Below are 288,358 nucleotides of genomic sequence, written 5' to 3' on the forward strand. Positions count from 1 at the left end.
CAGATCACGGCACAGAGACTTATTAATAGTTTTGAATGCTCTTTTAACTTAAATTAACTCTTTTCTTTTTAATCTACCTTTGCCTCCAGGCTTTTTACCTTTTATTACTTTCTTGCTGTTTCTACATCTGGCTATCTGATGGCTGCCTGGCTTCTGGACCCTAGTGTCTCTCTCTTTCTTCCCTCCTCTTTCTTCTCTCTTTCCTCCTCTTCAAACCTATTGTTTCTCCTATTCTATTCTTTCTGCATTTTGGACTTATCTGTCTCTCTTCTACCTAGCTACTGGCTGTTCAGCTCTTTATTGGACCAATCAGGTGCCTTAGGCAGGCAAGGTGAAACAGATGCAACACATCTGTACATCATTAAACAAATGCAGCATAAACAAAAGTAACACATCTTTACACAGTTAAAGTAATATTCTGCAGCATTAACAAATGTAACACATCTTTGCATAGTTAAAATAATATTTCAAAACTGCACCCAGAAAGAAATAGATGGTATTCAGGGTCACAATGGATATGTCATATCACAGAGCGGGAAAGAATGTTTAATTCAAGTTTATCTTTGAATCCAAGTTATACTGAACCTCATAATCTTTCAAACTGTACATGGTGCATGTGAGAGCCTCAGAAAGTCAAGTGAAATCTTCCCAGAGATTGTAATCTTAAACAGCTTAGGAATGTAGCCTAGACGTTTTCTGGAATGAATATGTGTGGTAGAAATATACTAACTTTACATAAACACAAACATATACATGCATACATATGTATACATCAGCATATCCACTCAAAAACATATGCCCAGACACACACACCCTTTCCACTTGTAAAAATTCTTATTTAGTATTCTCTTCAACAAGTTTATTCGGGAACCTAGTCCAAGATGTATGCAGCTATAATTCTGTTAGGCAAAATATTAATTGGTAGTTGTAATATTTTATCCACTTTTGTAAATAAATTCATACATCATCTGTTCTGAGCCCCTCAGACATATGATAAGGTAGGTTTTCTTGATACAATCATTTTTGAGAGGGAAAATAAAATCAAGACCTTGAGGTACCAGATCCACTTTTCTTTCTTCTGTTCTACAGAACAAGACATAGCAGTGTGAGTACTTTCAGTCACCACATGATCCAGGAATCCTGAGAATATACCTAAAGAAATTGAAATTGCTATTTCAAAGTAATTTTTGCATGGCTACTTCATTGTTTTTCACAGGAGCCACACTATGGGTCAGCTTAGGCATTGTTCAATGGGAGCTTATCAGGGCAAGCCGAATCATACCACTTCTCTTAGGCATGGTTCTGGAAGTCCGACTTTCTCAAATAAAGTGACTCTATAATTTTTCCTTATTTTTTATATCAAGTGAAATCAAAAGAAGTACCATATCGAAAAGCTGTCAAAATTCTGTTGAAACTGTCTCACTTGGGAATGTATGAGAAGTAGAACAGGTGTCAATCTTCTATGTGATATTTGCTAAAAATAGTATCACAGTGTTGGAAAGGAAGGTAGCAAAAACAGTAAAGGTGCTCTGGTTTCAAATGTCTTCTTTCTGATGATATTGTTAGAAATAACTTTGTATTAGCCAATACAATTAGGACAGAAAAGGCATTGGTTTATCCTTTCAATTTACTAAACATTGTCCTCTTAGTAGCCAACCCTTGCACACCCATAGAACTTCTCTAACTTGGGTTTAGGGACAATTTAGCCAATCAGAAGAATGCTACTATTATGTTAGTCCTGGTCAGAAAACAGAAGATTCTCTCTAACTGGTAGAACGAAACAATACATACTTGGGTTTATCTTCCCAGCACACAATTTTCCTCATTTCATGGCTCCAGTTTTCTGTCTTTGGCAGATGGTCTGGGCCGGTGGGATCTGAACACCTGCCCTCCTGCCCAGCTCTAGCCATTTGCTTAGATCTGGTTCTTTGTGTGTGTGTACATACCAACTCCAATTCTTAGAAAACAAATTTTCCTTTTTCTCCTCCACCCTTTGTCTGTTTCTATTAAATGCCTCAGCTAAATTTACAAGTGAAATTGTAAATTGAAAGGGCCTAGACTGCCCCTTTCAAAGAAAAAGTCTGGGAATTTGTAGTATCAAGTGTGGAGGAAAAGTTACTGCTGCAATATTAAATGGAATCTACCCGTGTTTAAAAGCGGATCCATTTCATGATGTAACTTAAAGAAAAATAAAGGAAAGGTATTGCAAAGTGATGTTCACATTAGCATTGTTTAAAACAGCATGTCTGTCCTTTGATTAAGTAGATGTTAGAGTATCTGTGGCCGTTCACAATTAAAGGTTCTTAGGTTAATAACAGGGGAATAAACTTGAGGTAATTTAAACCAATCAAATTAGGTAACTATAAATAGCATATGGTATCATTATTGGAAAAGCATATTTCATATGCTTCAATATATACAGGAAGTTTCATAAATGATTGTTCATATCTATTAACTCTGCAGAATGTGCTTAGGAAAAAAGAATGTGGAATGTTAATTCATACTCCAAGAGCCACCACAGTGAACTGATTTTCAAATGGTTACTTAAAGAGTAGATAACGAGTTGGTGTTTCTGAATGGAGTAGAGCTGCCTAGGGAATGATGAAAAGGGCAGAATGGTTGAATTCCATGTTCTGGGTACAGAAAAAAATGTAGGTAGCCTTAAAAACATTAGGTCATATGGGGTATAAAATCAGAAAGGCAGTCTATTTAGGAAGAGAAAGGAGACAAAATGAGGGGGGAGCTGTAAGCAGAGTAGAACAGTAAAGGGAGGGCAAATAAGAGCAAAGTCTTGTGACATTTGTGTATTAAAATGTCATAATAAAAACCACTGCTTTGCATGTCAACTTAGAATTTAATATAAAAAAAGAGCTCAGGGGAGCTGTGAAAGTACTGGTTAGTGGTATTTGGTATCCACCAGAGAAGACTGTGGGTATGGATATCCACCAAAGAAAAGTCCGGGTGTGGGTTATCCCCCAGACAAGGCTACTTTGACAAGGGTTTAAGCCAATAGAAAGTCTTTATTAGCCTGCCAGAGACTACACTGGGTGTTTGTGACTCCATTGTAGTCCTGAACCTTTCTCGGGATGAGCTTTTAATCACAAAACCACCTCCTGAGTTGACAAGAACAGTTAGCCAGAGGTAGAACTACAGAAGCCAAAAAGCAAAGTTAGTACATTTAGGGACTTTCCTAGAAGTATAAACTTTGATGGATTCGGTCTTTGTCTGTTTTATCAGGTGGCACTGCCTATATGCTGAGTTTTATGACCTAAATTAGTGGTTTTCAACCCAGGGATAGTCAAACAATCCTTCAACAGAGGCAACCTGAAACCATTCTTCAATTCAGATATTTACATTATGATTCATAACATCAGCAAGATTGTAGTTAGGAAGTATCAATGAAAATAATTTCATGGCTGAGGGTCACCACAACATGAGGAACTGTGTTAAAGGGTGGTAAAGAGGGAGGTAAAGAACCACTAGTCTAAATGATACTTCCATCATGTCATCAGCTGTGCTAAGATCTGTTACAACGGTACTCTACAGAAACATGGTTAAACAACAGTGTCTAGAGGATTCACACCTATGGGGCATCTTGCCAAAATGTACATTTGGATCTGGTGATCGTGGGTAAAAAGACATGGTCCACAATTTCAGCAAGCTCCTCAAAGATGGAGAAGCTGTTGGTTCACTGCCAGGCTCTTAGAAGAAGCAAGCCATTAAAGCTCAGAAAATATTATGTTCTCATGTGATCTGTGTCTTCACAAATACCCAGCAGAGACAGAAGGCATGTATGTTTTCAAAAGTGAAGTGAGAAAAGGAAAAACACAGCATTCAATATTGGAAACACGAAGCTTTAGCAGAACACGCTCATTGTCAAACTCTCATGATCAGCAATTCTGCTCTTTTAGTTTTCTTAAACAGATTTAGAGTTCTGGATAGTGAGGCACTGACAGACTGAGAGGTACTTCTCTGTTCCATTTTCCTATGTAACTTAGTTGATGTGTTGACTAGGTGAGAGGATTTCCAAACATAGTCATATCTTTTCACATGCTGTAGAAGATCTGAGACTCCAAGCCAAATACGAAGAGGTGCCATTTGCCATTTTCCAACTGGCCACATGCCCCACATCACATTTGACAGCTCTCTGGCGGCAGGTCTGTCTTGTACCTAAAAACCTCCTTGGCTTGGCCACAGGTGTTTCTTCCATGGCATCTGAGTAAGTGCAATGTGACGTCATCCAGACTAGTGAGGTACAGCTGTATCATCTTCTGCTTTGCCCTTGAACTTGGATCCTGGAGACATGTCAACTTCGTAGCAATAATGTGTCACTGAAGATAGATTCCTATAAAACAAGAGTGTCATGGCCCTGTGATAATATTATTACTTTGAAGAGAGGTTGTTAGTTTCCACACTACATTTTATCTCTTCCTTCGCCAAAATGATCAAGACTTCTGAGTTTTGGCTTTCTAATCTGGGAAATCATGGTGATAATATCAATGTCATGAAATTTATGTGAGGTTTCAAGTTCCTGGTATATATTAAGTTTTAGCAATAATTCCCATTCCTCTGAGATCATTGCCAAATTTGACCTGAAAAAAGATATATTTAAATACCCATATCTTTGTTTCTGAGAACCTGTCTTATTCTAGAATGGTACCAAGTATCAAGGTGCTAAGTAGAATCATTTATCATGCAGATTTTATCTCTATGAACAATGTTAAACTGGTGAATGCTTTTTATAATAATTAAAATTGTTTTTTAGATTATAATTGTGTGAACCCTTTCCTTTACTTTCTCCAACTCCTTCCATGTACCCCTCTTTGCTCTCTCTCAAATTTGTGCTATCTTTTTTCTTTAATTGTATATATGTGTGTATACAATATATAATATATGTGTGTATAATGTATATATAAAACATAAATAACAAGAGTGTCATACCTTATGATAATATTACTACTTTGAAGGTAGGTTGTTAGATTCCAAGCTACATTCATTTTGTCTCCTGCTTGGCTTCTAATCAAGACTTCTGAGCCTTGGTTTTCCCATCTATGAAATCATGGTGACAATATCATATATATCATATATATCAATATATATGTATATGTATATATATTTCATACTATATATGCATATATATAGTATGTGTATGTGTATATGTATGTATACATGAGTACAACTTGCTCAGTCCATATAATGTTACCTGTGTGCATATAATGCTAGGTCTGACCACTTAGTAGAAGATAACCAAATGGGGAGCTCTTTCCTGGAAAAGACCATTTATCCATCCCTCATTATTTCCCTGTTGTCCATAGTTCTTTTTATAGAATGAGGCCCACTGATCTTTCTCCTTTCCATGTTAATATGTCCATTAGGGTTATTATTGTTGTTTAGGACTTATTTAGGCAGCCATGCTCATGAGACTTCATGTGTGTAATCTCTCAGACATTTCTAGGATACCAAATCTCACAGAAAGCTACATGTTTCTCTGACTCTTACACTCTTTCCTCCCTCTTTTCCACAACGATCCCTGGGCCATTGGTGCATGGATGAATGTATTTTTAAGCAAAGATAAAGAAGTGTCTGGGGAGAGACAGTGGAATATATTGCTCTTTTGCTCAGTTCCTGCCACCCCCTTTATATCTGTTAGAACCTGGAAGTCACCCTCTCTGTGCTCCGGAAGAATGTGAATAAACAAACAATCACAGGTATGGTTTAAGAGAGTTACAGCAAAATAATGGTACAGCCAGCATAGTGAAACAGTAGGGAGAACCATGGGTCCCTGCTTCCAGGGCCAGAGAGAGAAGGAGCCCTAGAAGAAGGACCCTTGCAGAAGATACAGGTGAGAAGCTTCAAAGAAAAGGGTAAGGGAGTGAGGGAGTGGTTTAATGAGTCCTTGAAATAGGACAAATGGTGGATAAGGACAAGATCCTCAACCCCCAGAAGTCATTCACCATGAAATCTTCACCACAGGCTTCTTCAACCTCAGGCCAAAGCAGGCTTTATTAGAACACTGAGGAGAGTTTCCCACAACATTTTATTTCTAGGCTAAATATGTAGCTACATTCATCTTGAGTGAAGACTCTTCCTCCTCTTCTGGGATCTTCCAGTGTTCTCATTTTGCTGGGATATGGGTATGCTCCTCTTCTCTTATTGCTAAAAATGACAACAACTCTAGCAAGGAAGGATCTTGGCTTTCTTTCGCTACTTCCTGAATCCTAGCAAGCAGTTTGTGTATTAAACTATTTTCACTTTGAATGTGCAATTTATGTCTTATCATGATGTAAATCAGAAGTGAAAATTTAAAATAATTCATATGCCATGGAAGAGCAACTTTGATTGTGAGGACCAAGAGAGGAGACTGAACAGAGCTGTTTACAGAAGTACTGCCCTTCCACAGATCAGAACAGAGAGATGAGACAGAGCATTAGCAAGCAGTTATTTCTTTGGTGTAACACACACACCACACACACACACACACACACACACACACACACACACACACACACACACACACACAAATCTTCGAAATACCTGCCCAGAGAAATAAAGCCAAAATGATCACCTAGTTTCATCATTGCTGAAACCACTGAGAAATCCATGTTTTGCATTTGCCTAGCTGCAGAAATGTAACTGCTCACACCCCATACATGCTAACTAAAAGTGTGCTAACCAGAGTCCTCACTGGATTTATTCCAACAGTTCTCCCACAAAGATAAGAGGAATACAAGTCACTTTAAATTCATGACAAAAACCAATATGTCAAAAGGACTTTCAAGCTCTGCAACCAAGGCTACTTACAAACAAAGCATTTAATTTGTGACCCAGGCTTCCATAGGACCATGCCCATCATGTCAGGGAGCATGGCAGCAGGCAGGCTAGAGCAGCAGCTGATAGCTAACATTTTGGCACATAGCATGAGGCAGTGAGAGCTATCTAGAATGGGTGGGCTTTTAAACCTCAAAGCCTGCCCCCAGTGACATACCTCTAATGGGAGAATTACCAATACTCAGTCAGGTAAAATTATAAGGGTATTTATTAGGGAGATGCCTATCTTATGGAGCAACCTAGCCAGCCGGCAGGACACAGAGTAAGTACAGCAAGCCGATGATGAAAAGGAAGAAGCTTCCACATGTGCGCCCCTCACTCTTAAACCTTCCCCATGTCATCCTCACAGGTGTGGTCAGGCACACCTGTAGCCACTCCTTAGGAGGCGTGGTTATGCTGTCTCCCTACACACTTCCTCCCCTCAGACCATGCCTCCTAATACTTTCCAAACAGTTCCACCAACTGGAGAGCAAGTATGCAAATATAAAGCCTACTGAGGCCATTCTCATTTAAACCACCACACTTAGCTCTCAGATGCCATGGGTACTGGTTCTGTACGATCAATGTCCTATACTGATGAGAGAAATCTTTTCTTGGGGCTGCAGAGAAACAAGTAGGGAAGCAACATGCAAGGATGGGAGTGCAGCTGTCAACCTTCCCTTTCCCAGGTGAGCCCCAATGACTCTGGATGGGGTAAACTGTTTTTGCTCTCCCACTATATGGTACAGATAACATGAATTGGGAAAATACCAAAAGCAGTGACTCTGGTCATGGGCCCCCAGTTTTCAAAAGGACTAAGCAGAATGCAATTACTGTTTAACATTTCATGCACTCTTCTCTCCATCCGCTTATCAATCTCCATCAAAAAACAGGAATCCCTACAATGTGTGATGATAACCTCTATCTACTATTTGACTGAGGGGGTGGGGGAGTTGATTGTCCCAAAGTGAAAGAGTAGGGGGAAATGTGATCTGTGTATATTTGTGAGCACAAATCTGAAGATTAGAACCACAAACAAATATGTGAAAAGTAGCTTCCACGTGAAATATGATGTCACTTAGCTCTAATGACACCACCACACAGTGGTTCTGGAAAAGATCAGTGGCCTTTTCCTTTTAAACAAGAAAAGAAAAAGTTGCTATCATAAGCCTTCCAGGGAATAGGAACTACATATTTGCTTATGCTAAGTTATGGCAAAGCTCAGTTTTTATTCTATAAAAAGGAATTGTCTTCATAAATATCAGCTATTTCTTTTAATATCAAAAATGTTTTATATACAAAAATTAACTAGATCTCTTGTATACATAGACAAGTGCTGTCAATGATTTAAAAATATATTCAAATGGAAAATAGCTATTTCAACTCCAATAAGAAATCGAAGATATTTTTGTCAGTTTAAGTTGACTTATCTTTGCAAAGGGGGAGGATTGCTGAGTGCAAGAGAACAGGGAAGAACCCAAGCAATATATCTAAATGACTTAACATAACTCACTCTTGCTAACATAAGAGTGAGTATTCATAAGCACAGCATAGAATCCAACACAGTAACTGAGTTCTTTACAACTCTCTATATATCTTCTTCATTTCTTGTTGCAGTTTCATTCTCTCTTCATCTTCTTGTGGGAGTGAATCTGGACACAGTGCTTTAATAACATAAAGTACTTTGATCTTGCCTCAGAAGCCGGGACCTAATCCTTGGTCCCTTGGTCTGTTTGCCAGAGGGTTGTACAACTTATGCATGAACAACACAGCATTTTATTTTCCAGTGGGTATGTGGATACAGGCCTCAGCCTCCACCATCTAAGAGGCTAAATCAAGAGGATAATTTGAAACCAGGCTTTGAAGGTAGACTAGATAAGATAGTAACTTTGTCCCCCCCCCCCCCCCGCAAAAAAAAAGGTTCTTTGTTTCCTTCTGTGACTATGACTTATGAAGTAAAAAAAAAAAAAAAAAACATATAGTACATCTTCAGGCTTTACTTCGGATTTTTGAAATTATACAACCTTGGAACCATTTGCTTCCTAGTTATTTTCTAGGACTCTTCTTAGACCCAAGTGAAAGTCAAGAATGGTGTACTCTCATGTCATTGAGTTTGAGTACTTTATGGTCAGTCTTTAAGAACTGAATGTAGAACTAGACACAAGAATGGTTACTGTCCTTATTCTTTGTTAAACTCAATGTTTGTTTTGTCCATCACCTTTTAAAACAGTAACTGCTCTTACATCCTCTATTACATTCATCTCTGTCAAAACATGAGTGAAAATCAATCTTGGTATATCTAGAAATAGTCCACTCACTCACTTTTTGCTTCTTATGTGCTGATGTCCCTGCTCAATATTCATTTTCTTCATAGTTAAACTGTGAAAAAAAAAAAAAACTTGAATGAACTTTTGCCGCACCAAACTGTCTGTGTAACCTTGGATGGGGCCATACCATCTCTTGGGATATCATGTTTCTATTATCCAAAAATGATAATCTTTTTCTAGATGGTCTGAGAAAATTTTCCAGCTCCGTAATTCCTTAATATTTTGGTTCATGTAAGAACTCAGTGTTCTGTTCCAAAATGGATGTTGATTTCTTTTCTGCAAGTGTTCTTTCTCTTGAGATAATTCATGAAAAGAGTGCATGCACACACAAACACACACACACACACACACATACCCATACACACACACACACACACACACACACACACACACACACACATATATATATATATATATTATATATATATATATATATATATCAAAAAGTAGTGGTCACAATTAATGACAATAGACATTCTAAAATTGATATTAACAAAGGTATGTTGTTGTTGTTTTCCTATTAGGAGACTTTATGAGTTTCACTGTGGAATTTTCAGCCTTTCTTTCCTTGAGAGAACTTGGGTCTTTGAAGATGCTAATCACAGGAGACCCTCTTGCTTGTAAAAAGACATAAAACAACGTTTCCACTCGACTCCCTTACTCTCATTCTTTAATGTCCACATTTTACTGACAGAGGCAACATCTCATTGTAATCTCTCTTCCTTGGGCCCTAAACAGCAAACTTCTCCTATCGAGGGATGGGGCAGTAAGAAGTAGAACCATGAAAGCAATGTCAGGATACTTTTTGCTTTTCTTCCTTTTCTCTCTTTTCCTTCTCTTGTTGGAACCACTCATAGAACAGGCACAGCCCACATTCCACAGTTAATTTGTGGTGCTCCTACCTTCACCAAGCAGGGAAGTCAAGCAAGAAATTGATGGTACATTCTTCCCCTTTTTGAGACAAGATCACACAGGTCTCTCGGAAGGAGCAAACTTAGAGATTGAAAGGCAGGAAATGGCCCTGCCTTTAAGATACTACAAAACGTATATAAAATGCTGATTCCAGCCGGGCATTGGTGGCGCACGCCTTTAATCCCAGAACTCGGGAGGCAGAGGCAGGCGGATCTCTATGAGTTCGAGGCCAGCCTGGTCTCCAGAGCGAATGCCAGGATAGGCTCCAAAGCTACACAGAGAAACCCTGTCTCGAGAAATCAAAAACAAAAACAAATAAAATAAAATAAAATACTGATTCCACTGTAGTTACAATGTTGAAGGTAAACAAGAGAGGAATGAGAGCTTTTACCACAAGTCCAGAGAGACAGGCGAGTACAGAAAGAGTGTGGGCAGCAAAATAAAGTTTCAGACTTCTTTTTAGTCTGTATTTTTCCACTTAAAAAGTGAGCATGTCTTAAATTTTAAATACGTGGATTTGAAGGTATTCTACGCAAATTTCTTAACATCTTGTATTTTCCTTCATGTCAGGCCTTGGATGCGGGATAACTAAGGTAGCCAGTGTTGCTACTACTCTGATAAACCACGTGTCTGCTACAAAATGAAGAACTATTTGTTAAAAGCACTCCTGTACAATTAATGGGATGCTAACCTTTTTCAGAATCATTAGGCACAGAAACATCTATTCTCATTTTCAACTTAATATATGACCAGAATCCATAAAAGAAAACATAAAATTACTTCATAATTAACAAAAAGGAGTCTGCTCACTGAGAGCATAGGAAATACAGCGGAGAAAAAAATATTTGATGTAGGTATTTGAGACATTGATACATTTTGCCATGTGCATATGGGCAAGGTCTGCCAAGGCGTACATGTCATGAAAAAAAGGCCCCCAGATGGAAGGAAGAGGGGTGTGTGCATTGAAAATAGCCTGTCTTTCTCATTGGCTGGCGTGCAAAGGAAACTTCACAGAGAAAGAGTTTTGATTTGCTTTGCTTGATGGTGTGGATTAAGTCTGTAAAAATGCCTCTATTAGAAGGTATTTTTTAAGTGAATAAAATTCAGAGTCCAATGCCCAAGCTATGAACAATATTTGATAGCCCCAGGGATTGAAGTTTCCTTGCAGTGAATAAAGTGGTTTTGAAAACACTGAGTGCCGGTGGGAGTGGTGCATGCCTTTAGTCCCAGCACTCGGGAGGCAGAAGCAGGCGGGTCTCTGTGAGTTTGAGACCAGCCTGGTCTACAAGAGCTAGTTCCTGGACAGCCTCCAAAGTCACAGAGAAACCCTGTCTCAGAAAAAAAAAAAAAGATATATGAAAACACTGAGTGACAATAAAAGAGACTTAATTTTGGTGTTGCCTTGTATACCCAAACCAGGAAGTTACCAGATCTTTGGAGGTACTGGACCATGAATCTGTGACATCATCAGGAGCCCAGGGATTTTCTGGCTGGTGATTTCTCCCTCCGTCCTATTTACTAGCTTCGCAACTTCCTTCTGTAGGCACCGTGTTTGTCCCACCTGGTTCTAAAGCTACAGTGAGAGAAGGCAGAGTCATGCCTGAGTCATGCCATGGTTCTTCTGACTTGTTCAGCAGCAGCCCCTGCTCTGCTCCTCTATAGACAAGGGGTCAAGTTCACCTTGGCAATCAGGAAGGAGAGCTGTTGATATGACTATTAAGAAAAAATGCACAATACTGGCTTTTGAAATCTGAGATTAGAAAGTTATCAAGTATGAGTTTGGGATGTTCTTATTTTTATGTGCATATATCTAAATTCTAAGTACTATTCCTATTTAATATATGGGCATGGAGTTGAATAATAAATACCACATCTTAGTTCAAATGTTTCCCACTGTCTCTTCATATCTTTCTGGTAATTAGTTGCCAAATGTTGGTGTCTCATTTCTCTAGCTTTCTTCAATATTGCCCTGAATAAACCAGAGAGGGAACAACACTATTTTCAAGACATTGAATAAGTATGATTTAGCATGCTTTTTTGGATCTGAAACAGGAAGTTATCTTACTTATTTTTGAAAAAACAACTTCTCGCTATGTAGCTCAGGCTGAGGCTGTGACTATGACCTAGGCTGTGGCTGTGACAAGACCTTGGGTGTGGCCGTGACCGTGGTCCTGGCTGGGGTCTGGGCTGAGGGTTTGGCTCTGACTGTGGATGAGGCTGTGACTGTGGCTGTGGTTGACACTGTGGCTGTGGCTATGGCTGTGGCTGAGGCTGTGATTGTGGTTGAGGCTGAGGCTGAGACTGTGGCTGTGACTGTGGCTGAGGCTGAGACTGTGGCTAACAGTGGCGTGGAACTTCTTAACCCACCCTAACTTCAAGTTCATACTTGTTATTTTCTGCCTCAGCATTCCCAGTTCTGAGGTATTTGAAGTGTACAAATTCCACCTGCTAAAACTATTTATTGTTTACACATGTCTGGCAAATAAGCTCTATTTGCCAAATATCCTGTACCCCCATCCCCATGCCCAGAATTTTAGCTAATTGTTTTCTTTCAAAAACAAAGAGAGGGGCCCATGAGACAAACCCATGAGCCCATAGACAAGGACTAGTAAGTTTGAAAAAGACACAAATGAAGATTACAACGTCAGGATTCTAGAATGGAGGAATACAGACTATTCGGTATGTTCCAAAGAATAATGAATCCCAAAAGGGAGGGCCTTAATCTTTATTATTTTTTCCATCACAAGCTATGTAGCATTGAACATGTCTCAATATGGTTCAGAATGTCCCGGAATTCCTGATAGTACAATGGGACTAGCTGTGGGTATGTTAATAGTGTATGCCTCACTTTCATGTAGTAGGGAATAGAAAAATTAAAGGCTGATTAGGGATATTGTTTTGTTAAATGGCACAGCATGTATAGTGACTCTCATCAGCATTAAGTGTGCTAAGTGACAGAGGAAACACACCCTGTATAAGTATCTGCCACAAGGGACTCATGTGTGTGTGATTAGTTGTAAGTTCATGCATGACCAAATGTGAAAGACTGGTTATGCTTTAAAGTACAATGCAGGGCTTAGTTCCTGGAGCTACACACAGTTTTTTTTTTTTTTTTTTAAGATTTTATTTATTTATTATGTATACAATATTCTGCTTCCATGTATTTCTGCACACCAGAAGAGGGCACCAGATCTCATAGCAGATGGTTGTGAGCCACCATGTGATTGCTGGGAATTGAACTCAGGACCTCTGGAAGAGCAGTCAGTGCTCTTAATCTCTGAGTCATCTCTCCAGCCCCGCTATCCACAGTTTAACATGGGTTTTTTGTGGTATTGAGAACACCTAGTGGACATTTATAGTGCTTACATTTGTTCTCCAAAACACAGTATGGCAATTCAGGGTTACGTTGTGTCTGGAGGATAGAGAGACATATTGCAATGAAACTGTGGAAACGTTGGGTATGAAGAGAATGTTATTTAGCAACAATAGATAAACATATGGGAAATGGAGGCTTAACAACATGCTCATCAGTGTTGAATTTAAACTAAAACTCGTATCTGCTCCCATTGGAGCTATTGACTATTATGGAGAAAGTACTGTTAACACGGTGTTTTTGAAGAAAGTATTCAAGTAAGTTCCTGTTCTAAAGCCATGACTATGTAATAAAGGACCACCCACTTCTTTCCCGGCAGAAGAGAAGGACAGATTTCATTCATGAGTTCTATAATCTGTAAAGGTAACAATAATTTATTTATAGGAAGAATAAAGTAACATTTGCAAACAAAAGTAGCACTTTTTTATTTAAAAGAAACTCTCTCCAGAACTGAATATTTTCATCTTCAAGTCAATAGTTTTATGATCGAAGTTTTATGACAGAGCGAAGGGGACCGAAAGAGAGTTAGAGGAGGTAATACAACTAAAACGAAGAGAAAGAAGGAAGATGAAGGAAGAGCTTGAAAGGAAACACACAAATCCGACTGTGAGACCCTACTTACTATGTAGCCACTAGATGGCAGTGTAACGTTAGGTGCTGTCTCCACTTTTTTTTTTTTTTTTTAAACAAGCTATTTGCTGATTTGTATTAGGTACCATAGAGTGAGGCGAGGATGAAGCCGGGAGGATACTGCAGAGGTCTCTGGTACATGTGTATGTGTGTGCGTGTGTTTGTGTATATATGTTCTTCCTATGTGAGGCTGCTGCAGCCCTTGTGAAACACTTGGTTACCTTTTGCAAGAAGGAATCTGAACCGTTGCAACTGAAGGTGCCCACTTCGTCTTGGGGAGATGTTGTTCCTCACTGCAGATGGATAATTTTCGTTTTCATCAGGTAAGCCATCTGATCGTTTCGTTGTGATCTCCGGTGGTGAATTCGTACCTGGTAATCCTTGGGGAGAAGAGCCCACGGAAATAAGAGTTGGGGCAGAGCAGGAAGTCTATTTTTGCATGTGAATTCGGACCAACTGTCCCCCTCCTCCTCCCCTGCTCTTCCGCCCATCCTCCTCCTCCCCTCCTCCCCTCCTCCCCTTCCCCCCTCCTCTCGAAGCCTTCCATGAACTGAAATCAGGTTCGTTTTGCAGTTCAGCATTTTGATAGAAGGATGAGATTCTTTGGCCTAAAATAACTTGGCATCGGGCCAGCTCTTGCCTTTGCTTGCTTGCATCCTCCTATGCAAGGTCTGGTCCTGAAGCCCCTCTCTGTCATTGGTGCTTTGGAACTGGATCCCATGGCTGTGAATAGAGGTCATATTGTTCCTAAAGACGATGCAAAAATTAGACCTCACAGAGGAAGGAAGAAGGCAGCGGGCTGCTTCTGAAGCCTAGCATCGCAGGGGAGGCAAAGGCTGGACTGTTGAGGAGGGATGCTTCATTCTGAGGATGAGGAGGGAACCGCCGGCGTTTTCTCCAGGACTCTCACTTAACTACACTTGCAAAGGAACTTTAGGGAAGTGATAAAGAGTCACCTATTTCATGCAATGCCAGACCGGAAGGAGGGACTTACTTTTAATTAGACAGAGGTCACCAACAGCAATGATACTGCAGATGCTGCCTGGTTCACACAAAAGCGCTGTGAAGCATCTTGCTCCACAAACAGCGCAAAAACTGTTCCTGGGCCTGGAAGGCTTTCACGAGTCTTCTTACCTATCATGCTTTCCTTCTCTCCTACCTGTTTGAGGTCTGGGTATAAAGACCCTCCCCTTCTTGCCACATGTAACTGAGTGGCTGCTGTCCCTCCTAGGTTCAACAAAGCACTCCAAATAAGCATATGAGCAGGTGCTTTTCCATGTGTCTGACGAAACGACTGAGTCAGGCTTGGGTGTCTTTCTGTTCGGATGTGCCTGTGACTAAATATTTCTAAGCTGCAGCAGCAAACTTTCAGATTGCCAAACGCTCTTGCTATCACACCTAGGAAATGTGACTTCTCCCAGGATGTGGATCTGCAGGTTTGCACGGTCTATCTGGTGTGTGCGCTAGTGTAGTAACAGAGCATACTTCTCCAAACAGTGCTTTAAATCTTCCCAAGAGGAGGGTGCCAAACAGGAATAGGAAAATTCCATGCTGAGATTGGTGGTTCCTGATTCCCTTCCTCCTGCCCGAGAGCAGAGGGTAGCTTACCTCTCCCATTTGCTGCAATACCTGACATGCCAGGGTGATGTAACTGGGACACATTTGGCTTGTCTGACACGTCCCTTTCCTTTCAGAAGCAGAATAACTGTGGTGAAAAACTCCTCTCAAACTCCCCTTTGTGGCTGTTGATTGGTAATGCCATCAAACATTGCATCTCTCTTCACTGGAGGAGTGTTGCAATTTAGGCCTTCCTCCACCAAGCTCCTTGAAGTGATTTTTCAGATGGTGTCTATTTTAGGAACATAATGTGTAGACAGGAATGGATGGCCACAGAGATCTACGGGAAAACAATTTCGCAGAGAAGATGAGGTAGCATTATAAACCGCCAAGACCCAGCACAAGTGGCTGGTTATATCACATGGACCTGGCAGTGGGATTCGATCTTATTAAAATCACTGTCACTCACTTCTGTGGCTTTTTTTTTTCTTTCTCCATTGCATTATTTGTTTTTAGTTTTCAAATGTCTATTTAGAAGGCTAGAACCAGAGAGTTCACACTGGTAAAAAAATAACATGTTGGATTTTGCTGTCAATACTATGTCTCCATTTACATGACTCCCTCTTACTGGGAAGTTTGCTACCAGAAGACACGTTTGTTACAGCAATTCCTTTTTAAGATACAGCCGAGAGGGTTTCTCTATCTATGGGGGCTGGGAAGGCATGATTGGAGGCCTAATTAATTATACAGTATCCAAGAAGGCACTGGGGAGAAGAGCCAGCATTCTGCCTTTCCATCCAGAGATATCGGGAGCAGGTGGACAGACTGAAGGACACAACACAAGAACCAGAAACTCAGCACTCCACTACCCTGAGGAGCCTTCCTCCCTTACGGAAGGGCACTTGAGACACACACACACACACACACACACACACACACACACACACACACACACACACACACAAATCAGATCATGTTGTCTGAGTGTTCCTGACAACAAAAGTTAACCTGCAGTTTGTTTAATGTTCTCTGTTGCCAGCAGACATCTGGTAGTTCTTAGGGAAGCACAGCAGTAAACCCTGATGTGCAAAGTTTCATCCAAGTTGTTGTTTCCCTCCAGGTTAGGCAGAGAGACTGAATTTGCCAGGTACTTACTTCTTGTATTTGTCAGCAGCCAAAAGGCCTGATCTCTCTCAGCTACCATGAGTTAGGGAGGAGGGGAAGAAAGATTGCAGGGAAACAAAGAGAAAAGCAGCAATCCAAGGGCCAGAATTTGTCACCCTCTGGGTCAGTGGGGACAGGCTCAGTGAAGTAATCACGTCCCTTTCAAATTCTGAATTGTCAATTAAGCTGTATTTAAAGCCCAGTTTGTGTTTCTCTGGCAGAGGTAGTGTCGTCTGTAGGAAGCGACTTACTCTTGGTACAATTATTTGTGAAAAATCCAGACATCTACAAAGTGCCTCCAATTATGCTGTCCCAACTCTTCTTTTGTCTATGCACCTAGATGCCAATATGTAATTTGATTTTAAAAAGTAGATGTAGTGCATGGTTTTTGTTGTCTACTTTCTAAGCAGTACTTTGCAAATGTACTTTTGAAACCTGAGAGGAAATGTATGTAATACTGCTAATTTGACAAGTGAAAAAACCAAGACCGAAGGCTATTTAGATTGTTAAATGGGACAAGTGGCAGAGCACAAACTTCCACCCAGACAGTCTTGCCATAGCTTCTAGAACACTCTCACCTGTGCAAAGAGAGAGCCACTGGTTATCCCTGAGAGTATGGAGTCAGATACAGGAAATCTGCCCTTGCCAGCGGTAACTTGTTGCCTTTCTCACTTGCCAAGATGCCAAAAAAATGGTCTTCCAAGTCATATACACACACACACACACATACTCACACACCTGAATATATATATATATATATATATATATATATATATATATCCTGTCCTATGTAATGAAAGATAGAGACTACAACAAAAATCTTACCTACATGATGTCTTCAATCTAGTGATGGAGTGAGTAAGAGAGTAGAAAAATGCACAAAGGACTATCAAAGTCCCTTAAAGAAAAATATCACCGCATACAGAGATGATGGAGGAAGGGCTTGAAGAGAAAAAGGAGGTGGAAATGTGGCCTTTAAGTAGGGACCTAGGTAAGGAGAAGGATGGAGTGAACATTATACATAAATAAGGCAGAAGAGTTGAAACACAGGGAAGAGAGAAGGCACAGATGTCCCAGAGATGGCCTTCAATGATGGATGTAAGAATACTCTTTATGAGTGCTCTTTCCTCTTTATGCAGAGAAAAAAATATGGGACCAACAGCTGCCTTCATCCCCAGATCTGTAGAATTCTGGAGGCTAGACTCAAACTCTTAAAGTGGCTTCTATTAAAGAACATCAGGGAATTACGTTGAGTAGATTTAAGCCTTGTGTTTTATATCGACAACTTCCTAGGGTTAAAAACATAATGTGTTCATATTCACAAGAACCTGTGTTTTTTTTAACAACTTGTGTAAAGTGTTTGGGGAAAAAAAATGTTATCATTCCTAGAATGCAGTGATGTTGGTTAGAAAATAGTAATACAAGCTCATGCACACACACACACACACACACACACACACACACACACACACACACACGCACACACACACAGAGGCACGCACGCATGCACACGCACACACAATTTGATTAAAGACTCTGTGTAAGGTTATTGGTTAGAGTGCTACAGACTATAAAAAACAGCCCTGGTGGTGCTGGAGAAATGGCTCAGCCATTAAGAACACTTGCTGATTTTACAGAGGACCCAGGTTCAGTTCCCAGAACCCTTATAAAGTCTTACAACCTTTGCTTACTCCAGGTCCAGGTAATCCAATGTCTTCTTCTGATCTCCCTGAGTGCCAAACATGCTTTTGATATATAGACATATTCAAGCAAACACTCACATACATAAATGAATCTATAAAAACTTCTTTAAAAAATAACCAACTCTGGTCATCTAGTCAGTCTTACACACAAGGGCTTTTTCTCGGCAATAAATGTGGGAGAATGTGAGCAAGTAGAGACATGAAGACCAGCGGTCATCTGCTCCTGCAGCCAGTACTAGGGAGCAGCTGTGTTTGACTACCTCATGTTTTACCAGTGAATGAATGTGTGATTTCAAAATCCTTAAGAAAAACAGAGCTCAGCTTCTATCTCTGCCTATGTTGAAATTACTGTTGTTATATCTTTGTTCATTCAGAACCCACCTTCTAAGGGAGTATAATATAAATGGTAGGTCATGTTAGACTTCCTAACTACCTGATTTTTTCTTTGAGCTCAGATCAGACATTATAGCCTGCTAGGGAATATGGATTTCCAACTTAGAATAAATGGACCCCAGTTTGCATTTGTTCCTGTGCAAAGTCAGAAGCCACTACCTCGGGTGCTCTGCTACTCTGGCACTCGGCTTACAACACTCCCCTAGCTTGAATGCACTACCTACAGGCTTTGGTTTATTTTTTTTTTTACATCATCTGTGCTTTTGAGGGGTTACCATATATGCCTAACTCTGCAAAACTGTACACTTACTTGTTTTGTTTTCAGTGTGTTTTATAGCTGACTCTTTCCTTTATGCCTCTGGTTCAGTTGAGCTTCTTATATGCAATACGATGTAGGGCTTATGCTTCATCCTTTGGCTGGTGAACATCATCTAGTCAGCCCAGAACTCTTTCCTGAAAGGACTATATTCTGTACCACACTTAAAATTTCTTGCTGGTAATGCATCTTTGATATTGCTATCCTTATTGCGGACTTATTTATAAATGAAACGTCACAAAAAAAAGTGCCTTCTTGGAAAAACTTACATAAGTTTAAAGTTTGAAGAAATTGACCCATATTCTTCTGTTAGATACTTTTCAATTTAAGCGTACATTGAACTTTTTCTTCTCATTGGAAAGGTATTTGTTTTCAACACTCCCAGAAAGCAAAGGTGATAATGAAGTATAGCATTTTAATGAGCATAATCTTCCTGAGAAGAAATGGCTAGTTATTTCCAAGAAGGATCCCTATTGCATTGCACATCCTCTGCTGAACATACATAAGTGATATTCATGTCCTTCATTATCTGCTGCTTGTCTGCTTTTGTGTCTCAAATGCTATTGGAGGTACTGTTGGACTTGAAATTGAGATGTGTCTTTCAAATAGAGTTGGCCTTTATCTTAGACACTTTGGGTATATATAATAAAACACTACATATTGAGATGTTTAAACAATTGAAATATTTTTCTTTTGGCGCTGGAGGCTTAACAAGATATAGGTATTTACGGGTATGGCTCTTTGTAGAGCTTCTCTGCTTGGCTTGCTGATGTCATGTTCTGTGTCCTAGTATGACCTTTCTTCTGTGTTCCTGAATTCACAAAGCTTGCTTTGATATCTAAATTTCCTCTTTTAAGGAGAAAAGTCAGGTTGTGTCTAACCTAAAGACCACATAGAATTTAACAATTTTAAAAGCCCTTGATTCCAAATACATAGAGATGTGGAGTAGTGAAGTCAAGCCTTCGGCAAATGAACCTGGAGGTGGACAATTCAGCTTGTTATGGTTGCCTTTGGCTTGCTTGTGGCTACTAAAATAAACAAGGAAGATTGAATTGATATCATTTCCTTGCTGATGCTTTGTTAAAGTTGTGTATTGATGGTGGATTTTCATCATTCATACTATCCTCCCACAATAAAGAGTGGTGTGGGCATGCATTAATATTCTAGTGAGGCCAAGTAATTACCATTATATTTAAAGAAAAATTATGAATAACAAGATATGCAGAAGTGAAAACATATTTAGGGGCACCATCTATTATAAGAATTAAGGCCCTTATTCATTTTAATTACAAGAGGAACCAAGAGGGATGCAAAACTTAAGAGCTTATGGACAAATTTAAAAATTAATACATTCAAAGTGTTTCTATAACCAAAAGAAACTGGGTCAGGCTCATGTAAATAAAGTGCAATGTCTTCCAAATATGTTGCAGCCCAGAGCCTAACATCTACACTAGGAAAGGGCAGGAATGAGACAAGCTGTGAGAATAGATAGCTCTAACATTAGACTTTGTGATAATTTTCATATGATACTATAATCTCCTAAAACAAACCAACTAACTGCGATCAGGCTTTCTGGGTATTTACAGGTCTTTTGTATTTGAACTACAGTTCTAAGATGTCAGCATCCTGCTGATAAGTTTGGATTATGCATCTGATCATTTCAATTAAGAATAAGCTAGATCTTTGACTTCCACTTCCACCAGACGGTTTCCACTTAGGAAAAAACATTGCATCCAAACAAAACATAAAACAGTATATATACACCATGTCAAGTTATGACCTATGTAAACAATGAGATATTACAGTGCCATTAAATATAACAAATCAAATAACATTTGATTCTAGGCAAAACTTCTCAGGATACAACAGTACAAAAAACCGGCAGAATACAAATGTTTGTTTCCCCTGGGGAAAAAAAAGAAAATGGATGTTAAAGTTGAGTCTGCTATATGAGATTGCAATTTCTATTTTCTTCTTGTAAGTTTTTAAAGTCAGAATGATTTTTCCTTTTAATAAAATAGAGCATGTTCATTATGTAGACATAAAAATAAGATACAAAAATAAAGAAATAAAGTAGCTTAAAATTTTTACCCAGCAAACATCAATATTAATAGTTTAGTTGTTTTTGTAGTTTTTCACATTTTATTGATCTGTTTTCAAATTCTTTAGTTTCTAATGACAAAAGTATTTTTGAAAGAAAAATATGATGTTCTAAAAGTCAGAATAGGAGCCAGAGATATAGTTCAATGTTAGACCAGTTACCTAGTTGTGTGAGACCCTGGGCTTGATTTAATAATAATAATAATAATAATAATAATAATAATAATAATAATAAAACTTAAAACATAATTTTCCAAGTGGAATTTGGCAAATCAATTTCTAAGGATAAGCATTACACAATCAAAGCAATAGACACTATAGGGCAAATGAGAAAATAGCCAAATGTTTGAATATTTTATCACCTAGAACATTAATTTAATTAAGCCACATATATTCAACATTAACAATTTACTATTTTGAAATTTTGGGAAGGGAATCTATTCAAGATTCAATTTGAAAGAATTCGGTAATTGTGTTGTTTTGTTACCTAATATCTCCAGTCAGACTTCTGAAATTTTTCAGGAAATTTACTTGCATTTATGAGGTGTCCATTGTTGGTCATGGGTTTTAGGGGGAAAAATGACATTACACTGAAAAACTAAAGATACTAAACAATATATAAACAAAAATATCACCAAACATTGACTCAGTAATTACATAAAATGTTAAACTGTGTGGATCCCAACTAATAAAATCGATCTATGTGAGTGGTGGGATGAGACATAAATAAATGATTGGTGGACAAGGCTGGGCAGAGGCATTGGTGGAGCAAGGTCAGTAATGAGGAAGAACCTTGTCCTGGAAGATGTAACAGTGCCTACCAGCAGCCAGGAAGGGAACCCTGTACACAGAGATAGACTATCAATGTCACTTGTTAATAGCCATATCTAGATTATTTTAAGGAATCTTCTAAAGATTTAAATTCTGTAGAAAGTCAAATAAAAGAGAACCTGAGCTCAAGGTTTCCAATTGCATACTCAAAAAAGAAGAAAAATACAAAGTAATTCTTTCCCTTAAACATTTCTGCCTGAGAATCTAGTGGATTTGAAAATCCTGGAAAGTGTGACTTTGAGAGACTTGACAAATATTACCAGCCAGCAGTTTTTATCTTCCCCTGGAATGTGATATGCCATTTAAAAAGGCCAGTGGTATTTTGAGCTATGTAAGGCAGTATGTTGGTACAAAACCAAAGAGCCAACAGGATGGTTTCAAGTCTAGAGTACCATAATCTCAGAGCCAGCCAACCTGAGCAGGTCAGGTTTCAGATAATTTGAGGTGTCCCGAAGATTGAGCACCAGTATTTAGGGCATGAAAGACAAATAGTGCAACCTGTATGAAGGAAGGCAAGCGTGCCATTGGAAAAATTTCTAGATGGAGGTTTGGACATAGATAGAGCAAGCTGGGTAGAAATCGTTAAGCAGAGAAAATGAAAGTAGGAAGGTGTCCTTCTCCATGACATTACTGAATAACAAAGTACCTAATCCCAGCAACTTTTTTTCAGGAGAGAAACCTTACCTCCCTCTCACCAACTGCATCTCTCAGTTGTTACTAGGATTTAGTTCACCCTCTAATTCGCATACTTTTCTAACCCTTCTCCTTTCCATAGGATTTGCAAAACATATTTTCAGTCATGTTTCCCAATTAATTTTTCAGTCTTTGATGTTCTCAAAATTCTACCGACTCCCTCTGCCCATAAGACTGGAAAATTCTTTAAAATGGGTTTTACAGTTGTTTTTCATTTTACCCATAAGATTTATACATTTCCTTAAAGACTTTTAGGTGCTCATCATATCAGAACTGTCTTCATAATACTGTAAGTGTGTTATTTGTTCATTTCACTGTTGATGTTTATACTCCTAAAAACTTAAATCCCTCATGTTAACCCTTAGTAAGGCAGTGGCAAGAACCTGGATGAATAATTGTTAAATATTTCACAGCCTAGGAAAAATAATAAATTCCTAGGAAAAATAATAAACAAATAAAATGAAAATTCAAATTTCCTTAAAGGAGCCTTTTTTGACACTACAAAATTGTTTCATCTAGATCGTCAGGGTTCCCCTCTGTGTGCTGTAGTGTGGTCTGCAGGCTGTGTGGGTTACCTGAGGAGCTGGTCCTTTTTCCATTGAACACTATTATGGAAACAACAGCAGGTGGATGGATGCAGACTATCCCAGCTTACACTTTAAGTAATTTTTTGATGCAGTCCTTTCAAGAAAAATAAGTGATTGTAAATATGTGTTGCCCATGACTAAAAATGACCATTCAAGAGACTCATAGAGCACTGGAAATCTTTCATCTGCCACCATGAACTGAAAGGCATCTCAAGTTTGAAGCATTTCATCATCGGTAGCAGTGATGCTGACAGACACATGATGAAAGGTTGTAAACATGAACTTCTCACATCACAGTCAGCTAACAGTTTCTATGCATATGAACATATATCTTTTGTGGATAGTAAATCAACTAGCTGGGCAAGGTAAGCCAATGGATTCCATATGGTGGAGTGCGGTGGATTTGTGGATATGGCTCCAACCCCATTTGTCTAGTGTGAGTATAACAGTAGTAAAAATAGTCATAATTATATGAAATCACTATGAAAGGCTTCCAAGCACCTCTCTGTAAAGCCAAATTTTCTTCATATTCTTTACCCACATATAAATTAAAATGTGTTAAGTGTGAAAGAATCTAGATATTAGGTCAGATATTTGAAAATTTATAAAATTATAAACCTTATGCCATCTAATTCCTTTTCTTCAGAAATATGGTTATTTTCTATTTAAAGGTTATTTGATTTGCATTTATTTATGATTGCTGTTCACACAGTTTTGTTATTTAATGATTTAAGATTTCTCTAATTCTTAATGGAAATACATTTAATTTACAGAAACAAAAGCTTTATCACTTCCTCAATCATACAAAGAATATATATGCAGAAGATAGAGCCATTTGTTACCACATGATGGGAGGCCTTGGTTCTATCCTTCCTTGGCATCACAAGCAAAACTAATAATATTAACCACATAAACAAATTTGGAGATCAAAAATTTGTAAGGCTGAGTTTGATGACTTATCTACTTTTGTGGTACAATTAATTGTATGTGTTGTACTGTCTATGTGCAGTAATTGAGATTAAGATGCAGGCAATGAGTTGCCTAAATTTATGCTGGACAGATGAAATATTTGCCACATTATATAAGTTTTAAGGTTTCCTGCTACAATAAAAAGAGCTGAGCAAATTATCAATTTATTTTCTTTAGTTTTAGTAAAAGAGAATAAAAAGTGTTGTGAGATAAATCAGCAAATTATAAATTTTGTAATATACTCATTTAAACTTTCATCTTTCCTTACTTGAATGAATGTAAGCATTTTCTGTTGTTCAGAAACTAACATCAATTCCCCCCTACCCCACCCCTACCATCCCTCAGTTAAAATCTGAACTCTATACTCCCACCAGCTCTAGCATGCACATTATACCTCCACTGTTGATCTCGGTGTAATGTCACACACCTGTAATCCTAGCAGTCTATAGGCTAAGGCAAGAGGATCACTGTGAATTTTAAGGCCATCCTGGGCTACATAGTGGTATGCTATGTCAAAAGAAACACACACACACACACACACACACACACACACAACCCTCTATTATTTAAAACTGGAGTCAGGGTTTAAAAATCCAACTCAAGATGCAGGGCTTCCATGAGCTATCTAGGTTTATCTCGTACCCCACAGCCTATCTACTTTACCGTTAATCCTATGGAATTAAATGTATGTCTGTGAATAACTGAAGCTGCTTCTAAGTCTTTGAAAGTGCTTTTTCCTCTGCAGGAGAAACCATGACCTCTCCTTCCCCCAAGTATGACTCACTTAGAGATATGCCTGTGCCTAGTGTAGACTTCCATCACAGCACCTCATGGTACCTGATTCTCTCCCTCTGTACCTTCCTTCAGTGTGATGTAGTGTCTTGTCAGATATGACAAGGTACCATCATCATTGCCCCTTTCAACTTTGCATGCTAAGCAATTACCCAACAGAAGTAAGTTAAGTGACATAATACCAAAATAAGATAGCTTTAGAGTATTCTTACATATTTCTTAATTCTATACTCGAAGGATGTTTTTAAATGCTGTGATATAAAATATACCTAAAAAACATATAATTTAATAATTTATAGTATTTCATACAGATTCCAAACTCCTATGATATCACTCAAAGATAATACCATTAGACACTTTTCAAGCTAATCCTGACATTTTTCTCAAATGATTATCTATAGCTTTTATGATCTGATTCACTGTATGAAAAATTTAATTACTTCTTTTATACTTCTCAGTCATATGTTGGTATTTGCTTGGGTCCAATTTTTAATCACCAAACTAATTTTATATTAAAAATTTGCTAATGCTATTATAGAAACGATATTTATAAAAGCATAAAGAAGAAAATAATATTCATGACCTCATAATTTCTTCATCCTCCATATTAATCATTGATATTGCTTTAATATTTAATATTTTACTCTATATTTTTCTTTTTGTATAAGAGGATTTTATGATGTTTTTAATTATATGTCATGTATCATATATTAAATATTTTTTATGCCACCAGAAACAATAATACAGTCTCAAAACATTTCCTAATAGTTTTCAATTTATAAAATTATTCCTATAGTCAGGGAAATTTTATTTCTTTCTGATTGGGTCATGACTTTTGAAAGAAACTTAAATAATACCTTAAAAATCTCAAGCATCTTGTCTCCATTAATAGGCAAAAGATAGTTTGTTGCCTAAACACAATTGTTGTTGAGAAGGAGGTAGAATCCCAACAATGTCCTTTTATCATATACAAGAGATAAATTCGAATAGTTAAAGGGAAGGGCTCCAACATGACATGTGTACTGGGGTGTAAGACTAATCTTCACTTTGCTTTCTCATACTTTGTTCTCCCTGTGGGTAGAGATCACACAAAGCACTTGGTTTACTCTTTTTTTTTTTTCACTCTGCCACCATTTGTTCAAAATACATGTCTTAGGCTAGTTCATTAAAGTAACCCACCTTTTTTCCTACTTTCAAGAATAGAGACATAATTATTTCTATGTCATCAATAATGACCTGCGGATAGTTGTTACAGAATTCCCGCCGGGTTCTGCATCTGCCTTTAAGCCCCCAAATAAACACAGAAGACTTATTGGCCGTTATCTAGGGCTTCTTATTTGCTAGCTCTGTCTTAATTACTAACCCATTTCTATCAATCTATGTATTGCCACGAGGCTGTGGCTTACCCAGTAATGCCCAGCATGGTGTTGCTCCTCCGGCAGCCTAAATGGTGACTGACCTCTGCCCACACCTGGCAGAATCCTCCTTATCTCCAAGACTCACCTATCTTTTTGCCCTATTGGCCAACAGTGTTTTATTCATCAACGTATAAGATAAACATCTACAAAAGACCATTCCCCATCAGACAGTGTCTAATTAATTTCTCATATTTTTAGAAATTTTTCTGCAGCAACCAACACTGAACTCTTCAACACAAAGTTTTTAAAGGATTTAAAATATCCATTAGAATTTGTCTTTAATGACATATTAGATAATATTAAATTTGGAAGAGGTATAGAAAAACATTTCTATAATTGCCATTTGTTCTTCAAATATGTATTGTTGAAGGTTTGCTCTCACTTAAGGGTCGAGAGTCATTAATATCTTTCTTGAGATCTAAGAATCACATTGTATATCAAACCAGAGTAACATGCAATATTTTCTCTGAACTCTAAGGGGAGAGATTTGATGGAGACATCTCATTTATTATATATTATACTATAATATTAAAAACTACTTTAATTTCAATTTTATCTTAAACTATAGTCCTTCATCAGTGATAGATGTTTTTAAGACATAATCTTGAATTTCATTACCTTTAAAATACTGTTGTGCTCAAGATCATTTCAATTACCTTGAATAATGGTGAGTTCAAGGTCATTTAAGTGACCTTGTCTTCCTTTCCTATATTCAGTAACAGAATGTCAGTCCCTACCTGCTTCAAAGTAGAACAGTAATTCTGTGTGGGTGCTCCCTCCAGGTATATCGGGAAGGCTGGAAGAAATGGTTTATTTCACCAAGTTTGAGGGTAAGACTTGTTTGTGAGTTCATTGTTCTTGAAGGGATTGAATCAGTATTGGGCTCCTGAGATCATTAATGAAATATGAGGACAGTCTGCAGCAGGACTTCCAGAAGAACACTTGTCACCTGAGCAAAAGCCACAAGGGGACACAAAGGTCTTCCTTCTTACTACTGCAGCCACTCTAGATGTCACACCCTTTTTCTGCAGCCATCATGATGGTGGAACCACAGATAGTCAAACCTTGAAAAATTATTGAACCACCAGTTTGTTAGTCTGAATCCTCATCTTGTGCACTTTCTTAGCTTGTGCTATTTGAAGTTGAGGATTCTTAGCCAATAAAACAGTTGGGTGGCTTGTTTATAAAATATAATATTATATAAACTCAAAATTATACTTAACCTAGTATTCTCATATCTATGTTTAGAATTTAAACTAGTTAGTCATTTAACAAATGAATAAAGACATTGAACCAATAATACTTTTTTTATTCTTTTATTAGTTCAAATTAGGAACAAGCTTGTTTCACATGTCAATCCCTTCTCCCTCTCCCCTCTCCCCCCCAGCATCCCACCTGCTGCTAGCCATTCCCCCTCCACTCCCCAGACAGGGTAGGGCCCTCAAAAGGGGCTCTCCAAAATCAATCACATCATCCTGGGCCAGGCCTAGGCCCTTCCCCATGTGTCCAGGCCAAGAGAGCGTCCCTTCACATAGGATAGGCTCTCAAAATCCCTTCTATTTTTTTAAGACCTTACATACTTAATGCAGTGCATTACCCCTGTACAAATGGAAAAAAATTAAGTTTAACATTTCTAGAACAATATGGCTGTTAATTTTTGTACAATGCCAATTCAACACAGTAAACTGGGATACTTTTTTCCAAAGTTGACAGCACATCTAAAGTTTCCAAAATTTCAAATTTTATATTTTATGCCATTCAATAATGGCAGTATGTTATGCATCATAGCAGCAACAGCTTTTCCAGGTTCTGCAGTCATTTGAACAAAATTGTAGAGACATCCAGAACACTCCATTAAAAAAATAAAAGTAAAAAACAAAATCCCAGAAAACAGCACAGTTCTGTTACTCTTGTGGTACCTGGCACCATTTTTTTTTAATTAGCTTCTCAATCAACATCTGGAAGGAAACCATTCTGAGCAACATCATTAAAAACAGCTCTGATAAAGCATGGTCACTACTGTGTATCATAAAGCAGGTCCACATATGAGTGAGTACATATCATGTTTATCTTTTTGTGATTGGGTTACCTGGCTCAGAATGGTTTCTTCCAGTTCCATCCATTTTCCTGCAAATTTCAAGATTCCATTGTTTTTTCTGCTGAGTAGTACTCCATTGTGTAAATGTACCACATTTTTCTCTATCCATTCTTCGGTTGAGGGGCATCTAGGCTGTTTCAAGTTTCTGGCTATTATAAATAATGCTGCTATGAACATGGTTGAACAGATGTCTTTGTTATATGAATGTGCTTTGGGTATATGCCTAGGAGTGGAATTGCTGGAACTTATGGTAGAATCATTCCCATTTTCTTGAGGAGTCGCCATACTGATTTCCAAAGTGGCTGTACAAGTTGGCACTCCCACTAGCAGTGGAGGAGTGTTCCTCTTTCTCCACATCCTCTCCAGCATAAACTATCATTGGTGTTTTTGATTTTAGCCATTCTGACAGGAGTAAGATGGTATCTTAGAGTTGTTTTGATTTGCATTTCCCTGATGGCTAAGGATGTTGAACACTTTCTTATGTGTCTTTCAGCCATTTTAGATTCCTCTATTGAGAATTGTCTATTTAGTTCTGTACCCCATTTTTTAATTGGATTGTTTGATGTTTTGGAGAATAGCTTCTTGAGTTCTTTGTATATTTTGGAGATCAGCCCTCTGTCAGATGGGGGGTTGGTGAATATCTTTTCCCAGTCAGTGGGCTGCCGTTTTGTCTTGCTGACTGTCTCCTTTGCCTTACAGAAGCTTCTCGGTTTCAAGAGGTCCCATTTATTAATTGTTAATCTCAGTGTCTGTGCTACTGGTGTTATGTTCAGGAAGTGGTCTCCTGTACCAATTAATTCAAGGGTACTTCCCACTTTATCTTCTAGCAGGTTCAATGTGGCTGGGTTTATGTGGAGGTCTTTGATCCATTTTGACTTAAGTTTTGTGCAGGGCAAAAGGCTTGGTCTATCTGTAGTCTTCTACATGTTTGCAACCATTTATGCCAGCACCATTTGTTGAAGATGTTCTCTTTGTTCCAGCATATATATTTGGATTGTTTGTCAAAAATCAGGTGTTCGTAGGTGTGTGGGTTAATATCAGGGTTTTCAACTCTATTCCATTGGTCTACCTGTCTATTTTTGTGCCAATACCAAGCTGTTTTCAGGACTATAGCTCTGTAATAGAGCTTAAAGTTAGGGATGGTGATGCCTCCAGAAGTTCCTCTATTATACATGGTTATTTTGGCTACCCTGGGTCTTTTGTTTCTCCATATAAAGTTGAGAATTGTTCTTTCAAAGTCAGTGAAGAATTGTGTTGGGATTTTGATGGGGATTGCATTGAATCTGTAGATTGCTTTTGGCAAGATTGTCATTTTTACTATGTTGATCCTGCCTATCCAAGAGCATGGGAGATCTTTCCTTTTTCGGGTATCTTCTTTAATTTCTTTCTTTAGAGACTCAAAATTCTTACGGTACAGGTCTTTCACTTTTTTGGTTAGTGTTACTCCAAGGTATTTTATGTTGTTTGTGGTAATTGTAAAGGGTGATGCTTCTCTGATTTCTTTCTCCACCAATGTGTCATCTCTATATAGTTGGGCTACAGATTTTTTTTTTTTGAGTTAATCTTGTATCCTGCCACTTTGCTGAAGGTGTTTATCAGCTGTAGGAGTTCCCTGGTTGAGTTTTTCGGTTCACTTATGTAGACTATCATATCATCTGCAAATAGTGAGAGTTTGACTTCTTCCCTTTCCTATTTGTATTCCCTTGATCTCCTTTTGTTGTCTTATTGCTCTAGCTAGAACTTTAAGGACAATATTGAAGAGGTATGGAGAGAGTGGACAGCCTTATCTTGTTCCTGATTTAGAGGAATTGCATTCAGTTCTCTCATTTAATTTGATGTTGGCTGTTGGCTTGCTGTATATTGCTTTTATTATGTTGAGGTATGTTCCTGTTATCCCTGATTTCTGCAGGACCTTTATCATGAAGGAGTGTTAGATTTTGTCAAAAGTTTTTTCGGCATCTAGTGAGATGATCATGTGATTTTTTTCCCTCAGTCTGTTTATATGGTGGATTACAATGATGAATTTCCGTATGTTGAGCCATCCTTGCATCCCTGCAATGAAGCCTACTTGATCAGGATTGATGGTTTCTCTGATGTGTCCTTGGATTCGATTTGCCAATATTTTTTGAGAATTTTTGCATCAATGCTCATGAGGGATATTGGTCTGTAGTTCTTTTCTTAGTTGTGTCTTTGTGTGGCATGGGTATCAAGGTTATTGTGGCCTCATAAGAAGAGTTTGATAATGACCCTTCTGCTTCTATTGTGTGGAATAGTTAGAGGAGAATTGGTATTAGCTGTACTTTGAATTTCTGGTAGAATTCTGCACTGGCCCTGGGCTTTTTTTTTGGTTGGGAGACTTCTAATGACTGCTTCAATTTCATTAGAGGTTATAGGTCTGTTTAAGTTGCTTATCTGTTCTTGATTTAATTTTGGTAAGTGAAATCTGTCCAGAAAATTGTCCATTTCCTTTAGATTTTCAAATTTTGAGGAATATAGGTTTTCAAAGTATGACCTGATGATTCTCTGGATTTCCTCTGTGTCTGTTGTTATGTCCCCCTTTTCATTCCTGATTTTATTAATTTGCATGTTCACTCTTTCTTGTTTGGTAAGTGTGGATAAAGGTTTGTCTATCTTGTTGATTTTCTCGAAAAACCAACTTTTTGTTATATTGATTTTTTGTATTGTTCTCCTGGTTTCCATTTTATTGATTTCAGCACTCAATTTGATTATTTCCTGGCGTCTGCTCCTCCAGGGTGTATTGGCTTCTTTGTTTTCTAAAGCTTTCAGTTGTGCTGTTAATTCTCTAGTGTGATTATTCTCCTGTTTTTTTTCATGTGGGCATTTAGTGCTATGAACTTTCCTCTTAGCACTGCTTCCAGAGTATCCCATATGTTGTGTCCGAATTCTCATTGAATTCTAGGAAATCTTTAATTTCTTTTTTTATTTCTTCCTGGGCCCATGAATTGTGCAATTGGGTGTTACTTAATTTCCATGAGTTTGTAGGTTTTCTGTAGTTCTTGTTGTTGTTGAATTCTAATGTTAAAGCATGGTGGTCTGATAAGACACAGGGGGTTATTTCAAATTTTTGTACTTGTTGAGGTTTGCTATGTTGCCAAGTATGTGGTCGATTTTAGAGAAGGTTCCATGTGGTACTGAGAAGAAGGTAAATTGTTTTGTATTTGGGTGGAATGTTCTATAGATATCTGTTAAGTCCAATTGCGCCATAACTTCTATTAGTTCTTTTGTTTCTTTGTTAAGTTTCTGTCTGGTGTTCCTGTCCAGTGGTGAGAGTGGGGTGTTGAGATCTCCCACTATGTGTGATTTGAGTTTTAGTAATGTTTCTTTTACAAACGTGGATGCCTTTGTATTTGGGAAGTAAATGTTCAGAATTGAGACTTCATCCTGATGGATTTCTCCTGTGATGAGCAGGAAATGACCTTCTTCATCTCTTTTGACTGATTTTAGTCCAATTTATTGGATATTAGGCTTGCTACCCCCGCTTGTTTCTTGGGTCCATTTGATTGGAAGATCTTTCCCCAACCTTTAATTCTTAGGTACTGTCTGTCTTTGAGGTTGAGGTAAGTTTCTTGTATGCAGCAGAAGGAAGGATTCTGTCTTCTTATCCATTCTGCTAATCTGTGTCTTTTTATAGGGGAGTTAAGACCATTAATGTTGATGGATATTAATGACCATTAAGTATTGTTCATTCTTGTTTGTTTTTGATTTGGTGATGGTGGTGAGATTATGTGTGGGATTCTATCTCTCTTTTCTTTTGACTGTTGGTAAATTGGGATTATCTATTGCCTATGTTTTTCTAGTTGTAGTTAACTTCCCTGGGTTGCAGTTTTCCTTCCAGTACTTTCTCTAGGGCTGGATTTGTGGATATGTATTGTTTGAATCTGGTTTTGTCATGGAATATCTTGTTTTCTCCATATGTAATGACTGAAAGCATTGCTGGGTATAGTAGTCTGGGCTGGCATCCATGGTCTCTTAGTGTAGGTAGAATATCTATTCAGGACCTTCTGGCTTCCAGAGTTTCCAAGGAAAAGTCAGGTGTGATTCTGATAGGTTTGCCTTTATAGGTTACTTGACCTTTTTCCTTTGCTGCTCTTAATATTTTCTCTTTGCTGTGTATGTTTGGTGTTTTGCTTATTATGTGGTGACGTGATCTTTTTTTTTTTTTTGGTTCAGTCTATTTGGTGTTCTGTAGGCTTCTTGTATTTTCATTGATATGTCTTTCTTTAGGTTGGGAAAGTTTTTTTTCTATGATTTTGTTGAATATGTTTTCTGAGCCTTTGAGTTGGATTTCTTCACCTTCTTCTATACCTATTATTCTTAGTTTTGGTCCTTTCACGGTATCCCATATTTCCTGGATATTTTGTGATAAGGATTTGTTGGACTTAAGATTTTCTTTGGTTGATAAATCTATTTCCGCTAGTGTGTCTTCAACTCCTGAGAGTCTCTCTTCCATCTCTTGTATTCTGTTAGTTATGCTTACATCTGTAGTTCCTGATCGTTTACCCAGCTTTTCTATTTCCAGCATTCCCTCAGATTGTGCTTTCTTTATTGTCTGTATTTCAGTTTTTAGGTCTTGAACTGTTTCCTTGAGAGATTTGCTGATATCTTGTATTTTTTGGTTTGTTTTGTCTTCAATTTCTTTAAGGGATTTTCTCGTGTCCTCTTTGCGGTCCTCTTTGAGGTCCTCTATCATTTTCATGAAGATGTTTTTGAGGTCATTCTCTTCTGGTTCATCTGCATCATGATGTTCAGGTCTTACTGGTGTATGGTTCCTAGTCTCCACAGGTGTCATATTGGGTTTTCTGTTGTTGGATGTGCTTTTACCTTTTCCTCTTCTCATCCTTTCTTCTGGTGGGTGTAGCAAGAGTTTCTTGTTCTCCTGGTGGGTGTGGGACCAAGGTTCCCTTCTGGTAGATGCAATCAGATCCAATACTCTGATGTCGGTCCTCTTCTAGTGGATGGAGGTGTCACTGTTACCCGGGTGTCAGCAGTGTTTGGGCATGCTGGGTCCCGGCGGGCCGGCAGTTGGAGGCAGAGCTGTCACCGGGCCTCTGGGTGTTGGATCCCACTGCCGAACTCTGTCCAGCATGCAGGTTGCTTGCCTCAGATGACTCTGAGCAGTGATGATGAACAGCAGCCGGAAACAGCTCCTGGCCTACCTGGGCCAGTGGTTGGAGGCTGGGCTGCCTCTGGGTGTTCAGTACCCGACGCTGCCGAACTGGGTCCAGCACGCAGGTTGCTTGTGTCAGATGACTCTCAAGACTTTTTAATCCATTATAATAATGTTTATCCAGGAACTCTTGCTCCCCAGTCTGATAGCTGGAATATAGGAGTGGACTTTGGGAGCCCAATCCATATAGAGGAATACTCCCTGAGCCAAGAAACATGGGGATGGGCCTAGGCCCTATCCTAAAGGATACGAAAGACTCTGATGACACCCTATGGAAGGGTTCACCATCCAGGGGGAAGCAGAAAAGATATGTGATAGATAAGGTTTTATTTAGGGGGGGTAGGGGAGGATGGGTGGGAGAAGGGAACTGGGATTGTCATGTAAAACAATCCTGTTTCTAATTCAAATAAAAAAAGCTGGAAAAAATAATAATGTTCACACTTATTGGGCCTCCAAGTGAAACAGGAAGTTAGGCATAACAAGCAATAACTTTCTCAGTCATTCATTCCCTCATTTGTTGCTGACCAATTTAACCCAGTAAAAAGTAATCAAAGCATTCTGACTCTAAAATAAAAAGTAAGACCAGCAAGAAAACTGAGCAGCTCAAACTGCTGCCATGCAAGCCTGACACCTTGAATATAGTCACTGGAGCCTATAGTGGAAGATCTGAGATCCCATCACTGAAAGTTGTCATTTAGCCTTTACAAATACACACCATGCATGAGTGCACTTTCACTCCCATATATACAACACACACACACACACACACACACACACACACACACACACACACACATGCACACATGCACGCGCACATGCAACAAGTGAAAATAAAATTAAGTTCATAAAAAGGAAATTAATTAGATGATGATTACTGAGTATGTGAGAATCATTGCATTATCTTTTTGTGTAGTTCAGTGGTTTTTAATATAATTAGAGTTGTGCAGCCATCATTACAATTATTTTACATTTCCATCAAGCTTCAAAGAAATCAAATGCTATTAGTAGTCACCTCTACTCCCACCCAGCCTAAGGCAACCCAGATTTTACCTTCTGCCTCTGCACATTTGCTTTCTCTAGACATTTCATAAAAATGGAACCACACACTGTCATGGTTTGTGATCTGATTCTTTTACCTAAAATATTTTGAGATTCATCCAATTTGTGTCATATACAATTACTTTGCTCATTTTAATTTCCCTCTCATTCTCTTGTCTAGGTATATCTCATTTTGTTTAGCCATAACCAGTTAATTGACACGTATGTGAGCCCTACATTTTGAATACTATAAACACCATTGCTAAGATCATTTCCACGAGGATTAAACATAAGATAAAAACAATTCCTCTTAGGACTTACCTTGAGGTCATTCAAAACATCCCAAATAAGCTGAGAAATTACCTCACTTTCTCTCAGAAACACTCTCTTACAGATAAAGTCTTTGGAGATGATTTTCTTCCCTCAGAAGTACTTTTCTCAGGATGGTGATGTTAATTGTTTCCATTCACACAGCAGCTCTTTGCTTTCTTATCCATAGGGACACCCTTCGTAAGACTAAGTGGCCAATTCATTTCAAAGGTGAAAAAAAGAAAAGGAAAGAAAAAGAAAAAAATAACCTCTGTAAGAACTATTGACCAAGAATAGAAAAGCCACAGAATAATATTACCTTAATCTGCATTTTTAAAAAAAGTTTTATTTTTATTTTTTTCCTTAATCTGCTCTTAATTGGGAGTATTCTGAAGGGGAAATATAGAGGAAACATAGAAGCTAAGTTGAATTTTAAATCTGATCGGAAGCACCCAGCCCTTGGTTTTGTGAAATTTTTCTGTACTATCGAGTTTGAACCCTGTTTTGTAGATGAAGAAATAGGTTAGGAAGATAGGGCACCATGTCTCTGAGTTTTGAACCAGTTCCTTCTACACAGGCTCCCTTTTCCCATCTTCATGTCCACCCCCTATTCCAGGATTTCTATTAGTTTCTCAGCATTTTCCCCTACTACATCAGACAGCTACCTCTTCTTGATAAAGCTTCTCTTCTTCGGGGCTCAGTAACATCTCATGCTGCTCTTCACAGTCAAGCTTCTTCAGAAGAGAATTCTCAGAGTCCCTAGCTCTTCTTGTGAACTTGCCTTTCATGGTAACCCAGCTGTGTTACAGTTCAGCATGACACATCTAATACAGTGCCTACGGGTCAGTGTTCTGGTACCTCAGTGCTCTGCTTTTCATTCTTGCCACACTAGATTATGCTATAGTATTACACAGCATTCACTATCTCTCTTTTAAATTCTCTCTTCCTTGACTCTCTCATCTAGAAAATGGAGATCACCACTTTTGTTTCCTACAAAGACTAGCTATTGAATTTTAAGAATAAAATAATCCCAATGTCTGCAGCATAAGTCAAGATTTTGGCCTACTTCAAGGCCAGACTAAGATTTTCAAGGACCATGCTGCAATTAGACCTTGTGCCCAAAACACCAAAAGCATAAAGAAAGAAAGAGAGAAAGAATGAGAATTTTCCCTTTGACCAATATCTAGTGTCATTATTTTCTTTGGAGAGTTTTGACTAATCTCATCACATCTCTGGAATTCTTTCTTCTGCTCTCTACTATAAATACCACCAATAAAATTAACTAACTAAAGTGAGTTCTATTTCAATTGACTCGCTCATTCTTTCCTTCAGAAGGTATTTATAAATATGGTACCAGGCATAATGCCATGAGCAGAGATAAATTTCTAGCTAATATGATTCAGAGAAATGACTCTTCAGCCTAGACTATAGCAAATCAGCATTTATAGTTCAGCCCTGGCTGTACATAGGATCACATTGATAATGTGATTTTGTTTTCTGATTTTTGCTTCCTCATCCATAAAACAGTGATTACAATCTACATTTGCAAATCATATCTTAAAGACTGAAGTTATGCTTGCCAAGTACATAAGGTAATGCTTGGCACTGGTCAGACACTTTTAAACACTGTCATTGTTTTGTTTTTCAATTTTCTCCTAAATATCAAAACACTGTATTAATTTTACATGCCTCATGTATCCACAGCCCTTTTCTTTGCTTCCTGGTGTATTTTCTTTTATTTAAGCTCTAAGCTACTGAGGAAGCTTCTTGGCAACATCCCCTCCACCCCAAAGTCCTAAAGAATTCATCTTGCCTTCTTCTGTATGTCTGTGTTTCAAAAGAGAGAGAGAGCGAGAGAGAGACAGAGACAGAGACAGAGAGACAGAGAGAGACAGAGTGTGTGTGTGATTTATTTAGTCAGTTTACATTAAAATGATAACAACAGATATCTCACACCAAATACCTGAGAGCCCAGTAGCTGCTTGGTGCTTGAGGCTGCTTCAGCAGTCAGTGTAGTTCTACAGTGGATAGCTCATACTGCTTAGGTTGGCAACCTGATAGCTACTCCATCCACAAGGCTATGTTCCTCAGCAGTCGTCTAGTGCCCAAAATACGGGTGGTGCCTGACAAGTGCCTAGACCTTAACCACCGTGGAAGCTTTGTACTTGGGTTGTCGTGACCTGGCATGTCTCATCTTTAGCCCATGACAACCATGAGGTTCTACCTGAGTGGGGGTGTGTGGACCTGGAAGCTCCTAGCAACCCAATGGTGATAAAGACCAAACACAGGCATCTTGTCATCTTCAGAGAGCTCTCAGTTCCATGTTGTAGAACTAGAGTCATTTCTTTATTAGCCATCTTTTCTGGTGTTTCTTAACCATCCTGCCAACACCACGAGGGAACCATCTCTCTTTGTTCTCTCTGCCTTCTGGTCACTCGCCCCTAAGTCCTCACCTTCTGTCCTCACAAGTTACTCACATACCTCCTCCTCCTCCCAGGTGAGTGCCTATCCAGATGCTTGGGCGCATAGAGATGCAAATAAGAGGCATATTACCCTGAGGCCAAGGTAAACAACAGTAGCCTTACTGGCATTAACAATACAATAGTGGGCCGGAGCTTTCCAGTGCTCCATGTTTACAGGAGCTAGAGACTGGACCCCAAAATATTCCATAACAGAATTATTCAGTCCCCCACACTGGGTACTATAGACAGACTTTTAATTAGGATTGTTGGCTTCCCAATAATGACATGGAGATTTATTATTATTTATAGAAGCTTGGCTTATATTTTAGGCTTTTTCCAATAGCTCTTATAACTTAAATTAACCTATTTCTATGAAGCTATGTGCTGCCCTGAGGTTTGCTTACCTCATCTAATTACATGCTATCAATCCTGCTTTCCTGCTTTCTCTATGTCTGGCTGGTGACTCTGCCTTTCTTCTTCCCAGCATCCTCTGTACCTACAAGTCCTGCCTAGCTATTGGGCCATTCTTGTTGTACACCATGACACATCTTCATGTATACAACAAGATTATTCCACAATAGGGTACCACTGGTTCTGATCTCAGTAAGGGGAAGGCCAAGTTAGCAAACCATGGACAAGCTTCCTTCCGACAAACCCTCCTCTATGTGGGCTGCTACCAGATCTGCCACCCACACTTGGGATGAGTCCTCTCACATCAGGTAAAGCACTTAAGACAATTCTTCAGATGAGGCTTCCTAGTCAGGAGATACAAATTTACAGCAAGATGACATTAAAGCCAACCTTCACAATTTATGTCCAGTGTGTCCCTCCTAATATAGTTTCAAAGCAGAAGTTGCATCTTACACACACACACACACACACACACACACACACACACACACACACAATGAGAGAGAGAGAGAGAGAGAGAGAGAGAGAGAGAGAGAGAGAGAGAGAGGAGACTCATATATTCCAAACCAACCTGGTTAGCTGTTGAAGAATTATTCATTCTTGAATATTATTAAACCATGCCATAATGTGTACAAGTCTTATATGGTCTATAAAGTAGATAGTCCTAAAATAAAACATCACTGAAACTTGATTTGCTGAATGTTACTTTCTATGTATCTATGTTATATATGAATAGCAATTAAATTAGCGCATGCCTAAATAAATTTTATAGGTACTTAACAAACAAAACACTTCTCTGCAATTCAATGGCTTCTGGATACTATGAATGATAAAATGTTTAAGATGTTATAACAGAGTATTTATGGTTCAAAATTCATCCTTAAATTACCAAATATATGGTGAGGTATAATGCAGTCTTCAATCTTAAGTAAATTCATTCTATATATACATATATGTGATGGGGAAAGTACATATTGCCTATGGGTTGAAGATGAATGCCCCAATGTTACAGAGGAACTTTGGGTGACTATCCAGGAAGCAAGATGTCTCTGTCAATTCTAGAGTTTATATATTATCCTTCTGTGGTCTTTCATAGAGGTGAAGACAGACAGTTATGGTTATAGTTTTCTTCAGTTATTATAAAAGATAAATTATCCTTCTTTTTATTTAGACAGAAAAGAGGAGATGGTTGGGGAAGTGCTTCTGTGTGTTTGTCTTATTGAATGATAAATAAAGTACAGTTTGGCCAACGAGGCAGCAAGTTAGGCAGGACTAGGAGTCAAGGAGCATTCTGGGAAATGTAGTAAAGAAGAGGTGATCCAGACAGGAAGTGATATAGCAAGGAGACTCATATAAACAAGGGCAAGAAGGATGTGGGCCGCTTCTCTCTTCCTCCAGAGTCACTATGTGAGCCTGGGAAGACAGGACACTTGCCATTGGCGTCCAATAAGTCTTATAAAATATATAGATTTATGATAATTAAGACTGAGCTAGCAGATGAGAAATCCTAGCCATTGGCCAAGCAGCATTTGTACCTAATATAAGTCTTTGTATATTATTTTGGCCACCCACATGGCGGGCAGAACTCAAGCGGGTGGCGGAAAGATTTATTGTAGCATATATATATATATTTAGCATATATATATATATATATATATATATATATTCAGTAAAATCATTTTACCATAAATTCTACTTTTGATAATGTAAATATCTTTATTTTATTGGTTTAAATCTCAGCAATATTTTCTTTTTTATATATTTTTATTTTAGAAGCATTCTTATTTACTATCAATCTCCCCATTCCCTCACCCTCCCATCCTCCCATGCTCCCCACTGACGCCCCAACCACCCCTATCCACTCCCAAGGGATAGTGAGGCTCTCCTCAGGGCATCATCAAAGTCTGTCATACCATTTAGGGGAGGACCTAAGGCCCTTTTTCTTGTATCTGGGCTGCAGTAGTATCCCTCCATAGGGAATGGGCTCCCAAAGTCCATTTGTGCACTAGGGATAAACACTGGCTCCACTGTTAGAGATCCCATAGACTGTCCTGGCCTCCTAGCTGGCACCCACATTCAGAGGGCTTGGTTCAGTCCATTGCTGGTTCCCCAGCTTTATGTCTATGGTCTCCATGCTCTCACTAAGTTAGGTCAAATGTTTCTGCTGATTTCTCCAGCACAGTCTTGGCTCCTTTGGTCATCCCTCCTCCCTCTCTTGTACTGGATTCCAGGAGTATGGATCAGTGGTTAGCTTTGGGTGCCTGTTTCTGTTTTGATCAGCTACTGGATGAAGGCTCTAGGAATGACAACCAAGGTAGTCATCAATCTCATTATAGGGGAAGGGCATCTAAGGCAGCCTCTCCACCACTGCCTAGATTCTTAGTTGGGGTCATCCCTGTGGATCCCCTAACTTTTCCCCTGTGCCAGACCTCTCTCCAAACCTATACTGGCACCCTCTATCAAAGCATCTCCTTTCTTGCCCTCCTCTATTCCTCCCCTGTCTCAGTCCTCCCATTCTCCTCCCCCCTCCCCTTCTCCCACTCTATTCTTCCCACTACCCTACTCTCTCCCCCCATGATCCTAATTTGCTCAAGGGTTCTTGTCCCCCTCCCTTTCTTCAGGGGACTATTCATTCTTCTCTTGAGGTCCTCCTTGTTTCCTAGTTTCTCTGGTGGTGTGGATCGTAGACTGGTAGTCCTTTGCTCTATATCTATTATCCATATATGAGTGAGTACATGCCCTGCTTGTCTTTCTGTGATTGGGTTACCTCACTCAGGATGTTTTCTTCTAGCTCCATCCATTTGCCTGCAAATTTCAAGATTTCATTGTTGTTGTTTTTGTTCCCACTGAGTAATACTTAATTCTTTGGACAAGAGGCATCTAGGTTGCTTCCAGGTTCTGGCTATAACAAACAATGCTTCTGTGAACATAGTTGAACATATATGTCCTTGTATGAATGTGCATTCTTTGGGTATATGCCCAAGAGAGGAATTAAATCTCAGCAATATTTTCTTAGTTGAATATGTGTACCAAATTAATGATTATCCATCCTGGGTGACATTTGAGCACATAGTCATTCCAATTTTTGGCATTATTCCCTTCTATTTGTTATTTTATGAACAAGAAACTGTAATACTGCTAAAATATCAACTCAAAATCAGCAATGGAAAAGGTATTTGGTGGTAAATGATTTCAATGGTAAAATATGTTAGTAAACTTACAGACTTATAAATGATAAGTGAGGAAAATAGGCCTTTTGTGTGACTTTAATAAATACAGAGTTTTCCAAATTGTACATTTACACTAACTCAAAAGTTGTTATTCCCTTTATGCTTTATGCCTCATTAGCATATATATTAACATAATACAATTTATGTTATGAATTATAATAAAAACAGTTGAGAGGAATACAATTCAGATAGCCCACAAATTTTTCTACAGAGCACTTCATTAACTACATATATTTTCTAATTTGCCAGTACTCGAGAAGACCACTTAATATCCAGAACTGAATGTAATGGCTTTTGAATATCTTAAATAGTTTTTATACCCTATATTTTTAGTTGAGGTTTAGTTAGATATTCTCACATATAAAAAGTTTTAAGCAGATTCCTGTTTAAACTATCTCAGGGGTGACTGAAGAAGTTTACAAATGCTAGTATTTAGAGGTAACCAGTTAACAGGGATTATACAAAAACAGATTTCCAAAAATAAGCATTTCCTTCTAGGAAAGATGGTGACAAAATAATTAAAAAAATTAAAGCATAATTTTAATTTATTTGCCAACTACTAAAGAAGACACTAAAAAGAATATAATATGTTTAGGATCAGGAAGGTTCAGTTGGGGGAGGGACAGACAGGAGAGCAAGGAAAAAGATACCTTGATAGAGGGAGCCATTATGGGGCTATAGAGAAACCTGGAACTAAAGAAATTCCCAGGAATCCACAGGATGACCCCAATGAAGTATCTAAGCAAGAGTGGAAAGGGTACCTTAACTACCCTTACCCTATACTGAGATTGATGACTATCTTAATGCCATCACAGAGCCTTCATCCAGTAACTAATGGAAGCAGATGTAGACATCCACAGCTAAGCATTGGGCAGAACTCCTGGAGTCCAGTTGAAGAGATGGAGGAGCAATAATATGAACAAAGGGGTGAATACCATGTCCAGGAAACCTACAGAAACAGCTGACCAGAGCAAGCTGGAGCTCACTGACTCCAGACTGACAACTGGGGAACCTGCATATGACCAAACTAGGCCCCTTGATTGTGAGTGAGAGTTGAGGGACTTGGGCAGTTTATGGGGCCACTGGCAGTGGAGCCAGTAATTATCCCTTGTGAATGAACTGGCTTTTTGGAGCCCATTCCCTATGGAGAAATAGTTACTCAGCCTAAATACAGGGAGGATGGTCCTGGTCCTGCACCAAATGAAGTGACAGAGTTTGGTGATTCCCCATGGGAGACCTCACCCTATCTGAGGAGTGGATGGGGGGAGGGGACAAAGTGGGGAGACTGTGAGGGAAGTGGGAGGACAAAAGGGAGAGGGAACTGGAATTAGTATGTAAAGTAAGATTGTTTTAAAAAAAAAGTATTGCCTATCTAGAATAAATCCCGTTTTGCTGTGGTGTATAATTCTTTTAAAATAGATTTATATCTAAATGATTGATAGTATGGTTTCTTCATCCCAGTAGCTAACTCTATGCAGAATACTGTCTTTGAGAAAAGCAGTCTTGAGACTTTCATTTTCATTAAATATCTTAAACCAAATCAGCAGAAATCCTATGTGTTCCAACTTAGTGTCATCCAGAATGTCATAGAATAAAAACTGGCATGACCTTGTGGATAGAGGTGGTATTAGATCAGTTTAGTTTCCTTGTGAACAAAGAAATAACCATGTTGACCAAGCAGAAATAGTAAATACTGCTTATCTGTAGTTCAGGAAGGCTGTTGTTATCTATCAATATATTATCTATTTATCTATTCAACTATTTATCATATGTCTACCTATGCTTTTTTGAAGGCATATTCTGCCATCACTTCACAACTTTTACATCAGAAACATGGGAAAATGCTCCATGAAACAAAAATGGAATCCTCAGTGTTGATTGATGATAATAATACACACTGACTGTTAACAGGCTTTCATTAGAAAAAAATACCACTTGGATTTGGATACCACCACATGTATAATTCCTTGGTTACCTGTAAAACATGTATTTGTGATGAATCCACAAAGCTTTAGTGGACAATATCATTTCTTAGAACATTTGTGATAAACCTGAGACTGATTTTCTATAACTATCGGTCTGTGTGTTATGGATGGTGCAGGCATGTCCATGTGCTTCCAGGAGCTTAGTAACAAATCCATGAGATCCAGAAGAGATACACTAAATACACCCTCTGAAAACAACCCAGACTATTATGTTTAATAACTACCAATGGTCAGAATGTTGAAACAAAAAGAAATGTTTAAGTAGTACATAGAAAATGACATGAATACTCCCAAGGAAAGTAGGAATGTGAAACAGGCCAGACTTGAAACTATAAACTTGTCCATCAAGACAGGAAAGATATGAATGTTAAGCACGGTCTGATATGTTTTAAATCAAGAAGAAACTATGCAAATAATAATGTAGTTGAGACACTAACCTCAAATTTGATGCAAATATCAATCCTGCCTGTTCGATAAATATCATTAAAATATTTCTGATTAACATCAGGAATAGAACAATCATAAACTTTCTTCATATGAAAAGATCAATTTTGTTGTTTCATTCCCCCCTCTTTAAATAACAAATTGATGTGTACAAAGACAAACACAAAGCCTAGTGTGGTGGCACAAACCTGTACTTTGAGCACCTAGGAATTTGAGACAAGAGGCGCAGAAGAATCACAATTCAGTTCGGTGCCAGACTGGACTACATAGTGAGTTCCAAGACAGCCTGCTACATAGCAAGACTCCTTCTCAAAGAGATAAAAATAAATAACGAAAAAGCCAGACACGGATTTAAAATTTTTAAAGGCAATATTATACCACTGAAAGTATCAGCAATTTCTACTAAAATTTGTACTTTGTATACAAAGTCAGCATTGTCTCGTTTCTCATCTTGTTTCTATTATCCTAAAGCAGTGTCTATGTCAGTCAAGTAAACCAGTAAAGCAAGGTTTATACAGTGCTTGTGATAAATAAGTAAAGATAAAATACCGAAAAAAAATCTCTTAGCTCCACTAAGAATACCAAAGGGGAATATGATTGCTGCATTCAGATTGGTGCAAATGCCCCACATGATCAGAATGCAATTCCATTTTTATCTCTGTGGAAAGACAGGTAACTGGAGAGGAACAGAAGTTGTAGCCAGGTAGAGTTTAATTTGCCTACTTCTTTCTTTGTTTACTCAATGATTTTTTTATCCAGCTTACACAATCAAATACAATGTCAAACTGAGTAATATATCTCAGGCAAGCTAGAGGAAGTGATGAAATGTTGTCAAATGTTGAGTATAATGTTTTGCTGGCTCTGACTTCTCTTTGGGCTTCCTAACAGCTGATGGGGAAAGAGGGACATGATATGAAGGTTATATATGGATCCCACAGGCTATGCATACTACAAGTCTCTGATTACCCTATGTCTTCTAGCACTTATGTGGCTATAGATTTAGTTTAAATACTTCATTAGCAATTGATTGACTGATATTTAATGATTTCTTTTTGTTATAGTTCTACTGTTTGTATAGTGACTAATAAAATCATTCAATGGTAGAATTTCCAACAATATTCCTACTGAATACAAAATTCTGATATTTTTATCATACATAATTTATTTTCTACATATGGGCCTACTTTCAAGAATTTAAGACATTACACAATTTAATATGAAGATTCTTTGGATTTTAAAGTGTGACATTAAGGTTATCTGTCAAGTTCTTTAGAGTCTAAAATGCTTAAAATGATACTGTGAACCATTCAAATTATTGAACGACCACAATGTGTGCAATTCATCCCAAAAGATTATACAGTTCTCAGTTGATCACTCTTCAAGATCAATTCTATTTAATTTTACTCTTAAGGCACATCAAAAAGGGATGCTTTATTTTTGGTCAAACTTTCTGTCTTGTCTTATAGCATGGAGCTTTACTGTCTCCACTGTGTTGTTCATCCAAATACTTGAGATTATGTTAAAGGCCACTTTTTTTTGCTTTGTTTCTTTGTTGTTGTTGTTACTGTTTTTGAGAAAGATTTAGCTTTACCTGTGAGGTTTATTTTAAATATTCTTTTTTTAATAAGTGTTTTGTTGTTGTCATTGAAGTATTTTTATAATTTTATTTTATGTTCATTGGTGTTTTGCTGCATGTATTTCTGGGTCAGGTTTTCAGAAGCCCTGAAACTGCAATTACAGACAGGTGTGAGCTGCCATGTGGGTGCTGGGAATTGAACCCAGGTCCTCTAGAACTGAACCCACAACTTCTGAAAGAGCACCCAGTGCTCTTAGCCTTCCAGCCCTTTTACAAATAGTCTTAATATATATAATATAATTTCGGAAAGATACATATCAAACCTACCAATGTTTTAAAACATTCCCTATTGAATGTCGTTTTGATTTTTTAATTTAATTTTATTTATAACATTATGGAACTAGGGATCAGGCCCTCAGCTTTTGCATGCTAGATGAGCAATCTGTATTTAGCAACTTCCCCACATTGAATTTCCAGTTTTAAAACTTTGGTGTTTTTTTTAATTGATTTTATTTTATTAATATTTTAAGTTAGTATACAAATAAATTTCCTCATGTCATCCACATGTATGTGCCATTATACTTCAAACAAGTGTTGAAATTATTAGACCCACAGGCCAAAACAATCTATTATCTGTGATATTTCATTTTGTTGAACTTCTTCATTATTCTCTATAACCCTAAAAGTTCAAGTTAAAACCTAAAACCTCTTCTGCTCTGTTCCATGAGCTTTTTGGATGGTGGTAGAGATGTCCCAGTTAAGGTGAGAACTCAAATTCACTAACTCTTTAAAAAAAATTATTGATGAGTGTTGATAGTAAACTTTGTCCACTACAAAATGAAGCTCCTCTACCTAAGGGCAAGAGCAGCACTAAGCATAGGTGTAAATGTAAATACTTGGAAAGTAGTTTGACAACATGGCATTTAGCAAAACAACAGCTGTAGGTTCTCCAACAGTGCCCATGAGTTACCTAGCTGTATGTAGGCTTAGGATCAGGCATACAGTGACAGGCATGAATCCATCTTGTAGAGAAGGCTTCAAATATAATAAGGGAGTAGTTAGTTATTCCCATAATAGCCAGTCATATCACTGTTGCACCAGTGGGCACATTTTCCTTGTTGGTTTGTCACAAATGATTTATGCCATTGATGATTTTTTCTCCCCTAGCATTTTGGCACTATAAACACTAGCTTGATTTCTCTATGTTGTATAACCAAAGTCTGTAATGTCTGCAACAGTAGGGTCCTACCATCCATTTCTTATGAACAACCAAGGGCAATGGCAATAGTTGATTTTTTTTGGGGGGGGGGGCTCTGGGGCCTCTCAGACCAACAACTCCTAGGAAAGAAATGATGTAAAAGGAGTGCTGTAAAACATTGTTTTTTGGATGTGTCTTGCCTATAACACTTCTTGTATGTGTCTTGCCTATAACACACATAAATTCATATGGTATATGTTTACCTACACAAGATTAGGCCCAACATATTCAATAGTACATGGTAGGGACTCCACCCTTCCCTGAGGGGCCATTGGCAGGCAGTTAATTGCTTCTGGGGGATGAAAGTTTCATTCAATACTGGAAACTACTTGTTAGTTGTCTATGCTCCAGTGAATACCACACACACACACACACACACACACACACACACACACACACACACACAAACAGGTTTATGAAAACAGCTTTAATTACAATCAGTCTGTGACCTTCCAAAAGAGGGACATGAAACTATGAATGATAAGCGTTCAGTGGGAGTGGGCTAAGAGGGTGACAAAAAATGGTTGACATACATAATGGACATGCATGAAATTGTCAAAGAATAAATTAAAAAATACAAAAGGAAAAAAGTTAAGAACCTAGCCAGGTGTGCTGGCTCGTGCCTGTAATCCCAGCACCTGGGAGAAGGAGGCAGGGTGATCATTACAAATTCAAAACAAGGTTGGACTATACAGTGAACTACAGGCCATCATAGGTTATACAGTAAGACCGAGTCATCTCACAAATAAAGATAGAATCATGAATAACTAAATAAAGGACATGTGATATACAAAGGATTTTCACATTATGTTTTGTCACTAAATACTTATATCAAGAAATAGAAGGACTTTCAACTTAATAGGTAATTGGTGTCTTAATAATAGGCATACAACTAGAGAGCCAAGAGCCTAAATACAACTAAAGCATCGAGACAGACGTGCAACTGAGAATTTGGCCACCTTTTCAGATGAGCCCACTCTTTATCTTGGTGGTTCCATCATTACTTTCTTTCAACTTGCCCCTCTTTGGCTGTTGCACTTGGTACTTTTCTTGCTCCAAGGATAGCTTCCCCAAATTCAACCCAACATGACTCTGATTTCATGTTTCCATGAAATTCTGACTCATTCTTACCCCAAGTTAGCATTTCTCAGAAAATGATCCTTATTTTCTCAGGTAAGTGAGCTTATAGTTTGGTCTCTTTTGACCTATTTCTCCTGCACACCTAAGGACACAAAAAAGGGATGAGAGTCAATGCAGCCTAGTGCAGTTGTCTGTGCACAAGTTACTCATAGGAGTCAATGCTTTAAAGAGGAAGAGGGCTGAATAGGCCTCTAAGGTTTCTTGGCTTCAAAACTGATGGAATTGAATAGCAGAAAAGTGAAGAAATTGTGTTTAGATCTAGAACCAGATTCTGAACATAAATATTCTAAGGTCAGTGGTCTCATCAAGAAAAATTCATGGCTAAGAAGCTAAGTCTCCAAGACAGAAGAGCTTCCTTCTAATGTTTAAATCTTTAACAAATATACTTGCCATGAATTCACTCACTCCCCTAGAACCAAAACTTGGTTTTAATAGTATAAAGCAGTGGTTCTCAACCTTCCTAATGCTGCGACCCTTTAATACAGTTCCTCATGCTGTAGTGACCCAAACCTTAAGATTACTTTCATTGCTACTTCATAACAATAATTTTGTTACTGTTATTAATCATAATGCAAATATCTGTGTTTTCTGGTGGTTTTAGGCCAGCCTCATGAAAAGGTGGTTTGATTCCCCCCAAAGGGGCCATGACCCACAGGTTGAGAACCTCTGATACAAAGGATGTTAGCCTAGCATATTATTTTATATGTGGCTCTCAACATGAACTTATTCACTGTGCATGAATCCTGAATCCTAATTATCAACACAGGTAGTTTTGAGATGAAGCCTGGACCTGAGCTTACACCTCATTAAAAAAAAAAAAAGAATAGAAAACCTGAGACAGAAGCTTCAACTATGTGCTTTTTTCTGAAAGTTCCTTTGACATATTTTAAACAAATGTAGTGGTTCATATTCCCAACTTCATTATTCAGTAAATAAAACTCAATATATGATATTAATTTATTTCACAAAAATGCTACCACTTACATTGGGGATGTAGCTCTAGTTTCTCAGGTCTAGATTTAATCTACAGGAAAAATTCCATAAAAGGTCTTCATTTAATTAAAATGAACTGTGACATTCTCAGATTCTTTAAGAGGTGGAGTGTGTGAGTTAAATGAAGCACTGTGAATTGCTTCGTGACACTGTTTTCCTTTGATTTAGCAATGACATGCATGTCAGATTTGGGCCAGAAAGATAACGGTATTATCCTTCCTTTGGTCTGTGTGATGAATAGGTGACCAAGGGGAAAAATGGATTCTGAATCTATTTACTTATTAATATTCAATTGAAAATCACGGAGCACAGTGTGGAAACCATTTTGGTCCAAGATGTCAGATAGAGGGATTGCATTTATGATTATAGGAGAGTTAGAAGAAAATAAACAGGAGGAAGGATGAAGTTTGGTCCATATTGTTGGAGATTTTCATCATTTGCTCCTTGCCCCATTGCTGATTTCTTTTCTGCCTTCCTTTTATCAGAAAAATATAATGGAGCAGCAGCTGAAGGGTTTACACTGAAAAGATGCTGAGTAATGCCTGCAGAGTCTGCAGCCCAGTTCACAGCCTCAGCCAGGACTGTTTCTGCCCTCATGTTTTTATATCACTTCTCCCACCAACTTTATAGCTTAAAATGAACCTCAGACTGTTGACAAAAGCAAGAAATAAATACATCCGAATTGTTGTCACTCATCTCAATAGCATCTAAGTCCCTCTTGTGAGTCCTTTGAAATTTAAAATTGCCATAAACATCTTTACATTCTAAAGCTCGTTCCATGACTTCTCAAGTTACCTTTCCTTGTCTCCAGCACTTCATGGACTTTCTGTGAAGCTAATTATGGGAGTTTTCAAAAGGAAAGTCTTTTTTCTGTGTCAGATGAAAGCAAGATTACCACCACAGAGAGCAACGGTGTTAGTGCTGCCTTCCCTGTGGCCCCACACTGTATTAATATATTCCTGTAAAGCTTGCATTCTATAATCTTTGCCCTTCAGTAAGGAGCCACAACTGCTCTGTTGTTCTATAAAATATTGAAGATTAGTTCATTATATTATGATGTCTTCTCATGTAGATTGTGGTTAAATAAAATGCGAATAATTAGAAGGTAATTGTGGTTTGAAGTCATTTTGGTAAGTTGTGTTATTTTCAAATATAAATCTTAGAAAACTGAAATTGTATGCTTTGGCTTATTTATTTAGGAAAAACAGGAATACAGACAAACCAACAGATAGTATGCAATAATCAGCTATTGGAAATTGGTTAAGCAATTAGGAGTTTGTCTTTAGTAGGTTTTAACTAAAAATTATTCATTAACAATTTGGAGCAGTTACTAAGTGTCTGTCACTCTTCTGAATTATAGCAAGGACTCATAATGATGATAAAATATAACACATTGGTTACATTTTATGATCAAATCGCTCTCTTCTGCTCAGTGAATGGTATACCAAAGAAGGCCTCAGGGTCTGGCTACTGTCAAAGGAGAACTAACACTAAATCCACACTTACCGCTTCACTTCTGCTAGGAATAGTTTGCATCAATTATAAAATTGAATGAAAAAAAATCTCCCTTCTCTCTAACAAGTACACCTGTTAGGATTCACAGGAACACAGGAGGGCCAGCCTCTCTGCTGTGATAACTGTCCAGTGCTACCTTCTGTTCCTAGGTGGTCTCACTTACATTTTCTTGAGTTTCTATGTATACAAAGTGGATCGTGGGTTAGTGCCATCAACATTGGGGAAAACCCGTTGTGCTGGCTTCAGTGAGATTGGCCTACATAGGATCGTATGCTTGGTTCCCAGTTAGTGAACTGTTTCAAAAGATTAGATGTGGCCTTATTGGAGGAGATGTGATCTGGGGGTTAGATCTGAGATTCCAAAAGTCAGTCTCTCTCTCTCTCTCTCTCTCTCTCTCTCTCTCTCTCTCTCTCTCTCTCTCTCTCTCTCTCTCTCTCTCTCTCTCTCTATCTTCTCTGTGTGTATGTCTCTCTCTGTCTCTCTCTGTGTCTGTGTGTGTGTGTGTGTGTGTGTGTGTGTGTGTGTGTGTGTATTGTGTGTCTGTGTCTGTGTCTCTCTGCCTCTCCTTCTCTGCCTCTCTCTGTGTGTCTTCTGCTTGGGATTCAAGACTAGCTCTCAGCTACCTCTCCAGTGTCCTGACTGCCTGATGCTAGGCTCCCTGCCATGATGATAATGGACTCTGAAACTGTAAGCAAGCCCCCAATTAAATGCTTCCTTTTATAAGAGTTGTCTTGGTCATTGTGTCTCTTCACAGCAATAGAACAGTAACTAAGGCAACCATTGTGGAAATACTCACTACTGAAGTCTTTGAATCCCATATTGTTTAATGATAAGAAACCAACTAGCAAGTGCTACAAGCTTTAGTAGCCAGGCTCCAGGTGGGTTTGGAGAACCCATGTGAAGTTTCTGCTAAAGCTAGGAACAAGGTTTTAGAGTACAACTTTAAAAAATAATAATCTTTTATTTTACATACCAATCTCACTTTACCCTCCCTCACTTATGCCTAGTCTCCCTATCTTCCTGCCCCCTACTCCACCCTCCACCTTCTCCTCAGAGAGAGTGAGGCCTCCCATGGGTTGTCAACAAAGTCTGTCACATCACATTGAGGCAGGACCAAGGCCCTCCTCCTTGTGTATAGGATGAGTAAGCTATCTCTGCACAGGGAATGGGCTCCAAAAAGCCAGTTCATACACCAGGGATAAATCCTGGTCCCTTTGACAATGGTTCCATAAACAGTCACCTACATTCAGAGGGTTTAGTTTGGTCCTATGTAGGTTCCCCAAGCTGTCAGTCTGGAGTCAGTGAGCTCCTACTATCTCATGTAAGCTGTTTCTGTGTGTTTTCCCATCATTATCTTGACCCCTTGGTTCATATTATCGCTCCCCACTCTCTTTGACTAAATTCTGGGATCATGGCCCAGTGCTTAGTTGTGGACCTTTGGATCTGTTTCCATCAGTGACTGGATGAGGGTTCTATGATGACATTAAGATAGTTATCTGCCTGGTTACAGGGGAAGAGCAGATAAGGTACCCTATCCACTATTGCTTAGATTCTTAGCTGGGGCCATCATTGTGAATTCCTGGGAATTTTCCTAGTGCTAGGTTTCTCGTTAGCCCTATACTGGCTCCTTCTATCAAGATATCTTGCTCTCCCACTCTTTTCATTCCCCAACTCAAGCATCAAACACTTAGAGAACAAATCATATTCCTTAACAAGAAATTGACAAAGACAAAAGGAGAGAGCATTCAGATTAGCAAAATTATAAATGAAAAAGGAAGGTCATTTCCATTTCTAAATATAAGTTAGAGTCATTAGAAAACAGTTTTAAAAGTTGTACTCTCTAGAGTCAAATTTATTTTTTACAAAGAATCATCCCCATTGTTTTATTAGTTCCATATATTGCTTTTAAGTTTCTCTTTAATTTCCACCCTGATTATTAGTCTTTATTGTTGGGGGGATATGATTTCTTCTTGTCTTTCTCAGTACTTGGTGTGCGACATTAGGATGTTTGTTTAATATCTCTCTGATTTTTTATTAGTTCTTTAAGAGTTGAAAAATAATGTGTTTTAATCATATTTGACTCCTCCCTCAGCTCTTTAACAACACCACTTCCCTACTCACCTAATTTTGTGTCCATTGTTTTTTTATTTATTTTTTAACCTAACAAAATTTATTGATGTGTCCTTTACTATGGGAGAGTGGTCAACACTAACCAGGGATTATACTCTTTAAAAATTTATTTCTCCATCTCCAACCAACTAATAATTGTCAGTAATTCCACAACTTGGGTTAGATCATACCCAATTCCCTTCTCCCTGCTGGCAATTGGACCAGCCTTGCCTAGGTATTGTACATGCTGTCACAACTGCTACAAGTTCATGTGTGCAGCCATTGTGCTGTGTGTAGATGGTAACCCTTCCCTGTAGGCATCCACCACCTCAGGCTCTTACACTATAGTATCCTTCTCTTCCTCCACGATCCCTGAGCCTTGAGGAGTGGGGGGTGACAGTGATATGTTCCCTTTAGGGCTGAGCATTCTGCAGTTTCTTCTTCTCTACACTTTAGACACTTGTGAGTCATTGTGTTAATCACCATCTACTACAAATAGAGAGATTTGTCTGATTTTTCATGTAAATAATCGCAGCTATAAACTTTCCTTCCAAAACTACTTTCTTTCTATCTCAACAATATCTTCAATGTTGTATTTTTACTTATGATTCTTGGAATTTTTAAATTGCCTCTCTGGCAATTTCACTGTTCCACTTGTCATTCAAAAGCATACTTTTCAGAGACCAAGTTAGTAAAGTCTTAGAAGTAGAGGACCTGGGTCCAGATCCAAAGCAGAGACATAATATTGTCAATAGGGCAGCACATCCTGTAATTGAATCTTTGCAGAGTCAGAAACAGGAGGATGCCAGGAACATGCTTGATGGGGGATGTCATTCCATATGTTGTGACTATGTGTTTTTTTACTTGGTTGATGAATAAAGCTGTTTTGGTCAATAGGCAGGAGGAATTTAGCTAGACAGGAATTCAGAACAAAGAGACAGAGAAGGAAGGCAACAAGGGACAACATGTAGTCATCAGAAAGTCAAGAGACCTGGGTATCACTGGTAAGCCAAGGCTATATGGTGATACACAGAGTACTAGAAATGGGTTAATAATTAAGAGAGTGATGGCCAGTAAGAAGTCTAAGTCATTGGCTAAACAATTATAAATATATATTAATTCTCTGCATGGTTATTTCATAGTGGCTTCAGGGACCTGATGGGCAGAAAGAAACCTGCCCAATGGGACTTAGATGGAGAAAGTCTCCCTCTACACATGCTGGCGCTCAATCTGGCCCAATCAGCAAGTTATGGGTTTAGTGAGAAATTTGTATTAAAAAAAAAAAAAGGTAAAGTTTGATTGAGGAAGAACACCACAGACACATTCATTGATCTCTAGCCTCAACATGAATGGACTTCCTCACACATCCATACACAAATGCGCGTGCACACACACACACACACACACACACACACACACACACACACACACAGACACGTGTGTGCGTGTATATATACACAGCACATACAATAGAGTATATTGTTTAGTCTCCATGTGTTTGTATATTCTCTATAGTTTCTCCTGCTATTGATTTTTATTCTTATTGCCAAGTGTTCTGAGTTGATATAAGAAATTACCTTGATTCTTTAAATTGGTTAAGAGTTGCTTTGCCACATAGTTTATTGTCTATTTAAAGAAGTTTCCATAGGCTCTCAAGAAAAATGTGTATACTGTACACACATATGTTGGAGTGAATATTCTGTGTGTATCTCTTTAGTCCATTTGACCTATGACATAGTTTAACTCTGAAATTTCTTTATTAATTTTCAGTTTGAATAACATATCTGAAGATGGTTACCTGATATTATAATCATCCACCACTATTATATAAGAATATATCTGATTTTTTCTCCATTTGTGTTTGTTTTAAAAAAATATTTAGAACTCTAAAATTTGGTGAATACTTACAGTTGTTTGATCTTATTTTTTTGAGACAGTGTCTCTATATATCCCAGTTATGGAATTGTTAATCAGGCTGACCTCAAACACAGAGACTGGCCTCTTCCATCTAAGTATTGCTGGATTAAAGGTTGTGCCTCAGTTGCAATAACTTTTTAATTAATTGTTTCATTGATCTCTAGCTTGGCCTTTTTCATGTCTTCTGATTAATTTGTTTTAAATCTACTTTATCATACATAGGACACCTACTTCAATTTATTTTTTGCTTTTGCTCACTTGTTAGATTGTCTTGCATCCATTCACTTTCTGACAGTGGCTGTGTTTCTTGGAGACAATATAAGGGAAGTACTAGGGCCATGTTTTTAGTTGTTGTTTTGTTTTGTTTTGTCTTCTTTTTCATATAGGCATCTAGGTGCCCAATCTGTGTTTATTGTGACTATTTACATATAATATCATTGATATATGTTTACTAAATCATGTAATTTTTTGGTTGTTTCTCTTTTAGTTGGGTGTAATTATTGTTTATTATTTTTTCTCCTAAGTATTAGGAATTTGCTGGTTCTATGATATTCTTTCTTCTCCTTGATTAAGTCTATTGGTCTTATTGTTTTCCATTGGTTTGTTTTTTATTTTATTATTTCTACAATTTAAATTTTTTTTCAAAAAAAATCTCAGTTTTTCTGCTGAATCTTTCTTTCATATTACTGGCTTTTTCTTCTGTCTTACTGATTTTCTTAGCAATTTTGCTAACTTTTTCTTCTGGGTTGTTGACTTCCTTCTCCAAATACTAGATTGAATTCATCTGTGGTGACATTTTGTTTGTGATCTAACAAATAAAGCTTTCCTGAGGATCAGAGAAGCAGAGCAGTTTACCACTAGAGTTCTTACCTCTACCAGTGCTCAGATCAAAGAGTCAATCCTGTCCTCAGACTTTATCCTCAGACTGACTGCTCAGACTGTCTCCTCCTGCCTTATATTCCTCTCTGTCTGCCCAGCCACATCCCCTCCACCCCCACCCCACCCCCACCACTGTCTCACTTCCTTAGTGCTGGGATTAAAGGTTTGTGCCACCACTGCTTTCCTCTGTTTCTCTTTTACACTGAATCGATCTCCTGTAGCTCAGGGTGGCCTTGAACTAATAGACATCTATCTGCCTCTGCTTCCTGAATGCTTGGATTAAAGGTGTGTGCCCCCACTGCCTGGCTCCTACGGCTAACTAGCGGCTTAGTTCTGCACTCTGATCTTCAGGCAAGTTTTATTTGTTATAGCATGAACAAAATATCACATTTCCCTTTTTCTTTCTAAAATTTTGAAAAGGTTATATCTAATATAAACAAAATATCACCACATCTATGTCCTTATCTGTATTCTCTTGAAGGTCACTGATCAAATAAATTTGTGAAATCATTATCTAGATGTTTATCTATTTCAATGTATTGTTGAGAAATTGAGGAATTGTGACCTTTTAGGTGAGCCATATACCTTTTTCCCCCTTAGTTTCATCCCTGTGTTTCAATGCTACAATTTTTACACCTTTTGGTTTTGACACATCTCTTGAAGTTTTATTTGAAGATTGCATGTTGAATATTTCGGTCATCTTTCTTTTTCTTTTTGTTTCTGTTTCATTTTGAAATATGATCTCATGAAGAAGCCCAGGCTGGCCTCAAACTATGTAGCTAAATTTAAACTTGACCACCTAATCCTCTGCCTCTTCTGCCCCAGTTTTACATTTATAGTTCGGATCCACCACACAGTGCAGAGCTGCTTACTTTGGAGGTTTCAGTCAGCAGTTCCCCTTAGAGGGGAGAAATCAAAGTACGACAACAACCCCCAGCATCAAATCATTCAAGACATAGACATACTCATTATTTAGGGTAAATGAGGATGTAGCAAATGAAAGAGAAAAGGAAAGAGACACAGAAAACTGAGTAGAGAAGATGCATTGAAAAAGGACGAAGTGTGAAGAGTGCTATGGAGAAGAGCAGAAAAGGGTAAGAAGTTAGAAAAAGTAAAAATCCCAAGTTAAAATAATACAAGGTTTAAAAAAATAATACAAGGTAAAGTCAAAATACTGCTAAAAGTATAGCAGACAGGGAAGAGGAAACACTGAGGTAAAAAAGAAAAAAAAACAAGGAAAAGACAGTAATGAAAAATATGCATAAAACAAAAATAGATACATGTATGATAGGAATAAAAAATATTTTTAAAATACTGTGAAAGTGCTACTAACAGCTTAATAAATGAAAGTGGGGAGTCTCAAGGGTTAAAAGCAAAGGAGACAGGTCCTGGAAAATTGGAGATTACCAGTTATATGACCAAGTGGGGTGGGGTCATGGTCTTTTAAACTGTGGACTGTTATTTTTACTGCAGTCCAAACTGTTGCTGAGTCTGTGTTGGAGAAACACAGGTTGTCTGCCAGAGTTATTTTCACTCTGGTACTTTCTCTTCTTGGTGCACCAGAGACCATAGCTTTGTAGTTTGTGTGCTGGAAGGATCTATCACCCTACTGAGACAACCTAGACTGTATATCCCCTGCGGTGGCCAATGTCCTAGCACTGAGGTGTCTCCCAAGTGATTGAGAATGTGCTAAATAATCAAAGGAGAGAGCTCTTGGAAGGTGGAGAATCTATCTTCATACTTTGAAGAACTTCTAAGTTTATCATTCAGCCTGTTGGCAAGATAAGAGTTCTATAAATCATTGCTGGAACCTAGTTCTCAGGCTCTGAAGCAGTGGGCAGAGAAGTGGCTCTGACTGCTGATCTATCCACTGACCTCAGATTCAGTTATCAAACTCCAGGTTTACCCTCAGTTGATGAGTTCTGTTCCCAGTGGCTGACAGTAGGGCTATCTTTTCCTATGTACTTCCTGCCTAAACTGAGGTTCCTTCCAACTTCTTTATGGGCCTTCTTTTACCTTAGGGCTGTGGCAAGCCAAATTGAAGCTCCCTGGTTTCTGGTTGTTCCCGACTGTAATGTTGCCAGATTCCCAGGATTCTGTTGTTTTCATCACTTTAAAAAAATATTTTATTTATTGAAAATGTTATATGTGAGTACTATATTTGCGTGATTTCTCTCCTTCTCATCCATCCAACTCTTCCTATGCTGTGTTCTCCTACATACTGCTTCCCAATTCCATGGTCATTTATTCTTAACTCAATTTTTAACTGCAGATTTTTCAAAATCTTTCCTGGCCTGCATTCTGGTCCGAGAGAGTAACTCAATAGGAATTATCTCTGTCACCAATCTGTGCAATGGAGGAATCACTGTCTCACAAAGAACTGAGGTGGATTTGAGTCTTTTCAGTGTTGTGAGACTGTCCTTAGGGTCAGTACCCAAGTCGCTTGCCTCTTAGCTTTTGAAATGGCTTCTGCTTCTTTCTCCCTCACCATGGAGTCATGTAGATAGGGCTATTTGGTTTGTGTCTTACTGGTTGGTCACCTTTTCCTTTTTCTGCCCCTTGGATTTCCAAAGGTCTTCATTATATTTTTCTTTGGATTGGAGTCTACTTTCCCCCTCTTAGTCGATTCTTTTCTATCTTTACATCTACATTTTCCTTATTTATTAGACTGGGTCTGGGGAAGGTCTGATCTGTGTTAAAGTACAGGACTCCTAATCATAGCCATTCACCCCAGTAATGCCCAGGGCAGATAAAAGAGAACATTCTAAATAGAGGCACAAAATCACAAACTCACTGTGAACATTTTGCCCTTTACAATGATCTCCTTCCTCTCCAGAAATGCATAGTAGTTTTATCTTTATTGAGTCAATAACAATAATTACCTATTCTCTAAAAATTTTCTCTTAGAAATATCAAACAAATAAATAACATACTCTTACTAAGATATTCTTATGTCTCCATCATTTATGAAAATCAATGGTCACTTTACATTTTTCTCAACCTACACATGAAAATAAAGCATAATAGCAGCTCCGCTCATGAGCACTTCATATGTCAAGTTAAACTATGGAGTAAAAGAGTTTTCTCTGCCTTTGTCACATCATGCTATATCTGACCTCAATTTGATTTTAAGTGGTTTTTACTGTGTACATTTAGAGTGTCAATGTGATTTTATAGGATATATACAGAATGGTAAAGTTGTTCATTCTCACAAAATAGATAAATGTATCTATCAGTTCACATAGGTACTTGTTTGAAAAGACCAGCTAAAATGTATTTTTTAATCTAAACTGTGACACAATTTTATTAACCATAGTCCTCAGGTTACACATTAGCTCCCAAACTTGTTCATCCTACATATCTACTACATTTTATCTTTTGACTTACATCTCATTTCTCTTCCCCAAACTTGTCTGTTAACACAACATCCCCTGCCACATGATAATCATATAAAAAAAGAACCACTAAAATGAGTTCAACTCATTCCCTTCCTTTAAATTAATAGTTCACAACCAGTCCCATGCTCTTCCTCTTCTTACCAAAACCAAGCCAACCAAACAAAAATCTCTCACATCCTCAATCAGATCAACCCTCATTAGTCAGGAGACATGTTAAAGCAAATAACACAGTTCTCACTTTTTGGTGGTTTGAATGACATGTGTCTTCCACAATCTCAAACATTTGATACTTGGTCCCCACTTGGGGACCTCTGTTTAAGGAGGTTCAGGAGATCTGGCCTTCTTGGAAAAAAATGTCACCGGGATTTGGTTTTAAGGTTTTTAAAAAACATATGTCACTCTCAGTTCACTCTCTGTGATTCCTACTTGTGGTTCAAGATGAGAGCTCTCAGTTGCTTCTTCATCTGCCATGTTTTTCATTTCACCATCATGGTCTCTAATTCTCGGGAACCATGCACTAGAATAAACTACTTGTTCTGTAAGCTTTCCTTGGTCATGATGGTTTATTAGAGCAACAGAAAAGTAACTAATACAACACTCAAAGCAAATAAGAGATTGTTTATTTTGGAGCCAAATTTGCACAACCATGGCTTACAAAATAGGGTGCTAGTTTAAACTAATTCCATGTTCTCACAAAGTTGTATAATAGCAAAACAAAGAAAGCCATGAATGGAGGCAATTTTAAAATATATTGGTGGATAGATCCAAGAAGCAGACTACAGCCAGATAGAAAGGCCTCAGATGATACCTGATAGCATCTTTCTTAGCCCTTCTTAGCTGGGCAAAAGTGGTTAGTTGAATTAATAAGCTACAATTTTTTTAATCCACTTACCAAAATGTTAGGACTGATACAGAGACAGACAAGAAATGACTCTTTAGGAATAAAGATAGCCCCAAAGGAGCAGGTGCAGAGATTCACAGCCAGATTTTATACAGAGAGAGTTTAAATTAGAGGTCTTTATTGGGTCCCTTCTCTCAGAGCTCAGGGAACTCCATGGCAGTTGGAGAGAAAAGATTGTAGGAGTCAGAGGGGGTACAGGACACAAGGAGAACATGGCCCACTGAATCAACTAAGCAGGGCTTACATGGACTCACAGAGACTGAAACAGCAGGAATTCGGCCTGCACAGGTCTGCACCAGATCCTCGGCATACATGTTATGACTGTTAGTTTGGTGTTTGGGGCAGGGGAGGCACTCCTAACATTGGGAGCCAGTGTATCTGTCTGTTGCCTCTTAGGATGTCTTGTCTAGACTCCTCAATAGGAAAGTTTCTTCCTTGCTTTATTGTGCCTTATTTTTCCTGTTTGGCTGTGATCTCTTTGAGGCCTGCTCTTTTCTGAAGAGGAAACAGAGGAGGAATGGATCTTTGAAAGAGGGAAGGATCTGTGAGTGGGAGATGGAAGGAATGGAAACTGTTGTTGGGAGGGGTTGCATGAGAGAAGGATCTACTTTCAATAATTTAAAAAAATGGCCCCAACAAAATGTAACTAGGCTACCTGGATCAGCAACCTTGCAGACTCTCCAAAGTCACTGAAGTTTTAATCAGTCTCTCAGCCTTTGCACACACAGCTTCTTTCCCATAATTTTCTTTCACAGAAATGAGTTAGATATTGAGAGGTAATCTGTCTCTTTAAATTTCTTTGAATTAATTCACTATGATGCATGAGCAGCTCATGTATGTCCCAGACTTAAGTGTCTTTTAAACAGAAAATTCTATTAAGCTGAACAGCTAATGTGAATTAACTGGATCTCAAATCATTTGAAGAGAGACATTATGACAGAAGACTTTCTTCAGATGTAAGAGTGCCAGGCTTGTCAAATAAAGAAAGATGTTCAGCTAAACTTGAACTTCAAATAAACAATAACTAATATGTACTATCACTGTGTCTCAATATCCTGTTATGCTTACACTGAAGCACAAAATTACAGCGTATTTCAAATCCAAACTTAATTTATCTATTTATTTAGGCAACCTGTTTGAGATTTCTTTAAAATTTCTTACATTTATTTGTGTGTGTGTGTGTGTGTGTGTGTGTGTGTGTGTGTGTGTGTGTGTGTGTGTGTTGTGTGTGTGTCTGTGTTGTGCAGAGGACAGAGGACAACTGGTAGAAGTGGGTTCTCTTCTTCCTCATTGGGCTCCAGGGCTGCAAATCAGACTTGGCAGCAAGTATCCTTCTTTACCCATCAAAGTCATCTTGTCAACCTCCTATTAGAATTTCTTAAGTCATGGAAATTATTCATATTCTCGCTGACATAAAATTTACCTAGTATCTTCCAATCTCCAGTCTGGGAGTTGAGTACCAGTTGAAGAGCTGGTATTCCAGAGCCATGGAATCATGCTTGCTCCACCCAGGAATCCATCCAGAAAAGAGCAACAGTTTCCACTTTCCACCACATACTCTCATCCAGTCTCATGCTGTAATATTTGCAAATCAAAACCAATATGCCCTACAAAGCTCAGTAGCCTTAGTGAATTGTAATTGTTGTGCTGTGACTAGAGCAACATGTGGGCTTTTTTTTTTTTTTTTTTTTTTTTTTTTTTTTTTTTTTTTTTTTTGGTTTTTCAAGACAGGGTTTCCCTGTATAGCTTTGGAGCCTGTTCTGTCACTCACTTTGTAGACCAGGCTAGCAGGCTAGCCACGAACTCACAGCGATCATAACCTCTGTAGGTGGGTTATTTTTGAGATTTAAGTAGAAGGAAAAGTAATTCGGGTGTAGACTTTTGTTGAATGCTATAGCAATACTTAAATTTTTACAAAGTTTCAAGAAGACATGCAGTTATACTATGTCAGCTGCCACTAGCTATTGAGCATAACAAAAATGATTTTTTTCATAGTAAAGGAATATTAGAAAACATATTGAATAGAAAAAGGATTAAAAAACAATTTTCCAGTATTTTATTTTGACAATACCATTTTACAGTTCTTCATCACTCAACCTTTGGAAAAAGGGCCAGAACTTCAAAAAGGGTCAGTTAGGTCAAAAGAGTGAGGGACACATATCGAACTTTATGTTCTTTTATCTGACATGCTTATGGTGTTGAGTTTACTGTACCAAAAAAAAGTTCTTCAATTGAGATAAGCATTAAAATGTGTGTCTATGTTAGAAAAAATCACTCTGTGGGATTTATGCACACAGGTTTCACAATGTTTACTCTGTTACTTTTAAATGAGTAAGTAATAATTCAAGATAGTGTTACTGCTCCTTGTTCTTGCACACATACAGACACACACAAACATACTGACTTGTGACATCAAAAGACGGTTTCCATGTTTAAAGTCAATGCTGAAATGTTTACCCTCCATTTCCATTTACTCTGGAACTTGACTACATGACTCCATTAAAGTCAGGAACACCCAAATCCCAAAATGAATCAAAAGCTTGGAGCCTATTTCATAGAGAAGCTTATGAAGATAATGTCTTACTCTCAAGAAGTTCCTGTACCATTATTTTCACACACACCCTGATGATCTATAAGATCCTGTCCAGTGTCTTGCCCATGGCATATATTAAATGAATACTTTCAGAATGTACAAAATTGATTGTGCATATTGTGTGTCATATATCAAGACAAGAATAGATTTGACTCAGTGTCCCAGCTGCTGTGACAGATGTCCTGACATCTGGTATTGTGTCCTTTGTACCAAGTTACCAGTCATCCACTGGTGAACACACAGAAAGCTAAGAACCCCCGAAGGGCATCTATAAACCAGACCAGTATACCACAAAAGAAAGACAGGGCTACTGACTTTAAATTTCAGATTAAAAGCTAACAAGTACTATTTAAAATAAGAAATTGCCTGCAATTTTATATCATAAATGATAAACACCATGTAGAGGAAATTAATATAGTGAGTTTTTAAAATCAAGAAATTGTTTCATGACTTACGTCCTGTAAGTTCTTTTGGCATACTCTGTGCTTAAATGATTGTTCTTTGAACAGGGGTCTGTAAGAATCAGAGATAGAATTTTCATAAGCTAGAATTGTTCAGGGCCCAGATTTTATACATAGAATACTTATCAATCCACTTACTGCAGCCCACATACTGCTGGTCTCAGTTCTCCTCACTCAGAGAAGTTACCGTGTTCCTAGATCATTCTGATGAGTGTGAGTGTGGAACATTTGCCAGGGTGGTTGATCTGTGTTTAACACTCCCCCTCATGGCTTCTCAGCCTCCTTACATCTGCCATGGCTCTTTGCTGTTTCTCTCTAGATGTCCCTTTGTTCAGGAACATATTCCTTCATGCATCAACTGTACCTTGGACACAATTGCTTTGTGATGAAACCATTCATAAGAAATATTATGCCCTTCCCCTATAATGAGAATGATGACTACCTTGAATGCCATCCTAGAGCCTTCATCCAGTAGCTGATGGAAGCAGACGCAGAGATCCATAGCTAAGCACTGAGCCAAACTCCTAGAATCCAGTTGCAGAGAGGGAGGAGTGACAAACAAAGGGGTCAGGACCATACTGGGAAAACCCACAGAAACAGCTGACCTGAGCAAGTGGGAATTCACAGACCCCAGTCTGACAGCTGGGGAACCAACATAGGACCAAACCAGGTCCCCTGAATGTGTGTCAGTTAGGAGCACGGGGCAGTCTATGGGGCCTCTGACAGTGGAACCAGGATGTATCCCTAGTGCACAAACGGAATTTATGAGCCCATTTCCCATGGAGGGATACTCTCAGCCTAGATACACAGGGGAGTGCCTAGACCCTGCCACAAATGACTGGACAGGTTTTAATGATCCCTCATGTAAGGTCTCACCCTCCCTGGGGAGTGGATGGGGGATGGGAAGGGGGCATCAGTGGGAGGCATGGGAGGATAGGCGGGAGAGAGAACTGGGATTGATATATAAAATAAGATTGTTTCTAATTTAAATAAAATTCATAAAAAATAAATATTAGGGTAGGAAGGGCATCTTGAAATTAGCTTTATGTTAACGAAACATCCACATACACACAAAAAATCTGGGAAATTTCCATGTATCACACAATTTAAACATCTTTCTTACTATAGACTTCTTTTGAAGCATTTTATATTCTGTGTTGTCCAAGCAATATCCACCAGAATGAAAGGTGAAAATCACACAAAACTTAAAATAACTCTGAGCTCTTAAGATCACTAATGCCTTGGTATACAGAAAAGATTCTACCACAGGGTATGTTTGATATCTCTCAGGTAAACAGTCTAATTGTAGCATTTTCCCAGAAGTGCTTTCATATACATCGAGAAGACTGGGACTAGCACAATTTCCTCTGATGTATCCTGTTAACATGTTGGCTTCTTTTTCCATCTGAGGGAATTATGTACAATAAATTTACTTTTTGTTTTTGTTTACTTCCATTATTGCTTCATAGCCATAAAGAGGAAAAATGCTGACTCTAGCAGAATTCTGAATATCTGTGGGCAGCTAAATATAGCTACATAATTCCCACATTCACCAGCACCATTGTCAAAAATGACCTCCATTGCTGGAGACAGCAGCAAATGTGTGACATTCCTACTGCCTGTATCTTGTGGGGTTTATAATAATGTGGTTTTCAAATAAAACTGAATTGATACCTCCCATTTCTACAGAAAGAGGGATGGGATGAGAAAATGAGGAGTGAACTGGGCTGGCTTGTGTTAAAAGCCTTCTTTTAGGAAGTGCACACTTAATTTCCAGTCAGTGTGCTACACCAGCCATGTTAGATTTCCTGTACCCATCAGCCCAGTCCTTTCTTGTTATCTCAAAATCTGCAGCATAAACATAGTGATAGACAATGACAATTCTAGCAAATATCTGTGGCTGGACTGACCTCTGACTCACCACAATATTATTTCTTTGACCTTTTTAATGGAAGACTTCTCTACTAAAACACCTTAAAAAAAAAAAAAAACCTTATTGATTCTTTGTGGATTTCACATCATTCATTCCAATCCCATTCATCTCCCCATTCCTTCCTATGTACCCTCTGCTCTTGCAACCTCCCCTCCCCCACATAAAATAAATAATATTTAAAAGGAGAGAAAAATCTCATCCTGGAGGTTGCAGTGTGACCTAGTGGGTCACATGTTATACACTTTAGTCCATACATCTTTATTTGCAAGTGTGCATTACAATGAGCCATTGGTCTGGTTCAAGTCCTCATTGGGACTCCTCCTAGATATGATGGCATGGGTAAGGGAAAGATTCCCTGCCCACCTCACCCCTTCCCACTGTGGCAGGTGGGAAAGCTGGCCTCAGGGACATCAGAATGATACTAAAACTTCTTAACTCAAATAATTTACCTATAATTAGTGTCAATAAGTTTTCTTTGCTGTATGTTTGTGTATGTGTTCTTTCGGGGAGTGTGTGCATGTGTTATGCATATGTGTGGTCTTGTGTGTGTGGACATGCATGCAGAGGGATGTGTGCATGTGTGTGTGTGTGTGTGTGTGTGTGTGTGTGTGTGTGTGTGTGTGTGTGTGTCCCTGTGAATGGGGAAACCAAAGAGATAGTAAGTTGCTTTCTCTGCCACTCTCCACCTTACTTTTTTGTGACAGGGTCTCTCACTGACCCTGAAATTCTTTTTTGAGGGGTGGAGGTTTCTCTGTAGCTTTGGAGCCTCTGTCCTGGAACTCACTCAGTAGATGAGGCTGGCCTCATCTACCTGTCTCTGCCTCCTGAGTGCTGTGATTAAAGGTGTGCACCACCACTGCCTGTCTCTACCCTGAAATTTTTGATTCTGCTATATTGGCTGGCCAGGGAGCCCCTTGGTGCTCCTGTCTCTGTCCCTCTAGCACTGGGATCACAGGAACAAACTATTACACCCAGCTTTTTCAATGGGTACTAGAGATCTAAACTCAGGTCCTAAGGGCAAGTACTTTACTAATTGAACTATCTCCACCAGCCCGTTCTTTTGGATTCCTGATATAAACTAATTAGAATTCTTTGAAAGAATTTTCCTGAATAGTGGTATGATTTGTCACAAAATCCTGAATCCCAGTTTATGAAGGATCTTTGTACTGATCTCAATAATTGCCTAATGATAGTATTCTTCACCTAGAACTCTAGATGGAGCTTTTTATAGTGCAGGGATCTCAATCACAGACAACATTTGTGCCTGAGATATAAATATTCCATATTGATTAAACCCCTTTACCAGTCTAGTCTTTGATCAGTGGCATACACTTGCACATTAGTAAGAACACGGTATCAAATGTCAGTGATAAGCAGTACTTTCAGACCTGCTAGAGCCTATGAGATGCCTCTTGACCTACAGTGAATGTATCTTCTCCTTCTTCCAGGATCCAGGTTAAGGACGAAATACCTTGTCTTAGTTAGGGCTTTTATTGCTGTGACCATAACCACAGCAACTCTTTTTTTACCAATAACTTTATTTATTTATTTATTTAAAATTTTAATTTATTTTTTACATTCCAATCCCAGTACTCCCTCCCACTCTCTCCATTCCTCCCTCCTCCCATCTGCTCCATGGAGAGGGTATGGCCTCCCCTAGGAAGTCTACTAAGTCTGTCCCATTATCTAGTTGAGGCAGGACCAACGCACCTCTCCACCCCCACACCCCTGTGTCTAGGCTGGGCATGGTATCTCTCCATATAGAATGAACTCCACTAAGTCAGTGTGTACATTAGTGTTAGGTCTTGTACCCACTGCCAGTGGCTTCACATATTGTCCCAGTCACACCACTGTCACCTATATTAAGGGAGTCTAGTTTGGTTTTATGCAGATTCCCCATTTATCAGACCTGAGTCAGTGATCTCTTACTAGCTCAGGTCAGCTGTTTCTGTGGGTTTCCCCATCATGGTCTTGATTCCTTTGTTCAGATTTTCACTCTTCCCTCACTTTGATTGTACTCCAAGAGCTTGGCTCATTGGTTAGTTATGGATTTCTGCATCTGCCTCCATCTGTTTCTGGAAGAGGGTTCAAGCTTCTCTGAGGTTATGGATTGCTTTATGTCTAGTATCCACTTATGAATGAGTATATACTGTGTTTGTCTTTCTGGTTTTGGGTTACCTCACTTAGGATGGTTTTTTTTCTAGTTCTGTCCATTTGCCTGCAAATTTTAGGATGTCATTGTTTCTTACTTCTGAGTAGTACTCCATTGTGTCAATATACCACATTTTCTTTATCCATGAACATAGTTAAGCAAATGTCCTTGTGGGGTGAAAGTCCCTCCTTCGCATATATGCCCAACAGTGGTATTGCAGGGTCTTGAGGTAGGTTGACCCAGAATTTTCTGAGAAGTCACCATGCTGATTTCCACAGTGGCTGTGCAAGTTTGCACTCCCACCAGCAATGGAGAAATGTTCCCCTTTCTCCACATCCTCTCCAGCATTAGCTCTCATTGTGTGCTTAATCTAAGCCATTCTGATTGGTGTAAGAGAGAATCTCAGAGTGGTTTTGACTTGCATTTCCCTGATGACTAAGGATGTTGAGCATTTCTTTGTGTCTTTCTGCCATTTGAGATTGTTCTGTTGAGAATTCTCCATTTAGATCTGTACCCCATTTTTATTGGATTATTTGGTAGTTTGCTTTCTAGTTTCTTGAATCCTTTGTGTATTTGGGAGATTAGTCTTCTGTCAAATGTAAGGTTGGTGAAGATCTTTTCCCATTCTATAGTGAGCCATTTTGTCTTGTTGACCGTGTTCTTTGCTTTACAGAATCTTCTCAGTATCAGGAGGTCCAATTTATTAATCATTGCTCTCAGAGTCTGTGCTACTGGTGTTCTATTTAGGAAGTAGTCCTATGTGCCTATGCATTCAAATGTATTTCCCACTTTCTCTTCTATGAGGTTCAATGTGGATGGATTTATATTGAAGCCTTTGATCCATTTGGACTTGAGTTTTGTGCATGGCAATAGATAATGGATCTATTTGCATTCTTCTATATATTGACAGCCAGTTATAACAGCACCATTTGTTGAATATACTTTCTATTTAATTTTATATTTTTAGCTTCTTTGTCTAAAATTAGGTGTTCATAGGTGTGTGGGTTGATATCAGGGTCTTCGATTCAATTCCATTGGTCCACCTGTCTGTTTTTATACCAATACAAAGCTGTGTTCATTACTATAGCTCTAAAGTAGAGCTTGAAGTCCAGGATGGTAAGGCCCCCAGATGATTATTTATTGTATAGGATAGTTTTGGCTATCCTGGGTTTTTTGTTTTTCCATAGGAAGTTGAGTATTGTTCTTTTAAAGTCTTAACTATACCAACTCTTAAAGAAAACATTTAATTATGATGACCCACTTACAGTTTCAGAGGTTCGGTCCATTATCATCATGATGGAGAACATGGTAGTGTATAGGCAGATGTGGCACTGGAGCCGAGCGTGCTACATCTGCATCAGAAGACAGCAGGAAGTCAACTAATTGTAGCACTGAGAGAAGCTTGAGAAAAAGACCAAGAAGTCAACCCCCACAGTGAAACACTTCCTCCAATAAGGCCATACCTCCTAATAGTGCCACTCCCTTTGAGAGCTATTTTCTTTCAAACCACCATAGTCTACTCCCTGGCCCCCAAAAGCTTATAAGCCATATCACAATGCAAAATACATTTAGTCCAACTTCAAAAGTCCCCATAGGCTATCACAGTCTCAACAATGTTTAAAAGTCCAAAGTTCAGTCTCTCCTGAGATTCATGCAATCTCTTAACTGCAAAAACCTGTGAAATCAAAATGAAAGCACATCACATACTTTCAGCATATGATGGCACAGGATGTACATTCCCATTCGAGAACATAAGGAAAGGAGCACAGTGAGGAAGCACTAGGCCAAAGCAATACTAAAAACCAGTTGAGCAAACTCCAAACTTTGCATCTCCATATCTGATGCCCCTTCAGCTTCACTGACTACAACACACTTCTTTCTCTTGGGCTGGTTCCACTCCCTGTTAGCAGTTCTCCTTGCCAGGTATCCCATTCTGGCACCTCTAACTTTTTAGGTTCTCCAAGGCAATCAAGGCTTCACGTCACATCTTCATACAATGGCCTCTCTATTAGGCCTCCATTCAGGGACATCCCTGGCACAAGTCAGACCTCAGAGGCTTTCTTTAGGCATGCAGAAAAATTCTATAACCCATTTCTTCTATCCTTAACTCTAAAGCCAGAAACACAAGGCCAAAACTGTCAAGTTCTGCTGCTTGTTGGGGCTTCACAATGGCCCCCTCATTCAATTACATCTTCACCAGCTTCCTGTCTTTTAGTGCTTAAGCTTGGCTGTCCTGAAACTTTCTCTGTAGACTAAACTGGCCTCAAACTCAGAGATCAGCCAGCCTCTGCCTTCCCAGTACTGGGATTAAAGGTGTGCCCCACCACAACCAAATCTAAGCTTTTCTTCAGTTCCTTTTCACAAATTGGAAACTAAGCTGGGTGGATCTTGCCCAAGGTCACCACTCCCTATCTTCCATTTCTTAACCTATTTATCTTCTTGAACAGAGGATTTAGCTTCATTCCATTTTCTGGTATGTAAGGGTGGTACAGTTTCTCATCTGCCATTTCCTGGTGCTCTTTTCCCCACCTCAAAATTTACTTTTTGTAATTTGTCTGCTCAGCTTGCTCCTTTTAATTATGAATTTTCATTTCATTTCATTCATTGTCAGCCACACAACAGAGTCTTTATCATGCTGTTTTGAGATTTCTTCCACCTACAGAATTAATCCAAAACTCTTCACTTTAGCCTCGGGCAGATTCTTCAGACAAGGGCAAAATGCAGCTACTACCTTCACCAAAATATTACAAGAAGGATTTCTAGGTGAAATTAAAATTCTTCTCTGAAACCTCTTGAGCCAGCTCCCTACATTTCAAATCATTATCAGCAATATTGTCTTCCATGCTCCTACTAGTATGGTCCATTGAGCAGTGCTTAAAGAATTCCACTGCTTTCCTAACCCAAAGTACCAAAGTCTATACTGCTCCAAACCAAAGCGTGGTTCAGGCCTATCACAGCAATACCCCAATCTCTAGTACCAACTTGTCATGGTTAAGTTTCTATTGCTGTGAAGAGACATCATGACCACAGCAATTCTTATAAAGAAAACATTTCATCAGAGTGGCTCACTTTACAGTTTCAGAAATTCAATCCATTATCATCATGACAAGGAGCACAGAAGTATGCAGGCATATGTGATACTGGAGCTGAGTCCTACAACTTGACTCAGAGGCAGCAGGAAATTGACTGACTGTCACACTGAGTGAATCTTGAGGAAAAAGTCCTCAAAGCTCACCCCCACAGTGACACACTTCCTCCAACAAGGCCATATTTCCTAATAGTGCTTCTACCGTTGGGGACTATTTTCTTTCGTATCACCGTATTCATCCCTTTGAGACATGCATTCTCACAGCAACAGAACTAGAACGCAAGGCTATGTGGACACACAATGGCTCAGTGAAAGCTTCTGCTTGAATGGAGTCTATATGTCTCATTACACCAGCCAAAGAAAGTCTATTACTCAAAACTACACAGGGGCAAGAAGATCATTTCAGGACTTCCACTGGTTGGGAAGGCCTGCAGGTTACATTGCAATACACTCAGATTAATAATTCTTCTCCAACTAAGTGAATATTTTGGCATCAGTCACAACCAAATACCAAGAAATGCGTTTCATCTCATCAAATCTATCTTGGCCTCTCTGTGTTTTTAGTGTATCAGCAAGATTGGTAAGTTTAGAGTCTTCTCTGTCCAGGATCCAGTCTTCGAGGTATTCCCTGTTAGATCAAGTCACCAGTCTACGACACTGCAATTTCTTCCCAACCAGAAAACTGCTTACCTATATGATTCTCTCCCCTGCACTGGAATATCTGACATCATATTTGTCATACCTTAAGATTTTTTCAAGGACCAAAAGAGCATTAACTTTAAACTGAAAGCCCAAGACAATAAAGACCACATCATAGAAATAATAGAGAAAATGCATATATATTCCATATACATATAAAAGCAGAACTTATGCAAATTTATAGCTCTCAAAATTATCAATAGATAATGGATTTCCTAATGGTTATGTCTCTTGATCCAGAAACACATCAGTACTTTATTCTGTCAAAACATTTTTTGAGCTTGTGTGCAGTTGTGCACACCTTTAATCTCAGCACTCTGGAGGCAGAAGAAGACCACTGTGAATTCAAGGCCAGCCTGGTTTATACAATGAATTCCATTACAACCAGGACTATTAGAAATAGCCTGTTTCAAGATGAAAAAAAAAAGGGTTTTTTTTTTCTTTGCTTTTGTTTTTGATTCAAAAATGTACTAAGTATACAACAATCTTACAGAAACAGTCAGTAGTTGAGTGATTTTGGGAGATGGGTTTGGTGAATAAAAAAAATGCTTGCTGTACAGCCTGGTGACCAGAGTTTAATCCCAGGAATTCACATAAAGGTAGAAAAAGAGCACCAACTCCTCAAAGTTGTTTTCAGACCTCCAATCCCATACCTTGGCACAAGTCACACACATTTCATGCACACAAGGAAAAATGACAGTAATAATATTAGTTACTTTTGTGAGATTATAATAGTAAGAATAATATCTTACCTGGTTTTATTATTTTGGCAGAGGAAGCTTTTGCAAAGTGGGCCAAAACATACCATCATGATGCCTGATGTCCTCAGAATAATGGTAGAGCTTGCAGGAGTTGACTATCATTTTAGCAAGAGTCTAGCTGATTCTCAACATAAATACTAAGCCATTTTAGAAGACACTGCAGATACATGATTTCTTCCCTTTATTCTTGACTATAGCATAATATAGTCAAGAAACATAGATATTGAATAACTATATCATTTGTCACTCACAATTAATGACCCTAATTTTTCATAGGGCTTCTTCTCTAAGGTGTCTCATTTGTACTGGATAGGAAGTTAGCCACTTCCATTCTATCCACATAACTTTATCGAAAATGAACCCTGTTGTTGCACCCTTTCTGAATGGCAAACTGTTCACAAAAAAACAAACAAATAACTATGTGCTTAAAATATGCCTCTATGAGAAATCTAAATATATGCATACAAAAGAAACTGCTAAAGCTATGAAACAGCAAAAATGAGGCCAAATGGATGGACAAAGACCCAGATTAAATGCAAATGGGAAGAAAGAGGTTGCCCTCATATACTCTCAAATTTATTCACAGTAAAAATAAGAGAAGCAAAATATATACTTGTCAGGATTCTCAGGCACTATACTGTGGTTCCTTGGTCAAGGACAGATGGCAACACAATGCTGGCCCCATGCAGAAAAGCTCCAATCCTTATTCATGTACCTTTCCTAAACTCCGATTTTGTTGTGATGACGGTGTCAACAGATCTCTGCTGCTGCCAGTCCTATATTGCATGGCAGCCTTTCAATTAAATTTATATGGTAACAGTTTATGATGATAACAGCAACTCTGTCACTGCTTATGGATTTTCTGTATTATGCCTCTTTATCATTATTTGTACCTATAAAAAGTTTACAGTAAAAGAGAAGGCCACATTGTGCTGATAGCAACATCATACTTCTAGTTTTTCAATGCATTAATGTTGAGTGATTTGCCTATACCATCTAGGTCTGTTTAAGTACTCTTTTATGTTTCTATACTAAAAATCATCTAGTGTCATTAAGTGACACATAATGGTAAATGATTCATTTCACCTCCAAACATCTAATAATAAATATTATGCACACATCAAATAAATACAATTAGCATTAGAATTCATAGAATGAAATCATATGTGGTGCTGCAAGCTTTACTCCAAGCAATTAGTTGAGTGGCAGGATAATTTCAATTTCAGTGCCAGCCTGAGTTAGTTCCAGGCCAGCCTTGGCTACACAGTGAGATCCTAACCCAACAACTGTAAACAAAAACAAAGATAAGATTTATAGAATGAAAAGACAGGGGGTATAATCATAAATAGATACATACTAAGATAGACTTTAATGCACCTTTTGACACAAACCATCCAGTAGATGTAAACTTTACAGAGATGATCTGAATGAGTGAGATAAAATATGGCAATTCCATTGAAACATCTTATACTGCATAAATTCTATAGAAAGATGGAGCTTGTCTTCAGAGTTTTAGAAAGTCATTTTTAAAATCACAATACAGTCCAAGGATAGAAAATAGTATAAATGACATTACCGGATCATAATACAGAAAATCAAACATCAATAAACAAATGAGGCAAAAAAATTTAAACTTTTTCACATATCCCATTAAAGAGCTATTGTACTAGATAATTTGGAGTAAACATTTGTTTTAAGAATGTTTCAGGTAACAGCTGACCTGAACAAGGGGGAGTTCATGGACCCCAACTCAGAAACCAGCATTGGATGGAACCAGGCCCCCTGAACATGGGTGTCAGTTAGGAGACCAGGGCAGTCTATAGGGCCTCTGATAGTGGAACAGTATTTATCCCTAATGTATGAATGGACATTGGGAGCCCTTTCCCCATAGAGGGTTACTCTTTCAGCCTAGACACACAGGGGAGGGCCTAGGCCCTGCCCCAAATGATGTGACAGACTTTGATGATTGCCCCATGGAAAGCTTCACCCTTTCTATGGAGCAGAAGGGGGATGGCATGGGGGTCGTTGGGGGGCATGGGAGGGAAAGGGAACTGGAATTTCTATATAAAATAAGATTGTTTCTAATTTTAAAAAATAGAATGTTTCAGGAAAGAATTGCATATTTTCTATGTACAGTTTTAAATAAATTTATCTTAGGCTAACTGTAATTTTTTCATATTTTGAAGGCTACATCGAATTTATTAATTTAAGAAAATCTGGTATTTGAAACTTTGGAGTCTTATTCAAGATAAGGAATGTCATTACTTTGTAATTTGAATATTTTCAAATGTGCTCATATTATATTTAACAAAGTTTCCTCAATTGTATTCTCCCCTTTAAATAATTTTTGTTTTTACTTCTAGCAGTTTTAGATTTATAGTAAAATGGAACCCCCAGAGGAAGGTTGCTTCCCAGCTATTCTCAACCTGTGAGTTGCAACTCCTTTGGGAGTTGAATGACCACAGAAAAACACAGATATTTACATTACTATTCATAGCAGTAGCAAAATTACAATTATGAAGTAGCAATGAAAGTAATAAGGTTGGGTATTTCCAAACATGAGGAACTGTATTAAAGGGTCACAGCCTTAGGAAGTTTGAGAACCCCTGCCTTATGTTCTTCCCACCAACCTAAATGTCAATTGATAGATGAATGGATAAAGAAAATGGGATATGTGCACACAACACGTATTTTATTCAGCTTAAAAAAAAATAAAATCATGAAATCTGCATGAAAATGGAAGGCACTGGAAAATGTTATGTTAAATGAAATAACACAGCCTGAGAAACATATATGCTGCATTTTCTCTTTCATGTGCACATCCCAGCTTTTAACGGTTAGTATGTAAAACTCAGGTGGCAGTAAACATGGGTAGAGGCCAATAAACTAGAAAGGGTCCCATGAGAAGAGAAAAAGAAACTTTAAGGGCTGGGAAAGGGCTACAGCACAAATGCCAAGTGAAAATGGAAGGACCAAGACTGTGGACAGAAAGATACAACAGGAACAGGGCAGGGAGATGGTATAAGCATAAGGGGGTAGAGAATCAAACAAAATTTATCATAAAAATGTCATGAAGAGTTACACACAAACTAGACGTGGCACACGCCTTTAATCCCAGCACTCAGGAGGCAGAGGCAGGCAGATCTCTGTGAGTCTGAGGCCAGCTTGGGCCTACAAAGTGAGTTGCAGGATAGCTAGGGCTATTACAAAGAGAAATCCTATCTCAACAAACAAACAAAATCTTAGCAACAACAAAAGATTACACACAATATTATTATAAGCTACAGGAAACTATTATAAGCTAATGAAAATAAAATAAATGAAACTGATATGGAATGCATATTATCATGCTATTATTTGTATATGTGGTTTAAACAATGCATATGAAAATACACATACTCACTCATATAACATTTACATATTATCTCCCTGGGAACATATAGAGGAGACAGATAATTGTAGTTAATACTGAGTAGGTTAAGTGTGGCTGGAGGGAGACTTCATACTGCATTTTCTATTCCATGTTTTGAACTTAACAACACTTGAATGCATTATATTTTCTACAGAGCAATCAAAATAAAAACCATGTATACATGTATGTTAGAATACCTCCTTAGTGAGAAAAGCAGCCATGTTTGTTAACCTTGAATGTTTATTATTTATTATTTCTACCAAATAAGTAAATGCCAGTATTTTCAGGTGCCTTATGGGGGAATTAGAGTTTTAGATAAAACATTCTGTTCTTTAGGCCCTCAGCTCATTGCAAGTAAACATAAGAACCTCTGAAAAGTTCACGAAATAGGTGGAAGGTACTAATATTGATTCAAACCCTATCTTCTCACTGTTCATCCACTTAAAAATATATGGTCACAAACCTCACAGAAATGGGTACTGTTTGTTCATTTGAACTCTGAGGTCCATGAAAGAAGCCAGACAAAGTGATTTGACTGTAGTTTTTGATTACAGACCCAGACAGCAAAGCTCCAACTAACTGTATCTGAATTAATGCACTATTCAAATAAAATTCATACCAGGCAGGGTCAGGATACCTGGAAATTTGGCACAGCTATATGAGTGAAATTTGAGCTCTTACTAAATATACTTAAAAGGAGGCATCTGGGACTTGACCTTGAGGCCTGACTCTATGATATGCACTTGAGTTTTGCCCAGGGTCCTCTTAATACCTGTAGACCATAGACTCTACAAGAGTATCAGAATTACTTCGCTGAAGAAAACCACCTTGTTTTTTGAACTCAGAGAAGTCTGCTATCTCTTGTGTCTCTAAAGTTTAGTTTATCTCCATCCCACCTATATCAATGACACTAGTCCCACCTTGGACTGTATTTGTCAATGTATTCCGGTAGAGACTCTACAAGGGCAGATGCAGCTCACACATCATAGCTCCATTTACTCTCATCTCAGACACAATTAGGACAGCAATGACTATCTGATTGTGTGTCTCTCTGCAGGACTGCAGCAAACTCTTAACTCCTTTGTCCTCACTCCTTGGGCCTCCAAGGCTCAGAGACAAGTTCCTCCTGTCCCATCCTTTTGAACTAATTGATCTTTCATCCCATGACTCTGTGGGCATAGTATTCACCGTGCAGGTGGGTCTCAGGGTGACCATCCCATCAGTGACATGGTGACACTTACCATAATGTATAGCAGGACTGAACCAATTATTTTCTTTCTTTTTTGTTTTTTGTTTATTTATTTGTATTTTTCGAGACAGGGTTTCTCTCTGTAGCTTTGGAGCCTGTCCTGGAACTTGCTTTTGTAGACCAGGCTGGTCTTGAACTCACAGAGACCCGTCCACCTCTGCATCCCAAGTGCTGGGATTAAAGGCATGCGACACCACCACCCAGCCTGAACCAAGTTTTAAACTCACAGCCCAGTTCCTTTATTAGTAAAACACAAGATCAAATATACTGTGATGCTTGGCTAAAACTCAACATAGAAACTACATGTGTTTAAAAGTTTTATTTAGAAATTCCATTTCAGTTGTGAGGGAGGTAAAAAGTTTAGATAAGCCTTTACAGATAGTAACAATTTTTAATCTTGATGCCTTTGGTTCCTTCCTCCTTAGGAATCTCACATGAAGAGTAAATAGTAATTAAAATGTGCAGGATGACAAGATGGAGCAAACAGTGCTTGTACCACCAGGACCTGACAGCTTCAACTTCTTCACCAGAGAATCTCTTGCAGCTATTGAAAGACGAATTGCAGAAGAAAAGGCTAAAAATCCCAAGCCAGACAAAAAAGATGATGATGAAAATGGCCCAAAGCCAAACAGTGACTTGGAAGCTGGGAAGAACCTTCCATTTATCTATGGAGACATTCCTCCAGAGATGGTGTCAGAGCCCCTGGAGGACCTGGACCCCTACTATATCAACAAGAAAGTAAGTGTTTTTATCAGGCATATTTTGCCACTAACTGCATGCATTGGACTGCAACAGAAGCATCGCATACTAAATTAGCACAGCTTTAACCATCCTTCTGCTTAAGAAATGAGACCACATTTGTGGGTGTTTTATGCATATTCATGAGAAGTAAATAAATTATATTACACCATATGGAGCTACCCCAATTGCCCCATGACAAAAAAAACTAAATATAAGTTGTAGGTGACTAATTTAACAAATTAAAATATTCTCACCAAAGATTACATGTTACAAGCAATTTTATGTATTTTTTTGTACCTTGAAATCTTGAAGTCATCACCCTGAGTTACAAAAGACCTCAAAATGTAGTGTGTGAATTTCTAATGGAAGAAAGTTATACATTACTTTTCAATTCCTTTGCCATATTATAAATAATAAATCAAAGAACTTCCTGAAGAATTATTTCCACATGGAATATAGTTATGCAGTATACAAGGGTATTAGTTATTTTGTTTTCTTGCATGTTTGGGGGGAGAAATTATTTATTTTGGCTCACGGTTTTCAAATATAAGACTGTTGGGGGCAATTTACAATCAAACCATATCAGTGCTCCTAACGTATGTGGGCTTTATCTTAACTGTATTATATCTACAAAGACTCTACTTACAAGCTAGGTCACAGTTTCACACTGGCATGACATCTTAGAAGACACTACTATCCAGTCAATTGCCATTGCTAGTCATTAACATGAGGGGATGTATAATAAGTTCCATTTTATTCTCCACCTGTGTTCTAAGTCTATATAGCTGTGTTTATACTAATCATCAAGGCCTTCCTCAGTAGTCATCACAGATATATATATATATATATATATATATATATATATATATATATATATATATATATATCTTTCATTAGTTCCTTGAGAGTTTTAATTGTATTTACCCTTCTTCCAAACCTTCCCAGATCCAGCCCCCACTCTCTACCCACTCAACTTTGTCTTCTTTTCTTTAACCCTTCAAGACCAATGTATACTGCTCACATCTTAGTCCTGTGATCTTCCACTAAAGTGTGGTTATCAGCTTAGTAGGGGCTACCTTCTTAGAGAAACTGTCTCCCTTCCTCGAGGTTAACAGTTATCAACACCTTCACATCTAAGGCTGTAACTGTACACCCAGATCCAGTCTCCATGATGGGATTTGATCTGGCTTGCACTCGCACAGGTTTTGTTCATACTGCCACAACAGCTGTGAGTCCTTATTTTCAGCTCTCCTACTATGCCTTCCTATGACACTTTTCTTGTAGTTGGCTCTTACACTCTTTTCAAGACCACTTCTCTGAGCACTGGAAGGAGAGGTATAATGTATATGTTACCCTTAGTGCTGAGAATTCTCTAGTATCATATTCTCTAAAGCTTGGCTTGTAAGTTGTAAGTCCCTGTATAAATCATCATTTACTATAAATAGAGGCTTCTCTGATAAATAATGAGAAATGTATTATCTATGGATACAATGATAAGTTAATAGGAAATGGTTTGATGCTACGCCCATTTAGCAGAATAATAGTACTAGGTCCCCCACACACACACCAAGGCTTAGGATCTACTTAGCTATATATATTTTTGTCCCAATAATGGTGTCAGGTATTGGTTTGATCTTGTGGCTTTGCAATTGAATCCAACCAGAAAGTGGTAAATTATGCATGTGATGTTGGTGTCACTACTGCTACAGTGGACATGCTCTGCAAAGTCAGTAGTTCTCAAGATTGGCAGCTGGGTAAGATTGATAAGTTTTGATGAATATTCTTTTCCAGTGACATGCATAGTACTTTATAACACTATGAAACCAGTCAGTAATGGTGTTTTTAGCTTTGTGAGGAACACACTGATTTCTATCCCAGCTACACCAGTTTGCATTCTGACCAGGAGTGAATAAGTGTTCCCCTTCCCCAACATCGATTCTAGCATTTATCCTCTTTTAATTTTGTTTTATTTTCTTTTGTTTTGTTTTACCTTGGTCACTGTGACTGGAGTGATATAAAACCTCAAACAAGTTTTAAATTGCATTTTCCCTTAGGATGTTGAATGTTTTAAAAGTGTTTTGCTGACATGTGTATCTATCATAAGAGAATTTTGTTTAGTACCATGCCTCTTTTTATCTTTTTTAAGTTGGGTTACTTGTTATCTTGCTTTCCCTTTTTTGAGTTCTTTATATTTTCTAGATACTGTCCCTCTATAGCTACCAAAGACTTATTTCCCATTCTGCAGTATGCTTCTTCATTCAAGTGATGATGTTCTTTACTGTAACATACAGTTTTTAAAATACTTTATCATTTTGTTAGAAATGTGTTGAAACTGGTAGGAACTAACAAAAATAATAAACTAAAGAACATACGTATATACAATCATATAATTAATATATGATTGTGTATAACTTTTATGGTCATTCTTGAAATGAATACCTTATATCAGGCACCTAAACTTTTATTATCACCATGATTTAACCAGCACCCCCCCAAAAAAAGCACAGATGATAAAATACCTTATTTATTGTCTTTTATATTTATGACTTTAGTTAATTTTGACCAATCACAATACATTTCTGAATTCTCAGTTGATGGGTAGAAAACAAGAATGGTAGTTTGTTAAGCAAATAAAGGTTTTCATTGGCCACGAGCCCTAAAGTACTCCAAACTTTCAGGGACAGCATACTGTTTGCCCAGTTCTTGTCTGGACAAAAGCTACCAATAATGGCCACTTTGAGTGAGAGAGATGTCATAGCTAGTTGCTCACATCATGACCCAAGTAAAGAGGGGGTGGGCAGAATTTATTTCAGCTTACAATTCCACATCAGAGTTATCACGAAGAAAGTTAGGGAGAAAACTCAATGAAAGAACCTGGAATCAGGAACTGAAGCAGAAGTCATAAAAGAGTGCTGCTTACTGGCTTTCTCAGCCTGATTTTTGGTATAGTACCTATGATCATCTGCCCAGAGGTGGCATCATAACAATAGGCTGAACCTTCCCACATCAATCATCAATCAGGAAAATGTTCCACAGGCTAGCCCACAGGCCAATCTAGTAAAGGAATTTTCTCAATCAAGGTTCCATCCTCTAAAATGACTCTAGCTTATGCCAAGATGACATAAAACCAGCCAGCACAATGATTATTCATCTCATAGTTGCTATTTATGAGAAATAAACACAAGGAAATTAGGAAATAAAGACCCAGATGTTCTCTACACAGAACTTGGTTCATCCCATAGATGGTGTTCATTTATTTCTAGTTCCTGGAGACATGCAGCATTTCAGAGGCTCATGTGGTAAAGGTTAGACAGCCCTCTCTTTATCAGACATTTGCTCTCTCAAACATGGAGCCTCTGATTCCCTGGTAAAACCTACCATCGAAAAAGTATTAAAGTCACCAAGAGGAGGCCGTAGCAAAATACAAAATTGATTCCAGTATCCCAGCTCCTAGTCTGCGTACTTATTTATAAATCTACAAATGAATGGGTTGAGAAAGATCAAACTGAAGCATATTGACAAAGGTAATAATTCATCATATGGTAACCAGACTCTCTTAGTCAGTGTTAGATTGCTGTGAAGAGACACCATGATGACAGCAACTCTTGTAAAAGAACACAATTAATTGGGGCTTCCTTACATTCAGAGATTTATCATCATGGCAGGGAGCGTGGTGGCACAGATGCAGACATGGTACTGGAGATATAGCTGATCGTTCTACAACTGGGTAAGAAGGCAACAGAAAGAAACAATCACTGGGCCTCACTTGGGCTTTGGAGACATCAAAGCCTGCCACCCAGTGACACACTTGTCCAACAAGGCCACACCTACTCCAAGGACAAACCTCCCAGTCCTTCTCAAGTAGTGCCACTCCTTGATGAAAAACATTCAACTATTTGAGCCTATAGGGCCATTCTTACTGAAACTACCATAGACTATCATATGTGTTTTCTCATTAAATTAAAGAACTTTCAGACTACCAGCCCTGGTGATACATACCTTAAACCCCAGCACTTGGAAGGCAGTGACAAGCAAGTCTCTGTGAGTTCAAAGTCAGCCTGCTCTACATAGCAAAATCCAGATCATCCAAAAAAAATAATAATAACCAGTCAACAAATAAATAAAATAAAAATAAAAGCAAAATAATATGCTTTCAAAAACAAAGAGCTTTCAGATTGGTGAAAGATACCATCTTGAAGGGGAGGTTCTGCCCACAATGGTCCCCAACTGGCTTATGATGAGTTTAAATACAAAATTATATAAAGAAAAATGGAAAACAAAATCACACAAGCCTGAGAGAAATACTTAAAAGCTTTTACAAGAAAGCCCAGATCTGACTTGGCAGCTAGATCAGCATTGATGGACCCTTGTCCTCTAAACTTGCCTTTGACATCTGCTGTTCTTATCTTCAGATGCACATTGTCTGAAGAAGGAAAAACATTCTGACATTTTGGAACAAATCTCATTGTGCAAGCAGAACAACCTGATAAAAGAAATATTGTTATCATGAAGGTCCCCCACCCCCCCCAAGGAAAGGCATATCCTTCACTTTTACATTGCCCTACTATCAAGCAAATCTCCAACTGTGAACCATTGGACAGCAGTGCAGATAGAACTTTTTGCAGAGTGAAGTCCTTTAAAGCAAACATGCTGTGTGCTTCATTTGTTCAGTTTTTGAGATACCAATTCCCTGTGTAGCCTGGCCTTGAATTCAATCGTCCTGCCTACTGGTACTTATATTGTAAGAATGTGCCAGCATGTCCAGCATAGAAGACATTAGAACACATGACCAAGCCAAATTCATAGTATTTCCTTTTTTCACAGTCCTGTGTTTGAAAGCTTTCTGTAGGTTTTCTGTCTATTGCTTTACTGGTCTTAAATTTTCTCTCAAAACAGAGATTGTTTCATTAACAATTAATAAACAATTAATGAACATTAGATTTTCTCTGATTTGATTGGAGTTGCTTAGTAAAATCTTCATCTTTTAAAATAATATTTTTCTAACATTTGGTCATTAGTTTTATGCTAGAAACTGGTATCTTCCACATTAGAGTGGTCTTCATTAAAACAATACAACACATACACACATACACACATACACACACACACACACACAGAGAGAGAGAGAGAGAGAGAATGGGAATAATGAATTTTTGGAACAGCCAAGGGCCTATGGGTCAAATATCATTAAGTGTAAGATTTTCCATAATTGAAGACACTGTGAATGGTGATCTGTTTTGCAAAGTGAATTGGAATATGGAAGCATCAATGTTTTCCCTAGATTGAACTCAGACATAGTTAATATATCACTTTTATATAAATCATCATGTTTAGTTCTTAGTAATATGTAGAATGATTTTAAGAAGCTGACTTTCTAAGACCCTTTAGCCTGCTGGAACATTTCATCTGACATTTCGAATTACAATGAACAGGAATGCATTGGCTCATGCTTATGAAAACCAGGGAGTCCAAAATTAAGAAGCTATCTGAACCATCACGTGATGGAAGGCTGTAAGGCAAGGGAGAGCAGGAAGGGTCTGATCTTTTACTGGAAAGGCATCAGCTCATTCTTGAACGGGTGTCCTCAATGAACAACAATCTTTTAAATGTCACACTTCGTAATACTGCAATAGAAATTATTCAATTTATGAGTTTTGGGAAGGACAAGCATTGAACAATAACACTGACCATGAAAGTGATTACAGAATTATTCTTTGTGCTACACCTCAGGATAAAGTGCAATTGCATCATATGTGCAGAAACTTGTGTGAATACAGTCTCGTATGCCAAAGCTCTCTGTGTTCTTTTATAAAAGACAGTCAATGTCATTGGACTTACAGAAATGTCACTGCCGATGGTGTGTATGTTATCATGACATATGCCCACATATTTTTATCTTCTTTGACCCAGTTTCTGATGCACAAATTATATAATAATCAAATGTTCTACTAAAATTATTAAAGCAATTTAAATAGTGATCAGTGATTCTGTGTTAGTTACTGAAGAAATGGAAGCAACAGTGATGTGGACATCCCAAGTGCATGGAAGCATTAAGAGTCTTAAATTCTTGAGATGTTTTAAACATGCAGCATTTCCAAGAGCAAAAAAAGTAGGCAATAACAGTGCTGTGCAGCTAAAAGTCCCAGCGTTTTCATCATCTCATGCTTGCTTCAGTCAGGGGCCTTTACAATGTCGTTCCAAACTCATACTTTCTATTTGCTTATTTACTTTGTCTGTGTCACAAGGACATTTCAGTTAGTGAGTACATTTTTTTTCTTATGGGATTTTTTTTTCAGTTTCATAACTTGAGTTGCTACTGTACCATTTGGCTATACATTCAATTTCACCCACTCTTTTCAGAAAATGCCTCCCCTCTCCTGTTCTTAAAATCACAGATGACTCATTAGCACCATGGGAAGAAATATCCTTTTGACAATGTGGCATTTTTACTAGAAATAGAAAGATATTTTAGATCTGTAGTGAAAATAGAACCTTGTTATATTTTGGAATATAGATATGTATCCATTTAAAAACTGCACTGTGTCCTTGAAAGTCTCCTAACAGTTTTTATTAAAAAAAAAAAAAAGTCCTAACACAATGCATGCCATCTCGGTACTGGGGCTTTATGAGAAGCCTCACATGATAGGCTTGAAATGTACACCTAATCTGTCATCACAAGAGTGATTGTAATTTAGGTAGCAAGTTCTTAGCTTGTTTTCAGTTAGGCTGAGGAGGGTTTTATTTTTCTAGTAAAATCAGAAAAACAGATGGCATTTACAGCCTTATGATTCTGTGGATTGTCATCTCAATGCTCTCAAACTTACAATTCTCCTTCCTACATCAGAGTTTCTAGAACAGTTGTCACCTAGATGCCTCCTTAACTCCAACATACTGTACTAGCCTCCTGACTCTTTCTCCTAGTCCCCATTCTTTCTTCCGTATTCCTCGTTATTTGTCCACTCAGTCTCTGCCTCTGAAAAAGTCCCAAGGCAAACTAAATGACCTTTGACATTTGGTAAATACCCATCATGTTGTTAAGAGACCCTTTGAACAAAAGTAACCAAAACTCAGCAAAAACTACTTTCAAGGGAAGACAAAAAGAAGGGGAAAAAAGCAAGTAACAAAAGACACAACATCTAAAGTGACAGCATCAGGACCTGCTTTCTGCAGCTTAGGCTCTGCTTTTGCATATTTAAATTCTTATTTGCCCCACAGGTCCTTTCAAGATAGCTCTTGTCTCTTTTTAAAAACAATATAACTGAGGTTAAGTAATTTGCCCAAGATTGTAAAACTTGCAAGTAAGCTAGTAGTACTTCCCAACACCCCTGCTTCTGAAAAGCAAATCGTTCATACTCACTACTACCATCTGATATAATTCAACTACACTTCCCACCTGGTCCTAAGGAGATGACATACACTTTTATGAAGATACTCAATTTAAAACTTTGTGTGCTCCTGTAAGGAAATTGCATCTAAATTGAGATGTGATGATGACAAGTTCCGGTGAAGGAGAAAACATAAAAGAAGATACTCCAGTCGAGCTGGGCTGTTATATGAGGAGGATGTTAGTTAATCTAGAAACACAATACAGTACATCTGTTATCTTATGATGGGGCTGAAGTTAGCTAAGGGATCATTTGGTATATCTGGAAGAATACCCCATTTATCTTCAAGGCAAATAACCCCAAAGGATTCTCTCCATAAGTCTCACTCTCTCTTCTAACCTGAGAAAGCAAACAAGTGATTTAACAGAATCTTTCCTGTGGACATAGTCCTTTCCTTTGTATGAAAATATGCTAAAATTAAAACAAAAATAATTGTGAAGTATTGATACCCATGACTGTTTTGTTATATATACATTGTATTGTTTAATTTTTGAGTTACTGTTTTTTTCAAGTGTATAAATGTGGTGTGAATGACTCTCAGCTACTCATTCCCATTTTCCAGCCTTCTGTCATTTCAGTTTGCTATCCATGGCTTAAAGACCATCTCCATAACTACAGGAAGGTTGTATTAGATATGTTAGGTTGTGTTAGGTGAATTGCAATTTGTGATCTGCAGACCAGCAAATGCTGTAAGAGAAGCTGTGAGGCAACTTTTCATCCATCCATGAGCCAAACCAGTAGGAAAATCTGCCTAAAGCCACAGAATATAAGGGTACAAGGATTTGGGGACCAAGGGAGCAGTGAAGCCACTTAAAATTCTCAAAGAGGAAAAAATAGATACCATGGATTGGGCCAGAATGAGAGATGCTTGCTGTGATGGGGACTGATAGGATCTATCATCTCTGCTTCACACCCCAAACTTCAAAGCATCTTTCTTATTGCCACATGACCCTCATTCTGTCCCTAACCTTGCAGAACCTCTTGCCTTCCCAGAAGCCAAAAGACGGGGAACTGGCCCTTCTCCCTGGCAGAGTTAGAACAGATTCCCATTCTGACCACAGGAGTGGTGTGGAGGAGAGATGTGCACCTGAGTCCAACCTAGAGCTCTGTTACCATTTCTAGAGTGCCTCTTTCTTCTACATAGTGACACAGTTCCAATTTCCATTAATTCAGAATTAAACTTCATTAAAAATTACATAAGACCAGGGAATAGTTCAGTGGGAAAACTGCTTATATAGCACTTGTTGGATCCTGGCTTTGATCCCAGCACCTGGGGAGGAAAGTTACATAGAGTTTGAAATTTGAAGAAAAACAAATATTTACTTACTCCTCTGCATGAAAATGTATTCAAATTCCAAAGGAATTGACTGTCAGACAGAGTTTTATGTGTGTAAATTGAAAATTGTCCATGATTTAAACTTCCAGGCAAAGAATATATCCAATTATAAATATATGCCTATTACATACATTACTTACTTGTTTCTTCTTGGAGAAAGGGTATTTCTCCAATACTTAGTCTTGCCTCAAACTCACAGCAATCCTCCTAGCTCAACTCCTGAGTACTAGCATTACAGGAGTGAGCCTCCACATCTGGATGTGGTCCTTTTAAATATTTCTTGTCATTCAGCTCACTTTCGTATGTTACCTTTTGCCTTTGCCTGCAGCTTCACTTTTAGAGAAGGTAAACAGAATACATTTGGAATCATCCCTGCTGTGTGACAGTTTTCTGATAATATATAGATGAAATGTAAAGTTGGAACTTAAGTCTTAATAGTGTACTTTAAGGAATATGGGCTCTAGAGTGAAATAAATGTTAAACCAATGGCTACTTATTCAGAAAACAAAAGTGAAGAAACACCACTTACAAAACTCAAGTTCCCTCCTTGACAATAGTCATGGAAGCAAAATACTTTCTGTAAGTGCAGATATGAGAGAGATTACCAGTTTGTGACAAGTAAGGGGGTCTAATCCACATATTCTATATTATCATTGAAAACTGGGAAATACTAGCGATTTTCATATTTACTAATAAATAAAACAAGGACATCACCCTACTATTGCAGAACCATCTTGGTGATTTTTTTAATGTATGGAATGTATGGAATGTATCCAATTCTGATGCTATGAATTGAAATTACAGTTTATGACTTAGCCCAGTACATGTATTTCCACAAGTGAAGTGACTTAGTCATAGAAAAATAGGGTCCAGCATCTCACAGTTAGAAAGAATAGCACCAGCTTTTTAATAATAGATGTAATCCTGGAGTCTGTCCTCTTAACTTGAGACAAATCTGCTGTATCTTTCCCTGACAATTTTTTCCATTGATTACCAGGGATGCTTATCAGTCTTCCATCAAACCTCATGTTTTCTTTAACACCCAGAAATGATGTTTTCCTGGCAAGGGTTGCTGAAGAGTGTGACTTGGCTGTTCAATGAGTACTTGAGGTTAGGTCAAATCTGTTCAGCACAGTAGATGAAGTGTGACTGTGAGTACCTAAAATACAGAGAGACTAGATTGAGAAGACTGGATACAGTATGAAAATGTCACATGAATTACCTCCATGATTTTAATATCATTTTATCACCCAATGTCAGTATTTCAGTTATGTTGGGTTATAGAAAACACTGCTAAGGTACATTTCACACTCATTTGCTTTTCCTGGAGTACTTAGGGAATCTGAGATCTTTGTATATAGTTCAAGTTTATATTTTATAATGTATTTGTATTGGTTATCTACACTTCCTTCTATTCTTCTAGGTCCATTTGTGCTCTTGTCGGTAGCTGAGCATTCCCTTGTCTATGTACTAAGGGCCAGGACGTAGATACATGTGTTTCCTTTCCAGGAATCAGCACAAATCTTTGCAAATACAGCACTGAGAGTCAGCTTTTGAATTGAAATCAACAGTTGCACCTAAATTAGGTCCATGCTTCTTTTCAGGTGTCTGGCATTTGCATACTACCTATTTGTCATAGAAGCACTGCAGAAATATTATTTAATTTTAGTGAATATACATAAACAGACACTTGACAGACCAGAACAGTCCCAAGGTAGATAGGAATGATTCATCCCCATAAATGATGTTGATACATCAGGGTTAGATGTAACATGAAAAATAAAAGACCCAGAGACTGATATTTGGGTTCAAGCTTCAAGCTGATTACCAGAAAAGCAAAGCAGCAAGCCACTAACTCTCACCTCTAGCTCAGGCTGAAAGGGCTGATTCATGCACAAGTTCTTCTCCAAGTCTCAAACTGCTGCCTCTCCTCAGTGTGGCTGGAGAACACGAATGTTCCTATCTTCAGTGTGGCTGGAGAATGAATAGCCTCTCTGATATCTTGCTTCTGTCTTATATACTTCCCTAACTTTGGGATTAAAACTGTGAACTATAGTTCTCTTTTTAATAATTTTTATTTACATTAAAAACAACCTTACTTTACATACCAATTCCAGTTCCCTCTCCCTCCCATCCTCCCATCTTCCATTCCTCCCACCAACCCCCCCTCCTACCCCCTGTCCACTCCCCAGGAAGAGTAAGGCCTTCCATGGGGATCATCAAAATCTGTCACATCATTTGTGGCAGGGCATAGACCCTCCCCCATGTATGTAGGCTGAGAGAGTATCCCTCCATAGGGAATGGGTTCCCAAAGCCCATTCCTGTACTAAGGATAAATACTGGTTCCACTGCCAGAGGCCCTGTAGACTGCCCAGTTTCCCCAACTGACACCCACATTCAGGGGGCCTGGTTTGGTCTTATGTTGGTTCTCCAGCTGTCAGACTGGGGTCTGTGAGCTCCCATTTGTTCAGGTCAGTTGTTTCTGTGTGTTTCCCCAGCATGGTCTTGACCCCTTTGCTCATCACTCCTCCCTCTCTACAACTGGATTCCAGGAGTTCTGCTCAGTGCTTATCTGTGAATCTCTGCTTCTGCTTCCATCAGCTACTGGGTGAAGGCTCTATGATAGCATTTAAGGTAGTCATCAATCTCATTATAGGGGAAGGGCATTTAAGGTAGCCTCTCCACTATTGCTTAGATTCTTAGTTGGGGTGCTATAATTCACTTTTAGGCTCATTCACTATTGTGTAGATTCTGGGTGGCCTTGAGCTCACAGAGATCATCTACCTCTTAATCCTGAGTCCTAGGATTAAAGGTGTACACCACCACCTCCTAGCTTCTGGCTGCTGGGATTAAAGGTATGTATCACCACTGCCTGATCTCTATAACGTGAGGCTGACTTTGCTTTTCTGAATCCTCAGTCAAGCTCTAATAAATCATAAATAATATATCACTACAGTTAGATCTGAATTTGCCCACAGTGCCTTGTTTAAAAAACTTGATTTGAGGAAGAAAATCATTCTCATGTTAAAATGTTCTCACAAAGTGCTTATAATTCGATTCCGTTGCAGTGATGACATTAAAGAATTTGTTTACCCCTTACAGTAAATGAACCAAAGGATAGATTTAAGGTCACAAATGTGGCTAGCTTCTACTAAAAGACACACTCCTGATACTTGGAACTGGGGCCACTCACATGAATGCTCGTATCAGCTCATTTCAGACTAGGTGCTAGTGTTTGTCTTTTCTCCTCTACCAAGTTTGGAGTTCTCTTTTGGGTTAAAGTCACTTAGTGCAATTAAAATTATCTTCAGGAGCTGTGTTGACCCTAAGTAGATTTAAAGGGTGATGAGATATCATATTATATGATCACCCAACACATTCTTACAAGAAACCAAAAATGATGTGCATTTGAACACTGCATAAATACTTGTTGGTTTAGTCGCACAGCATTTGTTTATTCAGCTAACAGTGTACTTATACCTTCACTAGATGATGACTTTTCCCTGAAAGGAAAAAGGTATATGTATAAATATGTTTGTATGTGTAAATAGAGAAGGCAAAGATGCCCAGATGGTTTTAATTAAATCAAAAGATGCCAGCTTTTTATTTAATTCTTCATTGTACATGAATATTGATTATCTGTGTGCTATACCTTCAATACCATAATTTAGAGAAACATTTTTCTGAGTGCCTTTGCAGTTGCAAACTGACTTCTCACCTATGTAAAAAATTATGAGGAGAGCAGATACAGACTTGTAAAGAAATACATAGCAGACTAGTTGTAAAATGTATATTTAAGTCCTAATTCAAACATACTGTTCTGATCATTATTACAGTGCTAAGCATAATGGGGTGCTTGCCAACTGTGGATACTCTCTTTATTGCAATGCTGTTGAAAGTAAACCATAAACACTTCAGAGTGACATATGTGAAGGTTGTATTTGAGCATATATGTTTCAACCTGAGAAGAGCATAACACTAATAGAGGAAAAACACAATTAAAATGGTTCTGCAATGCTGGTATTATTGTTACAATCCTTGGCAGTGGTGGAAGGAAATCTTATGAAAAATTAAAACACAAAAAAAACATGCTGTGCAGTCAAACCTCACTGGCCTTATGTTTCAACTCAGCTACATGGATTCACACATTGCACACAAAATTCTTTATGAAATAAGTTACAAATAATTATTTGCATTTAACAAGTAAATGTATCAAATATATCCTTAAAGATTGAAAGCTTGAAAAATTAAGAATTATGTCCAACTATTAATTCATCCAGTGGACTTTCAAAGGTTCATTTATTTATCAGCATTGGGGTGCAATGCTTTCATAAAAGTTACTTTGCTGAATTATAGTGTCTAGAACTCTTTCCTGGTGCTCTCTTGCTAGGTCAAATTTCTGAATCTTACCTCTGGCTTACTTTGTGAAAGAGCAGTTTCTGCTCTTCCTCACCCATCCACTGGCCTCTCTAACATTTCCTGTTTTGTTATTGATTTCTCTTCTGTCTTTTCTATTTTTGTATTGTGTTTCTGTCTTAGTGACTTTTCTATTGCCATGACAAAATATGATGACTAAGGTAACTTATCAAAGAAAGCATTTAAGTTGGGGGCTCATATGAGTCCAAGATCATCATGGTGAGGAACATGGCAACAGGAAGGCTGGTGCAGAAGCAGTAGCTGAGAGTTTTCACTGTATCCACAGGCAACAGACACACAAGCAAGTGCACACACATACACACACAGGCACACACAGACAGAGAGACAGAGAGAGAGAGAGAGAGAGAGAGAGAGAGAGAGAGAGAGAGAGAGAGAGAGAGAGAGGTGAAAGATAACTGGATAACTGGGAATGGCATGGACTTTTAAAACCCCCAAACCACATCTATTGACACATGTCCTCTGGCAAGGTCACACCTCCAAATCCTTCCCAAACAGTTCTGCCATCTGAGGCCTAAATATGCAGGTACATACACCTGTTGGAGCTGTTCTCATGCAAACCACCACTGTTTCATTGATCATCATTTGAACAGAACGTGGCCAAGGAACCCTTCTCATAGGAATTCTGAGTGCACCAGTCTCCTTATGATGACCCTTGGCATTTCTCAGTCCTCTGAGCTATCGTTAACCCTCCCAAGCCTTCCCACCCTCTAGTATGTGATAGAGACCATAGCAGGACTGAAATACTCTTGTCATCTCTATCACTATATTCAGTTCAAACTCAGCTTATCATATTTCCTGAAATAATATTCTTAGTTAAAGAGTACACATTCTTAGTAGTCACATCTTTACTACTGTTCCTACCCTAGTTCCCAGTATTCCTAACACACTTTTCTGAATATGTCTCTGGAAAAGGTGGTGTAGGAAAAAGGTTTGAAAGATAATAAAACTCAATCCTAAGCATTGTCCTTTCTGTGTCCTTGAATACTCATATTCCCTAAGTCAATGGCACTTCCCTTGATCAAGTCCATTCATGTTTTATGATGATTTCATAAGGTTATATAGGGACACAAATAGTAAATGAATCAGGGAAAATAAAGGGGACTACGTATTATCCATAAGCCATTGACATCAGAGTAAGCACCTGTGAAACATGTTCCTCCCACAAATAGGCTTTTTAAAGTAGTCTCCTTGGGTTGCACTCACATCCGCAGAGACCAGTAAGAATGTGGTCAAAGAGCTAGCTTAGAGCAGCATCCCCCCATTGATGGGGTCTCCATTCCTCTGTTTATCTATGAAAAATAGGCACTAGTTGCTAAAGAACTAAAATGAAATGGGACAGTATAACCTACTCTCTTGTTTTATTTTATTATTGTATTAAACAGACGCAAAATTGCCTGCCAAATTCCCTTAAAACTTTCTAAACATGGGTTTTACTCTCTGTAGTTGAATTTTCTTTGCCACAGCCTAGAAGGTTAGGGGATATTTTCACAGCACATTTAGGGCAGCTCTCCCTACATACCAGACAGAAAGTGCTATTTCCAAACAGCAAGCCTACATTTGAGGGTTGCTCCATTTGAAAATATTAAAGTCAAATTGAACGATCTATCAGGGACCTGAAGTTTAAATATGGAGAAGAAATCTATCAAAGATTCTTAGTCAAAAACAAGCAGCATATGATAGGGCATGTTAATCATAGTGGGTCCATGTAAAGGCTAAAAGTTAGGAGCTTTAAGGAATAGATTCATGAACATTTTAAAAACTATGCTGTGGATATTATTAAGTGGTGGATCACTTGTATAAAACTCTGAGTTAGAGATTCAACACACACACACACACACACACACACACACACACAGAGAGAGAGAGAGAGAGAGAGAGAGAGAGAGAGAGAGAGAATATTAGGAAATATTAGAGAGAGAGAGAGATGGGAATATTAGGAATATAGCCCTGTGGTAAAGCACTTGCTAGGCATTCTGGAGACCTTAATTCAATTCCCTATACTTAGAAATTAAAAAAAAAACATTAGAATTCTTTCTCCTTAGTATGGTATTCGCAGAGAAGTCAGCCTTTTCCTCCCACCTACACACAGTCTGAGTATCGATGAATGCCTTAGAAGAACTGTGTCAGAGTGTTCCATTGTGCTCCATTGCATGGTGAGTCATTATTTTCTGTTTTCTTGTCTCTGCTCTCTTGCTGTGTAGTAAGTCCAACTTTTGGGATGAACTCTGTTCATAATTCTGGATCGTGAGTTCTCTGGGGACTTTGATCTTTTCCTCCATGCAGTTGGGAGTCAACTGGGATTAGAATTCAATGTGTCAGCTAACTCAGAGATCCCAATACGGAACTTAGCACTCCTGGTCAACAGGATACTCTCCAGGGAGCTTGGCCTCCAGAAATCAATGACTGGATGCTATCCATCTAACCCAAGTGTGCTCGATGGCAGCTCCTTCTGTTTTCTATTACCATCGGAGTGATAATGATTATTTTATAAGCACAGATAGTGAAGGAATATTTATTTTTAAAACATTCAGTTCTGTTGAATGATTTTGCATTCTACAGGATTAATTTTCCAAATATTTGACCTAGGCAAACAAATCATTATGAAAAGGAATTCTTAATGCATTTTAGAATGAAAATGAAATGTGTCCCCATGTCAAACTTTGGCCTAACTAAGACACTTAAAATATTAAGAAAATAAGGACATTCTCCTAAGTGGTGGACAAACTCAGGTAAGTGTGTGCTGGAAGGTAAGAACTGTCATAGGTTTCCTCTCTAGGACATAAATGATGCAGAGAGAGCTGGTGTTCAGCATACACATCAGTAGTGATGCTCCTTGGTGTACAAATTGGAATTATTGACTGTAACACTATTGGAAAATGGAAAGTAGAGTTTATGCTTCTGTGTTTGTTCCTATCTTACAGACTTTTATAGTATTGAATAAAGGGAAGGCCATCTTCCGGTTCAGTGCCACCTCTGCTCTGTACATTTTAACTCCCTTCAATCCTCTTAGGAAAATAGCTATTAAGATTTTGGTTCATTCATATCCTTTTGGAAGTGATTTATGTTAACTTTTTGTATAAATTGTGTTGTATAGATATATGAATAACTAAAATGTGCATACACTATAGCTTCTATCACATTTACTAGCGCCATTCATTGGTCACACAAATCTTTTTTTTTTTTTTTCTGTTTTATTGTGATGAGAATTGAACCCAGGGCCTTGGATATGCCAGGCAAACACTCTACCACTGAGGCACACCTCCATCCTTTAACCCTTGTCTGCACTCCAGGATCCTAGCCAGGGAATGGTGCCAGCCACTGTAGATGGGTCTTCCCATCTGAATTAACAAAGCAGTCAAAATAACTCCCCAGATGCATGCAATGAGGCCTGTCTCCTAGGCAATTCTCAATTCTGTCAGATTGACAATTGATACCAGCTATTATATATGCATTGAATCCCTTACGTTGTGTGCAACAAAACCATGTTTATTACCATCTATACAGAGTTCTATAGAATTTTTATTGAAATTATATAACAAAAAATCTACTTTCAAAATAAAATACAGGTTAGCCACAGATATGATATATGCCATTTTAATGGACCTCAGAATGAACTTGCAAGCACACAAGAATCTCAAGAGACTCCAAGATTAGCAAAATTTTCGACTTTTCTGATGATTTATATGAAATACAGTCATATTGGCTGAATATCAAATTTAAGCCACTGAATATGATTCCGCATTACAAAACTGCCTGTTTAGTAAAGGCAGGATGTTCATAAAAGAACTAAAGCTGGTCTAAAAGGTTGAAGGAAGCTCAGTTCTGTGGTTCCCACTGGAGGTCAAAGGCTTCTGCAACTAAGTTCCAATGTGGATATTGATCAGTGAAAAAAATCAATTATGACTGAATTTCTTTTGATGGCCTTGGTCATAATTAATATAAAAATACTATTATAAGTATTATAAGGTCATACTAGCAAGATTAAAATAAATTTTACATTCTCAAATCTAAAGAGTTGAACAAGCACAAAGCCTTGGGTTTGATTTGTTCCCCAAACAGTACAAAATTAGTAACTAACTGAATAAATAAATAAGAAGCTTTAAAAAAAATTCAAAAGCCAGCACTACACTAACAAAAGGGGGAAGAAAAAAAAAAACAGAAAGCAAAATAGTAACAGTAGCAAACCCAATTTAAAAACCAACAAAAATAAATGTCATTCTCTTTTTGAGCCAAGTTGATTACAAGTAATTCCTTTATACTGTCAAAGGAGTTATCATATTAAAAAAATTTCTAAATTACCTGTTTTACCATCTAAAAGCTTTTCTATCTTAGTTTGTATTTCTAGTGCCATCATGTGGACATTTGCTGAAAACATTCTTTACACCTAATGGAAATGTTTCGTTTGGCCAATCAACTGTAGTAGAAAGAATACGTGATGTTCTAGCAGAAAACATGTATTTTAGGATCCTGTATCAACCATCTGTTTTCTGCAGACTTTAGACATCATTTCTGTGATTTCTAAAATGCTTTTAAGGCCGCTTTCAGAGCTACAATCTTATGACATTTTCTTCATTTGAATGCACACTTCTCTAAAGACGTTGTTTGCAAGCATTTTACATACATTACCTTCTTTAATCTACAGCCAAACAACACAGCTTGTCAATGGTTAATATCTGTCTGTGGATGTAGGTGGAGTCATAGGGAGGTGAATGCACAGAGGACAAGTGACTGACCCATGAGCATGTTGCTGTGTGGAATTTCAATTACACTCAAGTGATGTTAAGCATTGACCTTCAAGAGCGCCCCTTTTCATCTTCTCCAATGCTGTTGTACCTGAATAAACTCACTGAAAACACAGCAACCCAGCACTTTTCACAATACTCTGCTTTGACCATAAGGTGTATTCATTCATAAATTCCATTCACTGTTGAAGAAATTTTGCTATTGCAGAAATGCACCTCCCTCAATAATTTACTATTCTCATTGTGTCAATTGGTTCAAATTAATACTTTCTGCTCAAGAATGTTGCAAATTCATATAACACAGAAATAGAACCCCCCACAAGCTCTCTGGGAGGTAATCACACTGGTTTAGAAACAGCTGCAGTGGCAGCTTGTAGTCTTATACTGCCCACATTCTCATTTAATCTGAAATTGTGGAGGTCACACTATTATGTGTACTTAACAGATGAAGCAAGTGAAATCTAAAGTGATTAGCTAATACACAGGCACATGCATATCCATGAATCCTGTTGCACTGAGATTTGGTATTATTATTTTTTAAATGTAACACATGAGCTTTCTTCTGTGTGTTCCTTAACACTAATTTACATTATTCAGCATGCTTATCATGTGCACTATTTTGACAAACTGTGTGTTTATGACAATGAGCAACCCTCCTGACTGGACAAAGAATGTAGAGTAAGTTCAATTGTATATTTTTAGATATTTATAAATGTACATACATTTGAAATTTTGAAACCATGTTTCAATGTATCCTTTAAATAAAACTGAAGAGTATACTTGATAAAGCCATTTGTAGACACAACTGTACACTAAGACAAAGTTCTCTGAGTCCCAGACTTACTAGTGTTGGATGTGGGTTTTCCCTTTACCTTGTAGTTGGTATTATGTTTTGTTTTTCAAGACAGAGTGTCTCTGTGTGACTAGCTGTCCTAGAACTTACTCTGTAGACCAAGCTGGCCTTGAACTCACAGGGTTCTGCTCTCCTCTGCCTCACAAGTGCTGGGATTAAAGGCAAGCACTAGCTCACCAGGCATTATAGTTAGGAGTTAACAGAAGTCCAAGAGAATACTCAACAGTTTTCCTATAGGATCTAGTATTGACCATCTCTTCATGTTGGGGCTACCATTCTGTAAGAGAGTCACAATTGTGATAACTGTAGCTATGGCTGTTCCAGTGCTGGCTATTGTATCTGCTTAAACTGCCCATGTTCTGTCCCCTGTAACTCTCTGGCTGCTGACCATAACATGCACACAGTATTTCCAAAGCCTCTTCTTTCAATGCCTCTAGATGGGAGCCAATGAGAAAATGGACAGATTATGAAAAAAGAATAAACTGTTTACAGGATATATTCTGCAAGTATTTAAGTTAGCATGCAAGACACAAACACACAACTAACTTAAAAAACAAACCTTTTAAAAATATTGAGATTGAGATTGTTTTCCTTCTAAGGGAGAGTCATCATATGCTTTTTCATATTAATGATTGTCGATTGCAAGCCGTGTCCTCACTGGCTAACTCTTGGGAGACTCTGCTTCTGCTGAGGCCAAGCCATTTCTGAAAGTAGCTAGACTGACTGGGCATGGCATGTATTTCTTATACTGCTGTGATGGTATCTTTAAAAAATGACCATTCATATTGTAGGTACTTATTCTGGTCTCATTTCTGTTGCTATGATAAAATAATCTGACAAAGTAAGGGAGAAAGAGTTTATTTTAGTTCACAATTCTAGATTTCACTGTTATTTCAAGAAGATCAGGACAGGAGCTTGAAGCAGCTGGTCACATAACATTCACAGGCAAGAGCAGGGACAGTACACATGTGTGCATGTTTAGCAGCTAGCATTCTCTACTCTTATGCAGTCTAGGGCCCCCAAACAAGGAATGGTGCCACCTAATTTCTGGGGGTTTTTTGAGGGGAGGCAGGGGCTTGGTTTTGGTTTCTCAAGTCAGGGTCTCTTTGTAGTTTTGGAGGCTGTCCTGGAACTAGCTCTTGTAGACCAGGCTGGTCTCGAACTCACAGAGATCTGCCTGCCTCTGCCTCCCAAGTGCTGGGATTAAAGACTTGAGCCACCATCTTCCTGGCCTAATTTCAAGGTGTTTCTTCCCACAGCAGTTAAGGCAGTCAGCGTGCTCACAAGCCAGCCAGAGCTAGCTAAACACTCATTGAGACTCTCTTCTCCAATAGCTGTAGGTTTTGTCAACTTGTCTTTTAAAATTAACCATCAGAGAAGTTAAGTTTAAGTTAATGTGATGTTTTATTTCTATGGAACGAAAATCAAGTGGCTTAGTTTTCTTTTCAGGTGTCTATGTTTTCCACTGACAGACTGTTAGGAAAGTGATGTACTCTGCGTGAAACTACAATGTCCTTAACTATTTGTGACTACTTGTTCCTAGGTACACCTTCACAGGAATATATACTTTCGAGTCACTAATAAAAATTATTGCAAGGGGTTTCTGTTTAGAAGATTTTACTTTCCTTCGTGACCCGTGGAACTGGCTTGACTTCACTGTCATTACATTTGCGTAAGTGACTCTTTTTGGAAACTTCAGAGGAGAATATAGTTTGGTCTTTTGTCCAAGCTCAGGATTTTAAACAGTATGCCTCAATGGTAAACCATTCTGGCATGATTTAGGCAATTGACCTCTATGTTTTAATGTCTACCTCAAGAGAATAAGCCCATTCCACTAGTCCATGTGGAGTAGTTGCAACGATAATTTTAATATCAATGAAGATCTATCTGAAAATTTTATATATGTCAGTCTTCTCACAAAAACACTCCATAAGATAGAAGTGTAAATTGTTTACCACATGACCTGGAGGATGGTTTTCAAAATTCACAGCAGCAAAACTTGTACTGGCTCCGTTTGCACTTATCTTTCTTATTCATGCTATGTACACCCTTCCTGCAGCTTCTTTGATAGCTTTGTGGAATAGTGGAAAGCAGGTCGTCATGCAGCAAAATATGCTGAAAATAAGATCACATGACAAAAAAGGAATTTAATGTATTATGAACTTATAAACTTAAGAAATTGTTATTTCCTGAACAAACTGATCTTTAAGGATTATAAGCAGACACACCCTACTTCTATTTCCCTTCTGACTAATTTCTTATTCACCCCTTTCTTTATGGCCTTCTTTATTTTACTCAGTGTAAATCTTTTCAATTTACACTAGTCCTATGCTCATTTCTCACCTTCGTGTTCTCTCCCTTTTGCAAGTGATGAACTGCCTCCAGAAAGAGAAGCTGAAAATAACAGGAGTAGGCAATAGTACATGTGGAGGATAATGGACCAGCTCCACTTACCCCATCTTTGGGGGCTGAGTTTCTGAGCATTAGCAGGTCTGAAGGGATAGACAAAAGGAGAGATGGTATTGACATGCTCAGAAGTGTAAATACTGGCTGTCTGGTTTTAATTTTATAACTTCATATCTGATCAGATTAGGAAATCCATCCACGTGCCTTTCAGCCACAACTTACAGGTTGGCATTTGAGACTCTCCTTCTTGAGAATAAGAAATAATGACAGAGAAACTTTGGGCCACATAAAGTGTTATTGTTAATTTATCCAACTTTTATTCAAAAGTTATGTTAGGAAATGCATTTTGAAAGGTAGAGCAATAGGCAATCTATTATAATAGCTAAATTTCTGTCGAATGGTTTCATATAGTATTTCTTTTCCAACTAAAACCATAGCCCATGGCTTATTTACCCCTTAATTAATTTTCAGCTTTTGGATTTTTTGAGCATTGAGTCTAAACACTATTTCATCAATTCTAGATAAGATGTGATTAGTATAGAGCATAATGTAATTGTACCTACAAGTCTCTCTTTGCATCCTGTTACTGTACTTGTGTGTGAACTCCCCCACTACAGATATGTGACAGAGTTTGTGGACCTGGGCAATGTCTCAGCGTTGAGAACGTTCAGAGTTCTTCGAGCATTGAAAACTATTTCAGTCATTCCAGGTGAGAGCTATGTGCAGGCGTATAGGTTAAGAACCAAATTAGCTCTGGCACTTTTTCAATTGGGCCTCCTTGGTTGACATTCATTATTATGGAAAGTTGAGAATCATAAGACAGAGTGCTTCACATAGTCTTACTCATATTGTCCCTACAGGCTTTATCAGCCTTTGTGTTTAATGGATGGACACTCTAATGTGCAATCCAAACAGTTTCTACTTTAAAATGTATTTTGTAATGTCAATGTTATTAAGGATTTGTTCCCTATTATATGAATTAAGTTTATATCTATTGATACCTGTGCAAAACAATCTTATTCTTTTCTAACAAAAGACAAATAATAACATGGTAATGAATAGCCTTCACCAACATGAAATATTTGTTTTAAAATGAAGTAATACTATGAATTATTTTTATATCAAAAATGTACCTGCTATGGGCAGGGTTTGGGGACTTACACATTGGCTCAATGTTTTCAAGAGAATACTGTGAAGGATTTATTTATTATTTCAGATGCTTAAGACTTAATAATAATGGCTTCTTTCTTTCAGGCCTGAAGACCATCGTGGGGGCCCTGATCCAGTCAGTGAAGAAGCTGTCTGACGTCATGATCCTCACTGTGTTCTGTCTCAGTGTCTTTGCTCTAATCGGGCTGCAGCTGTTCATGGGCAACCTGAGGAATAAATGTGTGCAGTGGCCCCCCACCAATGCTTCCCTTGAGGAACATAGCATTGAGAAGAATATAACTACAGATTATAATGGCACACTTGTAAATGAAACCGTGTTTGAGTTTGACTGGAAATCATATATTCAAGATTCAAGTAAGAATTACCATTTTGTGTACTTACTCTTTCAATGTTTGTCTTCTGTCTATTCATGGACTAGTAAACGGTGATCCCAAGGAAGTTGTAATCACTTAAAAATTATCTGATGTAAATTCTTAAAATATTTGAACCTCTATTTTTATTTGGCATTTCTTTCTCCTGGATTTTGCTTGTTTTCTTTAACAGGAGCACTGTGATCAAACCCAGGACTTTGCACAAGTTGAGCTGGTGCTGTACTACTGAGCCACACCACTAGCACCTTCCATGAATGTTAAATAGGCCATTTGTATCTTCTTGAATAATTTTAAGAAGAATTTTGTTAACCAGCTTACCCATGGTTTGCACATATAATGTATAATTTGATAGCTATTCTAATTGTTACTGTTGAGTATTACCTTCTATTGTATCATCATATACAAGGCTAATGAATTGAGCAAGGGAGAATTTCCCTAGGATAATACATCAGTGTACATTCCACATATGACAGCTGTTACAACCAAAGAAAATATAGTTTGTGAAAACCTTTTGCTAAATGTGGCCACTAAAAATTACTGCAGAGGCCAGAGTGCAAGGATAGAGGGAAATATTGTTGACAATACATGGCTTAATACATGATGAAATACTTTTTGTAGGCTAGATTCCATTGTTATTGTAGGGAAATGAAGTGAAAGACACAAGTAATAATATTCTATTTGTAAAGCAACATCAAAGAAGAAAACAGTAAAGTCAATTTAACTCAAATGACATCAGTTGAAAAGCCAGGTTAATCAATGAAGTTATAGGAATCAGCTTATCTTAGTGTAAAGAATTTAACTCAAATCATTGATATTGAACAAATCAATTATGAAAGAATGGAAAAAGAAGTGTCCCACATATTTCTCTTTTTAAAGTGATGATGAAATAAGTAAAATTTTCTGTTCCTTTCCTTTAGTTACAGTATTTTTCTATAGCAGTATTTCAGAAGCAAGGAAAGTTAGAACACGGTTCTCCCACTAATCCCTCCCCCAACACTCCCAATCTGCCCACCCCAATCCTCTCCTCCTCCATTTCTATTCAGAGAAGAGCAGACCTCTGTTGGATATCAACAAAACAAGGCATATCAAGTTGCAGTAAGACTAAGCATCTCCCTTTGTATTAAGACTGGGCAAGGCAACCCAATATGAGGAATAGGGTCCCAAAAACAGGCAACAGAGTCAGAGACAGCCCCTGCTCTCACTGTTAGGAGTCTCACAGGAAAATCAAGCTATATAACTGTCATATATTTGCAGAGAACCTAGGTCAGTCCCTCCAGGCTCCCTGTTTGTTGTTTCAGTCTCTGTAAGCCCCTGTGATCCCAGGTTAGTTGATTCTGTGGGTTTTCTTGTGATGCCCTTGACCCTCTAGCTCCTACAAATCTTTCTCCCTCTCTTCAGCAGGATTCCTTGAGCTAGGCTTAATGTGTGACTGTGGGTCTCTGCATCTGTTTCCACCAGTTACTGGATGAAGCTTCGCTGAGGACTAATGGGCTAGGCACTAACCTATAATCATAGCAAAATATCTTTAGGCATCATCACATTAACATTTTTCCCTCTAGGCATGTTTGGTTCTATCTTATGCCTCTGGACTATCCTTCCTCTGATTCCTGGTGCTTCAGGCAGTTTCAGGGGTGAGCTCACTCTCTTGGATATGTCAGGCTGGGCCAGTCATTGGTTGGTCACTCTCACAACCTCTGTGTCACCCTTACCTCAGCACATCCCATAGGTCAGACATACAGACAGTGGGTCTAAGGTTATGTGACTGGGTTGGTGTCCCAATCCCTCCACCGGAAGTTATGCCTGGTTACAGGAGGTAGCCAGTTCAGGCTAGTATATTCTTTTGCTAGGAATCTTAGCTGGGGTCATCGTTGTAGATTCCTGGGAGTTTCCACACACCAAGTTTCAACCTCATCCTGAAATGCCCAGCAGAGCCAGTCTTCTCTCTGAGTACTCTCCCCACCATTGCTCTGCTACCTGTTCCCTCATGTTCCTTTCCCCACACACCCCCCAGTCCACCCACAAAATCTCTTCTATTTCCTCTTCCCAGGGAGATCCAGATGTTCCAGCTTGATTTCTCCTGTGTCAATGCTTTATATTCTATCAAGTGTGTCTGAATTTATGTTGAGGTATTTGTTCCACTTGAACCTGAATTTTGTGCAGGGTAATAGATATCAATCTATTTGCATTCTTCTACATGTCGATTCCAGTAATTTAGACCAGCAATATTTGTTGGAATGCTTTCTTTTTTCCATTTTATAATTTTGGTTTCTTCGTCAAAAATCAGGTTTTCATAGGTGTGTGGATTTATGCCTCGGTCTTCAATTTGATTCCATTGATCCACATGTCTGGTTTATGACAATACCATGCAGTTTTTATTATTATATCTCTTTAGTAGAGCTTGAAATCAAGGATGATTATACCTGTGGAAGTTCTTTTATTGCACAGGATTGTTTTAGCTATTCTGAGTTTGTTGATGCTGCTGCTGTTTTTCCATAGGAAAATAAGTATTGTTCTTTCAAGGCTGGTAAAGAATTATGTTGGGATTTTGGATGGAGATTATGTTGAATGTATAGATTGCTTTTCGTAGGATTAACATTGTTACTATGTTAATCCTACTGATCCATCAACATGGGAGATCATTCCATCTTCTGATATCTTCTCCAATTTCTTCAAAGACTTGAAGTTCTTGTCAAACAGGTCTTTCCCATGTTTGGTTACACCAAGACACTTTATATTATTTGTGGCTATTGTGAAGGGTGGTGTTTTCCACATTTCCTTCTCAGTCCCTTTAATTATCATTTGTATGTAGGAGGGCTACTGTTTTGTTTCCATCATTGCTTTTTTGTTTGTTTTTTTGGGTTTATTTTGTTGTTGTTGTTGTTGTTGTTGTTAATCTTATATCCAGCCACTTCACTAAAGATGTTTATCAGCTGTAAGAGTTCCCTGATAGAATTCTGGGGGTCATGTATGTATGCTATAATATCATCTGCAAATAGTGATAACTTAGACTATGTGAGGGGGATCCGGCTGTGACATCTGTCACCCCATTGATTGCCAGGATTGATTCGGTTGATCTGGCTGGTTAGCCTCATGTCCCCTTCTTCCTTTCCAATTTTTATCTTCTTGATCTCTCCTAGTTGGCTTATTGCTCTAGCTAAAACTTTTATGAAGAGTGGAAAGACTTGTCCTTTTCCTGTTTTTAGTGGAATTGCTTTGAGTTTCTCTCCATTTAATTTGATGTTCGATGTCAGCTTGCTGCATATTGTCTGTATTATGTTTAAGTATGGCCTTTCTATTCCTGATCTCTACAAGATTTTTATCTTGAAGGTGTTTTAGGTTTTGCCAAAGGCTTTTACAGCATCTAATGAGATGACCATGTGGATTTTTTTCTTTTAGTTTGTTTACATAGTGGATTACGTTGATTGTTACATTGATTTTCATATGTTGAATCATCCCTGCATCTCTGGGATGAAGCCTACTTGATTGTAGTGGATGATATTTTGATGTGTTCATGGATTCAGTTTATCGGTATTTTACTGAGTATATTTGTGTCAATGTTCATGAGGGAAGTTGGTCTGTAGTTCTCTTTCTTCATTGAATCCTTGTGTGGTTTGGGTTATCAGGGTAATTGTGACCTCATAAAAAGAATTTGGAAATGTTCTTTGTGTTTCTATTTTGTGGAATAATTTGAGGATTATTGGTATTAGTTTCTTCTTTGAATGTCTGGCAGAATTCTGAGCTGAAACCATCTGGTCCTGGGCTTTTTATTTTTGGGTGGAGCGAGACTTTTAATGACTCCTTCTATTTCCTTAGGGGTTATAGGTCTATTTAAATTATTTACCTGACCTTGATAATTTTGTTAAGTGGTATCTATCAAGAAAGTTTGTCCATTTCTTTAAGATTTTTTAATTTTATAGAGTTCAGGCTTTTGAAGTATGACTGAATGGTTCTCTGGATTTCCTCAGTGTCTATTGTTATATCCCCCTTTTAGTTTCTGACTTTATTTATTTGGGTATTCTCTCTATGTCTTTTAATTAGTTTGGATAATTGTTTGCCTATTTTGTTTCCTTGATTATATTGTTCTCTGTTTCTATCTTATTGATTTCAGCCATGCGTTTGATTATTTCCTGCCTTCTACTCCTGCTAGGTTTTCTTTTTGTTCTAGAGCTTTCTCCTGTGCTGTTTAGTTGCTAGGAAGAGATCTCTCCAAATTCTTAAGAAGGCACTTAGTGCTATGACCCTTAGCACTGCTTTCATTGTGTCCCTTAAGTTTAACTTGTTGTGCATTCATTTTCAATGAATTCTAGGAAGTCTTTAATTTCTTTATTTCTTCCTTGACACAGTGGTAATTTAGTGGAGAGTTGTTCAGTTTCCATAAATTTGTATGAATTTGTTATTGTTGAAATCCAACTTTAATCCATGGTGGTCTGATAGAATGATGGGGGCTATTCCAATTTTCTTGTATCCCTTGGTACTTGCTTTGTGACCAACTTTGTGGTCAATTTTGGAGAATACTCCATAAGGTGCTGTGAAGAAAATGTATTGGTTTTTTTTTTCTCCTTTTTATTTAAATTAAAAGTGTATTGTGTTTTTTCTCCTTTTTATTTAAATTAGAAACAAGCTTGTTTTACATGTCAATCCCAGTTCCTTTTCCCTTTCCTCCTCCCCTGGCCCCAACTGACCCTCTATCCTATTCCCTTTCTGCTCCCCAGGGAAGGTGAGACCTTCCATGGGGGATCTTTAATGTCTGCCATATCCTTTGGAGCAGGGCCTAGACTCTCCCCCATGTGTTTATACTGAGAGAGTATCCCTCTATGTGGAATGGGCTCCCAAAGTTCATTCCTGTACTAGGGATAAATACTGATCCACTACCAGAGGCCCCGTAGATTAACCAGACCTCCAAACTGAAATCCTCGTTCAGGGAGTCTGGAACAGTCCTATGCTGGTTTCCCATCTATCAGTCTGGGGTCCTAAATCTTTTGTTTTTGGGTAAAATGCTCTGCAGCTATTAGGTCCCTTTGGGTCATAATTTCTGTTAGCTCCAGTAATTCCCTGTTTAGTTTTTTTCCTGGATGATCTTTCATTGGTGAGAATTGAGTATTGAAGCTTCCCAATATTAAATGTGTGAGGATCAATGTGTAATTTAAGCTTTAGTAGCATTTCCTTTACAAATATGGGTGCTCTTGTGTTTGGAGCATAAATGTTAGGAATTGGGATGTCATCTTGGTGGATTTTTCATTTGATGAGTATGAAGTGTTTTTATGGGTTGGAATTTTCCTTCTAGTACCTTCTGTAGGGCTGAATTTGTGGATAGATACTATTTAAATTTGACTTTATCATGAAATATCTTATTTTCTCCAATTATAGTGATTGAAAGATTTTCTTAGTTTAGTAGTCTGTGCTGGTATATGTGGCTTCTTAGAGTCTGAAGCACATCTGTCCAGGCCCTTCTGTCTTTTAGAGTCTCCCATAGGAAGTCAAGTGTAATTCTAGTAGGTCTGCCTTATATGTTATTTAGCCTTCTTCTCTTGCAATTTTTAATATTATTTCTTTGTTCTGTATTAGAGTGTTTTCATTTTATGTGGTGAGGAGTCTTTCTTTTCTGGTCCAATCTATCTGATGCTTTATAAGTTTCTTGTACCTTTATACACCTGTCCTTCTTTAGATTATGAAAATTTTCTTCTATGATTTTGTTAAAAATATTTCCTTGGCCTTTGAGCTAAGAATTTTCTCCTTCTTCTATTACTACTATTCTTAGGTTTGGTCTTTTAATAGTGTCCCAGATTTCCTGGATATATTTTGCCAGGATTTTTTTTTTTTAGATTTAACATGTTCTTTTATTGATGAATCTGTTTCTACTATTGTTTCTTCAACTCCTGAGATTCTCTATTCCATCTCTTGTATTCTGTTGGTGATGCTTACATCTGTAGTTTTATTGCTTCTATTTCCATTTTCAGGTCTTGAATAATTTTACTGGTTTCTGACAACTATTCATTTGTTTGCTTTTTCTTGGTAGTCTTTTAAGAAATTTATTTATTTCCTCCAATTTTTGGTTATCTTTTCCTGGATTTGTTTAAGGGATTAATTTATTTCCTCTTTTTGTAGTTGTTTGTTTGTTTAAGATCTATTATATATACAATATTTTGTCTGCACTTATGCCTGAATACCAGAAGAGGGCACAAGATCTCATATAAATGATTATGAGCCATCACGTGGTTGCTGGGAATTGAACTCAGAACCTCTGGAAGAACAGCCATCGCTCTTAACCTCTGAGTCATCTCTCCAGGCTCTCCCCCCCCCCAACACATACCTCTTTTATTTTCCTCCAATGCCAGGTTGAGAATTGACTTCTGAATAACCTATTCCACTTGATCCCTAACAAACTTGTCTCACATTTCCTCTTTAAGGACCTCTATCATCACCATTAAGTTGCTTTTAAGGTTATTTTCTTGTGCTCCAGCTGTGTTGGAATATTTGGGATTGCTGTAGTGTAATGGTTGGGCTTTAGTAATGACATATTGCCCTGGCTGTTGTTTGTATTCTTACACTTACATTTAGGCATTTGGAGTGATTAGAGGTCTAGGAGCCAGTTTCTGGATTTGTCTTTGTTGGATAGGTGTTTTCTTTCTTGGTTTCTGTTTCATCTTTGGTCTTCTGGCTGATGTGGCCTGTGGTTGAATAGAGAATCTCCATCCACATTGGGGGCTAGATGTCTGATGGCCTGGATTGTCTTTGGTCCAACAGGGGGTTTCTGCCCAAGTTTGGGACTAGATTTCCAGCAATGTGCATAGTCACTGATCTGGCTGGCACTCCTCTAAGGTTCATCTGGCCTGGCTTGTGCTAGTTTTCAGGGAGTCAGCCTGGTCTCTGGAATCAGGATGCTTGTCTGGCCTCTGTTTTTCAGGATGCTGGCCTGGCCTCTATTGGAATAGAAGGTTTCCGTCAGAGGTGGGGTTTGGCATATGGTCTGATTCCAAAAGTTTTAAAACCTTAAAAACCCTATGCCAGATTTTCCTGTTCATGTTTAAAATAGCGAGGACATTTTGAAATATAAATGATGCTTTCCCTTGTATGATTCTGTATCCTTTATATCATGTGGAATATATATATTATATCATATGGAATGAATTTCTCTGGAAAATTAGCATTTTCCTTTCTTACAAAGGTACAGCAATGCTTATTTAATCCAATGTGTTTTCTATTTCTGTCATACTATCTATGCATTCAGTAAACTTCATCAAAAGGCTACAAGGTCCAATACAAGTGATAGGGAATAATGAATGTGGCTTTATTTTTAGTATTGATAAGACTTTGAGTGAATGGTTACACTAGGGTAGTGAGTGTACTGAGAATACTGTGGGTGTTTATGCTACTGACACATGATGATGGGGTTTCTTCACTGTCAATCTTTGATAGAAAGGGAATGGATGGATAAGGAAAGCCTGCAGATGTATTAGAACTAGGAAGCAGTGATATGGTGGGATGCTCACCTATTCCAATTGTAAAAAACAGCATTTGCTTCATTCTATTCTGAAATATTTCATTAAAATACTCATATAGTTAATAGAATTTATGAATCATCGTTCTAAGCTATTGACATATATTCTAGAAACAGAAATGTAAATTATGATTAATTTAAAGAATTCACTAATGCTATTAAATATGGAAGGGAAAAAGGAAAATGCATCATCTATTGATTTGAAATACGTTGCTATTTTGAGGTACCTGTGATTCTCATCTCCTGCTGATGAACTTTTTTATTTCACAAAAGTAATAGAAAATACTGAACCATTCTCATAAATATTCCATGAGTACCTACAGTTGTCACTAATTTTACATTAATAATGAAGAAAGCCTTGTAACAATGAGTATCAATATCCTTAATGTATTACTGAGATTTGAAGAAAGAAAAGGAAAAATGCATGTGTTTAAGTGAATAATACGATATGCCCAAAATCACTTAAAGAAACTAAAAGTAGGACCCAAAGTTCCCACTCTTTTGGTGTTTCCCACAGTACAAATGTTTGTCATGTGGCCTTCTTTTTTTCAAACAGGATATCATTATTTCCTGGAAGGTTTTTTAGATGCACTGCTGTGTGGAAATAGCTCTGATGCAGGGTAAGCCAATCCTTTGTTTGAGATATGAGTATGTGTGGTATGTTCCCATATATATGTGTATCTCTTTCTGTAGAAATTCACTGATAACAGCAACTAACTTTATGCAAACTAATTTTCAGTAATTATAATATAAATAAAACAGAACCTATTCTAAATGTCAAGGTTTCTTCTGCAAAACAAGAAGCAATCGTTTGATCTGTAAAGCTATTTCCCTTGATACATAAGTATCAAGCTATGAATAACCATTGGAGACTCTGCAGTGAGGAAGGTTACTTAGTAACAACAATACCCAACAGCTAGTAATATTCTATGAAGTCAAAGCTGGGAAATGTATCAGGAAGTTGGATTCCACACTCTTGTGTCCTTTAAGTAGTGACTAGATCATTTTATAAGTATAGGCTTCTACCAGAAAAAAAGGCAGCAGAATGTCTTGTCATACTTTCTTTTTCCCCATTTGCAGCCAATGTCCAGAAGGATATATGTGTGTAAAAGCTGGTAGAAACCCTAATTATGGTTACACAAGCTTTGATACCTTCAGTTGGGCATTTTTGTCCCTGTTTCGACTGATGACTCAGGACTTCTGGGAAAATCTTTACCAACTGGTGAGAATCTGAAGAGATACTTACTGCATATAAATAGAAACATATAAGAATACAAACTGAGTCATGAAATGCAAACCACAGCATGATCTAGTAAAGAAAGTATAACTTGAGATCAGAGATATGGGCTTCTCTATCCTGTTGATTACAATACATGTTAAAAGAAGTAAAGCCAAGGAGAGTAACTCTGTCCTGTGTCTCCATAACTCAAATGTTATTTCTCATTTTTCTTAGACACAATTTCTCCTGAACAAAAGGCAAATCTCCTCTAAGCCCTGACTCCCTCTCAAGTATTATGTCTTCCTTTTGGTCTCTTCCATGAAAGGCTCAGCTTTTTGATGGAGGTCCCCATTGTTTAACATCAACTGTGTTATTCTTACAATGACTATGAATGCATATGTCAAAGAAGAAGGAAGAGATAGAGCTTTAAAAAAATAGTGAAGGGACACAATTGTTCATTTTATCAGAGTTCTGCCAAATACACAGTCATGAGTTACTGAAATAATTGTGGAAATAATTCTGATATTCTTGTTTCTAGACATTGCGTGCAGCTGGGAAAACATACATGATATTTTTTGTGCTCGTGATTTTCTTGGGTTCATTCTACCTGATAAACTTGATCCTGGCTGTGGTGGCCATGGCTTATGAGGAACAGAATCAGGCCACCTTGGAGGAGGCTGAACAGAAAGAAGCGGAGTTTCAGCAGATGTTGGAACAGCTTAAGAAACAGCAGGAGGCTGCACAGGTAGTCAGCAGTTCAAATGGGTCTTGTGTCACAACTTGGACCTTTGCTTCTCTATTCTTCTGGTACCAACTTTTTAAAAAATTGTGTGTTACAGAAGTACTGTAATAAAAAAAATAACAAGGTAGAGTTGTCTGACTGACAGTATCTAGGGAAGCTGGAAGCACCAAGCTCCCACAAGGACTTCTGTATGTGGAGCATCTATTTAGCTTCAGTTAGTCTAGCCATATCACTGAATTGTACAAAGGTGTTTTATTACTAATCACAGAAGATGTTTCCTGTGTTATTTTTTCTCACTTTAAGATTCAGAGAATAACCGGGCATTGGTGGCTCACCCCTTTAATCTCAGCACTTGGGAGGCAGAGGCAGGCAGATCTCTGTAAATTCAAGGCTAGCCTGGTCTACAGAGCAAGTTCCAGGACAACCTCCAAAGCAATATAGAGAAATCCTGTCTCAAAAAACAAACAAAAAAAGAAATAAAGAAAAGAAAAGAAAGATTTAGAGAATAAAGGGGAAATTGTGCCTTTGTCTTTTTTTTTCAAATAAAAAAAATCTTTTATTGAATGAATATGCTGGCACCAGAAAATTATCAGAAAGGGATCATCTTTTCTGGCAAGCAAATTAATTAGTAGTCATATACACATGTTTACAGATTTCTTTAAAATAATTTCTTATTTTCTTTACTCAAAAATGCATCGTATTTGGCCAGAGAGATGAGTCGGTGGTTACAAGCACTTGTTTCTCTCAAAGGAGAACTGGGTTTACGTCCCAGCATCCACACGTGGCTCACAAAGCACCTGTAACTCCAGTCAAGGGGTTCGTACTCCCTTACTCTCTGACTCCAATAAGACAAGACACACATGTGGTACACATATATAAATGCAGACAAAACACTCCTCCTATTCATAAAATACATCGTCTTTTAGTGTGGTTGGTTGATAATAAAATGTTCTCTTATCCAAAGCATCAAATAGACAAAGAGCACCACTAGTAATATGAAGTAATTTAAGAAGGCTTACTTAACCTTGCCGTGAAATATCAGTGTAGCAGGTGCAATGAATGATAAAACTGAGTCTTACCTCCCATGTTTCCTTGTAGGTTGTAAATGGAACATACAAGTTCATTATTTGTAATTTTTAAAAGACTAATAAAATGAAATTTTATTCAAATCAAAAATTTTGGAACCATCTTGACCATAAAGAAAGAGTTCCTTCAGGCATACTAACTCATTTGCTACAACTCTGTATTAAGGACATTGTGGGAATAACGAAGACTAAAAAGTGAAGTTTCATAACCAAACAAGCTGTGACCACAAAGCATGGTTTTTCTCCCATACTCTCACAACCAGCGAGAGCCACTTTTGAGATGAAGGTGGTTGGGGCAGCTTTTGGAGAATTGAACATTTTCTCTTGCTTAGCAGAAAGCTATTGACCCCTCTCTCCATCTTATGGAAAATAATATTATGGAGGAGTGAGGAAGGGATTGTGATACCTTTCAAACCTTCAATTGATAATATGTGAACAGTATTAAGCACTTTCAGAAACCAGAGAAGACCTGAGCTTTCTATCTTACTTCAAACTGGGGGTAGGATCCTGAGTAACTCCGGTTTTTCTCCCATGTTCCAGTTTGTTTTTCAGAAAAATGAATATGATAGCCATTAAATACTTAATTTTTAGATTAGATTGAGTCCTAAAGTTTTTTTTATATTTTTATCAATGCCCAATGACTCTTTATGAGCATATGGTCTATGTAGCATAATGCAGACTTAATAAATATTACCATGGGGAAAAGTAGATTATTTCTGAAAGTCATTATTAGTTAAGAGAAAGAAAAAATTCCCTTTATACCCAGAAAGCATCTTCTAGATGGTGTTTGCTTCAGTTAGCTAGTATTTTGTAAATGATGCAAAACTTGAGCAACTTGAGGAAAGATCTCAAGCAATCTTTTTTTGCACCACACTGAAATGCTTTCTCCTCTATATAGCAGGCAGCAGCTGCAACCGCCTCAGAACATTCCAGAGAGCCCAGTGCAGCAGGTAGGCTCTCAGATAGTTCTTCAGAAGCCTCCAAGTTGAGTTCAAAGAGTGCTAAGGAAAGACGGAATCGGCGGAAGAAAAGAAAACAGAAAGAACAGTCTGGAGGGGAAGAGAAAGATGAGGATGAATTCCACAAATCTGAGTCTGAAGACAGTGTCAGAAGGAAAGGGTTTCGCTTCTCCATAGAAGGGAACAGACTGACGTATGAAAAGAGGTACTCTTCCCCGCACCAGGTATGCATTGCAAATGTTCCCTGATGAAGAACTGAAACAGATGTAAGGGTTTTCATCATCAGAATTGAATACTGTTGCATTATGCTTAAAACTGCTTTTTCTCCATATAGTTAATGTGAAAGTTTTGCTCCCCTCCACACATACACAAATATATTCTTAGATACTTTTGAGATAACACAGGGTTGGAAATCAGGAGAACTGGTTTTTCATTTTGAATGTGCCTTCTGGTAACTGTCTGTAATTAGTGACATTTAATGTTCTAGTCCTCAGATCTTCTAGCAACATCAACAAAATGTAGACTAGGAGTTAGCTATTCAGATGTGTGCCTTTGGTTAATTTGCAACACTATGTTGGTTTTCTTCCTGTAACTTGTTTATCAATTGTCCCATAAACTTGTGAAAATACTAGCCATGGTAAGCTTTACAGAAAAGTGCACCATTCAGAATTTCTGAATTTTTAACTTCTGGTTCTACAGATACCCTATTTTATCAGTGAATCAGAAAAAAGAAAGTGGTATTAGGAAGGTGAACTGAAATAGTATTGATGACTGCTCTTGGAATTATCTGAAAGGAAAGAAAAATGAAAACCAGTCACAGCCACACTGTCCAGGTTCATCGCACATGAATTCACCCATAGAGAAATACTTAAGGATGTTTCTGTTTAAACTTGAGAGATAGTGCCTGGGTATTTCTCTCCAGTTATCTTTAGGCTGCATTTCAGCTATCTATTATTGAACGTCAATGCCTGGAAAACATACTGTACTGAACTAATTTAATTTCATCTGAATGTCTATAAATTATATTGAACAGAAGGAATGTGCTACCTTCTCTAACAAATGATGCAATTTCCTTCAACATAATCTTGCAAAACTATTTCAACAGGCTGTTTTACTTTTTGTTGTTTGTGTCAAACCTCCAGTCTCTGTTGAGCATTCGTGGTTCCCTGTTTTCCCCAAGACGCAATAGCAGAACCAGCCTTTTCAGCTTTAGAGGGAGAGCAAAGGACGTGGGGTCTGAGAATGACTTTGCCGATGATGAGCACAGCACCTTTGAGGATAATGAGAGCCGGAGAGACTCGCTGTTTGTTCCCCGAAGACATGGAGAACGCCGCAACAGCAATCTCAGTCAAACTAGCAGGTCATCCCGAATGCTGGCGGTGTTTCCAGCAAATGGGAAGATGCACAGCACAGTGGATTGCAATGGTGTGGTTTCCTTGGTTGGTGGACCGTCAGTTCCTACGTCACCAGTTGGACAGCTTCTGCCAGAGGTGATAATAGATAAGCCAGCTACTGATGACAATGTAAGAAAGTTTTACATAGCTCAGGCATGGCTGGCCCATGATTGCTGCACCAGCCAGTGTTTCTACAGAATGGAACTCTTGAGAATGATTCCTGGTTGGTCGAGCTGAGAATGCCTCTGCATCTTGTAGCACCTTTACTAGACTAACCAACTAAACTTTAGAGCCTCAGCACTCCTTGCACAAACTTGAATGCATTACTTACTGTATATGCTAAGGATCAGTTGGGCAATAATTACCCCCTTGGATGATTTGCTATGTACCCATACTGAATTCTGACATGGAAACATCACCCCTAATGCCCTATAATAAGAGTACATTAATGGCTTTTAAGTGTAAAGGGTGTATAGTAAATCTTCCCACCAGACTCTTTAATTTATCTTTGTTTTAGTTCAGATTTTCAAAAAACACTGTGCATAGATAGCTTCATCATTACCTAAAAATTCCAGGGTTCATATTTATTGTACTAAAAATGCTGATATAGGTATTCACAAAGTCAATCTACACAAAAGAACACCAATAAACTATTAATCCAGATAAAATAATTGTCTGTGTAACAAAGGAGTATTATGTGTTTGTGACTGTACATTCAGATGAGAACTTTTCAAACAAAGGATGCTTCCTCTTAAACTGTACTCACTTAGAAATATATCAGCATGATGAGGCATGACTAAGTATAATTTAGATGACTTATTGCTTTGAGACCCTGGATGAAACTGTTGACCCTGCGCCATATGTATGGATTTTTAGCATATACTTTTATTATCAATGACCATCTATGCTTTTTCTCTAGAAAATGGGATGACAGCTAAGTGTGCTGTAGTCGTTGGTATTTTCTTAAAATGAAATGGCTACCTTCTCAAAAGTGAAATGGCCTATACTATACTACCATCTATACTACTCGATGGTATTAGAATTTTACAATTTGTCCTTTAATGAAAACAACTTAAATATGCCTATGAAAATTTTTATCAACTATATTATAAATCACATACCACATATATCATAAAATTATAAAATCAAGGAGTCAAACATTTAAATTTTCTTTTATGACTACATGGTTAACAGTTTGAATATTCCAGGTTAATGATCCAATAAGTCACCGATATCTGCCATCAGCAATTAAATATGGAGATGCATGATGCATGTGTTCCATGAAAATCACTGTCTCCATTTATTTGTGTGTCATATTGCTCAAATTAATCATTTAATGCCTTAGCATTTTCTTTACAGGGAACGACCACTGAAACTGAGATGAGAAAGAGGAGATCAAGTTCTTTCCATGTTTCCATGGACTTTCTAGAAGACCCTTCGCAAAGGCAAAGGGCAATGAGTATAGCCAGCATCTTAACCAATACAGTAGAAGGTTTGTAACAAACCCCGCTGCCATTATTTCAACAAACTTGCATTATCTTATCAGAGCCAAATATATATATATATATATATATATATATATGTTGGCAACTACATTCTCAGAAAAAAAGAAAAAGAAATGGCCCTACTATTGAATGGGTGGCCATGCATTCTGGAAGGGTTGAATATTAAATTCAATGTGCTAGACTCTGAACTCTTAATGTCTTAGTAGTATGTAGGAACTGTGAGAGATTTCTATTTCATCTGTCAGAAATCCCGTGTTGTAATTAGCTTCAAATTTCAGCAACACGATTCCTTCTATCATGATCCAAAACAATTTTAAGATTGGAGAGAAGAATAAGTCATTTTCACAAAATAAAAGTATATTTAAAAATGATGTACCACATTAATCCTTGCCCCTAAATCTTACAAATGAGTAGCCTGTCAGTAACACAGGATTTTACACATAGTGGATTACCCTGTTGAAACTTTTATATGTAAGGCCATCAACCTTACTGATGGCCCAGTGTTGAGCAGCAGTGTCTATGCAAAAAAAAAGGAAAATTATTTCTTGCTTACTCATATTTTATGTACATGTCTGATGATAGCTGTATCATTGTATCAAGAAATTATCTTTGCAGCAAACAGAAATATGCTTGCTACTGAAAGTATGTTTAGTGGATCTAAAGTAAATATTTGTATTTAGAAAATAGTCACTTAGTATTGTTCCTTCTTCTTTTTTTAAATCTAGAACTAGAAGAATCAAGGCAGAAATGTCCACCATGTTGGTATAAATTTTCCAACATATTCCTTATTTGGGACTGTTCCCCATATTGGTTAAAAGTGAAACATATTGTCAACCTGGTTGTGATGGACCCATTTGTTGATCTAGCAATCACCATTTGTATTGTCTTAAATACCCTTTTCATGGCCATGGAGCACTACCCCATGACGGATCATTTCAATAATGTGCTTACAGTAGGAAACTTGGTAAGCATGCTAGAAGGTAAATGTGTTCAGTATTGAAACTTTCTGCTTGAGAAACTGTTTACATGTTTAGTAGCTTATTAGCACTCTTTCGACCACAATTCCTAAATCTCTAAGGCAATTATATACAGTTGTCTATGCACTGCTTTTTGAGAAATAATGGCTTTCAATGTCTGTGAAAAAAAAAAAGAAATAGAACATAGACCTGCAATAATAATTTAAAAGTCAATAGTGATGTTTCTAAAGTTTGAAAATCTGAATCTTAAATTCAGAATTTAAGGCATGTTTTTCTTTAAATGATAGCATCACTGTGTCCTTGCTCTAGATGGTTCATATAAGATCATAAATTCTCTTCCTTACACGTTCTTTCAAAGAGTGATCAACAACACAAACGTGTTTCCTCATTTTCTCCTTCCAGTGTTTAGGGATCTATGTTCTCTTTCATAGATATGTTCTTGATACAGACCATGAATATAGAAAGTACTCAGTCCATTTTGTTTGTAATTTGATTAGTAAGCCCATTTTTAGTGAAAGGCTTCTCTTAATAATCTCCTTTTTTACTTCAAAATGTGTTATTAAAATTTTTTCCAGCTGAATCAACTTAGGAATCTCAGTTTTTATTTGAAGGAAGAAGTATTTAAAGTACGACATGAATTTAATAGAGTATTTAAGAATAATTTTAGGATATTACTGATATATAAAATGGAAACTTGCATATCCTATAGGGTATTTGTATTTTTAAATCTCTACTATTTATACTATAGGAATATAATTTTTATACATGTAACTAATAATAATGATAGTGATAGTCACATTATAACACAAGATACATGTCAACAATAGCTATCTTATTTGAAGGAAATAAGGATAAATTCACAAGTAAAACTTTATGGGTAAAATCTAGGTTACATGGGGTCTGGAAAGAAAGGCACTTTAATGGAATGAACATTATCAAAATTGTAGATTGGTGTTTAAATTCTAATTTAGCCATTTTCTAGTTGGCTGATAAAAGATACGAGTGTAAGACACTTTGAAATACTGTTTTCTTCAGCCATAATGGAATAATGACAGTGTTTACACTACCTGGTTACTGGAGATTCTGTGAAGATAATACAATAAACTAATGCAAACCAGCTTCATCAACTAAATTTGCCTCTACAAGTAAGATCATAATAGGACCAGTAATAGAAAAGTAGCCTAAGCTTCTTATCATATATATATATATATATATATATATATATATATATATATATATGTTATATTTCTCATTATCGGATGAAATTTGAGTAGTTTTGTTTTGATCTTAGGTTTTTACTGGGATCTTCACTGCAGAAATGTTTCTGAAAATAATTGCTATGGACCCTTACTATTATTTCCAAGAAGGCTGGAACATCTTCGATGGTTTCATTGTGACACTAAGCCTCGTAGAACTTGGCCTTGCCAATGTGGAAGGATTATCAGTTCTCCGTTCATTTCGACTGGTAAACAAAACAGTGGCAATAATCATTATTTTCCCCAATGATGTTCTTTCATAGCACTTCCATAGACTTTCCCACACAGCCATTAACATCTTGAGGGTTTGTGTAACGTGATGCCTCTAAATGGGAATAATATCTCTCCAGATATTTATATTTAAAAAAACAACTTTTTTTCCTGAAAAGCTTAGTCCTGAAATGTACTAATATTATCAGTTATTAGTTTGCAGTGCTGGGTTATATAACACAAAACCTTGCACATATTTTGTCATTGAGCTGTTACTAGCCCTGTTGTCTGAACACTAGTTATTTTTGCCATGTTGACAAAGTATTGTTTCTAATGACTTGTACAATTAATGTTTTCAACACAAATGGTCATTATTTTCATAATAACCTGAAAATGTAAGTAGCCCTTGGTAGCAGTGGATGACATTCACATAAAATGTTTGCATGTAATTAAAATTCTAGAAAATCTATTCCATAAAACACTGAAAAGGTTATAGGACTATTAAACATATAAATTAATTTGTATTTACACTGAAGACCAAAAAGGAGTCAAAGCTAATATTCCAGTTTACAATGCATGTGTATTTTTTCTATCTTTATTCCAATGTAATATTTTTTTTTTGGTTTTTCGAGACAGGGTTTCTCTGTGTAGCTTTGGAGCACTCGCTCTGGAGACCAGGCTGGCCTCTAACTCACAAAGATCTGCCTGCCTCTGCCTCCTGAGTGCTGAGATTAAAGGCATACACCACCAACGCCCAGCACTCCAATGTAATATTAACAAGTATAAATACTTTTTCTATTTACATCAGGCTCAATGTAATGTTACTTAGAACCTTCTTGGGAAATGAAGCCTTTGACAGAAATTATTCACATTCAGGTGTTAATATGACTTGTGAAATTTGATAGGTCTCAGAGAAGCTAATTAAAGAACATAGTTTCTTTTTTTTCATTTTTTAAATTTAAATTAGAAACAAGATTGTTTTACATGTCAATCCCAGTTCCCTCTCCCTCTCCTCCTCCCCTGCCCCCCACTAACACCCTACCTATCCCATACCCTTTCTGCTCCCCAGGGAGGGTGAAGCCTTCCATAGGGGGTCTTCAGAGTCTGTCATATCCTTTAGTATAGGGCCTAGGCCCTCCCCAGTGTGTCTAAGCTGAGGGAGTATCCCTCTATGTGGAATGGACTACCAAAGTCCATTCCTATGCTAGTGATAAGTACTGATCTACTACAAGAGGTCCCATAGATTTCTGAAGCCTCTTCACTGACACCCACATTCATGGGGTCTGGATCAGTCCCATGCTGGTTTCCCAGCTATCAGTCTGGGGACCAAGAGCTCTCCCTTGTTCAGGTCAGCTGTTCCTGTGAGTTTCACCAGTGTGGTCTTGAACCTTTTGCTCATCACTCCTCCTCTGCAACTGGATTCCAATTCAGTTCAGTGTTTAGCTGTTGGTATCTGTTTCTACTTCAATCAGCTGCTGGATGAAGGCTCTAGGATGGCATATAACCTAGTCATCAATCTCATTATCGGAGAAGGGCATTTAAGGTAGCCTCTCCTCTGTTGCTTAGATTGTTAGTTGGTGTCATCTTTGTACATCTCCAAATCAAACATTTCCCTACTGCCTGATTTCTCTTTAAACCTATAATGACTCCTCTATTATGGTATCTCTTATCTTGCTCTCCTCTATTCTTCCCCCAACTCAACCTTCCTGCTCCCTCATGTCCTCTTCACCCCTCTTTTCCCCTTCTCATTCTCCTAGCTCCCTCTCCCCTCCCACCATGCTCCCAATTTGCTCAGGAGATCTTGCCCCTTTCCCCTTCTCAGAAGGACCATGTATGTCTCTCTTAGAATCCTCCTTTTTTCCTAGCTTCTCTGGTGGTGTGGAATATAGATAATCCTTTTCTCTATGTCTAAAATTCATATATGAGTGAGTACTTACCATATTTGTCTTTTTGTGACTGGGTTACCTCACTCAGAATGGTTTCTTCTAGTTCTATCCATTTGCCTGCAAATTTCAAGATTCCATTGTTTTTTTCCCACTTAGTAGTACTCCATTGTGTAAATGTACCACATTTTCCCTATCCATTCTTCATTTGAGGGGCATCTAGGTTGCTTCCAGGTTCTGGCTACTACAAACAATGCTGCTATGAACATAGTTGAACAGATGTCCTTGTTGTATGAATGTGCTTCTTTTGGGTATATACTTAAGAGTGGAATTGCTGGATCTTGTGGTAGATTGATTCTCATTTTCCTGAGGAATTGCCATACTGATTTCCAAAGTGGCTGTATGAGTTGGCACTCCCACCAGCAGTGGAGAGAATTCACTTTCAAAGAAGATTATCTACATAATTAAAAGCTGAAAAAAACTAGATTCTTTCTGGGAGGAACCAAATGTTAACCAGGCATCTGAGAAAGTCAGAGCAAAATAATGGAGGAGAATTTTTAGGGGTGTGTAGCAATAGCTATGGACCTCATGGCTGCATTCATGCTAGGAAGGTATTCTGTCACTGATCTGCATCCCTGTATAAGTCCTTAGTAAGCCGCAATATAATTATTGTGCTTGTGTAGATCATAATAATGTATATTAATTTGTTCTCATTTTCTAGCTCCGAGTGTTCAAGTTGGCAAAATCCTGGCCCACACTGAATATGCTCATTAAGATCATTGGCAATTCAGTGGGTGCATTGGGAAACCTGACCCTGGTGTTGGCCATTATTGTCTTCATTTTTGCTGTGGTCGGCATGCAGCTATTTGGCAAAAGTTACAAAGATTGTGTCTGCAAAATTGCCAGTGACTGCAAACTCCCACGCTGGCACATGAATGACTTCTTCCACTCCTTCCTGATTGTGTTCCGAGTGTTGTGTGGAGAGTGGATAGAGACCATGTGGGACTGCATGGAGGTCGCCGGCCAAGCCATGTGCCTTACTGTCTTCATGATGGTCATGGTGATTGGGAACCTCGTGGTATGTACCCAAATTAGATATGCATTTCAGATATACATTAATAGCATGGAAGAGTGGTACCCATTTTATTAAAAATAATTTTATCATTAATTTTAAATGCCTCTGATCTTCAATATGTTTATATTCTCATTATGCAAATAATACTGTAATAAGGCAATATATACTATCACAATATACTATGGTAATATAGAAATTCCTTTTTGTAAATGTATTTGCACTAATATGTATAATTTTTACTCTCAACTTCATTTTATGTCAATCATTTCATCACATTTATTTTCTAAATTGAAAATGAATTGTTAATTTTTTATAAATCTGCCACATGTATATATATGCTGTGTGTGACAGAGAGAGAGAGAGAGAGAGAGAGAGAGAGAGAGAGAGAGAGAGAGAGAGCTTTTGCTATAGAATAGTGTTGATAAAAATGGAATGGTCAATGCTGGTGCATGCCTTTCTTTAAACACTCAGGAGACAGTTAAGTGGATCTCAGTGAGTGTGGGGCCAGTCTGGTCTACAGAGGTAGTTCGAGGAGAGCCAGAAACACAGTCTTGAAAAACAAACCAAAAAAATGGCCAATGAATATTTTGATGACTTAAGCTTTTAATCCTAAAATTGGTAATGATCATGATTTTATTTCTGCTAACAGCCAACAACATAAAACCACCAAAAAAGAAATTCCTAAGTGAATTTAAATGCATATTTGCCAATATTAATGACTTTTAAATTCAGGACTGTTACATTATATCAGTAAATATGTTTTCTTTTACTCATATAACTTTAAATATAATGATAAATTAATTCATTCGAATTCTTCATTTCATGTGCGGGAAATCTTTAGAGCAGTAGAAAGAATAATTTTGTTTTATAGAGCTGGAACCATATGACAAATTCTGAGTGCCCAACTCTTTTCCAGGGCTGAGTGTTGAACCCAGGGCCTTGTGATATGCGGTATGTGTTCTGACCTTAGCCCCCTCTAACTTCTAATGACTGATGTGTCTCTTGATCACATAGCTTTAGACTATTTCTACACTGAAGGGAGTAGTGGTCTGTGTTCTTCTCTGTGTTGTGGTGAACGTGTACCTATGTCTGTTTTCAAGGTCCTGAACCTCTTTCTGGCCTTGCTTCTGAGCTCCTTTAGTGCAGACAACCTTGCAGCCACTGATGATGACAATGAAATGAACAATCTTCAAATTGCTGTGGACAGGATGCACAAGGGAATAGCTTATGTAAAAAGAAAAATATATGAGTTCATCCAGCAGTCCTTTGTTAGGAAACAGAAGATTTTAGATGAAATTAAGCCACTTGATGATCTAAACAACAGAAAAGACAACTGTATATCTAACCACACGACAGAAATTGGGAAAGATCTGGACTGTCTGAAAGATGTGAATGGAACCACAAGTGGCATCGGGACTGGCAGCAGCGTGGAAAAGTATATCATTGATGAGAGTGACTACATGTCATTCATAAACAACCCCAGCCTCACCGTGACTGTGCCCATTGCTGTGGGAGAGTCTGACTTTGAGAATTTAAACACAGAGGACTTTAGCAGTGAATCAGATCTAGAAGAAAGCAAAGAGGTAAGATTCTATAAATTGGGAAGGTAAAAATCAACACATATGTATAAATGTATACATGGATTATATTGCCTATACTTACGATTTGTAGAAATAAAGTCAAATATTATTTTATTGATAAACTAAAGATTCAATCCCAGGAAGATGAATGACAAATTAAACTGTAATATACTAATTGTGAATTTTTCATCCTTATTAAAGAATATCTGTTAAATAAGTAGCAAATGGTAAATGAAAAATAGCTCCATAATAAGGCTACTTAATCCTTATAATGAACAGAGAAGGACTGTGTTATTGTAATTTTTCCAGTAAAAATAAATTAAAAAATAGCTTTGGATGCTTAAGAGGATATAACTGTTGAAGGTGGAACCTGGAAACTTTGTCTACAAGTATTTATGAGCTCAAATACATAGACTCAAACATTCCAAAGAAGTGGTCCATAATACTGTTCCTCACATTAAAACTGCATTATATTATAGTTCTATGTGGGCTCTTATAGCACTGTGCTATGAACTGGGTGGCTTACATAAACAAAATTTATTTATTCATAATTCTGAAAAGTAGACAATTCAAGACCATGGTACTGCAGGGTCAGTATCTGGCGAGAGCTTTACAAAATCATGTGTCTTTACAAAATCATGTGCACATAGACAGAAATAGATCTGTTGTCTCCTCCCCAACTTGTAAGGGCATCACTCCTATTGGATTACAGCCTTAGCCTCATGATTCATTTTATATGTGGGGCTCATTAACAAGCCCCACCTTCAGATACATAGACAGCTTCAGCATTTGAAGATGGAACAGAAGGACAGGTTGGGGAGTACAAGTCAGTCCATGGGCTCTTACTTAAAACTATTAACCTATAATATTAGGGGATATTAGGGTTGTACCCTGACCCAGACTGACTTGCTATTAATATTCCTCAACAACCAATATGTTCCCATTTCCTGTGTTGCTAGCTATGGTGTTCAGTAGTATGTGTGTCTTCAATGTGTTTTTTACTTACATTTTTCAACTTACAGTGGGCTTTCTGGGATGTAATGGTATTATATGTTGAGGTGAGGAACAACTTTGTAAGACAATTCTATAGAAACCTAAAACAAAGAATCTGTGGTTCAAGCTTTGATGGAAGCCCCCAGAATAGTAAAGCATCTTGAGGGCTTGCATGGCACAAATACTTTAAAGACATCAATATGGCAAAGACATTGGATTCCTAATAAAAATTTGTTGGCATATTCACCATGATCAAGGGAAACCATCAGGTATTTTGGTAGGTATTGTCCGGGGCAGATCCTTAGGCTTATGACATAATTTAGGTTACTGAGTATGCCAATTTAATGATGACTCAAGCTTTTAAAACAAAATTTTGTGTCAAGCAGGTAATTCCACTTTTCAAAGTAGGGGGTGGATATTTAAACTAGCAATGGCTGCATTGAGGTATTTGGGATTTTGTATTGAAAGAAGGGGAAGGGAAGCAGCACAGTGGCACAATAGTGGGAAAATCCTGACTACAGTGTCCACGGAAATGGATTGGGAGTTTTAAAAAGCAAAAAATACATTTTACATTCCTACATTAAAAATCCATTTTCTCCATTTAAACTGCTTTGCCAAGTGTTTTAACCAATTGAGTCAATAGCCGAGAAACAGAGTATGGGGGATCTAGTTTATATGTGTTTGTATATATGTATCAACTCAGTAAAAGATTTAAAATAGATCGTGGTGCTCTGTCCATAGGTTGACACATGCTCAGTTGGTAGGTAGGCACTTTCTTTGTTGTATCTCTATGTTCATGAAAAGTGCATTATATACCCTCTGATCGTGACATTCCAGATTGATTTGTTTTGGTCACTTATTAAAAATCAAACTCTTGTTAATAGCCATAAATAAGATCCCTGTAATAAGTCAGGTCTCAAAATAAAAACGTTTTATGTTTAAAGTTAAAGCTGAGCACAAGAATAAGCCATCCAATTGGTTCCTCCCCCCAGGAAAAAACAAGCAAGCTTTGCTTGCTCTGTGTTGTGTGGTTTCACCTGCAAGGTCAAAATCGTTTTCTATACTAGAGAACATCTTTAAAAGCAAGAAATGTGGCATAAATCCACTGTGAAGGGAAAAATGCTCTTAGCATCAGGAAAGTAGTTTTAAGTGATTTTGGAATGCCCTAGTGGAAAAGACAAAGTGCATATTTCAAACACAATGTGGTTTTTGCATTCTTTCATCTCACCTCTTAAGCGAGCCTGCCAAGTATATATGGATTCCACAGATCAGAAGATACGTGTGTAGTTTAGTTGGGGTTAATGAGTAAAAATATACCCAATCTCTAATTAACTAGTCCATTTGGGATTTAATAAGTTAAAGATTGGTGAATAGCCTAATAAATGACAAAATGGATTTAAAATATTTTGTTAGTCTCAAAACAGTGAGAAACAATACTTTAAATTCAAAAGAAAAGCTAATAGCAATTTAAGAACATGAAAAGGAGAACTAATTTACCTTCTTGCATTTTAAATAGGTAAAATTCTTGTTTGAAAAACATTTGGGTTTCATTGTTACCTAGAATCTTTAGAATGTTGCTGGAATATGTCTTATGTACAGAGTTGAAGCAAGCCCTTCTCTCACAGCTAAAGAGATTTCCTCCATATTTTAGTAGTATTGCTACATTAAACAAAGAACTACATTCTTTTTTTATTTTGACAATATAAAAATAAAAATATATTGATAAACATATGTTTTCTTTTAGAGTTTTGATATAATGTTTATATCCTGTGCTTAAAATGTAACAAATTAAATCAAGACTTTGTGACTCTTGATGACACAATAATGAAGGTGAAAGTATGAGATTTTTTTCCAAATTTACATTTATCTCATAATATTAGTATTTTTAACATGGATATTATTTGCAAGTACCCATAAAGGGTTTACAAAAATGAACTGTGTTTCAAACTCAAAGTAAAGCATAGTAAGTTCAAGATAGCAGGCAGAGAGCTATCTTGTGAAATAAAAAAATTAATGTAAATTGGAAGACAGGATTCCATCTAAAATCCAAGGGAGGACAAGCCTTTATGTAACCCAACTTTTGGTAAACACGGTTGAGTTTTGTTTTTCCAATTATACACCAGTATTTATCTTGTTTTCTTTTTTTTAAATCTTACTGCCCTGTTACATTTTCCAATTTTCCAATAACTCAAAAGAAAAAAGTACAGGTGAAAATAATTTAAAGTTCAGATTATATTTATGAATTAAGATGCCACCATAAAAATAACAAGAAAAAACTGTCAAAGAGTGAAAACCTTATGCAAGCAGCCTACAAAAGTCAAAATATTAAATGAGAATATACATGTTTTTAATATGTCATTTTGTGTAGAAGGCAAATAGAAACCCACTTCAGTAAGACTCACTTACAATGTATGTATATATCTGTTGAGTCCTTGCAATTTTCAGTCTAAGCATTTCTCAGATAACTCTTTTTCTTACAGAAAGAAAAATAGTACTTAGTTCCATCAAATAAATCATCTTTGTTTTCTTTTAAAGGCAGAATAAAAAAAATCAGTTCTTCGCACGTATCGTTGAAAACAGCGGTGCTTGTGAGAAAGATGTTGTGGTTGGAAAGAAGTAAAACTGGCTATTGGCAGTATTTTACTAACAAACATCACTGTTATAGCATGACATCACTGTACAAGGAAAAAGGAGTTATGAGGCAGTGAGATACTTCCATGAGTAATGACTTTTGTCATTCAATTAAGCCTGAAGATCTGAACTTGATACCTGGGACCCAGAAAGTAGAAAAAGAGAACTGGCTCCATCGAGTTATCTTCCAGATTCTATGTGTGCTATAATACACATGTACACACACACACACACACACACACACACACACACACAAAATAACTAAATAAATGTAATAATAAATTAATTATATGTTCCTGCTAGCATTATTCAACTTATTATTTGATGAAGCAACTTTTATGTAGCGAATAACTCATGTGTGAGGGCGTTATTTGAGAATAAATTTCTTTTGTTCCATTTGACAATGGAAAATGATACTACTGGAAGAAAAGGTTTTATTTTATTTATATCTGATATTGTGATTCTTGATAAAAACTAAAAGATATTTAGAGACCTAGCAGATCACTGTTCAGCAAGTTAAATTTGCTATGTAAATTAAATTTCATCTTAATCCCTGCCCACACATAAGTTCATAGATGGAGATAAGATTTTTAAAAATTAATTCACTTATCATTACAGAAAAAGAAGGTATCATACAGAGAAGGCTGTTTTTATTGTGAAGAATGCTGGGTAATAATGAAATTCTAGTCTACTCATATTTTTTCATATTTTATAAAATAAGTATTAATTCTTACAACACTGATAATGCCAATAAAAGCTATTGGTATGACATGACTTATTTAATGAAGTGGCAAATCTCAGCCTGGAACTATCACTTTACAGCCACTGGCAAATACCAATTATGGATCTTCAGAAGGCCATGTCCTGATGAATGATGGGCATTGTAACTCAAGCCTTCCATCTGCTGATTCTTTTTATTTGTTAGATGAGCTAATGCATGATTTACCCTTGGGTATGTTTTTAAGTCAGATCAAATGGTCGAATCAAGGATAATGTCATTTAAAACAAATACAGCCCAAATGTAGATTTGATCATCTACCTGTTGCATCCTGTGTGGAGCAGTGAATACTGCAGGTGTTGAATATGGTAAATAGGCTAACACCATCTGTTTTGAAAGTTAAATTAGTTTGTAGTAAAGAATCTGGGTATTTGTTGGAGACAACTTTCAAAATGAGAACTCAGAACTCGACTGATGTTTCGTATCATCACAGAAACCTATGGCCTGCAATTTTCTATTTCACAAGAAATTTAAATGAAAGGGAGACAATCAGCTGGATGTAGACCCAGATATAGAAGCCATCTTTCTTTGAGCAAATACAAAGGAACCTTCTGCTTTGTATATATGAAATTCTATTCTATATATAAATAGCTTTAAAATGATGTTTAAAATGTATTATTTAAGAACATGTTGAGTGGATAGTTGGTGTGATGTGCTTTAAGGTCTACATAAATCTATAGTTCAGAAAATATCCTACTCTATTTCAAATCCCAAATAGGGCCATGAACACTAACAAACAAGAAGTAGATTGACAGTGCTCTTCAAATAATGATAACAGCCAGTGTTGAAGCAGTATGTAGAACTGGTAGTCCCGTATACCATTAGTCAAAAGGCCAATGATGTAAGCTTTGTATAAATGTAGCTTATTATTATAACTTATGTATGTGTGTATTTATTGGATGGTATTTTTAGGCAAGCTTCTCACAACATACCTCAGGATGACCTTGAACTTATCCTGTTGCCGAAGGTTTCCAGTGCTGAGGTTGCAAGCACACACCACCATCTCTGGCTTGAAGGTCTTTGAATACACAGCAACAGCTTTAAAACGTCAGCACACTATGACTACTAAATGCTTTAATAGGAATCTCTTTATCTCACCTGAGATACAGGAAAAGATTTATTTATAAAATTTTTCGTATTCACATCACTTTGAAATAAATATGCAAAATGTTAATATTTACCATTTAAAAATAAATAAATTGTGGAATATTACTACCACGAAAAGTTATTTGATAAAGTGATCTCAGCCATTCATACTTGTGATATAAAACTGTACGTGAATGAGAAGGAAAGAAGAGGAAGGATGCAGAGGTCATGAGGGAGCAGAAAGGTTGAGTTAGGTGTAGATTAGAAGAAAGGATATGTGATAGGTAGGGTTTTAGTTGGGGGGGTGGTAGGGGAGGAAGTGAGGGAGAAGGGAACTGGGATTGTCATGTAATTCAATCTTGTTTGTAAATCAAATAAAAAAATTTAAAAACAATAAATACTAAGCATCTAACATATTGTTGGTGTTCAGGGTATCTTACCTGGGTAAATTCCCAAATGTAATAATTACTTTTACCCCAATTTGAAGGCCAACATACCATCTTACAAAGAATTCTCAACTCCCAGTAAGTTGATATTTCCCCATGTTTTTACCTTCATTGTCTCCTGAGAAGTCAAAAAGAGAGTCATGAGTCTAGCTCCTATTGCCAAACTCTGAGGGAGAAACTGACTTTTCCATGCATTTGTTGATTTGTTTTTACAATGCTTTAGGTTCGAAAATATTTTCCAGAGTTGAACCTGCTTATTCACTAGTCTAAGGTTTATTGGTGTGTTTTTTACTTTCTTTAAGACATCTCCAAAGAGCATGTGAAATATAAAAATATGAATACTTTATGATAAATAATTCTGATCTTCTCATCTACCTGACAATGAACATTATAAACATAAGTTAAAGCAACAGGTCATCATTACTCAGAAGGAAGACAGTATTAAAGAAATATATGTAAATGTTTAAATGCAGAATACCTTAATGATTTGATTTCCTTCTAAAGTAGACATACTCTTAGTTTCATATCTTTCTCTTTCCTTCCCACTCCTACAAATCATGACACTGTTCCCCTTTCCCAGTCCATAGGACAGAGGCTTCCTTACTATGTGTTGCTGGTGGTCACTTGTAACATCCCAACACAACATAGCAATTTGATTGCATCCCGAAATTTCTGGGAAAGAAATTGACAGCGAGCTTTTTCTATTTCTTCTTCTGAATCTCACTATACCTGAAGAAAAATACAAAATAAAGTCATAGTAATAATCCCCTCTTAGTAGGCCACTCATTAGGGAGTTAAAGGGATTTGTTTTTTATGTCCACTTTATGCACAGAAACTCAATGAAAGCAGTAGCTCTTCAGAAGGGAGCACAGTGGACATCGGGGCACCTGCAGAGGAGCAGCCTGTCATGGAACCTGAAGAAACCCTTGAGCCCGAAGCCTGCTTCACTGAAGGTAAAGGGGTGGTGTTCATGCTAGCATTTTACCTGCAGAGGGCAGCTTTCAGCCGCTGACACCCAAAGTGGGCCCTTTACACACACTAAAACTCGACAATAGATCCCTTTCAAGTCTTTCAAGAATTTAAAAACCAGTACTGTGCTCTGATTATTTCCTTCCACACCGTGGCAGAGGTCATGAGTCTGGAGAAAAATGCTTCCGCTTCATCAAAACTTGTGACTAATTGACATTTTTAAGAGAAAATGGCACTTGTTTTTACAATAAGACCACATCTTAAACATTTGTCCAATGCTCACTAAGAGAATTTCCGTGAAGGGTAAACTTTCTGGCTATGAAACCTAAGAGAATTTCAAATTTAAATCCAGGTTTTTAAATGAAAAGCACAATTCTTTTTTTGTTTTGTTTTGGTTTTTGTTTGTTTGTTTGTTTCTGTTTTTCGAGGCAGTGTTTCCCTGAGTAGCTTTGGAGCCTGTCCTGGAACTATCTCATGTAGTCCACTCTGGTCTCGAACTCACAGAGATCCGAATGCATTTGCCTCCCGAGTGCTAGGATTAAAGGCGTGCACAAATCTTAATGCCTGTTGTGAACACAGGAAATGCACAGTGCTCTAGATCCCTGGGCCCTACACAGTGCCTACTTGAGCCTACTTGAGCCTACAGCAATACAGCAAAAGTGTGAGACCTATCTCCTATACTTAGTGCTTACTATGGTTTAATGCCTTTGCTATCTGAGTTTGGGAAATGTTAGTTTATTTGTAGTTTTGTAATTGTTGCCATTTGTCTTATAGGCCAAAAATGTCACCTGTTTTCCTTTGTCCCCCTAGAAATTATGCATATAATCACTCTAAACTTGATGACCAGCTCTAACCAGAATTCACCTGACACCTTCCTTCCTTTCTTCCTTCCCTCCTTCCCTCCTTCCTTCCTTCCTTCCTTCCTTCTTTCCTCCCGCCCTTTCCCTTTATTGCTCTGTTCCTTAGCTCTTTCCTGCAATCCTTCCTTCTTCCATTCATACCTCCTTTTTCTTTCTCTAATTTTTTCTGACATCCCACCTCTTTTTCCCACTTTTTCTTCCTTTTCTCTCAGGCCAGTGTGCCTGTGTGTTTCTCTTTTACTTAGTACAAAGTGCTTAAATACAAGAATATATGTGGTACCTTTCACTTTACCTTTAATTATCTTCCGAGGTGCTTAGAAGGGTAGTTAGTGATGTCCATGGCTTTGATTCAGAAAATAAAAGCAGTGTGAGGAAGTCACAGTACATCAAAGCAGGACCAGGCAAGTCACCTGTCAATGAACTCAGATAACTCCGAAAACCATACACACCCTTTCAGGAGCACCCCAAGCACACCCATTTGCTGAAGAAATCTGTATTGCTGCTCTACCACTTCTTTTTTTCCCCCTTTTTTTAGTTTTGTGAGACAGGGTTTCTCTGTATAACTGCTGTGGCTGTTTCACTCTGCAGACAGACCAGTCTGGCCTTGACCTCACAGAGATCTGCCTGCCTCTGCTTCCCAAGAGCTGGGATTAAAGGCATGTGCCACCAATGCCGGGCTGCTCTACCCCTTTTTAAGAGGGACGTTTTCTGTTACCAGTTTCATTTTGAAGTCCTTTACTAGAGTAGCTACACCAGAATGTAATACGGCCATACTGTAAAGACCAAGTACTTGTCACTATTGGTAATTTACCAAGTGTTTTCTTTGAAGGCAGCAGGGTATAATGAAAAGGCCAAATCTGAAGATGCCGCATGGCCCATTGACATCCCACTGCTCATAAGTACACACTTCTTACTGTAAGCTTAAAGTGTTATCACAACCGATTAGGACTCGCACTGGTGGTGGAAGGATGAAACCCGGGGCTTGACAAGGTGTGTAACGGAGGCAGCAGAGCTATCTTCTCTACTCCCTATTGCAACCTTATGCTTGCAGGCTGTGTACGGAGATTCAAGTGCTGTCAAATTAGCGTGGAAGAAGGGAGAGGAAAGCAGTGGTGGAACCTGCGTAGAACGTGCTTCCGAATAGTTGAGCACAACTGGTTTGAGACCTTCATTGTGTTCATGATTCTCCTGAGTAGCGGAGCTCTGGTGAGTGAGCATCATTTTGAGTGTGAACCCAAAGTGCTACAGTAGCAGCCTTGAAGGTCTCTGAGCACCAGTGACTTTTTAACACTTTGTACTCCATTGCCTTAGTTGCCAATGAGTCTTCGAAAATTCCACCTTTTTTTGTTAAACCTCCCAGCCACAAATTTAATGAGTGACTCTGAATTTCTGATTCTGCTGCTATGTGTGCACCCACATTTCTAATCATTCATCAACGCCTACTTATTACGAAGCAGCTCAGAAAATTTGGCTCTTGTGCTTGGTGTGTGCTTGGTGTGTGCTTGCAGGCTGTGTACGGAGATTCAAGTGCTGTCAGATTAGCGTGGAAGAAGGGAGAGGAAAGCAGTGGTGGAACCAGCCTGCAAACAAATGAGTGTTCAGCTCCTCTTTGCTGAACAAACTGCGAATATTCGAACCACAGTGGAGTTCATGGAAGTGCTATTGCTGTATTATATATCCTCTGCATTCTGATGAACTCTTTGTGGGCACTCAGTAGGCCCTTAGGGACCACTTCTCTCTCTCTTTTCATGGAGATTCACTATTCTTGGACTTCTCAAGAAACAATGAATATTGGTGACAATAGATTGTGGGCAGCATGCCTCAGTGATGACTTAAAGATCGGATTCTCTTCACAGGAAGGTGTTCATTTCATCAGAATCTCTTCAAAATTAGATTAAAATTATTTGCAAATGCACAACTATATTGATAGCATTTTAGAATTTTAGATAAGAGGAAATAATTGAGGCATAAAATACTTGGATAGGGACTGGAGAGATGGCTCAGCAGTTAAGAGCACTGCCTGCTCATCCAAAGGTCCTGAGTTCAATTTCCAGCAACCGCATGGTGGCTCACAAACATCTGTAAAGAGATCTGGTGCCTTTTTCGGGCCTGCAGGCATACATGCAGGCAGAACACTATATACATAATAAATAAATAAATCTTTAAGAAGTATTTGGATAGAAAAATGATTGATGATAGATAGATAGATAGATGATACACAGATATGTTCATATATACACCCATACCCACACATAGATACATAGATAAAATATATACATAAACAAACACAAAGTGCTTGCCTAATTAAAACACAATTTCTTACAAGTTTTTTAAATTGGGTATTTATTTTCCTGTAGATTTCTGAGTGGAATGAATGTCTTCTATATATCACTTTATAAAAAAAATTCTTTCATCATTAACAGAAACACATATTAGAAGTAAAGTACCAGCTGAGGTTTATATTAGCACAACACATAATCTCAACATTATATTAGGATCTAATTGAAAACCAATGTCACATTGCCATTAAGTAATGCCATACTATCTCTAAGAAGTAAAATTATCAGTAAATCAGTAAACAAAAAAGCAATTAACTACTAAATGAAAGAAGACCATATGTTGATAAACCATTTCTGCTTCATAAAAACAATCATTCTTTCTTTCATCTCCCTCCTATAAAAAACCATAAGCAATAAAAAAGATGGATTTTTTTTCCTCTCATGGTTCTGAAGCTAAAACTCCTGGTCTCACATACCTTACACAAACACTCGAGCCACTGAGTCACACCCACAGCATGGAAACAAAAGAAAAGAAACACAGTGACTGCATGCAATATGACATTAAGAAACACTTCCTGGCCTAGCCAATTGACTCAGAAAAGATCAGAGTCATGAAGATCCCTCTGGTTTTAGTAGCTATGGAAAGTTTTCCTTTTCCTCTGATTTAAAATGAAAAGACCCAGAGAGTAACAAAACAACAATAACACTGTGCCTTTGCTCTCCTGTGCATATGCACATATAATCAGAAAAATCTAGTGTTAAGGTTGTGTGCCATTTGAAAGCCAAAATGTTATTTTTTTCTTCCTAGGCCTTTGAAGATATATATATTGATCAGCGAAAGACCATCAAGACCATGCTGGAGTATGCTGACAAGGTCTTCACTTACATTTTCATCCTGGAGATGCTTCTAAAGTGGGTAGCTTATGGCTATCAAACATATTTTACCAATGCCTGGTGCTGGCTGGACTTCTTGATTGTTGATGTAGGTATCCTCCATATCATGCCTTTTGTGTGAGGTAGTTTGTCTCATTTGTATCCTGATTTTAAATGGATGAAACCATGGTCACTATGTTGTGATGACTGCCCAGCCCTAAACTCTCTCACCAATAATAGCATGGAACTTAGAAGTTCCAGACTAATTTAGTAACTAATTAAAATAGGTGAGCTGGTACAAACCTTTAATCTCAGCACTAGGGAGGCAGAGGCAGGCAGATCCTTGAATTAGAGGCCAACCTGGGTCCTCAGAGCAAGTTCCAGGACAGCCAGGACTACAGAGAGAAACCCTGTTGTGAAAACCAAAATGAATACATAAAAATAGGGGAGATAAGATCTAGTAGGAAAAATAAATTTAAAAGTCATATTGGTAATATATATGGTAAGTGATGGAAAAGAACATTTCAAAAGAGTATGGTGCTCTTGGGCCATGTTATGAACCAGACAGATTTCGGTTTGGCTCTCTACCCATTTATTCATTGGTTTTGTGCCCCAGTAGGAAAGAAAGTAAACAAACAAATGGGATTGTGGGCACTACTGTAATTTTATAAATCTCTGCTGTCTACAGGAGGATTTTATTCAGAGATCTCTAACTCCATTATAAGAAAGGCTGCAGAGGGCAGGCAAAGACGTGCCTACTTCATGTCAGGGAGGAAAGTTTCTTTACTGTACACAAGATTTAGAGCAAGTCCTAGATATACCAAATGTCCTTATAGAGAATTTCAGTTATTAACAATCAATACTTCATTCACTGAAAACAAGTAACAGGGCCACTCAGTGAGGGCGAGAGGAAGTGAGTGAATTGAAGAAAGCCTCAAAGGGACAATTGGTTGTGCAATACTGAAAGGAAATTAACCATTAGAAATTAGCTCGTGTTTTCATAACTCACAGTTGGGGTGAGTGTTTTGCAAATTCTTTACTTTTAATGATCGTCTATGCCCTTTTTATATTTTTGTTATTTTTGAAGTTTTTCATAGAATGAATTTTGGTTATAATATTTCCCCTCCCCCACGTCTTCCCCGATCCTCCATCATCCCGAGCCTCGCAACTGCATGTTATTTGAAACAATGAAAAAAGAAGAAAATAAACCAAAAGTAAAAACAAAAACCACCAAGCCATAATAAAATAAACACACACACACAAACAAACAATAACAACAATCCTGAGTCCATTTTGTCTTGATCAGCTATTTCCCATCAAGAAGACTGTCCTTTTGTGTGTGGTTGATACAGACCCAGTGTCACTACATTGAAGAAAAACAATTTGCTCTCTTCCAGAGAGTATCCGTTTCCGTGTTAGGTGTGGGACTTTCTGCTCTTGTCCCCTCCTCCATGGTTTAAATTTTCTTCTGGTCTTGTGCTTGCTGTAACAGTCTCTATGAACTCAAGGGTATCTCACTCAGTTGTATCTGGAAGATACTGTTTCCTTGGAATCCTTCACCACCTCGGGCTCTTAAAATATTTTAGCGTCCCCTTCCTCATAGAACAACTATGCCCTAAGAGGAGGGGTCTAATGAAGACAACCCATTTAGCACTGGGTGCTCCAAAGCCTCTCACTTAACGTTGTCCAGTTGTGGTACGCAGGGTTACCTCCTACTACAAGAAGAAACTGCTCTGACAAGTGTTGAGTGAGCCATTGATACATAGATACAGCAATATGTCTTTGGGAGTCTTTGTATTGCCATGTTCATTGAATAACAGAATAGCTATAAATTAAAACAAACCGTGTCTGTTGTAATAGATGGTAACTACAAATGAAATGTAGTTGAATGAAAGCAGTTTCATTTATACATCGTTGCTATTTGTGTTGTGCAGGTTTCATTGGTCAGTTTAACAGCAAATGCCTTGGGTTACTCTGAACTTGGGGCCATCAAGTCCCTCAGGACACTAAGAGCTCTGAGGCCTCTAAGAGCATTATCACGATTTGAAGGAATGAGGGTAAGAAAATGAAAACTCTAGAGCATCATATATTGCCAAAGCTAAACTGAATTCAATTTAACTAACAAGAAATATATGCATGTAAAAAGGAATGGCAACTCTTTGCAAAATTGCTATTTTATCATTTTCTCTGTTGCATATATACTTCTTGGTGATATGCAAGAGAAAATAGGCCTCTCTGAAAATGATTCAATATCATTTATCTGCTTTGCTAATTAAAATTACTTAATTTTGTAATTGATCTTGGGAGTTTCTTTATAATCCCAAATACAAAGAAGAAAAAGGCAGATACTCTATTAAAGAATGAAGGAGTCATATAATAATTACCTAAAGATAATTTTGTGTAATGTCATTTTCCTTTTAAATGACCCATCTGTACTTAAGGAATCTTATTGAAAGTTATCTGAAACACAAGTGTGTATATGTACAAAGGGGGAAAAATAAGTCATTGAATGTTTTGTCTTTAGAATGCCAAAAATTTTATTATTTGAATATATGCAAGGGCAGATATTAACTACTGATTGAATTACACCCAATACCACTTTAGCTATAACTAAATTAATCATGATACATAAGTGAGATACTAATTTAAATATATATATATATATATACACACCCACCCATCTTATGACAATAAAGCTGTTAAGGATTTTTTTGTTTAAAATTGTTTCTGTTTAAAATATGCAACAGAATACCCTACATGACTCACTAACGAACCTTAACTTAAATCATATTACTCAGTTACACAAAATTTTGTATTGCCCTTAGGAGCAAAACATGAAGCACTTCTCCATAATTCAGCACAGGTTAGACTTTTGAATTTATTGGTTTATTGTTATTATGATTCTTTTAAAGCATAAATCATTCATTTATATAAGATGTACAGTGTAAAATTTGATTTCTTATTTTTAATTTCCAAAATTTATGTTCTCTAAACAAAGCAAGTGAAATGTGTAAACAAAGGAGAAAGCCGTGTCCTGTCAGTCCCTTGGGGTCACTTCTGCTCATAAAGCAAATGGTACCACAGGACTTTCTGCAGCATATAGATGGCTTGTATCCTGTGTTTCCTCATAAATAGAAATCTATCATAAACTTTATTAAACTAGGCTTTAAGAAACTTAACATTTATGTTTAATTTCCCTAACACACATGGAAACATCCAGTCACGAGACACAATCAAACATGAAGAAGCTTTGACTTCATATTTACATTTATATTAAAAAATTATCATAAACTTTCTCCAGATAATGTAGACCTTAATTTTTCCAGTTAAAAGAGCACTTACATTCCAGAATAGCAATTTCAGTTGCCAAGGAAAATATTGTTTTCATACATTTTATATAAAATATGTTAGCTGAATTAAAATCCACAATTAAAAGGCTCCTCAACTCTGATTAATGCTAAGTGTATGAGGTTGTCAAAAAAACATTCCGAATTTGACCTTTTAGAAGATTATTAAATCCACAGTCATTTATTTTTATATGTAACATTTACTTTCCATAACAAATGGGTTTGTTTTCTACGGAAGTAACTTAATCTATGATTATTAATAATGCTTTAAAAAAACTGGAATCACAGAAACAAAAGTTCTGTATAGATGATAAGAAGTTGATTTCTGACAATTCCTTGGCTCGAAGTGAGACCAGGAACACCATAAACCAATGACACCTCCTCACCACCAGTTTGGCATTGTAAAGTCAAAAATAACCTTACTATTGATTCTACTGTTGTATTTCTAGTATATGAGTTCTTCTGCTTTCTAAAAATATAACTGTGGGTGATGGTGAGGCTTGGATGTGATAATGATTGTAAACAGGAAGTGAGATTAGACTATATTCAGAAACTCTCAGTTTACTCTCCTTGGCAGCATAGAATCGCAATTGCTGGGTCACAGCTTAGACCAGGCACTCACTTTGCTTTGGGTTTTCTGTCACACTTTCAAAGCATGTGCTTTTATGCAACACTACTGGATAAAGCATGCTGCATAATGCTTGAGAAGGAATTAGAAAGTAACAAATACGTTATCATCACGTTGCCCTTTGTGTTTTGCATGTTTTATGCACATTTTTGGCTGAAAGCTTTTGAACATTTATGGTATTTCAAATTTCCAGTCCAAATTTTTCAACTTGTGAAATTGAACTGAATGAACTGATATCATGAATATCTAGGGTCAAATAAACTTGTATTTAAATTAGTATTCTTAGTTTCCTAATCTGAAAAGTCGTAAATATCTTTTCAAAGGAACTCAAGTTTTAATTGCTAGGAAAACAGACAGTGAGCATCATATACAAAAAGTAACACCAAATGTACTGTCATATCAGGTCTCTAACTAATAATAAACTATATATTTCTATTTTATATAGGATAATCTTGCTCCAACTTGGATGGGGTGGAGCGGTGGTTCCTCCCCTCAGCCCTTTATTATGGGTACTGTATTACCCCTTTTGCTACCTTTAATCCTTGCACTGTGACTTATGTGTAGTGGGATGAGGGAGGGAATGGGAAGCGTACGATTGCATCACAGTAGGGACAATACAACATTTACTTCCTAATTCACCATTTTCAGTGAGCTTAAGTTTCTTTTGGGGAAAATATACATATTTATATATAATCTGTGAACTTACCTTCTATAGATTGTAACCCCAGTAGCGCATATCTTTATTAAGTTTCACTGAATATGATTTAGCTACTGCATAATTCATTGTCCATTTATGGGGATATTATTTGATTGGGGAGGGTGGGGGACCTGCTGTAGGATGATTGTGAAAATGTTTTTAACTTGTCAAGCTGATGATAGTGACTGAGGCATTTATCCCTTGCCTTTGGATACACTAATCTGGTCCCTCCATGGGCCAGCTGCATTCCACCAAGTGATTGTTATATGTGTGAGCAGAAACTAAGGTGCAACATACCAGGTATCACAGGGTTGTTATTGATTATGATCATTCTCATTTTACTGCATAAAAATATGTTGTTTGCAAAAAGTAGCAAGGCAAGACACCTGTGAAAGAGTGGACTATACAAAAAATTGTTTTAAATTAGGAAAGCAAGAAATGTGAAAAAATCAACTTAAGTGGACTATATAGAATAAAGTATTCACATAGAAATAAATAATTATGAGCAGTAAAGTATTAATGCATAAATCAGCCCCTTGTAAGCCACCCCAATAACTTCCCATCAGCTTAGAAGACATCACAGTGAACCCCAAAATAAAGACAAATCTACATTTTATTACCTGTTAAAATTTAGGAATCATATGTAAGAAAGGCAATTTTTATTATTTAGAAGAAGAAAAACCACATTTTGTTTGGATAATTGATACATTTGTCTATCATAAATATTAATAAAATTTCATAAGACTGATTTAAGTGCTGGGTTTTTTTGAAGATGTTTTACTTTTCATATTCAGAATTCATGATTTCTACTTTCCTATTGTTACATTATTATTCACATAATTTTTCTGTATTTCTTAGAAAAACTATAGAACCCATGGTTAGCATTGACTTGAAAAATCAAAATGTCTTCACTTAGAGGGTAATGTTGAATGCACTGAAATTTCTCTCTCTCTTTTTTTTTTTTTTTTTTTTTTTGGTTTTTGGTTTTTCAAGACAGGGTTTCTCTGTGTAGCTTTGGAGCCTGTCCTGGCACTCTCCCTGTAGAACAGGCTGGCCTTGAACTCACAGAGATCCACCTGTTTCTGCCTCCGGAGTGCTGGGATTAAAGGCATGCTCCACCAACACCCAGCCAAAGTTGAACTGAAATTTCTAACTTCAACTAGCATATTTATCTGTTCTTCATTTTTCATTGATTTAATCAGAAGTGTGGACCCTAAAGAAAAAATAGACTCTAGGAACTGATTTGCAACAATAGAGAAATTCTACTAGGACATGATTTCTTTTTAATTGTTAGAAGAAGCCATCTCTACTATCAACCCATTAAGCATGCTTCTTTCTTGGACATCTCCTTTTACGTACCTTGTAACCTCAATTTGTTCTTTCCAATTTATTTAGACCAAGCCTTCCCAGTACATCCCCACTAGGGAGTCAATTACTGACTCTCCCTAGAGACTGAAAAGAATTAATACAACTCCCTTTCTGCAGAACCAGGGGATGCTTTGGTCTCATGGGAAAGACAATCCTTTTGTAATCCTTTGCTTCTTACTTTAATGAAATCACAACTTTAAGTGCATTTTGAATGGCAAATCCTCTGATGCTATGCCAAATGTTTTAGTAGTGAGCATTAATCTTTTTTTTAATTTATTTATTAGTTCTAGTTAGGGAACAAGCTTGTTTCACATGTAAGTCCCTTCTCCCTCTCCCTCCCCTCACCCCATCCCTCCTCCCCCCCCCCCAGCCCACCCCCCATCCCATCCACCCACCACTCTCCAGGCAGGGTAGGGCCCTCAACAGGGGCTCTGCAAAGTCCACCAAATCTTCCTGTTCTGGTCCTGGGCCCTTCCCCATATGTCCAGGGCCAGAGTGTAACCCTTCACGTGGGATGGGCTCTCAAAGTCCCTTCTTGCACCAGGAAAAATACTAATCCACCACCAGAGGCTCCCTGGAGTGCAGAGGCCTCCTTATTGACATCCATGTTCAGGGGTCTGGATCAGTCTTGTACTGGCCTCCCCGACAGCATCTGGGGTCGATGTGATCTCCCTTGTTCAGGCCAACTGTTCCTGTGGGTTTCTCCAACCTGGTACAGACCCCTTCTTCTTCATTCCTCCCTCTCTTCAACTAAATTCCCGATTTCAGCTCAGTGTATATCTGTGGATGTCTGTCTCTGCTTCCATCAGCCACTGGGTGAGGGCTCTAGGATGGCATAAAGAGAAGTCATCAATCTCATTTTAGGGGAAGGGCTTTTAGGTTATCCTCTCCACCATTGCCTGGATTGTCAGATTGTGTCATCCTTGTAGGTCTCTGGAGATCTCCCTGGTTCCAGATCTCTTCTCGGACCTATAGTGGCTCCCTCTGATACGGTATCTCTCATCCTGCTCTCTTTCCTCTATCCTTCCCCCAACTCAATATTTCTGCCCCTCCATTTCCTCTCCTCTACTCCTCTTCTCTTGTGAGCATTAATCTTAATTCAAAACTAGTACCTGTTTCAAAGGATATTTATTACATTATGCAAACATTTTTCTTACTCAAATCTTTACTAATCCTTCTCATATAATCTAGAAAAAAGCTAAAAATTATGCTGTGTTCAAAACATACTAAGATGAATATTACTTCATTTATTCCTTCAGTCAGTTTATCTTTCTCTTCTTCTTGTGAAAGCTCTCTGTCACACTAAAAATAATCAAAGCCTTAATAATCTGTAAATATATCTCCATATCTTATAGTTTCAAAAAGATATTAATGTCTGTCTGTGGAGATGGTTTGGTGGTTTAGTCCCCAGCCAGTCAAGCATGAAGACTGGAATTGGGATCCCCAGAACCCATGTAAATGCCAGATGGGAATAGAGGCTCACCTGTAATTCTAGAACCAGAAAGACAGGAAAGATATCCAGAGCAAGATAGCCAGCCAGAACAGTTCTGTCAGCAAGCTCTGAGTCCAACTGACTCAATGAATAAGATGGAAAATGGTCAAGGAACATCCCCATTCCTACATCTACTGCAGGCTTCCACACATGTGTTCACACATGTGCATGCACACCTGAATGCAAATATGCTCCCACACACAAACACACATATATACATTAGACATACACACATTAAAGTATCATAAACTACCATGGATATAGGAATATTGCTTCCACACAGCGCAGTCAGGGAAATCCATAATAGGTGGAAATTCTCAAAAGAATAAACAGAGCAAACAAGAAAGAGTACGAGATGCCAATTCTGGTCCACTATCTGAACCTAACTTGTTTTAATTTCATTATCCTCATTTTTCAGATGAAATCCCAGCACTTAATTGTCTTTGTAGTTCTTTGCAGTACTAAGTTATGATTCCTGAATTCAAGGAGAACACTCTCATCTTTGTTAAAGAGGCTGAACTGGTGGGTAGAGTTAGACTCAATAAGACACATAAGAAGCTAAAGTCTTGAGAAGGGAGGTCCTTTCAAGGGGAAATATTTGGTAGGGAGTTGTAAAGAAAGAAGAGTCAAATCGCAGGCAAACACATAAGCACATAGCTAGCACAGAGGGAATGAAGGGTATGTACCAAGTTACTGAAGCTGAAGGGGAAATTATTAGGGTAGTGAGATCCTGTGGCAGACAAGTCTGGTACATGAGTATCCTCAGAACCCACTGTGAATGGTGGAAGGGAAAGAACCAACTCCTGCAAGTTGTCCTCTGCCCTCCACACAAGTGCTAGAGCACACACACACACACACACACACACACACACACACACACACACACACACAGAGAGAGAGAGAGAGAGACAGAGAGAGACAGAGACAGAGACAGAGACAGAGAGATTTTAAATATTCAAGCAATGTAAACACACAGACTGTGGAGTGATGTAAATGTCAAAGAGAGGGAAATGTTTTCTAATGGCTAGAGAACCATTAAGAAATTTTAAAATGGGACATTGGATAGATAAATTACTTCTATCCATACTAAAAGAAGCAGAGAAGAAAATCTGACAATAATATAATTTTAAAGTCAGATAGGGCAGAGTCAAGAAGGAGATCAGGAACGTGGGCAAATGGCCAAGTTGGAAAAAGAATGCAGTATGAGAGTTACAGACTGGTGTCGAGATGGCCAATGCTGCGGCAGTCAAAGGCAAAACTCACATATTAATACAGACTCTGTAGTCACATTTCAGTATAGATTGAGAGGAAGAATTCAGGGAAGAAAAACATTTACTCAATTTCAGTGTTCATATATCAAATTCAAAAAATTTACCTTTATGAGTACATTTAAATTAATATGTAAGAGTAGTGTTAGAATCCTTTTTTCAATATAAATAATAGAAAATTAAATTGAAGATAACTTTAAAAATAATATGTAAAGGAAGGATTATGTGTTAACTCTATTAGGCAGACTATAGAGTGAGATAGTTAGTTGCTATGTATCAGTTTCTCCACATGAACCTATCAAACTAACCTTTTCATGCTCATTCCCCATCTGTGTCATCACTGGTTTCATTATTTCCTTTGGCCCATTTAACACACTACTCTTATGGGCCCCAGTTGGTTATTGTTTCTTACAGAGTTCAATCAGGGCTCAGAAGTACAAGGAACTGGCTCTTATACTACCGTCAAACAGGCAAAAGAGTTTATCCTGAAATTAAACTCTAATCAAAAGCAAATAGATGATCTTCTGAAGTATCAATTTGACAAAAGTGGCAGGTGTTGTGACTGAAATAAATCCCAGTCATTCTTGTTCAAGTCTGAAATACTTGGGCCACGGGAGAGGATCTTAGGGCCGGCCTTTATCTCCTCTATTAGCTATGCATGTACAGCTCCAGGGAGAGCTATGCAGAAGGAAGCTAGGACTACAGTGTGTCGAATATTTTCAATCTGTGGTCCTGAATTAAGGTTAAGAAGGAGGTAAATAGCCTTTTCTTCAAAAGGGGAGCTAACAATTTAGCCCAGGATTTTACAGAACCATATCAGAGTTAAGAAGTATATATGGCAATCCTTTTCTTATTTTCATAAGAACCCAATCTCTCTAATGTTTCATTTAAAATAAGTTTATTGAATTAAACTCAGTAAATGAAACAACTGACATGACTGGAGCTTGAAATAAACGATGTGATGATCTACTGAAATACATAATGCTAAATTGTCTTGCTTCTTATGCAAAAACTATTATTAGTTATAGCCATGCATGGATAACTAAGGCCAAAAATATATTAGGTGTTTAAAATAGTTTTATATTATACATCTGAATTTTAATTTATTTCCAAAGTATGTTGATCAAATTAATTCATGCCCAAATATTTTAGTTCTGTTCTTTGACATACTGGTTTTTTTTTTATTTTTTAAGAGCTAATCTTCTGCCTAAAGTTCCTACTTCTCTTTTTTTTCTATTAACCTCCATATCTAATGTCATCCAGTAGCAAATTCCTCTGATTTTGCTTTTTTCTTTAAATCCTCCTTTATATTAAATTTCTCCTTTTTTCCCATTTCTTTGCATATTGCCAATATTTATTTTCCTAAGCATAATGTTTAAGAAAGAATGGATTTTATTTTAAGATTATTTTGCTTTGCTCCTACATAAATAGGATAAGTAGTCTTGGTTAAAAAAAAAAAACAAAGATTAAAAATTCCTAGGGGAATGTCTTTCTGCTTTTAATCAATAAGAATTCTGACTTTTCTTTTTCTCCATTTGTGTATTAGGTGGTTGTGAATGCCCTGTTAGGAGCAATTCCATCCATCATGAATGTGCTGCTGGTTTGTCTTATATTCTGGCTAATTTTCAGCATCATGGGCGTAAATTTGTTTGCTGGCAAATTCTACCACTGTGTTAACACTACAACTGGTGACAGGTTTGAGATCACCGAAGTGAATAATCATTCTGATTGCCTAAAGCTAATAGAAAGAAATGAAACTGCCCGATGGAAAAATGTGAAAGTAAACTTTGATAATGTAGGATTTGGGTATCTCTCTTTGCTTCAAGTTGTAAGTGAACACTATTTTCTCTAAAATTTTTATTGCTCAGAATAATAACAAAGTAATTGTTATAGCTGTTATTAGTTAAGAAGAAAATTTATATTTTTCAGCATTGTTTGTTAGTACAAGTTTGTGAGTCCAGAAGAGTAGGAATGTTCACATGAGAATACATAGTCAACAGAGGTTAGGCATTTCAGATAGTGGTTACTTAAACACACTCATCCAGTGACACTTCTAACTGCAACAAAACAGTAAATGTAAACAAAGGCCAGATTATCTTTGTTTAGCAAAACACTGTTCTACATTTTCTGCTTAAAAAAAAAGAAACAGTATATATTTCTTCTCTTTGCTTCTTTTGGGTATTCAGAGCAGAAATGTACCTTGCTAGAATAAATTTTGATTACTCAACCAGGGACCAAGCAAACAAGCCTATACAGTTGCCAACAGTTTTCATAGATGGCCTTACTATGATCCTTAGATAGACTTGTCTCTCTTTGTTTTGTTGGAGTCTCTCTTTCTCCCAGACCTTGTAGCCTACTTGGAAGCTCAATACAATGATTTTTAAATGTAACAAGGGATTCACCACATTTCTCTTCCATTCACTCTAACCCTGTATTGACACTTACACTGACAAGGATATCTCTCTCTTCACAAAACCAAGGAAAGAAAAATTGGGCATTTTAAATGTTCCTTTGAAATGCTAAGTGATTCTGAAAAAGAAGGGACTTGCTGAACACAGCTCTTCAATATGTTTTGCTCTAAATAAACTAATCTTTAAAGGTCATCTCACACTGGACCATACAGAATCACCTCTTGCCTCTCTGCTGATTAGTAATGCCATTGAAATGGTTCCTCAAATCACTTTCTTCTGGTTACTTTATGAAGTGTATGATAGATAAGGTATATAATTGACCTAAGCCACTGACATCTTCCCCATCTCTGCTTAACCTGAAAACAACACAAAACAAAAACAAAACCACAGTTCTGTTTTCTGGTTAAGATATATCACTCTCCCGTTACACTCTCACTTCATCCACCATTCCACAAGAGTTAATGAAAAGTTGCATCACACAAACCATGCTACACTTCTTCATTGACTAAGGAATACATATGCATTTCAGGTCCTCTGGGCTCCAAATCTATGTCCTAAGACATAGCAAATGACTGTAAGATATTAGAGTAGGCATCCCTCTTCAATGTATAAATGACAAGTGTCTGTCCTACTCTTTCACACATCTGTTATTTATATTAACTCATTCTCTTCAAGGATTACACAACAGAAAGTGAATATAAGGTTGTTTCTGAAAATGTCTTTAAAAGATGATTGCAACTTTTTGTATCAACCCATATGATTCATAGAGAGTTACAGTAAAGAACAAGCTTAAATGTTATCAATATGGTCACCTGGAAGACAGATTTCTGCAGAATATCCTCAGATTGAATTTGTCATTGCTATTTATATTTCTAATTCTGATTGCATTTCTAGGACTTCCTACCAAATTACAATAGCATGTTAAGTTTGAGAATTACTTTAGAGCTGATTATAAAATAGAAAGTTAAACAAATATATGATGGTCACTTTGTTTACTTTCTGTCTTCGTTCAAAATCCATGTAAAATTTTGTTTCAATATGTCTTTAAAATACTTCTTTAACCATGTACAGTAAGAATGTTCATTAAGTATCAGTTCTGAATTTTAACCCAAAGTAAGACATGGATGTCCTTTCTAATAGGCCACATTTAAGGGATGGATGGATATCATGTATGCAGCAGTTGACTCCAGAAATGTAAGTACTCTTTATATCTTGTATCTTCTGGAAATATTGATCAAGAGCCTGCATTCTGTCAATAATCAGCCAAGTGAAATGACTCTATTTTAGCTAAAAAATATTCAGGAAAAATGTTTGCCCTCAAGGAGAGCAGAGCTGATCAGAGACTGTATTTAGTTCAACCAAAAACTGAAGTGAAGCATAAGAAAAACGAAATCAACTCATTCATTTAATAACCATCAGATAATCACCAAATATCTATATTTGATGTAAAGGAGCAAATAGAAAAGGCATATGACTGTTATCAGTAGCTGAAATGTGTGGGCAGCCTAAAAGCTAAAGAGACTGGCATAGATCTCTTAGTCCTGTCAGTCTTTTTCAAGTCAATTCTTTAAGTCAACAGCATCCATGAATTTACTGGAGATTGTACCAATGCTCTTAGCACTTCTACTTTATTTGGTTACACACTTTTTCTAGCTTCCAGATGTACACTCAGATCTCAGGCTTCCTCTTAAGATTGATCTCAAAAACTGTAAAATTTAGTGTTTTCTTCCTTCATCTTATATTTTCCCTTGTCATTGTTTTGTTTTTTCTTGGTAGCCCAGACCTCTAGCTCACTATGCTGACAAAGATAACCTTGAATTCCTCCTGATCCCCCTGTGTACTTTGTGATCACATCTGGAATTCTGCCATTTCACTTTGTTACACATTTAATTCTGCCTTTAAAAAGAGATAAATGTTTAAGGAATCTATGTATAGTTAGCCTTGACTCCTTTGTTGTGCAGTAAGAGATCTGTATCTATCTATTTTTATTACCACAAATTTGAGAGTTGGTTATCAATAGAGAATTTTATAAAATGGACCATTCAGCACATCTATTCAATCTAAAAATCTTAATGACTGTGTTAATAATAGAGCAAGATGCCAGCCAACATCTAAGTGAATAATTCAGTTCTTTTATTTGCTATGTAGGTTCATACACAAATGAATCACATGTCTAAAATTATTCTCTATATATTTACAAGCTAATTTTTTTAACTAACAATTTCCTTGGTTGTTTTGAAGACGGTGGGCATTACATTGTAGACCAAGTTTGTCCAATATTCATGGCAAGTCTCTAGCCTAATCTTCTGAAATGCTTGGATTGCAGAGACATGAGACACTACACACAGCTCACTAATATTTTCAAATTACTGAAATGTAGGTAACTGAAAACTTACCTAATTTAAAGCATACTGTCCACTTCACAAAGGATTAGTGATACTTAAAATTATATAAATAGTTTTAGAATGTCACATTACTTTTTACACAAAACTTTTTAGTGCATAATTTTGGAATTTTTCCTTTCTTTTGAGACAGTTGATGATATGGGAATAAAATCTGTTGGATTAGTACTAAGAATATAATCCTCTACTCTTGTGAAAGCACAAATGTGTTCCCCACATTTAAACCTGCCCTATCAGCTAACAAAATGCTCTTGTCTGGCAGGTGGAACTTCAGCCTAAGTATGAGGAAAGCCTGTACATGTATCTCTACTTTGTCATCTTCATCATCTTTGGGTCCTTCTTCACTCTGAACCTGTTTATTGGTGTCATCATAGACAATTTTAATCAGCAAAAGAAGAAGATAAGTGTTTTAAAACATGCTAAAATAGAGGAAATAACATACTATTTGAATTTGAATCAAGATGAGACCTTGAATTCTGAAACAAAATAGCTTGTGACTTTTTCCACATTTTATCCTTAATAACTCACTGCCCCTTACAATGTATTTGCAGCTGAAGGATCACCAGAAACTGGAAGAGCAGGTGGGAGGGTAGATAAAAGGAGATTGGGTTTGATCAGAGAATACTGTATATAATATACACAATGAATATCCATCAAATTTTTTAAATATTTAGAATTTTCACAAGAAATGAGGTTCCATATGTATACTTCTTTTTATACTCCTTTCCATTACTTTTATAGTTTGTTACTTCTTTTTTCTAGTTATTTAACTAAAAGCAATAATTTCCAGTTTTAATTTGGGGAATTTTGTTTTATCTATTATTATCATTTATAGGGCATGTTTAATCAGTTACATAGATACATTAAAGGTAGCATGCAAATACACATTATCAGTCATTTTGTGTTTCTCTGCTCACACTGTTTCCATGAACATTCTCCTTATTGAACTACTTTTCATTTGTTTTTGTCTTCTGAGACAGTCTCACTCTACAATCCAGGCTGGCCTGACCTCTCTATGTACCACCCATTAGCCTAAAACCAGTGGCAGTCCTCCTGCATCAGTCTCAAAATGCTGGGATTATAGGCATCCATCACTTTGTCTGACCCTGAAATAGTCTGTGTGCATTCATGAGTGTGTGCATGTATTGCATGTATGTGTGTTCATGTGAGTGTGTGCAAGTGTCTGGGAAGTTGAATGTGCACATGCATGTAAAGGCCAGTGGTAGACATTTGTTATCATCCTCAATTGCTACCCACTATAATTTTTAAGACATTGAACCTGCAGATCATCAGTTCAGCAAGATGGCTAGGCATGAGATCAATGGATTCACCTATCTCCACATCCCCAGCACCGTGATTATGAGCACATGTTGCCATGCCCAATTTAACATGGGTGTTGGGATCTGAGCTTAGATACTCATGCTTTTGAGTAAAGCATTTACCACTTGGGTCATCTCTGAAATACCTTTTAAAATTGCAGTTATTTATTCATGAAAGTGGGCTGCACATGTCACAGGAGCATGTGTGGTGGTAGTCAATGGGCAATTTGCAGTAGCCGGTCCCCTCTTTGTGGGTCCCAAGGTTTGAATCCAGGTGGTTAGTCTTGACAACAAATGCCAGTATGCACTGAGCCACCACCCCAGCTCTGATATAATTCCAAATATACAATTTTAAATACTCTTTTGGACAAAATTTTTCCAGTTTGTTGAAAGTGTTCATATGCATTTATCATAACTTGGTTAATTTTATTGCTTCTATTCTTTAATGACTTAAGTCAATTTTGTACCATAAAATATTTGAGGGTTTAAATATTTCTTACAATAAATTTCCAGAGTGGAATATTTTGGCTCCTTGGAGTCATACAGCCAGTTAGCTGATAAATTATATGACCATGACCTTGTTTCAGCCCTCTCACTGACATCAAACATTCTCTTTAGTTTTTAATATTTGGTATTTAGTAGATAGAAACAAAATTAACTTTAACTCTCATGCATGTTATGGCTAATATATTTGGATGCATTTAAGTGCTTCACAGCCAATTTTGTGTCTTTAGCCCCACTACTTCACAGCATTGGTTCAGTATATTACTCCACCAGGTTTCCTTCAGTCCCTTCCCTAGAATTCTTGACAGAGTTGATGAGACTATATAGCCAATACACACACACACACACACACACACACACACACACACACACACACACTTATATATATATATATATATATCCTTTAAATATATATGTGTGTGTGTGTTCAATTCCTTCTATATCTAAATAGGAAAATCATTGTATTGTACTCAGAAGGGTGAGGTGTTTAAGTAAGGGACTAAATATTTAGTGTCCCAGTGAGACAAGTTTTACTATTCATGTATATGGTCTTGAGTAACCACTTCAGTGTTTCTGGGATTTTTATTTCTCAATATAATAATAAAGGCCATTTCAATTTATCTTAAGAATTAAACATGATTACAATCACTAAAGCATACTTTTGCTTTTTCAAATTCAAAAATCACAGGAATAACAATGTTAATTTCTTTAAATTTCTTGTTATAATATTGAAAAATGTAGGAATGGGCAAAATTTTAACTAGTTTTGATTTTTCTTTTCTATACTTTGGAGGTCAAGACATCTTTATGACTGAAGAACAGAAGAAATACTATAATGCAATGAAGAAATTAGGATCAAAAAAGCCACAAAAGCCTATCCCTCGACCAGGAGTAAGAAATAGCAAATGAAAATCATATAAAACAACAACCTTGAGCTAGTTTTGTTACACAGGGGGAATCAACTATTATTTTCAGCACCGCAAAAAAAAATCTTGTATTTCTTGAGTATCATTAATTTATGTCTGATAGTTTTTTTTTAAAAGCACCAAAAAGAATAAGAATGTACAGGAAAGGCAAACTCATCTTCAAGTGACTAATAACTATACAACTAGAATCCCAACTGCATAGCCAAACAACACAGTGTAACCTGCACAATAATTGGGTCTTTACCATAACTGCTATGCAAAGTCAAGAAACACATAAGCATTGAGTGGGGCTAACATCCACTGCACTTTCTAAGATTAAGGGGTAGACAAAGCACTCAGTGGCAAACCATTTCCAGTTGTAGCTGTTGTTTAATTAGTAGAAGTATGGAGCATTTTGAGGGAGGTGAGAATTCCAGCATCTAACACAATTATATATGTCTAAAAAGACACCAATTAATGATGTCATATTATCACAATTTGTGATAATAAATAACCATTCTCATATTTCCAGGATGAATTCTACCAACTATATTTAAAGGGAGAGAGCTTACACTATCACAGTGATTTTCACAGCCATAATCGTTAAGCTTGAAATATTTTCAAAATGAAACAGAGAATGAATCTTAGTGAACATTCCTATGGTATTATCCAAGCATTACTTTCTGAATGAGAAAGTTTTCCTCATTGAGACTTAGCACTACACATAGAAATGAGTCCAGTATGTGCGTCAACTTTTATGGTAATAAAATATCCTTAGGATCCTTCAGTTGCCCCAAGGAATAAACAGACATAAACAGCAGCTAACTGGGGATCTGAACCCCAGATCAGTAGCAAAGTTCGCTTTGTTGTAGCACAGCAAGGAATGCCTTTCTAGTCTGATTACCCCTGTGGAGACCCATCATTGTGTGTCTGGACTTGCAGGGAACAAATGAATGTTGCCAAGGAGGGATGTAAATATATGATGTTTCAGATGTGTCCTTAAAGCCACAAGGTCCCTTTGATAAATTTCTAGGAAGAAAGCAGATGTAACATTAGTATTTACTACATTTTTAAATGGACATATGATCCAATTGATCATTGGAAAGTGCTACAGCCAGCGCAGCTACTGTCTGCTATCACCAAATCAAACAGGCTTCCTCCATTCCTGTAACCTTGATGTGTTGAAATTCAGTGTGTGTTTCCATACAGTATACAGGGAGAAAACCTTCAGCAAGGGATTGGTGTTCTCAGGAATATACATGGTTAAAACAATTTAAATAACTAGATATAAAAATGCACTACAAGGCGTCTCTTACAAATATTTGTGCCACTATATACAGTACTAGAAAGTGGTTTAATATAGGAAGTACATAACATACATGCTATGTCTACCAGGAAACTCTCCCATGCTGAAAAGTGTCTTTGTTTTTCTGCAGAACAAATTTCAAGGAATGGTGTTTGACTTTGTTACCAGACAAGTGTTTGACATAAGCATCATGATTCTCATCTGTCTGAACATGGTTACAATGATGGTGGAAACGGATGACCAGAGTGATTATGTGACTAGCATTTTGTCACGCATCAACCTGGTGTTCATCGTGCTGTTCACTGGCGAGTGTGTGCTGAAGCTCATCTCTCTCCGCCATTATTATTTCACCATTGGATGGAATATTTTCGATTTTGTGGTTGTCATTCTCTCCATTGTAGGTAAGATGTGAAAATACTGTCAAATTCAGCCTGATAAAGGTGCAAGTTGAAACAATAAATTTAGATTGGAGGTCATCTCACTATTCAAAGTGAGTATGTTGATACATTTTATCAAGGTGCATTTATTTTTCTTCCGAAGTTAGGCTCCTAGCAAATATTAATATTTTATTCCATTGTGTCTATTTGATATGCTAATATTTATTTGTCAATTAGTTAAATCTCCTATATAAAAATGGATTTTATTATATAGATCTTGCTATGAGCCAAAAGAAAAAGGGCTTTTAAGTGGTTGAGATTGAGTACTCCATACGCTATCTAGATCAGCAGATCTGAACATGTGGATTACAACCCTTTGAGGTCAAATGACAGGGGTCACCAAAGACCATCATAAAATACATTTATGATTCATAACAGTAGCAAAACTTCAGTTATAAAATAGCAACAAAAATAATTTTATGGTTAAGGGTCAGCACAACATGAGTAGATGTGTTAAAGGATTGCAACATTATAAAGGTTGAGAACCACTGATCTAGATAATTCTGATGAGAGGGGCAATGAAATCTGGTCTGATCATCAGTCAGGAATGACATTGCATTAGAGATGTAGCTGTGGGGTTAACAGCATATAGGGTGGAACATGGTTACAAAGGGAAATAAAAGAGAAGAGGGATCAAGTGTTGTCAAAGACAAACAGTTCATTATGGTTGTCATATGAAAATTTTCAATATTTCTGGAAGGAAACTGGCAGGTAGGAAATCTCTTACTTAGTCATATCTTTCAAACTGTGTAATGTGTAAGGACCTTATGAAGGTAGTTCATCCCACCGCATATACAAGTAATGCTTCAGAGGAGTGAAGAAGTCCCTGTACGGGCCTCAAATACTCATTCCTAATTAAGACAAGGACACCACAACACTTAAACCGTAAGATTCTCTATTAAGAGGATGTTTGTGGCAGTTCCCCCGCCCCCAACTCTGAAGGACCTTACATCTTAAATCCCTCTTATATGTTATATATAGTCTTTAGTTCCAACACAAATCAGTGGATATAATCATGTAACTAGCATATCAAGAAAGAGAAAAACAGAGAGACAGATACAGAGATGGAGACAGAGACAGGAAGGGTGGCGTTTTGGACTTTATTATTTTGTTGGTGGGTTTTCCGTGTGTGTGTGTGTGTGTGTGTGTGTGTGTGTGTGTGTGTGTGTGTGTGTGTGTGTGTGTGTACTCTTTAGTGGAGTCCTTATTTAAAAGGAACAGGGAGGGGCTGAGAAATGTCCTAGCCTGTGAAGTGCTTGCTGTGCAACCTTAAGAACTGGAATTCAGATCCCTAGAGCCCTGCAAATTCTGACCAACTATGACAGCTTACCTATAACTTCAACACTGAGAGGGCTCTTGGATGCCCCCCAAATTACATAGCTCACCATTCTATCCATTCCATCCATTCCAGAGAGTACTGTGTTCAACTGAGAGACCCTGCCTCAATAAATAAAGTAGAAAGAAATCAAGGAGACGCCCAATGTCAGTCTTGAGTACACACACACATACACACACATACTCATGCACACACACATGCATACCACATAAACAGACTATTCCAAAAAGAAATCACAGGGAGGAAGAAACTAAATATTAAAGAATTGAGATGCTACAGGAGACCAAATGAGCATTATTAACCTTAGAGTATTTTATAAGTGCATAAGCACATGGATAAACAATTCTGTAAGAGTATTATGTTATAAACTCAAGAAAGCATCAAGTTTATAGGAGATGAAAACATTATTAAACATCCAATATTTTGGATTGATGAAGTGTGGAAAGGAAAGTTAGGTTTAACAAATTTAGAGAAAATAATCATATTCATATAAATTTATATTTACATCATTGGCTGTTGATACTGAAGCAAACTTTAGCATTTATTTTTTATGAGATTTTAAGTTAAGTATAGCATATCAATACCCTTGAAACACAATTCTTATATTTTAATCCATTGCTCAAAATTAAGGTCACTTTCTTCTATACATTGTATAATTCTATGTGCATTTTGTCTTCCATCTCTATAAACTCAGTGTTCACAAATTCAGAGATCAAAAACATGTTTAAGAACCCTGCACCTAATTTTCTCAGGAGTTCTTGTCCCTTTCCCCTTCTCCAGGGGACCATGTATGTCTCTCTTAGAGTCCTCCTTTATTCTTAGCTTCTCTGGTGGTATGGATTGTAGGCTGGTAATCCTTTGCTCTGTGTGTAAAATCCATATATGAGTGAGTTCATACCATGTTTGTCTTTTTGTGACTGGGTTACCTTACTCAGAATGGTTTCTTCTAGTTCCATCAATTTGCCTGCGAATTTCAAGATTCCATTTTTTTTTTCTGCTGAGTAGTACTCCATTGTGTAAATGTACCACATTTTCTCTATCCATTCTTCAGTTGAGGGGCATCTAGGTTGCTTCCAGGTTCTGGCTATTACAAATAATGCTGCTATGAACATCATTGAACAGATGTCCTTGTTTTATGAATGTGCTTCTTTTGGATATATACTTAAGAGTGGAATTGCTGGATCTTGTGGTAGACTGATTCCCACTTTCCTGAGGAATCGCCATACTGATTTCCAAAGTGACTGTATGAGTTGGCACTCCCACCAGCAGTGGAGGAGTGTTCCCCTATCTCCACATCCTCTCCAGTATAAACTGTCATTGGTGTTTTTTATTTTAGCCATTCTGACAGGAGTAAGATGGTATCTCAGAGTTGTTTTGATTTGCATTTCCCTGATGGCTAAGGATGTTGAACACTTTCTTATGTGTCTTTCAGCCATTTTATATTCCTTTATTGAGAATTGTCTATTTAGTTCTGTACCCCACTTTTTAATTGGATTGTTTGGTGTTTGGAGACTAGCTTCTTGGAGGTCTTTGTAAATTTTGGACTTCAGCCCTCTCTCAGATATGGCCTTGGTGAATATCTTTTCCCAGTAGGGAGCTAGGAGAATGAGAAGGGGAGAAGAGATGGGTTGAGAAGGACATGAGGGAGCAGGAAGGTTGAGTCAGGGGGAAGAATAGAGGAAAGCAAGATAAGAGATACCATAATAAAAGGAGACATTATAGGTTTTAAAGAGAAATCAGGCACCATGGAAATGTCTGGAGATGTTCAAAGATGACACCAACTAACAATCTAAGTAACAGAGGAGAGGTTGCCTTAAATGCCCTCCCCGATAATGAGATAGATAACTGACTTATATGCCATCCTATAGCCTTCATCCAGTAGCTGGTGGAAGCAGACAGCCACAGCTAAACACTGAACTGAACGGGAATCCAGTTGCAGAGAAGGAGGAGGGATGAGCAAAGGGGTCAGGACCAGGCTGGCGAAACCCACAGAAACAGCTGACATGAACAAGGGGGAGATCTTGATCCAAAGACCGATAGCTGGGAAAGCAGCATGGGACTGATCCAGACCCCAGGAATGTGGATGTCAGTGAGGAGACCTTGGAAATCCATGGGGCCTCTTGTAGTAGATCAGTACTTATCCCTAGCATAAGTGTGGACTTTGAGAGTCCATTCCACATAGAGGAATACTCCCTGAGCTAAGACACACTGGGGTAGACCTAGGCCCTTTCCCAAAGGATATGCCAGACTCTGAAGACCCCCTATGGAAGGCCTCACCCTCCCTGGAGAGCAGAAAGGGTATGTGATAGGTAGGGTATTAGTTGGGGGAGGGGTGGCAGGGGAGGAGAGGAGGGAGAGGGAACTGTGATTGACATGCAAAACAATCTTGTTTCTAATTCAAATTTTAAAAATGGGGGAAAAAAAAAAAACCTGCACCTTTACTGACCATAATAGACATTTCCTTGCTGTTATTTCATTTAAAGTGAACTGCAGCAACTCATTTCATGATGTTTATATTGTTAAATATGGGCTAGGCAGGGGAGGTGCATCCTGGGACAAATCTGCTGTGGATACTGGAGGATGATTATATTATACCTGTACCATAGCTAAGATTACTCAACTGAATCTCAATACTCTGAACTTGACCTTGAAACTTTAACACATCAAAGATTTTAATGAATGACTTCTTCATTGATTGATTCTAATTATTTATTCTAATTATTTTTCTACAGGAATGTTTCTTGCTGAGCTGATAGAGAAGTATTTTGTGTCCCCTACCCTGTTCCGAGTCATCCGCCTGGCCAGGATTGGCCGAATCCTACGCCTGATCAAAGGGGCCAAGGGGATCCGCACACTGCTCTTTGCTCTGATGATGTCCCTCCCTGCACTGTTCAACATTGGCCTCCTGCTTTTCCTGGTCATGTTCATCTACGCCATCTTTGGGATGTCCAACTTTGCCTACGTTAAGAGGGAAGTTGGGATTGATGACATGTTCAACTTTGAGACCTTTGGCAACAGCATGATCTGCCTGTTCCAAATCACCACCTCCGCAGGCTGGGATGGGCTGCTGGCCCCCATCCTCAACAGCAAACCCCCTGACTGTGACCCCAATAAAGTTAACCCCGGAAGCTCGGTGAAGGGGGACTGTGGGAACCCATCCGTGGGGATTTTCTTTTTTGTCAGCTACATCATCATATCCTTCCTGGTTGTGGTGAACATGTACATCGCTGTCATCCTGGAGAACTTCAGCGTTGCCACTGAAGAAAGTGCAGAGCCCCTGAGTGAGGACGACTTTGAGATGTTCTATGAGGTCTGGGAAAAGTTCGACCCTGATGCCACTCAGTTCATGGAATTTGAAAAATTATCTCAGTTTGCCGCTGCTCTAGAACCCCCTCTCAATTTGCCACAACCAAACAAACTTCAGCTCATTGCCATGGATCTGCCCATGGTGAGCGGAGACCGGATCCACTGCCTGGACATCTTATTTGCTTTTACAAAGCGAGTTTTGGGTGAGAGTGGAGAGATGGATGCCCTACGAGTCCAAATGGAAGAGCGGTTCATGGCTTCTAACCCCTCCAAAGTCTCCTATCAGCCAATCACTACTACTTTAAAACGAAAACAAGAGGAGGTGTCCGCTGTTATCATTCAGCGTGCTTATAGGCGCCACCTTTTGAAGCGAACGGTCAAACAAGCCTCGTTCACATACAATAAGAACAAGCTCAAAGGCGGGGCTAATCTTCTTGTAAAAGAAGACATGATCATTGACAGGATAAACGAAAACTCTATTACAGAGAAAACTGACCTGACAATGTCCACTGCAGCTTGTCCACCCTCCTACGACCGGGTGACAAAGCCAATCGTGGAAAAACACGAGCAGGAAGGAAAAGATGAAAAAGCCAAAGGGAAATAAACAAAAATAATAAAATTGGGTGATAAATTGTTTACAGCCTGTGAAGTCAAAAGGACTCCTTTTGGAGGTCAATGCCAAACTGACTGTTTTTACACAAATTTACTTAAGGTCAGTGCCTAATAAGACAGTGACCCCTCCCTAACCCCTTGTCAGCAAACTCTGTGACTGTAAAGAGGAGACGACTTTGACAGGATGTTACTGTTCTCACTACCAGCTGACACTGCTGAAGACAAGAGACAAAAGGCTATGCAGACTGTAGGGACCAGTCTAAAGGGGCGGAGAGTGATAATTTGGGGGTTAATGTGGAACACTTTAGTGTAGTAACTGTATCCACCGTTTGCATCTCAACTGCCACATTTGTCACGTTTTTTACAAACTCTGTTAGTATATTCATCTTTTTTTTTTAAATCCATATGTTGTTTGTTACATGTGACTATTTTTGTAAACAGGGATTCTGTTGGGAAATACACTAAAGGAACTCTTTTCCAGGTGTGTCACCTGGGGGTATTGGCATACATATGGCCCTCCTGTCTGCACAAAGATGTGGTTTTGCATGAGGGCATGCTGCACCTTAGGATCATGCATGAGAAAAAGTCAAAAGGCAAGTGGAGACAGTTCTTCAACAGTTCTATGTCATCTGTGTTTCGGTGGGGGGGGGCACTGAGGTGACCATCAGATAACAGGCTTTGTTCATCTGGTTTTGTCAAGTCTAGCCCTTAGTATAAGGAGATTGTTCGGGATAGGTCATTAAGTCTTAGTGGGTGCAAACTTCTTTCAAACGTCTGGAATCACATTGTATTTCTTTTCATTGTCTCTTACAAGTCTCTAAATACTGAATATGACTCCCTACCCCTAACCCTACAAGAGTGAGTTGATCAAATACACCCTTTATAAATTTCCGCTTAATCCTGCACTTTGTTTAGCCATCTTCAGCTCTCAGCAAGGTTGACACTGTATATGTTAATGAAATGCTATTTATTATGTAAATAGTCATTTTACTCTGTGGTGCACGTTTGAGCAAACAAATAATGACCTAAGCACAGTATTTATTGCATCAAATATGTACCACAAGAAATGTAGAGTGCAAGCTTTCCACAGATAATATACTGTATTCTGTACCATTATAGATAGTGTGGATGCTGTCAATGCATGTTGATATTACCATGTTGCGGTATCTAGTTTCTCCCATCACTCAGAATCCCATTCATGAGAAACCATAGGTCAGTGGCTAAGTCAAGGAAACTGTTCAGCAGATTTCATTTCTTTACATCATTAAGCAATAGTTTGCAGCATTTTAACAATGTTTGGGTTATTTTTAAATTTTAAGTGGATAACATTCAGTGTATAGCCAGACTGTATATACATGTTTGAAAAAAAAAAAAACACTGCTTAACCTGTTAAAAACATGTTTAGAATTTTATAAGCAAATATAAATACTGTACAAAGTCACTTTATTTTATTTTTCAGCATTATGTACATATGAAGAAGAAATTATCTTCAGGTTGATTTCACAATCACTTTTCTTACTTTCTATCCATAGCAGTTTTTCATGGAAGATATTTGCTAACTAAGAAATGAAAACATGACTGGGTAGTGGTAGATCTCGGCTTTTTTATTACATTTATTTTATTTCACAATTTTAAGGGACAAAATACATTCACAACTCCACTTCCAAATTATGATTTGCAATTGGAAAAGGGTATAACATTTGATTTACAGTTCTCATAGTGTCTATGCTAACTGCTGGCCACCGTGCTTGCTTCCCACCTCAGTCCTTAATGCCCTAGTTTCCATCTAGTTGTTTTTCTTTGCTTCAGAAACATGTTTATCTAGATTGTTCTACATATAAATGTGGGCTTCATAATTTCTTATCCTCAAAAACAGAGAGTGTTACTACATAGTCAATCACATGGACACATTTTTCGTTTCTTACAGAAGCAGACCATAGGCACCTTTTTTCTTAAAAATATTTAGACAAACCGTATTCATGAACTGCATGTTGGAAAATGCTACTATTACCCCAAAATGATGCTAATCACAATTTAAAAATGTGCAAAACTAATAAAAATTAATTTTTTTATTTTATTGTTTGCCTGGTTACTTTTTGTTAGCAGAATATTATATCAACATGGAGATGCTTTGATCTACTTATGGTTGGGAGCACTGCGTGCACACACACACACACACACACACACACACACACACACACACACACACACACACTTGATGTCTGAAACAGAAAACTTGGAGTAAAAATAGGACTTCCAAGAATAGTCCCCTCAGCCGCTAGAAGCAGCAAGATGTGATCTCTGTGAGAATAGAGAATCAGTGCTAACATGTAAACTGGTATTCACAGGGGGAAAGTTACGCAAGTCGATGCAGTGGGGATGACCACTTGAGATACAGAAAGAAACCTTTTAAGCATCATTGAAAAACTCAAAGTTCTATTGGGGGCTACTATGCTCCTCCAGAAGCTCCCTGTCCCCTCTCTGTGTTTCCCTGAGGACGAGGACATCTGTATCGAATGTATATGTTCCCCTGCTCCTTAACTTCCAGTTCACTGGGCAATGCGGACCCTGCACTGGACATCAATATGAAAAGTGTGGGACAGGAACATTTCTCTTCCTTCTTCTTTGCAGGCCTTACCCACTGAAGGTCAAAGTGCCCCCTCTTACAACTAGAGCAACTTTCTGTGGAGCCAAATAACCTTCCTTCAGTTGCTTTCCTGGATATGGAGGAGCTTCCTTATTCTTTGTGATTTTCCCCTAAAGTTGCTGACATCCTTGTCAATAATTTCTTTAAAAAAAAAGAAAGAAAGAAAGGAAAAAGAAAAGAAAAAAAAAAGAAAATCTCTCTATCCCTCTTTTTAATATGCCATGTGTCCCCTGCCAGGCTGATACAAAATGATGAAAAACTCATCAAAGTAAACTCCTTAGCTTGGCTTGGAGACTTTATCTCTTAGAGACTTTCAGGGCACAGAATATGTCACAGAGAAAAAAACAACATGGTCGAGCTTAAAATTCACAGACATTGTCATAGTTAGGTTTTACTGCTGTGAAGAGACACCATGACGACAGCAACTCTTATAAAGGAAAATATTTAATTGGGGCTGGCTTACAGTTCAGAGGTTCAACTCATTATCCTCACGGCAGGAAGCATGGCAGCCTGCAGACATGGTGCTGGAGACACAGCTGAGAATTCATCTGAATCCACAGGCAGCAGGAAGAGTCAGAGACACTGGCCCGACTTGAGCATCTGAGACCTCAAAGCCCTCCACCTGTCCCCACCAGTGGCACACCTCTTCCCACAAGGCCACACCTACCAGTAGTGCCACTCCCTAATGAGCCAAGACACGTGAGTCTATGGAGGCCATTCCTATTCAAACCGCCACAGACCTGGAGAAGTTATTAGAGTGGTCTAGGTAGCAAAAGTGATCATCAAAATGATCTGAATCTCTGAGGAAAAAGAAACTTTATTTAACTCTAGGATTGTACCATCTTAGTCACGAAACAAGGAAGGAGAACAGTAAGTTTGACCAGAAAAGCGAGGGTAATGCCCAGTGCTTTTTCCATCTTTCTACATCTTGCTGAACATGTTTGTTTGTGACACAACATCCAAATCAATAGGAAAGTTCCAATTTAGAAGTGGCTGAGAAGAATGCTCCATTTCCAGGGAAGGACAACAGTTTTATACCAGGTCTCATCGGTATATTTCCACATACAAAGAAGAAAGAGTGAAACACAAGCCTACAAATCTCCTTAATTTGGTATGACTTTTCATAATATATGCTGGGTCAAAAATTAATTGGGGGCCTAGAAAAATGTTTCAGTGGTTAAGAGCACCAGCTCCACTTCCAGAGGATCTGGATTCAATTCCCAAATCACAGCCATCTGTAACTCTAGTCCCATGGGATTTGATGCCCTCTCCTGACCTCCATTGCCATGAGGAACAAACATGGTGCACAGACATACATACAAGCTAAAGCACTCAAACACTTATAATAAAAATCTTAAAGGAACTGATGATAGAGAAATATGAGGTCTTATCAATAGGAGAGAAGAAACACCAAGAATGACACAAATACATACTAATAGAACACAACACAGGAAACAAGACCAATTTATGTAATAGATTTTTTATATAAATACGTAGAAAAAGGAAAAACATATTCCTTATAGTAGGACATTGATGAGCAAAAGTAGAAGAAATAAGAGTTAGAAAACTGCCATTGGGCAATCATTACAATTAATTTATACAAGAAACATCAAAGATTTCTGGAACTCATGGATAAAAGTTTGGAGAGGAGCAGGAATCCTACATGGCTTCAAACTATTTCTTTTTTATTAATAAAAAATTTTAAAGAAGAAAATTAGCAATGGATTAAATAAGTAAATAAAACCATCAAAAGCATTATCAGCTATGAGACCAAAAGATACTATCCCTCATTAAGTTACACCAAGAAGGCCACATTACTTCTAAGTCACCATCAGGATTTCATAACCATTTAAGGATTTGCAAAATAAAATCAAAGGCATTCTATTAAAGAAGTGGGTTTACACTTAAAATGTCATTGTCATAGGAAAACATTCAAGGAACTGCTTGAGGATGAAGGGCTATGGGAGCTAAACACCATGAGGTAATAGACTAGGAAAGAGTAGAGATAAAGAAGATGGTTAGAAATGCTGATTAAAGTTGAGTATAAACCACCGATTGGTACTGTAATAGGGTTAAATGTTTTAGTTTTAAGGCTAGTACACCTATTACAAATAAAAAATAGAAAATGGCATTATTCTTGCGTCTTTTCCCTGCCCTTTCTGTCTCCTTTAACTTTTAATTCACCTGCCTTTCCTCTCACATTAATTATTTCCCCCTCCTTCCCTCTTGCCTCATTGCCCTTCATCTTTCACAATAGAGATTCATTTCCCTAGTCGTCACATTATCTCATACCATGTCTCATGCCTTAGATCTTGGACATCTTTACTCTCTCCCATGACTGATGATAGTTTTTCTCTGTCTTTGGATTTTGTAAATGTGAATTCTTGGTTTAGGAAAATAACTCTAGTTGACCCTTATTTGTCTTTATCCACTCTCCTATTTTTTAAATAGAAAACTGAGACCCATACTCATCCCCTTTCCTGCTTAAAATTAAAAAGAAAACGATGAGAATTTTTTGTCTGGGAATCATCTAGTGGATATAATCACTTTAAAATTGTCAAATGCCATGCTACCTATTAGGCTTCCTATATTCTTATACTGTTAACATGAAGGTGCTGGAAAAAATAATGCGTGGACACATGAACAAGAACGATATCCAAATGAGGAAGGCTGTACATTGCCAGCTTCTGATGTGAATGGTATCCCTTCTCTTCAGTGTTAACTTAGAAATAAGGGGTGGTGGGCTGGAGAAATAGCTCAGTAGTTCAGCACTTGCTTAGGAAATACAATAACCGTGACTGATCCAACTGTTAACAGAGTGAGTTCTGTTTTTATTTTCCACATGTCTTTAACCTTCATTTGTGTCAGTATGCACATCTGAAACTTCTTAGTAAGACCACATAGGAAACTATAACCTTAATGATAAATACCTCATGCAAATAATTGTTATAGAAAAATTAATATCCTACCAGCATGTTAATGAACTTTTTCCCCTACATTGAAGTTGCCAATGTGTGTATGTGTGTATTTTACTGAAAAACATGAAGACACAAGTATTATCTTCCTCTTTTGAGTTATTGGCAGTAAATTTGAAGTCAGGCAATCTGATAGCAGACAGCCGAATACATCCTGAAGTGAAAATGAATATTGCCCTTAGTTGAGAGACAAGCAGGGGCCCTATAATAGAAGGCCTTAACTGTATTATATAGGCTGCACATTTGAAATCACACATAGTGCAAACTAAAATGTTAACACAATGCTAAACTTGTTCTTCTAAAGAAACCAGTTTTGTTTTTTAGTGCTTCAGCATATGACTTTTACCAATTTAAAGGTGGGCAAATTCAATTACCATTATTCAATCCGCATTGAATATGACACATTTTGAGAATTGGATAGTCGTGATCATGCCCATCTGTTTTCAAATTGTCTTTTATTATATTTTAGGAAACCAGAGGACCTTGGGCCTCTCCCCACATCTCTGGCTATTCGTTTTTGCCTTAAAGCTTTTTCTCCTTAGATTTATACTGTTGTCAGTATTGGTCATTTTGCTGAGCTGGTGCAGTAATTCCAATTGTCTATTGGTATTTTGTGCTAATACATTCAGCTGTCATGTTGAATTTAGGGTGTTCAACACCAATTTCTTCACATTCTATCCCTCTTGGTCACTAAGGAAATTATCCAGGAGCTGACAAGATGGCTTAGAGGGTAAAGATGCTTGCTGCCAAATCTAATAACCTGAATTCAATCTCTTGGTCTCACATAGTGTCCTGTGTTCTCCTTGGGATTACTGTATTTTGTACATAAATACTCACCCTTTCTCTCTCACCCTTTCTCTCTCACCCTTTCTCTCTCTCTCTCTCTCTCTCTCTCTCTCTCTCTCTCTCTCTCTCTCACACACACACACACACACACACACACACACACACACAAAACACACACACACATACACACAAATACACCACCACCAACTGTTCAGTCCAGCCAACTAGTCGGGTTCATACCTGAGAAGGGGAGTACAGACTGAGTGAAGAAACAGGCTACAGACAGACTATATACACCAACCAAAAAGAGGTAGAGGAAGGACTCCCTTACCAAAGACACAAGGAACAAACAGAAGTAATTCCTTAATTCTCAAAGCATCCAGTAACCACACCTTAGATCAAAACCTCTTGTTATCTGACCTTGAGGATTAAGACATCAAGTAACCACACATTAGACCAAGTATTCTGTTATCTAGGCAAGACAACCAGTGACCACACCTTAGGCCAAACATCCTTCAGTAGCCACACCTAAGAACTTTAGGTCTTAGGTCTTTAACCTTGAAAGAGCAAGGATAGGTTTGAAATCTTTGACCTTAAGTCAATATGGAACAGAGCCACTTCTATGGCCCTGAGAAACAACAACACCTAAATAAGTAAGTAAAACAAAACCAAAAAATTACAAATGGAAATGTATATACATATATATGTGTATATATATGTATGTGTGTGTCTATTTTTCATATGAATGTTTAAAAAAACATACACCACTATTACCTGTAAAGAAACAAATACAGATGTAAGTAAATGTATAGATATAGACAGATATATGTGTGTGTGCTATTCATCCAAAAGTGATTTTTTAATTCTTTTGAACTTAAGAATTCTAGAATACCCCCATTCTTTGTTATGTTGGAACTATTAAGTTACCCATATTAAATTTATTCTTATGAAAGGTACTGGGGCTGTTTTCCTTTCAGAATGACTTAGCCTCATTCTAATCTGCATTATTAATGTTCATCTTTCATCAGGGATGGTAGAGCAATATCTTATTCAGCAGTATTCCTTGCAGTCATAGAAAAAATTCTAAAAGCATATCAACTGTACCTTTCTTTGGTCATTCTTTGCTGTAACTGTATTCAGTTACCCTACCTTCGAGAAAGTAGCTATGGGGATACACAGACTGGTAACCTCAAGCAGGTGAAATATTAGAACACAGTATATTAAGGATCAGGTAGAGAAGGTAATATACAAGGGATGGATAACAGGACATGAGGGAAATGGTTGAAGTACTCAGAAATAAGTATTAAATCAAAGAGAAGAACATGCATGACATCATTAACTTACATACAGCAGAAACTGTCTTATATGTCACACACTATGATACGTAACAAAAAACTGTCTGGACACTAACTGTATAATATGAATGTAGATAGTGTGCCTTAAACACTCTGCCACTCCCCTTTCTCCAAACCAGAACCTAATATTTCCATGGCCTTCTCCTTGGACTAGATCTTAAATATACACATTAGCATCCGGAGAACTGAGCATGGTGGGTACCAAGTCTCCAGGGCTACAGCATAACATCTGCCACTTCTTTGAGAAAAGGCTATGCATGTGCACTGCACATGAGCACTGAGCCTCTCTACCTGTTATAATGGGGTAGAGGAACATTATATAGCAAGCTGTCCTCAAAGTCTATGATCAGTGTTGTGTCACAAGGATCCCCAAAGAGACCGGGAAGCCAGACCACTGATGCAAATGCATAAGGTTTATTAAATTGTTTATCCTATACCTCAGGAGGGACCCCATCTAGCAAGTTGACACAGCAGCCTCCATAGGTGGTGAAGTTCCCTGTCTATTGCTAGGTTTTAAAGACAAAAGTTACAGGATTACATCAGTAGGTACGGGTTGATTTCTGATTGGTTGACATTTGGGGAGCAATCAAGACATTTCTCAAAGTCATATTTTGGCATGAAATACCTGTGTGCCATGTATTCTCATTGGTCAGTGCTGAGAGGGAACATTCTGTGGTTTCTATGGCTTTGTCTTGTTACTTGTAGGTGGCCTGTTGTTCATAGATATCAATAGTTTTCAGAACTGTATACTGGAGACTATGGGGGAGGTTTTGGTCTCCCCTGGAGTTTCTTTTGTGGCCAAACAGTTCCCAGGAACCAAGTACCTAAGAGGCTGGGATGGGGGTGGGGGGCTCTGGAGTTTCTTTGTGTTTAGTTTTGGCCAAAGGCTCCAGGAGGCCAGAGGATGTGGAGTTTCCTTGTGTCAGAGGCCTATGTGTCTTTTCTGTAGCCTGTCATGGCTGCTAAAGCAGGAGGCTGAGTGAGGGTCTGGTCCCTTTATTTTTAAATTATTAGAATTAAAGCCTTTGAGTTTAGTTTTCCCCTTCCAATCAGACAAGTCAGAGAAACTCTAGCTTTGGGGTATTTATCCCAAGTGTCAAAGCCTTCAGGAACTCATCATCCTTGATGCTAGTTCATAGTTAACACAACACACAGAATGTGCTAGCACCACTGAACCACAGATTAACTAAGTACAGACTGATACAGTAAGATCTCAGACTTCCCAGTAAGATCAGAGTAAACCCTACATTGCTTCCTCTCAGTAAGTACAACTTGACTTTACCAAAAGGAGCCATGCTGTAACAGCAGGAACATGACGAACTTTTACAGGGCTTTGGAAAAACTGGGAAAAGATGTCTGTTTAGCTCTGGGAGAAATAGCTCAGCACAGGACAAAAGGATCTACACCATGGACAAATGCAGGACATCTGGACTGTTGTGAGGAGCATGTGGATGGACACTTAAGATAAAAACTCCAGTTGCAGAGAAGGAGCAGTGATGAGCAAAGGGGTTAAGACCAGGCTGGTGAAACCCACAGAAATAGCTGACCTGAACAAGGGAGAATTCTTGATTCTCAGACTGATAGCTGGGAAACCTGCATGGAACTGATCCAGACCCCAGGAATGTGGATGTCAGTGAGGAGACCTCGGAAATCTATGGGGCCTTTTGTAGTAGATCAGTACTTATCCCTAGCATAGGAATGGACTTTGGGAGCCCATTCCACATAGAGGGATACACCCTGAGCCAAGACACACTGGGGTGGACCTAGGCCCTTTCCCAAAGGATATGACAGACTCTGAAGACCCCTATGGAAGGCCTCACCCTCCCTGGGGAACAGAAAGGATATGTGATAGGTAGGGTGTTAGTTGGGGGAGGGGTGGCAGGAGAGGAGGTGAGGCAGAGGGAACTGGGATTGACATGTAAAATAATCTTTTTCTAATTTAAATAAAAAATAGAGATAAAGAAAAAAAGAAAGTAGAAAAATTGCAGTTACAGAAAAATACAGTATTTTGATGTGAAAATTAAAAAAAAAAGATAAAAACTCTCAGTACCAAAGAGAGAGCAAGAAAGGTCACCACCCCAGAAAATCAGTTATTTTAAGGACAGTGAGTCTATTTTATTTTGAAAGAAAATTATCCTATGATAAACACAAAAACTAAACACCAATTATTTGGGAATGGGGCCAGCATTCATAGGCCATTGTGCCAAGTCTGTAAACTCTATTAAAATTTTATATTATTTTCCTGATTAAGCTGCAAAAATAATGCATATAAATTATTTATGGGGAAAAGGAAATCACCCCAAAAACAGTGCAGACAAACACAAAATACAATTATCCTATTCTTGAGTAGTTATCAAGATAAAACATCTTATGTGACTATTATATATATGCAAGCTTTTTATTACAAACACAACATTTTTATGCTTTGCTGCATCAACTTCAATGACTATATCTCAGATATTTTCCCATGTGACACATAGGTTAGGTTCATTCTTAAGTGATGAAAAACGTTACATTATGTAGAATTAACAATCACATATTGATGGACATGAAGGTGGGTTTTTTTCCCCATTTTTCTTTAGAGATAGTAAGAGTGCAACAAATACTTCTATTCCTGTTTTTTTTTATACATCTGTGAGCATTTCTGTTAAGTTAACTCACAAAATTTGATTTGCTTGATTATAAACTATTACTTTTCCTTTTTATTTTACATATGGGTAGCTCTCCTGGAAGCAAGACTGTCATACCACTCCACATTTGTTTGTTGCCAAATATCTCTTCTAGGACAAATCATTCTGCAAGCTCAACATCTATGAAAGCATATCTATCTTCACAGTACAGAAGGTGCCCTGTATTGTACTATGTTAAAACTTGAGTAAAGTGGGGAGTGACAGAGTGGGACATGAATATTTTCCTCACACCCACACACATACACACACACACTCACACAAAAACGTGCATTATTTTTTTCATTTAAAAATTAAATGATTTTCAAGAAATATACACATGTTCAGACAACAGCTCAGTTGGCCAAGTGTTTGCTGTCCAGCATGAGGACCTGAGTTCAAATCCCCAGAAGCCAGGTGAAAAGCCAGGTGCAGTGGCATACATCCGCAACCCCAGTGCTGGGGATAAGGTGGATACCCCTGGAAATTGCTGCCAAGTCAGCCTGGCCAAATCAATAATCCCAAGTTCAGGAAGAGACTCTTTCACTCGATACATAATGTAGAGACTGACTGAGAAAAACACCTAATGTGAATGCCTGGCTGCTACATATACACTCACACATATGCACTCAGATCATGCACATTGGCACAAACACAAACAACTTAAGAAAGAGGAATGGAGAGAGGAAGAGAGGAAGGGAGGAAGGAAACGAAAGCCTCTCCTCAGGGAGAAACTGTTCCATGCATGTTGGTTTTTGCACAACCATTTGGAAAAAAATACCAAATTTACACACAGTAAGCTAGGTCTTCGGAATTGATAGAAAATGGCCCTTTTTGGACATGTATCCAGGAAGTTATGTGTTACCAGAACATTATTATTTCAGTGTCCATTTCACACTTCAAACCGAATCAACCTCAGATTCCCCTGGTAAACATTAAAAATGTTCTACAGCATCTTCCATGTTCAGGGATAAATCTTTGAAATGTTTCTGGTACCCATAGTCTGGGGACCTGATGGTGAACTGAAGCTAGTTTTAGAAGTCATTAAAGTTTCTGGGCGCCAGCAAGATGGTTGGATGGGTAAGGAGTTTCCCAGGTAAGCTGCATGTGGTGCTCTTACTTGCACAAAGAAAGAAGGTAGAAATACATTCCACATAGGTGTCCTCTGATCTCTCCATGCAAAACGTTGGTTAGTATATGGGACTAATACTTCACTTGAAAAAATAATGCTAGTTTTTGAGGTGTGATTCTCAGACAGAAAAACATCAGCAATACTTAGAAATGTGTTATAAACATATACTTTGCCTACCCAGTTTACCCACCACCTCCGACTCCGGTCAGTGGCTCACCAAACTCCTCCCCACCCCATGCACACCAAGTGTTTGCTATCCGAGTATCTGAGAATCTGAGCCCAAGCATGACAGACATTGTTCATATAAAGCCTTCTTCGTCTTACCCATGGGACAACAATGTCCTCCAGGGGCCAAAACCACGTTCACCACTTTAAGTAAATATAATGGTACATGGTATTGTAAATGATGTACAAATCAATAGACAATATTCACTATGTGTTTAAGTGGGCCTGAGACTTCTGTCTTAAAACTGATGTGTACACAAGAATCTTTTTTTTTTATCTTCTTAGTTTAAATTCAAGACTGCTCACCAGTTCCATTTATCTGACAACATTTTGTTGTTGTTTAAAGATGGTGTGTATTTCTAGTTGGCTATCTTGAACTCCTGGGTTCAAGTGGCCAGCCTGCCTCAGTTTCCCTTGTAACTGGAACTACGGACATGCCCATAGCTCCTGGTTCAAGACACTGACACTTCCTTGAGTGAGAGCGAGTGTATGGGGAGGGCCCATAAGCAGAGGTAGCCTGTATCTCCTTGAGTAATTTAAATGGCAGGGGCTCTCATGTGTGATTATTGTCCCATTCCTCATTTCCCATAATGGGAAAACATCCCAGTGATTTGCCCTGTTGTTGAGCCTGACTTTATAGCAGGTTCTCTCCATTTCTTTTTATGTTTTTCAGGGGACTGGGTGGGATGAATTATAGGAAGTGTGTCACTGTGGGGGCAGGCTTTGAGGTCTTTTTCTCAAGTTTCACTTAGTGTGATAGTCAGTCTACTTTCTGTTGCTTCTGAATCAAGATGTAGGACTCTCAGCTCCAGCACATCTGCTGAAGGCCACCATGCTCTGTGCCATGATGATAATGAACTGAACCCGTGAAACTGTAATCAAGGTGTCCCCTTTCCCCCCTCTCCACAATTAAATATTTCTTTATAAGAATTGTATGGTCGTGTTATCTCTCCACGGCAATAGAAACCCTAAGATATGGGGTGAAGGTTCCAAGCCCACACCAGCTGCCTCTCTACATTCAATGAGCTGTGTGAGAGTTGTCCTTGGCAATGAGGTCCCACTGTCAGTTTCCAGTTAGTTACCTTCTGTCCTAGTATCAGCCTGAGTTGTTTAGAGATCTCTGTGGGACCCCCTTGTTTCTGCCTGTCTTTTTAGTGCCAGTATCCAGTCTTCCTCTGTCTCTTATGCGATCAATATGCTTACCATAAACGTAACACCACTTCTCCCCAAACTCACATTGCAAGTCACAGAAGTTAAGGAGCATAAATCAGCCTGAGGCCTAGAGACCAGATCCTCCTCTACTCCCTGCTGTAGTCTTTCTCAAATCCATTCATTTTTGGTGATCTTCAGAGGTTTCACAGTGAGTGGATTAGAACTCTGTCTAAAGAGACAGTAGATTTGGGTAGGTAGAAAAAATAGCTTGGGGCATAGGAATAAAAGGCAATCTATAGAAAAAAAAAGAATCCTCCCTTCTACATGAAGTAGGACAAGACATGGAGGTGGTAGTCTTAGCTTCCATGCTCAGACATTTGTAGCTAACAGTAGAGATACAGTAGAAATATTTGTGTTAGAGAACATACCTATTAAAGGAACTCCCTACACAAGTTGCCACAGTAACTAATGTTTGGAGCTAAGTCCATATGCTCCAGTGTGTAGGTTTCCACCGGTGTCAGCTCATTTGGGGTTTAAAGGCTGCAGGCTGATGACAAAGGTTTTATTAGTTCGAGGTTTTCTGTGCTGAGTGCTTTGGGAACCAGATCAGTAGGTATTACCAACTGCCCATCACCAGAGCAACTACCTGGACTATGAATTTTAGAAACAATCCCACGATGACAATATGTGCCTTATTGGGTGGAACGTAAAGAAAAGCCCGCAGAAACCCTTGCTTCATTTTAAAGACGGCAGTCAGCTTGCTGGCTCTCACAATAGATACACTGGTGAACATCCTCTAAAGAAGAGAAGCCCTCAAGGCCCAGGAGGATAGGGACCATGGTGAGTCGGCCTCCTTTCAAGGCCTGTGATGGCATAGATATGGTGAGAGCTCACAGTGGAGGTCCAGCCACTTTGGGGCTGCCTGGAAGCAAACTGAAAGGTGGAGAGGACCAGGGTCCCAATATGCTCTTCAAGGGCACTCAAGAATCATCTAAAGTCCTTTTACTAGGCCCCACCACTTCCAGCAGCACCACAGACTGGGGCATTAAACATTTCAGCACGCTTGTCTTTAAGGGACAGTTTGTATCCAAATTATAGCAAACCCTTAAGAAATACAAATCTAGAAGAGATAATCACACATTTCAAATAAGACTTTAGGGTGGAAATCTGGTAGACCAGTTTAATAAGCATTCAAATAAGAAAATTACAGCAAGCAATGCTTGCAAAGATTTAAAACAAGCCCAAGCCAGGCTTCTCATTTTTGCCAAGCTGTGATTTTTCTGCGCCACCTTGTGGCCCTGACACTATTACTACACATGGCAGGTAAATCATTTTCCCTGGTCAAGCACGCCACTAAGCCGCATTGCGCAAATCCGCTCCACCAAAAAAAAAAAAAAATGGAGTCTGTCTTTGTTGGCAAGGATGGGAAGCATCATTACCCTTCTCCCTATTTCCTGCTTCATCATCTTTATTCTTTAATCTCATACCTCTAGCTCCACCCACCCCTTATCCCTACGCTTGGCTCTCAGGCTGGAGCTCCCTTCTGCGGCCCCACCACTCAGCGGCACTCAACGCCCAGCGGATTCCAACCTCAGTCGCCCTCGCGGTCCTCCCTCGGGGTTCCCTTCCAGCTTGCTCCGGAGCCCCTCCCTCGCAGTCTTGCAGCCAGGCCCCGCCCCCTCACGCAGGCAGCCAATGGAGATCTGGCCACGCCCTTCGCACTGCCCACCGGGTTCCTTATGGTTTGAGGGCCGGGGCTGAGGGTCTGATCCCTGACCCTGTGGCTGGCAGTGGCGGGCACGCTCCAGGCAGCTGGTGGCCATGGACTCCCAGGGACTGAAGGTGAGCAGGCAGTGGGCCGTGGGCTGGACTGCTGGGCATACGAGGTGTTTGGTACCTGGCTAGGGTGGTATGGGCAGCGGCCGCTGACGGTGAGAGCCTGCGGCCTTGGCCAAGATGTCGCTCCCCCTCCGCCCCCCGAGGATGATCCCGAGGTCAGGGCACAGCCGCTGCCTTGCCGTTAACGGCCAGCCCCCAGCCTGTTGCTTGTGTTGGCTTTGGACTTCTAATGGGGAAGCTTGCTTCGTCTCCAGGTGTGATTTTTTTTTAGGGACTTCACAGCCAGCCTAACGTCCTACTCTGCATTCGCCTATAAAGAAGTAGGACAGGATATGCAAGCAGTTAAAGACAGACTTAAAAAAGAGAGGAGCATGCATTTAGCATACGAAAATGTTCTTCTAATTGATGCATTCAGCAAATATTTCAGAAACGGTGAAACAAAGACGAGGTTTGGAAATGCAAGAACTTTACTTTTCGGGTGATGGTTTTTCTCTAGTCACTCTGGAACTTGTTTAGTATTTGTGGAGCGCCTCTTCCCGGATATCTCCTGGAAGTTGCAGCTAGCAGAACAGACTCCTGGACATTAAATGGATCCACTTGCAAGCTAATGCTGGAAAAATCCCAAGTACATATAACAAGCATTGGTTGACCGACTTTTGTGTGTCTTGCACTATTTTCTGAGTACTTAAGGTACAGCAGTAATCATGCCCTGTCTTGCTGCTTACACTTGATTTTGAGGGCAGTTAAAAGCATGAATGTCCATGTGAGCTACTGATAGTGCACAGAGGAAAATCAGCTCTGAAGATTAGGGAAGACTGAAATGGTTGGCTTTTTTACTTTTGACAAATGTCTCCATTACCTTTCAAGTTTTCCCTCCAGCTTTTACATTTTTCATCACCTCCAATCTACCCTTTGGGTTGCTCAAATGAGTTCTGCAATAAAATCACTTAAATGATAAAACTATATTCAAGTTTTCAACATTCACCACAGGAGCAGGTCATGTCCTTAAAAATGAGACCCTTGGTCCTGCCTTCCCTTTCCCCTTGACCTGTCCAGTATTCTGTCTAGAAGGGGGTTCTTGAACAAGGAGTGGCAAACATCCTCTATAATATGCCAGGTGCTGCCTGTTTTAGGATCTCTGTATGTCTACACTGTAGTGAGAACCAGCTCTGGATGTACTTAAATGAATGAAAAATCCCCATATGCCAATAAGTCTTTATGAGCTCTGAATTGTTTATGAAATGTTTCTCTTGGCCCCTCTTCTCCAGCCATATTTAGCTTATGGGCCATACAAAACCAAGTGGGAAGCCAAACAAATCTTAGCCCTCTGTTGTAGATTAAGGACTGGCTTTTAGCCCTGCCTATCATCACACCCATCCCAGGTACTGTACTCTTAGGTCCTTGTTGCTGTTCTTCTCCCTTATAAACTCCCGGGCCTTTCTCAAGAATCATCAAGGGAAACTGTTGTGTTAAATGTAAATGTGAGAAGGAGTAATGGACTTATAATTGGAGAATCAGCTCTAAAATGGTCTGTAGGAGTTGGTTCTCTGGTCACCCATGGTTATCAAGCTGGGTACAGTATTCTGTGTTCCCAATTGCAATGTACTGGTCACTTCCTTTTATTGATTACTGCATTGTATCTCAGCTGGTGTTCAGATTATAATTCACCAGGAAGTTCAAGATTTTTTTCAGGGCACTGACTACTCTTACTAACGTTTCTCAGTACCGTATAAATTACTCTCTTCTCAGTATGTAGTACTAGAAAGTAACTAGTACCTAGGACTAGAAAGTAGACAGCAAATGCTTGCTAGACTGCTGAGCACGGGGTGACTACTCTCAGCACTCAGGAAACAGGCAGGAAGACAGCAAGTTTGAGCCAGCCTGAGCTACATACTGAGATCCCGTCCCAAAAATCAAAATGAAGTTTGTTGGACTAAATGGTCTAAGTTGAACCACAAGAGTAGCAATAGGTATGGAGAGCAATATGAAAGCCAGAGAAACAGATGCACTTAAAGACTACTTTAATCAGCAACGCTGGGTGAGGGGGAAGGAAACGCCATGATTCATTCATTCATGATCATGATTTGGAAACGCCAAATCATTGATGATTTGGGTAGCAGGTGGTAGAGTATAAATTTGGAGCTTGGCAGAGAGGTGTTGGCCAGACATCAGAGTTTGGTGGAACTTACTCCTGTTTTTTCAGACCAGGATTTTTACACCATCTCCAGGTGTAAAAATCTCCTCACCCCTACATCAACATTTGTGTTACTGACTGTAGTTTATAAATGAGCAAAAGTGTAACATAGACAGGACTTGGGGCTGTATCTTTGCACCTTTCCATCCAAGTTCTCTCCAGACACCACAGCACTGCCTTTCAGAGTGCTTTTACATGCTGTATAAAAGTCAAGTCAGATAATACAGGGACCCAAAAAGCTCACTTATGACCCTAGGGCACAAGGAACTTGGAAAAAACAAACTGCTGAGGTGTGTTGTGGGGGACTAGGAAATGGAATATGGTTCATTCTCTCCGGAAACAAGGTGGAGAAAGGGTATGGAGCCACACCCACAGGAGGGGAGCAGAGCAGAAGGTCTACAGAATATTGTGTGACTATGACCTGAAAAAGACAAGAATGGAGCCCTCCAGAATCCAGACTGTCTGCACACACTTCTGTCCTTTCTGTTTCTTACTCATGCTAGACCTTCTGCAGCCAGACAGTGGCACAAGATTCAGGATTCCCCACACACCTTTGATTATGAAGTAAAGGAGTCTGGTAGTCACAGTCATGGTGAGAGTGTGGCTTCTCTCTTTGTGTAAGGCAGCAGCTAAACTTTAGATACAGTTCCAAGAAACCTTAGAGCAGTTCCAACTGGTCACAGCTTGTGTGCTGGCTATGGCAACTAGACACAGCTAGGGTCATCTGAGAATAAGAAACCTCAATTGAGAAAATGTCTCCATCAGATTGACTATGGTCAAGTCTGCAAGGAAGTTTCTTGATGGAAGATTATTTTAGGAGGGCCCTTCTCTCTGTGGGTGGTACCACCCTAGGCTGGTGGATTTTTGTGCTATAAGAAAGCAGGCTGAGCAAACCAGTAAGTCACATTCCTTCTTAGTCCTCTGACTTGGTGAAATAAACTCTGTCCTCACCAAGTTGCTTGTGGGGATTGTGTTTTATTAGGACAGGAACTCAAGGAAGCATTCTGGAGACAGGAACTGAAGCAGAGACCATAGGTGTTGTGGTAGTTTGAATGCAATTGACCCCCATAAGCTCATAGGGAATAGCACTACTGAGAGTTGTGTCTTTGTAGGTATGACCTTTGTTGGAGGAAGTGTGTCACTGTAGGGGGCAGGCTTTGAGGTCTCATTTATGCTCAAGCTATGCCCAGTATCCCAGTTCATGTCCTGTTGCCTGAATATCAAGATGTAATACTCTCAGCTACCTCTTCAGCACCATGCTGCGTGCTGCCATGGTCCACCATGATGATAATGGACTGAGCCTCTGAATTGTGAGCTACCCAGTTAAATATTTTCCTTTATAAGAGGTATCTTAGTTACTTTTCTATTGCTGTGAAGAGAGACCATGACCAGGGCAACTTAATGGAAGATTTTTTTGGAGGCTTGCTTACATAAATTTTAGAGGGTTAGAGTCCAAGACCATCATGCCCAGGAGCATAACAGTAGATGAGAACTTATGTCCTAATTCACAAGTAGTGGGAAGAGAGACAGGAAGAGATACAAAGACACAGATACAGACACAGAAGAGACAGGGAGAAATAGAGTGAGAGAGAGAGAGAGAGCCAGGAACAAAGACAGACAGGGACTGCCATGAGTTTTTGAAACCTCTATGCCTCCAGATACACACCTCCTGCAACAAGGCCAAGTCTCTTCATTCTTCTCAAAGTTTCACTGACTAGGGATCAAGGGGACCATTCTCATTCACCCTACCAAAATGGAGTAACACTGCTTGCTAGTTTGCTTTTCAATATATATATATATATATATATATATATATATATATATATTCCATGACCACCTGCCCATTGGTAGCATGCCCAGAATGGTCTGGACCCTTCCCCATTAGTCATTAATCAAGAAAATGGCTCTATAGACTTGCCTACAATCTGATGGAAGTATTTTGTCAGCTGAGGTTCTCTCTTTCCAGATGACCCTAGTTTGTGTCAAGCTGACAAAACCAAACCAAATAAAAAACAGCAAAACACCAAGAACAGCTAATTAGCCCAAGTCTCATTTTCTTGGTCCACATTCTTTTTTCTTTTTTTCTAAAATCTTTAAGAAAATGTAGCCAAAGGAGGAAAATGTAAAAGTAGTCTGTCTGCAGTATTGTTGCCAAAATTCATTAAAGGGGAAAAAGAAATCACATTGAAAAACACTGAGCTGTCAATAAATCTGTATCATTCTGCCTCATCCTTACTATTGTGTGTCAGTTTTTAGTGGTATTTTAGGAGTAGAGAAGACAATGTACTAAGTTCTGGATTATCCAAGATTTTAGATTGATACTGCTTCTGAATATTTTTCAGAATAACAGGCTGTTAACCGTTAGCCATTATTTCCTTTTAGACACTCATTAATTACTATTGTCAAGAAAGATATTATCACCATGTATTACTTGTTGCCAGCGAAGGAATGAAGAAGTACAGCAGTGATCCAGTCTTCAGGTTTTATCATGCCTATGGTACCCTGATGGAAGGTATGCGCTAGTCAGCAAATGTCTTCACATTCTCTCAATCCTGGATTGGAACTAAGAATACTTTCCTAATACTTTCCCACACCCTAATTTTGATTTCTAGGCAAATCTCAAGAAGCCCTTCGGGAATTTGAGGCCATTAAAAATAAACAAGATGTATCACTGTGTTCACTGATTGCACTAATGTATGTCCATAAAATGAGCCCCAATCCAGGTATAGTATTGATGGGTTTTCTATATTTGGTTCATTTTTACTTATGTCTATATTATGGAAGAACACTGTTCTGTATAGTAGTTGGGACATATGGATATATTATGGAAGGAACATTGTAATATTCATTGGGTAGTAGTTGGGGCATACGGCTATATTATGGAAGAAGCATTATAATTTTCATTGATTAGTAGTTGAGACATTTGGTTTTATTATGAAAGGAACATAGTGGTTGGAATTTATGGCTATTTTATGGAAGGAACATTGTTCTTAAGCTGGTCTTTAAAGTTGAGTTGCATTTTGCTGATGAGAAGTGTAACCTGTGACTGAGACAGAAAAAAATCCAAGCTATAGGTAACTTTAAAATATCCAAGTATGTGTATATGTCCAATAACAAAAGCACGTAAATATTTCAAGTAATTAAACAAACTGCATGTCATAAAATGAGTTTTTGTATATTGGAAGCATTTTTTAAGAAGCCTATAGCATACTTCTCTCCTGCCAAGCACACATGCACAGATTACAAAAACAAAACATCACTTGACAAGTAAACAGTTACATGCTTCTGTTAGGAGTATGTCATGTAATGTTTCAAAGATATGAAAGTTATAGTAAGTGGTCCATACATATGTGCTTCAGGATTGGACTTCAGAGTCAGGTAGTTTGGGATCTAGTTTGGGATCTACCCTGGCATTTGTATTGTTTTAGAATGATTACAATTTTTTTTATAAATTTCATTAATAAAAATACTACAGTCTAGTTGTCTATCTTGAGAGTGACTACTGAGCTGTACTACATGACTAAGTATGATTTTTGAACATGAGAGGTAGACAATCTGATTGTGTGGTGGTTGTTTTAACTTTGGCACAGTGGCTGTGCCCTAGTCTGTTATTTCACTGAGCAATTGCAACTCCACAGTTACCAGCTGGCTTCACTAGCAGCAGCCAGGCCACTCAGGCCACAGCCTGGAGGGAATTCTGTTCCTGTAGGCACTGGCTCTGTCGATGCCACTAAAGGTAACCCTAACTAAATATCTTATCATCCTATTTATAAATAAGACTCAAAATACAAAGGCTGGGGTGAAAACCTGCAAGCTCAGAGAGGCTAAGTAGCAAAAAAGCTAACATTCTCTCCTTGGCCTTCAAATGCCCTGTAGCGAAAAGCTTAACTTCTCTCCTTGCTGACTTCCTCAAAAGCCCATGCTTCTGCTTTGCCAAACCAGAGAAGGCCATGCCACTACAAATCCATCCCTACTCCTTACTTCCTATGTCTCTCTCACCCAGATGTCCTTTGATGATTTACTTTCTGTCAACTAAATGCTAACTCAGCCTTCTGATCCAAGGTTAATTTTATTTAATCAATGCAGTGCAAACCTGGGGTTCACAGTGTACTCAAATATCCCCCAAAATGTGGCCAAAATTTTTTTTACTTAAAAGATATTATTATTATTTGTGTGTGTATGTGTGTGTGTGTCTGTTTGTCTGTGTATAAGGCAATGTGTGGGGATGGGGGGCTTACACATACCATGCATGTTCAACTTTTCTCTCCTCCACCTTTTCAGACAGGGTTTCTCATGTTTCTGCCACATTGGGAACTTGAGGTTATCTGACCCATAGGCTTTCAAGTGATTCTCTCTGTCCATGTCTTAGTTTTCTGTTGTTGTGACAAAACACCATGACCAAAACCAACTTGGCGAGAAAAGGGTTTGTAACATCTTACAGATTGTAGTCCATCCCCCAGGGAAGTCAGGGCACAAACTCAGGACAGGAATTGATGCAGAGGTCATGAGGAAGTGTTGTTTATTAGTTTGTTCCTCATGGATGATGGTTCAGCCTGCTTTCTTTTACTATCCATGAGCACCCACAGTGGGCTGGAGCCTCCCACACCAATAATTAAGAAAATGTCCCACAGACTTTCCCACTGGACAGTCTGGTGGGGAAATTTTCTCAGGTAAGTTTCTTTCTTCCTAAATGACTTCAGCTAGGGTCAAGTTGACATAAAAACTAGGCAGCATAATTGACCCCTTCTCAATCTGACACACAAATGCATCACTCTTCATCTAGAACCTTTCCTTTCCCATTTGTCCCCAAGATGACATGTCAATATTAACGCAATATAAAAACATTCCAACTTTTTAAAAGTTTCTCAGTTTTTAAAAATTTAAACACTTTAAAAATTGGGTCTCTTTAAAATATACAAGATGTCTAAAATATTGTCTATAAAATTCCTAAGTCTCTGTTAAATTCCAGTGTCTCTAGAATTCTAAAGTTACTTTAAAATATCCAATGACTCCTAATTACATTCCTATAAACGTAAAAAGCAAGTTAATTACTCTCTTAATTCAAGAGGGAACAACCAAACTTCAACAGTGTATATAGTTGAGTGTCCAATGTCTGGAATTCACTCATGACTATGATCATCTGGGCCCCAAAGGGCTTAGACAGTTGCACTTCTCTGGTTCTGCCATTCATAACACTTAAACTTTGTCTAATAGGATCAGCTCAGCTTCATCCACTTCTGTTGCTGTTCTTGGTGTCATCCCATGGTACTGGATCCCCCAAATGCTGGGGTATTCACTACAACTAAGCTGCACCTGCACCAATAGCCTCTCCTGGCCTTTCTTTAGGGCTTCAGACCTTGGCACATGGCGGCAAGCTTCAGATTCTCTCCTTGACCCCTTCGTACCTTCAAAACCATTACCACCTGGGAGACTTGTTACTTGATACCAAGTTTAGCTGCCAGTACAAAGTACAACCATGACCTCCTCTGGACCACAGTTTTCTGTGGGCTGACTCCAGGAAAACACTCCCCAGAAGGACTTGCTTCATTGATGCTGGTCTCTTCTTAATCACCAAGAATTTCCCAAGTCCAGCTAAACCAGCATCAGTTGTCCCAAAGCAAAGGTATATCTTCACTGGTGCTCAGCTATTGTTAATCCTGTTTGATTTTTCAGCCTAGGTGACCCGAACCATATGTTCTTAATTGAAAATATCAAAGTGCCATGACAGAGTCTTCGAGGGACTCTAACTTCCCTCTTGCAGTTCAGAGATCAGGCCTCCATCATCTTCACTGTTCTCAGCATTATTTTCGAAGTTCCCACAGAACAGCCCACTGAGCTCTGAACACTCAGTGGCTGGTCCAGCCCAAAGTCCCAAAGGCCTCGCACAGTACTCCCCTAAACACTTCTGTTACAGCAATACCTCATGACCTGGTATCAGTTTCTGTTATTGATAAGGGATTTGTTGCTATGATAAAACACCACTTTCAAAAGCAACTTTGGGAGTAAAGGGTTTATTTCATCTTACAGTTTGTGGAGTATTATGCAGGGAAGTCACCAGAAAAAGATGCAGAGACCTTGGTGGCTAGGACTTGGCATGGGTAGGGGTGCTCTGCTTTCCCCTCCTGGCTTGTCTTGACTGCATCTTGGACCACCTGCCCAGGGATGGCACCAGACACAGTCAACTTGGCCCTCCCATATCAATGATTAATGAAGAAAATGGCCCTACAGGCTTGGCCTGTAGGATCATTTTCTCAGTTGAGGTTCCCAATGACTCTAGTTAGTGTGGAGTTGACATAAAGCTAACCAACATAATCTGCCTCCCATCTCACTGTAGTTTTGAGATGAAATGTGTACAGCCACATCTAGACTTTTTACATGGGTGATGGGGAATGTACTACTGTGTATCACACTTGTGACTCCAGGCTCATGGTATAATGTAAGCACTTTTACATATTGAGCCATCTTACCAGCCCCAATTTTAATTTACTTTTTAAATTTTAAGCTGATACCTGATCCAGTTATTAGGCAATTTATGTATGGAACAAGTTGAGTGTATGGCTCTGCTTTTCAATTCTTAAGTTTAATGGTATGTATGTATTCTTTCTGAAGAAAACCTAAACTCAATTGAAAAGTACTATAAGGGTAAAATAAGCCCATTTCAAAGATTTATTTTTAAATAAAAAAAGTAAACTCACTAACTTTATATCTGTTTTATATTTCTAATTTGGACATATTAGGTTAAATAAGGCATTATTAAAAGTCATTTGCTCATTTCCTTTTTGATTTTTGATCTTTTGTTTTGTTTTTGTTTCCAAGACAGGTTTTTCTGTCTGTAGCCTTAGCTGTCCTGGAACAGGCTTTGGAGACCAGTCTGATCTTGGACTCACAGAGATCCTCCTATCTCTGCCTCCCAAGTGCTGGGATTAAAGGCGTGTGCCACCACTGCCTGACTTGCTCATGAAGCAGAAATACTAGCAATATTTAGATGGCATGTATGGTATATATTTTGTTTCTAATAATGTTACCTTTGAGAGAATAACTAAATTCTGTACCAGGTTAGTCATCTGACCTATCATAAACACCCAATCTGGAATTTAATTTATATTTACTATTATTTCCCCTTCTCAGATAGAGAAGCTATCCTGGAACTAGACACCAAAATGAAGGAGCAACGTAAGGAAGCTGGACGCAAAGCCTTGTACCATGCAGGCCTGTTTTTATGGCACATTGGTCGCCATGATAAGGCGAGAGAATATATTGACAGAATGTCGAAAATGCCACATGATAGCAATGAGGTGACCACTTTTGCTATTTTTAAAACATTAACATTAAAGATTGTGTTGTTATGTAGTAGTATCCTTTCTTTACTCCATTTTATAGCCACACTGTTCACAATAAACAGCTTTCTTTTAATATTCTTTATTGCAAAATAGAACTTTTCAAAGGTTGCTTATTTCTTGCATTATGAGCTTATTTGTTAACTTTAACTTACAAATACCCTTATGATATATGAAACATTCATAAATAATATGGTTGAATTGAGGTTTCCTCTTTCTGTACTAGTAACTCTGGAATAGATCTGTATCCTGCTTCCTTCTCTTTTCCTGTCCCCTTCCTTTCCTTTCATTGAAGATGTCTGCATTAAAACACCAGTGTGTGCACCATTAGTAATCCAAGCACAAAGAGAGTGCAGGCTTTATTTTCCTGGGTAAATTACCATAGAGCACATGCCTAACCTACCTCCTGAGAAAACTTTGAAATGATAAGAAGAGACATGATTAAAGTGCACAGTAAGATAATGGCTGACATTTATTGCTTGCCTGTTTTGTACAAGCCATTACTTTGATAAACATTTTCATGTTAAACATCTTTAAGGTTAAGGCTGAGGGAAAATGTTTAGAAAGGAAATAGCATTTCAGCTAAAACCACGAAAAAAAGCCCCCAAGTGCCCCACCTCCACCCCCAGCAACCAGTTTCACCAGTAAACCTGGAAAGGGGGAGTAATTACCCCAGGTTGGAAATAATAGGTAGAGATGAAGACACACCGTTTCTAATTACTTTGAGAGCACTACATGTGATGGAACGTGGGGTACATTGTGAAAATGGTAAAAGAAAACCATAGAGAGAGAAGTATCATGATTGCTAGGTGTGAGTATCTATAGATAATTTGATAGACATTAAGATACCCTTAAAGACTTTGAAACATGAAAGTTACATTATTGAAGTTCAGGCAGGTAAGAAAATTAATAGTTTATAGGCTGAACTGATTTAGACAGAACTAAAATTTGGAGAAAAGAGTATATACTGGTAGAAGGTTTTGAGGAACAAAAGGGAATACAAATAAAAAAAAAGACCCACCAAGATTTGTCAGCTGATGCACATAGCGAAAGAAAAATAATCAGGCATAAGCTCAAGAAGTGCCTCAGTGTCCTAAAATCTAGTGAGATCTGGTTTCCATGAGGAGAAAGTGTTGAGGGAAGACATTGACAGTAGAGGGCAGTGATAGGTTTGTCTTCACAGGAGCTGAGTCTCAACTTTGTCTTCACATGAACTGCGTTTCAAGTGCTGGCAGAGCGAAATAGCAGATGGGCTTTGGAAAAGAAAGCTGAAGGTTTAGGGCTTCAACTATAGTTAGTCAGTTACCCCACAGAAATAACTGTTGAAACCCATTCACATGCTAAAGTGGTCTGGGGAGTACTGGTTGATAGTCTCACCCATATTTTGAGGTGAATGTGCAGGGAGGCAAGTATAACCTTTATTAAATGCTTATAAGTTAATCTAAAAAACATAGCAAGGAGAATATATCCCACTTCTTATTTGACTTTAAAAAGAAATTGTCTTCTTTGCAGTCATGCAGACCTTCCAATCCATTGGTAATAGCCATGATTTTAGTTTTTCCGTTTCCTAAGACATTTCTATTTCACTAGACTATTGCAGGGCTTGTGAAGGTAGCTGTGCACTTACCTTGGTCTTCATCGTGTATGAAGTAAGGAATCATCTCTGTTCCTCTTTGGGGCTGCATGCAAAGAGAGGCTACCCATTCTCACAGCATAAGCCACATGCAGCATTTATGAGGCTGTATCATAATGGTCATTTACTATCAAAGGCTCAGAGAAGGATATGCCTTTCAGCAGTAGGATAGTTTCTGACAAACTTCTTGATATTCCTATTGATTTGAGTGGTAACTTTTTTTTTCCCCCAGGGACCAATTTTGAAAGCATGGCTTGACATTACAAGAGGGAAAGAACCTTATGCTAAAAAAGCACTAAGGTATTTTGAGGAGGGACTACAAGATGGAAATGATATTTTTGCTCTGCTGGGTAAGGTGAGTTGGAATCAAAGTGAATTAATCAAGTGTTTAAAAAAATTTTAAAACTCTTGAAATCTAATAAAATTAAGTAGGTCATAAAAGATGATATTTGTGATCCTGTCCTCAACTGTTGGAGGGGCTTCTTGTAGGACACAGTAGAGAATGACTCCTCTAGCAAAGGGCCTGATTTCATGATCAGAGTTATTATGTGTGTTGTGGTTGGTTCGTTAATTCATTCCTGCACGGTGTTTCCCTTACATCTAATAAGTGTGAGGTACCACTGGAGAAGAAGCATGACATGGAAAAGTTAAACGCCTCATGTTATGGGACTTCTCTTCTGCTAGAGAGGTGAACAGTGAGTGAGATGCCTTAAGTTAATTACCTGGTGTCTGACTAGATAGAGGGTGAGAAGCGCAGTCAGAAATGAAGGGGGCATGCGAGGTGGGAGCTGAGACATGAATTTGCAGTTGGAAATGATGTAGTCGTTATATTTGACTTTTGAACTAAGGCTTATAGACAAGAGGACTGCAGCTCTGATATATATATATATATATATATATATATATATATATATATATATATATATATATATATGAGGTGACAGATTTCAGATACCTTAAGGCACATTAAGGGCATATTGAGAAATCCAGGCGGTCAGAGGAGAATGATCAAGAAGTTAAAGGCTAGAGGATAGAAGGTGAACATGGACCTAGGGTCAGGGATGATGAGGAGAGGTGACCTAATGGGTGAGTCTCTGACCTTGGCTTTGTATTTGTATTTGTATTTATATTTGAGAAGTAGATAGTGCAAAGCTTGAACAGTTTTGCACCTCAATTTGCATTTGAGGATGAACAGTTGACAGTCTTTAAAAATCACTGTTGGGTTGGACTATTTCAGTTACATCCTTTCATTTGTGTCCACTAACATCTTCTGAACACCTTTGAAAATTTATCAGTGGGCTGCAGTGGGTTGGCTCAGCAGGTAAAAGAACTTGCTATGAAGCCCCAAAGCCTGAGTTTGAGCCTCAAGAACCCACGAGTAGGAAGGGACCCTGAGAGTTACCCTCTGACCTCCATCTGTGTGCTCTGTATTCACCTGCAATAGTAGTAGATAAAAATGCTTTCCATGAAGACATAAGGGCATGAAGTTGATCCCCTAAAACCACAGAAAAGGTTGGATACAATGACTGAGATCTGTAATTCCAGAACTCTCTGGCAAGATATGGAAGGGGGAATGGAGCTCACAGGATCATTCAGAAGCTTGTAGGTAGCTCCGCTGGTGTACACGTCCGGGGAGAGACAATAAGAAAGACCATGCCTTAACCATACAGAAGGGGGGACTCTTAAATTAGTCCTCTGACTTCCACACGTGTTGTGTTCCATGCGTACCTGCATTCAGTCTCCACAATAAAGAAAATTCATATTTTTTCATTGGGTTTAGTGCTTAAGACCTCTTGCAGAGGGTTTGAGTTCTGTTCCCAGCACCCAGGTCAGGAGACTCCCTGATACTTCCACTCCAAGTGATCTAGTGCACTTTTCTGGCCTCCAGAGGCAATGCTATTCATGTGTACATACTCGCACAAAGACATCCATGTATACACATAGTTTAAATAAATCTTAAAAATATTTGTTTTAAGCAGTGCTGGCTTCAATGTCAATTTTCTCCTCCTATTAGGTACTGTGCCTTGAAATGCGCCAGAATTACTCCGGAGCCCTGGAGACCGTGAGCCAGATAATTGTAAACTTCCCAAGCTTCCTTCCTGCTTTTGAGAAGAAAATGAAATTACAGCTGGCCTTACAGGATTGGGATCAGACGGTGGAAACGGCACAAAGGTTCAGTGCAAAATAATATCACAGCCTCTTTGGATCTGGTTAAAAATGAGGGAAAAAGATCTGATTTTGTTCTGTTACTTTTGTAATCAGCATAAAATTTAATTTTTCAAGTAATTTACGGTGATTTTATTCCAAGCAGCATAGAATTGAAGAAGGACTTCAAATTGTATTGCTTTTAAAAATGGAACTGGGACTGGAGAGATGAGTCAGAGGCTAAAGTGCTTGCTGTCAAGCCTGATGACTCTGAAGTCCTTGTTAAAACTGGGTGGGCATTTTGCCCCACTTAAAATCTTCATGTGTGGGAGACATAGAGGGGGAGTCCCCAAATTCAAAGACGGGCCTCAGTATGTGAGGTCAAGGGTGACTGGGAAAGACACCGGATGTCAACTTTGAACTTTCACATGCTTGTGTACATACACGTACACATACACATGCTAACAAACACATAGCATGTGACACATACTTATGCAAAACCCCTGAATTTTTTATGTACATCAATATCTGACTATCAATTTTAAGAAAGACACCTTTAATCAACAAGTCTGTCTGCCATTAGGAAGCTGATATTAAAGTGAGATTAATTGTATGCTAAGCAGCATAATTAAGTTATGTAGTAAGTTAAACATAGGTGCTAGGGAGGAAAAAAGTCAAATATGCTATGCTGGAGGTGGGAAGCTTTTTAACCCAAACTGAACAATTTCATACCAGAGAGCAACTGGTGTAAAACAACAACTACACACCTCAAGGAATGAATCAGTCTGCATCCGTTTCTCATTTGGGTACCAGTGATCTACATCAGCTGATCTCAGGCAGAATTTGATTGCTGGAACTCTGCTTCAAGTTTTAGACCTCAGTAATCAGCCAGAACATCGAAGATGAGACAGTCCTCCTGCTGATAGCAAAGACACGAGAGCAAAGGCAGATGTACAGCCTGCCTGTATGGTGTAGGCTGGACTGGCTGACTGTCCTGCAGTTATCCCATTGGCCAGTGCAAGGAAAACACCCCACTGTAGTCAGTGGCCTAGAGCCCACTCTGACTTCTGCAGGGAGGAACTGCACAGTAGCGTAGCAGAAGACGTATTCAGAAGGGAGAAAGAGCGAGTCAGAATTCACTGTTCCATATATTCCTGAGAGGATGCCTTGTATCTGAGCCCTTCTGAGCAGTTCCTTTTAGTAAAATTTCATAAGAATACTTATAGCAGAGAACATTTCTTTCTACATTTATGCCTTTTTTCTGGTAATTAGTGTCTTCATAATATTTTCCAACTTGTGTTTTATCACACAGGAATATATTTTAAATTTATGAATAATGTTAACACATACTTAAATATGTCACTCATTTTGGCATTCTTTTAATCCCTTTAATAAAAAACTGCTTGAGGTAAATGCACCTTCTTAAAATTTTTATTTACTTATTTTATTATTTATTCATAACTGTTTTGCCTGCTTGTATGTAAGTGCTCCTTATATATGTGGTTCCCATGGATACCAGATGAAAGTGTCAGGAACTGCTGGGAACTTAGAACTGAACCCAGGTCCTTTGCAAGAGCAGTACATGCACTTAACCAATGAGTCTTGTCTCCAACTCCTGAACTCAACTTTTAATACACTGTTGTGTATAGTTAACTAATACTTTATGCAGCATTACCATACTTTTAAGTGAGGCAGGCACAACCCCTTTCATATTTTAAAACATTAAAAATTAAATTCCAGATAACTTTTTAACTTTAATCATTAAGACTACTTAGTAGTAGAAGAGTCAAACCACCAAACTTTTGATTAAAAAAGAAAAAAAGAAAAAAAAAGCATCAAGTTTATTTTATTAACTGACATGTTTTCCTACAGGTTGCTGCTTCAGGACACACACAATGTGGAGGCGCTGAGAATGCTGGCTCTGTATTATCTGTGTAGGGAGGGAGATGTAGAGAAGGTAAATTGTGTTGTATGATTTAAGTCACCTATGTCATGATAAACTGCATCATACACCGTTATAAATGCATGTGTGTATATTCATTAGATGCTTGAAGTTCTATCTCAAAATATTTCTATTATAATTTTTAATTAGTTGCCAGAAATACAACATTACAAAGACTTTACTATCTTGTACCAACTAGGTAAGCACACATATATAGGGGAATTTCTCTTAAAAATCATTTTAGATTGATAGAGTATATATGTTTTTATGTGAGATGCTGGTGCATAGCCTTTTCTGTGATCTAGATATGTACATACATATGTAAAGTAGAATACATAGTGTATTTTCAGCTTACTTGAGTTTGCATTGAGTTAGATGAGCTCAGAAAGAAATCCTTGAAACAAGGTATTTTTGTTTCAGTGGTATTGCACACATTCACTAGATGCTGGTAAAGGACTGCAAAATCCACTCTGCAACCAATCATGTTACAAGAGATCTGTGTGTTTAACTTGGCTAATGTGACAGTACTTAACAAACACTTTAGGAGACACTAGAAGAATCTCAGTGGAGCAAATCTTCTGTCAACTTTTCATTTATTACTTGGAGTTGGCACTGTAGCTCAGTGAGAGAGATGTTTGCCTAGCGTGTGCAAGGCTGGTTCTCAGCACCAAAAGAAACAAATAACCAACCAAGAAACAACAGCAGAAATTATTTATCCTAACCACTTTCATGATTTTCCTTTGTAGAAACCATTTCAAATGTAAACGAGACTATCTGTGTAGTTCAAAGGTTCATGTGGCATTTGTGTAACTATATTATCATTCAAACAGCCTTTGTGGCATGGCTTCATTATTAGAGAGCTCAGTTGTACATTTGTTAAGTAACTATGGCTATCTTTACCTATCCAGAGGCTTCCATTCAGTAATGGATATTTACAAGAAATAATGGTGTGTAATTACTGGAACTTTAAAAAAAAAAAAAAAAGAACTGGAAGTTCAAATTGATTTTAAGTCATCCTGCAATATATAAGATTCCACTGGGGGATCTGGGGAAATACTCAGTATGTAGAGTGGTTTCTACACAAGCATGAGGATTTGAGCGTGGATCTGCAGCCCCCATAAAATATCAGGCTTGCTGACACATGTTTGTATTGCTAGCACTGGGGAGATGGACACTGGAGAATGCCTGGAGCTCATTAGCAGCTGGTCTTGCAGAATTGATAAGCTCCAGATTCAGTGAGAGACCCTGTCCCAAAAGTAAGAGAACAATCGATAGCCAACATCTGACCTCTATACACACACATGTTCATACAGACTCGTACACATACAAATACTACTCATGCATAACACCTCATACACATTTGCACACACACACACACTAGAAAGGAGAAATTTGTAAAAACACAAACCCTCTTAAATATCAATAATAGAAGGCTGGAGAGATGGCTCAGTAGTGACTGATGCTCTTGTATTGTTGTACTGAGTGGTACTTGTTGCTCTTGCAGAAGACTGGGTTCAGTTCCCAGCATCCCTGTGGCAGCTCACAAGCATCTGTAACTCCAGTTCCAGGGGATCTAACACCCTCATCTGGCTTCCACAGGCAGCAGACACATACATGGTGTGTATACATACATGCAGGCACTCACACATACACATAAAATAAAATAAATCATTAAAATATCAGTAATATTAGAGTATATATTTATTAGATCCTTTTTTCTTAGTGTATTTTAAGACTAATACTGTTTATTTTGTTTTAGGCCGCTGCCAAGCTGGAAAATTTAGGAAATGCATTGGATGTCATGGAACCACAGAATGCTCAACTTTTTTATAAGATTACAATAGCCTTCAGCAGAACTGTAAGACTGCCTATAAGCCAAACCTCTATCTTTAAGAATTTACAGTTAGTCATTGAGTGAAGCACTGAGGAACATATGACCTGGGGTGGAATCAATACGATCTAAGTGTATTATCTATTCCCAAGAAAGGAGACTCAGGAGATTATAACTACCATTTTCCAGCCTTAAGGAGACTAAGAGGAAGGGGCTCTTGGAGATAGAGAGTGCCTTCCAGACAGGGGAAGCCAGAGTGCAGTGTTGGGATTAGGCGTGTTCTGTGCTTTTGTTTTCTATTATAAAACCTTTGGGGAAATCTGTTAAAGTGAATTATAGAGTGTTTCAATGGAGGGAAAGGCCAGTGTCTTGGTTTTGTTGTTGTTATAGTAAATGTTGTTATTAGCAGCATTCTATAAAGGCAAGGTAATAGGAAAAATACAGCAGAATGGCAAAGCTGATAAAAGGAATTAGGGCTGTGAACAATTCAGGGAACTAGCAAAAAATATATGGAAGAAAATAAGCTTGAGTAAAGGAATTATCAAACTAACTTGAAAGAAACAGTTAAGAAGATACTAATTGCTGAACTGTAGAAATTATCTTATTTTAAAACATGTAGGATGTATGAAATTTAGAAAAAGAAAAATATCTAAAAGTATGAATAAAACATGTTCCTTTTTTGTGTTAATACCACTTTTTAGAATGCTTATAGAATTTTTAAAGTTTATTGAAACATCCAGAGGAGTATTTTACTCTTAAAAGTTGGTGTGCTGGCGTACGCCTTTAATTCTAGCACTCGGGAGGCAGAGTTCGAAGCCAGCCTGGTCTCCAGAGCAAGTGCCAGGATAGGCTCCAAAGCTGCACAGAGAAACCCTGTCTCGAAAACCAAAAAAAAAAAAAAAAAAAAAAAAAAAAGTTGGTATGCTCAATAGTTATTTAGCATTATTGGCATCAAAAAAATTGATGTTTTTTTTTTTTTTCTAAAAAGATGTAAGCTATGCCCTTTCAAAATATTTTCCTTATTTGTACAGGTTGTCTTTAAGAAGGATTTTGTTTGTTTTTGTTTTTTCATTTAATTATGCACATTGATTTAGAAACATTAAAATAAAGATTTTCCTATCTAATTTGTAAGAGTCATGAAAATCATTGTTTTCATATAGCAATATCATGTGATAAGATGGTGATGTTGTAAAACGGTGTTTATTAAAATATACAACTTGTGATGGGTCATATACTCTTCCTTCATACAAGATATGGATGATAGGAAGCCCTTTTCCTTCTTAAATATTCTTTATTTCCTTCCATCCTGTGCATTTCAAGCTAAATATAAAGTATAGAGAAAAAATAGGTCTTTTATTCTGAGTACAGCTGGACCCTTTGTCTAAATTTGTTTTGTTTTATTTTTGTTTTGGTTTCTTTTCAGTGTGGACGTAATCAGCTCATTCTTCAAAAAGTTCAAGGTTTCCTAGAAAAAGCATTTAGTTTAACCCCCCAGCAAGCAGAAATTGCTACAGAGCTTGGCTACCAAATGATTCTCCAAGGCAAAGTTAAGGAGGCCTGGAAGTGGTACAGGACTGCCATGACGCTGAATGAAAGCAACATCTCTGCAGTCACCGGTATGCTGATGGTGCAGGGATGCCTTCCTCCAAGGGAGACTTGCTTTAAGGACCAGCCTATTGAAGCAGAGAAAAAATATCTTTATATTAAACCCGTTTCTGATATGCCCAAGAGGAAAAGTCATGTATCTTTAAAAATAACAATTTAATTCACTAATACTATCTTGAAAGCATGGATTTTATTTGGTTTTGTCTATCAAGTTATGAACTGTGCAGTACAAAATTCTACATAATCCCTGGTTACTGGTTTTCTTCTCCATCTCCACCCCTGCTGTGTTCTTGTTTTCATTTTTCCACTCTAAAGCAGGGTTATTGTGGAGGAAGAAAATGTTTTGTTAACTTAGTTTAGTTGGTTGGAATAAGCCTTGACTATTTTTGTTTGCTTTCAGGACTTATTCGATGTCAATTAATAGAAGGGCAATTGCAAGATGCAGACCAGCAACTAGAATTCTTCAGTGAATTCCAGCAGTCAATGGGGAAATCTGCGGTATGGCATTTTATCAGATGGCAGATCACAGCTGCTATTATAACACATGAAACTTTAAATGACAGTTCATCCTTAGCTCTAAATGGTGATGAGCACTAACTTTAAAGTGTATCGAATTTGTTAGTTCCTCTGTGCGAGTCCACTTTAAATGTTTTTCTCAATGATCCTAAAATTCTATTCAGCTAATTCTTATGTTTGAATGATCTCATGTCAAAGGTTTGAATAATTTCTTATAAATAATACTTTATATACACTTGAAGTCTAAACAAAAGTAAATGACTTTATGGACAAATGGAATAACCTATGGAATCTACTTTTTTTTTAGGAATTGATGTATTTGCATGCAGTTCTTGCTACAAAAAAAAATAATGGACAGGAAGAAGTTGTAAATCTGTTAAATGACGTTGTGAATACTCACTTTTCACACTTAGAAGACTTACCTCTTGGAATACAGTACTTTGAGAAGCTCAATCCTGACTTCCTACTAGAAGTTGTTACTGAATATCTGAATTTCTGTCCTATTCAGGTAGGCAATTCTGCCCCTTAATCTCCTACACTGTGATGCTAACAAGGTTCTTTTAATGTGCAACTATATCTGCACCTGTAATTAGCATTCATAATTCTGTTAATTGAAACCATTTTAAATCCATCTTTATAAAAATGATTACTACCAAATAATGAAAGTATTGATTTGTAAAAACTAATTTAAAATTCTTTTAATCCTAAAACTCTGTTTAGAAATATTAAAAATGCTTAATTCTCATGCTTGTTACATATTTGGATCTGATTGATAACGCCAAGTGCCATCTCACCTTGGGCAAACTTAAGGTTCTTTTTATAAAACCAATGAAACCATTTCACGTATGAAATCAAACTCTACTTTGTGCCAAAAGTAGAACATTGGCTATTTCTCCTGTTCCTTGGAAAGACACAGAGAACATCTAGTTATTAAGTCCAAAGAATAATCATTCCTCAACATAAAGTAGAGGTGAAGATTTGCATTAGATCCTTCTTGTGTGAGATGTTCTCGTTCGTGTTCTGTGTGACTGCATTTGAGTCCATTCCTTTTTTTTCAATGTACCTACTGAGTTCACAGTTTACAAATACCATAATCTATTACTCATACCTTTGAGTTCAAGAGTAGAACTCCTCATTTCTTCTTTACGTTCTATATTCTCATATTCACACTCCAATTATCATATTCCTTTTTGCTCTTGTCATCTATTTTATATGGAACCTTATTGTCACCTGCCATCTGCTTGATTTAGCTTGGAGATAATGATGGACTTTTGTAAGTATTAGCATTTTTGAGTAGTAGCACTAGAAACCTGTATGGCCTAGCTGGAAGTCCTTTTCCAAGGTGACATGCATTCATTAGGCAGTGCCCCTTGGTATTGGCTAGAAGCACACATAACCTAATTCCCTTGTGCTCAACTCATATTCCAACACAGGTTTTTTAGTTAGGTCTATTCAGTACACATTGCTAAAACCAAAGGTATTAGCATCTCCCTAGTTGTATATTAACAATGAAAATAAGAAAAATGGTGTTTCTTTAGGGAACTCTGCAGACTGTTTATCATTGTGTCTTTTACCAGGCCTTTCTAATCTCTTAAAACTGTGCTCTCCCAGAATCATACTTGATGATTAACTCAGCTGATTGAGGTCAGTCTCCCACCTTAGCATCCAGAAAAGTTGCTTAGAAGGTTGAATGCATATTTCAATATTCCAGTAGCTAGGCTTCTTTCTGAAGAGGTTTTATAGCACATCTAGCACACTACATGGAGCTGGCGGAATGTGCTTGGGGAAAAATAACTCTTGCCCCAAACAATATATTTTAAAAGTGTGATGTATATATCATAAGAAGATTAGATAGTATAGTAGAGAATGCTTCAAGGAACAATAGAACAGGATAGAGGTGATAAAAATTTATGTGAAAGGGTCAGAGTAGACCTTACAAGAAGAATAATTGGAGGTGACCTGTGGAAACAGTTTGTTTCAATAAAGGGAACAGTTAATGAAGATACCCACAGGGACACAAGGGGATGAGTGTGACTGGACTGTGAGTAGGAGGGGAGAGAAATCACAGATGAGAATATTACTTGGAGAGACATGGACAGGCAGGGCTTCTGTCATCAAAAGATTTCTTTGATAACTGCCAAGAATGAACCAAAACATAGTAAATTACAAAATAATATATTCCTTGGTAGCTAGATCGCTAATCCAACTATATATCCTGTTTTTCCCATAATGCAATTTTTATCTGCATGCTATAACTTGGTCAATTTTCATGGGAACATTGCAGCAAGGTAGCACTGGCCACAGATCTATCTATTCCTCATTCATTGGCCTCTTTCACATATATTTTTCTTTTTCATTTCTTAGCCTAAAAGGTATAATCCCAAAGATTGTCTCTAGAATTCTGTTTTAATATTTGATTGTATAGTGAAATCATAGTAAAAATGGTGGCTGTTTTATTTGGGTGAAGTGGACCACACCTAATTCTAGTTCTTAAGTAGCAGAGGTGAGAGGATTGTGAATTGAGGCCAGTCTGGACTTCATAGAGAGGCTCAATCTTAAAATATAATGAAAATATAAAACACAGGAAAAAAACTAGAGTTGTTCTCAGTATTTCTTAGCAGGTGGCAAGGTGACTGTTTTCTCTATTCTGTATCCTTGTATTTACTTCTCACTCCATGGCTTGCTGTGTAGCTGGGTGGCTGGCCTCTGATGTCCTTCTCTCCTCCTTTTTTTTTTTTTTTTTTTTTGCTCCTCCATCTTCTTTTTTTTCTTCCTATTTATTCTCTCTGCCTGCAAACCCCGCCTATCTTTTCTCCTGCCTAGCTATTGGCTGTTCAGCTCTTTATGAGACCAATCAGGTATTTTAGACAGGCAGAGTAAAACAGCTTCACAGTGATAAACAAATGCAGCATAAAAGAATGCAATACATCTTTGCATCATTAAACAAATGTTCCACAGCATAAACAATTGTAACATATATTAAAATAATATTCCACAACAGGTAACTTTTTTTTCAAGACAAGGTTTCTTTTCGTAGCATTGGTTGTCCTGGAACTCTTTCTATAGGCTAGGCTAGCCTTGAACTCACAGAGATCCACTTGCCTCTGCCTCCTTAGTGCTGGGATTAAAGATGTACACCAACACCTCCCAGCAGCAAGGTGACTATTAGATACTTATCATTGTTTTTACTTTAACTATTTTTCTGGTGGTATAAGTTTGTATTAGTGACTTGCAATGTTGCTGTAACAAAATTCCCAACAAAGGCAACTTAAGCAAGGAAGAAGAGAAGGAGGGAAGGAGGAACAGAGGGAAGGAAAGAAAAAAGAAGGTAGAAGGGAGGGAAGGAAGGATGGGTTTAACTTTGGCTCACAGTTTGTGGGTACAGTCCATTATGATGGAGAAGATATGGCAACAGGAATGTGAGGTGGATATTACATCACATCCAATCAGGAAGCAGAGATAGATAAATGCTGGTACTCATCTTTTATCTCTATATTCAGCCCAGGACTCCAGTTCTTAGAATGAACTCACCCACATTTAAAGTGGAACAGTCAATATTAACCATCACAACAGTTTTAAGGAATTAGTCTCAATTCAAAGAAGTATAAAATTCTGAATTTGAGAATAAAGACCCTTAGTCCCATAAAAAAGCAGCAGTGGGTGAGAAAGTACTATAGAATGTGTGCTATGGAGATTTGAAAAGGTTAGGCAATAGTCATATTTTGAGTATCTTTTTGAGAACATGTTCTGTGCCTCAGCATAGGGCAAGAAATATGGCACATTATTGTTAACTATGTGGCACATATTCAGAGGGACCTTCCATAAAGGGATACAGTCATTGACCTGAAGAATGCAGCAGACTGTACATCAGGTAGAGAGGACAGGGAACAGCATCCTTCAGGTCAAGGAAGCAGCATCAGTGAAGCAATGCAGGGTATTTAACCAAGGAATATCTCTCAGAGTTGTCTTTTCTTTCAACATGTTTCTTTGATAAATTTTGAACTGATAACTGCTTTTGTACATTATCAGAATATTAATTATATAACAATTCCTAATTTCTAACTGCATAAACTCATTATTTATACAGTCTATTCATAGATGAACTAGGAAGATAATTTAGTATTTGTCCAATTGTATAGCAAAGGTAGTGTAAAAAGAGTAAGAGAAATTTTATAAAAAATACTGGTTTCTTCTAATCACACAAAAATTAATGCATGTTTAATCTTGATTTGCTTTGTTTAGCCTGCAGGTCCCGGGCAGCCTCTCTCTCCAGTTCTCAGGCATTGTTCCTCAGTCCTGGAGACGATTATAAGAAGTGTTCCAGGTCTTCCACAAGCTGTCTTCTTGATGGCCAAAGTGAAGTATTTGTCAGGTGATATATACCTTAGCACTTAAGTAACTGAGGAGTCCGATCATGGTGTTGGTGATGACAAATATAAGTGGGTCCTGTACTCCACCCAGGGAGAACGGTCACATACAATGCATATTGTCTCTGTGAATATATATGTTCATCTGAAATGAAACAAAAATGCAAGCCCCACTATCTTAGATAATTTCATCCCCATGTTCATACAAGTAACCCCAATTGATTACTATTAATCTTCTTCTTCTTAAAAAGTTTCTGCTTGCAAACCTAATAACAAGTAAGAGAGGCTGTCCAAACATTAAAAATGTATTGGGGGAATAAATAGAAACATTGAAGTATAGATGTATACGCTTTAGTGAGCCAAGGATATATTGGAAACTCATCCAGCAGAGACTTATGTATGAAGCCTCATTTCCTTAGAATCTCTTGCCATAGCAGCTGTTAAGAGCTAAACCATGTACAAGGACCCATTAGAGAGAGTAGTTTATATCATCAGCACTACACATGAAGGCCTTACTTAACCACTTACCTCTATTGTTACAATATATTTGTGGTCTGGGGCTACAGAATGATATAACCACTTCATTTTGAGTCAGGCATCACTGACATGCTTAAATTATTAAGCTTAGCATTCCCATCCCCTTTTGCCTTCTTAGTTCTGGGTATTAGTAATTACAGTAATAAAGACCCCAAAGTTATTGGTTTTGCTGATGGCTGGTTGCTAGACTTTGACACTGTGTTTAGTAAGTCATTGTGCTATCTCTGTCAATAATTTGTCCATTAATTCTCTACCTCTGAGGGGATAATGGCTACTGTGGGAAGTTCTGTAGGCTGAGTTCTTGTGAACTAGGAAACTGAATTCATCCCTATTTTTTCTATTGATAGCAGGTAAAGATGAGGTATATTTAAACAGAAAATAATTTAGAACCTTTCTTCCCCCAATTCTTGAAAGTCTGGGTGGGAAATGGGCCTTGTTATATCTACTTAAAGCCAGTATTGGGGAATGCCACATATAAGTCTGTATGGATTGCATTCCAAGGAAGCTGGAGCACCTAGAGTCAATGCTACGGATGCTATAAAGAGCCTCTTTCTTCATCGTCCAGCCCAGATTAATTTTACCATTCTTATCACATTGATCTTAACCAATTTCTTAAAATTAATTAAATGGACTTTTAAGTCTTCTAGATACATAGCATATATCTTCCAAAATATTTGATATTTCATTTGGTGTCTAGAGGCATTTTAGTCTATGTCTCATGCTTTTGAATTTCAGGAATGTATCCTTGGCCTTTTTCATATTTTATACACAGTCATGTAGCCCAGTTTTAGAATGTGTCCTCTTTGTTAGTGTAATTGATACCACAGAATTCTTGGCTTATACATGCCTATGTTTTTGTCCTAGTCACTTTTCTGTTGCTATGATAAAACACCAAGAGCAAAACAATTTATAGATGAAACAGTTTATGTGGCTTTACTGTTCCAGAAGGATCAGATTCCAATATGGCAGGGAAGCATGGGCAAGTGCAGACATGGTGGCTGGCGCTCGAAGCTGAGAGATGCAAACGTGAAGCACAGAAAGTGAACTAGAAGTGGAGTGAGCTTAAAGACTCTCCGTGCCCACCCCCAGTGAGCTATTTCCTCCCGCTCCTCTTCATTTCTAAACTTCCCCAAACAGTGCCACCAACTTGTCACCAAGAGTTCAGATGCTCAAGCCCATGGGAATGACAGCAGTCTCAAAACCCATTTTAATGTAATTATAAACAAAACTATTTTAGAAGGAAAATTAAGGTAGATTCTTAGTCCTGCCAGTAATAATGGGACCAACTGTCATCCTTTATATTTTCCCTGTTTTCTTGTGACCAACTGTTGTCCTGACATATAGGTCTATTCTTCAAGCAACTACAAGAAAGCTAGCTGGTGTAAATAGGAATGGAGCATTGCTTCATGAGCAGAGGAGTTAAACAGCAGAACCATAACTGCTTGTAATCTGGGTTCTGTCTCAGGCTCTGCCTCTGAACTCTGAGGCCTTACAGGTGTTGTTTTCCCCATTAGGTGACATTGAGGCAGCATTCAACAACCTGCAACATTGCCTGGAGCACAGTCCCTCTTATGCAGAGGCCCACCTTTTGATGGCACAGGTGTATTTGTCTCAGGAAAAAGTCAAACTGTGTTCTCAGTCTCTGGAACTTTGTTTGAGCTATAATTTTAATGTAAGTATTCCAGATTTAAATAGTTAAGATATACCATGCTCCTTGAAATTTTAATGGATTTAAACATGTTCAGTTATTTTACATGTGCATCTAAAATACTTTGCCAGTAAATAAAACTTGGAAGTTATAGGAAACAGGAGAAAAAAAATCAGGTGTTTTTGATATAGTTGAAAAACCATGTGAATTGCTCGAATATAACCACTACAATATCAGATTACCTTGCCAGTGGGTACCTGCAATCCTAGCTATTTAGAAGGCTGGAGACCAGGAGCTCCAGGCCAGCCTGGACAACATGGAAAGCCTATCACAGCTTTCTCACATGCGCACGCTCACAAATACACACACACACACACACACACACACACACACACCAAATCAACAAAAAAAATTTGTATGAGTTTGGTAATGATCAGGGATCAACTTCTAGACTTCATACTTTCCTCTAAGACTCAGTTTTCTTTTCTATTTAATTTGTAGAATAGTACTTGTTATAATGAGAATTAAATCCAGCAATTATATATACAACTATCGAGAATTATGCAAATATTTTATGGATTAAGTTAGTAAATTTTACTGCCCATTTTCTTCTTGAACTTTTCTTTCTTTACCCTTCATTTTCTAGTTTTTTAGAGTTACTTTTCTTTGTAGGTCAGGCTGTCCTGGAATTCACTCTGTAGACTGGTGTAAACAAACTGACAGTAATCCTCCTGCCTCAGCCTTCCCAATGCTAGGAGTACAGGTGAGAACCACTACAACCTCCTAGAGTTGTTCTCCCATAATCACTTTTTAGTGCCACTGTGTAATACACATTAATTTTGGGAAGGAGTATTAGGGGTTTGAAGCTATAAAGACACTTCTTACTATCCAGGAAATTTCAGTTATTTTTGCTAAACTTTAGATGCTTCCAGCACTATTTAAGACTGGTGGGAGGGAGCCTCAAACTAGTGATTTACTCCATTCTGTGGGAAAACCATGAAATAAGCTAGAGAATTCAAGTTCTAAGTAATAGTCCAGAGCTATTGTGCTTTTACTTAGGGCAGTAGGTCTCTAGATGGAGGTGCCCATGCCCTGTACGTGATTGTTCAATCCAATTCCCCAGGTGTCCAGCCTCTAGCAGCTGGAGGACTAAGGCTCCTTCGTTCTTCAGTGCCTTCCACACCACCCCACTCAGGGCATCTCCATTGGCTACTCTTTGTTTACTCATTAGTTCCCTCTAACCTCTGTATACTGTTTACAGCTGAAAACCAGGTGGAAGATTCTTTACTGTGTTTAGGGGTAATATGAAAAGGGAAGGCCAATGTTTAAAGAAAGCACCTAGAAACTTTTAGTATTACAAGTAAAAGAATAGAAATGTAGGGGTTTTTTGTTTTTGTTGGTTTTTTTTTTGTTTTTTTCTGGGAATCGAAGATGCACGCACATCACTACTAGAGAAGCCTCAAATGAGGATTGCTTTACTGAAAATTTAAATCTTGGAATTTATTTGTTAGCCTATAAAAATGGTTGTTCTAACCTTTTTGATATTCAGGAGGATGCTGGAGTAGCAGTTTCCCTGAATGTTAGAGTTAATATGATTAGACTTCTACATAGTTGATTGAGATGTGCAGTATTCAGATCTGGTAAATTTCGGTATGTGAGGTTTTTTTTTTTTCTTTTTTCATTTTTTAATTTGTAAGTCCTTTCTAATAAAATTTTAATTTAAAATTATAATTAAGTAGTGAGTACATCAGAGGTCAGAAACAGACTTTGTGGATATGATCACAAATGATCAAGAATCCTGTATTGTAAAGAATCCTGGGTTGTAAATTCTCTTTTTCCATTGTATACACTCCAGATAACTATTGCTAATTTTTTCCTCAGGTGAGAGACTACCCATTATATCATTTAATCAAAGCACAGTCACAAAAGAAAATGGGAGAGATAGCAGAGGCAATTAAAACTCTACACATGGCAATGAACCTACCAGGAATGAAGAGAAGTAGAGCCTCCTCAAAGTCAAAGCACAGAACTGAGGTTGATGCGAGCCATCGTTTATCAATCTTTCTTGAGTTGGTGGAAGTTCACCGCTTAAATGGAGAACAGGTAAGGTAACTCAGATTGGAGCTTGTATGTGTGTATGTATGTGTAATTCCCTACTCTTCTGTGTGATTTCTAACATATAATATGTAATTCTATTTGAATAATTTTCTACATATATGTATATAATATACTTGTAGAAAATTAAAAAGCTAGAAGTATTTCCTTGACCAACTGTCAAAATTTAGCAACCTACTTTAGCCTTACTTTTTAGTAAAATATGTGCATTCTGCAAATGCTGGGAAGTTAAATGCAATTTGCCCTGGATGACTTTTTCAGTGTGCCTGCCTTGCTGACAACCATGAAATGTTCATCATATAATTTCTGATTCTGTTCCAGAATAGTAGTGACTTTGCATAGCAACTGCTGACATCCTGGTTGTAAAAAATAAGCTACTTAACTAATATTCATAGCCTCAACTGGTTTTGGTCTCTTTAAATTTACAGACTTTACATAAAAATCTATCAGTTTATTTTTGTAAATACCATGAATGTACTGGCATCTATTAGTCATTGTGTTTTGGTAGGTGAGTCTTCTCAGTGGGGTTATTTATTGCCTACTTTGAAGGAGTCTTTAATATTTTTCTTTATAGCACGAAGCAGCAAAGGTTTTACAAGATGCCATCCATGAGTTTTCAGGAACGTGTGAAGAATTACGTGTCACTATTGCTAACGCAGACCTGGCTCTGGCCCAGGGAGATACAGAGCGTGCATTAAGCATGCTTCGGAATGTCACAACTGAACAGCCTTATTTCATAGAGGCCAAAGAAAAAATGGCAGATATTTACCTGAAGCATAGAAAAGAGAAAATGTTGTATATCACCTGCTACAGGTAAGTAGTTACTTACTTGGCACATTTCTATCCTGAAATTAACTCTCTCGGCCGGGCGGTGGTGGCGCACGCCTTTAATCCCAGCACTCAGGAGGCAGAGGCAGGTGGGTCTCTGTGAGTTTGAGACCAGCCTGGTCTATAAGAGCTAGTTCCAGGACAACCTCCAAAGCCAGAGGTTGAAAAGCCAAAGACAGAGAAACCCTGTCTCAAAAAACCAAAAAATAAAAAAATAAAATAAATAAAAATAAAAAAAAATTAACTCTCACATTTATATTCTATCTTTTTCATATATGTCAGCAGATTCTTTACAGGTCTTTTCTTGGAGGTGGTCATCTTTCTTCTGCCTGTGACTACTCTCACCAAGGTGTTTACCGTAAAACAAAACTACAGTTACTTCTTTGTATGGCCTAGTAGTTTCTTAAATCACCCCATCAGATTTTCCTTTTAGCTCTGACTCCTTTGTTTGGGGAAAGAAAAATCAAGAGTAAGATATACTCTAATAACAACATTATATAGCAGAAATCCAGGGGATAGACAGGCATATTTAATACTTGGCATATCTATTGTAGAAGAGGAAAATTGTTAAGTTAATTTGCTCTAAACTCCAAGGTATGGGTTCATCTTTTCCTTTTTAGTGAATAGCTTTAATAGCTTTGTCACACTGAGGCCCTAAGAGTTACAGGGACACACATGCGTACATGTTGCTGGGTTTTTCCATAAACATAACTATAACCACACAAACATATTGTGTGTGTGCTTGAGTGAGCAGACTGATCAGTCCTCACTCATCATCATATCAACCATCCAACCACACATTTTGCTCAAATTCTTGTTAAGTATGGAGTATTCAGAGAAACCATCACAATCTGTTGGTGAGGAACTCAAGTGCTGGGATCATGCTTCTATGAGAGCCCAGTATGGTGTCTTGTAGCACTAAGCACTCTGAGGTAGGAGAATTGCTGTGAGTTTGAGAGCAGCCTGTTCTATGTAAGAGTTTCAGACCAGTGAGGCTGTATAGCGAGTCTCTTGTCTCCAAAAACAAAACAAATAAAAACAAAACCCAGAAGGTTTAGTTTCCTTTGGCTGTGTTGTGATGTCATGATGAAAAGCATGGTTTGTTTTCCTTTGGCTGTGTTGTGATGTCATGATGAAAAGCATGGTTTGTTTTCCTTTGGCTGTGCTGTGATGTCATGATGAAAAGCATGGTTTGTTTTCCTTTGGCTGTGCTGTGATGTCATAATAAAAAGCATGTTTTGGTTTCATGTAGTCTGACACCTTAGCTATGGATATGCACTCTTAACATCATCTGTAAAGTTGAGATAATAGTTAGCTTTATCATAGATGTTTTAAATGTTAGATGTGTTTAAAGCTGAGCAACAAGCCAGGCATGGTGGTGCAGACCTGTCATTGTAGCACTTGGGGTGGGGTTGGGGGTGTGCAGCAGGAAGATTTTAGCAATCAAATTGTTGCAAATAAATAAATAGCACATACTGAAATAGAAGACTTGATATTTTTGAGGTAATTCAACAAATAATTTTTACCTTGAAGATGAGAGCTCAGGTTGTATAGAATGACAATAAAAGGAGTTCCTCCTGTTAAGGAATCTTCTGGACAGTGAGAGTTTTCATGTTTAGTGTCTACCTTTACTCTCCTCCATGAATGTCAGAAAATGGAGAGTCACTGAAAAGTGCATTTTGAATGTAGCAGAAAATATTTGCATATAGAATGTATGGCTTTTAACAAGATAACACTGCTGGCAATATTCTGAAGGCTACTGTATACTTGAGGTAAACAAGCCAACATTTTATCTTACTGGTTTGTAAATGTCACCTGTATTCAATATACTAAGTAGAGTTGGTCTAATTTCCAGAGAAATTGCTGAAAGAATGCCCAGTCCCCGGGCCTTTCTGCTCCTCGGGGATGCATACATGAACATTCAAGAGGTAAAATTTCTAATTCTACTGAACTCAAGTTAAGGGAAAAAATTGGGGGCTGGAGAGATGGCTCAGAGGTTAACAGCCCTGGCAGCTCTTTCAGAGGTCCTGAGTTCAATTTCCCAGCAACTGAGGTCTGGTGCCCTCTTCTGGCATGCAGGCACATATGCAGGCAGAACACAGTATACATAATAAATAAATAAAACTTAAAAAGAAAAAAATTATAGAACTCTATAATTAGTATAACTTTTATTAAAGGGAATTTGGCCTTTTGTCATGATTAATATCTGAGTTTTAGTGATTTTAATAAAAGGTTAGCTTCTGCAATGTTTTTAACATCAAGACTTAACTCAGTGATCTTATCTACAATAGAGACATTGCTAGAAGAATGTCGATAGTTTCCTCTAAACAGAAGGGTGGAGAGAGATCTACTGACAGTTATAATGACTGCCTGGAAATGCAAAGTTGCTGTAGTCAGAGTGTGGTCATTGTGGGTATGATTACAGTGATGAATATCTGGCCTACTTTCCATCTAGAATTATTTACTTTTATGTTCTTGAATGTATACTGTGCTAAAACAAAGTATTACAAGTTGGGAGGACCTTAATTATGGAAATGTTGCTCTTTAATGAATTCACATAAGCTGTTTATTCACGTTTGTCATTTGTGTCTGACAATGTTAGCCTGAAGAAGCCATAGTGGCCTATGAACAAGCATTAAACCAGAACCCCAAAGATGGAACACTGGCAAGAAAAATTGGGAAAGCACTTATCAAAACTCATAACTACACAAAGGTAATTGCTTCATAGTGTCAGTACATTAAGTTGACCCAGATCTGCTGTGGAGAAGTTTTCAGCAGCATCCATCTTCTGCAGTTTTGGTGATTTTAAGCCCCACATTCGTGTGTGCAAACTGGTATTTGTGTCATGTCAGATTTTTCCCATGGACTTGCTCTCTTCACTACTGCACTTCATGAAGATTGTTTTGACCCTAACATTATTTTAAGCTGCTTCTCAGTCTTTGCAAGTAAATAGTAGTCATAAAGTCACTCATATCATATCTCCTTTATTATATAATGTAGCATAATCGTTTTCCTTTCTGCTGTGCCAGTTTGGTCAAGCTATGTGTTCAAGGAGGTTGTTTGTTGGCTTTTAGTAGGGATGCAGTGTTTTCCTTGACTGGTGTATTCTTATGTGATTCCTGGTCATTGTTAAGTATATGTATACCAAGTAGGAAAGCAAATGCTTTTAGGAAGGCTTGCTAACCTCTAGAGTAATCTCTATGCATATTTTGCCAAGTATTGTTCATTATTCCTTTATTGTAAGAAAATGCTGGTTGCCATGTGATCTATGATTCTCTAAGAAAAGCAGCTTACTTCTCTGGCAGCACAGATGTATGCCTAAAATTCTTTATATATTATTTCTAATTATCAATATGCCTTGTGCCTGGGATGTATGAAATTTCTGTGCTTTTAAAGGCCTAACGAATATGGACTTTGTTTAGGCAATCACCTATTATGAAGCTGCTCTGAAAAGTGGACAACAGAATTGCCTTTGCTATGACCTGGCTGAGCTCTTACTAAGACTGAAGTTGTATGAGAAAGCAGAGAAAATTCTCCAGCATTCTCTAGCTCATGAACCTGGTAGGAAAGTCATTCCGATTGTAAAAAAAGTTTGCTTGATAAATCTATTCAATTGATTTTTATAATACATAATTATATATTGATTTTTCTTGATATTTTTTGCATGTGGTTGGTTATATGAATTCACATGTATTTATTCTTCTTTCAGAAGTCAACTTTGCCAAAGGGGTATGTTTTGAATCTAATATTAAATGTAATAAATAGTTTATTGTGTTATAAAAGAACTTAATTCTAATTTTTTTAAAAAGAATTTGAGCATCTTCAGAGGTTGCAGAGATAGCTCTATTGCTGAAGTGCTTCCTTGAAGACCTGGGTTTAGATCCCTAGCACTGACATTAAAAAAAAGAAGAAGCAGCACAGCAACCTGTGCCTATAATCTCTGAGACAGGATTTGTATTTGGTACTGGCCAGACACTATGACCAAGTTATCCCACTCTAGGTTCAGTGAGACCCTATCTCAAAGTGAGGGTGAAGAGTGGGCCTGACACCAACAATAGCCTCTACATAACACACACATGTACAGACACAAACACATGTATGCAAAAAAAATGCAGGCATTATAAAAGTACAGCTGATATATACATCAGCTGTTTTCCAATAAATTCTGCTTACTCTCTTCTCTTTACTTTCCATATAGGTAGAATGTGATTAAATATATATTCACTATACATTTGTTGGTGTTTTTATAGAAATGTGGTCACTGTGATCTTCCTTTTCAAAAAATGTATTACCTGTTCAGCTATTTTCTCTATATACAATGTGAGGAAATATGTCAATACCAGTGCATTCATAACATTTGATCAAATAGCATTAATGTTTTCTAACTTGGTAATGTTTTTAATTTTACAAGTATTGTTGAGCATTTATTTTGTTTTCCCATGTTGGTGCCATAAGCCACATGACAACTAATGTACTTATATCTTAGTCCTTGGGGTTCACTTACATTTATTTACTATTTGGGTTTATAATGTATGTTGCAGGTATGCTCTTATGTCATTGGTAGGTGTTGAGGTCAGAGGACAACTTGACTAAGTACGTCCCAGGGAATGAACTCAGTTTGTCAGACACAGCCATCTTTTACCAATGAGCCATCCCCCTAGTACTTGCTTATATTTCTTAAGAATAAGGTGCTGGGAAAACCTTTGTGCATTTAGATATTTTTTCCAGTATTTCACATTGCTTTCAGGAGTGCAAGTTTATTTTTTGAGACTTTCAATTTTTAGTAAAATATAGTGCTTATTCATCTCAGAGTTTAAAGCTTGCTGAAGTAAGTGAAAGCCTTGCTTTCTCCTGCTCACCAGAGAACACTCCAATTAGCCTCCTGCATATGTTCCTCAGTGGGCCTACTCCTGTCTCTGTTCTGATGCACACACAGATACAGTGATGTTCTGGAATCCACTGACCAAGCCAATCATGGATCATAAATATTTCAAAGAAAAGTTGTTCCTGAAAAGTTGTTCTGAACATGGAGAGATACTTTAATTGTCATTGATTCCTAACTAGCACAGGAGATGAGCTATTTATTTAACATTTGCATTATTCTGGGTGTTATTAGTAATTTAAAGATGATTTAAATGATATCAGAGGACACATGCATGTTATGGGAAAATACTGCATCACTTATATAAAGGACTTGCACACCCATGGATTTAGGTATTGGCTGCAAGTGCTCTAAACCAATTCCCCAGGTACTGAGGGATGGCTGTATTTATAGTATGTGTGTAATTCTATAGCGTTGCGTGTTCGTCTTATAATTTCTTTTCTTATTTGCAAATATAGCCCTTTGTCTTTGTATGTATTAATATCACAGAATATTGTATATCACCTATTGATTAGTAATTGAAGAAAAATAAGCAAAGAAGTATGATAAGATTTCAGTTTATATACCTCTGTGTACATACTAGAATTGAATATTGTTTCATTCTTTTTTATTGCTTTGTTTTATGGGAAGGATGAACTCACTCCAGGCCCAGGCTGACCTAGAATTCATGCCAATTGTCCTTTTTCTGCTGCCCAAATTCATGAGTCACCTTAGATTACACTGTCTTAATGATAAAAATGCCCAAGTACTGTGTAGTGCTCATTATGAGAATGAAACATAACCCTGATTTTAATTTACACCTCATTGATGACAGAGGTTAGTCTTGCTGTTTGTGGATCACAGTCTCTTTTTAATATGTCCTCTTGGCCCTCAATCCTTTGCCTATTTTTCTGGTAGATAGTCTTGCTAGAGCTGGTATGTTTGTTTGTTTGTTTGTTTGTTTGTTTGTTTTTAACCAAGTTTATTTATTGTGTGTTAGCATATATTGTATCTGACCATCTTTCTTCATTGGTTTCTAAGTTACTTTATCCTTTGAAAAAACTTTCCCAATTGTGTTTTAAAAGTCTTATGACTTTTGTCTATATTTTTTGAATCAAGACTTTAAGCCACATAAATTTTTTCTGTATCATATTCAAAATAGGTAGTCAATTTTTAATTTAGCTTTTTTCAATGCCACCCTTATTTCATAATAAATCCCATATATATGACTCTATAGAAAACTTAATCTTGTTCCATTGATTTTCTTTTGCTAATGCCATGTATGTTTCCATCTGTAAAAGGAGTCTACCCTATGCTTTTTAATACTCCCAAATGTCTTACTTTAGTTTTAATAAAGCTGACCCATAAATCCTCCCTATTAGGAGGATTAGCATTTACTATGTGATTTCTTACTTGTGCCAAACAGTGTATACTGGTTGGTCAGATCTCACTATTAAACACAAAGGGGCCTAAGTTGTAGGGGAAAATACAAATACATATTTATATAAGTTAGCTGTGTTGTGTTTATGTAGCAAAGCTTACTGAATGTTTTCAGAATATAGCCTGAGGCATACACTGGTACCTTCATACACATTTCGTGTATTACTGTATTAATTAGCTTTAAATTGTCCCTGTTTTATAAATCAGCAATCTACAGGTCACTTTCCTTCATGTATACAGGTTTCCACAGCTCATAAACACAATACCTGACCTCTAACAGACATTTTTAATTTTTTTCTGGCTACACCTGAATTCCTAATGTACCTCCCACTGATGTTGTGCATGGAACCCTCCTCCTATCATTCATTACAAGTTTACTTTTGGTTGGTAAGAACCAAAATCTTGGCTTCTGCCTTCTCGTTACAGTTAAATGCTGATGACTCATATCTGAGTCTCACTGATCCCACGACTCAGTTTCCATTACTTTCTACCCCCGTTTGCCTCTCCTGGATTAGGATGATAGCTTTCTGGCCTGCCTCATTGCATCCTCCCTGCTTCCTCCACCAGTCTGGCCTGCTTCTAATCTCAGCTGTTGCTACAGCCTCCGTGAATCCAGAAGTGATCTGAAGCTTTTCAGTATAAATCCAGCCACATTACTTTTACAGCCCTGTCACTCTATCCCTCTAATTAGGCCAGAGTGAAGACTTACATGGCTTTCACACTGTCTCTATTTGTTACTGATGTCCACTTCACAGTTTTTCTTACCTGTAAAGTAACCATGGCAAATTTTGGAAACATATTCATGCTAGACTGAGTTTTTGTTACTCAAATTTGTTAATTAACTATAAAACAAAACACTATTTTACAAGTTAAAATGTTAAACAGTGCTTGCACCAGCAAGATGGCTCAGCAGGTAAAGGTGCTTGCTGCCAAGTCTAAGACTTCAGATTCAACTCCAGGATCCATGTGAAAGAAGGAGAAAACCAACCCCTACAAATAGTGCTCTGATTGACCTACAGGTGCAGTGTATATGAAAGCCTGAGGCAGAATGTGGCCTGGATTGTACACTCCATACCTGGTTCACAAACTTAATTTGTCCTTATTTAGGTGACTGACATGCCCCTTAAGTCACAAAGCATTCCTTAGATCACCACATGCCACTTTGTTTGGATTATTTATTGGACTTATTTGAAGTTTTACCTTGCTACCGTGCTAGGTAGGTAGTTGTATTCTACAGGGGAGGAGAAAAGTAGCTAGAGATGAACCTAGACTAGAAAGCAGACCTATTGGCATTACAATTTGTACCCTTAATGATGGTAATTTATTGAGAATTTAAAAAGCAAGTTCCTTCTTAATTGTATGTAGAGACTATTTTAATGGTTTCAACAAACAGACATTCTTACAATACAATGAAAATTGCCATCTTGATATGAGTGATGAGACTATCTGCTAGTAAGTGTGTAAAAACAAGTGTTAGTTACTGTTCAGCTCTCTACATTTTCTTCCAGCCAATTACTATCCTAGTTTTTTAAGGTTTTGCTATACTTTAACTATATAAAATTTTAAGTTATTTACTGTTGAAATCTTTTTTAAGGTCATTTTTTTAGTGTAAAGAAATATAGACATTTATTTAAGGTGACATTACCCCTTTGCATTCCACCCTTAGTAAATGAATTGTCAGCTCTCATGGAAGATGGGCGTTCCCAAGTCCTTCTAGCCAAAGTTTACTCAAAAATGGAAAGACCCAGTGATGCGATTGCCTCGTTACAGCAGGTACAGTGTGTATGACTGTGGGCAGAGGGTCGGAGACCGGCTGCAAATACTGTTAGCCAACCCCCCCCCCCCCAGTTACAGAGGATGTATCTAAACAAATAAGGACTCAGTGCCTAGAGATGGTCCACATAAAACACTGTATTGTAACAGTTAAGCATGCTTCGGCGTCTTAATTCTGTTCTGCAGCCCAAAAACTGGGAAAGTGTTATGATTTGGGTTTTAATTCTGTTCTGCAGCCCAAAAACTGGGAAAGTGTTATGATTTGGGTTTTAATTCTGTTCTGCAGCCCAAAAACTGGGAAAGTGTTATGACTCGGGTTTAAACTCAATGCTTCATATCTCTATTTACTTTAATCTTTAATTTTTCCTAATATTTTGTGGTTTTCAAAGTAGAAGTTTTACATTTCCTTGGTTGTTTTCCTAAGAAGTGAAATGGCTTTCAGTCATTTTTTTTCCCAATTTCTTGCTTACTAACAATTTTTTAATAAGACAGTGAATGTCATTATTCTATCAAGATGGTTATATGCCATTTATTTTTGTCTATTAATAGGTAACTAAGAAATTAATCACTTCCTAAGTGATTTTGCCATTATTTAAAGATGTTTTCTGACATTTTGTTCAGATTTTCTGCATGTAGGTCCATGAAAGAAAAGTCTGGGGGAATACTGTTTGTTAAAGTTGAGAACACTGCAATTTTGAAAGCACTGAAGCCTCAACACTGCCTTTATAGAAACTATTTCTTAATTCAACAACTTTAATAGATTTCACACTGACCACTTTAAACTTCCTCCTTGGTCAGTTTAGATGGTCATGTTTTTAAAACTAATTTGTTCAGTTGTCAAATATAGTAAATCTTCTGATGTCCTGTATCTGTTATGAAAATTCTATTTTATAATCTTGATATTTTAATTTTATTTGCCTTCTTTTTAAAAAAGCATGCAGGGATTTATTCTTGTTAATATTATTCATGAACCACCCTTTTCCTCTCTGGCTGTGGATGGTTAGCTAGCCCTCAGTATTCTACCAGGCACTGCACCCACTGCTGTACTTCATAAAGAAGGAAGCATACACAGGGCAGAGCCAGAAAGATGGAACATGTTTCAGCACATTAAAAACTATACATATATATGACAACAGAAATATATACATGCATTCATAAACATATATTTATATAATCAAATATAAGTTATATGAAGAGAATGAATCTTTGCTGTATACTATGTACATTGATGGTTTGTCTTCTTTTGATTTCCAAAAGACTGTTGTAACCCTCTAAACAGGTGATTCAAAAATAAAAATTTTGAAATGTTGTAAATCTTACCCATCAACTATAAGTTGTCAACCAACATTTATGCAGGAGTCCTTGAAACAGTGTCCTGTGTGCAGCCTAGTGTGTGGTGTATAGCAAGCACTCACTATCTACTAAATGTGTCACAGTGAATGATTGTCAATAAGTCATGGTTTGATTTTACTTGTTAAGCACTAAAGAATAGGCATTCTCTCCTACTTATTAATGTTCTAGAAACCAGAAGTATGAATTGGAAGGAATAGATCCTTCCAATCTAGCAATCTGCTTACTATTCTTATGCCAGTGAGGACACCTCATTCTAGGGTGCCTGTGCTTAGCATTGGTCCATGTTTATAGACACTGACAGGTGATTACCCATCAGTAGACATTTAGCCTCAAGGGTTCTTTGTTCTGTTGCTATCATTGTTAGTATTCAGGCATTTGTACTGGCCTGTCCTTGGGGTTCTGACAGGATATGCCCTCAGCTGCAGCCACTAAGAGCACCACCTGTGCACATTCACTATGTTCCCTTTTACAAGGGCCCTGCCCACCTCCCATCTTAATCTTTCTTTCTCTCCCTCTCTCTCCCCCTTTTTTCCTTTCTCTCCCCCACTTTCCTCTCTCCTCTCTCCTCCTGCTGCTCCTGTCTCTGGAGGCTGGTCTCCCCCATTCCCTTTCCCCTTTTTATTATCCCTTTCCAAAAAAAACCTGTCGAGTGGCCTTTTTCTCTCTTGCACCACTTTTCCTAAATTACAACAACATTTTTTGTTAGTTCTTATATCTTACAATACAGATATGTCTTTACAATGGGTAACTAGTTGTTGTATTTTGTTTCCATCCCTTCTGAATAAATCCTTGATTACCTTCACAAGACTGGAAAAGCCAAGTTCAACAACCTGGTTAGGTTTTGGTATTGCTTAATTTTTTTTACAAAATATTTGATTAATTCATCATCTATCAACATGCAATGTACTTGTTACTTACAATCTACCAATATTTAATTTTATGATTGCATTTCATTAATGTAGTAAACATTTAGCATTTATAATTATTTACTTTTAGCATCTAGTGATCTTCCTAATTGTTCCATCACCGTTTCCTTTGTGGTGATTTTTTCTGTTTGTCTCTATCACATAAAAAAAAGACTTAATATTGCAGTACTTTGGTTGGACAGATACTGCCTGTTGGCTAATTTGCAAGTTGTTGCATGTTTGAGATCTCAATAAGGCTCACAGATCATCAATGCTCATATAATTCTTATTGTAAAATTATACTGTTATATGACCTGTTGAAAATTGCTCCTTTCCCTTTCCTGATTCTTTCTGATTTCTTAATGCTTACTGTTTTCTAGGCTCGAGAACTGCAGGCTCGGATATTGAAGCGCGTTCAGATGGAGCAGCCAGATGCAGTTCCCTCACAGAAACACTTCGCAGCTGAAATTTGTGCAGAGATTGCAAAACACTCTGCTGCTCAGCGAGATTATGAAAAAGCAATTACGTTTTATAGAGAGGCCCTGGTTCATTGTGAAACAGATAGTAAGGTCAGTACTATTACAAAAAAAAAAAAGTACGTACCTTTTATTCCAGGTACCATCAAGTTTGCTCAGATGTAGAAGCCTTATAAGATTATTAATAAAGAATATTTGAAAATGTGTGCAAAAAAAGAACCAGGTTTAAAAAAAATCCATTCTGTTTCTAGAAAACTTTCAGAATGCATATGGGGCTAGGAGTGGAGCTCCACAGTAGATTGCTTGCAAAACATTTGCCAAGCTCTAGGTTCAATCCCCAGTAATGCATGCTTTAAATTGGAGGAACTGCAGAGCTGGCACATTCAGTGAAATGCTTGCCACACAAGCATAAGGACTCACCTAAAAGGTGTATAAGAAAGCTGGACACAGTAGAACATCTAGTACTGGCAAGTCAGAGATAGGAAGATCACGGGATTGCTGGACAGTCAGCCTCTCTGAATTGGTGAGCTGTATGTTCAGTGAAAGACCATTTCAGAACATGCAACAGAAAGTAACAGGATAGTACACCTGATATTGAACTCAGGCCCCCTGCACACGTGCTCTCACATGTGTACACACACACACGTACTCACAAACACACAATTATAGTGGAATAACTAATATAAATCTGAAATTTCCTTATTTTAAATATTCATCTGTACGTCTTCGATAATCAGTTTAAAGCTATTTTTTTAGTCAGATATCTCGGTCTAGGTAATTTGATTCAGTTAGGTTAAATAATGCTGTCCACTTCAGCATCTATAGCTTGATGGTTCCCTGGTCATCAGACTGTGAAATTGACTATAGTGACTTGGTATGGTCACTGCACTGATGGAATAGTCTTTGGTAAGGCATACCCAAGCAGGTACCGTTTCCAGTGGTGGCTGAAAGAGCAGAAACAGTAGTTGTGGCTCAGAAGCATGTCTTATGATTGTCTACCAGTTGAACTTTTCCACTTTATAGTGAGAAAGCAGGTTTAAAGAGGTTCGCCTTGGTCCTTTCAGAGAAGTTGGTACTGAAATACAGTATCCATCCTTAAAATCAGCAATAGCGTTTATCTCTCCACCATTTGAGTGAGTTATCACCTGCTTCCCAATGTTTTCCTGAAGAGCCTGTAGAGATGGACCTGCCTATCGTTTATCTTCTCCATTGTGCACAACAGTTTTATTGTGATAACTTTCCAACAAGTAAAGTTTAGTCTCCAGACATTTCATTCATTTTATTGTGAAACCAGTTTCTGACTGTCTTGATTTGCTGCCTAGATAATGCTGGAACTGGCACAATTATACTTGGCACAAGAAGACCTTGATGCCTCACTGAGGCACTGTGCACTGCTTCTCCAGAGGGACCAGGATAATGAACCAGCCACCATGGTCAGTCTGGACTTCTCTGCTGCTTCAGCACTTGAGGTTTATTTTATATCAGAAATGTTCAAAGTTTACCCATAGAACTTTATTAAATAGTGAGGTGCTGTTCATTTTTGCTTATGGAAGAATAACGTTTGTCTAACATGGGCATATTTACCAACAAATATCAAAGATCGCCAGCCATGCAGTGACAGGAGTGACAACACATCCAGATTACATTTTCCTTTCCCTTTAGAGCTAGTTAGCATTTCTTCATGCCTAAGGAACAGGTGTAGTTCTGTAGTCATCCTTCATGAGATTTGTTAAACCCTGGCTCTGACATTCTGGGCTAATGTAAGATTTCAGTAGATCTGTAGAACTTCTGAAGTTACAAAAGGGAAAAATAGAAGAGCAAATCTCAATGTACCACTAGATTGTTTCACATGGATTTTCTTTTCCTCCTGGGTAAAAGTTTTTTTCAGCTTTTAAATATCTAGTGTGGATGACATTTATGAGGCTCACTCAGGCTTATCATTACAACTAAGTAGAATGTAAGTCATCTTGCTTTAAAACATATGGAAAATCTTGGCAGGTATTGCATGTTTTCCATTTGAAACATGTGACTTAAGTTTTTTTTATGTTTTTATTGTCACTTTACTGCAGTGTGGCATGTTTCTACAGTAGCACAGTGGAATGTTAAATAACCTTTGAATTGGTTTTGTAGATATATGTTTATAATATTTATTTGTATTGTAAGGGCAATAGGGGGTGTGCATTTTAGCCCAGTTGCCTTAGAGGTCAGAGGCGTTGGGTCACCCTGGAGCTGGAGTTAGAAGTGATTGTGAGCTGCCCATCGTGGGTGCTGGGAATTGAACTTGGGTCTTCTACAAGAGCAGTACACACTCTTAAACACTAAGCCATCTCTCCATTCCTTCAAATTTGTTTTTATGCCACCACTTGAAACATTTTATTTTTTTTTCTAAAAATAAAAATTTGTGAGCAGAGAAATCTGGTTTGCATGCTTGATTAAATTTTACAAATTTAATCCCTTCTATTTTTCATAAATATTTTTATAGTGCTAAACCTTCTTTAAGAGAATATGCCTTGCAAAAATGTGTGGTACTGTTTTTAGAGCCAACTTATCTTTACAGTTGATGGCTGACCTCATGTTCAGAAAACAGGACTATGAACAAGCAGTGTTTCATTTGCAGCAGCTTTTAGAACGCAAACCAGGTAATTGCACACTGTTTTTGTTCAAATGTAGTCATCCCTGTGTCTTTAGGTTGTGTTTGTTTGTTTTGCTTTTTTAGCTTATCCGCTGTTCTGGAAGGAGCCGTTGATTGAAACTGGCTCTGCTAATCCCACACTTGGGTCTAAGTAGCTCAAGTGGCCATCAGAAGAATGCTTCACTGTCTATTGGTCTCTACAAACTGTGGGCACAGCCTAGCTCGTCTGCTTTGCAGTATGCCTGTATTACTTTAATGGCTTCACCATCCCAACTGCTTTTCACACTTTCTCCTGTCTCCTTAAACTTCTAGCACTCTTACCACCTTCCTTCCCCTCACCTAAATAAACCTTGCCATTTCCAGACTGAGAAAATGTAAGGAATTGGAAGAGAATTCCATTCCCAGTCACCAGTGCCTCTCCCCAACCCTCATCCTTCCTAATTCTGATTCCATTTGTCACCTACTTTTCCCTGTGCACTGCACACAGCCCCCTGCCTATCAAAGAGCTTAACTCCTGTTTCTTCTCTCCCATGTCATTGTTCCCTAATCAGTACGCAGCTCTTCAGTGACAATGCTCAGACATAAATTACTTCATGGTCTCCCTACTCACTTTGCCCAAACCTACCTCTGTTTCCTATAGGTCTCTGTCCTTTCTACTTCCCATTCCACATGCTGTTTTCATTCTACCTCAAGCTGTTCTGTATTGCTATGAAGGAATTATCTAATCTTATTTAAGGCACAGACTTTGCTTCCTCATGAGTAGATTTAAGCTATTCTTGACCGTATTGCCCTCATACATTAGAGTTTCCTTTACAAGCTTCAGAGCAGCCCCCTCTTGTGTCACATGGGTTTTCTCTCACCTAGGTTCCTGTTCCTCAACACCAGCATTGGTTGCAAACAGTTGATAGTTATTGAGTTGGTAGACTGGCTGCTTTGTAAACAAACACGTCTCTTCTTTTTTACAAGTGTATAGTAATTGTACAAAGAGGTTTGTTGTGGCATTTTCATATATATATTGTGAGTCCATCATGTTCATTTCCATTAACCTGTTCTGTCCCTCTCTCTGTTACTCTCATCCCTTCCTCTCTCAAAGAGCATCACTTGGGTAATTAGTTTAAATGTGTTCCTATGTCGTATGTGTGAGAAAGATGGAGGATGGGCATATGTGGACACCAGAGGACAACTTTGAGCATCAGTCACAGGAAGCTGCCCATCTCTTTAGAGACAAACAAGGTGTCTCATTGGACTAGAGCTCATGGATCAGGCTAGGGTGACAGGCCAGTAAGCCTAAGGATCATCTATCTCTGTCTCCTTAGCACTGGGATTACAGGCACATGCATTTTTACATGGGTTTCAGAGATCTGAGGTATCTCCCCATCCCCTACCTTTGTGTCTTTTTCTTTAATCTATTCATAATTTCAGTATAAGGACATTGTAATCCATCAATACTGAAAGACATGAACCCATACCCCTGATGCTTTATGTAGATTTTCCCCTTTTTTGCCTATCATATATTCTGTCTTCCTTCTTTTTCCCTCTTTCTCACTACATTATCTAGAATATATCACCTTGAGAGAGCATTAAGCAGTGCCTTATGCACTGAGTGCCTTACCCAGAATTACAAGGGCTCTAGATTCACAAATTCTCATGCTAAGGAAATTCTAAGTCACAGTGGGATGAACTGATGATCACCCTAATCCATATCAATTGTCAATAAATACCTCCTTGTTACTTAAGAGTATCTGCAAGTCAGGTGTTTTGGCACTTGACTTTAATCCCAGCACTCAGGAGGCAGAGGAAGGCAAATCTCTGTGAATTCAAACCCAGCCTGGTCTACAAAGTGAGTTCTGGGACAGCCAAGGCTATTATTCAGAAAAACCCTCTCTGAAAAAAAGAAAGAAAAGGACCAACAAACAAAAAAAGTATTTGCTAATATGTATGTAAATATGTACATTTATAATTTACATATTTGTCTTCTCTGTTAGACTGTATACTTTTCAAGGTCAGCAATAATGTGTTCATCTTAAATCTGACAGACACATAGCACAGAGTCAATAATTATTGATTGAATGGGTCTGTGAATGACAGGATATGAATAGACAGGGAACAGAATTCTCTTCTGACTGCTCATATTTTCCTAGTCTGGTAACCTAGTGAGGTTTTTAGGTGAGAGTAGGGAATGTTGTTTGTGTGAGTAAATTTGTTAGAGAATGCATTGATTACATCATTCCTCTCGTAGTTGGTGAATGGATCCATGTCAGTACTTAAACTTACTAAATTTTGATTAAAATTTTTGTCCACATGACCTTTGTTCTTCATAACGTATACTTTATTGTAATGGGTCTTTCTTTGAACTACCAACTCCAGAATAATGACACAGAAACCTTTTATTAATTGTGTAAGTTTGGCCTTAGCTTAGGCTTGTTCCCAACTAGCTCTTAATACTTAAATTGTATTAATTTATATTGATCTGCCATGTGGCTCATTACCTCTCCTCAATACTGTACATCTGACTTCTTCTGAGTCTGACTGGCGAATCTCCCACATCTATGATTCCTTCCCAGAGTTCCTATCTCTCTGGAAATCCCGCCTATCCTCTCCTTCCTAGCTATTGGTCATTCAGCTCTATGTTAAACCAATCACAAGGTACCTTGGGCAGGTGAGATAAAACATCTTCACACAGTGTACAAAAAGGTTATCCCAACACTTTATTCCTGTTAGCACTTCATCTATTTATAAATTTGTGTAATTTCTTCTAAAGCATACTCATACACAATGATATTATGTACACATTGTTGATCATCACCAGTACCATAACTTAGAGTATGACTGTGTTTGGCTTGTTTTGAAATGTACTGTCCAAGACCTGAAGTGATGGTGTAGTTGTTAAGGGCTTTGGGTTCCCAGAACCCATGTCACATAGCTAATCACCTATAAACTCCAGTTCCAGAGAATCTGATGCCTCTGGCCTGGAAGACACCTGCCTCAGGTATACACACATACACACACACACACACACACACACACACACACACACACACACACACACACACACATACACACACAGTTAAAAATAAGATATTTGTAAAAAGAAATGTACTGTCCAATTTTATTGCTAATTGAAAATACCTTTTACAATTGTAACTCTGTTATAACATACTGCATCTTGTCTCCAATTTTCCCAATCATCTTGACTTTTCTCCTTTTCAATTTTAATTAGTTAACAAATACCCCAGTTCCATCTGTTTAGTTACTAAGTAACACACTGCTGTATTTCATACCCTTGTCACCTCACCTGTTCTTCAAACCCTGGGCTCTTGTTTCTGCTGGCTGTCATGTCATCAGATCAATACTCAAAGCTACCCCTTGCTCAAAGTAGGTTGTGCTTCAGAGAAAAGCCTAAAATTATAGCATGATTTTAATAATATCATGGCCTGTGTGAGTTTTTTACTTATATTTTCATTCCTCTTCCTGTTCTTCAGTAACATCAAGATTGCCATACTCCCCGGGCTGTACTCTGCTCTTTGTGTGCCCATACCATCAGTTACTGGGAATGCCTTTGTCAGTCTGGCAGTGTCTGGCCCCCTTCTTGAGGCTACTCAAAGGTCAGCTCTTTGAGGAGAGCACGCCTGACCTCTCTGGTACTGTGTATTTTCACAGCACTCCACTCCACATGTCCCTTTCATTATCTTAATATCTTTGTACTGTTCATCAATAAAAAAATACACCAGCTACTATTTTTACTCATGATATACTGCCATTTCTAAAAATGAAAACACTCATTCTCTCAAATGTCAAGACTAATGAAAAGATTACTCAATGTAGTTTAGTCTTTCTCTGGTCATTATTACTTTAGCTAATGATGAATACATCCCAGCAATACAATTCAGAAGGAGAGAATTTTTTAAGAAACTGGCTTCCCAGTGTTGAGTGTAGATATTTGCAAAATATTTTGTAAACATATATTAGCAATAGCATACAAAGAGTTTGGCCAAATATTTTAACTTTTAATCCTTGCTTAGATGAATTCTACCTTTAGCGTCTTTGGCCTTTATGATGGATTATGCATCCTATTGTACAAAGACTTGTAAATGTAGCTAACCATACTTATAAATCTCTTTCATACCTTCATTTGGTTCAATTTCTGCAATGCTCTGAAACTTGGTACTATAATCACTTTAAGAAAAATGAGTCCATTTTTAGGTAGAGATAATTTCCTTGTCTTCACACCACTAAAAGAAAAGACCAGTTTTTAATTCCCTTTTCCTAAATCCCTGTTCTTTATAATGATACTACTATGCAGGATAAATAAAATCTATAGACTCAAAATTAAGTTTTAGAGAGGGCAAAGGATTTGATTGTTTTCACATACAAAACTGAATAAATGCACACCTTCCAAAGTTCTTTTCTTAATTTTTTATTCTGACAAAATGGGTAACATAAAAATTTATCATCTTAACATTTTTCTTTTTTATGATTTAGTTATTTTATGTGTAAGTACTGCACATACAACTTTATATTAGAAAAGGTCACGAGATCCCACTCTAGATGGTTTGAGCCACCATGTGAGTGTTGGAAATTGAACTCAGGACCTCTGGAAGAACAGCCAGTACTCTTAACTGCTGAGCCATCTCTCCAGACCAATCTTAACTACTCTTAGGCATACAGTTCAGTGGCATTAGTATGTTGACATTGTTGTGTAAGCAGTGGTTATCTATCCCCAGAACTTGTGTAATCTTTCTAAACTGTAACTTTGTGCACAGTTTCCCTCCACCTCTTTCCTCTGCTGACAATCTCCATTTTGCTGTCTGCTTCTGTAATTAGTGGCAAGTCCAGGTGGCTAATAGGATATATGCAGCATTTGTCTATGTGTCTGGCTTATTTTACCTAGCATAATCTTCAGAGATCATCTCAGTTGTTATGTTAAGGGTTTGCTTACATATTTGAGAAACTAATGTTTTATGTGTGCTTATAGCAGATTTATCTGTCATCTTTAGTGGACATACAGGTAGTTCCCTCTTCCTGATGACTGCAAGTAACACTGCTGTGGATATGTGCACAAATATCTGCTTATGGCTTTATTCAGTGCATAGTCTTCATTAGAGTACTGATACATCATATAATACTGTCTCTTCATTTAAAAAAATTAGAATCAAGGATAATTTATTTTAAAAATTGGGGCTATATTTGTTTGCTTGTGTAAATACTTTAGTCACCCTAAGAAAGTTCTCACATTATGGTGTGTAAGAGTTTTAACAAATTCTCTATGAGTTCTATGATAATTGAACATGGGGCCCTACTACCCAAAAACAGAGTCCCAGAGAAATTACCTACTAATGTAATGGACTATCAGGCAGCTGTTAAAATCAAAACATTAAGGTCACTCAGTGACAATTGGGAAATAGTTATTGTTTAATGTTGAGTCAAAATCAAAACCCTAAGTGTCAGCCAAATTTTATTTACAAGTAATTGACTATTAGTCATGTGTATATGACTTTCCTCACTGCTGTGTCATGAGAGTGAGTTATTTTTTTCTTCTCCACACACAATTTTGTATATTTTTCCTTCCTTTGATATTCATGAATCTAGGTCAAAATCATCCTCAAATCCTAGTACATTACTGATAAGGAAAACCTAGAAGGAACTAAACTTTCTAGGAAAGTTATACTGGAAACCAGGGAACTGAATTAATAATTTCCTCTAGGAAAAGGTGAAATCAGATTAAAATCCTGGGACTAATATGGTAAGGCTGCAGAATGGCCCACTGAGTCTAGTCTGACATTTCACGCATTAAATAAATTCTGGAATAAATCTTGTGATTGTCTACCTAAATCACTGTCACACACTTCTGTTACCGCCTCCCATCTGCAAGCAGGCAAAGAGTCTCAGAAACAGTGGTCAATCCATCTTCCTGAATCTTAAAGTTTAGATGACCTAGATGAGATGCATATTTCTAGAAGGTTTGACTCCAGGAAAATCGAAAAGTAGCAACAAAACAAACCTTTTTGTAGACATGCCTGCATTACACTTTCTTCCACAATAGCCAGCATAGTGAAACAGGTATCATTTGATAGATGATCAAGGCTATACATCTCATTAGGAAGTTATACCACATAAAATATTCATTTGATTATTATGTTGTGTTTCGTTTGAAGTAAATTGTACATTAATAAAGTAGAATTATTACCATCAGAACAAATGTCTGACCATGTTATCTATCTATATCTGAAATACTGCTTGTTTCTAGATAATTTTATGACTTTGTCTCGTTTGATTGATCTCCTGAGAAGATGTGGGAAACTTGAGGATGTTCCGAGATTTTTTTCAATGGCTGAGAAACACAATTCCAGAACAAAATTGGAGCCAGGATATCAGTACTGTAAAGGATTACATTTTTGGTAAGTCAATAGACTTGGTATTGTGCAAGAAGTAGAAAAGTATTTTCTGCATATTTAAAAGTAAATATTGTGCAAGAAGTAGAAAAGTATTTTCTGCATATTTAAAAGTAAATATGCAATTTAAAGTGTTTTAATAGATTTATTTGAAGCATATTATGATCTGATACAAAATTTGTAATCAGTGATTGAAATTTTTTTCAATTATTCAATAAGGTATACTGGAGAACCAAATGATGCCCTTCGACATTTTAATAAAGCTCGAAAAGATAGTGATTGGGGTCAAAATGCACTTTATAATATGATAGAAATCTGCTTGAATCCAGATAATGAAACTATTGGAGGTGAAGTGTTTGAAAACCTTGATGGAGACCTGGGGTGAGTAGCAGTTGACACATTTCCTTTGGTACAGTTTTTAAAGCATTTTGGGGGATAATAAGCAGCAAAGCAAAAGAAAACCACTTTCTAGCATGATGCTAAGGAAAAGGCAGATTGAATATCTATAATATTTTAGCATATATATATATATATATATATATGTATATATATATATGCATGTAGGATAAAATAATGATTCTAAAGGTAATAAAGTAATGATTCCCATCTCAGTGTATAGTGTGAATGAATGGAGCTCCCATAGGCTCATATATCTCAATATTTGGTCCCCAGTTGGTAGCACATTTTGGAAAGCATTAGGAGGTGTGACTGTGTTGGAGGAGGTATGTCATTGGGGGTCGGCTTTGAGGTTTCCAAAGACTTGGGAAATTCCCAGTGCTCTTTCTCTACCTTGTGTTTGTGAATCAGGATGTGAACTCTCAACTTTCCTTTGTGGTGTCGTCATGGACTCTTAACCAATTTAGCCAATTAAACACTTTATTTTATAAGTTGCCCTGGTCATGGTGTTTTATCACAACAATAAAAAGTAAAACAATTAGACATGAAATACTTTCCATTTCCAAAATCATAATAGATGGATTACAAAGGCATCCTCCTAGTTACTCTGTCAAAAATAAAATAAATTACAGAATTTGACACAGTCCACATAATAATGGTGATGACTGGCACTGGGGGGATGCCTCAGTAGATAAAATGTTTGCTACACAAATATGAGGACTTGAGTTCAAGTCCCCAGACCCCACATAAATGCTCCGTGGGTTTGCTGGCTGGCTTGTAATTCAGTTACTCAATAGCCAGAGGCAGAGGATTTGCAGAGAAAGCTGGCTAACTAGATTGGCTGTATAGGCAAACTCCATTGAGACACCCTTCCTGAATATAGTAGAGAGTGATTGAAGAGCATTCCTTATGTCAACCTCAGGCTTCCATGTGAACACATGCAATATATATGCATACATATATGCATACCATACACACACTGTACAGTCAAAACAAAGAAAAAATAATAATTCCTACTTAATACATGGTAGCTTTATGCTAGCCCTATGTTCTTGGTTCTTTATATGTATTATCTCCCTGATTTCCTGAAACAGCATTGTGAAATAAGCTCAGAGTCTTTATCTGAGGCAATGACTAGAAAAGATAGAACTGAGGCTCAAACTGAGTGCTCACCCGCCACACAGCTTTACAGTGTTCACCCTGGATTATTGCTGGAAACTGGTGGCATCCCCTCAAACTCTTGTTATTCTCTGAGAAGGAATGGGGATGGTTAAAGATATAAAGGGTTGTAACAGATAGTGGCTGCTTTTCATTGGCATGGAATCCATTTTTAGTGCATGGTAATATGTGAGCCCATTCAGTTGCCCACACCACCAATAGTGATCTGAAAGGAAGCTGATGTTCAGTGCTGTGAAAGGACATAGAGTACACAGTGCGTAGCTGTCAGGGGAAGGTGCATTCAGGAGTGGAGGGATGGTACAACTAGAGAGGACAAAGCTCAAGATTGGAATAGAGAGACCTCACTGGTCTTAAAAGTAGAGAAATGGCCTATTTGTTAAGAAAACAAATATACTGTTATAGATATGTGGGTACCCTAATACAGACCATCAACTAAACAGTTAGAATGCAAACTAGAACTCAGGAGGAGTTGCCGGTGCACATACAGATTTGAGAGACACCTCCAGGGTTGATCTGTGTGAAGGGCCCTTTTGCAAATTGTTATCTGTAGCCACAGCAAACAGACTAGATTTTGGGTGTGCTAAAGCTAGCAGTCTCGAAGTAAAAAATGAAAATCATATCACGCAGTTATGGAAGCCAGAGCATAGGAACTGCAGAGAAGATAGCAAGAGCAGATGTTTTCAGTGAAAATACTAAAATCAGTTGGGCCTGTGCCAGGGAGATGACCCAGTAGTTAAAAGCATGTACTACTTTTCCACAGGACCTGCGTTTGGTTCATAGTACCCAAGTTGGTTGGCTCACAACTGCCTGTTGCCTCTGGCCTGTACTTATATACACAGACACACACACTACCCAGCACACATACATTGAAAGAAGTAGTTTCAGCTGGGCGGTAGTGGCACATAACTTTAGTCCTAGAACTCGGGAGGCAGAGGCAGATGGATCTCTGTGAGTTCGAGACCAGCCTGGTCTACAAGAGCTTCCAGGACAGCCTCCAAAGCCACAGAGAAACCCTGTCTCAAAAAACCAAAACAAATAAACAAAAAAAGGATAGTTTCTGAAAAGTTCAAGGGTAAGGAAAGGTGAGCGTGTGTGTGTGTGTGTGTGTGTGTGTGTGTGTGTGTGTGTGTGTGTGTGTAGGAAATTTGCTATCAAGCATTGGACTTGTCACTATGCCTGAGATCTGCCACCTTGTATCACATAATATTCCTTTCCAGGTGAAGAAAAGAGAGATTTTATATGTTTGATAAACTAAGACTCAGATGGGAGATTTACCATTTGTGATCTTTGAGAATTTGTTCTACTTTCTGATTCTCAATTTCCCCAAATAGACGATGCATTCAGCATGTATTGAATGAACATGTACTGAAAGAATACATACTGATTCAGCATGCACTGAGTGAAATCATGTAGAATTTGACCCATTTCCTCCCTTTTCTCTTCTCTTGTTCTTTCTGTGAATACTGAATATAGAACACCACTGGACAATGTCATGATTCTACTTAGAATTTTTTTCTCTTTTTGTAGAGCTAGGAACTGAACCCAGGACCTTACCTATACTAGCCTAGGAAGATTCTATGTTTATTCTAATTATATAGTAGCTAAATTTAATATGTTTATCATGTATAGATATTGTCTAATTTCATTCTAGAGCGATTCCGGGTTTAATGGTGGTGTCTCACTGAGGACATATTAATTTTTATTAAAATTCATTTATACTGCCCCTCTTGGTATTAGAAGAGAATGAATGAATGCTCTTTACCAAGAATTCTTTAATGAGTGATAAAGAGGAGCCAGTGCCCAGAGTTCTCACATCAGTCAGTGCTATGTCATGGGTAACAGATACATGTGATTGATTCTGTGTCCACAGTAGTTCCACTGAGAAGCAGGAATCTGTGCAGTTAGCAGTGAGGACAGCAGAAAAGCTCCTGAAAGAACTAAAGCCTCAGACGGTCCAGGGCCGCTTGCAACTCCGAGTAATGGAGAATTGCTGCTTAATGGCCACTAAGCAGAAGTCCAGTGTGGAGCAGGCACTGAGCACCTTCACTGAAATAGCAGCCTCTGAGGTCAGTGGCTTTCCTCTTTTGCTTTGTCTACCTTTGCTTGGTAAAACAACATGCTGTTTTGGATAGCTGATTGTTTCCTGAACATGACCTAATAGCTCACATGTAATAAAAAGCAAATAGATACATACTTTTGTTACTCTTCCATGGTGTACTATCCATTATTGTGGGTTAGTCTCTGGGGGAGCATGGAATTAATTCTACAGAAGGGAAATTCTTCATGAGAACACAAGATAAAGGGAAGAACTTGCTTCTGGAAGATTCCCATGCTGTAATTGTGTCAGAGTCCAAGTTACTGAGTGAAAATGAATGTTGCTGGGCTCGTTCACCTTCTCACTCAGGTGTCCTTGAAATTTCTCCAGCTGAAGAACTAAATGGGATCAGCTGACAACATGTAATTCAGTTAGCAAACCATGATTTTTCTTTTTTTCTTTTTCTTTTCTTTTTTTTGTTTTTTGAGACAGGGTTTCTCTGTGTAGCTTTGGAGCCTTATCCTGGCACTCGCTCTGGTGACCAGGCTGGCCTCGAACTCACAGAGATCTGCCTGCCTCTGCCTCTCAAGTGCTGGGATTAACCAACACCCGGCATCCATGATTTTTCTTTAGCAACACTGAAATAACCTCCTTGAATATTTATTGTTACTTCTTTTTCTTTTCATGCCCTACTCAAGTCTAAGTCTGTCATTCTGTTTGGTTAGGCCTTCCTCTTCTCATACACACTACTACTAGAGAAGGAATAGCATAGTTAGTAATACCTATTTTGAACCATCACAGATCTCTTTTCTACTGCTCTAGGACACTGAAAACTCACAATCATGTGCCTCTCTCAGGATATTACAAGTTTTTCTATTTTGTTTGGCTTGGAGGTCACAGTGGTAGATAAGCTACCAAAACCCTCTTATTGTGGCTCCACTGCCCACTTTCCAGAACTCTGAGGAAGAATAAAATGTCATGGATTTGTGTAGACTTGCTTTAGATGGCAGCTTCATTATTACTGTAAACCACTACAAGACAAAACAGCAAGCTGGCCTCAGCATCAGCACCACACAGAGCAGAGCCCTTCTGCAAATACTAATTTCTAAAAGGTATTGCCCCATGCCCTGCAGGATGGACTAGGGAAAAAAGGCAAATATGCTGTCTTAGAGTTTCTATAGCTGTGAAGAGACACCATGACCATAACAACTATCAATAAGGAAAATATTTAGTTGGGGCAGGCTTATGTTTTCAGAGGTTTAATCCTTTTATCATCATGGCAGAGAACATGGCAGCATGCAGGCTGACATGGTGCTGGAGAGGTAGCTGTGAGTTCTATATCTGGGTCAGCAGGTAACAGGAAGAAAGTAGGCCTGGCATCAGCATCTGAAACCTCAAAGCCCACCCCCAAATGACCAACTGCCTCCGACAAGGGCACACCTACTCCAACTGCCTGTGAGCCTGTGGCGGACATTTTTATTCAGACCACCACACGTGCCATTCAGTATTGCTTCAGTTTCCTTCTTTGTGGGAGAGTGTTATATTGTTAATGTCAGGCCTGACTCAAAACCCAGGAAAATATATTTGTGAACACTCCCTTAAATGAAGTGCTCATGGTCATGACTATTTTAGAATGATGATTTACGTCTATTACGTAAAATATAGAATTTATCAGATCTAGAAACATGCTAATTTGTATAGATTTTCTCACTAAAAATAATTAAAATAGTACATAAAACTGTAATATCATGTTAAATGTTTCAATAAAGGAGAGTCATTCTTTGTTAACAAAAGTCATCAATGAAGGCGAAAGAAAGTAACAAGGGTTCTTTAGTTAATTTCTGTATATTATAGGTTAGGTCATAGTTTTTGAAGGTTATACTATATACATATTGTGTGGAATTTATAAGACCTAAAATACAGCTTAATTTTCAGAACATGACTCTTGGGAGGGAGGCTTTCACGGTTATTGTTCCCATTTTAAGGATGAGCAGTCTGACTTCAAAGGTTAGCAGTCTATTCATTGTGTCATCTTATGTACTTTTTTATAAATATATATATATATATATAATATACATATCATATGTATATTATATATATATATATATATTCAATCAATGTGTTGTTTCTGTGGTGTGGTTTTTAAAAAGATAAGAAAAGACTAGGCCTCCCCAAATTGGCATTCTGTAACAGATGGATGTCAACTACCGAAAAAATGGGAAATGGAATGTTCATGCAAATCTAAAAGAATTTTTAAGGGAACAATTTGCAGTTAGGTGTCACAGCCACCAACTGCTGTGAAGTGGTATTCTATCACATAGTAATGAATTTTTATTGAGTAAATCCATCATTCCTACTGTAAAGTTTAAAAGAAATAAGAACCAGATGCAGTGAATGACATTGCAGCTCTATTGTAGAGAGACTAAGCAGGGTTTTCTGTGAAGACGAGATTGCATGTTGCATGACTGTCTGTGCTGCTCAGGTATTACCTGCAAATCTGTTTACTAACTGGATCAGCCAAGAGATGATGATGGGTGAACTAAAATTCAGGAACACTGTGTTTGTGTTGCATTTTTTTCTCATTTAACTCATAGGCAATATATTCAATACGATGAATATTCAGTAAGCAGCCAGTATATATTCAGTATAGTGGGAATCACAAGAATAATGTATCCTTCCCTTTTTTCAAATTTCTCATAATCTTCAGGGTAAAAAAAAAAAATGGGATAGATGTACTGGATAGAATGGCTATCTGAATTAAAGAAAATACTTTCTGTTCTCCCCTGCAGTTGCAAATGGAAGTACTTTAGGTCATGGTCTAAAGAGAGTCTGGAGAATCTTGTAAAGAAGCTTTGATTCTAGAAACAGCTGTGATTCAAGAGCTAAGGAAATTTGTGTTTTTACAGATAGAAGTGGGCAGAGTGTCTTCTGAGTGAAGGAAATGTGAGCAAAGGCAGAGAAACATGGTGTCTAATCAAAGCACTATGTCACTCAGTGGAATGTGACAGGAAAAGGTGCATGGTGCACTAGCCCATGAAGCACTGGCCCACTTGCTCTTATGGACCCACTTGAACCATGTGGAGAGACTTTATTGGCCATACCTGAGTTTGTCTTCTGCAGCGGCTGCGAGTAAAGGACTTGTGCTTCATAAGCTGTACCAGGAAAGTGCTAAGTCTACACCTAAGGGCATAAGAAGGCCTGATGGTCTATGCTGAGATTCGAACTCGGTTTTCACTTTCAGAAAACTATTAGCTTATGAAGGTTGGGGAGATGACTCTGTTGATAAAGTGCTTGTCAATCAAGCATGGACTCAGATTCCCCAGTACCCACATAAACAGTCAGAAGTAGAGTTGCCCCCTGTAGTCCCAGCACCTGGGAGGCTGAGGCAGGCAGCTCCCTGGAGTTATTACATAGACAGCCCTCGCCAAATCATTGAGCTCCGTGTCTAGTTTGTGACCCTGACTCAGAAAATAAGATTTGGAAAGTGACTGAGAAAGACACCTGGCATCAGTCTGTGGTCTGGACACACACACACACACACACACACACACACACACACACACACACACACACACACACACACACACACACGGAAACTGTTCACATAGCAATGACCAAGCAGTGAAGGGCTAGTTCATGCTAATCAGATTGAAAGCTGTAAAATCAAAGACGTATTTTTAAATCTGTACTGCATGGACATTTTTGTTGTTTGAATAGATGCAGGACTAGTCTCTTCTTAGGTTCTTTTAGGACCAGTTGACAAATACATGATAGGTCACCATTATCTGCCATTCTCTGTCCGTCCAAGATAGAGTAAGGTATGGCTTCATAGTTTATAACAAAAACTATTACCATTTCATTGGATTTGGTGACCAAATGAAACTCTTTTGTCATGCCTTCTTATTTGGAAGAAGAAACTAAATTTTGAAAAAAAAATTAGAGACTGGGAGTGTTGGCACACACTTTTCATCTCAACTCTAGGGAGGCAGAGGCAGGTGGATCTCTAGGTTAGAGACCAGGCTGGTCTGCGTAGTGAGTTTCAGGACAGCCAGGGCTATGTAGAGAGACACTGTCTCAAAAGCAATAAATAAATAGATAGATAGATAGATAGATAGATAGATAGATAGATAGATAGATAGATAGATAGATAGAGTTTCAGGACAGCCAGGGCTATGTAGAGAGACACTGTCTCAAAAGCAATAAATAAATAGATAGATAGATAGATAGATAGATAGATAGATAGATAGATAGATAGATAAATAAATAAATAGAGCCAAGAGAGTAGTGTATTCCTCCTGTTTGCATCGGGCCCTAATACATTCCATTCTCTCTTCTGACTTGAACCAAGACCAGTCTTGGGCATGCTCCTTTTTGGATAGTGCTAATAGTTGCCCAAATGCGCCTTGCTTACTGACAGCCTTTGTTATAGCCACAATATTGCAATTTCTTACCACATTTCTACTCTCCTAACATTAAACAGAGGCCCTCCCCCTGAAAGTATCATAATCCCCCTGCTGAGCTTATTTGGGGATTTGCACACCGTTGTTTATGTCCGTTTTCTCGTAGATTCTAATGTTGTATATGTTGTATGTCTTTCTTATTAGCCTCTTGGCTTTATAGAAGACTGACATTTGGGGCTTTAACTCTATCTAAAGGAATATTGTGCATTATAGATTCTGTAAAGAGACTGTAGGCTCTACCTCTAGAAGTCTGCTTCAAACCATGATTATTCCATGGACTGTGCAAATGATTTAGGTTTGGGGAGAGGGGTAGAGTTTTATTGTTATTTTTGTTAATAAAAGGGGGAAAATGGCAGTAAGATCCCTCATCTGGAGGTGAATGTGTTACTTCTGTGTGACACGTGAAAAGAACCAAGGAGGCAAAACTTTAAATCTGAAAGAAAAGCTGCTTTTCTTTACAGTGAAGGCAGATTTCATGCTTTGGGTTTTGTACAAAGCTGCATCAGCCCATCAATCCCATTAGAGATGAAGTTGCACTAGTTGCTGGGACTGTGCTTTAACATCGGCATTGTGAATTCATTTGGGTCACATGTGTGCTGATTTCCTCAGTGGATTGCTTGGGATTCCTTGCTGTGTTAAACAGTGGTAGTCACACTGACCCTGCACGCAGCCAGCCAGAGGCACAGGTGAGTTGCTGCTTGCTGTGCAGTGCATCTTGTGGTCTAAAGTTCAGTTTTCTTACAGAAGGATCATATCCCAGCTCTCTTGGGAATGGCAACAGCTTATATGATCTTGAAACAGACGCCAAAAGCCAGAAACCAGCTGAAGCGGATTGCAAAAATGTCTTGGAATCCTATTGAAGCCGAAGACCTGGAGAAGAGCTGGCTGCTGCTTGCTGATATTTATATTCAGTCAGCAAAATATGACATGGCAGAAGAATTACTAAAACGGTGCCTGTGCCATAACCGTGTAGGTGGCTGAGAAACGATGGTTAAATGTGTTATGTAATCGTCCTACAGTAGAGCAATGGGTCGGTCAATTTCTCTCTCTCTCTCTCTCTCTCTCTCTCTCTCTCTCTCTCTCTCTCTCTCTCTCTCTCTCTCTCTCTCTCTCTCTCTCGGAGCTGGGTTTCAAGACAGGGTTTCTCTGTTGTTTTGGAGGCTGTCCTGGAACTAGTTCTTGTAGACCAGGCTGGTCTCGAGCTCACAGAGTTCCACCTGCCTCTGCCTCCTGAGTGCTGGAACTAAAGGCATGCTCCACCACCGCCCAGTGGGTTGGTCAATTTCTGAAGCTTCCCAGTGTGTCCTGAACTTTAAATCTTTATTCTCACTATAAGCAGGAAATGAACATTAATGGTAAAGAAAGAAGCTGTGTTCCCTTGAAGGTAACTGGAAGATAGATTTATGCAGCTTCAAGCTTCAGCTGGTGATGCCCTACTTACAGGAAGTACTTTCAGAATGTCAAGCATTCACCATGATTACTCATCTCATCCCAGAACTAATGAAAATTGCAGATTATTAATTGTAGCAGTCTGTCCCTCCCTTTAAGAAGTGTTTTTGATGAACTTACTGCAGCTGCATGTCATTTCCATATTATTAGACTCCACTATGCATAATATATATGGGGGATTCCAATTCAACTTAAATAAAAGTTCTTATCTTTAGGTATAATATGGAAAACTTCAAGTCTGTACAACATAAGACCTATTACTTATATTCTGTTGTTAAAACACTTAAAGATGTCTTATTGTGAATAGTCTTTAAATTTTAGGTATGAATTAGTATTTGCTGAGAAATAATTATATTTAATTTAGAAAGTTGAGATTGTTTATATTCATAGATTCATACTAATTAGCTAAAAATGTTAATCACAGTAAATCAGTTTTTTATTCTCTTTGAGCAAATTAGACTCTAAAATGGATCATTTACTTTTTAAGGAGGAGTTATGATTACCTACCTATTTCTTAGGGATTAAAAACCTATGATGCATCAGCCCTTTATCAATTGGTAGACTGCTTTAAGTGACCAGTTTCATCAAATTTAACTTAAATTGACCTTGAAAATAAAATCATCATTAATAAGCTTTAAAATATATACGAGTGCATAGTTAAACACTGTGTGCCTGATCTGAGATTAAGCAACTTTGGACAGGAATTAAAGCTTTGACACAGATAGATCCCTGGTCAACAATGACCAGGCAGCAACACCTTGTGTGATTAAACTTCATTCAGCCTTGTTGGTTTGGCATGTCTATTTGAATGCATGAGGCTCAGGAATCAAAGCTTAGGAACCTTGAGTTATATCATTTTCAAATGAAAATCACTGATAATTGGACCAAGAAAGCGTAAGACAGCATTAGAGCATCTTGCCATAGCAGATGGTAAGAAAGCTATCAAAGACAGAGAGTGCCGTGCCAAGCACTCGGGAGCCACACTGAAGACAGTCCAGTAGCCAGAGTTAGGACACCAAGTACCAAAGGGAATGAGAGCCGCAATAGATTAAAACACATCCAATATGTTAAACCCATGACTGCTTAGAAATACAAAACAGCAAATAGAATTAGTGAACACTGCAGTATGCTAATGAACTGACTTCTGTCAGACGATAGGGAGGAATTCAGCACTGTTCTGGGTTTCTGTATAAACTGCACTGCTAAGTAGTCAATTCTTCAGTAAGACATCTTGATGTAGAGAGTTTTTTCCAAGTAATAAATAAGCAATGATATGTATACTATTTTTCAACATTGGTGAGTTTATGAATGGACAGAATATTATAAAAAGGGAGAAAGTCAAACATCCTATTGTTTGTCATGGAAGAACAAAATGTCTGGCAGAGATGGCTCTGGTAGACAGAACACACAATAATTAAGGTAAACGCAACAGTGCACTATATTTTCAAACAGGTGAAATGGAAAAAGTAATATCAAAACGTTAAGACTGCTCTGTGATGAGCTATGGAACATCTGAGTGGTGAAGGGGGACTTTCCCAGATTCACATGATGTCTTTGTTTTAGTGGAAATACTAATGAAATGTCTTAGAATAAGGATAAATGTTATAATAAATTCTGTTAGCATATAAAGGAAATATTGAGACTAAGCCTCTAAAACAGCAGCTCTCAACCTGTGTGTTGCGACCCCTTTGGGGGTCACATATGCTGCATATCAGATATTTACATTACAATTCACATTGGTAACAAAATTACAGTTATGAAGTAGCAATGAAAATAATTTTATACTTGGGGGTCACCACAACATGAGGAACTATATTAAAGGATCTCAGCATTAGGAAGGATGAGAACCATGGCAAGTAGCAGAAACTATCAGTAATTTTGGACTATATTATAGAAGCACCACAAAGATGCAATTAACTAAACCCATGTGGAGATAAATGCTCCTGTAAAGGTTTTTTTTACTACTTTTGGTTAACATAAGAGAGACAGAAGAGAAATTCTCTAGATCAGAACAGATTTGAGCTATTTCAAACCACTCACAATCTGTGACATGGATTGGATTCTCAGTCTAACAAACTTTTTAAAAATTAAATGATATTTTAACAGTTTGAAATATGACTATTGTCTGCAATGGGTGATTTAGAAGTTGGTACATTCTGAGTTTGGGTTGTATTTAAGGAAGTCTTTGTCTTTTAGAGAAGCATCCTAGCATTTATATGGTTAAAATTATACAGTATCTGAGGATGTTTTCTTGGTCATATGAAAGTGTAAGTGTGAGGCAGGAGCTGAGTCAGTAGTTAAGTTTTGAAGGAAAGTTATATATCCATATTAAGTCGATATGTGTGTAGATTTTTCACAATAAACTAGGTACCTGTATATGAGTAAAATATGCATACATTATGTATATTTCTGTAAAAAGAAATTCTGCTTCTGAAAGGTTTATACTGCTCTTGGAATCAGAGTCATTCCCTGTGTCCTGTCCATACTTGAATGATATACTCAAGTTTGAAAACAATTCCTTTATCACTATTTAGATGGGTTAATATGAATGGTATGAATGTCATACACATCCCATAAGATTTTATTTGTATGGAGCTTGATCTCTTCATGTCTTCCATTTTCCACTTAGTCTTGTTGCAAAGCTTATGAATACATGGGATACATTATGGAGAAAGAGCAAGCATATACAGATGCAGCCTTCAACTATGAGATGGCATGGAAACACAGTAACCAGACAAATCCAGCAGTGGGTGAGTTCAGCAAATTGGGCTCAGGGTGTTCACAAGAAATGATATAGCATGGAAGGCCTCACTTTCTGTGGGGAGCAGAAAGGGGATGGGATAGGTAGGGTGTTAGTGGGGGGCAGGGGAGGAGGGGAGGGAGAGGGAACTGGGATGGACATGTAAAACAATCTTGTTTCTAATTTAAATAAAAAATGGGGAAAAAAGAAATGGTATATCATTTGTAAATCTTTGAAATTCATTTTTAGGAATAATATGTGTATATGTATATTGTATATAATATATGTAATGTATATATCATATATATAAACCAACATACATGGTTAATATTTTATATTCATGATGAATTATTACCTATAAATAGTTAAGTATAATTTCCTGAAGTTCCATCTTCAGTCACTTTCTTCTAGACTAATTCTGCCTTTTTTTTTCTCTGCTTTGACTCTGCTATTTGGAAAATGGTAATGTTGTGGACAAAAAGTGTTCCATTGTCAAATTATGCAAATTACATCATCACCGAAGTTTCCTTTACTGTTGATCTTCTAAAGCCTTTTAACATTCAAGTACAGTTTTGGGGATGTCACAAAGGGCTACATTTCCCCTAAGCATCTAGAACCATTTTTATTTGTGTCTGTAGAGTCTTGCTTGAAAAATGTCTACAGTGTCTGAACAGTTAGGTGGCATCAGTAGTGCACTCAGTGACTAACCTCAGCTGCCTGCTAACTGGGCTCCTCCCACTTAGCTGAGTCTGATTCACTGCCACAGTGCAGATCTGTACTGTGATGAGGATGGCCCTTCATTGGGAGCATTCTCCTGAGGTGACCATCAAGTACTTTCTGTTCTTCCTGAGAAGATTGTCATCTTTCCCTTTTTTATGTGGTGCCTTGAAACTGCTAAGCAGACTTCATTTATTCTCCCTTAAAATTTGGGTGTGAAGCTGGGCACCACTCGGGAGGCAGAGGCAGGCAGATCTCTGTGAGTTCGAGACCAGCCTAATCTACAGAGCGAGTGCCAGGATAGGCTCCAAAGCCACAGTGAAACCCTGTCTCGAAAAAACCGAAAAAAAAGAAAAAATAAAAAACAACATTGGTGTGAGATTTTTTATAGGAGAGAGAGAGAGAGAGAGAAAGAGAGAGAGAGGAGAAAGAGTTTCTGAAAGCAATCACTTTCTTTGCTGTGACCCTTCTGATCTGTTTTACTAGGTGTGAATGTGTTTCTAAATGGTTTGGCTCATTGTGCGCATAAAGGTGTTGATGTTCATTAGATTAGGTGATTTGAAGTTATTAACGCAGCCTAAGATGGCACCAGTCTTCAACAGCTGTGTCACAATGTTTGACTTGCCTTCAGATATTCCTCCTTACACTCAATGCCATCTCTTTAGCTTGTCCCTGACTGGTGTTTCTTTAGGATTTGTTAAATTACTGGATTGGACAAAGTGCAGTAACTAATGGTTGTTTAGAAATTTTCATCCCCTGGTATTATATATCATATGAGGTAGGGTCACCTTGTAATATGGAATTTTTTTAATACCCACAAAATATAAATAATTTTGATAATTTATTCCTCCAGAGTAAGATGTTTCCAAGTTATTTATATGCTCTTCCTTAGAAAGCTTCCAGAAAACAGAGACTCCAACTCTCCAGTTTTTCCTTATAGTATTGTAGTTTATAAATGATCTTGGCAGCTCTCCCAGTGTCCCTCTCATGGGTGTTCCATTGACACTTTCAATTACTTAGCTTCCCCCTTAAGACTGTCACTGTATTCAGTACTCTAGTGTGACCGGCCAAATTAACAGTGCCTTTCACTGTCACTTGTCAAGAAACCCTTGAAATCTACCTACTGTTTCCTTAGAATTCAGAATCGGGTGCTGTCACTGCAAATGGGACCAAGATAAATATGCTAGTAATATATTTATCATTCACATTTAACATATATAGTTGTATATATACCTAGTATAAATATGCCCAAGAACACATTTAAAGTGAAATGTCATATGAAACTAGAAGAACACTAAGAACTGAGAGCCGGTAAGGGAAGGATCCACCCACACCTACACTTAGGTTACATGGCAGTAACTAGACTGCTGGTTCCCTTTCTCTTTTTCCTGCTTGCCCTATAATTGAGTGTATATGCTTTTGACAGGTGTAGTGTGCTTGCCTTGCACATGTGCACTTGTTCCTTGTGCTTCCTAGCCCTTCATTGCCTTTCTCATTTTGTTTTTGTTAAAGATAGCCTTATTGACTTCTAACATTAAAGTTATGATTTTAATATAGAGTTTGTTTATCAGGAAAAAATGCTAGTATTTATGTTGTGGTACTGCAAAGTTTTTTTTAAAGCATTTCATAATAAGATTACTATTTGATCTTTAAAATTGTACTAAGAGGGACTAGGGGGATGGCTCAGCAGTTAAGAGCACTAGCTGCACTTGCAGAGGACCCAGGCTCCATTTCTAGCACCCACATGGTGACTCACAACCATCTCTAACTCCAGTTCCAGGGGATCTGACTTCCTCTTCTGACTTCTACTGGAACCAGATACACAGTTGGTGCACATCACCCACAGACATAAAGAAAAACAAAAATACAATTACACTATGAGACATTAATAATTGTTTCCCTAACAGTTAAGTGAACTGAAAATCAAAAACTCAAGCAATGTGCCTGTGGTTCCAAAGTTAATCACTGCCTTAGTCAGTGTTATATTACTGTGAAGAGACACCATGACCACAGCAACTCTTTTAAAGGAAAACATTTAATAGGGGCTTGCTTACAGTTTCAGTTGTTTAGTCCATCATCCTCATGGTGGGACATGGCAGCATGCAGGCAGACATGGTGCCAGAGAAGGAGCTGTGTACATCTTACAGGCAACAGGAAGTAAATTGTCTAACTGGGCGTGCCTTGAACATGTATTAGACCTCAAAGCCCACCTCCACAGTGACACACTTCCTCCCACAAGACCACTCCTATTCTAACAAGTCTCTGCCTCCTAACAGTGCCACTCCTTTTGAGAACCATTTTTTTTCATACTACCACAGTTAGCAAGCCAGAAGCCCACACTTGTACACTTTAAAAGTTTGAGTAGTTCTCATTTAAATTGTGTTTGATGTGACATGATGTCTTAGAGTCTTTGATTTTTTAATATCACTGAATATTAGTCCATTTTAGAATTTCTTGGTTATACCTTGAATTTACCTCTCAGAAACTTGTTTTTACTTTTGCATAAGTACATGTATGCATGATTATAAATTTAAGATATAAAACATTTACATCCATATAAGTTTATAGCAAACATTGTAAATTTGGGACAATTCTTATTTCTTTTTCTGCTATATGATTATATTTGCCAGTTATTCAAATGTTTGTTTGAAATTTTAAAAATTTGTTCCAGCCTGTGATTGTTTTTAATTTTCAATATGTCACAAGCTAGAATCACCTGAAGAAGAGGTCCTCAATTGAGGAAGATCAGATTTTCCTGTGGCATGTCTGTGGTGAAATGTCTTGTTAATTTTATATGGGAAAACCCAGTCTATGTGGGTAAGACTATTCTCTAGGCAGGGTGTACTGAACAGTAAGAGAAAGGGAAGCACAGAGCAAGCAAGCAAAGATGCTTTGTTCTCTCTTTGTTCTTGGGTATGGATGTGATATAACCGTGTGAGTTCTACCTTGCTTTCCTTGAAATGATGGACTATACCTGAACTGTAAGCCGTATAAACCCTTCCCTCCTTTAAGTTGCTTTGGTTATGGTATTTTATCATAAGCAATAGACATGAAGCCACAACACAGTCCTTTCATTAGAGCCCATGACCAACATTTTCATTTCCTATTTGTAAGTTATAAAATTAAATGGCTACTATATTTTATTTTATATTAATTATATTTTCCAAAGTAGCCCAATATTAAATAGCTATCCTATTTTTAGCTTTCTCTTCTTTAAGTTTTCATTAGTTCTTTGAGCAATAATTTTTTGTACAGTAATCTTTGACTATATTCACTCCTGCCCCAACTTCTCCCAGATCTACTTGCTTTCCCTAGCCACCAAACTTTGTGTTCTGTCTTTTTCACTTACCAAGTCCAATTTGTGCTACCCACATATTCATAATGTGTGGCCTTCCACTGGAATATGCCAGCCTACTAATGGTGGCACTCTTACAGAAAACTGACTCTCTCCCTCTCCTAGTAGCTAGCAATTACTAATGACTCATTAATTTGGGGATTTGTGTCTACCTTCCCCTCCATCGTAGGGTATGGTCTGGCTTGAGCTTGCATGAGACTTGTGTATGCTATCATAACCACTGTGAGTTCTGTTGTATACAGGGGACACTTGTTTCCTTGTATTTGAGTTTTTTCTTTTAGAGTTTCTGGCCAATGAAGTCTCATAAACACTTAATCATTGCACGATGTTGTCAATGCTGTCTTTACCCTCCTGAACTTGACCCTTTTGCTGAAGGTATCACTTGAGTCAATGAACTTGGAGACATTAAGTTAACATTGACATGGAAGCTTTCCTACTGGCTAGCTTTCATAGTGCTGAAAGCTGATGATCATGCTACTAGATGAGAAAAGTTGTCATTTTTACCCAGATGTGAAACCTGTGAGATACAATAATTACTTTCCTGGCAAGACATATCCATTGATGCAATAGTGGCACAAATGTCATGGGAGTAACCCCCTACTTTCTAAATTGGTTTCTAAATTGCTGTTCACAAAATGAAACCCATCCTTGGCTCCATTGTTGGGCTAAGAACTTGTGGTTAACATGTCATAGGCCCTAAAGGAGAACCTATTAGAATTACTCTGCTAAATGGACAGAATATCAAACTGACTCCTAACAAATGACTTATTGCTAGCCCCATAGATTAATATACCTCTGAACCCTCATTAGAGAAGTTTCTATTTGTAGTAGATGGTGATTAACAGAGAAACCCACAAGTGGCCAAGGTGCAGATAGTAACAGCATGAGAAATGCTCAGCTCTAAATTGGGCATCTGTGCTGCACCCTCTCCTCCAACAACTTAGGGATCATTGTGGGAGAAGTGGAATTTAGTTTTAATTTTAGTTTCATTTTAATTTTAGTTTTCTTATTCTTGGAATAGTCTTGTAGGAGAGCAATAATCATTTTTGAGTGTCTTAAAACTTCTAATTGTCAACACTAGAAGAGTGAGATTTCTGTGTGCATAATTGTGAAGAGACTTGCTGTTCATTAATTGGGCATCTGATGACTAATCTACCCACCTATGCTGCTCTCTGATTTGCTGTCTTCTAAGCAAGGACTCTGAAGTGGTTTGGTTTCTTATATGTCTTGATATATGCAGTCATCCTTTCTCTCTTCCCTACCTGAAGAGAAAGTGTTTTTGATTACCAGTCTAGCTCAGCTTAGGCCTTTTTTTTTTTTTTTTTTTTTTGGTTTTTCAAGACAGGGTTTCTCTGTGTAGCTCTGGAGCCGGTCCTGGCACTCACTCTGGAGACCAGGCTGGACTCACAGAGATCCACCTGCCTCTGTCTCCCAAGTGCTGGGATTAAAGGCGTGTGCCACCAATGCCCGGCTACTGTAACTTTGAGTTTTGATTTGGATCTTTCTATCATGGAATTTATAGCTCTGTTTGAAATTATTCATCTACTCATGCAATTACTTAAATAAGGTATTTCTTCTTCTAATAGAAGTTTGACTACAGGTATCAGTTTCCCTACTAAGTACTAAATGAACGTATACTGTATAAATCAATGGGTATGTTGATTTTTACTGCCTTGTGATGAGTTTTTACTGTAACCTGACATCAATGAGACCTTTTTAGTAAATTGGAGAAACCACACTGTGGAATATCTCTCCCAACAGGTATTCACTGTAGTCCTTTTTTCCAACTTTGTTCCTTTCTGTTTGCTCTTCTTAATTTTACTTTGCTTTCTAATACCGTGTCACTTTTCTCTGTGATAGTGTGACCAACAGCCTACCTAATGGCTTCTCTACTGAATCAACAAAGAGAAAGAAAAAAGCATATACCACTATATCTCTTTTTTTGTCTTAACAGGATACAAATTGGCATTTAATTACTTAAAGGCAAAACGATATGTGGATGCAATTGACATATGTCACCAGGTAAATGCTTAAATTACAGTTTCTTTAAATAGTACAGATGAAGGCTGGAGATGACTCAGCTCTTAAGACTAAGATTCATAACTCAAAGTATATATGGACAATTTTCTTTTACTCTCAAAATGTCATTGAATAGAAAGAAATAGAAGATGCACTCCTTTAGCTAGTGCATTAAATAAATTGTGGAGAAATTGTCAGTGTTCAGTTCAAAATAAGTGTATTTAAAACAAGGATATGTTTATATTGGGGTTCCAAGAGGAAAATGTTTGTGCCAATTTAAAAACACAAGCTAGTAGAGAAAACATTTTAACAAACCCCAATTTGAAGGCCTGGAGAGATGACTCAGCAATTAGGAACATTTGCTGCTCTTGCAGAGGACCCGGGTGTGGTTGCCATCACTGATGCGCAGCTCTCAACCATCTGTAACTCCAGCTCCAGGGTCTCCACCACCCTGTCTGTCCTCTGCAGGCACCAGGCACACATTTGAAGATAGTATTGATTTCCTAGGTCATTATTTTAAGTGGAACTTTTTGTGAGTATATTTAAGTCTATTTACTAGAGAATTTTGATTTGCAAATTACAGATAAAAATACTCCATAATTTAGAAAGTACATCTGCATTTTGTTGCATTAAAATCCCACAATTAAAATAACATATATCAATTTTTTCCGGGTTTAGAATTTCCACCGCTTCTTTGGTCTTCCATGAAAGGTGATAGTTCCAGAATAAACTCCTTACGATTTTTTCATGTCCCTTCCATCAGATAGTTCTGTTCCAACATTGTTGTAGTAAACATCTGGCTAGGGGATTGCTGTTGACTGCTTACTCCTGTAAGGTAGTGTTTCTCACAAAGGTAACTGTGGGCAATACTTTAGTAAGGCCATGCTTTAGAACCTTACTGAGGGTAAGAGTGATCACAAGAGGGTAAGCAAGGCTATGCATTAGAATCACTTTTGGAGGTCTGTCTTTTTAAATCAGTAGCTCCTTACTCTTAGACATAGTGTCCCTGGGAATCTGAATGTTCCAAAATAGGTCCAGGAAAACCTGATGTGTGCTCCCTGTGAGTGAATATCACTCTCCCGGAGTTATTAGAAGTTACAGAAGTATTTAATTTGCCTTCGAACTCATCTGTTTAGGAAGCATGTATGGGATGTTTCCCTATGAGGTTCCATTTCTGCTGCTCTTACCTGTTCATCTAAATGAGTCACCACTTCATTGCTATGGTCATCTTTGCAAACTGTTACAGTTATGGTGTTAATACAGTGGGCTCTTGGTCATAATGCCCATTTATGGCAAAAGTCATAGTTCCCTCATTCTCAACCCTCAAATTATTTTGGCTTTCTTCCCCCAGGTTCTTGAAGCACATCCAGCTTACCCCAAAATCAGAAAGGATATACTTGATAAGGCCCGTGCATCTTTAAGACCTTGAAAATGATTGTTTTCGTCAAACTGTTGAGCAGGAGACAGCATGGATCCGACAGCCTTTGCAATACACACAGCTCCTGCTGACAGTGTCACAGAAGCATGTCCCCCTTTCTCCAGCAGAGGCTGCTGCTGTCCATGGACAAACACTGTGGCATTTGCTGGTGGAGAGGCTGGGTGAGACCTGACCTTTCTCTCTTCCATTAGGCGCAAATGAGGCAGTTCTGTGATAAAGACTAGCTCATTTCTACAGAGGATATTTTTGTTAAAGTCAAGGTGATATACCTTTTCTAAAGAGTATTAGATTTTCCACGATCCTATTTAAAGTCAACAGTTACCTGTTAATTTTTTATTATACTTTATGATATAATCTTGTGTAACTTATGAAAAATAGTATTTTTAATGTATATTTTAATAAAGGTTTTGTGAATATATGGCTTTACTTTGTTCTCAGAACTCAAAAGATATGTTGTTTTTTTTAAAAAAAAATAAATAAAGGTAGTCTCACAGGGCAGTCTGCAGTGTTGCGTAAGTGGCATTTCTTTTTTATGTTTTTTATTAATTTTATTTAAATTAAAAACAATCTTATTTTACATACCAACCCCAGTTCCCTCTTCCTCCCAACCTCCCAGTTCCTCCACTACCCCTCCATCCCACCCCCATCTACTCCTCAGGGATTATCAAAGACTGCCACATCATTTGGAGCAGGACCTGGGCCCTCTTCCATGTATCTAGGCTGAGAGAGTATCCCTCCATAGGGAATGGGCTCCCAAGTCCATTCCTGCACTAGGGAAAAATAACTGGTTCCACTGCCAGAGGCCCCATAGACTGTTCAAGCCCCCAACTGACACACACATTCAGGGAACCTGATTCGGTCTTACACTGGTTCCCTAGTTGTCAGACTGGGATCCGTGAGCTCCCGCTTGTTCAGGTCAGCTGTTTCTGTGGGTTACTCCAGCCTGGTCTTGGCCCCTTTGCTCATCACCCCTCCCTCTCTACAACTGGATTCCAGGAGTTCAGCTCAGTGCTTAGCTGTGAATCTGTGCTTCTGCTTCTATCAGCTACTGGATGAAAGCTCTAGGATGGTATATAAGGTAGTCATAATCAATCTCATTATAGGGGAAGGGCATTAAAGGTAGCCTCTCCACTATTGCTTAGATTATTAGTTGGGGACATCTTTGTGGATCCCTGGAGGTTTCCTAGTGCCAGGTCTCTTGTTAAGCCCATAATGGCTTCCTCTATTAAGGCATTTCTTTCCTTGCTCTCCTCTGTTCTCCCAACTCAACCTTCCTGATCCCTCATGTTCTCCTCCCCGATCCTCTTCTCCCCTCCTCTTTCTCTTCTCTCCCCCTCCCTCCCCCCATGCTCCCAATTTTTTCCTGGGAGGGCGGTTCTTGTCTTTTCTGCTCACTGGACCATGTATGTCTCTCTTACAGTCCTCCTTGTTTCCTAGCTTCTCTTGGCAGTGTGGATTGTAGGCTGGTAATCCTTTGCTCTATGTCTAATATCCACTTATGAGTGCATACATACCGTGTTTTTCTTTCTGTGTCTGGGTTACCTCACTCAGGATGGTTTCTTCTCGTTCCATCCATTTGCCTGTGAATTTCAAGATTTTATTGTTTTTTTTTTTTGTTGTTGTTGTTTTTGTTTTTTGTTTTTTTCTGTTGAGTAGTACACCATTGTGTAAATGTACCACATTTTCTTTATCCATTCTTCAGTTGAGGGGCATCTAGGTTGCTTCCAGGTTCTGGCTATTACAAATAATGCTGCGATTAACATAGTTGAACAGATGTCCTTGTTGTATGAATATGCATCCTTTCAGTATAAGCCTAAGAGTTAGAATTGCTGGATCTTGAGGTAGACTGATTCTCTTTTCTGAGAAACCACCATACTGATTTCCAAAGTGGCTGTACAATTTGCATTCCCACCAACAATGGAGGAGTGTTCCCCTTTCTGCACATCCTCTCCAGCATAGACTGTCATTGGTGTTTTTTACTTTAGCCATTCTGACAGATATAAGATGGTATCTCAGTGTTGTTTTGATTTGCATTTCCCTGATGGCTAAGGATGTTGAACAATTTCTTAAATACTTTCGGCCATTTGAGATTCCACTATTGAAAATTCTCTAATTTGATCTGTAACCCATTTTTTAATTGGATTATTTGGTATTTTGATGACTAGCTTCTTGAGTTCTTTGTATATTTTGGAAATCAGTCCTCTGTTAGATGTGGGGTTGGTGAATGACTTTTCCCATTTTGTGGGCTGCTGTTTTGTCTCTGCTACTGGTGTTATATTCAGGAAGCAGTCTCTTGTACCAATTCGTTCAAGGGTACCTCCTACTTTCTCTTCTCTTCTAAGAGGTTCAGTGTGGATAGATTTATGTTGAGGTCTTTGATCCATTTGGACTTAGGTTTTATGCATAGTGATAGATATGGATCTCCTGCAATCTTGTACATGTCTGAATCCAGCTATGCCAGCACCATTTGTTGAAGATACTTTCTTTTTTTCATTGTATAAATTTAGCTTCTTTGTCAAAAATCAGGTGTTGGTAGGTGTGTGGGTTAATATCAGGGTTTTCAATTTGATCCCATTGGTCTATCTGTCTACTTTTGTGCCAATATGTTTTCAGGACTATTTATGGCTCTATAGTAGAGCTTGAAGTCAGGGATAGTGATGCCTCCAGAAGTTTCTTTATTGTACAGGGTTGTTTTGGCTATCATGGGTTTTTTTATTTTTACATATAAACTTGAGTATTGTTTTTTTCAAAGTCTGTGAAGAATTGTGCTGGGATTTTGATGGGTATTGCATTGGATTTGTAGATTGCTTTTGGTAAGATTGTCATTTTTATTGTGTTGATCCTACCTATCCAAGAATATGGGAGATCCTTCCATTTTCAGGTATCTTCTTTAATTTCTTTCTTTAAAGACTTGAAGTTCTTGTCATACAGGTCTTTCACTTGTTTGGTTAGAATTACCCCAAGATATTTTATGTTGTTTGTGTCTATTGTGAAAGATGATGTTTCTCTGATTTCTTTCTCAGCCCATTTATCATCTATATGTAGAAGGGCTATTGATCTTTCTTTTTTTTTTTTTTTTTTTTTGTTAATCTTGTATCCTGGGAAGTGGCATTTCTTAGAGAAACCTTTCCTGGAAAAATATAAAAGTATTGCCTCCCTATGTTATATTCATGCTTCCCATTCTCAAACCTAGTTTAAATAGGTAAGCCTTACAGCAGTTTTTAACCAGAAGCCGCAGAGTGTGTCTAATGTATCCCAGTCTAATGTAGCTAATGTATCCCTGACACGGGTCCAGTGTAGCAGGGTGAAATTGCTTCTGCTCATCAGGGACTCAAAAAGCATAGAATGTAAGGGCAGCTGCAGGCCCTGCCCTGGCAAATAGCCATCGTCGATAACCAGTCTCAACCTTTTAACACCAAAATACCCAATCTTAACCAGCTCGGTCCTTAGCATTCTCTTCAATAGCTCATGTACATCATTTTAAAAATCTAATAGTCTCCAGTTTTATTTTCACTTACAATAAAATACTTTAATAATTTATTTTTCTTTACAAGAGATTACTTTGGGGATCACATCTCCATGATTTTAGGGTCCCTTTACTACCAATTATGTGTTATAAAATTCTAATCATCCTTCACCAAAATTGCAATTATAGCATTTCATAAAACCCTGATAATGACATTTAGGAACTATTTCATATCTAATAAAAACACTTTTACATGTCTTACTACATTTGCTTATCACAACTCTGGGAAAATGTATTATTCCTATTCTAACTATTCCAAATTGCTCAACCCTTGTGTGAAGAACTATGGGCATTCACAACTTCTAAGAGAGAATTACTCTTCCCTGGTAGGGAGACTTTAACTTCCAAACTATGCCCATTCTTTCCTTAACAAAGAATGAACAACGTGTGCACACAGTGATTTGAATGAGAAATGCCCCACCCCCCACTCGTATTTGTACACCTTGTGCCCAGTTGGTAGTACTTTTGTGAACATCATGGACCCTTTAGGAGTACAGCCTGCATGAGGAAGTGCGTCATTGGGTGGGGACTACTCCTTTCATTATTTTTGCTGTCACTTAAGAAAAGCCATTGCCACATCCAGGCAAAGTTTAATGTAACCCACCCTCCGTTCTGGCTCCTGCCACCCTAGTCTAAACTCTGCAGCATTGACTGCCCCAGATTTTTTTTCTTCACTAAGATTTGATTTTTTGTAACATGTCTAAATCATAAGTATGTAAAACTGGGAGCTCAGACTAGGCAAAGTTCCATTCCAAAATGCAACTTTAGCAACCGCAGTACATTGAGTCGAAGTCTGTGCCTCCTTCAGGATGGAAGTCAGAAATTTCTAACAGAAGCAGCTCCCATGGAGCCTGGATCTCAGTAAATGGCCTCAGGAAAAAAGGAAGTGTTTGCAAGGTTAGTGTGCTTTGACTTGTAACAAGTCTAGTGTGATAAGTGGGGTACCCTGGAGGAAATAGCTTTCTTCCCCCAAAGAAGGGGGGAGGGCTTCCTTCAGGGATGGTAGAAGCATTGAGGTTGAACTTCCAACTAGGGTTCAAGTAGATTGGAATCTATGGACCAATTAAGAGTCTGAGAAGAGCCAGGCTACATTGGGACCAAAGAAGATGTAATTTGCAGAGAGATTCAAGTGGCACGGCTGGTGCTGATTGAGCTCTTTATAAATAATGCATGGGAGGCAAGTGCTATGCATATGCACTGCCCTTAGAAATAAGGCAGCACACCGAGTCTGTCCCCTGCCAACTGTCCTATTTAGAGAAGCACTGTTGGGACTACTCAGGCATGGGGGAGGGGAGGCAGCATGGCTCTCTTTTTGTTTGTCTTTTTAGTGTCACTGAATTGAAACTGTCCACATTTTTTAAAAAATATGGCCAAATATATTCACATTTATCTAATGATACTAAATATATTCAGACCCTCCGTAAATGTTTTCCAAAGATAGTTGTCAAAATTCTAAAAGCTGGAAAAGTATAATTGTTGAAGTAATATACCCATCTGTCTAAATAAATAAATAAATAAACCCATCTATAAACAGCCGGCACATACACAGAAAACTGAATATATAACCCACCTGTTGACTGAGTTGTAATTGTTTTCTTTGCCATGATAAAAGTCAACTACAATAAACATTTTACACTGAAAATAGGACATTTTTAATATAGTTTTTAGAAGACAACTATTGCAAACTTTTCACTTTTTAAAGCTCTTTTCTTGACAAAGATGAGTAGGGAAAAAAAAGACTGATATTCAGTTCTTTTTTATTTTCTTTTTTTTATTAGTTCAAATTAGGAACAATCTTTTTTCACATGTCAATCCCTTTCTCTCTCCCTCTCCTCCCCGCCACACCTCCTGCCCCATCCCTAACCTACCCCCTACCCCATTCACCCTCCACTCCCCAGGCAGGGTAGGGCCCTCAACAGGGACTCCCCAAAGTCCACCACATCATCCTGAGCCAGGCCTAATCCCTCCCTCATGTATCCAGGCCAAGAGTGCATCCCTTCACGTGGAATGGGCTCTCAAGTCCCTTCTTACACCAGGGAAAAATACTAATCCACTACCAGGGGGCCCCTAGAGTGCAGAGGCCTCTTTATTGACATCCATGTTCAGGGGTCTGGATCAGTCCTGTACTGGCCTCCCAGACAGCATCTGGGGTCGATGTGTTCCCCTTGTTCAGGCCAGCTGTTTCTGTGGGTTTCACCAGCCTGGTCCCGACCCCTTTGATCTTCATTCTTCCCTCTCTGCAACTAAGTTCCAGAGTTCAGTTCAGTGTATATCTGTGGATGTCTGCCTCTGCTTCCATCAGCCACTGGATGAGGGCTCTGAGGCTCAGGTACCCGCCACAGGACCAATATTCAGTTCTTAAGTCAAGTTTTTCTAATTGTTCCCACAAAATACATTCTAATTTCCTTTGATTACCCAAGATCCAGTGTGAGAAGACAGAAAAGAGACTTCCAGAAAATGGCACAAGTGCAATAACAACAGAGTGACAGAATAGGGTAGCCCTTGAAGTGTCACAAAAAAGAACACCTTACCCAAAGGGTCACAGAGCACATCTTTGGGAATCCAGGAGCCAGTTGTCTCACTTTGGGTCTTTAATGAATTGGAATGGTGGAAATGACTGAAGTCATTCAAGGCCACAACACCTGGTTATGCAATGCACCCTTCGGAGGAGACATAAATAGTCTTACATGACACTGGCTCCTTGAATGAGGAGGAGGAGACCCCCTTTTCAAGTTTGGACAAACCTTACTTGTAGATTAGTGACACCCTGAGAATGGAAGGCAAGGATCAGGAGACAGAATGGATACCTAATATTTACATAGAGGACAGAGGAAAAAAGGGGGGGGTAGGGGAAGTTTTGATTTGCTTGATTACCTTTTAAGATAGAAGTATTTGACATATTAAACTATTTACGGGGAAAAGCCAGTAAATATCGAAGGTAAGAGAAATAAAATATTTGGGGAAAACTAATGGGGTGCAGGAAAGTTGCACAATTTTTGTAAAGGAAGTGAAGAAACAAAACTTCAGAAGGAGATGGTGCATACAAGGTGGCTGGAGGAACACTCATGCTAATAGGCTTTAGTTGTTTTATAATAAATAAGAGTCCTTGACCAAAGGGCAGCCCTTTGTCCTGCATGAACATGGAGTCTTGGCCTCTGTTTGGCTTGGGCATGAGCAATTTTCCCACTTACTTCCATGTTCCTGGTTGTGGTTGCTGGAAGTCTGCCTGCCAGATTTGAGCTAGGGCATGGAGGGTGTGACACTGTGACATGATAAATTATAGTTATGAGTAAAAATGTGTCACCTAACTCCTAAGACTGTTCTTCAGAACCAGATGTTTTTGAGAAAAAGCACTTCACTTTCCAATCTGCCTTACATCGGCCATCAGTGACTGGCACAGTGCCCACAAATGCCCTCTGAGCCCATAAATGAGGAAAGCTGAGTAATGGGGTTCCCAATGCGGGGGGGGGGGGGGGGGGGGGGTGGCTAACCTTAGAAGAGAAGACAGGCTTTAAAGCAGCCTGCTTTCAGATAGTATGTGTCATTTTTATCTTCCTTCAAGCAAATTCTTTTGGCAATCTTAAACTGTTTTTAAGAAAGCACGGATATATTTTAGGAAGGTAATTACTACTTCCGTTTCCGCCCAAGGCAGCCTCAGTGTATTTTTAATGGGGGAAGTGATGTAAGAGCCTGAGAAAACACTTACAGCAGGACAGGTGCTTTGCTGTAGTTGGCAGCATCCCACTCGGATTCAGTCTCATTGAAAGGCTCACTGAGCTGACCTGCTTTCAGGAAAAATGGTGAGCCAAAATACTGACCTCAGAAGTGCTCTTTCCACATGGTTAATGTAAGATCATTGAAATCAACCGATTCAATATGTGAAAAGTCTTGCCTGATAGCAGTGTTTGTTGAAAATTTCTATTCACTTTCTCACCAGGACTGAAATGACAAAGTACAAAAGATATTTTGACACAAGAATCACAGAATAAAGTCTACACACACACACACACACACACACACACACACACACAAGAGATAGAACATGGACCTGTGTCCTGGTGTCATTTCTCTGCAGTTAAAAATAAATCTTGCTGAAGTGTTGGCTATTTGTGTATTTCTCTGTCTCTGTCCCTGTGTGTGTGTGTGTGTGTGTGTGTGTGTGTGTGTGTGTGTGTGTGTGTGTGTGTACTTGTGTTGTGCATGTGCATGCACATAGGTATTGGAAGTGTGTACATGTGTATGTCTGTATGTGTATTCAGGCACATAGAGGCCAGAGAAAAACATTGGCTTTCATGTCTAGGGACCATCCACACTTTTTTTGTAATTTTCTTGTTTGTTTTACTCATAGTGTCTCATTGTCCTGAAACTTGCCAACTGTGCTAGGCTAGATGACCAGCCCCAGAAATTCACCTGTCTTGTCTTCTCCAGTACTGGGTTACAAGAATGAATTATCATGTCTTGATTTCACTATGTGGATTCTGAAGGCAAGAACTCTAGTCCTCATGCTTCATTAATAAATACTAAGCTATCACTCCAGCTCTTCATATGTTTCTTAAAACGTTAAGTATTCATTTGCATTCCAATATAAATTACTTTTTCCCCAAACAGGAAGTTTTAATGAACATTTCATTTGGAAATAATTTCAGGTTTACAGAAAGTTGCATGGATGAGAAGACTACAGAGGCTCCCACACCAAAACAGAGATTTGCCCAGATACTTACTAAATATCTCTAATATTTTGTCTTTCTGCATAAATACAAATTTTATACACATTCACACAATCACAAATAGATTAAGCATGGCTTGTTTTTCAGAGCATTCTGAGAATGGGTTAAGAAGCATGTAAGGTACACACAGCTCCCTAAGAAGGTAGTCTCCTGTGTGGTCAAACTGCTGCTGTTATCAACCTTAGGAAATTCAGAATGGATACAATACCTTCTCACCTCTTATAGCTCATTTATTCCATAGGGTCTTGCCCCACTCCCAACTCCACCCCCTGTATTAAGATCCATTCTCTAGTGGTCAGATGGTGTCTAAATAGTGTTGTTTAAATTGCTAACTTAAGGGCTGGAGAGGTATCTCAGTGGTTAAGATAACTGGCTGCTCTTCCAGAGGTCCTGAGTTCAGTTATCAGCACACACACACACACACACACACACACACACACACACACACACACACACACACACACACACACGGTGGCTCCAAACCATCTATCTTTGGATCTAACGCCCTCTTCTGGCATAAGTCCTATGTGCAGATAGGGCAGTCATATCCATAAAATAAATAAATACATCTTTAAATTTCAAACTTTCTCTGTCTTTTATGCCATGCAGAGTCTGGATAAGTGCAGTCCTCCACAACACCTGAACATTTATGCTAGAATACTTGGGTTTGTCTGCTATTTCCATTTGAGATCAGAAGCATCCATGGCCATAACAGACCATGAGTGTATGTCCTCAGACAATCACATCTCGAAGCACACATGTCCCATTTGCAATGGCAGATGAGTTATCTTTGATTATGCAGAGTTCTCTGTGTATAGCTGTATTTCTCCTTGCATCTATAAATCTCTAGAGAGACACTTTGGGATCACATCGACTTCCTGGTCTTCTTCCAAAATTCCCCCTGCCTGTGTTGTTAGTCTTGTCTGATCTCATTTCCTCGTGATGGTCATAAAAGGTAGTATTCTAATATCACCCCTTCTCCTCCAATGTCAGCAGTCAGTGACCAGCAGTTTACCATATATCAGAATATTATCTCCATTTTAAATTTATAATTTAACCTGTAGGCTCATAAATTCCAGGTTTTCAGGATCCTTCATAATTTGCTAATGTCATTAATAATTCTGGTGCTCATGTTTTTTCAGGTTTGGCCAGCTGAAACCCCTTCGGTTGATTCCTGTGTCCTTGTGACACACTGCATCATTTGTGTGTGTGTGTGTGTGTGTGTGTGTGTGTGTGTGTGTGTGTGTGTGTGTGTAGGTCCCTAGATTCAATTTCTAATTACCCTGCCCCGGCTTTGGAATCCAACCATTTCCATTCTGTGACTTTTAAACAAGACTGAAAAGACATGATTGCCTTTACTGGGGTTGGTATTTGAAATTAAAATCTGAGATAGAAGAGAAAACCAGCTCAGCAGATTGAAAGCATTTTCTGCCAAATCTGAAGACCAGAGTTTGATCCTTAGAACCAACAGAATGGATGCGGGACATGGCACCCACAAGTTGTTCTCCATTTTCCACACACATAGAAGAACCCTTTTACTCATGCATTTATAAAACAAATAAATAAATGTAAAATAACAATGAAATATGGATACAAAAAGTCTGTTATTTGATCCCAGGGTGTAATACTGTGTCCTTTGGGTAGTTAGTAAATATGTATACATGCATGAATACACATATACATGGATCGCAATACTTCTTTTTATGTGTATTTTAGGAATCACAAAATCACATCAATTCCAACAATTCCAAATCATTCCACAGAGCTTCTTGCTTCCTCAAAATTATTTGCACGTCTTCATTCTAATGCATTCATTTCTCATTAATACAACTAAAGTGTTTCAGAATTAACTCACTCCAACATCCATCACAACACAAACCCACTGAAGCCTATTTGCTTGCAGTCTTCCCTGCCCACCACACACACTACCAACTTTGATTTTCAGTATTGATACATGCAACCTATCTTAAAATATCCCCATAACCACACTGCAGTGGCATGAAACATTGAAAAAGCCACACTAAGGAATTTCTTGCAGATCAGAGTGACTATTGTGCTCTGTAGAGCAGCTTTGCCATTTCCTTCTAAATGTTCCCCTCCTTGCAAACTGTGTTCCATCTCTTCCCATGTCAACAGTGTCACATTAAGGAGGTAGTGACAGAAAGGACAGTAGCAGACTCTAGAGCTTTCAACAAGCCACCATGTGGTGAATAATGAGACAGGAGCATTATTGTTAAAAATGTGTACAGCAATGGCATCAGAAACTATCTTTCTACTGACCCGAAGTATTTTCAGATTCTGCTGTGATGGTCTACATGGCCGTTATAGATGTCTCCAAAAGAATACCAAGGGAAATAATGTCTTCCTGTATTATTTTTTAAAATGTGAGTTTCTGATTTATAGCAGCCAACTCGACTTTCACCCTCAACCTATCCCTCCAGACTGCTGCCTAGCTCATTGAGCGAATCTTGGTCTTTGCTTGAAAAGGATTTATTTCCCCTATTCTTTATTTTGCATTTACATTTTATATCTACTTTCTTAAGTCCTACAGACTCATAAAATGGTTTTGAATAGCATAGCTGCAGAGATGATGGGGAGGTCAGCTATGTTAATTTCAAAGCGCCCCAGACTTTGGTGTGAGGTTGCCTAGCAACCCATCTCTCAGGCCTCCTTTGTGGGTGAGAGAAGAGAAAGCAATTCTTCTGTATACTCTCAAGCTGAGATGGCTTTATAAAGTAAAAAATCCTTTTGCAAAAGGTCCGGCATAACCCCTGTTTCCCCTCTCCTGCCCACTTTGTGCACTTCACACATGATGAGAGAAAGATCCTGTCCTTTGATGATTGAGATCTGATACAGACATAAAATAGAACTAGGTGAGATATGGTCAAACAGTGCAAGTGACCTGTTTCCTTACATTAGATTGAGATGCATTAATTAAACTGCTCAGCTTCCCCTTTCTCTTCTATGAAAGCATGCTTTCCCCTCAAGTTCTTAAAGCCGGTGATGTTAAATGAAACAGCAACTGCCTGCTGAGCATCGGTTACCATAGCGACCCAAGCCAGGAGTGGTGTTTTTCTCCGTCGGCACTGGATGGCTGAAATATGTTCAACCAGGGAACCCAAGCGGCATGCTGACTAGAAATCAGCATCTGGGAGGAACCTGCTCTGTTCCCTTTTATTCACATGAACTTGAAAAAATAATGAACCCCTCTGCTATCCCCTCAACAGCTGAAAACTGAACTTCAGTGGGTGGCAGAAGTGCCCCCACGGAGGGCATAGAGAAGGGGGAAAGAGTAGTAAAACCTACATCAATGGCTGGGAGATCTAGACAAGACATGCTGCCTTTTCAAACAGCACTAAAAACAAAACGAAAGAGGACAGCTGAAGACTCGCATTGTAAAAATACTTATGTACAATTTTGAAACCATCTCTAACCCATCCTCTATCGTTATTTTCTAAGCAGACAGAGCGTTACAGGAGCACAGTTTGGCTCAGATCAATATCATTTTAATAGAGAGTCTTTCTGACTTAGAACAGTGTGAGGCACACCACTTTGTACTCGTCTGACCTGCCTCTGATCGTGGATGAGAAGAGAGAGGCTCCAGTAGCATCTTGCACTTTGGAGTCAGACAAGCTGGGTTTTTCATCCTCCGCCCCTTCTTAGCAGTGTTACTTGGAGCAAATCCTCCAGGCTTTTGAAGCCTCTGTTTTCTGGTATTTAAGACAGTACTTAAGAGTAGACTGTTGACATGCAAACAAGCCGATGGATGTGAAGCAGCTGATTCAACACTGACCTGCTGTTTGGAATGTGGCTTGAGCAGGATGTGCTCACAGAACAGGTGGTAAATGCCCTGCATTGCACTTAGTAAGGGAGTAATAATGCAATCCCAGCCAGGAGGACATGCCCACATAGGAGCCTGACTGCAAATTACTCACCTTTTCACACCTTGGTTGCTATGTCAACCTCTGTGCATACTGACATGGTGCTCCTTGAGGGTCAGCCCCCAGAACCATTTCAAAGGAAAACAACCTTACTTATATTTTACAGCTAAATCTTATTTCTGTGCTCAAGTGAGTGTTCCTAGCACAGCCATCAGCATATGATGCTGACTAACTTGCCTTTATGGATATAATGAAAAGAATGGCCAGCTAGGTCCAAGTGCAGTTTCCTAAAGGGATGGCCAATGCTGCTGGCCATACTATAAAATGCAACATGTATAAATTTCTGAAATGCCTTTTCTGGGCATTCATTTAAAACAAAGGTGTGTATTCTGGTGATTAACAGGCCACTGACATAACTTACGGAATGCATATGCTTCTTAACATTTTGTATTACTGAACCCAGTCCCTTCATTTCAGAAATGAGGGGTAGAGCTCAGAAAATATGACTTTCTTTTTAACCACATCCACTCCCCAATGTGCACATATATACATCTGTATATACATACAAACAATTTTATTTATGGAACTCCTCCACCCAAGGTCTCATGTGCTCAAGGCGGCATGTTCCCTAGTGTGCTGACACTAAAAAGTAGTGAAAACTTGAAGATGTGAGGCCTAGTGAAAAATGATTGGGTCACCTAAACATTCCCATCTGAAGAGATTAATGCAGTCCTCCCAAGACTCCAGCAAATGCCTCCAGTACTAGCAGAACTGTCTCCCAACCCCTGCCTCTGGCTGCCTGTTTTCGTCTGTGATCTCTCCTTCCATTATACTAAGTTATCCAACCATGAGACCATCTCTGGAGACCAGATCAATAGTGCTGCCCATAAATGACCATCAGCCTCCAACACTGTATTCTGAGTAAGCCTTGTTTATTCATAAACTATCCACCCTCAGGTATTTCATTATAGCAACAGAAAATAGACTAATGTACATATTAGTATGCATACACACCACACATACATTCAACATGTTCTTCCAAATAAACAAAAAATCAGGTTCACACATGCATAAAGGTTTTCAATGTTACCTCAAAGTAGCCTCAAATATACTCAAAATTAGATGTGGACAGGACTGCATTTTTAAATGTTCATTCATGTCCATATTCATTCACCTATCTAGCCATTCACCAGTTCCAGTGATGACCTCTTCAGTGCTAAGCACTGTGCCAAGCAGAGGGCCCACACACATGGCTCACAGTGCTCACAGAATTGTAATTGCTTTCTTGTTGCCAGTTTATTACTGCATATACAGCCCTTGGGTTCCCAGTCCCTGCTAATGTAGACAGGAGAAAGGAAAACAAGTGAGTTTCCTTTTTACTAATTAATTAAATTTTATGTGTATGGGTGTTTTACCTGCACATAGTCTGTGTACCATGTGTGTGACTGTTGACCTCAAAGGTGAGAAGACACAAGATCTGAAGTTACAGATGGTTGTGAGTTACCATATGGGTGCTAGGAATTGAACCTGGTTCCTCTAGAAGAGCAGCCACTGCTCTTAACTTCTGAACTACTGTCTGGCGATTTTTTTGTCATCTTTTTGAGACAGTGTCTTATCAAGTAGCCCAGGATGGCCTGCCTCAAGTGTGTGATGTGTGTGATCTTCTTGTTATAGCCCCACAAGTGAACCAGCACACCTGTCTCAACACTGTAATTCTGTTTATTTTCTTTCCACCAGATGTCTGCCATCTACTAGAACTACTACAAGGCTTTCCACTTTCCAAATCAAAGGCAGTCATAAAGATCTATGTGCCTGAATTTTGGCACTATGTTGATATAGAACTGTTTGAACTTTGTATTACTCTTAAGTAATTATGAGTTATGAGTTTTATATTTATACATTATTTAAGCATCATGTAATAATGCACCTTAACTATAATCTCAACTGTTTTGAAAGATAAGGAGAAACTTGAAGAAGACCAAATCAGGCTGGCTTCCTTGAGCCCTAAGGATTCCCTATTATACCATTTACTAAGTGTGTATCATACCACTTTCATCTTCTTGGGCTCAATGTCTGTCCTGGGGCATTGTAAACTAGCATCAGTCAAACAAGGCAGCTCAATCCTAGGAGATAAATGAGCATCACTCCTTCAGGAGGTCAGTGCAAACAAGATGTTATCTGGTAAAGTGAACTTATTAGGAGAGGCAGAAGGCAAGTTAAGATGCCGAGCCCTTAGGGAGAAAGAAATGATTCTTCTCTGGATGGATTCTAGGACTCAGCCTGGTAATAACTCCGCTGTGGAACCGCACCTTGCTGACACATACTCAGAGCAAAAAATATCATTGCATGGTTGCTCAAGGTCCTAGCAATTCAACTATAAAGCTATGACCTTCTCTCTCTCCCTCCCTCATCTCATATACACAGTGTACTAACCTCTCTCTTCATCTGTTTCCACAGAAGAACCCCTTACTTTATTGAAAGGAACTCAACTCTCTTCTGTTTATAGTTTAGATATTTTTGTTAATGCTCCAATTTTCCTGCTGTGGCTCTTATCCAAGGAATTTATCATTTTAATAATAACTAATATAAAAATTCCCCGATATTCAACTCTTGCATAATAAACCTTATGTCTTTAGACACAAATGTCTAACAGCATGAACCCAAACCAGTCTTTTATTACTCAACTACAAGAGATTCTGAAACTAGGCCCTCTTCCAATGCAACAAAGAACAAAAGAAAAACAGAACTACTGGTTCCATATGAAAATAATAGGAATGTTTGTCTTCCCCTACCACACACTGAATAGTTCTGGACAATCAGTATTACAAGTACTGGGCAGATATTACAGAATTAGAAAAGTAAAGAAAATATGCTTGTAAAATATTATTTAAGAAAAGCAACAATATTACTGAAGAATTTGGAAAAATATTACTGAGACATCAGAAAAGGAAAGAAAAAGAAAGAAAGAAAGAAAGAAAGAAAGAAAGAAAGAAAGAAAGAACGAAAGGAAGGAAGGAAGGAAGGAAGGAAGGAAGGAAGGAAGGAAGGAAGAAAAGTGTCCTTGTGTAAAGAGCTCCTGGATTGTGCTTGCCTTTCTATGTCAATCATCCTGCTGCCTCCATGTAGATGTCCCGCCTATCCTAGACTTCCATCTGTCGGAAGAACATGGCCATCTGGACCAGTACCGATGATCAGTCCTTCCACACAGCCAAGCTCGTTCTTAAAATGTCTAATATTGTACAACTGAGAAGTCTTTGTTGAAATTGTCTCTGGTTCTTCTTACATTAGGGTTCCCTTCCAGTTGAGGATCAAGTCAGAATGACTTGGGAGAAGCCATGGCTTCAGGATAAAAAGCTCTGCCCTTGGGGCAGAGGTAGGGTTCTGTACTAGTTTCCTACTGCTATTCCCAGAAAATCATAGCACAGTGGTTGGTTCCCAACAGTGCAGGTTTACTTTCCTCTATTTTAGGTCAGAAGTCTGAAATGTGTCTTCAATGACTAAAAGCAGGGGGTGCCAAGCTGTCTTCCTTTGGCCTCCCTAAGGTAGTTTGTTGTTTGAACTCACCAGGTTCTAGAAGCCACCTCCACTTTTTTTTTTTTTTTTTTGGCTCATGGACACATCACTCCAACTGGTTTCTGCCACCATATCTGGCCTTAACTTCCATCTCCTTCCTTCTATGGTTAGGAGTCCATGCGGACAAGGCAAGGTGCCCTCCCCACTAATGCAGCCACACCTGCGGTCTGTCTTGCCTTGTCAGTTCACTCACTGTTGTGGAGATTGGGATGCTGACATCTTTGAGAAAGAGCATTGCTCTACTTCTCACAAGGTTAAAATCACATCAGGCACACCTTTATTCCCAGCACTCGGGAGGCAGAGGCAGGTGGATCTCTGTGAGTTCGAGACCACCCTGGTCTACAAGAACTAGTTCCAGGACAGCCTACAAAGCCACAGAGAAACCCTGTCTTAAAAAAACCCAAACAACAACAACAATAACAAAAAATTCATATCAGGCTGACAACCTGGAACTTACAAAAGCTTACTGCGCTGCATCCGGATGGTGTGTGAGGATGGCAGGGTCTTTGACATCTCCTTTGACTTGTTGGACTGTACCCATTCTTCTGGTCCTAGGCTACAGGTAGTGTGGGGACTTTATGTGAGACAGTCATGGGCTCTCAGGACCATGGGACCTTGAAGAGTTTCTCAGACTCTCTGAGCCTCCATATTCATTTCTCTTGTCAGGTACCATCTAGGGGAAAAAGGCAGAGGTTCACCTGAAGAAGCCACTTTAGGAATAAGACTGATGAAAGAGGGGGGTAAGAGGCAGGGCTGGAGTGTGCAGCAGGTTTCTGTTGATCTCCATGGGCTCTCTGCTCCTGGAGCGGCCCTTCAGGGTTGGCCTTTTTAAGTCAAAGTAGACACGCCTTTTGTCTCTGTAGGACAAATCCAGTTAGATTTGTTAAAGGTTAAAGTGGGTGAGTGATGTGTTTGCATGGAGGAGACATTTTGGCCCACCAAATATTCAGTAGCCAAAATAGTGAATGTATTAACATGTTATTGTCTAAAATAATATAAAATCATAAAAATCACAATGGGCAAGATATTAAAATCTGTAAATAAATGTGAGATCAGTGTTTATGTGGAGACATATCCAAGTCACTGGCAAAAAAGAAAAACTTATCCACATTGATGCTATTATTAGGTACAACTGTGATATTTTGATCATCATAGAATCTGACGTTTTGCATTCAGCTGAGGAGACCAGCTCCTCACTTACCTTTGCCCAGGCCTGGCCCTGCACTGTGCATAGGCAGGCTGCTCCCTACCCACATGAGAGAAAGCAGTCTTATGCCAAGGACAGTTCCTGGAGAGGCTTGGCTGTGAGCCATCCTGCAACCAACACTTCCAGCATCTGACAGGTGATGGCCTTGATCCTGTCCTAAGACACGATGGGGGAAACATGAAAAGCATCCTCTGTGGGATGACGCTTCCTTCCCAGAAGGGTCCCTTGATGCCATCCAATAGTTTACTTTTGGAGGCAGATGAAGCACTTGCAGACTCCTGCAGCCCCCGAGGCTAATTGTTTCAGGTGCTGGGGAATGTAGTCTCAGCCCAGCAGGGACCTGACCTCTTCTTTCCCTTTCCCTGACAGCTTGAGAGTGAATGAAAGGTCCAGGTCACTGACTCAGACCTGAAGCCGCCATTAATATCGCTGATGAAACACTGCTTTGATCTATGGCTCACTGGCTTTGGCTAGAATTTCTAAGCAAATAATCCAAAGAGAAGTATCATTCTATCCCCTGGCCTTTTAATCCCAAACCACCTTCTTAGGGTGGTGATCACCACCAAGCTGCTGGACGGATGTAAATCCTCTGTTGCTGCAAAAATGAAAAGAAGTCAAGAGTGAGCTCTCCTCAAGGCTAGGGCCCTTCTCCGTGCATTTCTCGGTGCATCCAGCAAGCGTGTCATGTTCTAGAACACCAGCATGAAGACCAACTGCAAATTCTCTGTCTTCATGCAAAGACAAGGGCTTTCCAAAGGGAGAGGGAGTTTACAACATCTGAGAATAGGGGTGATTCTTCAAAAGGGGAGGGGTTTGCAAATCAGGGCAGAGGGGCACACATCAGAATCTCCTGAGAAAGATTCTCACCTAAGGCAACGTCCCTCAGAGGGGTTTGATCACTTCACATCAGCTCCTCTGAAAGCTGTCTCACTACTACAAATCACTGAGACTGCTGGGAGAACAAAGTTGTATCAGATAAGCCCAGACCAAAAAGGAAGGGAGGCTGCCATGAGCTGGTTCAGAGGCAGTCAGTACACAGGAATTGGGAGATCGAGCAGTTACACCAGTCGCTGAAATGCAAGCAACTCTAGTTTTGTCATGAGTCATATTCAATAGTAGCTACTGAATGGGATTTATAGCATATCATTTGTTGAAAACAAAACCCTTTTTCAGCAACACTGGGGATTTTTTATATTAATTTTAAGCATAAATTAACAGAAGGAAAAGGATGGCACTTGATTTTCTTTCACTGAGCCTTTTTGGAAGTGAAGCTGGTGTTTCTTGGCTATGTCTGACATGTGGCAGTTGTCTGGCTGTTTTCTTTCTATATATTACACCATCCACACTAATGCAAGGCTCATATTGATTCCCACGAGAGAAGCTACAAACCCTTCTGGGTGCTATACCATTTAGATAACACATTTCCACAACGAATAGGTTTCTTTTTCTAACTTTCAGATCATTTAGCAAAATGTTCTAAAGAGGTATTGCAAATGCTTTTCCATTAGATGCTTTTATAATATCTGCATTGATGCACAATGGGTAAGTCACTATGTTTTGGCTGCTATGTTGAAGTGATGAGATTCAGCCAGGCCACTCACAGTACCTCAGGCTTTCTGACTGGCCTTTGGAACAACCCAGTTTACCTCTATCACAAAGTTTGCTCCACAATTGCACATCTAGGTAGAAGTTACAATTCTGAGTTACTCACTGGAAATACCAACAATTCCTTTTCTTCCCCCTCATTAAGGCAATGTGGATGAACAGCCTGCACCACCTGATAACAGGAATGATGTAGTGATTTTAAGTTAAAAAAAGAAATTGTACCTAGCACTCGGGAGGCAGAGGCAGGTGAATCTCTGTGAGTTGGAGGCCAGCCTGGTCTCCAGAAAGAGTTCCAGGACAAGCTCGAAAACTATATAGAGTAACCTGTCTCGGAAAACAAAACAAACAAGCAAAATTATAGGGATGCCCACTTAGGTTTCACAGAGTGTTTTGAAGAAATATCTCCCCAAACATCATTGGGAAGAAAATGCTCATAGTTTTTTAAAACTTGGGAAGGACTTTTCATCCCTGAATGTTAAAGGGAAGTTGTAGATGAGTTAGGCATGGAAATACGCTATGAAGTTGTGATAGATTGCCAAAGAATTGGGACATAGAGGCACTGTGAAGGTACAAAGTATAACAAGTATGTGTTTTAAATGTTTATTAGTGCATAATAGCTATCTAAAACAATAGGCTGGTTTGTGACTTTTCACACATGCAAGTAACATAGTTTGTGGTAGGAATACTGCAGGAAGAAGTGAGGAATGTTGTAATCCAGGCAGACCCAGCCCCACTTCTTGAGAATTTGGCTCAGTGCCTCTGTGCGCCCTGGCTCTGTATGCAGGCACAGAGGTCTCTCTAAGAGAAAAACTCCACCCACCTCCCCCTCTTCTGTTGTCTCTCTCAGGAGGAAGCTCTTCTCTCTCTCTCTCTCTCTCTCTCTCTCTCTCTCTCTCTCTCTCTCTCTCTCTCTTCCCCTCCCCCTCTCTGTCTCTCCCTCTTTCTCCAGTAACCCTGCCATCAAAAAACCCTTTATGAATCATGTCTGCAGGTCTTTGTTTCCCATCCACTGTCCACACCCACCGTAGTCCCAGACTTCAGACTATGGTCCCACCCTCCATATTCACCTTCGTGACACATTCCTAACATTTTGGTCATATTCTTTGTTAATTTCATGAATTTTGAATGTTTTGATTTTTGTAGCAAGTCAAAAAGCACTTTTCTAAATGAGTACTCTTAAATAAAATTTGTATTATTTTAAATTTGAATTTATATTACATTCACTGTAATTTATGTGCCTAGAAGAAGAAAGTTTTAATATTTGCTAGTGCTTATATCACAGAGCAGAAAAAAAATCTTATAATCTTATATTAGAGCAAGTTTCAAGCCTGGACCCTATGATCTTTTTCACTGGTGCAAATTGGTCCAATTATTTTCTGAATTTTCCTCATCAAAAATGCTTATCACATGGAGCTGCATCCAGTTTCCCTACCCAGCCAAATGTGTCCAATCCTTCTCCAGGGGCTAGCTTGGAGAGTCTCACTGATACTATCCATCCATATACCTTTCCCAACCCACCAGCAGATACAGTGCTCCCACCGAGTCTGGTCACCCTGCTCATACAGCAACAAGTCTCTAGCCTTCTGTCAGACCTTTTCTATTGACCTCCCGAGTCATAGGCCCTCAAGTCACATCAAACTTTTTAGACAGCTAGATCTACCCTAACACTCCAGGCTCGGACCAGGAGACACCGGTACACTACCCCAGCACCATCACTCCACATGACTTCATTCCACCCAAGCCATTCCATCCTCTAAGCCCAACTTACCCATATATCATCTATCCTGCCACAGCCTGCTCTGCTCTGCTCTATCTGAATTAGAATTAACAAAAGTCACATTGCAAAAATACCAACAATATGAAAGATCAAGCCAGTATCTTCTCCCCAGAGCCTGCCATTCCTGTAGACATGGTTGCCCATGAGAATTACTTAGATGAATCCCAGGATACAACACTTAAAAAACAGTTATGAACTTCATCAAAGAATGCAAGGAGTTTAGAGAAGACACAAAGAAACAGGAGAGAGAACTTAAGGAATATAAATGCTAAGTGAGGCCCAAGCAAACACAAACACAAGGCTCACAAAAATAATAAAGACAATCCAACACTTGAGAATGAAATTCAAAAAGCAGATAGAAACATTGAAGAAGACAAGCTGAAATGAAGAAGGAACTGAAAAATCCAATAACTCAACTGAAAAAAAAAAACCTTTTAACTACAACTACCCAAGTCACCAAAATGAAAGGAGGAAAACCTACAACGCCTCAACCCTACATAAAAATTAGGGAATGCTGAGAACAGGAGAAATAGCCTTCCCCAGGAAAGAGAACACCCACTGGTTACCCAATACCAAACAGTCAGTCCTAAAAGCACACATACAAGTAACATTTTACAGACTGAGTAGGTTATATTTAGGAATCTATCAACTATCTATCTGTCTGTCTGTCTGTCTGTATATGCATATACACATATATGCATGCAGAAAAGAGTCTGTCAATTTGAGAGAGCGCAAGGAAGCATATTTGGAAGAGTTCAGTGGGAGGAAAAGGAAGGGAGAAATGATGTAATTGTATTATAATCTCAAAAATAAAAGAAAAAAATTTTAGTGTTTAACACTTGTTGGTAATATTTTTATCACACACAACTATAACTAAATATTTTGTACATGTTGGAGCATACACATGTTGGTGGTTACATGAGACTATAAGGTACTTAACTTATTTTGGGGTCAGAATTCAACCTCAGGTATCTGTCCTTTGTGGCCTTCTGTTTTTATTTGAGACAGGGTCTTTCCTGGCTTGGAACTCTTCATCAAGGATAGGCTGGACAGCCATGGAGTTCTAATGGTCTGCCTTCCTCCACTTCCCCAGTGCTAGGATTGTAGGCATGACCTACCACACATTATTTTTAGTTATGTTCTGGGAATTGAACTCATGTTATCAATATTGCTAGGCAATCTCTTTATTAACTGAGACATCTCCCCAACCACTTTTGACACTTTTGGAGAGGACTAAGCATAACATGTAAATTCATGCTTTGACAATGTAATGAAGATACTAGATTTTCATCAAAACATTTTATCAACATGACATCAGGGTTGGCTATACATCAAATTTTTAATTTAACTATTGTTATGTATGTTGCTCTCTCTCTCTCTCTCTCTCTCTCTCTCTCTCTCTCTCTCTCTCTCTGTGTGTGTGTGTGTGTGTGTGTGTGTGTGTGTGTCTGTGTCTATGTCTGTGTGTGCGTGTGCGTCAAAGGATAATGATGTGGAGTCAGTTCTCTCTTTTCACATGAACATGAGTTCTTGGGGTTAAAATGAATTTACCATGATCACTCAGCAAATACTTTTATCCACTGAACCATCTTTCTGACCTTGTATATCAGTATTTAGTACTATTAAGGAAATGTATGGAGGGCAGGGGAGATGGTTCAATCTGTAAAGTCCTTTCCATGGAAGTATGAGTTCAATCCCCCAGCACCCCATAAAACATAGCCTGGTGATGTCCCTCAGGGTCCCCAGTGCTGGAGAGGCAGAGACAGTGGGATCCCTGGGACTTGTTGCTCAAACAGTCAGGCCAAGTCAGTGAGCTCCAGGTTCAGGGAGAGACTCTGCCTAAACAAACTAAAATGGAGCCATTGAGATGGCTCAGTGGGAAAGGTTCTTGCTACTTGAGCCTGGTGACCTGAGTTTAACCACTAGAAGCCAAGAAAAGATGGAAATAGAAAGCCAAATCCATAAAGTTGTAGTCTGACCCCCACATACACTATGGTGTACACACACACACACACACACACACACACACACACACACACACACACACAGAAAGAGAGAGAGAGAGAGAGAGAGAGAGAGAGAGAGAAGAAGGAGGAGGAGAGAGAAATCATATACACAATAATGTAAAAATTTTAAAAGTACATATGGTAGAGAGAAACTGAGAAAGACCCCTGATGTTGACCTCTATCCTATAGCACACACACATATATATCATGTGTACCCACATAAAGGTATGTACCTCCACGCAAATAAACATACATACACCACACATACACCATACACACATATTAAAGAAATGGAAGTTAAAATTAAAGGATAATTTTCAATTGTTTCTGGAAAACAATTGGAGAGCCCTTGAAAAATTAATTTCTATTAACACTAATTTAAGAAATTATTGGATTAGAAAATGCCTAGCCCTTTGTATTTGATTCTAGGAATCTACATAATGCAATTTAAAAGTCTGCCCTTTAAACCTGTAAGTATGGTTTTCATTATGTACCAATAGCTGATATATATATATATATATATATATATATATATATATATATACATATATACATACATACATATATATATTATATATATATATATATATATATATAATCACTCCCGAAGTAACTGAGTTGTCCTTTTGTTGGTCAATGGTCATTTGATTGAAATAGAAGTACATCAAATACATGGTGCAGAGTGCAGACCACCCAGCCCCTCTTCAACAATTATACTTCTGCAAAAAGAACTGGTGTTTGATGCATAGGGAGACTAAAATGAAAGAAGGTAGACTGATGTGAGCACGCTATTAAATTCCTTTGCTTCCAAGTTTAGGTAGCAGCCTGGGGAGACAGATACATCTTTTTTCATTGTGTCCATTGGAGCCACTTGACTATTATTATTTTCATTCCTAAAAATGAAATAATCCAATTCAGTAGTAAATGTTATTTTAAGATTAGTTGAAAGTAAACCATGTATCATTACTAAAGCTCTGTACATTGTGTTTGAAGGATTGATGTTTGCAGGGCACACTTCAGGTATCAGTAGTCATGCTAAGAGTCTAACTTCAAAGGACTTCCAGTGAAAACATTATCGGGTTACAGTTACTAAGGCTGAGTTTGTATTCACAGCCACATGCATGGGCATTTCCTACCTTATCTATCTAGAAGGTGATGTTTGAGTGTGCAGAAAAGGCTTGGGTTCTCTTCAGACCTCTTCACATTATATAATGTTTATACCTTCCAATGCTAAATTTTGCTGGTTCTGTAACTAAAGACAAATAAGATCCAGATTATGGCTGGGGCCTTGGTGGTGCACACCTTTAATCCCAGCACTCAGGCGGCAGAGGCAGGCTGATCTCTGTGAGTTTGAGGCCAGCCTGGTATACAGAGCAAGTTCCAGGACAGGCTGCAAAGCAATACAGAGAAACCCTGTCTTGAAACAAACAAACAAACAAACAAAAGATTAAGATTCAGATTATATTTTGGGCTTTTGAAAAACTGGTTAGTGGAAGATAGAAAAGGAAAAATGATTTCAAACTCACCAGTAAAATTCAAGAGCTGTGGCAGGTAAAAATTCTACTCATGAACACCTTTAAAAGTGGAATGAAAAACGAACAGCAAAAGGATACACAAAGAGCTACTTGTGGACAAATTTGATATGAAATTAAAGTGGATAGGAAGGATTGCCTATGCTGGGTACCACAAAGCTTTTGTGTTTCCCTTGGGTATTTGAAACAACTATAGAAGCCTTGAAGGAAAGAGAAAGCAATTTGTCTACATGTTTTGTACCAAACACAGGAATTTTGTTTTTTCCACATGGAAAGATGTGTCTATATTAGCTATGAGAATGGTCAAGGAATGGAGTAACACCTAAAATAAAGACAGAGAACAAAAACATCCACAAAACACAAGCTTGCAAGCTGCAAATGATCTTCTAAAAAACAAACAAAACAAGACAAAACAAAATACACAAAAAACACCACAACTTGTGTATATAAGATGAATCTCTAGTGTTATTAATGTAACCCTAAACTCTGATGCCCCAAGGCTGTTATAGGCATTTCTGGACAGCACTCAATAAAGCCACTGAGACACCAGAAAAAGGTGTATGACTCATTTCTATTCACTAAAAACATTAGAATATTTTATTAAAATTGTTTAATTTTCTAAAAAATTGTAGGTGAATTCAAAAGAAGTCATCAAGTTAAATAATGACACATGTATAGAGTCCATCATTCTCAATCAACACAGTTAAATGACATACCTTCTTATTTAGCTTATTTTGGACATTCCTCTCATCAGATGATCTTGTGGGGTTTGTCATAAGGACATGCATCCTATATTTACTGGTTCATATTTTGCTCTTCTTTCATTTGTCTGCTTATTTTTAATTTCATCAATTACATATAATTTCTAACTTTATAAATGAACTATAAAACTCTTCCTTCCTTGAAAATATATTCTGGGCCCCATATCTAAAAATGTCAAAGGTATATGATTTAGAGGAAGAGGAAATGTAACAGCTATCATAGCAGTTTCTTACTTATCAAATAAGATTGAACAAGATTAAAAATATATGTGTTTCATTGGTATATTCTTTATTTTTAAGCAAGGTGGTCATGTAGACCTGAGTGAGCTGTTTTACTATACAGCACATTCCCTTGTTTGTTGTTGTTGTTCATATGGAATTATTGGGGTTGGTTAGAATATTTGCCCACCAAGCTTCTTTGGACATGAAGTATGGCTGAAAATTAATAATTAGTGTTTGTTGAGATAGCTCTGTGGGTAGAAGCATGTCCCACAGAGTTTGATCATCACATCCCACAGTAGAAGAGAACCAACTCCTGAAAGTTGTTTTCAGAAGTCCACACTGGTGTCATGGCAAGTGTACTCTCACAATCATGTTCACACACACACACACACACACACACACACACACACACACACACACACACAAAGAATAAATTAAATATGCTTATAAATTAGATTTTGTAAGGCATTCTGCCTAGACTTTAGTAGTACTGGTTAGTCAGAAATCTTGTATCATCTCTCAGATTTGATAAATACCTGATCTTTGACATTTTATAAAATCTTACAAGAGAAGTTCTTTGGGTATTTGATGTGGAGTGGGAAGCCAGCAAATTAACTTTTGAGAGGAGATGGAAAAGAAAAGAGAGCACTCTCCCAGACTTTTGTGTTTTTCCTCTTTAGAAAGTGTCTTTTATGTGGCTCTGGCTGGCCTGGAACTCTCTGTGTCATGGGTCACAGTGCCCTTGAACTTTGAGAGATCCTTCCGCCTCAGCTTCTCAAGTATTTGGATTGTAGGTGTGAGCCACTGTGCCAGGCTAGAGATCTTTTGTTAGGATTTCCTCTCTCTCTCTCCATCTGACTTCCCTTTTAAAACCAATGCAGTAGTAAACAGGTCTCTAAAACTCATTTAACATTGTTCTAACATTGTTTAATAAAAAGGTCATTACCTACCCAAGCTTAGGTAAAACTATTCTTCTATGCTTCATTTCCCTAAACTATAAAATAAATTGGAATTGATAATTTCTGAGGTATTAATCTTGTTCCAAATCCCTTGACTCCATGCCCCCTAAAGCCCCGAGGACATCACATAATGTTGGGAAGTAGTTATTATTGGAAGCCAATCAGGCCCAGTATCTCAGCCAGCCGATGTGAGACTCCACCAGTAAGCTCTTTGTGCAAACTGCCAGAAGTTGTCTACCCACGGAAAATGCCTCACAGAAAGGCATGGCCTCTGCCATGCACACAGCTTTTCTGATGCTGCAAAGGATGGTCTCCAAGTTCACAGAACTGGCAAAAATGTTCCTGATGCTGATGTTATAATCACCCGAGGCTCTAGCTTCAAAAGAAATCAGTGGTGTACTGCAGAGGACAAGGTGGTGTTGTCCTGTGACTGACAATCTATTCATATAAATTCCTGGATACTCCAGTTTGGGACAGGGGCTACTGCTGGACTCATTTATCCAAACATCATTCGCCTGGGCTCCTTCTGAAGGCTGAAGAGAATGTTTGCATTTCAAAAATCCTTTCTTCCCCACCCCTCTCTCTTTCTGTCCATCCTTTTCTCTAGCTCTCCTATAAATGTACTTAAAATGTTTTGGCCGTGGTAAAACAATCAGATTTAGAAGGAGGCCACTGTCTACCAAGAGAAACTTACCATTGCCTTTGCTGGGTGAGGATTCCTCACACTGCACTTCCTCTGCCCCAGAACCTTTAATCATCATTTCCTTGCTTTTTTTGGACCCCATATATTTATTCCCTTCAGCTCCTCCTAAGGCCTCACTACCTGGCGACACCCTGTGCTTCATCTCCATGGAGGAAAAAGCTGCACAACCAGCTGCTTGGTCACTGTTCATATGTCACTTAAACCTCCACTGGTTTTATGGCTAAAGAAGGTGAGTCCTACCCAGCAGTCATATTTCCTTGGTTAATCTCTATTTATTTGGTTTTTAAATGCCCTAAAAGATAAATCCTTTCTTTTGTGTCTTACCTGTTGACAGGAGGACAGTCAAAATAATTTTTGTTCAGGTTTGGCTCTGAGCAGAATAATCATGAGCTGGGAAGATCCAAAAGAAAGTAGAACTGAATCTAAAAATTCGAGTCCTAGAACACAGTGCTCACTTGTACCACATGTCACCATCCAAGTTGGAGACCTTAACATGAAAATATATCATGGAGAATATTAATTACATATAGAATCCTATATAATATAAAATAATGCACTTCTTTAGAAATAAGAATGTACTGGCGTTAGTCAACTTTATTCATGATTATAATATCTTGTGATTGTCTATTAATCATTTATTGTGTATCATTTTTCAACAACCTAATGAAATTCTCATGTTGATAAGCTGTTAAATATAATCATTTTGAGACCAGTCTTGTTTATTTTACAAATACTTTATTAGCAACTCTTATGAAATAGTAGAAATGTATAAATGCCCATTCTTGAAGGTATAAAACTGATACAGGTGAGTATCTACTTACATTGAAAAATATAAGCCAGGTGGTGGTGGTGCACATTTTTAATTCCAGCACTAGGGAGGCAGAGGCAGGCAGATCTCTACGAATTTGAGGTCAGCCTGGTCTACAAAGCAAGTTTCAGGACAGCCAAAACTGTTACACATAGAAACACTGTCTCAAAAAAACAAAGCAAAAAATAAAGGAAGGAAAGAAGAAAAAAGAAAGAACGAAAGAAAGGAGGGAAGGAAGGAAGGAAGGAAGGAAGGAAGGAAGGAAGGAAGGAAGGAAGGAAAGTATCCAGGAAATATTTTAATTTGGAAAACAAAAATGCTTTTACTTATGAGTTTTACTCCAAAAGTTTTAGACCTCTTCAAGGAGTGATCTCCCTTCCTCAATCCCCCTTTATAATGGGCAAAGAAAGTGTTAAACTACTCTTTATGGGGAAAAAAATCTTTATACATAATGATTTGTTCATTAAATCATTAAGGGTGTATTTTATTCAAGCCTTTATGATTGTGATTTAATAATAAATACAGCAGTCACTTTTAGAATGATCTACTTTAAACTTTTATACATGCGTTTATTTATTGGGGTTTGTGTGCATGCATGAGGTCAGAGGACAACTTGAGGGAGTGGGTTCTTCCTTTCCAGCGAGTGGGTTCCTGGGGTTGAGCTCAACTCCTGAAGCTTGGCAGCAAGTGCCATCACCTGCTAAGCCATCTCTCTGGCATGTAGTAGTAAAGGTGTTAAGGTAAGAGTGAATGAAGGAAAGATGTCACAATCTCATCAGGTTCTTTACACCACTCAAAAGAGTGTCTCAGCTTCAAAGCAGATCGATGCAACGGCAAGCCTACAGGCATGCATAATTGATTAAAGCCAAGCAAACCCCACAAAAGTAGAAGTCTGTATCCAATTTTCATTAAGTAGATTGATCTAAGTAGATCACTGGCAGTTGGCTAACTCCCCGTACTAATTTAATGATGACAAGCCACATATATACTGTGATTTCTCAGATTCACAATTAAAAAGCATGTTCACTTACAGTTGTCACTTGACTCTGATGATGACCTTTGAAGGCACCCTTTCGTTCTCAAAACAGGATTTATGGATCACACATATGTTATCTTCAGGAGCGAGTTACAAAAATAAATATCAGTAAGCCATCACAGACAAAGTAAACTGTTCTTTCCTGAGTTCAGCCATGTGGCCTAGGACTTTTGCACTGATTCCATTCAGGAGAGGCTCGGGCCTCTTCACTCTCTGCTGCCCCGTTTGCACCTTATGGTTCATGGTGGCTCTACCCACAGGCCTGCATTCTGGCCACCAGAAGGAAAGCACAGAAGGAAATGGCACCCTTTCTTCTGTTCTAAGGCCACTTCTCAGGCATTGCAGACACATTTCTATTATCTACTCTGCAGACCAACAACAACTGTGAAATGCACAGAACTGCAAGGGAGTCCAAGGATGGAATTTCATTCTGGAAAGCATCTGGGCCTAGCTACTTTGGGGGGATTATTTTTTTTTGTATTGATAAACAACAAGAAAAATATATTTAGGTTAAAACAAACAGTTGTGTCACAAGTTATAGCTCCTATTCTACAAATAAGAAGTTAATAAATACACTTCATGTTACTGGTAAATAACGGTTTGGTTAAAACTCATGGTCTCGCCAGGCGTTGGTGGCGCAAGCACTTGGGAGGCAGAGGCAAGCAGATCTTTGTGAGTTTGAGGCCAGCCTGGTCTCCAGAGTGAGTGCCAGGATAGGCTCCAAAGCTACACAGAGAAACCCTGTCTCGAAAAACAAAAAACAAAAAACAAAACAAAACAAAACAAAACAAAAAACTCATGGTCTCTCCACAATAGTATGCTCTCTAGACTCTTAATCAATTTCCTAAGACACTTAGAACTCAAATAATCATACATAAAACACTTAACCCAAAAGACAACTAACAAAGATTTGATTTTGGTCTAAGCACGTTTCTTGCATTAACTATTCTGCTAGACCTGGAGAAAGCCAGTATTCCATTTATATTTGCAGTCAATGTGCACTTGAAAAATGGGAGTTCCTGGGGTGGATTACAATATTTCCACCTAATAGCTATAGCTACATTCAACGGAGAATAATAAGAAAACTCTTAAGGACTGATGCAGTCATGACATCCCCTATGCCCACCAAGGTTACCACTCACCTCAGTATTAGCAACTATGACATGTAGAATAACACTAGTCTAATGATATCTCAGAGAACAAAATAACACAGCTCACTGCTATATACTATGTGCTGAGTGTCATATTCTGTGACTGAAGTAGAGATGTATATGGCTACCTGCATAACATCTGTTGGGCACTTGTTATGTAGCTGGCCAAAATGGACATGTAAGACTATATGAAATTAATACTGTAAATGAATTTGTGAAATTTTGATTGAATTTTGAAATGCTAACTTGCATGTATTGGACTAAATAAAATATGTGACTAACTATATTTTCACCAGTTTTGGCTAACCTTTAAATTTAGTTATTAGACAAATATAAACTTTGTATGTACTTATATATGAGGATCAAGTTACATATCCTTTAGATAGTGATAATCTACCCAAGCAACAATTGAAAAACAAAACAAAAACAAAAAGCCAGCGGGTTCTCAACCATTACCAAAGGTAAAACAAAACAAAAGTAAAAATGATTGTTTTTAGTCTCTGGCATCTCAAAGTGACTATCAAAAGGCAGCTTCTTTCTAGGTATTTTCTAACCAGCTGTTAAAACTCTTTGAACACCCACCCTATTCATTTTTAAAGGACACCACACTAAACAGGGCTCAGGAGAGTCATTTCTGATTACTAGTAGAGTTTCCTAGATCTTCTATTACAGTGGGGGATTACCTAGGGGAAGAGACAAGCATATTGTAGTTATTGGGAAGAATATGCCTCACTGGAAGGAAATCCATTGATCTTGATTCAACTATAATGCATTTAGCTGCAACGAGCAGAAAAACAGACTTAAGCTATAAGGCAATGTATTGTCTCAGCACTAATGGAAGCTTCTGCTTGACCTTCTGTAGGTTCATCAGCTGCACTTTCCCAGGCATGTTGGCTTTACATTCAGATGGTATTTAAATGCATAATGCATCAGTTGCTGCATATCTTTCTATCATTATGTTTAATTACCACCCTTTCATGATGAAAACCTCCCCAATATAATCACACAAATCGTTTCACAAGCTCTTGCTGTGCTGGCATCCACACAGCCTCATTTAGTGAATATATTTCCTATTCATAATGTGGGGCCGACACAAGACAATCCTCAGTTCTTTCTCTTAGTGTGAGTTACTGTTTTTCTCAAAGTAGAGACAACTGACAAATGTACAGTAATCACAACATCAAATTTATCAAACTGCTAAGACTTCTCACTAGGCTTCAAAGTATCCGTTCTCAAAACATGCCTTCAAAGTTTCCATCTCTGAGATACAGCAACTAAAGAGATGAGAAAGCAAGTCTGGCCAGTGATAGGCATTTCTGACGTAGAGCCTTATGCAGCCGTCTTCTGTTTCTCAATCATTTAGATCCCAGCAAAAGTAAGTCTAAGGACATTTCTTATCAAATGTCATTTTGAAAGGAGAAGAGCAGGCTTTGATTCTCTGTGAAATTCCGTGTTTCTTCCTGTCCAGCAGACACATTAAGGGGACTCTCTGGAGCGTGACCCTAGGAAGAAGACTGACTGTTTTTACTGCAATGACACCATTTCTCAAAACACATCTCACAGCCCCGAGGGCCAGGTATCCAGGGAGTCACATTCTCCTTTGAACTAAAGGAGATTTTGTGTCATGATATCAAACAGCATGTGGGTCTCTTGAACACAGAACCAGCGGGTCTTTGTTTCAAGCTCCTACCTTTGCAATCTGAGACATGTCCTCTCTGGTGCAAAGATCAGGGTCTTCATAGAAGTTACTTCTTTAACTTTTTGTGAAGTGGATTTTGTTTCATTTTTTAAAAAATGTTCATTTGAAACATGAGAAGAATGAAGCTCAGCGAGGGACTGACCACTTGACCCCTCAACTCTTAACAACCATGGGGAACTCTGTGACATTGAACCCTGATAGCTTCTTCCTGAAAACCAAGAGGCCCAAGGACTGGCCATCCAGCACACAATAAGTGTCCATACCTTGAATAGAGAACTCATTGAATAAAGAGATGTGGCTTCTTTTTCTGTTTCTCAGCCACAGGCATTGGGCTGTTATACTCCTTTACTGTTTCAAACCTTAGTTAGGCAACAAAGTACTGTACCTCCCAGGGCCGGTCATAAAATCCCACTGAAGTGATACATGAATGAATGGGCTCAAATCTTCTCAACATGGATCTTGCTAAGAAGTTCTCAGAATTTTCACAGGCTAGTCTCAGAAAGAATAATTGGATGACATGATGAAGAGTTTTCAGGTACAGTTACTTTTCAGTAGCCACAGGCCATTGGTTCCAGAACCCCTCTGATACTGAAATCCCTGGATGCTAATGATCTTTACATCTAATGACACAGAATCTGCATATAACCTATGAATGTTCTCCTGAATCCTTCAAATCATCTCTATATAGTCCCAAATACAATGGTCATGTATGAAAATATTTGTTACACTATACTATTTAGGGAATAATAAAAATAATATATGTACAAGTTGAATTTTAACATGATTTTTAAAAAAATATTCTGGAACCATGGTTGTTTGCCTCCAGGAATGAAAAGATTATTGATATGGAGGGACAATTTCCTTGGGCTTCATTCTAACATCCTTGTTAAATTGTGTTACCATTACTTTGCAGGACATACATTTATCCTAAGACCAAGAGTACATAATTTGTCTTAAGTACTGCTCAGTTTCCCCACATATATGATCAAGACATAGAAAAGAAAACAAAACATAGCAAGAATGACCGGATCCTTAGTTGGTTCTTCTTAGGTAGAACAAAGGCAGTTCCTGCATGGGGGTAAAACTTTTAATATTGGACTCTTCATAGATAAGTGAACAGTGGATAATTATAAATGGGCATGTAGACATAGGCCCAAAGCTGCTGAATCTTGGGTACATACACAAATATTTGAATCCCACACCTCGATGAGTTATATATTATTAGAGGCAGATCCATTGTTAATCATGATGGTTAAGATTCTCTTGGCATGAAATCGGGAATTTAGTTGAAGAGAGGGAGGAATGAAGAACGAAGGGGTCTGTACCAGGTTGGAGAAACCCACAGGAACAGTTGACCTGAACAAGGGAGAGCACATGGACCCCAGATGCTGTCGGGGAGACCAGTACAAGACTGATCCAGACCCCTGAACATGGATGTCAATAAGGAGGCCTCTGCACTCCAGGGAGCCTCTGGTGGTGGATTAGTATTTTTCCCTGGTGCAAGAAGGGACTTTGAGAGCCCATCCCACGTGAAGGGTTACACTCTGGCCCTGGACACATGGGGAAGGGCCCAGGACCAGCACAGGAAGATTTGGTGGACTTTGCAGAGCCCCTGTTGAGGGCCCTACCCTGCCTGGGGAGTGGTGGGTGGATGGGTGGGGGTGGGCTGGGGGTGGGGTAGAGGGTTGGGGGTGAGGGAAGGGAGAGGGAGAAGGGACTTGAAATAAGCTTGTTCCCTAACTAGAACTAATAAAATAAAAAAAAATTAAAAAAAGATCATGATGGAGAAACTCAAAGAGACAGCTGACCTGAGGTCATAGGAGCTCATGGACTCTAAAGCAACAGCTGGGGAGCCTGCATGGGACCTAACTAGGCCCTCTGCATATGGATGACAGTTTTATAACTTGGTCTGTTTGAGGGGCCCCTGGCAGTGGGACCAGAATCTATTCCTGGTGCATGAGCTGGCTTTTTGGAACCCATTCCCTATGGTGGATGCCTTGCCCAGCCTTGATAGGAGGAGTGGGGGGGTTGGTTTGTCCTGCTTCAACCTAAGGTGCCAGACTTTTTTGACTCCCCATAGGAGGCACTAGCCTTTCTGAGGAGTGGGTGGGGGTGAGTTGGAGGGGAGGAAGGGGGAACTGTGGTTGTACTATAAAATGAATAAAAGTGAATATATATGCCTTTCAAAAAAAAAAAAGATTCTCTTGGCATGCCATAAGGTCATGTCATTGCATTTCTTGATTTGGTAGTGACACAGAAAATTGTCCTTATTTATGCTTCATAACCTTAATGGTGAATCTATAACACACATACTCACACATTTATTGCAAAGAGGTGGTAACATACACACACATGCATGTAGATGGAGACTACAATGAATGACTTTGCAGCTTAGCACTTAAAACAATCCAGACTCTCCAACAATGTTCCCATGATATTCCTGATTCACAAGGGAAATCATCACAAAGCCAAGAGAATAAAAAGATTTCCATGTCTCTAACTGGTCTACCAAACATCCTGTCATCTTAGCCTTTTTCTTTGCTCTGAAAAAGAGAAAAACACAGTATCTAAATAAAGATATTTTCCAGAAACTGGAGAGATAGTTCAGGGGTTAAGAGCACTAGCTGCTGTTCCAGAGCATCCAGGTTCAATTAGCAGCACCCATACAGCAGCTCACAATCATCTGTAACTCCAGTTTCAGAGGATTGGATGTTCCCTTCTGCCCTTTGGCCACTGCATACATGAGATGCACAAATGTACATGCAGATAAAACATCTATATACACTTGAAATAAGAATAAACAAATCTTGGGTTTGAGGGATGGCTCAGCTGATAAAGGCTAGGCTCACATCCAAAAATATAAAAAAGAAACAAATCTTAATTTAAAAAGATATATTTTCCAATGATTAAAATATCCTAAAAGTGGCACACACTTCATCAATGTTGTTAGTATTCAGGCATCTGTACTGGCCTATCCTTGGGGTTCTGACAGGATACGTCCTCAGCTGCAGACACTAAGAGCACCAACTGTGCACATTCACTATGTTCACTTCTAAAAGGGTCCTGCCCACTTCCCATCCTTTCCCCTCTTTCTCTTTCTTTCTCTTCCTCTGTCTGTTCACCCCTTTCTTTTCTCTCCCTCCACCCTTTCCTCTCTCCTGCTGCTCCAATCCCCAGAGGCTATCTCATTCTTCCCCTTTCCCATTTTAATGATCCCCTTCCCTAATTTAAAAAAAAAAATCTGTTTCAACCCTGTTGCATGGCATCTTTATCTCTCTCACACCTCTTAAATTACAACAAATGTAATATGTTAATTCTTAATGCTGGAGGATAGCTATGGAAAGAAGTTAATGCTTTGATCTGACCGTTTTAGTTTTTCATATTGAAGGAGAAAAATGTAAAGATCATAAAGACAATAAATGAGCTGTTTCAGTAGCACTAATGATCACTAGGGCTTCAATAGGCAATTTAAGTATCATGGGCTTTCCCCCTCTGTGGTGGTTTAAAAAATGGCTTCCATATGCTCATAGGGAGTAGCCCTATTAGGAGATGTGGCCTTGTTGGAGAAGTGTGTCACTAGGGGAGGGCTTAGAAGCTTCAGATGCTCAAGCCAGGGGCAGTGTGGCATTCTCTTCTTGCTGCCTCCAAATCCAGATGCCCTAACTAAGACACCCTTCTAACTGAATGTTATAAGTAGTATTAACACTAAGCTTTTATTCTTTTGTTGTGGTTACTAAGGAATATACAGGTGTCACATAATCACATAAGTCACTTGGATTAGCTACCATGGAGCACTGTGGAAATATCACTGATCTAAATTCTGTGACTTGCAGCCTAATTGTTGCAATATGTACAGTATGAAGTCTTCAAAGTAAAGGTTGGAATGAGATGCTGGTCTTCTTACCACTTGACAGTATAAATCTCAGCTCTCGGAGTCATATTTTCTGTTAAAATCAATTTTAGAAGGATAAAGAGGTAGCTCTGTGGGTAAAGCTCTTGCTATGAAAGGATAAGGAACTGAGCTCAGATCCCCATTGGCCATTTGAGAAGCTAGGTGTGGAACCCCAGCACTGACAATTCAGAGAATAGTGAATCCCAGGGCTTGCTGGCCAGCGACTAATCCAAAACCTCAAGCTCCAGATTCAATAATGGACTCCACCTTAAAAAAAATCTTTTGAAAAATTAAGATGGAGAAATGATTGACGAAGACATCCTGACATTGGCTTCTGGTCTCCTCATATATACTTGCATTGGACAGTATACTCACCCACCACACAAACACACACACAATTAATTTCATAATATATGCCTTACAGTATTGCACATCACATAAGACAATGTGCATATTTATTATAAAAACGTAGATTACCTAAATAATAAACCTAACAGTGATGATGATAACAAATGTAATGTTAGTTAGTGTTGCTAAAGGCACAAACACAAGTCCTTTGGCTTCTTTTCAGTGTCAGGAGGTTGAAAGCAACCTATAGTCCCAACTATCCTCTGGAGCCTGTGAGTTTCTTGAATATTTCCTGGGTCCTCTTCTAGTTGGGGCTCCGTTTTTATCTCTAACTTATCTCTGATTTCCAACTCACAGAGAATCCTTGCTCTGAGTCCTAGACACCACCTCCCACTGGTTGTCTCCATCTGTGTGTCCTCAACCGACCATAATTTCCTTCAGAACTGGGTGCAGGAATGAGCCCTCTAGAAACCTAGCTTTTCATATGTGGCTAACAACCTCCTCCTGTGTGCTCTTGCCTTACTGCATTGTACATTCTTTAATGTGACTGCTGTGTCACAGATGCTTCATATATATTTAGAATACAGTGAATGTCCCGTCTATCTTTCCTGCTCATAGTCACACCCATATGATCTGCTTTCTTATTGAGTATACCTCACAAAATCTAACTTACTTATCAATGCTTATTGTGTCTCTAGAGTTTCACTCATCCCATGCTTTCTTTTCTAGTAGAATTAATTATTCTCTAATACAGAAAATACATTATTAGAGTTTATGTATTTCATCATTCAGTACTAACAAGTTGAAATGTGATCTCTTTGTAGAAAAAGAAACGGTAATTTTCTCAAATATTAGGACCTCTACTATAAAGGATAAAACAACCTGTTTAATTCTGAAAAATGACCAATAAAAAAAATCAAGTCAAAGGTCATCTTGATTAAACAATGTATCCTCTTCAGGCACCAGCTTCCTCTATTGCAAATAGAAGGTATTATATCAGATACAGGTTCCAATTCTGATTGTTTAGTAGAGTGAAGACTGAGCATCTCGCAGGTCTATGGATGGATGACAAGGGGTGGAAACACCCAGCAACCTTTCGGACATACTTGAAGCCTTGTAGCACTCTCAGACTTGTAGTACACCCAGATGTGCTCTTCCACATAAGTTGGAAATTTGTTGACTCCCTGTTTAGGGCAATCAACCATCCTGGTTTGTCCAGGATCCCTTGATCTGGGAAATTCTACACCTGTGCAAGGCAGGATGCTTGTCATCCTACTTCTTATCCTTTTACAGCATTGGTTTCTCCTAATATACAGAGGGATATAGACACATCCATCCAACATTTTTGTCAATGTGAAGTACATAACATGAATAGAGTGCTTAACAGTGACGTCACTGTGGAAGCCGTTGCTACTGAGCTTCGCCCAATCTAGTCTCAGGTTTTAGTATCTCCAATGGAGCTCAAACTTACCTCTTTCTTCTCTTATATTTTTTTTTTATGGAAACTCATGTAAATTCTCAAAGAATGCAATTGATTCCTTTCAAAATCACTGATTTTGCTGTATCAATAATAGTTAAGCCGTGGCTATCATTTGCTACCATTTAGCATTTGTGTGTCCATAATGAATGCAATGGCTGTGTTTCAGTGATTTTAAAAGGGTGGTCCCAAGGTAATAGCAGCAGTAACACCCACAACCTTTCATGAAATGTAAATTCTTGGTCTCTAACCTAGATCTTACTGTATCAAAAGCTGGTGGGACCCAGATATCTATGTCTCTCTTCTCGTTCTCCAGGTAATTCTGATGTGTTGGGAGAGGCTAAGAATCACAACTCTCTTCAGAGCTTCCCTGCACCACAGTCCACAGCCAAGTTCTTCTCCACATGCAGATGATCCAATGAAACAGCAGCATTATTAATTTGGAGACAGAATACAACTTTAAGGTATGAATCATTTTTACCAAACAAATTTATATAATGGCTGATTTTCCATCTTTCCTTCCTTCCTTCCTTCCTTCCTTCCTTTCTTCTTTCTTTCATTTTTTTTTGGCTTTGTCTTTTTGAGACCCCCCTAGGGTTTCTCTGTATAGCCCTACCTGTCCTGGAACTTGAACTCACAGAGATCAATCTGTCTCTGCCTCCCAAGTGTTGGGATTAAAGGCATTCACCAATATCCCCTGGGATTCATCTTCCTTTTCTTAAACTCTGCATCTACATTCTGATATGTTAATGTTTATCTTGTGGATAGTGCTGATAGTAGTTTCAATCAATAATCAATAGGTATCTCCCATGTAATTTACAAAGTGCTTCCTTATGTTCACTGTAACTTGGCATAATTGTAACAGGTAAATTTTCCCCTGCTAATCTACTATTATATTCATCATAAACTAAGAGTTTTGAAGCATGTCAGGTAAATACAGAGTAAAATTGCCAGTGAGTATAGATGAAATTGCCAGTTCCATTGTGAAGGGCTGATAACGTGATTTACAGCTCCTTAAGTGTCCCAATTTGGATGCTTAGTGACTTTGTCCCCTGTTTAAGCTCCTTGGCCACTTTGTTTCTTTCCTTTCCTCAAACCAATGAGTTCTGTGAGTGAGGATTAATCTCATTTTCAGTGGTGAAAATAAAGCCAGCAATGTAATGTAAACATGTCTGCTGCCTGGAAATAAATATATCTTAGACACAAAGTATCTGTCAAGATGTTCAAAATCCAAAATTATCCTTCCCAGTGTGCTAGTTATGCTATAGTTTAAACAAGGCGACTTTAGCAACCATGCTGCATGTCATGAATGCTGAATTAGCTGCTTCCAAAAGTCAAGACTTAGTGAGTGTGGTCATCACTATTCATAGGATGAGGAGGACAGTGAAATGCAGTCTCCTGGACATGACACAAATAGCCAACTTGTTAATCAGATCAGGTGGAGTTACTTGTGCAATGCACAAGATCAAGCCAGCTAAAATTCTGGTACAGATAATGGAGATGATGGGCACACCCTAGCCCTATCAAATTGGTAGTTAATGGGTGCTGGGGCAGGAAAAATTACTCTTTTTTGAGGATGTGGCCCTGGTAGAATTCTCATGCTCCAGTGGATGGCCCCACATCCATGTACATAGGGGTACCTTTAATTAGACTTGGATTATTAAAACAACAGCAACAACAAAAGACATGACATTGGAAAGGGGGACATGCTGAAAGGAGTATGGGAAGAATGGGGAGGAAAGTAGAAGGCTAGATTTTCATTGTATACGCATTTGAAATTCTTAAGAATGAAAGAAAAATCTTTGTATTAAAGAAATTACTTAAAGAGGGCATCTTTGAAACTCTCATTTCTTTGCTCTTAAATTACTCTTGAGTTTATACAGTTCCATCTTTCCTGAAATTCTAACATAGGAGTGTGAAGTATCCTGACAGCTTTTAGCCCCTTATCCTTAAATAGGAACATAGAACTGAAGATCTGCAGTGTTTAACATAAAAAAGAGACAGGCTGAAACTAACAAAGAACATACAGGAAGTGCATATAGTATGACAAATATTATCAATGCTTACTCTTTCCCTCTTTCCAGGTAGTATTCTCAGTGCTTGATATACATGAATTTCTCCCGTATCTCCGAGGATCCTAAACAGTGAATACCCCTGTTCCATTTCACTGAGGACAACAGAGGCTAGACTACTTGCCCACAGTTAATGGCAGAAGACAGTGCTGGTGCTGGCTTCGGAATGGGCTGCAAAGTCTGAGAGCTCTTGGCATTACAGTAGACACTAGGATCCCTTCAGAAAGCAACATGACAAATATCTGGAAGCAAGGATTTCAGAGGTAAAAGTAGAGAATTCACCCATGAAAAACAACAGTAAGCTCTGGGAAAGAAACTTTCAGTAAAACAGAGGTATTTAAATTAAAAAGAAAGAAAGAAAATAAAGTACTGCCAAAAATAAACTAGAAGAATTAAAATATGAGTTGAGAAGACATTCAGATAAATATCATCAAAAATAGAAAGGTTAAATATGAAAAGAACAGACTTTGCGTCTAAGATCGTCTGGAAGGCTATCAACAGGGGCTGGATCTGTGACTTGAGAGATCCAATTAGCTGCTTGGAATAACTAGACATCATCGTATTTTGTCAGTAATTGTTCCACAAGGGAGAGATAAATGGAGGGAATAGCATGAGAGAGAGAGAGAGAGAGAGAGAGAGAGAGAGAGAGAGAGAGAGAGAGATTTTAAAATGGAACCAAAGGGCACATTTACAAAATAGAAGGGCTGAAGACCAGGAGTGTATGAAGCATAAACCCAAACCAAGTCATCATCAGAAAGCTAGAGATACAAGAACAACTCAAAACATTTTATCTTTTGGAATCAGGATCAGATTTCAACTTCAAGAGCAACCTGGATCACATTCCTGCTAGAGCACTGCCTTCAGGGTTTTGAGGGCATGTGACTTCTAACATGGACGTTCTGGACCTGCAAACCACAGTTAAACTTGAGGGGAAAACGCAGGTGCTTTTTTGAAATGTATTTCCTCAAACACGTTTGCCGCTTAGGGCCCCACAGTAAGAGGCTGCTCAACAATTTGTGTCTTCAAGATTGTGAAGAGAATAAAAGAGAGGTGTGTGAAATCTGAACCATAGATTTCCTCTACAGATGAGGAAAAACGGAATATTTAGAATGAGAGCCAAAGTCGTTTGCTGAATTATAGCAACAAAGAAGGAATAAAAAGGAGACCAGACTGCTTCAGGAAGATGGTCTTGGGAGAACGGAGGGATTGCAGGGACTGTTCACTGAAGTGGATCTGATTTTACTAACAGTTTAACAGAAGCATCAGAAAATCTGAGAGTATCTGACTGAAGGGGAGATAAAATAAGACAAGGCTACGTCTGTAGCACACACACACACACACACACACACACACACACACACACACACACACACACACAGCAAGATCAATTTAAGACAAAATAGTTCAGATGTGATAGGCATAGTCAAAACAGTGGTAAAAATTAAATTTTGACTTATCCCCAAAGTGTGCTATAAAGAATGAGAAAGCCAGAAAAGGATCTTGTATTTGTGTGTGGCAGAAGGAGTGTGGCAGACTCCTGGATATGTACATTGATATTGTTCTTATAGATAAAGGGCAACCATTCAAAATGATGCCCCAAATTGGAAAATCAGCAGGTAGCGGAGTTATCTGGGGCTGAATGTAAACAAATCAAGTGTTGAAAAGTGCCTTTGACTTGGGGCACTGGAGCTGGGAAGTAATTTTCTTGAGAGTTTTCAAATATTGGTTTAGTTTTTCTGTGTGCATTGCTCTGATGAAATAAACAAACAAACAAATAAAAAACACTCAAATGGGCCGGGCATTGGTGGCACACGCCTTTAATCCCAGCATTCGGGAGGCAGAGGCAGGCGGATCTCTGTGAGTTTGAGGCCAGCCTGGTCTCTAGAGTGAGTGCCAGGATAGGCTCCAAAGCTACACAGAGAAACCCTGTCTCGAAAAACTGGGAAAAAAAAAAAAAAAAAAAAAAACACTCAAATGGAAACTGCTGAAGAATATTTATCATTGTATTCAAGAGCATCCACAACTGTGAGTAGGAGCCTGCCTAGGCGGGTTTAATTGAAACCACCTAGCCAGGCCTTCCTTTGTTAAGCTGGACAGCATAAGTTCCGTCTGATTCTTGGGCTCTGCCCGGAAGTTCCTCCCGCAGGCACATACGCAGACTGGAGAAAAGGACCTACTGGGTCACACAGGTGTTCATGGGAAGGGTGGGTCCCTGGGAAACAGTGAGCAGTGCTGGGGAATAGTATACACAGGGCTACATTTTTATTTACATGTTGACCAGGGGCTTATTTTGTAAAACAGCCGAATCATCTCTGTGACTTTAGCCATTGAACTAACACCTCTGGATTTAAATGTCTATAGACTGTAAGAATTATCATAATTCACTTTGCAATGATGTCAAAGCTTCTAAGTGTATTTGGTTTGAAAAGATACTGGTCAAACCGATCTAAGCCAGCAGATCATGATCTAAATAAATAAGTATGAGAGAGGAAAAGAAAAGAATGAATTGTTTGAAACTGTAGTAGGAAAGGGGGCTTTTACTTTCAACCTATTGAGAAATTAATGATATTCGAAAGTAGATTTAGATATAATTTGTCTCTGTTTCATCCACTATCCTGAACAAAACCGTTCAGCTACATGCACTCATGCCAGAACCCTGAGCTTTTTCTCCAGCAGGCAACCAAACTCTGACTTCATGTAGCACACACCTATTTCATTGTTGTACTTTTTAGTCTCCGCAGTTTTACGGTTTTTCTGATTGCTCACATCTTTACGTAGACCCTCTCATCCTCTTCATGCCTCCTCACCACTTCTTCCACCAAAAATTTGTCTGAGTAATCAGTGTGAAATAAAGAACCGTTACTCTTTACTGATAGAAACATTTTAAAGTTGGGAATACATTGTAGACACCCTAAATATCTATAGCAAGTAAGTTTTAAATAAAACCCGAAGAAATGGTCAGAAAAATGTACTGAGATGCTTGCAGTAGCGTAAGAACTGAATCAGAATTATTTATACATTTGCCTATGGTAGACAGCACAAGTTGTGAAGTGGAAATTAACAACCAGTCTCTTTCTCTGGTGGGTGTCTTATGAATTGAAAGAGAGTGGCCCTGTAGTGTGGGCTAAGGTTCTAGGAGCAGTAAATTATAGGAAGGTACTGAAGCAAAACCAGCGCCTAGAGCAATGGATTTGGATGGGAGCCACTGCAGCCTCTGGAGATCAGGACTTTTTTCTCCTTCCCGTCAAAATGGTGTAGCCTATTTTTAGGTAGAAAGGTGGAGGCCAGGAATCTCTACCCACCCCTGCTGTTTCTCAAGTGATCTGACTCAAAATAATCAACACATCACAGAACAGCGTGCCTCAAACTATATGTCTGCTTCCTTAGGGTCTGCCATGCTGCTCTAATAGGAATACACTCGGATATTTTCATGGTAGTTTTCTTTAGGGGCTTAGGAATATAGGTAGGATACAGATCTGTTTTCAGCTAAATGCAAATAAAAAATATATTTGGAAAATTTTAAATTCCTTACATGTTTTTTTGTTTTGTTTTGTTTCTTTTTTGGTTTTTCGAGACAGGGTTTCTCTGTACTGCTTTGGAGGTTGTCCTGGAACTTGCTCTGTAGATCAGGCTGGCCTTGAACTCACAGACATCCGCCTGCCTCTGCCTCCTGAGTGTTGGGATTAAAGGCGTGCGCCATGAATGCCCAGCACATTTTTTTTTCCTTATAAAAGTATATGTCAGTATACCAGACATAACAATTTGGAGAGAACAGCTATTTAAATTTGAATGGTAAAATAATTCCAATTGTTTTAAAAAACAGAGTTATGACTACAACCAGCCTTATGATGGCTCCTGTCTGTAATCTTACCACTCAAGAGGTTGAAATAGAAGGATTAGTAGTACAAGTTCCAAGCCAGCCTGGGCTGCATAGAGAGTTCCAAGCCAGACTGGGATATCAAGTGAGAACTGAGCTCTCTGTCACACCCCCCCCAGACAGTGATAATAATTATGTTAAATGCTTTCATGCATATTCAATAGGAATAATTTAAGGATAGTATTAAAAATGTAGTGAAGAGGCCTATCAAGAATCTTAAATCAGAGCACTAACGCTCTCTGAGTCAGTGCTTACTTTTCATCAACAGAGGGAGAATCACCCTAAGGGTTCACTGCATGTGCCCCATGGACACAAAAAGCTTGCACTATGTGTGAATTAGTGAGTGCCTGACTGGAACCCTAGAAACACAGACGTGAGTTGTTTCATTTTTTTCTAATAAGTGTATATTAAGCATACAGCAAATGATAACCAGACTACAGTCCACAACTCCAGAGAAGCTAGGTAGCAAAGAAGACTCCAAGAGAAACATCCATGGATCTGACTAGGGAAATAGACAAGATCTCTGGAGTAAATTGGGAGCATTGGAGGGAGGGGGGATGAAAGGGGAGGGGGAGGAATGTTGGGAAGTGTGGAAGAGAACATGAGGGAACTAGATCAAGTTGGGGGAAGCACAGAGAGGGAGAGCAAAGAAAGAAATATCTTGATAGAGGGAACCATTTGGGGATTATCAAGAAACCTGGCACTATGGAAATTCCCAAGAATACACAAAGATGACCCCAGATCAATCTCTAGGCAATAGTGGAGAGACTGTTTCTGAACCAGCCTTCCCCTGTAATCAGATTGAGGACTAAGGTAATTGTCATCACAGAACCTTCATCCAGTAATTAACTGATGGAAGCAGATCCACAATTAACCACTAGGTCAAGCTCCAGAGTTCAGTTGTAGAGAGGGAGGAGTGACAATATGAGCAAAGGGGTCAAGCCAATAATGGGGAAACCCACAGAAACAAATGATCTGAGCAAGTGAGAGCTCACTGACTCTGGACTGAGAGCTGTGGAACCTTCATAGGACCAAACCAGACCCCCTGAATTCAGGTGACAGTGGAATGTATTAGGCAGTTTATGAGGCCACTGGCAGTAGATAAAGGATCTATCCCTAGTGCATGAACTGGCTTTTGGAGCGCATTTCCTATGGAAAGTATACAGTGTTCAGCCTAGACACAGAGGGGAGGGTCTTGCTCAGGCTTCATGTTGGTGATGGGACAGACTTCACTGACTCCCCGTGGGAGGCCATACCCTCTCTGAGGAGCAGATAGGGACTAGATGAGGAGAAGGGGCAGGAGCAGGATGAGGGGAGGGAGAGAGAACTAGGATTGATATGAAAATTTAAAAATAAAATGAATTTTAAAAAATTATTTTTCATTTTACATACCAACTCCTGTCCCTCCTCCCTCCCCTTCTGCCCCCTACCTCCCCCCTTTCCCCCTCCTCAGAGGGGGTAGGCAACTCCCCCCCTTCCGACATATCACTCACATTCAGAGGACCATTTCTGTCCCAGGCAGGTTGCCTAGCTGTCAGTCCACAGTCGGTGAGTTCCCACTAGCTCAGGTCAGCTGACAGACATGAGTTCTCCCTCACATAGAGCTCTGTGCAAAACTTGTGCCTATGCCACAAATGCTCTCTGCTCATCAACAGAAGGCAGGACAGTCTGAGAAGAAACATTACCCATAGGAAGACAAAAACATCTAGAACATGAAGGCAGAGTCCACTGACCTGAGAAATACAGACTCCACCAGTGGGGAGGTGACAGGCCTCAGGCCTCATGGAATCCTGTGTCAGTTTGTAGTTTTGAACACAGCTCCATGGCCAGAAGCTCACAGGATGACCTCTATAAACTGTTGGAGATAAACACACACACACACACACACACACACACACACACACACACACACACACACACACACACACACACACTTTGGAGTTATCATTTCTGATTATTAATATGAACAAATAGCTCGGTTTAGGATCAATCTAAGATCTGTGGAAACTAGTTTGGTTTCCTTGCAAAATAAGCCAACGAAAATAACAGGCTCCATTCATTTAATAGTCCGGATAGACAAAGGCAGTTTTATTCTGGGCATAGTGCTTATCTGTGTGCCTGACCTGAGCTGAAGCAGCAGGGAAGACAGACAGAAACCGTGAAAGGCAGAAGCCGAAAAAGTTGGCCTGTTGCCCCCAAAGCGAACTGTGCTCCCAGTAAAGAGAAATACTACCCTAGTGAGCTGCAAGGAAGAGCAGGGCCTCTTCTGTGCTTTGGGCCTTTGAATATAGGGAAATTGAAGCAATTATACTGTGCTGTAAAAATGCCAGTGTTTTTTTTATAGTTCCTACTCAATCTCTCTCTTTCCCCAACGTGAAAGAAATATGCTTCCTTTGAAAACTAAGCTATCATTTAAGATGTTTTGTTATTTTTGAGATATTAGGAAATGGCCTTTTAACAAAACAAGTGCTGAGAAACACTGCCTTATTAATATGAACATCGTGTCAAAGTTGCCTTTATTTAGTCTTTTATTGGCCACTGTGGAATTTACTCCAAAATGGCTTTTCTCCATTTGCTACGTTATTGCTTTAATTAAACATTTTAATAAAAAAGACATTAGCTGCAGAATTCTAAGGCTAGGAAGCTGCCTTAGCTGCATGCTCACCCACCAAGTGTGTACTTCCTTCCTGTCTTCTCAGAAGATTTCTGGGCAAATACAGCCTTTAAAGTGTAATGAATAGACATATGAAAGGTACAGCATAAAAAATGTATGTGTCTCACAAACCTTATACCAATTTTCTTCCTTTTGTGTAGTTTTGTCAGTTTGAAAATCTGTTCAAGGTGTCATTTGAAATAAGACTACTCCAAGCAAAACTGTTCACTAAAGGGTAGTTGGGCCATCTCTATGTCTCCTTCATTTCAACAGCAACTTTTCAGTTAGCAGCAAACATGGGGACATGAGAGTGTGTGCAGTAGGATAAAGTTCTATAAATGATGAAGTAGAAACTCTCCCTGGTTAGGAGGTTTGACAAAATGTTCTTTTTGAATAATTTGATAATGAAAATATGAAGGATCAGGAAGTTCACTATGTCAAATAATAGTAGAAACGAGCATTGATTTAAAGTGCATAGTATATGCATTTAAGACAATTTTAGTACATTAAGGTATTAGCATATGTTTGCTTTCCTACCATAACAAGAGAATTTTCACAAATCAATGGTGCTTCAAAACATCGTGAACTTACAATATCTGGAAGAATTTGCCTGCATCGTGCTAGTTTCTAGATTGTGGAAGTTCTCGGGGCAACTGAGTTCGCCTCTGTATTTATTGCTGACTACCCTTCACCAAGCTCACATGACTTGAAAACAAGAAACCCTGTGCTTCCAAGCAAAGTGGGGGTGGTGAGAAGACAGCAGCAGTACGGACGCGGTGTTTAAGGAAACAGCCCACTTGCAGCCTAATTATAACTTGAGAAATATTAACCACATCGTCTCCCATGACAAAAGATCATGTGATGTGTGAAATGAAAGTTTTCTGACATCACTTTTCTCACAACAAAGCTGTTGTGAGTGGGGGTACGTTTCTCTAGTGCATTGTAGCTAACAATAACTGTTTTCCGAGAAGAAGGGAGAGAGGGAAGATAGAGAAGGCAAGCAGTAAAAGACATTATAAAAAAGTCTTTTGCAAGCATCACCTAACAAGATTCCTTTCATGTCTTATTCATCCTCGTATCTCCATCTGTCATGTGATGGACACACAAAGGCATCTTATGAGCCAGCTGCTTTGAATGAGTCACTCTCTTTGCCACGATGCCCCTAGACAGACAGACAGACAGACACAGAGAGAGAGAGAGAAAGAGAGAGAGAGAGAGAGAGAGAGAGAGAGAGAAAGAGAAGAGAGAGGGAGAGGGAGAGGGAGAGGGATAGGGAGAGGGAGGGAAGGTGGGAGGAGGGAGGAGGGAGGGAGGGAGGGGGGAGGGAGGGAGGGAGGGAGGGAGGGAGAGAGATGGCTCATGCTTGTCTTGGACCCGTTGCTGGTTTTGTCTGAGTCACTTTCCTTCTCTTAGCCCACCCAGCACTAGCCAGTCTGTCCTCACACTGACTCAAGGGTGGGTAGTGATCCTGCTGCCCAGCAGATGCCAAGTTCTTTCTCCAGGGCCCCATACCCAAGGGTGTGTCTGGTATAATTTTCATTATTTCTTGTTTTTCTGAACTACCAAAGGTAGTTTTCTAATCTTCCCTGCATATGTTATCCTGATTCACCTTTATGATAACTACATGTTAATATTTTTTGACTAGGCTATATGTTTTTATATTTCTTTAAAATGTAAGCATATATTTCTCATTATTTTTAGCATAGTACTTTATAGTGAGTAAAAAAAACCTTACTGTGCATCTACACCTCATGTAATGTGCAACATTTAATACTATCTATTATGTCAGTAAATAATTGGATGCAGTTGGAGGGATTACCATGAACAGGCACTACTAAATATTTCATTAAATGAACATGTGTGACTCTCCCAACAACCGTAAGAAATCAACTTGTACTATCATTTCCACTTTCAGATGGGGAAACTGAGGCATGAGCAATTCAAATAATTCCCCCAAGTTAATCCATGTTGGCATTGGGCTTCTTTGCTGGGCTTGAGCAGAGGCACTCATCAATACCTCTGGTTCCTAGTGCAGCCACAAGACTCAGAAGGAAAAATGACGTGTCCAAGGCCACACAAGCTGCTGGAAAAAGAATGGCTTCAAAACCATATTTAACTTTCCAAATCTATACATTTTCTACAACCTATGCTTCAACTGGAATCAAACCTTCTCCCTTCCTAGGATATGGCTCGAGACTCTATTTGTACTTTGCTGTAGATGTTGCCTTCCCAGAATCTCCCTTTCCACAGCACACTTTCACCCACCGTCTCTCTCTGTGGAGGCAATACACAGCTTTCATGGCCCTAGCCTTTACTTGGTTTTCCCCTGGAACATCTTAAGTTCCTGGAACAGGAATTCCCTCCTTTTATCCCTCCCCCTATCTCTGGATAAATTCCTCATGCATGATGCATAGTAGAGCTGAGAATATCTACTGAATGGATACTGTATGCATGGCACATGCTTAGTTAATATTTATGCAATGAATTGTTTGTGGACTAACATAGCAAATGTGATGTGCTAGAGTGTCAGGAGGTAAAGAAGGGAGGAGCACGTGTCCCACACATACGCTTACTCGTGATGTTAAAAGACAAGAGGATTTGAGGTGCCGGAGGGTCAGCTCTAATGCTAGAGTCCATGTCAGTTATCTGAGAATAAGCTAATATATTAGTCATCAGAGTCATGGCACTGACACATTCCACATATTCCCGTCAAAAAAAAAAAAAATCCAGATAGAGGTAAAGGACTTAGAATTACCTCTGAGGCAAAAGATACCTATCCCTAAGCAATGCTGGACTAGGAAGAATTAAAACGCTTTTACAGTTTCTAAACATAAAGGGCAATTTCAATACTCACTTATCCTCTAACCTTCCAAAAACATTCTTAAAAGGAAAGTAAAAACCAAATGCAACGAAGTCTTGTGAAGCTACAATTTTTCCATTTATGATAATAAAGACAATTAAGTAGTAGGACTGAGATGACTGGGCAGGTCAAAGCCCTTGCTGCACAAGCTTGGCATCATGAGTTTGATCCCTGGGATCAAGAGTGGAAGGAGAGAATGGACTCCTGCAAGTTGTCCTCTGTTCTCCTCATACATGCACACAGAAAATAGTAACAGAGAAAAAAGTTTTTAACTAAAAATCAAATGTCAAGTTCCTACATGTTCGCAGGAGCTTTCTCTGTGGTGTCCTAAGCATACACTTAGTGTTTTTCTTAGATATTGTGTCCTGCCCCAGGCTGACCCAGGCCTGAGAGGGAACTTACTGCTTTATATTTCCCCTGGTACTACACAGTGACCTCAACTGTAGCTTGTTTATCTGAGAGCTTCCCCTATTTAGTTCTTCACATACTTGCATGTTTGTGTCTGGGGGTGGTGGTGGGTGGGGGAGGGGCACAAGTGATAATACAACACGATCTTCATGTCCATTACCCATCCTAGTATTACGCTAAGAATTCTTTTTTTTTTTTTTCAGGGAAATTATCCTAGTTAGCTGCAACACAAAAATATTCTCTGAAGTTTCCCACTACAGATCTATTGGTAATATCATAGCACATTGCCTATTATAAAAAGATCAAAAATAGAAGAAAAAAAAAAGGACACATGGAACAAAGGAAAAATGAAAAAGAGTTGTATAAGTGAGGAAGTTAAGATACAAATCATTTAATTGCTTTTCTTAGTGCCACATTCTAGATCTTGTTTTTGACTAAGGACAGTATGAGTACAATGGGTTATTCTCCAGACTGATTTTTTTTTCTTTTTTTCTTTTTTTAACTAGGCACACACATGAAATTGTAGGCAAGATGGGTGTTAAGTACAGGAAAGGTGACAGGATCATAAAGGAAGTATTTGCCAAGAGTGACTTTAGCATAGATTTGCATTACCTCACTGCACAGCCCTCAGAACTTCTTTTTTTTTATTATTTCTCATACAATTTCCCCATCATCTGCTCCTCTTGATGAAAAGACACTGAGAGTTTTAATAATGGCTCATGTTTCCTCAGTACTGCCTGGACATCTCTTTATATCTAGTACAATATGCTATAGGTACCAATGCCAAACTAAATTTACAGAGGAGATGGAAGCACAGGGTGGAAAACACTTGACCAAGACTGCACAGCCATGGTATAGTTAAGAGTCTCAAATAACAGTAATATTACAGATGGTTCTTCCCACCAGCCTGGTCCCATAGCTGCATCAGTCCCAAATGAACACCCAAGTGCTATATTACTTATAAAGCTGTTGACCAATAGCTTGGGCTTCTTATTGGCTAAGTGAAGGGTCTTGCTCTTGGAATGAAAAGACCCAAACATGAGTTTCAAATTCTATGAAATTAAAAAAAATAATTTCATCAGGGTACCATAGTTCATCTTGATCCCTAACTAGAGTGTATCATGAACTAACTAAGAAACATGCCTCTGGCTGGGTCTGTATATTTCTGGGAAGGGTTAACCGGGAGAGTTTGATTTTTCACCAGAGCCAGCAGCACTTAGGGGTAGTGGCTGGATAACCAGAAGTCCAAGAGAAAAACAGTGTTGATCATTAGCCCATCTTTGATTCATGCTGGTAAACAGATCTGTCCTATTGATTTTGCTGTCTTCTTCTTCTTCTTTTTTTTTTTTTTTTTTTTTTTTTTTTTTTTTTTTTTTTTTGGGTCATCAGAGCTCATGTTCCTCAGCCTCCAATGTGGACTAAAGACTAGATGTTCTCCGGGAACCTTCCAGGCCTTCACTGCCAGATTGGTACTGCTGAGGAAGCCAGCGTTGTTCACAGAGCAGCTGCAGGGTTCTCTGTAGGCAGAGTTTTCCTGTCCTGGCAGCGATCCCAAATAACCACTCAGAAATTTAGTATTAATTACGAATGCTTGGCCAATAGCTCAGACTTGTTACTATCTAAGTCTTATATTTTAAATTAACCCATATTTCTTAT

General features: G+C 38.4%; 2 protein-coding genes across 8 annotated transcripts; both read left to right on the top strand.

Moving 5' to 3' along the window:
* Nucleotides 1-14,122: 14,122 nt before the first annotated feature.
* Scn1a (sodium voltage-gated channel alpha subunit 1) lies at nt 14,123-156,925 on the top strand. 4 transcript variants are annotated; one of them, XM_027420265.2, is made up of 27 exons: nt 14,123-14,372; nt 76,197-76,509; nt 92,592-92,710; nt 95,001-95,090; nt 96,809-96,937; nt 98,289-98,380; nt 98,926-99,195; nt 107,267-107,330; nt 107,791-107,932; nt 108,468-108,674; nt 110,655-110,939; nt 111,858-112,238; nt 113,469-113,601; nt 114,340-114,578; nt 115,883-116,056; nt 118,662-119,018; nt 120,116-120,598; nt 127,362-127,482; nt 129,410-129,564; nt 131,446-131,619; nt 133,445-133,567; nt 141,857-142,138; nt 143,862-143,915; nt 145,386-145,523; nt 147,732-147,836; nt 149,287-149,557; nt 153,662-156,925. In XM_027420265.2, the coding sequence occupies exons 2-27, from the start codon at nt 76,246-76,248 to the stop codon at nt 154,837-154,839; spliced, it is 6,030 nt and encodes a 2,009-aa protein (XP_027276066.1). In that variant the 5' UTR covers nt 14,123-14,372; nt 76,197-76,245; the 3' UTR covers nt 154,840-156,925. The 4 variants fall into 4 exon arrangements, with proteins under 4 accessions (XP_027276066.1, XP_027276067.1, XP_027276068.1 ...); XM_027420266.2 differs by having other exon boundaries at nt 111,858-112,205; XM_027420267.2 differs by lacking the exons at nt 14,123-14,372; nt 92,592-92,710; nt 95,001-95,090 and having other exon boundaries at nt 76,251-76,509.
* A 12,563-nt stretch (nt 156,926-169,488) lies between these two features.
* Nucleotides 169,489-238,360, top strand: Ttc21b (tetratricopeptide repeat domain 21B). Of its 4 annotated transcripts, none has more exons than XM_027420270.2 (29): nt 169,489-169,627; nt 174,201-174,330; nt 174,431-174,541; nt 178,947-179,113; nt 181,021-181,143; nt 182,803-182,960; nt 184,806-184,890; nt 186,635-186,733; nt 188,130-188,322; nt 188,712-188,809; nt 189,135-189,335; nt 193,070-193,199; nt 195,246-195,403; nt 197,261-197,482; nt 198,069-198,307; nt 200,178-200,250; nt 200,925-201,035; nt 201,745-201,883; nt 206,290-206,396; nt 209,035-209,223; nt 210,453-210,563; nt 211,688-211,769; nt 218,010-218,160; nt 218,374-218,535; nt 221,600-221,795; nt 226,969-227,193; nt 230,303-230,423; nt 236,440-236,507; nt 237,856-238,360. In XM_027420270.2, exons 1-29 carry the CDS (start codon nt 169,607-169,609, stop codon nt 237,931-237,933), a joined length of 3,948 nt encoding a protein of 1,315 aa, XP_027276071.1. In that variant the 5' UTR covers nt 169,489-169,606; the 3' UTR covers nt 237,934-238,360. The 4 variants fall into 4 exon arrangements, with proteins under 4 accessions (XP_027276071.1, XP_035302253.1, XP_027276072.1 ...); XM_035446362.1 differs by having other exon boundaries at nt 226,972-227,193; XM_027420271.2 differs by having other exon boundaries at nt 221,603-221,795.
* Nucleotides 238,361-288,358: the final 49,998 nt, after the last annotated feature.

This window comes from Cricetulus griseus, chromosome 6 (genome assembly GCF_003668045.3).
Source record: "Cricetulus griseus strain 17A/GY chromosome 6, alternate assembly CriGri-PICRH-1.0, whole genome shotgun sequence".
Classification (NCBI taxonomy): Eukaryota; Metazoa; Chordata; class Mammalia; order Rodentia; family Cricetidae; genus Cricetulus; species Cricetulus griseus.

Coding starts and splice junctions, on each gene's coding strand:
- Scn1a (XM_027420265.2), top strand. CDS start 76,246: ATGGAGCAAACAGTGCTTGTACCACCAGGACCTGACAGCTTCAACTTC. Junction 112,239..113,468: donor AGCCAGCTACTGATGACAAT/GTAAGAAAGTTT, acceptor TTTTCTTTACAG/GGAACGACCACTGAAACTGA. Junction 131,620..133,444: donor TGGACTTCTTGATTGTTGAT/GTAGGTATCCTC, acceptor TGTGTTGTGCAG/GTTTCATTGGTCAGTTTAAC.
- Ttc21b (XM_027420270.2), top strand. CDS start 169,607: ATGGACTCCCAGGGACTGAAG. Junction 193,200..195,245: donor CAAAGTGAAGTATTTGTCAG/GTGATATATACC, acceptor TTTCCCCATTAG/GTGACATTGAGGCAGCATTC. Junction 197,483..198,068: donor ACCGCTTAAATGGAGAACAG/GTAAGGTAACTC, acceptor TTTTCTTTATAG/CACGAAGCAGCAAAGGTTTT.